The 288,358-nt window shown below is 46.2% G+C and overlaps 3 protein-coding genes across 14 annotated transcripts; 1 reads left to right on the plus strand and 2 right to left on the minus strand.

Annotated features, from left to right (window-relative positions):
- Nucleotides 1–9,610: 9,610 nt before the first annotated feature.
- Nucleotides 9,611–225,012, plus strand: LOC119170881 (lysine-specific histone demethylase 2). 3 transcript variants are annotated; one of them, XM_037422162.2, is made up of 18 exons: nucleotides 9,611–9,704; nucleotides 12,800–13,009; nucleotides 31,573–31,662; nucleotides 47,228–47,453; nucleotides 49,451–49,492; nucleotides 59,476–59,617; nucleotides 70,341–70,421; nucleotides 92,212–92,336; nucleotides 106,869–107,102; nucleotides 109,062–109,246; nucleotides 128,155–128,345; nucleotides 142,023–142,081; nucleotides 157,630–157,830; nucleotides 158,798–159,028; nucleotides 163,681–163,821; nucleotides 200,305–200,427; nucleotides 217,067–217,219; nucleotides 224,555–225,012. In XM_037422162.2, the coding sequence occupies exons 2-18, from the start codon at nucleotides 12,822–12,824 to the stop codon at nucleotides 224,675–224,677; spliced, it is 2,535 nt and encodes an 844-aa protein (XP_037278059.1). In that variant the 5' UTR covers nucleotides 9,611–9,704; nucleotides 12,800–12,821; the 3' UTR covers nucleotides 224,678–225,012. The 3 variants fall into 3 exon arrangements, with proteins under 3 accessions (XP_037278059.1, XP_075742599.1, XP_075742598.1); XM_075886483.1 differs by lacking the exon at nucleotides 9,611–9,704 and adding an exon at nucleotides 9,901–10,009; XM_075886484.1 differs by lacking the exon at nucleotides 70,341–70,421.
- LOC142796264 (uncharacterized) lies at nucleotides 123,265–125,438 on the minus strand. The gene has a single exon (XM_075886485.1). It carries the CDS (start codon nucleotides 125,374–125,376, stop codon nucleotides 123,397–123,399), a length of 1,980 nt encoding a protein of 659 aa, XP_075742600.1. The 5' UTR covers nucleotides 125,377–125,438; the 3' UTR covers nucleotides 123,265–123,396.
- Nucleotides 225,013–268,595: 43,583 nt separating the features above from the next.
- On the minus strand, nucleotides 268,596–287,705 carry LOC119170880 (uncharacterized). Of its 10 annotated transcripts, XR_012893675.1 has the most exons (6): nucleotides 286,720–287,702; nucleotides 285,328–285,513; nucleotides 274,514–274,595; nucleotides 271,945–272,000; nucleotides 270,423–270,476; nucleotides 268,596–268,846 (listed from the first exon to the last, which is right to left on the minus strand). XR_012893675.1 is itself a non-coding variant. In XM_075886488.1 (4 exons), the coding sequence occupies exons 1-3, from the start codon at nucleotides 286,759–286,761 to the stop codon at nucleotides 271,983–271,985; spliced, it is 246 nt and encodes an 81-aa protein (XP_075742603.1). In that variant the 5' UTR covers nucleotides 286,762–287,690; the 3' UTR covers nucleotides 268,596–268,846; nucleotides 271,945–271,982. The 10 variants fall into 10 exon arrangements, 3 of the variants coding, with proteins under 3 accessions (XP_075742603.1, XP_075742601.1, XP_075742602.1); XR_012893672.1 differs by having other exon boundaries at nucleotides 270,423–272,000; nucleotides 286,720–287,694; XR_012893671.1 differs by lacking the exon at nucleotides 274,514–274,595 and having other exon boundaries at nucleotides 286,720–287,690.
- Between the last annotated feature and the right edge of the window lie 653 nt (nucleotides 287,706–288,358).

Consider the following 288,358-nt stretch of genomic DNA (forward strand, 5'->3'; position numbering starts at 1 on the left):
TAAGGTATGTAGTTTTAATATCTTTTGTGTAGTTCACCGCCAACTTAGAAAAAAGAAACAGCCGAGCACGTAAGCGTGGCACTCCACCTCTTCGTCATTATTTATTTTCTGTGCTTCAAATTTCTTTTCCAGCAAAACCAATTGCAGATCTCTTCTTTCCATTTATCACGCAAGAATATATAAAAAATTGAAAGAAATTTATGAGGTCGATCAGCCATGCTATGTTCGATCTTGCATGGAATAACACTGTTGAAACTCACTTTCACACCGTGCCAGAGTGATTCTGTTCTCTCCCATTGCCGACTCTTTGCTTTTCGGTGGCACCTTTCACTTGCAGACATGGTTCGCATATACAAAAGGTATGAATGGCAATGCAACATTCCTAATTTGCATGCAACAATTGCCGTAAATTTTGGGTAACATGTGTGGCATAATATGACATGTAATGCGCAGGATAATCTTCGTGTCAATTGAAAAAGATAGTCACTAGTATTCCGCTCTGTCATGTGTCTGTTTGCTGTGTGAAACATTGCTTGCAAAGAGTTTATTTCATTTCTTCTAAAACATTATGGTTACCATATATATATATATATATATATATGTGACGTATGAAGCGATGGTTGGTAGAGGCAGAGAAGGAAGAAGTCGGAAGAGAATAAACATGGCGTATGAGCCAGGCCACGTCTCCCGCATGTAGCGCCACACGAGTCGACAGGATGAAGACCCAGTGCCCACTTTATCAACCGGCCACCATCTTCGAACGTCTCAGCAAGACGAAGTGACCGAACGTAGACCACAAAAGTACATCTCAACTCTACACCAAGACCAGCATCATGACAGCACCCTCAGACGACCTTGACATCCCCAAGTACACCGGATCAGCGGACGATGGACCCGTACAGGACTGGTTCAGCCTTTTCGAGCTCCACGCTGCCGCTGCATCCTGGTCGGAACGGGAGATGATCACAAACTTCAGTGACTACATCTCAGGTGAGACATTCAAATTTTACCTCACCCACATCTTCAAGAATGATGAGTCTTGGAAAAAATCAAAGAAGAAACGGTCCCCCGTTTCAAAGAATACAATGAAGACTTGTCCATACCTCCTCAGCTGAAGGCTTTTCAACTCAACCATCACAGTTACGCGAAGTCTTCCCGCAGTAAGCGTATTTCCCAAACAAGACTTCAGAGTAAATATTCCTCCATTGTACCATCATATGACTCTTCCGAAAAAACGTTACGCATTCGAACACCGACTGGTAACTTGCACGTCGCAACATACAAGGTAAAGCGTCCGTATACCGAAAGGAATCTAGGCCATTTTGCCAAAAGACTGAACCTAAACCCGGCTTTCCTAAGAGCAATGAAATCGGAATTTTCAACGGGTTCACTGCACCACAACACTTCAGATTTTACTGAACCACCCGAACTCCTTGATGCTTCATGTGACACACAAGGCCCATATGGTTCCGAACGTGCGACGGCTTTTACGTGGGACGAGCTGGTGAATCCTCACAATACCAGCCCACACCCTAACGTTCCGGACCAGAGTCTTTCTACAGACATTCTCAGCTTAATCACGCTGCAAATAGAAAAACATACGCCATCTGAACCACCTCAAGTCATGTCTGTTGTGCCTTCATCGTCAAGTGAGAACACACATGCGAGTCGAAGCACTGCAGAAGTTTCGAATCCGCCAATGCCAGAACATTGTCAACTGACAGAAGCATTTACAACCAATGATGACGCACAACCATTTTGGGAGCTTTCTCATCAGTCTGTCACGCTGCTTTCATCGCAAAACGAGCCCAGCAGTAGAGTATCGACTGCCGACTATCTAGTGATCACAACATCACGCAAAGAAAAGGAGACTCATGTTCCTGAAAGATACCCATCTGACCAACTTTCACAACAAAGCGAGCAATTTGAACAAATGCAACTCCAAGAACCCCAGGCACTACAACGCTTACTCGAACAAAAACAGCGAACAAGCGAAACTTCAGCACGAGTATAATTGTAGCTTACTCTGAGACAACACCAATTAAAGAAGCAAAGACATAGTCAATCCCTAAACCATCTTAACAGAAAGCAACGTCGACAAAGTTTTCTGCACCAGTTCTCAACGCCGTGTCTACGATTCAACAAACTGAGAGAAGACCACAGCTACGAAAGAGGCGTGCAGCTACCACGTGTACAATGAAGGAACAAAGGCATTATACCATCAGCTTCGGTTCTCGCACATGCAGGCTGCAAGCACTCGTCCTGTCTCAGCCACGACACAAAAAGCAGCGTCTACGACGGAGAACTTCGTGCCTACGACATCCGACTCTCAAATGCTACAAGTACTTCGACCCTTGTTCATTCATGACAAGAATCGCTGTGTCATCAGTAATTTCTACGTTCAAGGCGTGCTTCTGTCGGCCAGAACGCAACAGTCAACCTCGCCCACCAGAGTTGTCATAAAATTAATCGAACTGCTCAATCGGCCTTGAAGATTTGGTGAGATTGTGGAACTCCGTCTGGACGTGAAACTGTGCATTTGGGCATTGTTTTGTTCATTCACTTCTTTAATTTGTTATAGTTAGTAACCAGTGCCATCTTTCGGGGGGAAGGGGAAATCGTGTGACGTATGAAGCGATGGTTGGTAGAGGCAGAGAAGGAAGAAGTCGGAAGAGAATAAACATGGCGTATGAGCCAGGCCACGTCTCCCGCATGTAGCGCTATATATATATACCTATATATATATATATATATATATATATATATATATATATATATATATATATATATATATATATATATATATATATATATATATTGTGGTAAAGCCTTTGAACAGTGGGTCGTCCTCTGCAGCGCCTTCTAGTGGGTCGCCCTTTCCATAAGAAGAAGAGCAGCTCGCGCAGAGAGTCGATCCCCGCTTTGACTGTCGCTGTCGTGAATCATCGCTGAGTGTCGGCCAATAAACCACTTAACAATTTGGTGGAGAGTGCTGAGAGTGCTGTGCCCTTCAAACACCTTCGGTCCGCATTCGATGCCCTTGGAGCTTCGATCCCGTACCGTGCCTCCAACCATGCACCAAGACGCCGCCCAGCAAACGCTTCCTCCTACGCCGACGCCATGTCCCGGTGTCCCCCGCATCCGCGACCCTCCTGTCTTCACCGGCGCGGATGGCACCGACGTCGAGGACTGGCTGGCCATGTACGAACGCGTGAGTGTCCACAACCATTGGGACGAGGCAGGTAAACTGGGCAACCTGTTTTTCTATCTCGCGGGTGTGGCCGGCATGTGGTACAACAACCACGCATCTGATTTCCCGACATGGTCCCCTTTTAAAACCGCTGTCGTCGACGTGTTCGGCCGCCCGGCCGTTCGTAAGCTGCAAGCTGAACAGCGTTTACGTGAACGAGCCCAGCAGACCGGAGCGTCCTTCACAAGTTATATCGAGGACATCCTTGACTTGTGCAAAAAAGTCGACCTGAACATGTCAGAGGCTGACAAAATCACGCATGTTCTAAAAGGCATCGCCGACGATGCTTTCACCATGCTCCTGGCAAAGAACCCCCGCACTGTGGCAGAAGTCATCATGTTATGCCAAAGTTACGACGAGCTGCGGCGGCAGCGCTTGATGACCCGTCGACCGCCACCACGTGATGCTGATCTCTCGGCCTTGTCAGCAGTTCCTGACCACGCAACCTTGCTCGCCGAAATCAAGTCGTTCGTGCGTGAGGAAGTTGCCCGCCAGGTCTCTCTACTGGCTTTTGCTTCCCCACAACATGCTCAACAGCCATCAAGTACACTTCTACCTCAGCTCCGCCGAGCCATTCAGCAGGAAATCGCGGAGGTCGTCCCTGAATACCACCAGCCGCCTCCTGCATCTGTGCCACTCAGCTACGCCCAAGTTGTTGCCAGGCCGCCCCCACCGATTTCTGCGACTGTTCCCCTAAATTACACCGAACCCGTCGCGAGGCCCCAGGCCTTTGGAGAAACTGTCTTGCCTACATACGCCGGCGTCACCCACGTGCCCCGAGTGCCGCCTACCATGCACTCATATCAGCAGCCGGCTCGTCAATCGCGTTCTGCGACATGGATGCGACCCGCAAACCAATGGCGCACTGCTGACAATCGCCCCATCTGCTTTGCTTGTGGTTGCGTCGGTCATGTAGCACGCTATTGCAATCGTGTGCAGCAACCGCAGGTCGCCTCCAACTTTCCCAGCCAGTCAAGCCGCTCTTATGACCAACCGCCGCCTATGTCACCGTCGTCCCGCCCCGTTCCGTCTACCCGCCGTTCACCATCTCCACGACGTCGCTCACTGTCGCCAATGCGGCCACGTCCACACGAGGGCGACCAGGAAAACTAGTCGTCGCAGTCCACGAGGCAAGGGCCGCGACGCTGTCGAACTGCGGAAGCCCTCAGGAAAGCCCGTCGAACGTGATAGACGTGCTTGTCGATGGCGTTCGTGCATCTGCCCTTGTAGATACTGGAGCCGCCGTATCCGTGATGGACGAAAAACTTAGCCGATTACTGCGCAAAGTGACCACGCCGCTTTGTGGGCTCTCCCTCCGTACAGCCAGCGCCCAAAGTATTCACCCTACGGCGATGTGCACAGCCCGCCTTATGATTCAGGACGTGATGTATGCGGTCGAATTCATCATAATTTCTTCATGCTCTCACGACATCATCCTAGGATGGGATTTTCTCACCCGCCACGACGCCGTCATTCATTGCGCACCAGCAGAAATAGAACTCACGCCATTCTCTTCTTTGACGCCGGCCGACAGTCCATCCGCTGCAAGCAAGGTACTTGTCAGAGACGACACTCAAGTGCCTGCAAACTCGTCCGTTGCGGTGTCGCTCTACTGCGCAAGCCTTTCTGGCACCGCTGCACTCCTCTCGCCATCTCATCGTGTTTTCATAAGAAAAAGCTTGCTGGTTCCTTTCGCGACCGTGCAACTCACTCACGGCAGCACCACTATTTTCGTCGTGAACTCATCTCCGTACAGCGTTACGTTGGTGCGAGGGGAATGTCTCGGCAGCGTGGAACCCATCGAAGACGCGTAAGTTATGGATCAACCCGATGACATGCACTGCTCAAGTTCCTGTACGCTTGGTGCTGTTTCCACATCTGCTTCATCATCCGATGATATATTCGGTCCCTGCTTATCCGACGACCTTACGCAGGGCCAGCGTTCCCAGCTTTTGAGCCTGTTGGAAGAATTCCGCTCTTCTTTCGATGTCGCTCAACCTTCTCTCGGCCGCACATCCACCGTTACGCATCGCATCGACACAGGCGCACAGCCACCGCTGCGGCAACGTCCATATCGCGTATCTCCCACAGAACGCCGTGTAATCAATGAGCAAGTCGACGACATGCTTCGCCGCAATGTTATTCGCCCCTCTAGCAGCCCCTGGGCGTCTCCTGTCGTTCTCGTCACGAAGAAGGACGGTTCTGTGCGGTTCTGTGTGGACTACCGACGCCTCAACAAGATCACTCGTAAGGACGTGTATCCACTACCGCGGGTAGATGACGCGATTGACAGCCTGCAAGGAGCAGAATTCTTTTCATCCCTCGATTTGCGCTCAGGGTACTGGCAAGTACCTATGGCTGAGGACGCTCGACCGAAGACCGCTTTTGTCACCCCAGACGGCTTGTACGAGTTCAACGTTATGCCGTTTGGGCTGTGCAATGCGCCCGCCACCTTTGAGCGCATGATGGATACAGTTCTGCGTGACCTGAAATGGCACACGTGCCTGTGCTACCTCGATGACGTCGTTGTTTTCGCTCCTGACTTCTCGACGCATCTTCAACGCCTTCGGCATGTTTTAACGCGTCTGAGCAACGCCAGTCTGCAACTGAACCTAAAGAAGTGCCAATTTGCAGCTCGGCAGCTGACAATACTCGGCTACGTCGTGTCCAAGGACGGAATTCTCCCTGATCCAGCCAAGCTTCGAGCCGTGACCGAGTTCCCCAAGCCGACATCCGTCAAGGAACTGCGCAGTTTCGTAGGACTGTGTTCCTACTTTCGGCGCTTCATTCGAAACTTTGCGACTATCATATCGCCGCTGACGAAGCTTCTCGGAAGTAACGGGCCTCTCCATTCGTGGTCATCACAGTGCGACGACGCTTTCAGAACACTTCGTCGTTTGTTGACGTCGCCTCCCATACTCCGCCACTACGACCCTACGGCCCCTACAGAGGTACACACGGATGCCAGTGGTGTCGGCCTCGGCGCTGTCCTTGCGCAGCGCAAACCAGGGTTCCCGGAATATGTCGTGGCGTACGCGGGCCGTACGCTTACGAAAGCCGAGACTAATTACACAGTCACCGAGAAAGAATGTTTGGCAATCGTCTGGGCCCTTGCAAAGTTCCGACCTTATTTGTATGGTCGCCCATTTGATGTCGTCACCGACCACCTCGCACTATGCTGGTTGTCGTCATTGAAAGATCCCTCAGGCCGTCTCGCCCGGTGGGCACTTCGCCTGCAAGACTATGACATCCGCATGCTGTACCGCAATGGAAGGCAACATGCTGACGCCGACGCCCTGTCACGCTCTCCCTTGCCTGACGACAATGCCAACTACTCAGTGTCTCACCTTGCCATTTCTTCGATTAGCATTCATGCCATTGCTACTGAACAGCGCAAGGATCAATGGATTGCCTCACTGATAGACTTGCTGACTGATCCATCCACTCCATCCACTCGCGCGTTGCGTCGTCAAGCCCACCATTTCGCCGTTCGCGACGACCTCCTCCACCGACGCAATTACAACGGTGACGGCCGCCAGTGGCTACTAGTCATACCTCGCAGTCTGCGCTCTGACATATGCGAATTCTTTCATTCTGATCCGCAATGTGCGCACTCCGGGGTATCGAAGACTTACCACCGCATTCGCCAACGGTACTTTTGGCGCGGCATGTACCGCTACGTGCAGAAATTCGTTCGCTCCTGCATAGAATGTCAGCGCCGCAAAACTTCAACGCAACTGTCGCCGGTAGGTCTGCAACCTCTACCTTGCCCTGCCAGGCCGTTTGGGCGCGCTGGCATCGATTTGTATGGGCCACTTCCACTAACGTCAGCTGGTAACCGCTGGGCCATTGTTGCTGTGGACCACCTCACGCGATACGCCGAAACTGCCGCTCTCCCCGCGGCTACAGCGAGCGATGTGGCCTCCTTCCTGCTCCAACGATTCATGCTGCGACACGGTCCACCTCAGGAACTGCTCAGTGATCGAGGCCGCGTCTTCCTGTCTGAAGTCGTCGAAGCCATTCTCAAAGAGTGCAACGTTGTTCACCGCAAAACTGCTGCTTACCACCCGCAGACGAATGGCCTCACGGAACGCTTCAACCGTACGCTCGGCGACATGCTTTCCAAGTACGTCGCCGCCGATCACACAAATTGGGATGACATTCTACCCTTCGTCACCTACGCATATAACACCGCCCCTCAAAGCACTACTGGCTTTTCACCTTTCTTTTTATTATATGGAAGGCACCCGTCGCACACCATCGACACTATACTTCCGTACAAGCCAGATCCGTCCGAGTGGGCGCCTATTTCTGCTACAGCCAAGCTTGCTGAAGAGTGTCGAGAGCTTGCAAGGACATTTACAGCGCATGATCAAGAGCGGCAAAAAGCTATTCGCGCTGACGCCAGCACTACTGCGCCCACGTTCCTCCCTGGAGCGCTCGTCTGGCTCTCCATCCCTACTACTGCAACTGGCCTATCTTCAAAACTATTGCCCAAATACGAAGGCCCCTACCGCGTCGTCAAATGCACTTCCCCAGTCAACTACTTGATTGAACCCATCGAACCATCTTCGGACATGCGTCGTCGAGGACGCGACATTGTTAACGTGGAGCGCCTCAAGGCCTACCATGACCCGCTCATTGTAACCAGCTGTTAGGTCGCCAGGCGGCTCCCTTTTCGTACCCGGGGTAGTTGTGGTAAAGCCTTTCAACAGTGGGTCGTCCTCTGCAGCGCCTTCTAGTGGGTCGCCCTTTCCATAAGAAGAAGAGCAGCTCGCGCAGAGAGTCGATCCCCGCTTTGACTGTCGCTGTCGTGAATCATCGCTGAGTGTCGGCCAATAAACCACTTAACAATATATATATATATATATATATATATATATATATATATATATATATATATATATATATATATATATATATATATATATATATATATATATATATATATATTAAATTTTACCCATGCCCACTTATGTTTCTTCATTCTGTGCCTTTCTTGTGAGTTATGTCGCTAGTTGCAGAAACTAAATTACTCGGTGTGAGATTCTAAAGTCATGTGAATTTTAAGGGATGAACAGATGAAGGGAATCAATATATCAGTTCAATTTGTCATATATTTTTCAGCATTATGTTCCTTATTATAGCGCAGGCTGCCGCACTGCTGAACAATAAAACTTGTGCTCACTACAGCTGCCCACACCGCATTTCTGATTACGCTGCTTTAGGTGTATGACCATCATATTTCTATTTATCAGCATAAGTTACATTATCAACATTTAATAGCCCTTTCTAGGTTGTGGTTGGCCTGCATGTTTGCCTGTGTTGCACGATCGTCACTAGACAGCACCTCGGAGTGCCTTTAGCCGTGAGGGCATAGTAAACATATGTATCAATATATTGTAAACTCGCATACAAGCGAAGTTCGGTGGATGCACCGAGAATATTTTGTCACGCGCGCACGCGTGTGTGTGTGCGTGTGTGTGTTTAGATGTTAGAAGAGTGTGCGAAGTTTCAATAGAAATGTTCATCCTTAGTTTGAGTATGTCTAAGCACACGTACGTTTGAAGAGTCACAATGTAATATGCTTGAACTTGGCCTATCAGATCTTGGAACTGTGTCTGACTTTTACCTTGAAAACTAACCTCTGCTTAGTGAAAATTATCGTAGTGATCGACTGCGGCGAGATCTGTCCAGGCGGGTACAAGTATTACCACCACTGCAGCATCAATTCCGACTATTGATTGACATGTGTGGTCTAACGTCCCAAAACCACCCTATGATTATGAGATACGCCGTAGTGGAGGGCTCCGGAAATTTCGACCTCCTGGGGTTCTTTAATGTGCACCCAAATCTGAGCACACGGGCCTACAAGATTTTCGCCTCTATCGAAAATGCAGCCGCCGCAGCCGGGATTCGATCCCGCTACTTGCGGGTCAACAGCCGAGTACCACCGCAGCGGGGCATTAATCCCGTTGCAGACGAAAGTGTGAAAATGTGGAAGGGTAAGCTCCAACCATCTCCCTCTCCCCCCACCCGGGCCCACCACCTTGGCGCCGCCCCTCTGAACATGTAGCCGCGCCTGCCGAAGTATCAGCTGAGTGGCTGTTGTTTTCCACCAGTTCTTTCGCAGATCGTGTCTTCGGCTGTTCGGGTACAGTGTTCTTGCAATCAACAGCGCTGCCAACGTACGAATTAGGTAAAAAATACACGCCTCGCGATGCACAGAGTCCTCACACTATTGTTCCGACAATGTCTGTCATGTTATGACTTCAAATTTCGCGCTTTTCCGCACAACGCACTTTTTTTTTTTTTTGGTCGTTGTCAAGGGGTGCACGCCGTGCCGGCTTTTCCTAACGTCGCAAATAACCAACATGGCGGCACACTCTGCTTTGACTCCCGCGTTGGACGCCGCATCGGTGTTGCCGCTGCTTTCTTGATCAAGTTGTGCCTAGTACGTATTCCTCGCTAGCGCCCATGTTTCTAACAATACTGCTGTGGGAGTCGCGTTCATTAATGTAACTCTCGTGTCGGAGCAGCGCGCGCGATAAAAGAGGATGAACGCGTTGCCGCAGACTCCGGTTTTCTTTCTTTTTTATTTCGTGTCTTCGCGCGCTCATCGGCGCGGTTTATTTTACTTCTTTGTCTGGCCAAGATGTCCGAACACTTGACGCCGCGAAAGTGGTCGTAGCCGACGCAACGCACGGAGTGCCGCGAACGCGACAAACAAAAACGCGGCCACCGCCGCGCTTTTTATGGGTATTGGTCGCAAAGCTGGCCTGTCAAAAGGCGCTGCTTTTCTGTTTTTACATTGATTTGCTTGCATCTGTTTCTTTCTTTGTTTTTTAATTATTATAGTCACTAAACGTGGTGATGCTAACACGTATTTCGCCATTGCATCTCTGTGTGCGCATTTCGAGGGCCCGAACTTGTTGGTTCTTTGACCTTCTCGGGCGTTGACGAACTGGTGCCAAGACAATGCGCCCAACATCACGTACATTTGTGTCGCTCCCTGTGGAACAGGCCCGCGACTGAGAAGCCTGTGGCCTCAAATCCCTGGCTCCGTTCACTTGAGCGGCCTTTGCTTTGACCGTTGACCAGTGCTGCTGGCGTTTTAGACGGGCGCCCTTGTTTTTTAGATCTCTCTGAACGTGCAGCACCGGTCCGCGCCGTGTTGTAGAACTGTCACCAAACCAATACTCGGCGAACTCCCTTCTTTGCTCTGCAGCAGCTTTGAAAGTGCAGTCACTGAACTGTGTGGTCTCGCATCACACTACTGTGTACCAAAGGGTGCGCACGAAACTTTTTCTACAGTGTGTTCACATTTAGGAGAGCTACTGTATAATCATGCCCAATACAGACACCCCAAAAACATAAGAAACCGTCCTGCATACTGAAAAAACGTTAATGGAACTGCAGAAAGTGTGGTTCTGCCCAAGGAAAGCCCTCAACATAGCTGTTATGGAATACGGGCCACCAACTGTGGTCCAGAGGACTGTGAATTAGTGATCGCTTGACGGGTCAAATTCAGTGCTGCAAAACTATGTGTCATGTTCTATAAGTGTGTGTCTGCCTGCTATCTTCAAACACATGTGCTGATAAAACACCATGGGGCTGTGTAAAATTTATTTTTACCATTCGAAGAAAATGTTATAAAAGTGAGTGTAATAATTTTCGAACACTTCTCTGGTTTCAAACACTGTGTGATCTGATCTTATAGCCCCTGTGCTGCATACAGCAACGATAACTTCTTATAAGCAACCATTGAAAGGTTTCGAAAAATCTTGTAACTGCTTTCTTAGCACTCATGTGATCATTTACTGTATTTTTATTTTTGGTTTGAGGGCGATCCTTGGGTTGCTTAGGTAGCAGACAGGAGATGTCTCCTTATCTGATAAACTATGCACCATTGTGGCTGAAGGCGTGGTCTCCTTACAGAGGACGAAGTATTTTTATGTCCGTGTGCATTGATAAAGGCAACGTACGGCAAGGTCTGGGATGTATGTGGCTGTCTCCAAACCGCTTTGAGCTACGATGTTCAGGCAGTGTTGTGCTTGCTTTATTGCTCTTTCAACAGTAGTTTGACGAAATTATGAATTGTGAACATTGAAAGAGGGGTATTCTTGCTTTTGTGAGATTGCAAGACACAAAGAACTATCAGACAGCCAAGTGAACATTGAACTGTCTTGGTTTACTGTGATGCACATTCATAACATCACTTTTTTGTGGTTGTTCATATGACTGACTGTATGTCTTAATGGGAGAAGATTCATTGCTATTTTGTTGCTGCCTTTGAATATAACTGTTACATGTGGACAGTATGACAAGAGTTAGCTTCCATAGGTGTGAAGTGATGGCAGCTTGTTCATGTTCCCCTCATTGGACAGACTGCAGAATATTTACCCAAATATTTTATCGTTAGAATGCAAAGCACACGGAGAACGAATAATTCAGAAAATCTCCTAGGGAGATGACTGACTGACATATTTCTGGCAGTGTAGACAATCATTGTGCCCTGGCAATCAGCTGATACAAAGAAAACAGGAATTCAATATACAGAAGTCGGTAATGTGGACTACATAATGTCGGTAGTTAAACTTTGTGCCATGGTTTTAACAATGGGTGGAACGGAGTTTTACAGGAAAATTGAACTTGTAAAGGTAAAGGAATAAGGTTGAGTTGTCTGTTGGAATTTTTTCACACGTTAAATGCGCAGTGCTCACAGAATGAATTGCGACGTGAAAATGTCAAGCATAACAGTCATTCACTATGGCTTAGGTTATCCACATGGTGTCACTATAAATCTGGCTGCTAAACATAATCTCGCCTGTGATCCAGTGTGCGAGACAATAAGCTGATGCCAGACGAACTGTAGACGAGAGAAACGAAAGTATGCGTGTTACTGTGAGCTCACCTGCTTCATTCTATCAGTGCTGTGTGTGCACACATGCATGTCTACAAACACACACAAGATATACGACCCTCTCTTCTGAAACAAAATGCTGGCTGTACCCTTGTTGATGAAAAAAGAGAGGTCAGGGTTATTGGGGCTAACACTGATGAAAGCGAAGCTGCACTCACCTACGACTTCAAGGCAGTTTTGCCCACAGAACTGTGATGCATCTCCCCTCAACCTGTAAAGGACAGGAGTTCTAGCTGGTTTCCACTCATACAGTAATAATTTTCTTGGCTAATGTAAACACTGTGCACCGTAAGAGCTAAATGTCATTGCTACGAAAAGCAGTTTGGCGGAGCAGCAACGTCATAATCCCTTACGAAGTTTACTAAAACGCTCGAGTTTCTGACCTTTGACCAGCGACACAAACATTGGTTTGTATGGGGAAGTAGGCTCTCGGAAAGTTCGAGAAATGTTTGATGTCCTGAAGAGTGAGCTCTGTTGGATGGGGCACTTACGTAAATTCTTTTCAGAAGGGTTAGCGACGGCTGTCCGCCGACTGGACACAGGTTATAACTAGGTATCGTGTTGGGTTGTTTCTTAGTCACATTCTGCAGGCCATGGCAGGAGACTGTGCTTTTCTTTTCTCGTAGGAGGGCACACGGGACTGGCAGGATGCCCAAGCGGGCACGCACAAAGAACAACGGTGAGGCAGCGCCGCCTCCACGAGCCTCGCCGCGGGTGGCCAAGCGGCAAATGTTGAGCGAGCAGTCGTCCGACGAAAACCACACGATGGTGCGCAAGTGTGAGAAAGTGAGCTGCCAGGAAACTCGGCCCACCTGCTTTGCACGCACGTCCAAGAGGCAAGTGCTCTCCTCATTCATTAACACGAATTATAAAATGATTATAATTTTACAATGATTTTAAAAGGCAGGGCGTGCAAACACAAGCAGTCAAGATGCCACGAATGCCTAGTAAAGGCCAACTGCAATGAAATTTTACAAGGGCAAAATTGGCTCGGAATGCATAATATAGGTAAACAATGATAATGAAAGTGTAAAAGCTTGCAATCGCGTATTTCATTTATAATCGGTGCTCTAACTGTCAGCTAACAGATGACATGGAACTCTAGCGGTGTGCCTGGGCAAATCGGACACAAACAGAAATGGCGTCAATTACTGCTCACCACCGCTCGTGAGCAGACCTCCCTACAACCGCATCCATTCTTTTTCTGCATCACGCGCTTCTACAAGTGGATAGTTCGGAGGACTGAATGGTTTTGTTGTACGAAAGGTGGGGCTGTAGGCTGCTGGAACACATGTTATGGCCGGAGGCCAGCTTTCACGCTTTTTTGAAAAACATGAAGCTCCAAAAGATGCGGGTTGTCGGAGTGAGGTGAAAGGAATGACATGTATCAAAGAGCATGGTGTTTTACACAGCGCACTTCAAAGATTAATATAAGCACGTCTGATGTGTCTCTGCCCAAATACTGTCGAAACTGAAAAGACGTTAAATCCTGACGCAGTGCCTTCAAGATTTAGCCACTGCAAACACAACAGCAGCAAGTCCCAACCGTAGTTTGGAGAAGCGCTGGAGACGACATGTATTCGTATTAGGCAGCTTTAGTATGGCAAAAAATGCCTGCGTTAGCTCATTACGTTCACTAAATTACAGCGTAATGCTACTCCAAGGACAAAACCTGTGTAATGATTACGCATGAAGTGCTACACTCACTGCGCCATCTATGATAGTGTAATCAAAGCTCCAAAAGCTGATCGGCTCGCTTCTATTTGCGAGCAGTTAAAGCGGGGAAGCTCAACAGAAATGTTATTGTGCTGAGTTCGAAGCGATTTTTAAGCCTATAAATGTATTATAAGAAAACAAAATTGTGCTACGATAGGTTTAATGTAATCTTTAGGGTGCAGTCAGACAAGTGTTCAAGAGAAACGCAGGGATGCTTTTGCTAGACATGGGTGTGTGAAACAAATCATCGGTATTGAAAACAACGCCGTCTTACCATCCGTAGTCTATTAACAAAGCAAGAATATTTGAAGCATAAACGTGCGGTATCATTCATTGTGAACCAGTGACTTCACCAAGACAACAAGAAAAAAACGGTAGGCGGAAGCAGGTATCTGTTATTTAGATGCGTGCTTTAACGAGCTTTTCACAGTTATGTATCCTTCACTGTGCATGTTTACATAGTTTTTTTTTTTTTCGTTAATATTTAAAGAGGAAATGCAGAGGTGCAGCCACGAAGTGCATACTTCGGAACACAGAGCAGACGATTCGCCTGCAGTCGGTCTGTTGAGCGGCTGTCTAGCTAACTTCCAGTCAGCTGTAAGGGCGTCATTTTTTGTAGTTTCGGTATCGAAAATTGTGTTGTTGGTGAGCGTTTTTATTTGGTAACTATTTGCATTTCGAAAGTGAAATTTGGTAGGCAGCATTGTCTCCAGCTACACTGCCTATAAATCAGCTTTTTGGGGTGTGCACGATTTTGTTGTGGTTGGCCTTTAACAATTGAATAGGCGCACTGTGGCAGAAAAAAGAAAGTCACAAAAACTTCCGTGCTCATGCCTGTGCAATAAGTGAACCTCTCAATCTGACACAAGTGGGGATCTACGTTCAAGATAACTGGCATTTGATTTTGTCTTTACGGAAGTCAATTAACGGTTGAATAATGCATGTTCTACGCATGTAGAGCATGCACGACATTTAAAGCATGCACAAGTCTGTTATCGGTATGCCAACCAAGTGATATCGATATGCTGAGCTTCGGTCATCAGATGTATTTCTTCACTTCTCTGCCGACACAAAACTGCACATTCATGAAATTTCGGTGTGCACTTACACTCTCAGCAGTCTAAAGATTGATTAAAAGGTTAGCGATCTCTTGTGTTAAAAAAAGGTGTGTACCTTGGTCTTTCTTTTCAGCCCTCGTGCACCTGATCAGTTGTTTATGGCATCTTTTTTGTGCCCATGTTTGCACACCCTATAATTACGTACTCCAACTATTGTTCTTTGTCCACCTCAGTGGTGTAGTGGTTTAAGTGCTTGGCTGTCGAGGGGGTAGCATTCGGATGAAGGTGAAAGGCCAGAGGCTTTTGTTTCATGCAATGTCAGTGCACATTAAAAAACATCACATGGTCCGAATTTCTGGAGCCTTTACTACAACACCCCTCAGAATCATATCCTGGTTTTCGCACATAAAACCCCATATATTGTTTATTACAGTGGTGAGAAACCTACGCCAATTGCCCCAACGGTAAAAACTGCGCCATACAGCTCCGAAATCATTTTTTGTCAGATTGTGCCATTGCTGCGCCACAAGGTAGTTTTGGAACCGAAAGTAATGTTGACACCACATATAGTGAGCAAATATTACATGATCGTCATCATCTTGTACACTTGTGCTGCTGCAGAAGCACCGAATTGGCGGATTAATTATTAGAACTTCCGCGGTGGTGACTTATGTGGTAATTATTGGGGAAGAACGATGGCAATGTGGGGACTACCGAAAACCGCGCCAGTAGAACTTATCGCGGATAAAAAGCCTACGTGTGGGGCGTAGGGACGCTTTAAACCCACTGTACGCTTTTAATAGCGGGCAACTACCTGAGAGCACTGAGGCACCAACGCTGCTGCCTCAATCGTTGTGCGAGATTGTGTTCTGGGTTCACCGCTTTGCAGAAGCGAAAGCAGCTCACTCTTGCGGAGTTGAGCATTGTGGATTGCAGGCATTGATGGCGAGCGAGCAAGCGTAGCACACGCTTTCATGTGGCGACAGCTCAAACGCACTGCCGTCCGCTGCAAAAACTGCTGAAGCATCGCTTGCAGAAAGCTCGCATCGTCGCATAAACACAATGTGCTTCTCTCCACATCTGTGCACGGTGTGAAGCAGAGTGTGTACGCCCAGTAGGCGAAGTGCTGCATGCAAGTAGCCAGTGGATGATCGGCTCCCTGCGACCGTACGGCGTCTAAAAATCTGCCAGTTTTCAGTAAGTAGCAGACTGTGACACACGTTTATCACGGACAGCCGAGTATGTCTGTTTCATCACTATGTCAATAGCTGTGTGGACTGCGTATCTTGGACTCTGCAGTAGCTTCAAAATGGTCTTTGGTGTCGCTGCCGCGTGCCGTCAAACTGTCGTGCAAGAATGCCAATCATTTCTGAACATTGGGAAAAGGAAAAAAATGGCTTCATGGTTGGCACTCTAGGCGATATTTGCTGTGGCACTCTATTTTTCCTTCTTCAGCCGAGATGGCTCACCTAAAGAAATGTAAATTGGTACTTGGTTATAGGCGTGCACACGAGGGGGCGCACGGGGGGCGAAAGAGGGCGTAACGTCAGCTGTATACACATAGACATGGCAGGAAGGCAGTGCGACAAACCATAACCCTCTCCCCTTGAAAGGAAACCTTGCGCACACCTATGTACTTGGTGGTTAATGCATACTTCATTTAGTGCGCAGTTAGCTGCATTCCCGGCAGGTTGTTGGCATGCATGTACATATTAATGAGGTTTTACTGTAGTGAGCCTTGAATGTGTGTGTGCGCAGTGCTATGAGCTTTATGCTGCAGCGAGCTTGTTGGTGCAATATCTTTCGCCATCTTAGTCACCGCTTGTGTACACAATCTTACTTGTGTACATACTCGTACATATGTTTATTTTTGTGCTTATTTCATGAGCTTGCAGCTTTTGTATGAATGATTGCTCTTTGAAGGAAAGTTAAACTCAATTGAAGCTAAATTTTCTTCCTCTATGTGTGTAAAGCCCGTGTGGGCTCTAAACACAGACATAGCTGCTCTGAAAGCAGGTTTTGCCTGCTCCAATGGGTGCTCCAAAGTTCTGAAAGGCATTCCCACAACTGACTGCTATTATTACTATTATTATTAATATAATATTATTATTACTGCATTTTAGCGTCGCTTATTCACCATCTGTATGGAGTGCTTTGGTGGAATTTTTATTTTTGCACTTGCTCTATATTCACACCTGCTCCTCTTAATTTTCTGCAGACCAGTGGTGAAAGTGGGGCTTGTTCTATTTATGTAGCACACAGGGATCAGGCATTTTTGTGTGGACGGGATGCGCAAATTTTCATTTTGCCTAGCCATATACAATTTCCCTTGAAAGACAATCATGACAGCGAAATTGGGGAAAGGAAATAGTCCAATTTAAGTACTGTCTTGTCATGAAGTTAAAAGACATGATTAATCCCTCTGTCATGGAAATAACGTAACACAAAAGTGAGAAATATTCTTACAGAAGACGTAGTTCAGTGTTTGTGGCCCATTGAACAGAGCTTGCACAATGCCTATTATTGTTTAGCAGCTGTAGCACTGTTTGGCATGGATTCACCACCATCCCAGTGACTTGCTTCAACGATAAATGATTAAACAAACCCTTGTGGTAGCAGTAGTAGTGAGGGCGAATGCAGTACAACAGCCAGAGAAACATTGCTGATTCGATGCATAACTAATGCGAAGGTCGTCTATCCGCAACATTTGATTAAGTTACAGTAAAACCTCGTTAATTCGAAGCCACTGGGGCCACGAGAAATCTTCAAATTAAACAGGTTTTCAAATTAACAGAACATACAAAAACTGGGATGCAAGGAACTTCAAATCATTCCAGGTAATCGGGGCTGATTTGCTGTGGTAGCAAGCAATACCTGGTCTTAATTTAGCTTAAACACGGAGGAACGGAGGGCTTTACTGCTGCCACAGAAAAAAAAAAGAAAAGAACAAAACACTGTCGTGATCAACTGAAATGCGCGCCAGTGCAAAACAAGACGTACTTCGCTGCAGCATAGTAGTGACGCGGGCAGCATGTTGCCGTTCCTCGCTGCGTCAGCCCATCATGATGCGGCCCATTCTTTCTAGTAAAACAAATAGTTTAATAATGGCTACTGTGACGAAATTCGCGATATGTTTTGTTTGGAAACTGTGTTCGTTGAAGATATTGAATTAAGTTTTAGAAGTAGGCGTTGCAAACAAAAGCTTCACCAGTAGTGTAAAGTGCGCATATTGCTAGAGCAGTCGGCCATCGAAGGCTTGCATATGGCATGAATTTCGCCAAACGGTCCTTTATTAAATAATTTTACAATACCAGAAAGAATGAGTAAATCGTGACGTGCTGACGTAGCGAGAAGCATGCGATATGCTGGCCACGAATCACTGCTGTGTTGCACTGAAGCACGTCTTCTTTTTGCAGGCCCTCGTCTCGATTGACCACGAGAGCGTTTTTTTTTTTTTTTCCTTTTGATGCCCTGGAAGTAGCAGGACTGGGGTGCTTCATCTGCCACTCATTAGTATAGCTACGTTACATGGCCTTGTGGCTCTTAAGAGCCATCTTTTCCATAGATTTGGGGCAGAGTCGGGATCACGAATTGTCTTATGGTACCCAAACTTTTTAATTAAAGGGGCAGATTGGTGTTAGACATTATTTTGTTTATTTATTCAGAGATCTTGATCAAGCTGCACAGGATAATGCAGTTCTTTCTGCTGATGTCGAATATTTAGTTAGTTTTCCAGTAACTCATCTCGTTCCTAAGATAACCTAAGTTCACCCCCTATTGTTTAAGGCCGCCATAGAAAAAAGTGCTTAATTAAAAGTGATATTTAAGATATGCCAATATAGACTAATGACTATAGATTGAAGGTATGCAAGAGTTTTTTGTTTTTAGGCCTTTATTGGTTATTTTACAGCAAAATGAGCTATTTTCAAAAGCAGTTGTTGTATTATAATTTTAATGAGTAATTAATTAAAAAGGCTTGTGCTCCTAAATTCTGCTCCCACACTTGCATTCTACACACATACAGGTTTGCATTGCAAAAAGAAATATTGTTGTACCTGCCCTAGCTGCAGGGATATTGAGGCCTCAAAATTGAACAGTCGTAAATGTACTTCTTTGAGAAAAATGGGGAAAAAAAACTGAAAACGCTTAGCTTCTTCAAAAAACAACAATCATGGTGTGCATGTTTTGCAGTCTTATAAAGTTGCTCATATATTTGTAGCAGAGCTTCTAACACAGGTGCTGGCAAATTATAAATAAGCCTCGAAGTCTGTTCCCATTTTTTTAACAGGTTCTGCGTGGTAACAGCACCAAGAATCTGGACAGTTGAATGACATTACAAAGAAATTTTCACTTTCATGTGTGTGCAAATTTGCAAAGATATAGCAAAATCCTTGTAGAAACCAAATATGTCAATCTTAAAAAATGAACTTTTTTGTCACTTTTTGGTCCCAAAGACCAGTCTGCCCCTTTAACCGAACTGGTGCTGACCGTCGCTTCAAATTGTCCGCTCAGACTTGTATTGCGAAATACGGGGCCGCTCAAATATTTAGTACGAAGCGGGATTTTGAAATAACAGAGTTTGAATTAATGAGGTTTTACTGTAATTAACGCCACAGCCGGACTAGAGGGAAACACAACGCGCGTCGTGTGTCTCCTGTAGCCCACCTCAATTTTTCTCAAGGTCGGGAATGCTGTTAGGCTATGGTAGCGAGGCAAGCGGACGTCACAGACCTTTTTTAATATAGATAGATGCTATTATTGAGGCTGATGCTTTACAATGAGTGACCTAAGGCTGCCATCATGTGGTGTGTTATGGCATCACCGGAATTTCACTTCACTTATTGGAAATGTGGTCATGATGCATTACTTCGCAGTCATAATGGATTACTCCATTTAACCGCTTCCAGACACTGACAGCACCCACCGAACAAGAGCGCTGCAAGAGCGAAGTGTTATATATAAAGGAACGTTTTTAAAGCCTACCGAGTGTGTGACGGCGGGGCAATAGATAGCGTGTCCGGCATCTGTTGTGCGGAGCGGACCAAGAAGTTGTAGGTTCGACTCTTATGGACGGAACATTTTTTCTTTGACAGCTTATTGTGTCCATTTTTTCTACTTTCCGTTACAGAAATATGTCGATGAAGTCTTGGTGGACTATGGCATAAAACACTTTTGTGTTAAAAACATACAAGTCTGTAGATGTTGGCATTAAAAAGATTACCACGGACTCACATTGGAGGAACTGGTCCATGTGCCTATAGTGTAATCACTGGATGAAAAGGCACACAAACTTTGTGCCCCACCGCATGAGATAAAAACTGTCAGTAGCCCTTCATCTTTTTGCCATTGAAAGATAATAGTTTTTCATGATTCTTGACTAAAAAAGTGTGTAATTTGCACAAACGAGAGACAGCTAGGAACAACTGAAGTTGCACTTCTGTGACTAATGAGTATTCAAGAAGTCACTATTCCAGAGAAAAATCACTATGTCAGTTTTTTAAGGTGCAACAAACAAATACTGCCCATGACCAAAGCTTACCGCTGCACACCTGTGGATGTGGAAGGAATAGCTATTGTGCTCGTTAAACAAACTTTGCCATAAAACTGAATGTCAGTGGTGCACGCAAAAAATTTCATTTCATCTCTACATGACAAAAGTACTTGCTGAGAAAAAAAAAAGTTTGAAAATGGGCACATTTTTCACACATGTACACTATGCCACAAATGTTTTATGGCATTGACCATTTAGGTCCTGTTTGCAGGGCCATGTATTTACAAGAACCTTTGGGCGTTCGGAAAAACATTGCATTTGCTTTGCTCTATCATGAAACGTGCCCCAACTGCAAGTACATAAAAATGATGCATCCATGTGATGTCTACTTGCTTGTTTGGTGAAGTTTTAAGCCATAGTTCAGTCTTTCAAGAGGTAAGGGACACAAATAGTGCCAACGATATCATTCTGCACCTATGATGGTGGACAGGCAATTCGTGATTTGGTGGACAGGCCCAGCCCCAATGACCTAAACATGATACTCGATTGCCTATGTGATTAAGGGAGTGGCCCCACTCGTTTATTTGGCAGTGTTCTTCCAAGGCAGGGTCACTGGCAGTTCATGGCTTTAGTCGAGCACCTGTTGCTGCAGGCATTATGTAGACCCATATATGAGTGAAAAGGAAATGCCGCCGACTTCCGAAGTTGTGCGCAATGCAGTGTTATGCACACTTGGAAAATAACCTGTCTTCAAAATGTGGAACTTTGAAGGCACAAAATAAGCTCTACAGGATATCTGGAAGAATTGAATGAGGCAACAAGTGTTGATGGGCACTCATGATTTTTTTGCACTCAGTGTTACACTGATTTTTAAGAAATAAAACTAAAGTAGGTGGACAATATGCAATCTTGTCTGTCATTAATATTTGCCTTAGTCTCCTTGACTGTTAACTAAATTGATACTTGTCTTTAGCCCTTCAAGGAGTTATGTACACAATTGTGTACACCACTCGTTCTTGCTTTTTTTCTTAACTGATTTGCACAAAAAATTTGAAGTACAGTACAAAAGGAAGACACCTGGACAGTGCGGTGTGTTCAGATGTCTTCCTTTTGTACTTCAATTTTTTTCATGCAACTCAGTTAAGATAAATTACCAACTCGTCCAGCAGTCCGTGCTTCTAGTTTTTGCTATTTTCATCAAGTAGAGGCTAAGAAAGAGCGAGGTATATCGTACTTTGGGTGAATTGAACCCCTGCATAATGAATTTGACTTCATTTAACCTTATTTCACAGTGTGCTGGTACATATGATCACTTTTTGAAGGCACTAAGACGTTCGACGAGTCGTGCGACGTGACGCTTCCTGCAAGCAATGTGAAAAGCAGATTTTTCTTTGCGTGAAATGGACATAACCAAAATGAATTAGGACTCAATTCCTAGCATGAGATTTTACTCTATGTTAAAAGTAAGCATCTATGACTTCAGGGTAAAGAGATATTTAATTACAACTTAATTTGGATTACTTGAAATAACACTCATAAATTCAATAACCATCTTATTATTGGTGTTGCAATAGAATATTGAGTGCCTGGAAGTAAGGTTGTAGTGGTTTGATGCATTTACAGACACTTCTCCATACGTGGCATCTGAAAGGGTTCATGTCTGTTTATTAAAGAGGCCATGACACCTAGTTTGTGATGATAATCTGGTTGTGTGGTCCCCACCAACCGCAGCCGCCATTTCGCCATGATGCGTGTTACGTCATGATTGGCCCGGAGTGGGGCCATCATCTTCTACACAAGTCTGGGCTGCTGCAAAGCATTCATTTTAAGTTGTAAGCTGAAGAAATCTAAAATACCTTACTTTCACTTGCAGCTGACCACCGAACGATGTCATTTGCCAGAATGCAGAGAGTTGCGCAGCAAGCTACTTGTTGCATCATGGCTCAAGCTTGTTACACTATTACCGGGCTCTCAGGCAGCTAATATTTATAAAATGATTTGGTCATAAATACAGTGCTTGACCAAGTTTACTAAAATTTTGCCACCTTGTTTGTGAATGCTCTAGGATAGCTCTATAGCCAGCGACTTTCAGTGCTGGTTTTGTACGTAACTATTGTTTTAGAGTCTACTTTTCATATATCTGTTGGTATAAGTAATGCTGTGCTTTTATATTTTTCTGCAAAACAAATTGTTGGCTGACCGAGGAGTTTTAAACAAGTTTGGAGATTGCAAGCAAACACACGTGGCACATAGGAAGCAGCTGTATTCGTAAAGTGCGAAATGTCTGCATGCACAAAAACAGTAGAAACACCACCCTTGCTTAAGAGGGTGTGCAAATGACAGTTACACATGATTTCTCCTCAGAACGTTCACTGCTTAGAAGGTGACCATAACATGTCACTATAGTTCTTCATCCTATGTGGTACATTTAAAACCCGCTATAAGGAAATCAGTGGGGAAAGCAAAAAATGAGCGAGTAACTGTAAATGTCACATTTTCCTTGCAAGAACTAGCTTGATGTGCTTCAAATGCCGGCGTTGCCAGCGACCACGTTGATGGCCTTCAGTGACCCCTAAAACATTTTATTTTGATTTGAAGTGGCTTCGCCCCGGCCACAGTCTTGGCAATAGATATCTGGTACCGCCACCAGGCCAACTGGCGCTCGCTGTTGTTACTTTACCTCGTCAAACCTGCCTTGCAAGCGAGCCAATGCGTCACCTAACCCCACAGTGAAAGAAAAAAAACATGGGTGGGAAGGGAGCGGTAAAGGTGTAGTGGTTGGAAAATTTCATGGCTTTAATTCAAACCTGCGCAGAGAATGCTGCTTAAGCCACCTTCGCTGCAATACACCAGTGCCCTGCAGAAAAGCATGTAAATGTAGTTGGAGGTCTGCTCATAGGACCGTAGCCAGCCAGTCTCTGGTAGATGCGTGGAGAGCAGCCGGAGCTGTTAACAGGAACTTTCATTTTATTTACAATTTTTACATTTTTAAGGTAGCGTTATTACATGATGGGGGTAGCATCATGGCAGGTCTCGATGGAAGATTGTTGGGAGCTTCTGGGAACTTGTCAGAACCGTTTCAGCACTCGCATTTTATGCCCTGGTCCTCCCAGAATTTCTTGCAGGGAAAACTATTGAGGCCAGGACAGTCCGATGAATATGCTCTTTTCACCTCCTCCCCCAAAAGGGGAAGGTGAAACACCACCTCCTTCTCAACCCACGAAAGAGGGAAGAAGCATGCCCAGTTCGTCCCATGGCAAGGGAGAAAACACTGCACAATACCCAATGCTCACGACACAGCACAGCACGAAGACGTAGGGTTCTACGTGCAGATCAACGCTGTAGTCCGTTGCAGTGATGAATGTGCGGCTCCGGCCAGGCCAAGGTTTGTGGAAAACGGCAGCATGAAGGCACCACGAAGATAAGGGAAATGCACCCGAACACTGATCCCAGGCGCTTGGCTTATTGTCCGGTGCAGCTCAGAGATGACTACCATTTCTAAGTCGTTTTTACTGCAAACAGCCGTCAGTCAGCCGGGCATGTTCAAAGAATTTTACGAGAGAGACAACTGCGCTGCAAAATTTGAAGTACTGCTATCGTGTTGTTGCCGCTTTTGGCGTATCTCTGGGAGTGCTGACCCAGAAGGAATCAGGGTAGGCTCAGCCGCAACGTCTCACTCTCATGCGTCCAAGCGGCACCTAGCCAGGCAGGCCAACCATAAAGTGCCAACCACTGGCACGTGTATGCACGTGCCTACACGTCAAAAGCGTCTAGTCGCGCCTGTGGAGGAAAAGGGCGCACAACCACTGGCACGGGTCAACCGCGTTGACGCCCACGCGTCCAAGGTGAATGCACAATGTTGCTTGACCTTTTGGCTTAGAACTGTCCAAGTTCAGCACAAAACGGCACGTTCCTAACTGGAGTGGGTTTATATGTTTTAGAAGATATGAGAACACATTAAAAATTTGATAGTGCTTCACCCACCACAGTTTAGACTACTTTAGAAGTAATTGACATTCCAGTGCCCAAAGTAACTACTGCGGTATGCACCAGAAATCAGCGTCGGTGTGTGCGCCGCTCCCGCGAATGAACATGCGCGTCTAGCATACTATACGTTTATCATAGGCATGTGCAGAGTTCTCCTTAAGGAGGGGGGGGGGGGCGCAAAAGTTTGTCGCAGTGCCCCTCTCAATGTAGGGGCTGACTTAGCACCCCCTCCCTATTATATTAATTAATATATGGAGTTGACATTGAGCTCCCCCCCTCCTCTCTTCGGTGGATGAGGCGGCGGCTACCCTCCTGATCAGGTTTACAAACCACCGGGTTTCTATACCTGCACTACTAAATTTATTAACAATATCTTGAATATGCTGGTACCTTCAGTATACTTACACATCATATTTTATAGCATTCAACTTAATAATCACGCCTGAAACTTCATGATCTGACAGATTTAAGTTAGTCATAAGACTACAATTGAGGCCAGAGTAGCAGGCTTTCGGTTGATGTGTGTGTTCGAAATATCCTCTAACGCAACAAAGCACACCTGGTTCTTATTGATACAACAGAAATTGGTCATGAGATAGGAACCAAATACTGCGTAGAATGCCTTCGGGCATTTTCCATAGTCGAAATGTGCTCTAATGCAACTAACTGTGCCTGACACTTCATGATGTGACAGATATTGGTCATAATATTGCAACTGAACCTTGCATGGAAGACTTCTGGACGTTGTCTTTAGTCAAAGTATTCTCTAAAACGAGAAACGACACCCAACTGTTCATGAAGTCACAGATATTGGTCATAATATTGGAACTGAACCCGGTATGGAATGCCTCTGGACGTTGTCTTTACTCGAAGTATTCTCTAAAACGACAGGCGACACCCAACTGTTCATGAAGTCACAGATATCGGTCATAATATTAGAACTGAAACCTTAATGCAAGACTTCTGGACATTGTCTTTAGTCAAAGTATTCCCTAAAACGACAGACGACACCCAACTGTTCATGAAGTCACAGATATCGGTCATAATATTAGTACTGAAACCTTAGTGCAAGATTTCTGGACGTTGTCTTTAGTCAAAGTATTCTCTAAAACGACAGACAACACCCAACTGTTCGTGAAGTCACAGATAGCGGTCATAATATTGGAACTAAACCCTGTATCGAAGACTTCTGGACGTTGTCTTTAGTCAAAGTATTCTCTAAAACGACACCCAACTGTTCATGAAGTCACATATATCGGTCATAATATTAGAACTGAAACCTTAATGCAAGCCTTCTGGACGTTGTCTTTAGTCAAAGTATTCTCTAAAATGACAGACGACACCCAATTGTTCATGAAGTCACAGATATCGGTCATAATATTAGAACTGAAACCTTAATGGAAGACTTCTGGATGTTGTCTTTACTCAAAGTATTCCATAAAACGACAAACGACACCCAACTGTTTATAAAGTCACAGATATCAGTCATAATATTGGAACTGAACCCTGTATAAAAGGCTTTTGAACATTGTCTGCAGCCGAAATGTTCTCCAATGCAACACCCACACCCTACTCTTCATGATGTGACGGATTTAGGTCATGAGGGTGTAATTGTGCCCTGTGCGGAGGGCTTTTGAATAAGCGTATTAGAAATATCCTCTAATTCAAGCAACCGCATCTGGCTCTTAATGATACAACAGATACTGGTCATAAGAATTGAACCAAGCACTACGTAGAATGCCTCTGGGCATTTTTTGTAGTCAAAATATGCTCTAATGCAACTAACTATACTTGAAACTTTCATGATAAGACAGATATTGGCCATAGGACTGCAACTGAACCTTGTATGGAAGACTTCTGGACGTTGTCTATAGGTAAAGTATTTCTAAAACGACAAACCGCGCCTAACTCTTCATGAAGTCACAGATATCGGTCATAATACTGGAACTGAACCCTTCAGGAAGGCAGCCAAAATGTTCTCCAATCCAATAAAACACACCCGACACATCATGATGCAACAGTTATTAGTGATCAGATTGGCAACGAGCACAGCGTGGAACACTTTCGGATGGTATATTTATTTATTTTCAAATACGGCAGCCCAATGTGAGGCTACTACAAAAGTGGCGTACATATATACAAAATGAAAGGATTTAAATAGTAAATAAAAACTACAGATTTAAATAGGCCAATGTAAACAAATATCAATATCCTTGAGTGCACCCCGGTAAGAAATCAGAGAAATAGAACATTATTTTAATACAAGTGCCTCCAAAAAGCCAGACACACTGGTATTAGGAATCAAACCAAGTAGATCAATCCAGTTTTTTTTTTTATTGAAATAGAAAATAAACGAAGGAGTTTTTGTCACCGTTACTTGGCGACGGCTACCCCTTTCCACCTAATTGGTACAAATAAAGTTATGAAAAAAAACTAACATATATACAGTCCTACATGGGTTAGAGCAAAAGTTCTCCTATATGGGCAGAACAAACACGTAGACGACACGCTCACTTTTAACTTTTGGCCGCTCAGTATTCGTCACAAATCTTCGTTTCTTCGAAGAACTGTTGCAGCACCTTCATTGCTTTGCCGTTTGTTTTGAATGGCCATAGACCTAGTATTTTATTCAACCCGAATGGTCGCTCAGGATCTAACCTATGCAGTTCTTGCTCTAGTAGCCTTCGGTGTGTGTCGTGTTTCGGACAGTCGAGCAAGAGGTGACAGATATGCTGGTTGTCGTGGCCGCATGAACATGCTGATGATGTTGCACGATGAATACGAAGTAGGAAGTGCTTGGTGTAAGCAGTTCCGAGTCGTAGGCAAATGAGTGTGTTGATACGTCTGGGGAGGTCACTGTCTAATTGGCGTTCAAGATTAGGATCAACAGAATATAGGATCGATTCCTTTGTTTTTTCTGTGAACCAGGTAGACAGGCATAATTTACGTTTTGTTGTTCTTAAAATTCTATTTGCATCATATTGAGATACTGGAATGAGGCACGTTTGCGTAGAATTATGAGCGGTTTTCGCCAACTCATCCGTCATTTCATTCCCCTTAATTCTGCAGTGACTGGGGACCCACTGAAATGCCACTCGATGATTCCACTTCGTAGCTTCTGAGAGCTCTTATAGTATAGCGTATACTATACACACATCAATGTTTCTTGAAGTCGCACTTTCCACACATGCTAGCGCTGCCGCAGAGTCTGTAATTACCACCAATTTTCTTGGTGTCGACAGTTTAATAAAGCTTATGGCTAGCAAAATCGCTACGAGCTCCGACGTTGTTGAAGAAGAGAGGTGGCCCAACCGACATGCATATTCTTCGTGCAATTCCGGAATTATGAATGCTGATGTCGCTGTCTCTTTTGGTGACAGAGCCGTCAGTGTACACGTGAGTATATCCTTGGTACCTGTCAAACAGATGATGTGATGCCAACTGCTGAGCGGCAACAATTGGCACTTCATGTTTGCTTCGAAGTCCTTCTATTGACGTTTCAATAGTTGGTAGCTCAAGCAGCCATGGAGGGTAGTTTTGGTCCAGTGGCCAATGTGTCGACACAGGAAGCCGGGAAATGTACTGTTGGTACACATGGTGTATTTGCGCTCCAGCACGGTTCACGATGTTGGATATGAGCAGATGGGAAGGGTGTTGCGTGACTAGACGAGAGAGGTGCCGACATGTCTCCACATTTCTAATTACTTTAAAGTTGGGTTCTCTTGCCTCTGCCAGTGTCAAAGAACTTGATGTTGCCTGGGGAACCCCCAGACATATGCGTAAGCTTCGTGCTTGTAACAGCTGAAGTCGGTGTAGCGATGTCAGTGTTTGATAACCTTATTTAAACGTGTTAGAGAGCACTACAAATGACTTCTAAGCTGGATGGTGATTGCGGATCAGTGCTGTGTTGAAGGCTTCAACACTTTGCTGGTAGTTTAAATATCCTTTAATATCTACAAAATGCATCTGACACTTCTTGATGAGGCAGACATTGGTTTTGAGATTACAGCCAAGCACTGTGGCTTTCACAGGTCATCAATTGTCAAAATACCCTATAATGCAATAAAGCATGCCCAAAATTTTTGATGGGACAGGTGCCGATCATAGGATTGCACCAGAGCACCGTACAGAAATTCTGGCAAGTTTTCCAACAGAGCTAAGCTGTACATGCTTAAGTGCACGCATATATAATCCAAGTTAATGCATATATTAAAAAAACTGAACAGAAATGAAGCACTCCTTGGAAACACATACAAATATTCAATGTTCAAAACCATTCAATAATATCTTCAGCTCATTACAGTTTGGAGGAAAAGATAGATACATGCACAGTTCTGAAAGGTCTCGTAAGTCACATCAGGTACTTTTTGCATTTCTTCTATACAAAGTGCTGTACAGTACTAGTGCACCTTCATTCATTCTGTGCATACATGTGGTGATCTTCTCTTCCAACTATCGTGTCATCGTGTGCAGCTGATTTCAAATCAGGTGCTTCTCACAAGGTTTTCAGTTATCTGTCCAGTTGTAAACAAAACGCGCGTTATATTATAGTAAACTGTAAAAGGACGGAGAAGCGCCATTGTATGCGTATAGCTATGAGTATCACAATGAACTATAAGTTAAGAATGTGTGTGTTAGAATGCCTCCAAACAACGTATGCGCTACTGACCGTGGGAGAGAAGCAGAAGAAGCGAAAAGTGAAATAGCAGACAATACCAGCAGCACTTAATCATGCAACTTTCTTTTTCGATCACCACAGCAATGCACGCTCGAGTTTCTGTCTTGTATGTGAATGGAAATGAGACCGCTGACAGCTGAATGTTTCAGCGTTGGTGGTACCCGACACGAAGTCACCTCACACTTACCAACCAGCGCACGCTTGTTATTAGCTTGGCAACACACAAAAACGATTTACACCGAAGCCAACGAATGTTACAGCGTCGCACAATCCGCGAATACACTTCTATTAGTACGTACGTTTTCACATCATCGAAATGTGTTGGCTAGTGCAAGGTTCGCTTTCGGCGATGATGAATACCGATGTTGAAAACAAATACAGTGCAGATAAAAACTCCTCCGTATGAACTACGCGATGTTTTGGGCGTCGTGTATGGTGTCTATGTTGCGACGGAAACTACCGTAGAGTTTTTTCAGCCGATGTTCCTCGCATGTGCTGGTTCATACAAACTAGGCGGTAGAGGCCTGCTCTGGATGCAAATGACACCACTCCGAATTGCCTCCACGGTAGGCGAGGGCTCACGCTCAAACCTTCGAACCTTCGAAGTCTGTTTACACTCGTTTTTAGCACATAAAGTCACAGATCAAAACACAAGAAAACCGGCATGCTTTCACTCGGCCGACGATCGCACTCGGGACCGGCGCTAGCATAGCTGGCCGGCATTTGCTGGATTTGTCGGCGTCGCTAGAACTCGGCACGAAACCCCGTCACGCTGGTAGCACTCGCAGTCGTTCGTCGTGTCGTTGTCGTTCTAGATTACGAAGCGGTCATTCAGGAACGTTTGGAGCAGTTTCCGTGCTTGCATCCAGCACTCGGCTGTGCCTTCGAAGCAGTGGCCATTAGAAATAACGTTCCGAGGCATGGCGGCCTCTGGTTGGTTGGCGCCGCTGTACGCGTGGTGGCGTAGCGTACGCTGGCAAAAATATCAAGCCCGGCTTGATCCCTCGTGCCTCCTCGCGTATGCCTTTCAGACGCTGACGCCAAGAGGCGCATTTGACGCGTAGACGCGAGCATACGCGTGCCAGTGGTTGGCACTTAACACTATTGAGATTTGAAAGGTGGGGACAGTGCAAGTCACGGGGCACTGACTAATTTCATTCAGTTATTCATGCGTTTGTACAGCGCATAATTCTGAGTACCACTATAATTACTGACGTTTGAATAAGCTACTGGAAATCATTTGCAGTAGTGTATGACATTTCTCGTTCCGTAAAACAAAAACAAAAACTGATTGTGCGCCATTTATTTTTCTCGCCAACCCTACTCCTCGGTTCTTCACATCCTGGAATTTCAAGGTCGGGAGCTTGGCAGGTCCATATTCAAATTTGCAGAGTCTGTCAAATGATTTGACAAGCTCAGCAAATGCTAATATGGACTTTATCAATGGATGTCATTATTGTTTGCTCAGTGGGGTGACTCAAAAATTAGGGGACCCTAAAGCATTGCCTTTAGGCAACGCTTTACGGTCCGCTCATTTTTGAGTCAAAAGCTTTTGCGAATTGCAGCTGCAGAGGCTGCATTTGCGATGGCGAAAATGCAGTAGGCTCGTGTGCTCAGACTTGGGTACACATTAAAGAATCCCAAGTGGTTTAAATTTCTAGAGCTTTCCACTGCAGCGTCTCCCATAATCATATGGTGGTTTTGGGACGTTAAAACTTATGTATCAATCAATCAGTGGAGTTCGGAGTGCTAATTTAATGCGTGCAGTGTGATGGTGGCGTCTGATGAAGTGCATTGTGGCAATAGTTTCGCATAACTTAAGTTTATCACGAATGCATTTAAGCATTGTTTCAATGCAGTTAATATTGCTAGAGTAGATTATTTGCACACTTCCATTTAAAAAATTTTGTTAATTAGAGACTGCGGTAAAAATATGTTTCGTAGTCATGAGTTACGAAATGCATCGACTGCTGTGGGTGTTCACTGGTGTTCCGAAAATATATGTTTCGGTGAGAATTTCATTGGCTCGGGATTTTGTTATCACGGGTTTCGACTGTCCACTGTATGTCATCACTGAATGTGTGTCAATGCAGGCCATTCGATGCTGCTCAAAAGGACAGTGTCTGCCCTCCTGGCATCATGATAACGACACAGTTCACTTTCCTCCAGCTTGTCCAATGAACATTTTTTAATCACCCTTTTATTTAAATTCTCCTTAGAGAGCACTTACAACTTGCAATGCCTAGTCAAAATTTTTTATGGCATAGGTGGTGATGCTTGCTCGCAATAATTTGCTATTCTGGTGAAAGTGAAGAAGTAGTCATGGTAAAGAAGAGACGTGATCATGTATTTGTGCTTGCAAAATAGCTTAGGCATTGTTAAGGTTTTAATAACAATATACCAAGAAAGGAAATGAATCCTTGTCAACATGTGGCATTCCAGAACAGAGCGAACTCGCATCATGTGCAGGTGCTGTGGTGATGGCTACACTTCCCGATGGTACCACCTCTCGTCGGGCGAACATTTCTGCAACGAGTGCTTCGACTACTACTATCGCAAGTAAGGATGTGCCTTTAATGTACAAGTAGTTGGGGAGTTCACTGAATAGACGCTGTGTGGTGCTCTTCTAAAGGACCTCCATGCTGGTTCAGTGACTAAAATGCAGCATTGCTAAACTTGAGGATTTGTGTTCATTTCCTAGCAACGGTGGGAAGGAAAGGCTCACATTGCATTAAACAACTGCCATAGAGAAAAATTAAGTCAGAGTTCTCCATTACAGCGTGCCGTATTTACTCACATAATAGGCGCACCTTTTTTTCCAGCGACTGTTCGCTGGCTGGGCACCTCTCAAGGCGATGGCAGAAGTCGGTGAAGGTGAATGTCTGATGACAACGGCGCCCTCTTTCGGCACAAGAAGTGCATTCGCATTTCCTAACGATTCCCTTTGGGGAGGTGAACGGCTTTTTTTTTTAGTTTCTTTTTTCTCGCTCCAGTTAACATAAGGAGGCATTGCATTGTTACCGTGCAAATACGGTACAGAACTACTGATCACTGCCAAGTTGCATCAAATCCTGCCAACTAATTCTACATCTTGTACAATGCTAGGGTGTGCACCAGGGGGCTTGGGGGGTTTACCACCACCATCGAAATTTTTCGCGCGAATCACCCTTCCCCCTTCTCCATTTACCCAACTTTTTTTTTTTCGTCGTTTCGCGCTGACATGATTTAGAAACTAAGCGGTGCTACTAACAAAATCCCATTACTGGCTGCTTTTACATTCTACATCTTTTACAATGCTAGGGTGTGCACCAGGGGGTTTTGGGGGTTCAACCACCACCATCGAAATTTTTCGCGCGAATCACCCCTCCCCCTTCTCCATTTACCCAACTTTTTTTGTTTTTCGTCGTTTCGCGCTGACATGATTTAGAAACTAAGTGGTGCTACTAACAAAATGCCATTCCTGGCTGCTTTTACAGTGAATAATGTCGGCACACAGGAAAACGTGTTGCGGTGTTTGTCGAGGCTTTGGCACTCTGTGCGATTTCGCACTGGAATCCTGGCCGCCTGCGTTTTAAGTTGGCTCGGCGACAGGAATGATGCTGAAGCGGTGGTCATAGTGTACTCGCTGGAACAAATCTTTCCAGAGTCGATCACTACGATAATTTTCACTAGGCAAAGATTCGTTTTAATGGTGAAAGCCAGGCACAGTTGCAAGGTCTGATAGGCTACGTTCAAGCCTATTATAATGTGACTCTTCGTACGTGTGCTAAAATATACTCAAGCTAGAGAATAACATTTCTGTGAACTTTTAAACGCACAAGGGCCAAGGCAGCTACGACCTCAGCTGATGTCGGGAGCGGGGCACCTTTAGCGCTTGCGGGATCCACCTCGGCAGAGTCTTCATTTGGCTGCTCAGCAGTAGCTTCGGCGACTATCTCCACATCCGTGAGCTCCGCCGTTCGGAGTTAGGCCTGTCGCGCGCTGTTGCGCACCACAGCGCGCGACAGGCCTCTCCGAACGCACGCTGCGAGCACAACGACCGATGCCTGCCGATGCTACGGGGGAGGAGCTTGCAACAAGTGCGCAGTGTGCCGTTGACACCATAGAGACTGCAACGACTGCAAGCTGCAAGGTTGCGGCGTGAGTCCGGGTGTAAAGCGCGCACATGGCGCGCCCATGCCGGCTCGCCTGACTGCTTTCCCATTCCCGACGGCAGCGCGGGCCGCGTCCGAGACAGTCGTCTGCGTCCTTTCTCTCCTATACTTTCCTCCTCAATCTTTACCTCCCGCTCCCCCTTCCCCCGCACGAAGCCATGTCGGTGCCTTCGTATTGAAAGAAAATAACAGCTCCGCGCTTTTCACTTTCCTCATTCAAGAACCTCTACCGCAAGGCTGCGGCGCGCGTACGCCGCTACGGTAAAGTGGCGCTCTCGGCACCATCGATGTGTGCAGCATTCGTAAACACCTGCCGCTCTACCGCTACTTTCGAGAGCTGCGGGAAAGCTCGCCGCCTGTCAATGGAGCGCGGGCGGTTTGGAGTGGTTTAGTTCGATATATCCATTATATGTCAAACTTTGTTCGAAATAAAAAATCAATAATGCATGCGATTTCCCACGTGATGTAGGAACCGTTCGATATAGGCAATAATTCGATATATCCGTGTTCGATATATTGAGGTTTGACTGTAACATACTGATTGCATAATATAAGCTGATAAATAAAAGTATGAAGGTCACAAACCTGATTGATTGATTGATTGATTGATATGTGGGAGTCAACTTCCCCAAAACACCATATAATTATGAGAGACGCTGTAGTGAAGGGGTCCGGAAATTTCCACCACATGGGGTTCTTTAATCGCTGCCTACCGTCGATGATTCGTGGCGGAAAGAGCTAAACTCAACGCACTCATCAGACGAGTTTACAAACAGGCGCCAGGGCTTCGGCACAGTACCAGCACAGAACTCCTTTTTAAACTTGGCCTTTATAACACAGTCGAAGGAATAATTGAAGCGCAACAGATCTCTCAGTATGAACGGTTGAGCAATACGTAAACAGGTCGCCAAATTCTCGACAGTCTCGGCATTTCTTACCATGTACAGCATGGTATGAAATTCGACATACCACACGAAATCCGCACTAAACTCATGATACCACCATTGCCAAAGAACATGCACCCTGATCACAACAAAGGTAGAAGAATCAGTAGAGCCAAAATTATGCTCCGAACTTATGGGAGCAATAAGGAGGCGGTACCACCATTGCCAAAGAACATGCACCCTGATCACAACAAAGGTACAAGAATCAGTAGAGCCAAAATTATGCTCTGAACTTATGGGAGCATTAAGGAGGCGGTCTTCGTTGATGCAGCGCGCTATCGAAACTATCGCCGGTTTGTTTCTGCGGTTGTAGACCATACGCGCAAATGCATAACCAGTGCTTCAATCAATACAAATCAAGTGGATACAGCAGAGGAGGTCGCTATCGTGCTCGCCATAGCTCACACCGATGCCCAGTATATTATCAGTGATTTACAAACAGCAGTCCGAAATTTCGCAAACGATAGGATTTCTTCAGTGGCGCTGAAAGTCCTTACAACAAGAAAAACCCGCTCTGGCGACAAAATTGCATGCATCCTTTAGTTTCCTGCCCACCCACCCGTCGACCACACGGAGGTCAATCTTAACGAGGTGGCGCACGACGTGGCTCGAGGTCTCGTGTTCTGGGCAACGTCAGTGGTTGACACCACCCGTACGGACTCTCTTGTGCAGAAGCGGGAAGGGGGGGGGGGGGATAGGCTTACCAATTTCAACGACATTATCCAACAATATACACTTTTTTAACGACGGGAATACTCCCTGCCTCACCCCAAGCTCAACCGGGTCCAGTCCGTTCAATGGTGGCAGTTACAAACAGGCACCTACACTAATCCCGTAATTCTGGAACACATTTACCCCGACTTGTATATGACCAATTCGTGCAAGTATTGTAGTAATAGGGCCACATTAGTGCATATTCTCTGGTAGTGTCCAGCACAAATTGGCAAAACACAGGAAAATAAGCCCTTAAGTATACACTTCTTTTCCTTATTCACTAACGAGGGTCTCGTACTGGCAGACTTGGTGCCGTTAGGTTGTATACGAGGGACTATCGGTCAAGTGCCAGCTCCTAATAAGTTCACGTGCTACGTGTCGCCAAACAGGCTCATAAAGAGTGTGCCACACTCGCCGCCATGGTTACAGATGGCGCTGACTGACATACGTTTAAATCCACATAAAAATCCCATGAAGTGGCTGGGGGTATAGCCGCCGTGGTAGCTAAGTAGTAGAGCATTGAACGCGTTATTCGAAGGTCGCAGGTTCGGTTCATGCTCATGGCAAGTTATCTTTTCACCCACTTTTCTTTGTTCACACTTACATTAATTTGGGTCAAATAACTTTCCCTATACTTTCCTTGGCATTATTGTCTGTTAGATCTCATTAATATTGCATCAAACCACAGAATAAACAAGCCTTTAAGTATACATTTCTTTCCCTTATATATATATATATATATATATATATATATATCTAAAGAAGTGTATACTTAAGGGCTTATATATATACACACGCATGCACACGTGTGTGTGTGTATTGATTCGCCTCATCTTTTTATCCCTTTACATTGATTTGACTGTAGAATGGCACACCCTGTAATTTGTGCAATTAGTGACATAAAGCACAAGAAATACACAGAATGAAGAAACACGGGTGGACATGAGATCATGTAAAATAAGAACAATATACACAAGAAATGAAATAAACTCTGTGCATTCAACGTTTCACACAGCAAAAAGAAACATGATGTATTTTAATAGTGTTATCTTTTTTCATTTGACACGAAGATTGACACGCATGTAGAGTAGCAGTCTTGTGGTAGTCACACTCGTTGTGGCTTCTTAAATTTTCAAGCGCGTTCTTCTAACATGCAAGCGAAAAGAGAACCAAAGCACCAACCACTTGATGATTCCCCTTGTCTCATTCTTGTTTTTCAAAAGCGAACATGTCTTGCAGAGAGCTCCCTCCTGATATTTGGATTACATCAGCCAGGCAAACATTTCTAGCTAGAGAGGTTGGAACTGCAGTCACCCCCGCATTCACAAACGCTCCTTCACTCAAGGCCTCCCCTCGACTTGACCAAGTCAAGGCGAAGTGTGCTCCTCCACTCAAGGAGCCACTGCATTTCATGAACGCTTCTCCACACTTTCTTCGCCAAGGGAGGCCTCGGAAATGCTCCCTTCACTCGAGTGAACTGCATGGGCCGAGAAAAGCACCTGATAATGAGAGTATTTGTAATTGTGGTTAAGAAATGCCCATTTCTGTACAATAAATGAACGCTTTTCTTACGTCTTCTTTTTTTTATAAATTGACATTACGGCAAAATGCATGCGTTAAGAGTGGTATCGTAGTTTCCGTAAGCCTTGAGCCAGTAGGGCTGGCGAAAACCCCGAGTCAAGTCTGGCAACAGTCGCACCCAGGCAGCTGAACGAACAGCTGATGACGTTTTCGTCTGCTGTTGAACGTTTCTACGTGCTTAGTTTATTTCGTCTCGTGTGCGTCTATTAATTGCAGTCTATATTTACAGTAGTGTCTCCGTGTGTGCTTTTTGAGACCCAACTTTCGCCGGGGTGACTAACAAACTACATGAGTGATGACGGAAAGCACAACAGACGGTTTGTTGCTTCGTTTACTTTCGCTTTGCTGAGAGCCTTCTGATCACTAGTGTAGCCACCGAACGGATAAGGCGGTGGAGTAATTTTAACTATATACACTACATTGGCGTGCTTTTAGAATCCACGACCGCATTGTGTACAAGGATTACTTGTACGTAAATTTGTTCTAGCTGCGGTAGTACGAGCACAGTTCCCGATTTCAAAAAGCAATCTCATTATGTATCTGCTGTATATCTATTTCATATGTTTGCGTTTTTATACCACACTTCATGCATTCTTGTGTACATGCACGTTTCACAGAGCACAAACCTCTGCTTGATTCCCTAAAGCTGAGTTTGGTTGTTCATTGGTATTGTGAGCTGCATAGACACTGTACATCGAAGCTATGTTTCACGCCTTGTAGCAACAGGACACTCATTGGGCCCAATTGCATTGCGTTTTGTTATTTTCCTAAACTGTCTCGAATAGTGATCTGACTTAAGCAGGGGAAAATGATTAAAAAAAACATGACAACTTACCTTCTCGTTGATACAGATGATATATATATATATATATATATATATATATATATATATATATATATATATATATATATATCGCCCTATATTTTTGCTAGAAAAGCCAAGATTCACGGGAGAAGAAGCTGCTGAGGAGTACGGTGAATGCAGCGCATCGAACATTTGCTATCACGTTTCCTCTCCGCTTGTTTGTCAAGCTTTCGCGCCATGCTTGAACTGATGTGGCGTGCGAGCTTCATCTAAACACTTGAAAGCACTGGAGTCCGCAGTAAGCCTTGGAGCACTCGCACGACAAGTATAAGCACGCCCAAAGGCAAGTAATCCACTGGCTCATGCACGGAACACAACACATCATGGCACATGTGAGTGCTTCTCTTGACACCATGCCCAGCGCCACAGTAGCCGTTGCCGAACTGTTCGAAGACAGCTCCGTAGTAAAGGCGCACCGTCACTGTCGAAGGAACGCGGCGGTGGCAGCCTAATTGATCGAGAAACGCCGTCAAAGCAAGGCGGGCTCCGCCATAGACGCGATGTTGGCGCAGAAACTTCACTTGAGAAACGATTCAAGGTAGCTCGATCGCTGCCTTCACGATCTCGAGGAAATGCCCGAGATTTTCTCAAGTGAAGGGTGGTTTGTGAATGGGAAAACGCCACCCAAGGAGCGTGTCGAGTGAAGGGTTCGTTCGAGGAGCGTTTGTGAATACGGGGCTCAGTCTACCTGTTGTTTACTGTATTTTACTGTGATCACTTTACTTTTACACTCTTTACAAGCATGTGCATGGGGAGAAGGGGGAGCCATGAATTTGATGTACATGTACACAATATGCTCAAACTACGGCTGATAGTCGCGTCACGAGGAAAGCTAATGCCTGTCTTCCCCCTCTCCCTTTGGGTCGGTGAGTAGCCAGAAAAAAATTTCTGGCTACACCCCTGGTGTACACACAGAATGAAGTCTATTTCGCTTTTAGTTTCACCATTAAAACTTCACCTCATCTACTTACAGTTAGCTAATTTTTTGTAGAATGTATTCAAGATCTGTAAATTATGTTCTTCGAACTCTATTAATAACTCCCTTCTGGCATTTCTAGTATTGATGCCATATTCCCCCATTGCATGGTCACCTGCCTGTTTCTTGCCTACTTGGCATTAGAGTCCCCCATCAATATAGTACACTGTGTCTTTATTTTAATAATTTCTGACTCTATGTCTTTGTGGAGATGTTAAAAAAAATATTATAATTGGATGTAGGTGGCTAGGCCTGTTCAACCATCATTTTGTACCTTTTGTTAAACTTAATTATGATACTTGCCACCCTCTCACTTATGATATTGTATTCCTCTATGTTGCTAGTGGTATTCTTGTGTATTAGAAACCCCACCCCTGGTTCTTTTTATTTATTCAATACTGTAAACCTTTCTCAGGCTCGTACAAGGTGGGCGGGCTAATATACACAGTCGCGTACAAACCAGGCAATGTCGCACATAGCGAAACAAAACAGAATCACAAGATGCTGGTAAAAAGAAAACTTGAACGATGAAAGCAATTGCGAAAAATCATTTCTGTCAACTGATCCATGTTTCAGTTTCAGTTTCAGTTTATTATTCATTTCAAAAAAGTAGTACAGTAATATTAATATACAGACGGGGGTCCCAAAGTTAAAAACTGTAACGGGACCCCCGACGAGGGTCCCAAAGTTAAAAACTGTAACGGGACCCTCGATGCATTATAACAATCAATAAATCAGATCAAATTAACAAGCAACGAGTGAATTGAAATCAATTATACAATATAGAGCGATAAGTAATTATTATAGGCTAAGTGAGACATCAGGCAACAAAAAGCAAAGCAAATAAGGAAAGAAAAAAGAAAGAACGGAAAAAAAACCATCTCGTTCAGTGGCGGACATTGTCAATCGAAATGCAATGATCTAAATGGCATAACCAAAAACGCAAAGCCCCCAAAAAGCCCATATACAGGCAACTAATAATTTAACAGAAAACTTTTAAGCGACTTTTTGAATGATGACAATGTGGGTATCGTTTTAACAGAAAGAGGCATGTTATTCCAAAAAGTAATGGCCGCATAGGCAGTGGTCATTTTTCCATAATTTGTGCGCGACGCGGGTAGCAAAAAGTTAAGGTTCATTGCAAATCTGGTTACATTGTTGTTTTGTAAGAAAACTGAATCAATGAACTCAAATGGTAGCAGTGCATTGCGCAATTGAAACAGAAGAACGGCTATGCTATAAAAAAATAACTTACGAACAGGTAGGATTTTGTTGTCTTGGAGTAGATGGCCTGCACTGGAGTATCGTGAGCTATTAGTGATAATGCGGATCGCCTGATTTTGTATGTTCTGAATGGGTGATAGATGACAGTCATACGTGTTTCCCCAAGCAGCGATACCATACATGATATGGGAATGAATGAAGGCGAAATACAGAGACATAAGTACGTTTATATGAAAAACTTCACGAGCTTTTATTATAGCCCGAATTCCGAATGCAGTTTTCTTTCTGAGGTGATCAGTGTGGAGATTAAACTTTAAATGGCAGTCAAGATGTACACCAAGAAAAATTACAGTATCACAGGTGGGTATAGAATGAGGACCTAGGGTTAAGGGTTGATGAAAAGGCAATGGCCTTTGAGCGGACCTAAATATCATAAACTTGGTTTTGGCTGGGTTAATAATAAGTTGGTTCTCGTAGCACCATTTAGTAATATCTAGAAGTGTGTTATTCAAGTGTAAAGTAAGAGCGGTTAGAGAGTCCTCAGCTGCAGTTATAGTCGTGTCGTCTGCGTATAACACGCAGTGAGTTGATTTAATTGCATCGACAAGATCATTAATATAAATAATAACTAATAAAGGGCCCAAAATAGACCCCTGGGGCACGCCTTGATTGATTAGCTTAGATTCAGAAGAAGCGCCTGATACGTACACCGAGCATTCTCTATTGTGCAGATAATTTTTCAGGAAGGTTAATGGAGCTCCAGTTACCCCATAGGCCTCCAATTTGTTAAACAGGGTGGCATGATTAATGGTGTCAAAGGCCTTGGTGAAATCTAGGAAGACAGATCCAACAAATTTACCAGAGTCAATCGATTTTTTTAAGTAATCTATTAATGAAACTAGTGCTAAGCTTGTCGAACTGCCTGAACGAAAGCCAAATTGACACGTATGAAGTATATTAAATTTGCTTAGGTAATTACTTAAACGATCAACGAACAGTTTTTCAATAACTTTGCTGAGAGAAGAAAGAATTGATATGGGCCGATAATTAGAAACTGTTCTTTTGTCACCCTTTTTGAATACCGGAACTATTTTAGATTTCTTTAAAAGTTTAGGAAATACGCCTTGCTAAAACATTAGATTAATGATATCACTAAGTATCCCAGAAATATTACGCGCAACCAGTTTTAAGTGATACGCAGAAATATTGTCAAGACCTGCGCATTTATTTTTTAGATTCAAGAGAACTGAGCATACTTCGTCAGCGGTTACGGGCAAAAGAAAAAATGAAGAAGCGACCCGAGAAACGGAACATTTTGGTATGCCCGATTGTGTAGTAGGAATGCTAGAAAAAAAATCGCTGAAAGCATTTGCAATAGAAGTTGGCTGTTGCAAAGAAATATTATTATATATTATTTCAGATATAGGTGAGTTTCCAGATGATTCGTTTAAAAAGTTATTCAAAAGGTTCCATTGTTTTTTAGGGTCCCCCTGATGTTTGGTCAACTCATTGTCATAATAACGCTTTTTTGCTTCTCGGAGTAAAATTTTCAAATTGTTGCAATATTTCCTGTATCGGCGGGCAAGCGAAGTATTAAAAGGCTGTCTTTTTGTTTTTTTGTAAAGGTTATCTTTTTTACGAACACTTGTCAATAAGCCGTTTGTCATCCATGGATTGCGGGGAAATTTATACCGTTTTTTGCATTTAACAGTTGATGTACTAGATGTTACGGCCTTTAAAAATAAAGCGCAGAATTTCTGTAGCATAGCCTCTACGTCGGAGCAGGAATTATCAAGAATATCAGACTTAACAAGTGACCAGTCAGTTGTAGATATAGCATCCATAAACTTGTCATGATCCAGCACAGATGTGTAAAAACAGCTATCGACACTGGAGCGCCTAGCATTAAATGTTATGTAAACGGGGAAGTGATCTGTAATGTATGTGTCAACCACGCCAGCCTCGGGGGCGGGAGAAAAATTGCATAAGACATGATCTAAAAGAGATTCGGAACCCTGGTGGCCACATCTTGTTGGAGCAGTGATAAGTGATTCGTAGCCGAAGCCACTGAAGCAATTCGTGTAAGCCGAGTAGACACTGGATTCCATATCTAATAAGTTTATGTTGATGTCCCCTACCAGTACAACTTGCTTATTCTCAAAAGATAGCTTGTGAAGTAATCTGTCAAGATTTGACAAATTCTAGAACAGGAGATGAAGGAGAGCGATACACACTGCCAATGATTAATTTTTTTCCGTTGTTTAGGGGTGACTTGCCACATTCGATCCACACAGATTCGCACAGTGGTACGGTGAAAGACAGATCAAACCTGCTCGTGTATGAAACCCCACTGGAAACAAAAATTGCAGCCCCACCATGCGCGTCATAAGATCGGTGACAATACTCTGCCTGATACTGTGGAAAAGAATACATGTTACGGTCTGCGTCGCACAACCACGTTTCCGAAAGGCAGATAAACGAAAACTGGTGGTGCAGTAGAGAAAGAAAAGTGGTAATCGCGTCATAGTTCTTTCGGATGCTGCGAGCATTAAAATGAATTAGCGAATATTTCTGTAACGTAAGTATTGTGCAATTAGTGACATAAAGCACAAGAAATACACAGAATGAAGAAACACGGGTGGACATGAGATCATGTAAAATAAGAACAATATACACATATAGGACATGTTAGTATAGGACATGTCCTTGCTTCAGCTGCGTACAAGCTTCATGTGTCCTAACTTCGCTGAGCCCAATTACATCCCATTTCACCTCCATTCGCCAAATATTACCAGCAGCACATTTCCACGAAAGCAGTCGGTCGTCCTCTGCCCTCTTCTCTCTACACTGACAAGCAGACTTGTCTTCTTCAAGGCTGCCTTGAAAAAAGGGCATCACCCTTCCCCCTTTATGTTAGGATTCATAACTGACCCCGCCCCTTTCATGACAGATTCCTTTTTACCAGTTTCATTCTTCAAAAACCTTTTTCTGAATGTTCAGAAAACTGAAAATAAGTTCGCAACCCCAAGTACTTGAAAGTGGAAGGAGACTTTTACTTAGTATTTACGCCTCTAACATTTATTGAGTATGATATCGAGTTCTGCCAATAATTGAATGAATTACGTGCTCAGGCAATTTTCAAGCAGTATTTCAATCTTTGAAAAGTTTTTATAGTCATCTTTCTTTAAAGGAACACTAATGTCAAATAACAATTTAAGTCAGGGTGAAAGTTGAATGTATGACAACATCTAAAACAACAATATTATCATCAGCAGTGCCCTACTTAACTCGAAATTAAGTAAATGCACAAGAATACATGTGCCGCAAGTAGGACATCTGCGGAATGATACCGATGACGTCAGACTTACCGCCTACAATTAGTCTCTAGGTATTGAACTAGCTGCACTAAATAAAGAACCTTCTGTGCATTAAGAGATGTAATAAAATGCTGCTCAATCAATCATGTTTATTTGGGGAAACAAGTACTGCCGGACATTACTTTGAGGATGGGCGTGAGCGGTTCAAAAGTTCAATTTTCACCTGGTTGAATTGGACAGGTCGTGCCATCTAGTGGGGCCCAGTTGAATGAAGGCCACCTGTCATCTCGGTCAACGTTTATAGAACCTGCACAGTTGGAAACCTCAGCAGTGTTGCGCGGCGCCGCTGCAAGTAGTCGCTGAAAGTGGTGCTGTTGTCAAAGCAGGCTTCCGCCAGTCCAGCACTGTGTGTCAGATCGAGTGTGTGTTTGGCTGCTGTTGCGCTGTGTCCGCGTGGTTCAGTACGCACACTGAAGAGATTTTGCGTGCTGTTAGGTTCTATGTAGCACGGAGGTTTGTCTGCAATGCTGACTTGTGGGCTTGTTTGCACAAGCGGCTATAGCTAGCATTAACAAGTGCCAGAGACATTTCTGGGCTCCATGTTATCTGGCTCTCCATGCTGCATGGGATCGTGCTATTCTCCTTGTTTACAAAACGCTGTCGAATAAATTGTGAGTCTGTAACGTCCATTTTCACGCCGATAACACGTTGAAAACCTGCAGCCAGGTTCTCGATGGGAAAAATGTCGAAAGTGCTTGCGGTAGTGAAGTGGAGTTTTGTGCAGAAAAGTGTGCCTAATTTTTTCCTAACCCCGTGATTTCTTCGAAGCCGCAAAAAAAGATTTCAGTTCGAGGGAGGTTGGTCGAAAAAAAAATGTTTGAAGTGTGACCACGCGAGCCTGAAAACTGCGGATACAGCAAGTGGTGCCCTAACTTTGAGCAATATTGTTTTTTTGCCATCTGCGAGTTGGTACACCTCTGACAGCTCTGATATAAACCTTCGTTTTGAGGGCTTTCGTGCAATAAAGGCTGAAGAGTGCACACTAGTCCTTGAAAATTGTCTCATCGTCGCTGAAGATATGTAAGTGCGCATGGGCGTGTTGCAAAGACATTTTAATTTGATGCTATGTGCCCCAGCTGCGAAAGAGTATGCGCAGTGCTCTACTATATGAAGGAGGTAGCGGTTGCTGTGAAAGATTAATCCAGAGTTCGCATACTTTGTTTGCATGTGAACCTCCCGACCTCAATTATATCCTTTTTGCAACTTACGCAGATGAGTCAGCGGTCGCAACTGCACTTGATAGCTATCGAAGTGTGCACATGCATAACTTAGTCATATGCTTGCGAGGGTTGATTTCTGTGAACGCGCTGTGCCGCATAGTAAATATGCACAAAAACGTTAGCAATGTTACCTAGTCTTCTTCGCCTTTTTAGGTACTTAAAACACAAAGTACAATGATAATAATATCTATAGAGTTTTGCTATAGTGATGAGTGACTGAAATTTAAACCTTCTGGTGTTTTTAAAGTGTACTGACATTGTACAGTACTCTCGCATTTTGCCTATATCGAAATGCAACCACCGCAGATGGGATTGAACCCACGACCGAGTGGGCATGTTGCAGAGACATCTATATCTGACACAATTACCGCGCCTTCCCACTTAACAGAACTCACACGTGTTGAGTCACTGAATGTGTTTCCACAGGCTACGAAAGAAGCAGATGCTGTGAGCCCCGCCGCGGTGGTCTAGTGGCTAAGGTACTTGGCTGCTGACCCGCAGGTCGCGGGTTCGAATACCGGCTACAGCGGCTGCATTTTCGGTAGAGGCGGAAATGTTGTAGGCCCGTGTGCTCAGATTTCGGTGCACGTTGAGGAACCCCAGGTGGTCGAAATTTCCGGAGCCCTCCACTACGGCATCTCTCATAATCATATGGGGGTTTTGGGACGTCAAACCCCACATATCTATCAAGCAGATGCTATGAAGTATTAACTTAAACTATAAGCAGCATACTCTGTTTGAAACAAGGCTCATGAACCTAATTGGCTCCTTTCCACAACTTGCGCACATGAGGCAGCAAAAAAATTCGGTCCCGCCTGGGCGTGATCACTACTGAAGTGTGTCGCGACCCAAGCATAACATGGTCATGCGCTTGCGAGGGTTGATATCTGCGAATGTGCTGTGCCACAAAGTCGATCTGCCTGACAATGTGAAGCAATGTTTACTGGTAATTTTTTTCAACCTTTAACACAAACTATAATGGGTAATGTGAAAAATGTGAGCCATCCCACTGCACTATTCGTGCGGCTCCTACGAAATTCTGCCGTTTAGTATTTTCAAAGAATCAATTGGGACCTTCCGCGTCTCCCCCGTTAGCTGGAAAGAAAAATTATGCTACAGCTGGTAGCTTAGACAATGAACAGCAGTAATGCCAGTCGCGCTGAACTTGATGAGAGCTGCACCATCTTTTGATCACCGGGTGCCTGTTATAGTTAGTGCAAGATTAAACATTACATAACTTGCTTTCATACATTTCTGCTAATGTATTATATCTTCACGATCACCTAACGAGAAAAACTAGTCGTTCTTGTTGTGTTTTCGAGCAATTCAATATATTTGCAAGGATAGCAGCTGCACGCGTCACGTTTGCTCATGCTTCGTTGTCTGCTACGAGGAGCCTGATGCTGCAGTAGCGCCACCTGGACTGGAAGTGTTTTGTGCCACTTTCAATGTATTGCGGAGGCGGAGAGTTCGGCAACTGAACCGGTTCTATAAACGCTAATCCCAGGGGCCATGGCAAGAAATTGTTAAATGGTCGTTGTTGCTGTTGTGACTCCCGTTCCTTTCGCTCCACTGCTACTAGTATCGGCGGCCACGCAGTAATGCACGGCAACAGTGAGGTGAAAGGTTCCCCCTTAGGCAGGTAACTTGAAGTGTGCTAACACAATGCGTACCACTAATCGTGATTTTATTTCAAAATAAGCACTTCCATGGCACAAAAGTAGCACTACAAGGTTCCTGGACTGCTATTTCAGCAATCGAAATTGACTTAATATTTGCCTTTAGTGTCCCTTTAGTTGTGAGCGGGTTTTCTGGTTTTGATTTTTTTTTTTTTTGTGACCTTAGGACTCTAGTCAATTGCAGAATCCGTATGTGCCATGCTTGGCTTGTTACTGGTACTTCAACTCACATCTCGTGCTTTTCATTTAAGCCGGAATGTTATACTCTTTAGAGCTAATAGCTTAAATAATGGCTGCTCTCTAGATGTCGGACTTATCTGCTTTGCAACAGCATTTCTTGTATGCACACTAACAACTATATTCAACAAAAACTTAGACATATTCTGCTCCAAGTAATCTTAAGTTTCGCTTCGGCTGCTCTAAACCTCCTCCGATGCACGGTACCTACTTCTCTATATCTGATCCAAAACATACCTTTTCTTGTTCCAAAAATTGCTCTAAATCATAACTTGTTTGGATCACCACTGCCATCTTTATAACCCAAGAAGCCATAAATGCAAGAAGCGAGAACTACAACAACTTTTCTTTGCATAAGAGTTCTCTGAGCTTACTTGTTGACGCTGCAGTGTGCCCAAAAAAGGTATACCGATGGAGGCGGAAATGTTGTAGGCCCGTGTACTCGGATTTGGGTGCACGTTAAAGAACCCCAGGTGGTCAAAATTTCCGGAGCCCTCCACTACGGCGTCTCTCATAATCATATGGTGGTTTTGGGACGTTAAACCCCACATATCAATCTATCAATCAAAAAGGTATACAAAAAGGTATACAAAAAAGGTATACTAGCGATTAATGTATCACCATAACTCATTGCCGACAACTCTATCACAGTCATCTGCAGCTATCAGCTTGGCTGTGCATGTAGCGTAAACTACGGATTCATAAAGGTACAAGCATGCCAGGCTGCCGCTCACAAATCCGCAATAACCGATGTTTGTGAGAACACTTTTAAAGTGTGTTTCCCTTTGTAGAAATAAAGGTAGCCCCCTGGCGTTAAGCAGTGCAGACACCGAGAAGGGTTGACGGCCTGACTGTGAATGTGTAATATTTTGTATATTAGGTGTCTGTTCTGTGTCTGCCTTCATTACGGGAGGTACTGGGGTTAGTTTTCAAGCTCTTCTAGGTACTAATGAATTTTTCTAATGGGTGCAGGTGTATCATGTCCTAGCACTCTGTAGTGTACAGGTAAAGAAGGTAGCATTCATTTTTTTATTTCTGGTCATCCGTCCTCCTGTGCCCTCATAATAATGCACCCTGTATTTTTTTTTTTATGGGTTGCAGAAATTAGTGCCATTCCACATTGTTGTGCCTCGTTTGCTGTCGTTCTATTCAGTACCAAGCCCGGCTACACGGAGTACTGGAATTGGCGGGAGCACTGGTCGCGCAATGCCCGGTCGGAGGCCTCACTTCGCCTTTTCATGGCTGATCAGGTCCTGCCTTTCTGGGCGCAGTGCGTGCGCTGCCGCAAGTGGCGTTGCCTACCGAAGGGTGACGACCTCACTTCGCAGGTCGTCGACTCGTTCACCTGTAGTGATATCCCATCGTACGATGACAGCACGGTAGGTGCATTGGCATAATGCAGATTCTGGTGGTTTCTCTTTGGGCGCTGTAGTTTTGTGTAATTTATGCCATTGTTTACTAATATCTATGAGCATGATTGTAATTAATTTACTGTACTAGACCTCTGTGCCTGTTAATGTTGCTGTACTCGTGGAGGTTCGAACTCGAGCACTCGGGAAACCTTTGGCTGCCTGTTTTCGAACACCATGCTGTAGCTTGAAGTGCTCTGAAGTACTGTCACATCACACCTAAGAGTGCGACTGAGATCTAACCATGGGAATTCTTTAGCTCTTTCTCTAATGCAACATCAACCACGGCTGCATGCGATGGTTCACATGCATGCTTTGTTTTCAACAGAAACCTCAATTGTGTCTCCACCACCGTATGTCATGAGTGAGAGGGCATGAGGCACATGCCAGGCACTGGAATGTGGTCTCGGTGCGTGAGGCCCCGATGGCGTGCTTGCGCACCACATTCTTGTTCGCGATTGATCAAAGAAAGGCTCGTGGCAGGTGACCTGAGCCGTAATGAAAAACCTCAAAGGATGAGCGGCCACTGTGCTTCAAGCTTCAAACTGCGAAGGTCACGAAGGTCAGCGTCGCTACAGCGACGAAAGCAGTAGCTGCGCAGTTCTAAAGGATGTCGGCGTAAGAGGCCTGGAAAGTGGCTGTCAACCTCAAGGGTCCTGAGTGAGGCTGTCCAGACTTGCCACAACCTGTCACAGCAGTTCCTGGGGGGGACTACAGCTCTTCCACTTTTAGACAGAATGGATTCGGCCTACACCAGTCATTGGAACGCGTCATCAATAATGCCATGGACGAGTTGGGTAGGACCAAGAGGCCAAAGATGACGGATAAGACCGGAGACACCAACAGTGAATACAAGTGGACCATTGCCGCCGCCGACGGCGGCAACATGGTACCGCTTTGTCGCAGTTCTTAAGGTGGCATCTAAACAATAAGAATGTTGTACTTTTGTGAGAGTGCATGAGAGTAGCCACTGAGATGCCGTCTTGGCTAGAGAGACATTGAGGCTTTGGACGTGAACTTGACTCGGATTGGTATTAGTTGCAGTTTCCCAGTATAGCCAGTTATTGTTTATTTTAGGGCTGAAATTCGAGAGTTTATTCATATTTTACCATTTTGTGTAGTATTAAAGTGTGTTTGCCGTGTGGCCTGCGACTCACGTCTCTCTCCCAACTTCATTCGTTGCAAGTGCTGCTGAGATAAATGGTGACACCGGGCAAGATCTCATCTAGCCTCCGATTGCTTGAGCGTACAGCTGTGCATTCACTTCAATACACTTTCCCTGGGTTGGATCACTAGCAGGCTCTGCATTGTTGTAATCCATATGGTAGCATGAGGGCACCCAGTCAAACATACTGTTAGTCCCCTTGTATGTTTTTGCTAAGGAAGCATAGTTGCTCATTTCTCCGCTGTTTTGTTTCAAAGCTGTGCGGTAAGGACGCTGCATCCACATTCAAGAGCCAAACGGAGCATGCTGGGGCACGTATATCCGCCTTGAGGTATGGCAGTGCCAACAGTAGTCTACATCTGGCAACTTGCGAAACAGAATGGGCATGCTTCTTTGTGCCACGTGTTCACATTGTACACTTGTCAGTGGTGCAATGAAACGCTTGGCATTGTTTTGTTCCATTAGATAATGTCGAGTGGATAGCAGGGGATATGGAATGGTGATGTTCGTGCCATTCAGTATAGTCTTTCTATTCATTAGAAACATGCTTTCATGCACTGTGCGTTTCTTCATTGAGGCATTTCCTACATTATGGGAGATGCAGTATAGTCTCTCTATTCATTAGAAACATGCTTTCATACACTGTACGTTTCTTAATTGAGGCATTTCCTACATTATGGAAGATGTTAAAAAGTGGGTTGCTTTTAAATAAAAAATGATGCTCGGCTTTTTTGTTGTGGTTATTGTGGTCAAAGTTAATTTAGTGTCTACATGTCCTGTGTGTTTCCGTTTTTGCTCACAGGAAGACACAAAGACGGATGACTGTTCAGTGCCTGAAGATCCGGTGAGTTCTTCATCTGAGTATTTTCATGAAGCTTCAATTGCTGTTATTCTGCTTTCCGCTTAACTCCCTTTTCATCCGTCTTCCATTTCTTTCTTAATGCATTGCATCATTCATGTTGGAGTCTTATTATAACACGTGGTTCCTCCGGGTAAATGTAATGCATCGCTCAATGCAAACATTTTCATGAATTGACTTAGCAAGATACTGTAAAATCACAGTGGTATGAACCCAGTTGATATGAATTTGGCCCTATACGAATTTATAAAATTTCCTGTCCAAGATTTGTTGTATCCAATATTATGTGTTGATGTATGCATGCAAACACACACACTCTTATTGGCACTTGTTTACACTGTTTCTTGAAATGATGATGTGAGAACACAGCACACAGGTTTTTAGCAGTCGCCACTTGTTAAATAAAGTTGCGTATTTTCTGGCATTTCCGGTTCTGGCATTTCAGACTCACAATTATTTTGACTATGATATCTGGGCTTGTAGAAATTGTCAGTTTTAGTTTGAGACGAGTTCAAGGTGAAAATTGATTTAATTGAATACGTATTTTCAAATACAATAAAACCTTGTTAATTTGAACTAGGTTATTTCGAAATCCCGTTTAATTTGAATTATTTTCCCGGTCCCGTATTTTGCAATGTGAGTTTGAGTGGATAATTTGAAGCGGCGGTAAGCACAAGTCTGGTTAATTCGAAAACTTTGGGTGCAGTGTGCCCATTCCTGATTCCGATTTCGCCATGAATCTGCAGAAACGACGGACTTTAAGAGCCACTAGGCAATGTACTTTAGCAATGCTAATGCGTTGTAGCTGATGCACTCCTGCTTCGCTACTTGCAGCATGAAAAATAAAACTATATAAAAAATAACCGTCTTGTGATCAACTAAATTATGCTCCTGTGGAAAACAAGATGTGCTTCATTGCAATACACTAATGACGTGCGGGCAGCATGTTGCATGCTTCTCGCAACGTCAGCGCATCTCGATTTATCAATTCTTTCTGGCAAATTAAAGAAATTAATGAAGGGACAGTCTGGGAAAAACCGTGATGTATGTGAACCTCCGAGTGCTGGTTGCTCCAGCAATTGGCACACTTGCACAGCTAACAAAGTTCTCGCCTGCAACGCCTACTTGGAAAACTCTGGTCGAAAGCTTCAATAGTGATGTTTTCCAGCCAAAACACATCGCCAATTTCGTCACACTGTCCATTATTAAATTCTTTATTTTACGAGAAATGATCTGTAAATGTCGTCGAAAGACGATACTCTTGCGTGTGGAGAGAGTGAACAAAACATTTATTTGATGTTCTGCGCAAGAAAATCGGTGAATGGTATTCTGGAGGCGCTGCGTTAGAGTGCCTCGAGCGTGCAGCGGAGGCGAACGAGCGCATCAAGTCACCTCACACTTGAGACATGAGCGCCATCTGACAGTTTTCTTTGAAAACAAAGCGCGTGGTTCTGAGATGAGTGTGTGCGCTCGTCTCAGAGGTGATAAGGTGTAGAACGCAAGGCGATGAGTAGGGGCCACCACCGTCTTGTTTTAGCAAAGCGTTGGAAACACAGTCCTTTTCGTGTAAGCGTTGCATGGTCAGCGCAGCGTGATAAGCGCTACGGTCCTTAAAGGGCCACTCACCAGGCCCCATACTGGATTTTAGTTGGACAGCGGAAGTTGTTGGGTGTCTGATGAGGAACGTTCTGCCACAAAAATTTTTCGGATCGGTTCATGACGAGCGGAGAAAACAGGTTTTTTGAAGCGGCACGAAACGAGGGTGAGAGGAAGCGAGCTCAAAACCTTTGCCACTCCTCCGCGTAGTCTTCGCAAGCCAAATCTCTTCCCCACCCACTCCGGCATCCGACCAAGAGGTGATGTGCGCATGACATGCCTGAACAAGCCCAGCGCCCGTGCACGCGAGCATTGTTGCTTTGTTGATCAGCGTTATTTTGTGGTCTTCTGCCTGTTTCTGCGGGATTGTTTGGAAACACTGGCTTAGACGCGGTAGAGTAGCGTTCCACGGCAGTCGTCTGCTCAATGTGCTGACCGCGGGGACCCGAACGCATGCGAAACGCTGTCACATTAGCCTGGCATCTCGTAGCATTTCACGAGAAAAGATGTAAGAAAAACGCGCACAATTTTTTATTGCGTCTCATTATTTAAAGTTTTATTCATCTCTTAAAGCAACAAATACATAAACTACGCATGTTGTGTTGAATAATTTTTGCCATGTCACTTGGTATACTGTTGACAATGTCAGAGCAGAGTCGTCTATGTAGAGGACCAAGGTCACTGCATTGCCGTGTACGTAGGGCCATTCCTATGCCCACATCATGCCCTCATTCTCTACGCGTGCGCTGGCAGAGGGTGACCCATTTCCGCGGCGCATAGCGTTGCAAATTTTGGCAGACGGGATCATGAACGCCTCGTCTATGCATTGCGCTTGTCAGTTCAAAATTGTCAAAACTGGTGAGTGGCCCTTTAAAGTTACTTATGTATGCCTTTCCTAGTAAAAGGCACAGATGCAGAATATATACGTGTTGTTATAGTGTTCAAGACATGTGCAATAATTGCTTTTTGATCGACAATTGCACAAGTATGAACGCTGAACCTTGAGCAACATAGGTGGGCGCTGCAGATGGGGTCGGCCGTTTCAAGTACTCGATGCTGTTAAGAGTAGATAGTTTTGTACAGACAGACAGACCAAAATTTTTGCGTCGAAGGTCCCCAAGAAAGACTATCTTCTTTAAAAATAGGCGAATGGTCGTATCATGACATGCTGACACAGCGAAGAGCAGGCATCATGCTGCCCTCGTGTTACTACTGTGTTGCAGTGAAGATGTCTTGTTTTTCGCAAGCATGAATTTCAGTTGGTCATGTTTTTTTGTTTGTTTGTTTTTGCGGTGACAGCATCTAGGCACGGAATTTCCCCTTGTTTGCGGCAAAGACCAGGTATTGCTGGAAAACATGACCCTTAGAGCCACAAACTAGCCGGCACAGCAAATGACCATCCCTGATTAAGGGGGGAGGCTACCATCAGATACCAACTTTTTTGTTTATTGAGATATCTTAATGAAATTTTCAGGATAGACTTATAGCAAAAGCATTAGAAGAACTACAAAATTTCATCAAGTTATGTTCACTAGTTTTCAAGTTACAGCATAATATCAGGGTAGTGCACATGGTTCTCTTATTCCAGGCCTGGAGAACTTTCAAAAGGTGCTGGAACTGTGAAATTAACTATGATGATTCCCAGATTGATACCTCAGGGGGTAACAGAGCCCTTTTTTTGAATTTCCTTGCTGAAAAGTTTTCGCAGACCATCAAACTTTGTGTTCGTGATTAGGATATTACCAATCAAATTTTGATTAAATATAATAAATAACACACACAATATATTGAAAAAATGTGCTTGTCACCCCCTCAGAAATTTATTCATGTACATAATAAAAAAAGACTTATGGAAATCCAATGAGTGGTTCCAGAGATATGGCTGGAATAAGCAGCCTCACTAGCCAAAAAAGTCATTTTGAGAAAACGACGTTTGAAAGTTTTGAGCACATAGGCAGTTCTAAAATGAACCTGCAGCGTAACTGGAGGTGTCCTTTGGCACTCTCTTTCTTTGCCGCCTTTCCATCTTCTCTAGGGATCGCTTCTTAGCCTTTTTCAAGCGCAGAGAATCTTTCTCGGCTGCCCGTTGAATGGCCAGGTGGCCAGGTGTTAGCCCCACTGATGAAGCTAGCTCTTGGGTGGCCCTGTAGCAGCCAGCACTGTATCTTAGCACTGCATCATGCAGTGCTGTCTCCACAGCAATCAGTGACGCATGCTGCTCTTTGGGCATGAGGGACCACAGCACAGAGTGAAAGGACTCTGATGCATTCTGCGTCTTTGCTCCCAGGCAGCGTTGCAGAAGAGAAGCCTGTGAGAGCCTTTCATAAATGGGTAGAAGTGCATCTGCAACATAGCGTGGCAGCTTGTACGAATGCTTCGGAGGTGGAACACCGGTAATCTTGCTGGCATTGTGACGACACCAGAAGTCTGCACCCTCTGGGCACAAGTCGTGGTGCGGCTCCTCATCCGTCGACGTCACATGGTGGTACGATGCCATCACTGCCCGCCGCATTGCAGCCACATCATCGAAATTGTTCCGTAGGGCCCAGCCATAATAATCTGTCAACTTGTCGATGAAGGCCTTTGTCAGCCTGCCCTTCCCTCCCAAAGCCTTGTCACTTTTCTGCACAAGGTTGCGAAGTGCAGTCCCCATCCTCTTCTGAACGTGGTTCAGGCATTCCTCTTTTGAAGTGGGGACCAATCCATAAACATTTTCTTGTACAAGGGCAGAGAAGGTGGCACTATCTCCATCAGACACGAGCGTTGTGTAACGGAGGTTGTGCTTCGACAGTGAGCGTGAAAAGAGGATGATAGCTGCCTCAACCTCCATTCTCCCTGATTTAGAGTCGGTGTTTTTCTGGCACACATGATTCTCCAGCCAGCATGCATAGTCTGCGTCTCCAGGCTTTGGCCCTACTTGGCAACCAAAGCACTGATTAGACAGAACAACAGCATCCAAGATAAGGCCCGTATGGTATTCGATAATTGCCCCGACTCCAATATGGGATGTGTGCCCACGCTTGTGCCATGTTCTATCATAACAAACTGTTATATCCCTGGTGAAATATTGATCCATTTCTTTGTAAGTGGCTTGCGAAGCAGATTCTGCATAGAAATTTTCTATGCATTGTGTCTGCGGTTCCCTGAATTTCTTCAGGTACTTCTGAAAGGTCTTGTGATGGAGGCCACGATGGGACACGTTCATCGCTGCCCAAAAGTCGTGGAGAGCTGTTTGTCCCTTGCCTATTTGTTTTGTTGCCATAATGGCTCTTACATTCACATCAAAGGCCTTTGTGTCATCCTGACGAGATGAACTCCATGAGGTTGAAACTACTCCACAATGCAAGCATACTAGCTCAAGCTTTGCAGCAAGTCCAAGTTGGGTGCCTCCTCGTACCTTCATCCCAATCGCGGTGCACCGGTGGCACGGGGTCCGAGATAGCAGGTCGTCTAGGGCATCCATTTGCACAAGGAAAAATTTTTCGCCTTCACTTGTAGCGGTGGCAGCTTCATGATCGCGCTCCATTGCCTGAAATTTCCGCTCCGTCGCTGGCATAGCGCCAAGTTCTCTTTGCACAGCAGCGCGTTGTTGATCCGCCGCCTCTTTCTCCTCGCACGTCAGGAAACTTGTTCGCAAATGCACAGTTGACGACGCGATCGCACTCGAGGCCGATGAAAGAGAAGATGCGGAAGCCACTGTCGATGAGCACGAGACACCAGGCGCACTTGTAACGACAAATTCTTGCACCGGCGGAGCAGGAGTCCCGTTGCTAGGCGCGTCGATGCGACCACTCTCTTGCGTAGATGAAGCAGAAGCTGCCCCACAGGTACCGTCGGCGCGATCACCGTTGGCGCACGTGCGAGCGGAGAGCCTCGCCGCGCGGACAAGCTTCATAGCTCGCTTCCTTGCACCGAACGATTGTAGTATCTTCTTTTTCGTTGGGCGCATCGTGAGCGAACACAACAACGGTCTCGTATAGACGGTTGAAAATCGTTTCGAAGACAGTCAAACGTGGAGAGTATGCGAACGGCTGCAACGATACACGGAAGCGAGCGGAACACAAAGACGCCAGACGGAGGAGCAGCAGACGAGCGGCCGCATCGGCCGCATTATGCGCAAGAGCGCTGCGTCATCGCGCGCAGCAGCCAATGGCAGTCGCGGGCTCCCCCGCGTCCTTGGGGAGTGCGCGCTTCGCCCAATCCCGGCTGCGCGCCTCAGCCGCGGGAAACTTGAAATCTCTCGCGAGCCCTCCAATCATGAGCGGCTTGCTCCTCTCCTGCGCTGCCGCCGGCGACGCAGGTGGCGGGGAAAGAAAGAGCAAGAATTCACAAACAAAACAACACCAAAATGGCGGCGCTCCGTCGAGCGGTCGAGAAACTGCGATCACGCCAAGTTGGGGTGTTTTGAGCGCTCGCGCGCCGCTCGAGGGCCGCCGCGGCATGTTCTAAACTATATTTCAAATGGTTTCCCGACGAATTAGACGTTGATATTTACAGAAAAGGTAGTTTATGACACATACTGCCCGAATATGTGGTTTGCCAAAAATCGACTTTTTCGCGATTTTTCGGTTTTCAAAGGCCGCGTCCCCCCTTAATTTGAATAATTTCAAGTACCTTGCATTCCACATTTTGTATGTTCTGTATTTTGTTAATTCGAAAACACTCGTAATTCGAAGATTTCTCATGGTCCCAGTGACTTTGATTTAACGAGGTTTTACTGTACATACCTGTCAAGTCCCCGTATCTTTCGGGACTCCCGGATTCTGACCATTTCATACGTTTGCACGGTTGCCATAAAAATCTTCCGGGAATCTAAATTTCTGTGCTTCACCTGACCGCATTGACAAAATGCAGGCAGGGGTGGAGGTGCTGCGCCAATCGCGCCATGCTGCGTCAGTGTGGCCTGCTGGGACAAGCCATGCCTAAACCCCAATTTGAACAATGCCAAACTTGAGAGTTCTTTCATAGATCGAGCAACACACGTGGGCTACACAAAGGATGCAAACACGTCCATATAAAATTTTGCGTTCATATCAAACGTTGTATTTCAGATTACGCATGAATCTTGCGCCCTGTCAACGCGTTGCACGGTTCTTTTCAAGGTGGCGTTCGTGTGCATACCGAATTATGTGACTCTTATGTATGTTTTAACGTCATAGCTGTTAGGCTAGTTATAAAGACGGCACTAGTGTTGGAAAAAACTCTCCGCGCCGTTGCCGAGCAACCGCCAAGCACGAGCAGTGCTTAGCGGTTGCTCGGCGAGCTTTTCACGATATAAACTGAAAAAAAAAAAAAAATTTAAAATCGGTATTACTTGCTTAGCGATTACTGCGGTAGCAACAATTTGTAATGTTGTAATGGTGGTGCCGCATGCACTTCCTTCTTTTTATTTTTGTTACCTGACTATTAGGCTTGTAACGCTGCCTTGCGCAAACTGCACCCAAATGACTGGGGACTATCTAGATAATCTGAGAATCTTTCGATGAGATTGCGTGCTCAATGCGTATAATATAGTTATCTATCAAGAGCATGTATTGCTTGTAGAGTGACGTTTCGTTTTCCTGGTACAGGTTAGCCCAAAGCAGTGACTGATGCCTTTGTCGATTTCATGACCCCGTGAGAATACGAAGGAGAATCTGTTACTGGGCCAGTTGTCACATACTTGAAAAAACAGAGAAACCAGCTTAGGGACACGTACACAAGAGGAATTTTCAATAATTTAAAGTCAGACCGAATCCGAATGCTGTATATTTCGTTCTAATATTCAAATATTCGCACAAGCCTAGTATTCACCGTATAGCACCCTGCAGCTGCACTAGAAGCACCATTTGATGCGGTTAATATACAGTGGAATCTCGATGATACGAATATGATTGATGTAAATTTGATGAGAATACAAATTGTAAGGTTGGTTCAGATTGACTACATTATGTGAAATACGTCATGATTCAATGTTACCCGAACGAGTTCCCCAGGCATTGCAGATGATACGAATGCACGATTGACTGCTGCTCGCAAGTGGCCCGATGCAGCTTGACCGTGGAAAGAAGGCTCGTTGACACTTGTTCTCGAAAAGAGCGAATGCAGCAAAACTAGCCAGAATTTTCCTTGCTTCGCCGCCAAAAAAGTGGCTGAAGAACAATGCCGTGAGGCTGACACGAAAAAATCGGTCGGGGAATAATTTTGCCGTCACGTGATAGTGGATTGCCTTTCTGCTATGGCTTTGGCTACACCAGCTGCACTAAATATCAAACCACGTGATGTAAACCACCAGCTGTGTATTCAACATGGTGGCAAAGGTGTTGGCGGTGGCTCGCATCTGTGCAATCGTGAACTACCCGCGCAGCACAACAAAGCTCACGGCCTTGAAAAGGACTCGCTCATGGGGAGTCTGGTTTGAATCATGCTGTGAACACTTAAAGTAGAAGAAGGTGCAGCAGCTGTGAGTCGGCATGCCTTAACATGTCTCACTTTTGCACTGCCGGTTCAATCTGTGACCACTGCAGTATCCGCTCGTGTCATTTCTTCTGGCATATCCCCTGAAACAATGTTTGTAAAAATGTAAACTGTTTCTTTTCAGTACTTTGCATGCATGACTAGAACTCAGTGTGGGTTTTAATGCGTATGAATAAATTCTCAAGCAGTGGTGGTGGCTTGTATACGAGGGGCAGAACGAATGTGATCATTTTTGAAGGGCGCGGAGGTGTTTCGTGGTTGCTCTGGCGTTCTCGCTTGCATTCTCCAGGGTGAATTCCCCAGGTCTGAATTTTTTTCGTATAGACTTTGCAACGCGTTTTCCCGGCTGCTTATGGGGCAAACCGACTAAATTTCTAATAGGTGCTGCCGCTTTCGCTCCCTTTCATGCCAGGTGTGAACGCCCCTTATGTAAAGGCAGCAGCATGTGTGAGGAAACTGCAACATTTTATTGAAAGGCAATAAAGGAAGGAAAGTTCAAAAGAACATCATGGACTTTGTTTCAGCAAAGTAGTTGACTCTAATAAAGTTCATTGTTCATCTTGATGATCTGCTTTAACTTGTTTTTGGTTTATACGAATTCGGGATGATAGGAATATTTTGTGTGCTCCCTTCGAATACGTATCAACGAGATTCTGCTACAGTCGAATCTAGATAATTCGAACTTGAAGGGGCCTGAAAATGTGTTCGAATTAAAAGAACTTTGAATTAATGAAAGCTAAATAAACGGAGGGCCCTCCATGCAGTGGGACATGTGCATTGAGCTAACACTCGGGAGGGAAGTTTCAGAAGACTAACATTTATTCACAAATCACAGGACGTCCGTTATTAATTGAAGTAATCGGTGATGCACGTCTGGACACGTTTGTCTTGCAGCGAGTCAATCAATTTCGCATGCAGTTTGCAAAGCATTTCTACTTCGGCTTCAGCATTCTCCTGGCAAGAAAAGTTGTGCGCAGAAATGTCCAGCGCCGACACTTTCTAAAGACGACGACAACGCCTGCTATGCAGCATGCAGCACGTGACGAGAAAGGAGGAGCGTCTCCACGCGGAGAGAAGCAGATCGGCATTTGAGAAAAAACTGATACTGCACAGCAGCTTTTTTTTTTGCTCTCTTTGCACGCGTTGTTGAAAGGAGAAGGGTTACGTGGCAGGGACGGGAAAGGGGAAGCGCGGCCACAGGCGTGTGAGAGAGACCCCCCCTCGCTCAAGGCGCAGAGCCGTGCTCCCGCAAGGGGCAAGGGCTGCGGAAGATAGTGCCTTTTTCCTTTCCTTCAACTACACATTCATTCAACCCAGCGACAGCTTTTTTTTTTTTTCCTTTCTCTCTCTTCACGCGCGGCTCTGGAAGGAGAAGGGTCTTTACGTGGCAGGGACGGAAAAGGGAGAAGCGTGACACGGGTGCGTTGCAGATTGGCATTTGAGAGAGAGCCAACCACCGGAGCCTTTTCTTTCCTTTTAATTTCCTTCGCGCACAGCGTTGAGGTGTCGCAGGTGCTGCCGTGGGAGTAGGCGGGGTGCTGAGAGCATTTTCGGAGCGCGGTATGTTCGAATTAACTGTCGTAAGTGCTTGCGCGTTCGAATTATCGGGCATTTTCGCCCATTGGAATACACATAGCTTTGACGGGACCTCATTGTGAGTTTGAATTAACCGGAAGTTCGAATTAAGTGTGTTCGAATTAATGAGATTCGACTGTGTCTGTGTATTCGTTCCATTTGAATCAAAGCAAATGTGAATATACTGTAATAATAATTTGAGTATACACATATATTCCCCCAAGCCTACTGCTTTACTCTCCAAGCCCTAATTAGCTGCTGTAATCACACCTTGTGCAGGATAGCAGGGGACTGCTAAAAAAGTGCAGATGTCCTCATCTTCAGCCACTGGTTTTGTGCAGAATGCTGCGGCCGCCATGCAGCCTCAGTGGATCTGCACGCTGACGCAGCCTCCGTTTCTCATCGCATCCCCGGCGCAGAAGTTCCTGGGCGACTACTTTGCTGATGGGGTTGGGATCAGCCCTTCTTCTGAGGGCCCCAAGGGTGAGCCACATTTGATTCCTTATTGAAGCTGCTTCAAGGCAGCTTATTTCATGCCCTAAAGAAAGCATTGTAGGAGAACTTCCAGTCACTGCATGGCCATTCATGTGACACGATAAGAAATTTCACGTGTCTTTTTTACTACTGTGTCCCGCATTCTTAAAGGGACGCCAAAGTCAAATAACAATTTATGTCGGAAAGAAAGCTCAATGTACGACGATGTCTACAACAACATTATCAACAGCAGCGCCCTACTTATCGAGAAATTAAGGTAAATGCACAAGAATACAGTACAGCCGCAGTAGGCCATTCTCAAAATGATACTAATGACGTCGGATGTACCGCTTACAATTAATCACAAGTAATCGATCTAGCTGCACTAAATAAAGAACCTTCCGTGCATCAAGAGACGCAATAAAATGCTGCTTGTTCGTTTCTGTTTGATTAATAGAAAAAAGAATCGCCGGACGTTGCTCTGGAAAATGGCGCGAGTGGTTCGAAAATTCAATTTTCGCGCAGGTACAGTGGACATGTCGTGCAATCTAGTGGGGCCTAGTTGAGCCAAAACACGTCTGCAATCTCAGAGCTAATGGCAGGAAATTGATCAATGGCCGTTGTTGCTACTGTGGCTCCGTTGCTTTCGTTCTGCTGCTACTAGTGTCGGCAACCGCACAGTAATGCCGGACATTGTAGTGCGCGGCAACAGTGGCGTGAGCCGGTCCGCTTCTTGAGGCAGGTAATTTGAAGCGCGCTAACCCGATGTGGGCCACTAATACGTGATTTTGTTTCAAAATAAGCCCTTCCTTGGCACAAAAGTAACACTACAAGGTTTGTGGACCGCTATTTCAACAATCAACGTCGACTTTATAGTTGCCTTTAGTGTCCTTATTAAATTTTTTTCATTTCTTGTTCCGTTGCGTTAAATGAAAGTCCAAGTCCTCAAAAGCCTAGAAAATGTGGTGCTAAGTGGGAGTGCACCATGAAAAAGTGATTATACGTTCCCAGACATCACAACACGGTCCAGTGGAACCCCGATTATAAGACTTTTAGGGGACCAAGCAAAATCGTTGTATAAACCAAGCATCTTATAATTGAGAAACTAAGATTATAAGCAGTGAGTACACTCAGCCTTGCTCTTAAGACGGGTATTGAGCGCCTGAATAAGCCCACATCATGACATTGTGCCTCTGCAAGGTACGTAGATTAAAGTAATTCTTGCCAGTGACAGCTAATGGCAGCATTACATAATTGGAGGAAATCTTTATTTTTATCTTTTAAAAAATCAAATCCATTGCGCAATTTTTTACCGATAAACAAAGTCCAGAAGTTGCCTGTGCGTGAAGACAAAACCGAAACCTCTTCCGTCAACCTCTCCCGTCAGAAGAGTCAGACACTGTGGCATAGTTATCACGTAATGGTGACAGACTAAAAGTTTGCATAGAATGCCTTCGTGCACGACTCAGCTTGTGCACGTTGCAATTTGTTGCCTTGTAAAGGACAACTAGTGGTGTCCCGCTGGTATTATGAACATTGACATCATGTGAAAGTAATATTGCATATCATGTGAAAGTAATATTGCACGGTGAAAACAGCTGCATTTCACTCTTACGTGTGCGCAAGCCTGCGACTGCCAGTGCAACAAAGACTGGAAGTCAGCTGTATATCAACCAGGAAAAGTTTCCGTGGACAGAAAAACACGAAAATATCGTTTCGGCTGGCTGAAGCTACTCTTTGTGGATATAGCTTAAGGGGAAATGCTACTCGAAAACACTTTTTTTTTAATATTCATCCTAGAGCAATGAAACTTGAGCTCTTTATGGAACTTTTTATGCTGATTTCAAGTATATAATTAGTTTTCTTGCAAGTTGCTTACTTTTAGCTCTGCTAAATGACAAAGTGAAAACCTTAACCCTTTTGCCCCCCCTCTTTTCATCACTGAACTTCCGTAATTTTTATGTTTCATAGTTAATAATGTTTGAAATAAAGTGTAGAATGCAAATAACTAATTAGGAAGCACATACGAAATATGTCATAGGCGTGAAAAATATAGATGCAAAAAGTCCATATTTCAGCCACCCTTGTAAAGGTTTACATAGAATTTTTTTATTATACAATAAAATATTGAAGTTTTTACTAGATAATTGCATTCACCAAACTTTAGAAAACATTTGGGCAAAATTTCATGCAGATCCTCGCACTAGAAGTGCCCGAAAAAGGAGGGGCACATTGAAAAAAATGGCAGAATTGGTGTTTTAAGAAAAACGAGTTTTTGAGTTAAAATTGAGTTTTTATTTATTAAAGATATCATTAAATCTGATGAAATTTGCATGCCAAAAAGAACAATGCTTCTTGTAGTGGCCACTGCGACTAAAATACGTCAGCCCCATGAGTTTGTCCCTCTTGGCTTTTTGGAGCCTACTCCTCACAGACATTTTGCCCACAGACATGGCAATGAAATGCTTGCAAGACTTCTGCTCCATCTGACAGAGCCTTGTGCCAACTGCAAGCTAGAAAGAAGTTTGACAGGACTGCGAAATCCAAATTAAGTCCAGTTTCATGCGATCTTGCGGCCATGTTTGTGCCACATACCATCGTACAGAATGGCAATGTCGTCCCTGCTAAGTTCTATCACTGCAAGCTCTTTCAACCTCGCAAGATTGGTGCTGACGTCATTCATTGCCGTATCACGAACTTTCATGCTGACGGGTGTCAATGACTTTTGATGCATTCGTTTTGATTTTGATGCATTGACCGCAAGTTTGGCATTGATCGCAAGATGGTTTGATTTTGATGCATTGGTCGCAAGTGAAAGCTGCACAACGACTTTCACTTGCGAGCAATGCTTTTTTCCTTCATAACGGAGATAATTACACGAGAAAAGCATTGTTCAGCTGCGCTGCTCTACAAGACATGGACCCCACAAATAGGCTTCACAGCACATACAGGTGCGCAGCGGCCAATGGCAGTCCCCGATCTGTACCACGTGATAAGCCAGTCGTGGCACTCGAAAAACGCGCAGAACCGTGCTTCTTTTTATTATTTCTTGCGCCGCATAAGCGAGGGAAACTGTTGTTGCTTGAAGAGTGAGGCTCGACTCTTCGGCTAATGCGATCAACAATGGCGAGTGGCGGCGCATTATCGGTAGCTAGGTGCTCGAAAACTGCACACTTTGGATCTTTTAACAGGCACCTTGGGCTCTTTAGATGCAATTTTAAAGCATTTCCAGTTGAGTCTCGACCTGTATTTTTTTTTCATAACAGTAGAGGTACTAATCTTATCAAAACAGGCAAAACTTAAAAATCGGTAATTTTGAAAAAAGCTCGCGTTTTTCGACCCGCATCTCCCCTTAACTAGGTATCGACCCCGGATACGTACGTGTGTGATCGAGACGTATGTAGAAGTGTATGAACTTCCAATAGAATAAATTTTCCATTCTAAGAAGACATCTTGTCTCACTCTCTACTTTTCTAATCGTCAACCTCGTGAAATGCAGGTTCATATTTCGTGCTCTTAAATATTTGGCCGACATTTTATTAGAGTAAATGCAGTTTTTCTTGTGGACATAATCTGAAAGTTGTAAGATACAGGGTCAGCGTAAAACTGCGTCGTTTAATCAAGGTTTTTAGTGCATTATTTCTACGGAAGTTTTGTCCAGACATAACCCATTCGTCATAAAATGCGTGTCGTCACGAAACCGAGGGTCGTATAATCAAAGTTTCATTGCATGAGCTTCTCGTCACATAGAAGTGTGGCAGCTAGGGCTAGTTGGTATGGCATGACGATAGTTATAGCGCGAGAACAAAACGACGACACAGAGACAAGAAGGACACGAAAGACACGAGCGCTAACTTCCAACTGAGTTTATTGCGCAGAGCGCGAAAATATATAGAGGAGACAGTAACCATGCGACAAAAACCATATGGCACAAATAGCAGAACATGAGTAAAAGAAAAACAAAAAACAAAAGCACGAAAAAATGGCAAAGAAAAATCTATAAGGAAACGAAACAGAAAAGTAAAGATAATATAACTACTTGCACGCACCGAAATCTTCGAGGAACCTTAGTTCCTTCTCGGACAGAACCTTCTCGAACAGGTTGCTTGCTAATGCAAGGCACCTGTTCGCGTGCCATCTGCGCGGCCTCGACAATGACTCCAGAACGAAACCTTCAAGGAACCTTAGTTCCTTCTCGGACAGAGCCACGGAGGGCTTGCTAATGCAAGGCTCCTGTTCGCGTGCCATCTGCGTGGCCTCAACAATGACTCGGGTGCGCTCATCTTTGTGCTTGTACAGCGTCGCTGTGTCCTTGAAAAGGGGCGCACAATTGCACTCAGTGCAGTGCTGAGCAAGAAAACCATCTTTCCCGTTTCTAACATTGTTAGCGTGTTCTCTCAGCGATCGTTCAGACACCTTCCCGTCGTTCCAACATAACAAGCACCTCATGAAAGGGGGGTCCTATAGACAACTTCCCGGGAGCATGCCGCATAGAGCATGCCGCATACCTGTTTCTATGTTGAACTCTGCATTGCGTTGATGACTGCGTTTTCAGGGGGTTTGTAGATTTGGTGAGGCTGATTAATTTGAACGATGCCAAGAACAGGACACGAACTCCAACTCGTTTTACGATTTTCTTGAGCCTGTGAGATGTCTGGTGACCGAGAGAGCTCCGCACCCGACCTTCTTTCAATGGTGCGCTCTGTTGCTGGCCGCGCTTCACCAGAGGGTTCGAACAGGTGCATCTCGGAAAGTGTTGTGCTCCTACGAGGTAAGCCTACCAGCAACAGCCTTTTGGTGCGGAAGACGACCAAGTTTCTTAGAGACAACGAACTTTGTGTCGTGCCGTCAGATAAGGAGGGTGGTTTCGCTGTTTTTCCCAATTGCTTGTACCTAGAAAAGGCGGTCACACCTATCGGCTCTGTTTTCAAATGTTGTACCGACATTCGTCTAGATAGAGTAAAAATGCAGGCCAAAGAAATAGGTTGTAAACTAGAGTTTTGTAAACTGCACTGTCTCGGGACGCTACATTTGTGCGTGGCTGAGCGTAAGCAACGCTCAGCTCACAGCCACCTATTACACAGGGCGGCATGCTGCCTAATATCCAGGTTGTTAATCAATGATTAACATACAGGTGGTTCATTAATGAGAATCGACGCCCTCCCCCTTTTCCAACCATTCGCCATGGTGGGGCTGTGATCTTGCTTTGTACATTTCAAATTTTTTTTAAATGATTCCTTGGATGAAATAAGACACTTGCTGTTTTGTTTAGCTGGGAAATAGATAGGTAACATCTCAATGAAATTTATTGTCGAAGATTTCTATTGGAAATTTCTGCAGCGAGTGTGGAAACCTGAATGGCGATTTTTTCAACTTTACATTTTTTGCTAGCCTGACGAGATTTAGAGAATTTAGAGAATCAAATTACACTTCAGAATTGTGGAGCATCAACACAATTTGAAATTTTTGTATGATGATATATATCATCTGTGGGGGTGCTGACACCCCCTGTAAAGTTTTTTGTGCCGTGTGGTGCACATGTCTCGCCCCAACGCCGCATTTCAGGTGACAACTGGTGGGCGATAAATGCCGTTGTGTTCGCTTTGAGTACCACTGTTGGTAGAGTGGTAGCGCCGGCGGATACCGCTGGCGGAAGGCAGGCCTTGGTGGCGAGCGAGAGTTGAGAGAGTCTCTTCCGCGCGTGGCGGTTACCGTGAACGGTTGTCTGTAGCGTGGGTCCCCGGTGCTCAGCACCGCGGGCTTCGCGCCAGGGTCCCACGTGGTAAGTCAAGCGTTGGCGACCCCGCCTGGGGTGTGTTAGCCTGTTTGTCATCTTATTGTGTAACGATGTCCTAGTGTATTACATAACGAGTTATGTATCAATTCGGCGGACGATATCGTCGTTATAAATCAGTTAAATAAATGTATGTTGTTGCTTGGTTTGTACCAACCGTGTCAACTGTGTCCATTCCCTCCAAAAGCGTGGTGCTCGCTCGCCTCGTCGAGACCCCACACAGCATAAATATGAATGGCATAGCTCCACATGGCAGATCTTTGGCTACAACTTAATTTTAAACTGGACCAAAAAATATTGGGGGAAAATGACTTAATCACCCATATGAGATGACCTAATTGGGCTTCACTTATTTTTTCATAATATGAGAAATAATTGAGGTACAGTCGAAGTAATTGCATTTTTGAAAACAGAAGAATGAAACACATATAACACCTCACTTCATTAAAATATGTCTAATAATAAAGATTTCAGTTTTAAGACCAGTCTCTCTTTTTAAGGTTGTTTAAGGTTGTAAGGTTTAAGGTTGTAAGGTTAAGGTCTTTTTTTAAGGTTGATTTGGTGTTACATGAACGGTTTCCCCACCCATCGTGCATAATAGGATTGTGTGATGAACCGCGCACGCAAGCGGCACAACATGCTTGTCTGTGAAAAGAAGGCCCCTTCACCCTTGCCATCGAAGAGAGCGAATGCGGCAAAACTCACCAGAATTTTTCCCGTTTCGATGCCTAAGTGGCCAGAAAACCACGCTTCGAGGCCAAGGCGAAAAAATTGGCCTGGGACCAATTTCCCCACCACGCGATACAGTCGAGCTCAACTATATCGAACCCGTTTATATCAAATTATCCCGTATATTGAACAATTCCTAAACACGGTAAGTTTACATTGAGAATATATAGCAAAAGTTACTGTTTTATCGAACGAAAACAGCATTGACAACTGATATATCAAACTCCATGTGCCTCAAAAGTGCCCCAGCAAGTTGGCTTTCCCTCGCGGTGGCGGGAAAAACTGCCGGCGCCACCCTAAAAAAAGTTGGTTAGACCCGGTTGTGCGCGGGCGAACACCCCCCTTCTAGAAATGATCCTGGCCCACTCGCAGCGCTTACAGCCAATCAGAGGCCGTCGTGCTTTCTCCGAGCCGCGGAGGCGGTAAAAGTGAGCCCCATTTTTTCTTCGTTTATGCTTGTGTGCCTGCTACTGCCGATTCAGCGTGGTCTGTGGTGTTGCCTGTTGGTGCTCTGTGAACTGTATTGGCGCGCTGTCATCATGGCTTGCGCAAAGAGGCAAAATTTGCCGTTCGCCGCGAAACTCGAAATCATCAATCGGGTTGAGCGCGGTGAAAAAAAGTCCGAGGTCGCCGCCGCGTACAAAATTCCAAGGAGCACCTTGAGTACTATCCTGAAGAAAAGGCAGACATCAGGGCCAAGTTGGACAAAAGGCCAGGTGCCTGTGGCGCCAGACGTGTGCGCGCTGCTGTGTACGAAGATGTTGAAGCGGCCGTTTACAAGTGGTTTGTGGACGTTCGGTCGCGAAACATCCCGGTGTCCGGCCCTATGATCGAGCAGAAGGCCAAGGACCTTGCTTTTCTGCTTGGCAGGAATGATTTCCAAGGCGGTTCAGGCTGGCTTCAGCGGTTCAAAGAACGGCACGACATCGTTAGCAAAGCTGTTACAGGTGAAAGCAGAGCGGTGGACCTGGACAGCATAGAAAAATGGCTTGAGGAAAACTGGCGAGATATCACAGCAAGATATAGAGCCCAAAATATCTTCAATTCGGATGAAACCGCTCTATTTTGGCAAATGTTGCCAGACAAGACACTTGCGTGTCGTGGCGACAAGACAAGCGGTGGCAAGGCAAACAAAGCTCGTGTGTCCGTGCTGTTGGCAGCTAATTTAGACGGATCGAAAAAGCTTCGACCTCTGGTTATCGGGAAAAGCACGGCACCACGGTGTTTTCGAAATGCGCTGTCGCTTTCAGTTACCTACCGAGCAAACTCAAAAGCACGGATGGCCGGGGAGCTTTTCAGCAGATGGCTATCGTCGTGGAATGATGATTTGGTAGGCGAAAATCGCAAGGCGTGCCTGCTTGTGGACGATTCTTCATCGCACCACTGCAGTACGACCTTCAGCAACATCGAGCTGCATTTTTTGCTCCCGAACACTGCGTCTGTACTGCAACCACCGGATCAAGGCGTTAAACGCACAATGAAAGCCGGCTATCGGAAGCGCCTGGTGGAGAGGCTGCTGCAGAACCTTCGTGTCGGCAGGGAGCTTAAGATCGACTTGCTCGGAGCTATTTCTATGTTGAGTAGATCGTGGGCAGATGTCAAGAAGGAGACGATCCAAAACTGCTTTAGGATGCCGGCTTCCGCATGCCTGGTGATGACACCCCTAATTCTGACAGCACTTAAGAGACCGCAGGTGTTTCCGCCGAAGTTTGGAACGAGCTGGCAGAGTTCCCGGGTGCTATCGACGAATCGACATTCGACGAGTTCGTCAGTGCGGACGATGATGTCCGCATCATGGGCCAATTACAGGATGAGGATTACATTGCAGACGTCGTGCCGACCACGAGCCAAAGCCACAGCAATATGGAAATCGACGACGGCCCATTGCCTACATCCTCCGAAGTGATTAGTGCACTTGCGTTGGTCCGGCGCTATTGCTTGAATATGGAAGGTTGCGGCCTCAGCTGCTCCGACTCGTTGGACAACGTGGAGGTGTGCGTGCTGTCACAGGCAGCGAAGTCGTTGACACAGAAAAAAATCCGGGACTATTTTGTTCCACAGTAGGGCACGCAAGTAAGCCACCATATTAATAAAGTACTTTTCTTCTAGTTTGTTATGTGCCTTTGTGTCAAAACCTATACCGGGCCTATTTCGAATTATGCCATATATCGAACTAATAAACGTTTTTTGGCGAGTTCGATATACCCGGGTTCGACTGTAGCAGATCGCCTTTTGCTTCACGACTTTAGCTACACCTATTTAGATAGCTGCTCTAGATCTCAAATCATGTGGTGGAAACAACCTGCCTCAAATTCAACATGGCGGCAAAGGTGTCAACGCTATCATGAAACTATCCACACAGCACATGAAAGCTCAGGGCATTGACAAGGGCGCGCGTTTGAGAGCCTGGTTTGGATTAGGATTGCTCAGAACACCGGAAGGGAAAGAGGGTGCAGCAGCAATGAGTTGACATGCCCAAACGTGTCTCGCTTTTGCACTGCCAACTGAATCCGCCGCTGGCAGTGCATCTGCTCGGGTTGTTTTGCTAGCGTATCTCTAGAAACAACGTTTGTAAAGGTGTAAACTGTTTCTTTTCAGTGTTTTGCATGTACAGTAAAAGCTCGTTAATTCGGATTTTACGGGACCGGAAAAACTGTCCGAATTAACCAAATGCCGAATTAACGAATGAACAGGGAAAACAAGATTTAAAATCAAGCTGCAGAAGCATACCTTTATTTGTTGAAGTATTTTGTAGTTGTCGTCTGCGTTTTCGCGCAGATTCCAGCTGACATCACAATTTTTCTTAACTGTTCCAAATAGCCAACAGCACGCAAGCTGTCAGGAGTGTTCAGGCAAGCGTCCTCTAATATTAACAGCGCCTCCAAGACTTCCTGTGAGGTGCGATGAGGTCGCGGAGGCATGAAACTTATCGCTTTCAAAGGCTTGTCGAATCTGTTGTTCATTTTTCACGTACGTTCCCAACGTGCTCCGCTTCACGTTGTACTTGGTCATAACCTGCTGTCGCGATTTGCCGTTCTTCAGTGCTTCCAAAATTTCCTCTTTAGTCGCCAAGTTCTTCGCGTCATAGTTCTGCCGCTTTTTCGGCGTTGCCATCACTGTAGCGCACGATGGTGGTGGCATGCAAATACGGTCACAATGGAAGAAAAAGAGAACTCCGCAAGAAGAGATGGTTCCGACACGACAACACAAGGGAAAATGGCGTCGGAGGCGCTGAGTGGAGAAGAAAGAAGACGCCGACGTTCGGTGACGCTGCGATCGCCCACACTAGTTGATGATGATGGCGATGCCACTCAGGTTTCGGTTTCACTCCAGTGGTGCCAGCGCTGCTTTATCACACTTTTGTGTAGCAGCAGCCGTCAGCATTTGTCCGAATTAAGCGGTGCGGAGCCGAATTCCGACGAAATAACGAAGGTTTGGTCCCATGGATTAACATGCACTTTGGCCGGGACCAATAGAGGCATCCGAATTATCCGAATTTCTGAATTAACGGGTGTCAAATTAACGAGCTTTTACTGGATCACTAGAACTCTGTGTGAATTTTAATGCAGTAGAAATGGGCAAAATGGAATGAATTCTTAAGCGACGATGGTGGCGGCGGTTGTGGCATGTACGAGGGGCAGAACAAATGTGTACGTTTTTGACGGGCGTGGACATGATTTTTTAGCCAATCTGGCACTCTCACTTGAATTTTTTAGTGTGAATTCTCAAGGGTGAATTTTTTCATGTCATCTTCGCAGTGTAGTTTCCCGGCCGCTAAACTAACGAAGAATTGAACTTCCAACGAGTTTTGCTGTTTTTGTTGCTTAAGTGTAGACGTGCCTTTAGCGCCAGCGAAGTTAGTGAGAAAGCTGCGGCACTTCAATGAGACACAGTGAAGGCAGGAAAGTTCAAAAGAACATCATGGACATTTTTCAGCAAGATGTAGTTGACCCCCATAAAGTTCTTGTTCATCTTCATGAAAAGCTTCAAGTTGTTTTTGGTACGTACGAATTCGGGATGATACGAGTATTTTGCATGCTTCCTTCAAATTCGTATCATCGAGATTCTGCTGTAATTGCTTTCCACGGCTTCTGCTCATTGCGCATTCATATATTTGTAGACTATTTGCTTGCCCCTACTTCGGTCATCCGATTGCGCCATACATTGTATTTTGTAGTGTGTAGTAAGTCTGTTGTTATCTTCCCACAGCTCCCGAGAAAGGCACACGGCAGCAAAATGGCTCCAGTGATACGACCACCACTAGCACCTCTGAATGCTATCTTGAGCCAGGTGAGGCCTCTAGGCTTCATGACTTTCTTTGACAAAAGACTGCAAAATTGGGGGAGAAAAAATTAAGGCGGTTGCATTGCTCATAATACTTACAATGCCTTTTTTACTCAAAATATTAGTTTTGTTATCTTTTTGTTTTATTATTAATATGTAACCAATGTATCCAAAACATAGAAAATATATTTTTTTGTCAGTTTGTGCCAACTCTAAAAAATCGCACTCAATTTCTTATCTTGAGCAAGTCACTCAAATTGGGGGAAAGGTGGCAATGTGAATGGTCTGTATGGTCCTAAAAAATATTTTTTTTTTACTTTCTGCATTTGTTCAAATTAATCCTTGGTCTTTCTGTTGCTCATTCAGCATTATGATGAAGTTTGTGATACAAAGCATTTTATTAGTATATTGTCATCAAAAACTGTGACATGAGAAACTTTGGTTTAGAACATGCTGATGTGATGCAAATTTGAATGCAGCATATTGAATCTTTCGCTAAGTTCAGTACTGCCGACTAGGATAATCGTAAAAATGAGACATCCAAGTTTATAATAGCCACAGCACTGTATAATAGCCACAGCACTGTATTTCTTCAATGGAAAGTAAGACCACTGACAAGCGGGAAGCAAAAGCAAGTTAAAAAGGGTGAAACCCGCATCGCTATTGGTTGCAGTAGTCACAATAGGCGGCACATGGCATAGATTTTAGTTTCACGAACATTGGGGGAGCGGCCTAAGGCCCGTGTGTTCTATGATTAATCCCAATGGAGTCAAGTCTGGAAGGGTCCACCCTTATACAGGAGTGGAAGTGCTGCGCCATACTGTTTCAAAACGGATCATTGCACTGAATCTGCTCCCAAGCAATCTTTCGAGCCTCCATGTACTGCTGTCACTTGCGACGTGGTGCACTCATTCAAGCTCCTACCACCATTAACACTTCGCGCACTTTCCGTAACGTTGATCATGGTGCTAAAAAATGAAATCCACTTCAAGGGAGAAGCAGTGAATAAGATAGCAAGTAATTGGGACGTTATAGGAAGAATGGCTGGCAGCTAAGTCCTTTGGATTTGATTTAGTATACTCTGCAAAGCGTGGGTGTAACGGAATACGGCAGCTCTGGGGACTGAAGCAATTTTCGGGCTGTTATTCCTCAAAATGCAAAAAAAAAACGCACAGAAAGTTCATGAGCAGTGTCCAAATGCATGTTGAGATGGCGTTTGTGGGACTGAAGATCGGATTTCAGGCAAATGCCTATTTTTTTTTTCTTTGCGTTCCTATCGTTATGGTCCCTAAAATATACTGGCTAGTCTGTCGTCTCCGCTCTCTGTGCTGCCGCCGTTCGGTGATGCATGCGGTGGTGGCGCTGTACGCTATCGGATTTCCTTGAGCAGATGCCCCTTCCGCGACTCCCGCCTACTACAGTGTACTAGAATGGGTCTTCTAATACACTGTACGCCTACGGACGGGCTGGCGCAGCGGTTTGCGCTTTGGCGTCCGCGCGCCTTTCCAGGTCAAAGTTCTGCATTGTTGCTTATTTTACAAATGGTGACATTGCATACAAACTAGTGGTGGTGTTCACGCCTTGGGCGCCCACCTTTTCACTTCTTAGCCGGCTTCCAACCTGCACTAGCAGTAAATAAACTGGTACTTTGCTCCTGCCTTCTCACGCAAAACTGCTGTTGCCGTCGCTTGTTAGAGAAACACTTTAGGCTCTTTCAGGGTGGTTTAGCTCTCGCATCGTTTTATTATGCATGTCTACCTTCTTTTATTACTCAATAATGATGTGTGCGCTTGCGAAAACGTGAAAGGCGAAACGCAGGGCAAGTCCGTCATGTATGTTCGCTGTTCAAGAAAAAAAAAAACGTCAAGTACCTTGTTGGGCATGTACAACATGAATTAAGCGGTCCCTATACGCCAATAAAAACAAACGTAGCAAAGCAAAGTAATAATTGCAGTGCGAGACAAGTGAGGTGAGTGAGCGGTGGATCGATGACATTGAGTGGCACATCTTGTTAAATGTTCTTTAATTGTGCCACGATTGTGTCTTCCGTGAGCATGTGAAACAGTGGTAAAGAAAAGGAAAGCTTGTGCATGCAGTTGTACATTTAACTTTCCTGCGTTGTGTGCGACCGCATAGATTGAAACTATCATCCACTGTTTGTGCAAATAATGCCCACTTTGCACCTATTTTGTGTTCATTCCTGCAGCCTTCAATAGTTTTAAAGAACAAACGCATATGGGGAAGAAGGCAGAAAACACGAACGACAACCTGAATCACGAGAGCAGTAATATGCTCCTGATGGCGTGAGAGGCTGGTTCACATATGTTTCCGATAGCATTTTGTGCGAATGTTCTACTGTTAAAGTTTGAGGAACAACTTATTTCTCACATCATTACACTGTCTGGCCGTAAATAGCATCATTTGAACTAAATGTTATGAACTTTGTTTACAGTGCATAAAAAAAATAAAAATGACCTTATCTGAAGCATACGAACGTGTGTGATGAATTTTCCCCCTCGTTCTGAAAATATCATTGTGTTTTCTTTTCTCTGTGACATCACCAAGAACCAATCTGTATTATTCAGAGACTTAGCCCAGTAAACATGGTATGACGTTTTTATTCTCAGAAATTTTTACGTATGGGCGGGAAAACTGAGCTTACAAACAGTTCATACCTTTGTGAGAACAAGTTAACAGTACTTATACTACACTCAAACCTCGTTATAACGTAACAGGATATAACGAAATAATGGATATAACGAAGTAAATGAAATTCCCCTTGAAAGCTCCATTGAGAACCATGCATTTTAAACCTCGTTGTAATGAAGTATAATTGACTGGTAGCTAGATATAACGAGCTAAGTTAGTCTATCAAATAGTCTATAAAAAAAAACGACCGTAGTGTGTTAAGTATATTGTTTTCTGCGGAGCTTGACGATCGTTCGGCGCCGCTTTTTCAAAACTCCCGCGTCAACCTTATAGTCACGCCCGTCACGCGGCCGAGAGAGCTGTCCTCCTCTCATAGCCAGCAGAAAGGATTGAGGAAGCGCTCAGCGGGTCACATGACTGAGAAGCGGCGCCGCGGTGCAAAGCAACTTCCCTCTGTTGACGGCAACGACTGCGTCTCCGCTGCTACCATGGCTGCTACTCTCTGCACTGAGAAAGGAGGACTCTCCATGGTAGCTTTTTTTTCTCTCTCTCTCCGCATGTGACCTTGAAAGGAGAAGGGTCTCTACGTGCAGAGACGGAAAAGGGAGAAGCGTGGCACAGGCGCGTCGCAGATCGGCATTTAAGAGAGAGCAAACAATCCGCCAGTCTTTTCTTTCCCTTTCTTCTTTTCCTTTTTCACGCGCATTGTTGAGAGGTGCCGCCGCGGGATTGGGCATGGTGCTGAGAGCATTCCGGAGTGCGGTATGTTCGAATTAACCGTCGCAAGTGCTTGCGCGTTTTAATTACCGGGCGTTCTCGCTTAATGGAATACACATAGCTTTGACGGGACCTCAGCGTAAGTTCCACGAAAGTTTGAAATAATGAGATTCAACTGAGTTTATTCTCCGTGGCACGCGTGGTCGCGTCGCGGTACATCGGGCCGCGAGGCGGTTTCCTTCTTTGCATGCTTATAGGTGTGCACCCATCTGAGCATACATTGCCACGAACTGTTATAATGGATATAACGAAATAATGGATATAACGAAATAACTGTGGCTCCCCTTCAACTGCGTTATAACGAGATTTGAGTGTGTAATGGAAGCCTGTTTAATTACACAAAAAATTTAATATTATGCCCTCTAGTTTACTTCAAGCAACCGCGTCCTGCTTATTAAGTGGCTGCTTCCACCACTGTGGTCACGTGAGTGCCTCGAAGAGAAATAACGTTGGATGTAACCTTTGGCCTGTTAAACACGGTTCAGTCTTTGCCCACTCAAACAGAAATGGAAGGAGTAGTTCATCCAGGAGTACAATAATAGAATACAAGGCACGATGTGCCACCGATCCCCCCCTGCTCAGCGTATGCAATTGCGCCACAAACGCGCTCCGGTAGACTGCAGTGCGCCCTACGCATGCATAAGCGGCGCCGACATGGACTTGCATGGGGACGGCGCAGAGATGGCAGACTGGCCAGTATATTCTAGGGACCATACTATCGTGCCACTTTCATATAAGAGCATGAATTGAAGGTTAAGAAGGTGTTTTATAGTGTTTTCATAGTCCCTATAAATCACTATTTTAAGAATCTGTGCCTATATGAACGCTACATAATGGGAAATTTCAATTTTCAGTACAGTGAAAGCTCGTTAATTTGAACGTCAATAATTCGAGTTTATGTATAATTCGAACTGTAAGTTGTGGTCCGACCAAGCTCTATACAAGCCTATGAATAAAAGAGCCCGTTAATTTGAACGCGAGTCAGTTCCGCCGCAGATAATTCGAACTACGTGCCACCGCGTCGGCGGCTTGGCTAGTCACTCGATAGGGCGGGTGCCGAGTTACGAGTCGGCGTTGACAGGGAGCGGAGAGAAAAACGGAAAAATGGCACGGAGGCCGGAGCGCAGAAAATAGCCCCACTTACTCTTCACCCCCCTCCCCCCACAATCTCTCTCTCTCGGAGGCTGCCTGCTCTCCGTCCTACGTAACCTCCAAGATCTGTTTTTTTTTTTTTCTAAGCGCTAATCTCGGAACCTTTGAAAATCCTGCGTAGTTGTCACTGTTAGACGACAGGTGGCATGACCAGCTCGCAGCAAATGGTGCTGAGAAGTGCTGGATCTCTCATGCTACAATTGGCCGAAGATTTGTCCCTCGAGGTGGCCAACTTGCACAGTGACTGTGATAGTGTTTTCACATGGTGCGCGAGGAACAACAAGTTTATCATCGACTACGTCCTGATGTCACGCAAACTATCCGTGCATACGTCTCGGGTATACGTCGACGAGGCTGGCGACCACAGTCTTGGGAGCGACCATAATCGCATAAAAATATCGTTATCAACGTCCGCATTCCGACAATGCAGCTATACAGCGCCAGCCGCGAGCGCCCAAAAGTACCTACCGGCAACTGCGTACGAGGCTGTTGCGCAACAATTTGAAAAAAGCACACTCCATTTGTCTCTGGCCACGTACGACGAATATATCTCGGACCTCTGTCAGATCATGCAAAAGCGTGAATTCCTCCCAAAGAGGGGGAAAGGGCGACAACACAGTGCCTGGTGGGACAATGAAGTGAAGAGGGCTCTCGAAGCATGACGGGCCGCGAACAGAGCTCACCGGCGAGCTGTCAAATTTCTCGGTCCCACAGCAGCACAACAGAGCTGGGTCAATTACATCAACTGCAAAAGGGAGATGCAACAGATTGTTCAGAGAAAAGTCACGGCGAACAATCAGCAAATTCTGCAGTCGCTGATGGCTGCCGGAAAAAACTTCATGGGCAAATTCTGGTCATACATGGCATCGCTCGACCGCAAAGCGCCCGTGTGTGAACTTCGGGACAAGAACACGAAAGAAAAGATGGAAGATATTGCGCGACATCTTACCGCCCAAATTTGAGGGATATACGACAGCACTCAACCCCACGACTCGACCACTTCTCCCACAGCATGCGGGACTGCTAATCCCAAAGACAGCCTATGGAAAGTGACACGACTGGCCATCGATCGCACTATTTCCAAAATTAGCTCCAAGACAGCAAAAGGCTTAGATGGAATTGCGGCAGGAATCGTGAAGTGCCTTGGCGAATGAGCCCGGGAACACCTGGCGACGATCTACACAGGCATCGTTCAAGGGGACCCGATACCAGCTGACTGGCTCCAAAGTCGTGTGTCTGGTGCCGAAACGAGGAGTAGATGCTAGCTTCCTCAGCGACCACAGACACATCACAGTAACCAGCGTTATGTACAGGGTATTCGCCCAGGTGCTGAAACGCTGGATGAACGGATTGGCAGAGGCGAATGGGCTCCTCTCTGAGCTACAAAATGGCTTCGGGGAACGACGACGCCTGGACGACAACCTGTTTGTCCTCACACAGTTCATTGAGATCGCAAGAAAGGAGTCCCGTGGTCTGGTGGCCTGCTTTTTGGATATGGCGAAAGCGTACGATAGCGTTCCACACGATCTACTGCTCAGCCGCATGCAGAATATCGACATGCCGCCAACGTGGATCAACCTCCTACAGCGTCTTTACAGCAACAACATGGTGATTGCGACTTTTGGCCAGATCAGTACGGAGCCAGTGTCGGTTCGCCGAGGTCTGAAACAAGGGTGTCCGCTCTCCCCGCTACTGTACATGCTTTACACTGCGGGGCTAGAGCGGGACCTCATTGGTTCAGGCCTTGGCTTTGCGCTACGATTCCAATACGCTGTGTCGCCACAGGTCTGGACACTACCAGGACTGGTCTTTGCGGATGACCTCGTGCTCTTAGCGGAAAACACCGATCAGCTGCAGAACCTCATAGACATATCTGCCCACTACCTGGCGTCACTGAAACTGACGTTCAATGCGAAAAAAACGGCGGTGCTACGTTTTTCCGGGTCAGCGGACAAACGCGAGCTGGTGCTATCGAATGGCCAGCCGATCCCTCGCAGCACCAAGTACCGATACCTCGGGGTGACACTTTGTGATAGAGAGTGTTACGACGTCCACGATGCCAAGATGAGGCAGTTGTCACAACGAGCGATCGACACCCTACAGAAGTGCTGCCTGTGGTGTTTCAACCGGTATGTAATTGTACGCGAGCTATGGAAAGCGGTACATGTGCCTTGCCTCACTTTCGCAAACGCTGTCCTGTGCCTACCGACGAGCACCCGCAAATGGCTTGAGCGTGCGCAGAAAGAGGTGGGCCACATGGCCCTCGGCTGTCATGGAAGGGTGGCCACGGAGGCAGTCCAGGGAGACATCGGCTGGTCATCATTCGAAGCCAGGGAGGCGTGTAGCAAAATAGCGTTTGAGGCCTGCCTCCGGTGTCTGAGCGACTCACGGTGGGCCAGGCGCATTTTCCGGTACCTCTCCTTCAAGGGTATTCGGACCCAGTGGTCGAATAGAGTTCACCGGCTGCGTGGGAAATTCGGCTTCTTCGGCGAAACAGACAGTGGCTCACCCGAAGGCCTCAAACCACGTTCAGTGCGCACTCATGTCCGACAGGTGGAAAGCGCCCAATGGCGATCAGGAGTGCTGCGTAAGTCTACCCTGCGGATGTATGGCAAATACAAGGCTGAACTAGGCAGGGAAAAACTCCATGACAACAGCATAGGCAGTGCTCTGCTGTTTGAGGCACGTGCAGGAGCATTGCGTACGCTCACGTACCATCGTCGTTTCGATCAGCACCCACAGGTTCAAGCTGCTATCTGTCGCTGCTGCTCCGAAACGAACGAGACGGCTGAGCATCCTGATTCTGGATTGCGCCCGTCTTTCTCCACGTCCAGCAGAGGGCACCACTCTGCCTCAAGCGCTTGGATTTGCAGCAGAAGATCATGACGCCAACGACGCCACTGCCGTGGCGACAACAAAGGCTCGTCTACAAATGTGGTGGAAGGCTACGATGCAATAGGGACTGACAGGACAGACACGGCACTTATATAGTGCAGAAAGGCTTATGTGACAAGTGTGTGCCCTGATGTCTCTTCCGAGACTTTCTATTTCTCGCCTTCTTCTTTCTTCTTTTTTTCTTTTCTTACCGGCTAGGTCACACTATCTGTGACCACCCGATTCAAAGTGAACAGCCACCTATCATCATCATCATCAAATCGGGCGGGTCGTAGCTTCGCCCAGCCTTCTCTGCAGTCTCTGTCTCGGGCGTGCGTGTACGACGCACGCCCGAGACAGAGACTGCAGATATGACGCCATTAAGAGAGATATGACGCCATTAAAATGATTTAAAATCATTTTAATGGCGTCATATGTCGGAACAAAATATTTTGTGAAATAACTACCAAGTGACGCTCTGAAGTGTACTACACATGCTTGTGCGTGCTTGGGAGCAAGTGAGAGCGTTTACGACAGCAAATTGCTTTCGCCACTGTGGCTTCAGCACAGAAGCTCTGCAAGCTGACGAGCCACCAGTGCTCGAACACGGGGTCACCGCCCCCATGGCGGACATTTTGGAAAACGTCTGCTTTGCGGACTACGTCAATGTGGACTCAAGTGCAGTGGTGTGTGGTGCACTCACGGATGGCGACATAATATGTCAGGTGAGAAGTGCAGAACCTGTCGCTGCCAGTGACGATGATGAGGAGAAAGACGAAGCACTAGCTGGGCCCTCTGTTGCAAAGTCATGGCCAGATTGAATGACGCCCATTTTTTCTTAAGTTTTGAAGAAGGCAGAGAAAAAGCCTTCCGCCAAATTCGCTCGACAGCCAGCAAAAAGTGCTGGCTGTCGCCTTCAAGGAAAGAAGGCAAATCGCGCTCACAGATTTTTTCAAAAAATAAATTGTTATGCCCTATTCGCAGTTTAGTATTGTTGTTCTTCACTTTTGTTAGTTCCAACTTCCGTTAATTCGAACTGAGGTGGCTTCTCTTTGCGGTTTGAATTAATGAGCTTTTACTGTATAGTCTGAGACCTTTATTCGTGTTACTGGGCAGAATTGATCTTTTGAAGCTGCTTCGAAAGCTAGTTTTTTGGTTCAACTAACTTCTAGAAAGCAACTGCTGGCAGCACTGGAATAAGATGCGCCAGCCAGTTTACACCATTTGGCGCGAGTGGTTGAAGGAAGCGGAGGAGAGAAAAAGAGACCCTGAATAGGAGCATGTCCCAGCATATGCAGGCAGAGGGGAATGAATACGACGGGAAGAGGAGGAGGAAGAAACAAGTAAGCAGAACAACATTCATGCGGGTCCTAAAAAACCCTCGATTTTTAAGAGCTTGTTTTCAAGGCCTCGAAAGTGCTGGAATTTTCGCGAATCCTTCAAAATTCTTGAATTTTAATTTTTTTGAATGATCATTGTCACACAATGCAAAGCACATTATTTGTGATGCTGAAAATGTTGCACTGACTGGATTCCCAGAGAAGGCAAGCGGGTTAGGGGGAAACAGAAGGTTAGGTGGGCAGATGAGATTAAGAAGTTTGCGGGTATAAAATGGCAGCAGCAAGCACAGGACCGAGTTGACTGGCAGAACATGGAAGAGGCCTTTGTCCTGCAGTGGACGTAGTCAGGCTGATGATGATGATGATGATGATGATGATAGGTTGCACCCCTTAGAATTTTGAAAGCTTAGTTTTGCCTGGTGGCATGAATACTGGTCTCCAACTCTACTCGGAAGCAACATTTGAAATTAAAGGGGCCACGAAACACTTTTTCAAGTAGCCATGGAATGAGTTCACTGGAAGAGCTTATTGTCTTACGAATTTAATCGCCACAAAAAATTTAAAGGGGCCCTGCGACACGTTTTGGACAGCCTTATTTAGCACTGGAACGCGTGTAGCGATGATTACTGAGACAAATGCAACAAAAATGATGAAAATTGGTGCACAGAAAGTGAAGTTATGAGTCCTCAAAATTCAAAACTTGAGCAGACAACGACCAGAAACGTTCTCTTCCACATTTCACTTGCCTGCTGATGTCAAAGACCGCTTTCACTCACAGCGCGTGTCTTAAAAAAAATGTTTCAGAAATGTCACCTCATGGTGGCTTTGACACAATACCTCGCTATCGCTCTTTTTGACGGCAACATTAGCATAGTTACTACGAACCACGTGGGATGAGTAGCAGACGCTCCCATGGTCACACTGTGTAAGATACACATACACGCTTCGGGCGGGGTCGCTCCTTGGCTTGCACGCAGGACACATTCTACGGCAACGCCAGCGCCCACCACCTATCACATTTTGGCTTGCTAAAGACGCGGCATGCGTTTCCACTTTTAGTTTATGGCGTACCATAGCCTCATTCGCAGGGCAAGTGCTGTGTTTGTTGTTCTCAAAATACACCACTTAAAAACAGGAATGATTTCTTTCTGAGACAGTATAAAAAAGGTTTTTGCTGTTTTAGCAATCACTCTTGTGGTCTAGCTACCACCATATGAATACATGTATTGTATGCAATCTCTCGCGTCAAGCCACTCAAAAGCGAGTGATGTTTGTCGTCACATCACATGACATTACGTCACTTTCCATAACAAAAATAGCCAACATGGGTCGCTGTTTGTCTGCGGATTAAAATTATAACAGCGTCGATTTCGGCCTTGCCATGTGCGCAAGGATATTGGCGTGGCTTACAGCACCAAAAGAACCTATTAAAAATACATGCTCAAATAGTGTCGCAGAGCCCCTTTACGAATCTGTCCTGTGCAAGTGGAGTTACAAAGATTTGTCGCATGCTGCAATTACTTTCTCCCTTTTCTTGTCCCGACAAAAGCGCTGGCAGCTAAGCAGGGAGGAATGGTCGGGACAAAAAAACTACGTCGCCCGTGCCTCGTGACCTTGAGCACTTGTTTTTTTTCGAGTACTCGACTTTTTAAGTGTGATAGCACGCGCCTGCGTGAACAAGTCGCGGCCTCCTGCAGCGATCTCTATAACGACAGAGTGCGCCATGTTCAAATCAGGCAATAGCTGATAGATAAGCTTGCTAGGCAGATAGATAAGCTTGCTTTGCGTGATTTTTGAGCATCCTCTGTCATTTGTTGATAGAAGAGAAAGCAATTTTTAGCTCATGTTGATAATTTATTGTGAATTCCAGGCCGCATGCTGTGTTGTAATATTTGGCTCGCATGTTGTCGGGAGCCTCTACTACCGATCGGCAGCGTTTTCTGACCATGCTCAAAAAGTGTTGCCGGGCCCCTTTAAATAGCATTCATATAGGCATTTATGGGTACTTATAGAAATTTTGGCACCAACATCGAAAACAGGCATTTATGGTGTCACAAATAATGGGTATGAGCCATCAGCGGTAGGTGGAATCTCTTGGGAGGGAAAAAGGAAGAGGGCTTTTTGCTTCCTGGTCTGAGGGGGAAAAAAAAAATCTTACTGAATTAAGTAATCTATTCTTGGCCAATCCCCCTGAGTGGGTACAAGCCATGACTGTGGAATCATCATCATCATCTGAGGGCGAGCAAGACATCGATTTGTCGCTGTCTGTTATTACGTTCGCGGCACTGGTGGAGGTGCTGGGTAAATGCGCCTCAGCTGCAGATTTTTAGCCGACACACCGAGCTACTTGGAGACAGCTACAACTCCCACGGCAAGAAGCAGTCGCCGCCTGTGAGGACTATCTTCCGAATACGGGCCCCTCTCTCACGACGAGATGGCAACTTCAACTACCAACCAGGCAAGTCAAACCAACGACGCCTATTCTTTTCTCCCGCATGTTTTTCATGCGCCGCAAACACCACGCTCATTTCATGGAGACATTTATGAAGATGTTGATGACTGGCTTGACCACTTCGATCGAGTTGCCAACATCAACGAATGGGACGAAGCCCGCAAGCTGCGGAGAGTTTACTTTGCGTTAGAAGACTCTGCCAAAACGTGGTATGAGAATCACGAAGGTTCTTTTGCGACGTGCCAAGAGTTCAGCCGACAGTTTCGTGATGCGTATTGCAGCACTGAAAGGAAAGAGAGAGCGGAGCAGGCTATCTCGTCTCGGAACCAACGACCCAACGAGAGAGTTTCGATGTTTGTCGAGGACATGTTTCGACTCTTCAAGCGTGCTGACCCTGCAATGTCCAAGGAAAAGCAGGTGCGGCATTTAATGCGTGGTGTAAAAGAGCAGCTCTTTGCCGGACTCGTGCGCAATCCACCGACGACTGTTGCTGAGTTTATAAATGAGGCAACCACAATGGAGCGTACTCTCCAGTATCGGTCGTCACAGTATGAACGCCACGACGTGACCCCTTCTGCATGCTTTATCGGGGCTGACAGCGAGAGGCATGCCCTCGCATAGTTCATAAGAAGTGTCGTGCGGGACGAGCTGCGCCAACTCCAAGCAGCGGGACCCCAACCACCCGTAAGTGCTCTCGCAGACTTAATCCGAAATGAGATCCGACAGGTGGTCACCCCACTCGTGCCAACAAGGCCTGAGGCCACTGTGCTGACTTATGCGGCGGCTCTGCGATCTCCTGCACCACATGGCCCTGATGCCACCATGGGGACAATGGATCAGGCTAGCCATCGATTCCAGGGCACCTCTTCGACTCCGCCACCCGCCTCAAGGTTTCCGAGTGCACCAACTTATCGTCCGTCTGTATCGCGGCAGAACGCCACAAAGGCCAGCGTGTGGCGTACGTCAGATAACCGTCCACTTAGCTACCACTGTGGCGAAGCGGGTCACGTCTACCGTAATTGCCAGTACCGCCAACTTGGTCTCCGTGGCTTTCACCCTGATGCTCAGTGCCCGTGTTATGGTGAGCGTCCCCGCGACATCGAAGCGTACCTTACGGGCCAGCAAGCTCCTCGCCTTGGTCAACGCCCCCAATCACGATCACCATCACCTCGCCGCCCCACGTCACCTAGCATACCCTCGTCATCCTATGCTCCTTTCAGAGGCCGGTCACCGAGTCCCCACAGGGGAAACTAGAAACCGCTGCTCCTGGGGGTGAAGCCGCGTCCCAACGAACTGTCAAAGAGCCTCCCTCTACGCAAAGACCCGACGAAGACCGTTCTGACTTTCCAGTCGTTTCCGAAAGTCATAAGACTGTTTCCGCCGACATCACCGTACACGTCGATAATCACATCGTCACTGCCCTCCTCGACACCGGCACCGATTATTCGGTTATGAGCAGCGCCCTGGCATCCTAACTGAGGAAGGTAACTACCCCTTGGCAAGGACCGCCGTTGCGCACGGCAGGGGGCCACCTCGTCACACCGACGGGAATGTGCACAGCCCGTGTTCGAGTCCGTGCTTCGACGTTCACAGGGTCTTTCCTTGTATTACCTGTGTGCTCCCGTCCACTCATTCTGGGACTGGACTTTCTTCGCGAACAAGGCGCAATTATTGACCTACGAGACTTGCAGGTGTCGTTCGAGGACTCGTTTCATCCTAAACCTGAAAACGCCCACTCATCGAAGGCTGCCCTACGTGTATCCTCCGAATCTGTTACTCTACCTCCCCACAGCAGCCTTTTTATCAACGTTGAATGTGACCAAGACGTTCCCGATGCTGTAATTGCAGAAATAAATTTGTCCCCACTTTTTGCACAACAAATCTGCGTTGCCCGAGGTATTGTTCAGCCCAGTAGAAAGCAGGCTTGCCTATTAGTCAGGAATTGCAGCGAGGAGTATCGCCATCTTACCAAACACACTGCGATCGCATACCTTGAGGGTATTGCCGACGTCCCTGCTTCCTCAACATTATCTGCTCTTTCGTCGTGCGACGATTCCGCCATGACATTCCCAAGCGCCCTCGACGTAAACCAGGGCCTACCGTCCGCACAACGGGAACGTCTTTTGAAGCTACTCGGCTCATTTCGGGACTGCTTCGCTACGACTTCGAAAGTTAACCAAACACCGCTTGCCAAGCATCGTATCATCACCGAGCCTACCGAGAGACCCATTCGACAGCATGCCTACAGAGTCTCGCAAAAAGAACAAGACGTTATACGCCAACAGGTCCAGCAGATGCTCAAGGACGATGTCATGCAGCCATCGACCAGTCCCTGGGCGTCCCCTGTTGTGTTAGTGAAGAAAAAAAAGATGGTACCCTGCAATTTCGCGTCGACTACCGAAAGTTGAATAAGATCACGAAAAAAGACGTGTATCCTTTACCACGAATAGATGACTCGCTGGACCGCATTCGCCATGCTCGTTACTTTTCTTCCATGGATCTACACAGCGGCTATTGGCAAATATCTGTTGATGAGCGTAACCGCGAAAAGACCGCCTTCATTACTCCTGACGGACTCTACGAGTTCTAGGTCCTTCCCTTCGGCTTATGCTCGGCGCCAGCTACTTTTCAAAGAATGATGGACACGGTTCTTTCTGGGCTAAAATGGCAATCGTGTCTTGTCTATCTTGACGATGTGGTCGTCTTCTCGGACACGTTTGAGCAGCACGTCCAGCGCTTACAGGCAGTTCTTCAGGCGATTCAAACAGCTGGACTTTCTCTCAAACCTGAGAAATGCCACTTTGCATTCGAGGAACTGAAATTTCTCGGTCACGTTGTCAGCCACGCCGGTATACACCCAGACCCTGAGAAAACGAAAGCTGTTGCCGCATTTCCTGTCCCAACGAACAAGCGCGACCTCCGCCGATTTCTGGGACTCTGCGCATATTACAGACGCTTCGTCTAAGGCTTTTCTAAAATCACTGAACCGCTAAATGAACTTACGAAAGACGGCGTACCATTTGTTTGGGGTCATGATCAGCATCACGCCTTTGACACGCTACGAAACCATCTCCAAGCCCCACCTATACTCGATCACTTTGATGACAACGCTGCCACAGAGCTACACACGGATGCCAGCAACGTCGGACTTGGAGCTGTACTGGTTCAGTGGCAAAATGGCGTAGAGCGCGTGATTGCCTATGCAAGTCGAACACTATCATCTGCAGAGAAAAACTACTCTGCAATAGAAAAAGAATGCTTAGCCGTTGTTTGGGCTATAACAAAGTTTCACCCTTATTTATACGGTCGACCATTCAGGGTAGTTAGCGACCACCATTCTTTATGCTGGCTCGCCAACCTCAAAGACCCTTCCGGTCATCTAGCACGCGGGAGCATTCGGCTGCAAGAATTTGACGTTACAGTCATTCACAAGTCAGGACGCAAACACTCTGATGCTGACTGTCTCTCACGTGCGCCAATTGGAAGTAGGAACGCGGACGTTGAAAAGGATGACACATTCCTTTCCTCTGTATCAGCAACCGACTTGGCTCAACAACAATGCGACGACATGGAGCTAAGCCCGCTGATTGACTACCTCGAAGGCCGAAAACGCAGCCTTCCTTGAAACTTCGCACGTTCGCTGACCTCGTTCTGCATCAGGGATGGAGTCCTCTATAAGAAAAATTTCGACCATACCCAGGCTACTTACCTACTGGTTGCGCCGACCTCGCTTCGGGCGATATTTTGCATGCTTGTCACGATGAACCATCATCCGAACACCTTGGCTACACGCGCACATCGGAAAGAATTCGCCGCTCATACTACTGGCCCTGCCTCGCGAAGACAGTCAAGCAGTACGTCCGCACATGCCGCGACTGCCAACGCCGTAAGACTCCACCTGTCCGACCAGCAGGACTACTACAGCCTATCGCCACGTCGAAGACACCATTCCATCAAATTGGCATTGACTTGCTCAGCTCATTTCCCACCTCTTCGTCTGGAAACCGGTGGATTGTGGTCGCCACCGATCATTTAACGTGTTACAGCGAAACAAAGGCCCTGCCCAAAGCTACCGCAGCCGAAATCGCACAGTTTTTCGTCACCAGCATCGTACTTCGTCATGGAGCGCCAGCTGTGATAATTACTGATCGTGGTACAGCTTTCACGGCAAAGATGCTTCAAGAAGTGCTGAGACTAAGTGGTACAGAACATCGGAAAACCACGGGTTATCACCCCCAAACAAACGGACTCACTGAACGGTTGAACAAGACCATTGCAGATATGCTGTCAATGTATGTGGCCGTTGATCACAAGAACTGGGGATGATATACTCCCTTACGTGACTTTTGCTCACAATACAGCAGTCCAAGAGAGTACAGGTTTCACTCCATTTCGCTTAGTTCATGGTCAAGAGGTCACTACAGTGCTCGACGCAATGCCCCTTCCCAACAACTTGAGCATGTTCAACGCGGACGCTGCATTATTCGCTCAACGCGCCGAGGAGGCCCGTCAACTCGCCCGACGCCGTATTCAGGCTCGCCAAACTGCTGACGCACACCGCTACAACCTTACACACCGAGAGGTTACCTTCCAACCAGGCAATGAAGTTTGGGTGTGGACTCCCATCCGACAGCGTGGTCACTCTGAAAAGTTGTTTCGGCGCTACTTCGGCCCTTACAAAGTTCGGCGCCGACTCAGTGACGTTACGTATGAAGTTCTCCCTGGGGGCACCTCAAGACGTTCCCGTCGGTCTCCACAAAGTGATGTGGTGCACGTGTCAAGGCTCAAGCCATATTTCTCACGTCAACCATCGAACGTGGACTAACTTACCATGCAATGGCTCTTTTTTCGTCTTTTTCGTTTTTTTTATTGTCTTGTGTCCTAACTCCTTTCTTTATTGAGTACTTCTAGGACACCAGCCCATTTTTTTTCCTTACGGTGGAGTTGTTGAATTCCGTGGTAGCATCTTTTCTTTCTTATTTTTTTCTCAACGCTCATTACCAGCATTGAGCCGATGCTTTTCGAGGAGAGGGAGTAATGTCACAGGTAATGGGTATGAGCCATCAACAGTAGGTGGAATCTCTTGGAAGTGAAGAAAGAAGAGGGCTTTTTGCTTCCTGGTCTGAGGGCGAGCAAGACGTCGATTTTTCGCTGTCTGTTATTACGTTCGCGGCAATAGGCGCTATAAAAACAGTGTAAAAGTTCCTTTTGACATCTAATTTATGCTCATAAATCAAAGTGACACGATAGCAACGCAAGAAATGAAATATGCATTTGCCTATATACGGTCTCTAGTGATTACCTACGCAACTTTAAGAAACTATGATTAAAAGTTATCTAGAAAGAAACTGTATTATGAGCCATGTTTTTCATGTCCGCTCCAGTGATGTTACCCTTTTTGGGTTAATTCTAATTATTTCAAGCCTTTATCCTCCCCTGAACATGTATTGATTGAGTTCCTGACTGACGATTTGGTCCTTCCAAATTCGCACACATAGCGTTGAAAGCCCTTGAAGACCCTTGAATTTTTGTCATTTAAATGAGCATGAACCTTGGACATACAGAGGTTAAGCAGTTCTTAAACCGGCTGGCTAAGCTAGGCTGGGGAAAGGGGAGTAAAAGATGATGGAAAAGAGATGTTTAAAAAAAACATCACCACGTAGATGCATGCTTCCCTGCAAAAGTCATTGAAAGACGACAGTCTTCTGCCTGGAGCGAGAGAATGAAATGTTTATTTGACGTTCTGCATGAGAATATAGGTGAGTGTTACGTGAGATTTTTCACCATCTGGCAGTAATGTGAAGAAACGAACAGGAGGTACCTCTGTAGCCGCAGAAAGATGGAGAACAAGTGCGAAACTGTCAAGTGCCATAAGGGGAAAGTAGAGCATAGGAAAAAAAAAAACCAGATGCTCACTTTGTGAAGTCACTATGATAACAAGGTGTCACAAAAGCCCCATCGGTGTTGGCTGTGTCATTGAATTATACTCTGGCCCTGTCTTGAAACATTGGATGAGCTATTGTGGCTGGGTCATCAAAAGCTTACCAAACGATGGGCCTGCCATGTAGATGGCCACCATAGCTAATTTTAACTGTAAAACTTGGACTGGTGATTTGCCACTTCACAAGCACTGTGCCTTGGGGTGAGCTCCTAGTGCATGTTCAATTTTTGAGCATCCTCAGACATAGGTCGGCAATACTTGTGGAGCTCACTCAGACTCACTCATGAAACTTGTGTTTCGACCTTCAAACTCACACTGACCAAAACATTACTCACCCGGACTCATTCAGACCCATGGCTCGATCTGAGTGTGAGTCAGTTGACTCATGAGTCCAAGTTCAGGTAAAGCTGATAGTGATGCTAAAGACCACTAGATAGAAAGGATCTTAAGTTGGCATAAGTTCAACTCACTCAAGAAATACATGCTGCACTTTGGGCTCACTGGGACTCAGACTCACCAGAATTTTCCAAGCAATGAACTCACTCGGACTCAGAATCATGAAAATATTACTCTCCCGGACTCAGACTCATGGCGCAATCTGAGTGTGAGGGAGTCGACTCATGTTCGCTGGCCTATGGTAAATGGGCACCTGCACAACACAAGCTGTAGCATCCTGCACATGTCCAGGCAGGAATGGTCTTCAAGGAACTCCTGAAAAGATGTCAGCAAGGCAAAACTTGGAATGCCACAGAATCGCTCAACAGTGAGATTTGGTTACTCTAGTTTCAAGCGGGTTTTAGATGTAACACTATGTAACTGTTCCCGTGGAATAAAACTGAGCCCTCGTTTGTTAGCCCTCATTTTTCGTGCAGCTGCCGTCAGTCATCCCACAGCCATTATATAAGTAATGAAGACAAAAGGTTCTCATTTGTGCAATTTAGTTTTGAAACATTCGTGAGTGCTATGCATCTGTCAGTTTTCATCAGCACATCGTACAAATTTTTAGAATTGTATTTTTGCAAAAGTTCCCACCAAGACATTGTGCGCAGAATGCTTCAAATTGTTTGTGCTTTTATATGCTCATTTGAACGTTAAAAAAAAAAGTAGCTTTACGGTACACAAGGGGCTTTGTGAACATGCATACCGTATAATTTCGAGCAAGCACCCCTTTCAACGAAGTCGAAATCGCCGGCAAAGTGCGTGTGTGCGATTGTGTGAGGAGAGCTGTCCGGATTGGCACCAAAATTCAAGATGAAGGTGAAATTTTTGTGCCAGAAAAAAAAACACAGGGTGCATGGACTAAATTTTTATACATTGAGCTTTTATTGTCTGATTCATGTTGGCCATGTTATATATGATGTAGCCGTTGCACGGTCGCACCGAGTTCGCGAAAGACCGAAAGGCACTTGCTGCCTCTGAAAGTTCCTCAGTGGTTTTGTGGCTCTGGTTCGTAGCGTGGCCCATTAGCACCGAACAGCTTTTTCCAGCGATTTATGTAATGGCTGGAGGCTACTAAGTTTCCCAACTGCATGCTGTTGGCAATTCTGATGGCCTCTTCGGGAAGAGTCCGGTTGCTGACGACACATCTTGCACTTCTTTCGCGCTCAAAGTACTCGAAGAGCGCATCGTCCACGTGTTCGCTGAACACTGGTGCATTGTAATTAGGCTTCCGTCCAAGTCTTGCCTTCCCATAGTTTAGCTGCAGCAAATTATCAAAATTTGTCTCCCATTCCCCTATCTGCTTTCGGTCGGGCTTGAAATATCTAGACGTGTGGTGCACATTCTTTCCGCTTTCTTGATGCCATCAAATAACTTTGATTTTCTGTGCCACTTTTTTGGACTGCATAGGCATAGCTGACCTCTCACCACAAACATGAAGAAACAAATGGCGCAGGGCATGCGCGCAACAATTGGGCTGCAGTGAACTGCAGAAATATACACCAGCAGGATTGGTTGGGATTAGATTCATAAGCACTGTTGCCAAGGCGCGTTGTTGCAGAGCATGGGGGGGGGGGGGGGTCTTGTTTGGAATATCATTGTATACCTAAATGTTGAATCTAAAAAAATAATTTGGAGAGAACTATAAGTTACTGTGAAGTGTTGTAATTAAAGGTTATAACAGGTTGCTCAAAAACAATTTCGCTTATCATATGAGAATAAGAATTTACATGTGTTAGCAAAATTTTATAATTATTTTATTCCCCTTAAGGGAAGACGCGGGTCGAAAAATGCGGGTTTTCTTCAAAATTACCGATATTTTATTTTTGCCTGTTCTGATAAGATTGGTACCTCTACTGTTATGAAAAAAAAAATACAGGTCGAGACTTAACTGTAAATGCTTTAAAATTGCATCTAAAGAGCACACGGTGCCTGTTAAAAGGTCCAAAGTGTGCAGTCTTCGAGCACCTTGTCACCGATGATGCGTTGCCGCTCGCCATTGTGGATTGCATGAGCCGAAGAGTCGAGCCTCACTCTTCAAATAACAACTATTTCCCTCGCTGATGCAGCGCAAGAAATAGTAAAAAGAAGCACGCTGCTGCGCGTTTTTCGAGCGCCGTGACTGGCTTAGCACGTACGGATTGAGGGCCGCTGTTGGCCGCTTCACGCTTTTATATGCTGTGAAGCCTATTTGTGGGGTCCATGTCTTGTCGAGCAGTGCAGCTGAACAATGTTTTTCTCGCGTATTTATCTCCATTAGGAATGAAAAAAGCCATTGCTCGCACGTGAAAGCTGTTGTGCTGCCAGCTATGTTTCTGTGGATAAGGAACCCCACTCCCAGTTCTCTTCTGTCAGCTAAGCCCCGATAGCAAAGGACGTGCCCATTCTGCAGTACCATAGGCCTCATCTGTGCTCCTGACCTCACTGAGCCCTATTATATCCCATTTAACACCCTCTAGCTCTTCAAATAGTACAGCTAGACTTGCCTCACTAGATAAGGTTCTAGCGTTAAACGTTGCCAGGTTCAGGTTCTAATGGGGGCCTGTCCAGATTCTTAGCACCCTCTGCTGCTTTGCAGATCTAACCGCCGCCGTTGTCAGTTGCTTCGCAGCTACTGGGGACTGAGGGCCGTGAGTTAATTGACATATGTGTGTGGAAGGTAGTGGCCAGATACTGCACCAGGGTGGCCAATCCTTCTCTGGTGAAGGAGTGCGTTACCGGCGGTGGTTACCGGTGAGGCTGCACCCCAGGTCTCTTAATGCAGTTCCATTGCCACGTGGAGTTTTTTTTTTTTTTTTATCCAGTTGGGAACTGCGCGACACTAGGATTCGTACCACGGACCTCTTGCATGCGAGGCGGATGCTCTAACCACTACGCCATTGCCGCTCTGTACGGCACGCTCTGTAGGAATAGGCTATGAGCAGCTGGTCTGATTTGCGACAGTTGTTGGCGTGCAAAAGCCAATGCTTCAAAAGTCATTCACACCTGTCAGGCGGGAAGTTCATGATGCGGCTATGGACGACGTCAGCGCCAATCTCGCGAGGTCGAAGGAGCTCGCAGTGAAGGAACTTTGCGGGGACGACATTGCCATTATGTACGACGGTATGTGGCACAAACATGGCTGCAAAATGGCATGACGCTGGACTTAGTTTAGATTTCACAGTCCTCTCAAACTTCTTCCTGGCTTGCAGCTGGCACAAGGCTCTGTTGGATGGAGCGGAAGTTTGGCAAGCGTTTCATGGCCCTGTCTGTGAGGAGTCTGCTCGAAAAAGCCGAGAGGGACAAATTAATGGTGCTGGCGTATTTTAGTGGCAGTGGCCACTACAAGAAGGATTGTTCTTTTTGGTGTGCAAATCTCATCAGATTTAATGATATCTTTCATAAATAAAACTCAATTTTAACTTTACAACCTGTTTTTCTCAAAACACAAATTTTGCCTTTTTTTTTTCAGTGTGCCCCTCCTTTTCTGGGCACTTCTAGTGCTCAGATCTGCATGAAATTATGCCCTAGTTTTTCCCAAAGTATGACAAATACAGTTATCCAGTTTGAATTTCAGTACTTTATTGTACAATAAAACATTTTATGTAAACCTTCACTAGGGTAGGTGGACTATGGACTTTTTACGTCTTTATTTTTCACACCTATTACATATTTTGTATGTGCTTCCTAATTAGTTATTTGCATACTACACTTTATTTCAAACAATGTGAACTATGAACGGTAAAAAGTTATGGAAGTTTAGGAATGAAAAGAGAGGCGGCAAAAGAATTAAGGTTTTCACTTTGTCATGTTGCAGAGCTAAAAATATGTAACTTGCAAGAAAACTAATTATATATTTGAAATCAGCATAAAAAGGTCCATAAACAGTTCAAGTTTCATTGCTCTAGGGTGAATATAAAAAAAAGTGCCATCGAGTAGCATCTCCCCTTAATGATGTGAATTTCAATGCCACATCTCCTCTTAAATAAGGTACAGCAGGCTTTCATTCAACGAAACCTGGAGGGAACAGAAAAATACGTTTCGTTTATTTACGCAGTATCGTCTCCCATTCCTTCTCTCGGTGTTATGTCAGCGACATATTTCTAAACCTTTTGGTTCATTGGTTTCAAGGTATATAAGAATGCGTGTCTGGCCTCTGACATTGGCCCCTGAGTGTGTCACATGCATTTGCAGGGCAGCTGTCACAGCTTCTGCAACCCTTCTATCGTCCTGGAGAGCAAGGCAAGGCATTGTGCTTCCACCCGGACATTATGGAGACCTACGAGATGGATGCCTTCCCCGAGTATGCGCGAGAACAGGCAAGCAACTTTGTCTCGCTCTAAACCACAAGGTATGAGGCCTTCGTGGTTAGGCAACTGGGAGAAAATGAAAATACTATGATAAGATGTCTCGTCAATGTTTACTGAATATTTGAATGAATGTTACGGTATTTGAATTTCTCTGCGTCATGATTTTGAAGTTTTCGAAATTTCGTAGTATGGAAAACGAACGAATAGACATAATGCCACCTACTTCTAGTAAGTGGGTTTTCTGCCAAAGTGACCATTTCCAAAAAAAGACCATTTTTCTTGTGTTTTTTTTTTATTTGTGCTCCGACAATTGCCTCATCATTGGTGAACTTATCGCGTCTAACATTTGATTATTGGTGCCCTTTTTCATTGTTTAAACTACTTTGTTTTGGTCTTTTTCGCAATAACCTTACAGCATCGGAACGATGCTCTTTTTTTTGTTGTTGTTGAAGAGGAATATTGCCACCTACTTCTAGTAGTGGGTCGTCTGCCAAGGTGAAGGCTCAGACCACAGAGAAGAAAGAAGTGCATGTGGGCCCGCTCTGGCAAACAATTCTTTCTTCCCCTTCCTCATTCTTGTTAATTTGTTTTATATATTCTGGTTTATCGCATTCTTCTGCAATTTTTCACGTTTTTTCAAAGGAACAATATTAATGTTCCTATCTAATTTCTCTTTATTATTTTTTTTAGCAAGCATTGCAAAAAATGATCTATTATGAGGTACAGTGTGGCCAATCCCCCATGTGGGTATGAGCCAAGATCTCCTAGGAGACAAGACAAGACAAGCCCAACCGACGCGCTTGGTTAGAGTCCTGTTGCTCAAACGTCAATAAACCTTGTCGACACCCCCCGGAGTGACATGACTATATGTTGCTGGCATCTAACCCCTCGCTCTACACTCCCGCTCAACCCCTTAAAAAGGGTGTTTCACTGTGCTGCTATGCCATGAAACCACGTACCCAGGGTAAATGCGAATAGCACAAGCCACTCTTCATGATCAAGTGTGCCTGGGCCCAGATGCTTGTGAATTGGAAATTTTGTGGTGTGATCATGTTCAAAATCAAATGGTCCGTACAGACCTGGAACAAGGCTAGCATTGTGGAAAACTGGGGTAAAATAACATAATTATCAAATGACAAACAAGTAATCACAATAACTGGTTTAAAAAACATGCAGCTAACAGCCATGTTCTGAAAGAGAAAGTGCCCACCAAGCGTGCAACGGCTCCTCCCACTAGCCCTGTGGCATCGATAGCACAAAACAACCTGACAGAAGAGATACACCTCAACCGCCTTAATGAGCAGGAAGTAGGTAAAGCGCATGAAAAAGGAGGGTGTGTTGCACACCGAGCTCGCAAATCTCCCAAACGGTATTCTACTCGTGCTGGAGAAGCCCGACATGCCTGCTTCAAACGTTGACGTCATTAACAGTATGGTGAACAGAGCAATGAGAACTCTTAGGAAGCAGCATTTAGTGGAAAACTACACCAATTGCTAAACAACTGTCACATTACTACTGTGTGGTTTTATATATATATATATATATATATATATATATATATATATATATATATATTGTTAAGGCGTTTATTAGCCGGCAACGAGCGAGAATACACAATGGCGACAGTCACAGCCAAGCAAGGGCTCTAAGCGCGAGCGGCGTCCTTGTTGGGTAGCCCCACTAGAAGGTACTCAAGAGTTCGACCCATTTCATAGTTCGGAGGCTTCGCTACAATTACCCCGGGGTCGAAGAGGGAGCCGCCTGGCGACCTAACAGCTTGTTATTATGAGCGGGTCATAATAAGGCTTCAGGCGCTCAACGTTGACGATGTCTCGCCCACGGCGGCGCATGTCCGAAGATTGTTCAACGGGTTCGATCAGATAGTTGACGGGTGAGGTGCGCTCGATGATACGGTAGGGGCCTTCGTATTTGGGACGTAGTTTGGAAGAGAGGCCAGCGGCAGAGGTCGGGATCCAGAGCCATACAAGCGCACCAGGAAGGAACGTGGGCTCAGAAGTGGTGGAGCCATCCCGGATACTCTTCTGCCGCTCTTGTTCTTGTGTCGTAAAAGTCTTGGCAAGCTCGCGACACTCTTCAGCAAGCCTGGCTGTCTCGGAAATAGGTGTACACTCAGATGGATCCGGCGTGTACGGGAGTATCGTGTCCATGGTGTGCGACGGGTGCCTTCCGTACAGCAAGTAGAAAGGTGAAAAACCAGTCGTGCTCTGAGGGGCGGTGTTGTAGGCGTAGGTGACGAAGGGCAGTATATTATCCCAATTAGTGTGGTTGGCAGCGACGTACATAGAAAGCATGTCGCCGAGGGTGCGGTTAAAGCGTTCGGTGAGGCCATTCGTCTGTGGGTGGTAAGCAGTAGTTTTGCGGTGGACAGAATGGCACTCCGTCAGAATGGCTTCGACGACTTCCGACAAGAAGACACGGCCTCGATCGCTGAGAAGCTCTTGGGGTGGTCCGTGGCGCAGTATAAATCGATGCAGCAGGAAGGACGCAACATCGCGCGCAGCAGCCGCAGGGAGAGCGGCGGTTTCGGCGTATCGCGTTAAATGGTCAACGGCAACGATGGCCCAGCGGTTACCAGCCGACGTCAGAGGAAGTGGTCCATACAAATCGATACCTACGCGCCCAAAGGGACGGTCAGGGCAAGGTAACGGTTGTAGACTGGCGTGCGACATGTGGGCTGACGGTTTACGGCGTTGGCAAGTGAGGCAAGAGCGAACGAACTGCTGCACATAGCGGTACATCCCGCGCCAGAAATAGCGTTGTCGAATGCGATGGTAGGTTTTGAATACCCCAGAGTGCGCGCATTGCGGATCAGAATGGAAGGATTCACATATCTCTGACCGCAGACTGCGGGGTATCACGAGTAACCACTGCCGGCCGTCGGCGTCGTAATTGCGTCGGTGTAGGAGGCCGTCACGAATGGCGAAATGGTGAGCTTGACGACGCAATGCACGCGTGGATGGCGTTGCAGATGGATCAGAGAGCATGTCGATGAGCAGGCCGATCCAATTATCCTTGCGCTGTTCGGTAGCGATGATGTCAACATCAATGGCAGAAACAGCAGCCGAGGATACTGAGCAGAGCACATCACCTTCAGGCAGAGGGGAGCGCGAGAGGGCGTCGGCGTCAGCATGCTGGCATCCGTTGCGGTACAGCACGCGGATATCGTAGTCTTGTAAGCGAAGAGCCCAACGGGCGAGACGGCCTGAGGGATCCTTCAATGATGAAAGCCAGCATAGTGCATGATGGTCGGTGACGACATCGAATGGGCGACCATACAAATAAGGTCGAAACTTTGTAAGAGCCCAGACGATCGCCAGGCACTCTTTCTCCATGACGGTGTAGTTTTTCTCGGCTCTCGTGAGCGTACGGCTTGCATATGCTACGACATATTCAGGGAATCCGGGTTTTCGCTGCGCCAGGACAGCGCCGAGGCCTACTCCACTGGCGTCCGTGTGCACCTCCGTTGGGGCTGTAGGGTCGTAGTGGCGTAGAATGGGAGGCGACGTCAACAAATGGCGGAGCTTCGCGAACGAGTCGTCGCACTCGGATGACCACGAATTGAAGGGCCCGTTGCTTCCAAGGAGCTTCGTCAGCGGTGATATGATCGTGGCGAAATTTCGTATGAAGCGTCGGAAGTATGAGCACAGGCCCACGAAACTACGCAGTTCTTTGACAGACGCAGGCTTGGGGAATTCGGCCACGGCCTGAAGCTTGGCAGGATCAGGAAGAATGCCGTCTTTGGACACGACGTACCCCAGTATGGTGAGTTGCCGCGCTGCAAAGCGGCACTTTTTCAGATTTAGTTGTAAGCCGGCATTGCTCACACGTGCGAAAACTTCTTTCAGACGTTGGAGATGCGTGGAGAAATCCGGAGCAAAGACAATGACATCGTCGAGGTAACACAAGCACGTGTACCATTTCAAGTTGCGCAAAACGGTGTCCATCATGCGCTCAAAGGTCGCAGGTGCATTACATAGACCAAACGGCATGACGTTAAACTCGTACAAGCCGTCTGGCGTGACGAAGGCGGTCTTTGGTCGAGCGTCGTCAGCCATGGGTACTTGCCAGTACCCCGAGCGCAGATCGAGAGAAGAAAAAAAATCGGCTCCATGAAGGCTGTCAATCGCGTCATCGATGCGTGGCAGTGGATAAACATCCTTGCGAGTGATCTTATTGAGCCGTCTGTAGTCCACACAGAACCGCACAGAACCGTCTTTCTTCGCAACAAGAACAACAGGAGACGCCCATGGACTGTCGGAGGGCCGAATAACGTCGCGTCGGAGCATATCGTCAACCTGATCATTAATTACTCGACGTTCAGCAGGCGACACGCGATATGGACGTTGCCGTAAAGGTGGATGGGCACCAGTGTCGATGCGATGCATAACAACGGACGTGCGACCGAGAGAACTTCGCCCGACATCGAAAGAAGAACGATATTCTCGCAACAGGTTCAGAAGCTGGGTACGCTGTACGGCCGTAAGGTTGTCAGCGATGGAGGGGCCAAATACATCAGCAGACGACGAATCAGAAGTGGAAACAGCATTGATGGTACACGACCTGGGAGCGCGCGTGTCATCGGGTACGTCCAGGACTTGTGCGTCGTCGACTGGTTCCACTCTGCCGAGACATTCCCCTCGAAGCAAGGTAACAGCGTACGGGAACGGGTTGGTTACAAAAATAGCAGTGTTGCCCTGGTTGACCTGCACGGTCGCGAAAGGTACTAGCAACCCTTTCCTGCTGCAAGCGCGGTCAGATGGCGAAACAAGTCCAATGGTGTCGGAGAGACCAGCGCAGTAGACAGACACAGCCGTCGTCGAGTTTGGAGGCACTGTTGTATCGTCTTTCGTTAGAATCTTGCTCAGTGTCGGGGGACTGTCTTCTGGCGTCAAATGCGAGAAGAGTGAGAGCTCAATTTCGGCGGCGGCACAATGGATGACGGCGTCATAGCGGGAGAGAAAGTCCCATCCCAGGATGACGTCATGAGAGCATGCCTGAATGACGATGAACTGGGCGACATACAGAACGTCCTGGATGACAACGCGAGCTGTGCACCCTGCTGTAGGATGAATCCGGTGCAAACTTGCAGTACGGAGGGATAACCCAGAAAGTGGCGTCGTCACTTTTCGAAGTAAGCGGCAGAGTTTTTCGTCCATAACTGATACGGCAGCTCCAGTGTCAATAAGAGCCGATGCACAAACACCGTCCACAAGCACGTCAATGACATTCGAGGGGCTGCTCTGAGGGCTTTCACATTGCGATAGCGTCGCAGTCCTTGCCTCAGGGACTGCGACGACTAGTTTTCCCGCTCTTGAGCTGCCGCACTTGGCCGCATGGGAGACAGGGAACGGCGTCGTGGAGACGGTGATCTTCGAGATGGACCTGGGCGAGGTCGAGGTGGCATAGACGGCGGTTCTTCGCGATAAGGACGGCTGAGTTGGCCAGCAACAGGTGAAGAAATTGGAGCCGGCTGTACGCGATGGCAATAACGGGCCACGTGACCGGCGTAACCGCAGGCAAAGCAGATGGGCCGGTTGTCGGGTGTGCGCCATCTGTTCACCGGGGTAGGTCTCACCCATGTCGCAAGGGCTGATGGGCGGAACGGTGGCTGCATGGTGGACTGAAGCTGAGGCTGAGGGGTTACGTCAACATACGTAGCGGGCATACCCGCTGCAACGGACGGAGGTCGTGCAGCAGCTTCAGCGTAGGTCAGAGGGGTGGGTGCTTGAACGACTTGGGGTGGCCTGGCGACCACTTGCGCGTAACTCAGGGACGCAGGAGGCGGAGGCTGTTGGGGGTGGTAAGCAGGCATTACCTCCGCTATTTCCTGTTCAATCGCTCGGCGGATGGGAGGGAGAAGGGTAGTAGCCGATTGTTGAACAGCAGGTTGGTGGGAAAAGGGCAGGAGGGAGAACTGACGCGCGATTTCCTCACGGATAAAGGACTTCAGTTCTGCCATCAACGCCACTTGGTCACAACTGGCCTCCAAGCCAGCAAGCGTTGCAGCTCGTGGTGGGGAGCGTCGGGTCATCGAACGCTGCCGGCGGAGCTCCTCGTAGCTCTGGCACAGTGTGATGACCTCAGCCACCATGCCGGGGTTTTTGGCGAGCAGCATCGTGAAGGCATCATCGTCGATGCCTTTCATGATGTTTCGGATCTTGTCAGACTCGGACATGGTGTGATTGGATTTGTTACATAGGTCGAGGACATCTTCAATATAGCTGGTGAATGACTCACCAGCCTCCTGAGCACGTTCACGCAAGCGCTGCTCGGCTTGCAGCTTGCGAACAGCAGGGCGGCCGAAGACGTTGACGATTGCGGTCTTGAAATCGGACCAGGTGGCAAAATCGGACGCGTGGTTGTTGTACCACAAACTGGCGACGCCGGCAAGGTAAAACACCAAGTTGGTCAGCTTGCCGTCCTCGTCCCATTTGTTGGGGACGCTCACGCGGTCGTAAATGGCGAGCCAGTCCTCCACGTCAGTGCCATCAGCGCCAGTGAAGATGGGTGGATCGCGGATTCTGGGGACACCGGGACAAGGGGGTGGCATTGGAGGAGGCGTTTGCTGAGAAGCGTCTTGGTACATAGTAGATGGCAGGGTACGTGATCGTAGCTCCAAAGGCATAGACAGGGATCGCAGCACTCTCCACCAAATTGTTAAGGCGTTTATTAGCCGGCAACGAGCGAGAATACACAATGGCGACAGTCACAGCCAAGCAAGGGCTCTCAGCGCGAGCGGCGTCCTTGTTGGGTAGCCCCACTAGAAGGTACTCAAGAGTTCGACCCATTTCATAGTTCGGAGGCTTCGCTACAATATATATATATATAAGTTTAACAGCATGGTATGCGTGCTTATATGAGCAAAGTATTGCAAATTTTGAGGTGTAACTTATTTTACTGCTTATAACTTGTTCCCTAGTGCTATTCAGATCCTGTTACCATTGTACAAGTTGGTTCCACTTTCCTCATAATCAGTAAACTGATATTTGCTCAGGGCTTGTATTTTTTTAATGCTTAAGAATATTGCGCAAGTGAGATGGGTCATGATAAACATACTCATATTTTTTTTATGCCAGGCTTGTGCGAATAGGGAATATTAAGTTTGAAATGAATTTGAAGCAAATAATAATCTGGTTCAAATAATTTCAAGTGGAATTTGTATAGTATATGTGGCATATTAAAAAAAATGAGCATACTTGTCATGACCCAACTTGACCTGCACAGTTTTTTTTATTCATTTATACAAGTTTTGTGCATACGCCAACAGTTAAGTTTTCCTTCTCGTTTGTTGATCTCCTTGATATGGATTGAAGTCCCGTCAAGGAGATGATCGGCGTCGATGAAGCAGGAGGCAGGTTGGAGGTAATGAAAACTTGAAGGTATATTACAGCGAAATATTTACAGTCATATGTACATCTTGCCGAAGCACACTCATGATAACACAGACATCAACAGAGTCTTACTCTTCTACTTAATTTTTCTTAAGTTAGAGCCTAGAACACTGTTACTACATACAACGTACTTAGTCTCACTGTTCGACCACCAAGTGGTTACGGCCCAGACAAAAGTTGCATCGTACGGAGTCGTACTGATCTATCAGTTAAGTGATAGCAGCCTCGACTGAAGAGAAACGGATTCCCTCCAGTCTTAAGCATCTTGCGGTAACAAAGAAAAAGGGGAGGTGGCCACTGCTGGTCCGCCTCAACATTCTCTCATCCAATCTGTTTCCACTCAGATTAAGTCACTCCCTACTGGGCTGACCTTACTCTCGACAGCAGCGCTTCTACAGTTTAAACAGGCGTTTTGGTACTCTTTCCCATCATGTCTCTCTCTCTCCACCTCCCACGTGCTCAGGAATTCTCTCGCTCGGGAGATATCGGCATTGTAGACCCGGTACATTCATGCCTTTTCCCACACCCAGCGAGCCGAGACGAATCTCAAAGCCGGAAGTTAAATGATCGCGCGCGGAACATTATTGCCCCCGCAAGTAGCAATCGGCCTTCTTGTGTTCGGGTCGTGCATCGCTGCGACTTTGAGCCGATCGCCAGGGCAGAGCGTGTCGCCTACTCCCACTGAGCTCGCGCCCGGCAGCGGAGGCAGGACGGGGTCGCTTAATCCCATTGTGCGTTTGCCCCCGGCAGCGGCGACTTGTCTCTAAACCACAAACATTCCAAGCCGGTTGGCAGAGCGGGTTCGTTTCACATTGTGTGTTTGTCCCCCCCCCCCCTCCCCCGGCAGCGGAGGAGACGGATGTAGTTTGCATTCCAGAGGATAAGTGGTGTACAGTTACACGGGCATACCGAGAGAGAGTCGAGAAAGAAGCTTTGTATAACGTAGCTTCCCGCGCTGTCGTCCCATGCTCAAAGAAAGCAATTTGCGACCTTGCCGAGGGAGATCCGAGAAAAAAGCTTTAAATAACGTAGCTTCTGGTGCTGTCCCATCCGCACGATCAACTTATGAGCGGCAAAACACAACACCAACTTTAAATAGTAGCAGGATATGAGTTTCAGTAGAATGCAAGTGATAAGATGTAAAATATGTTACGTTTTGAACTTTACAATACTTGGACCATGTAAGCCAGTAAAACAAGCTTTTATAAAAAAACTTATGAAAATGATGAATCACTGTGAGAAAATGTGTTCATTTAACCTTAGAGTAATGCCTTTGAACTTTCCTCCTGGATAATATTTTGTACAGCATTCCTTCACTGCAGTGTAACAACCTTAACAAGGGATTGCATGCAGACTAATTCACATCTATTCGTTCATGTCGAACGCTTGGACATGTTTGATAATTTAAATTCAAATTGAAGCACATTCAAATATTTTCTCAAGCCTAGATATTACTATTTCCTTTATTTGATTCGTAATGATGCTCAAAAATCACTATTCACCTTGGGTTTGCTTTGATCATCAAATTTACCATTCGCCCATCTCTGACACTTTGCCAACAAACTTGTCTGAGCGGATGGGAGCAAGCTTTGGGCTAGCACTGCAGCAAGCCACCAGGAGTACGGTATTTATTCGTATAATATCGCACTGAAGTAATGATCGTACCTCTGAATTTTGTCATTGAAATTTCTTTCTTTTTTTCCATGTAATGATCACATGTCGAATTTGCAGCAATAATATTTTCTGTGCCAAGTCTAGCTGATGATCATTGTGTTTACCATCTGTCGAGTGTTACGTAAATACAGTGAAATCTCGGTATAACAAACTTCAGGGGGCCGTTGTAATTTGCTCGTTATCTTGAAATGCCGTTATAGTGAAAGCCTAAAAATTAACCATAAATGCTTATTTTCCACCGACCAAAACGACTTACCTTTACAACGGTGGGTCCTTGAACTTGTTTTTCACGAGAAAAAAGAAATGCACAAGTGAACAGCAAAAAATAGCGTGTTTAATTTAAAGAAATCTGTGGCTTTTTTTTTTTTTTTTTTTTTCTTGACGCGTGCAGCACGAACTTTGCAGCGCAAAGGCCTTCAACTCATTCATATTCCTGTGGTGCGATTCAGTACTTTGGTCACAACAGCCTGCTTTTTACCTTCCAGTTGCAAAATACTATCCACTTTTGGCGTAGCGAAAAATGCTTCCACTTCTTTGTCGCAAGCAGAGATGAACTCATTTGTAGTAGCACCGCAGCACGAACGCCAGCTTGCTTTGCAGACGCAATAAGTAATCACCCAAAAGAGATGAACATGACTAATAAACAAGGCCTGCTAGAGCACATGTAGAAGACTAGAAGTGACAAAGAAAGAAAAACCCGAAGCGTCGTAGCTGTCAACACCTTTTCCGAAAAAAGAAAAGTGCTAAAAAAGAAAATTCCTCGCGGTTAGTTTTCTGCTTCCAGGTCTCAGCTTTTCCATGCTCATGCTTCCTGCTCCGCAACTCTCGCTCTGCCTCGCTGACCTTGCCCTCCCGTGTTGCCCTCGCCTCTGCGCTTGTAAACCTGCAGCGTCGGTGTTTCAACAAAAAGAAAAGAAAGTAGCCCTTTTGTTGTTGTTTTTTTTCCTCCGCACTGTCGCGCGCCTTCCGAGAAGCAAAGCATCCGTTCGCTTTGTCGTCTGCTTGCGCACCGCTCCGGTGGTCGTGAGGGATTTCAGAACATGAGTTCATAGTATAGAGGCGTTTCTAATATAACTCTAAATATAACTAAACTAACACTCGTTATTCTAAAAATCTTGGTATTCTGAAGTACACAGTAGGGAAATAATTTTACATCGAAACTATTGGCAGTCGGCACGAGATTTTTTTAAAGTTCGTTAATCTGAAAAGTTTGTTAATGTCAGGAGGTTTGTTCTACCGAGATTTCACTGGAACTCTTGAAAACTGCATGCACCAAACGGATTCCTAATTTATGCCTACCTTTGGCAGAAACATGCCATATAGCATTGCAGTAAGGATAAATGACGCAGTTGTAACCACATGTCTGCGGCGGATAGCTATGCTATTGCAACAAAGTTGCCAATTAAAATGAAATCGTTCAATTTCGATGGAGGCGCAAATACTGTAGGCCTGTGTGCTTAGATTTGGGTGCACGTTAACTCCAGGTGGTCTAAATTTCCAGAGCCCTCCACTACGGCATCTTTCGTATTCATTTGGTGGTTTTGGACGTTCAACCCCACATATCAAAGTGAAATCATTCGATATCTAGACTGAAGAAACGGTATTTATGCCCGTGACATACTCATGACCTCCATGACTCACGAGGAAAAAAATAATGCGATACGATCACGTTGCTCGAGCAGCCGCTATGTTTGTTTTGATATACTGCACTGTTACAGGGACAGCCGCCTGTTCGTTGACAAGTTGTCATCCTGCAGCAACAAGCTACCAACTCGTACCCAAATAATTATTTAATAAAAGGTCACAATCATTGCGGCATTTTTTCTTTTTTCGCCATTGTGAAAGGTGGTGGTGGGCTTTGAGGTTGTCTGTGTGAGTGCCACTTCACCATGAAGCGATACACAAGTTTTACTGCGCGTTTAAGCTGAAGGTGGTTTGTTGCGCACTGGCGGCGGTCATTTTGGTGTTGACAAAATTTTAATTACACTCTGGAGGAATTGGTGTGAGAAGCTCATGGCTACCAAGAGCTCGCGGCAGGCTTTCCACGAGACCACAACTGGGAAGTTCCCCAACGTCGAGAGGGCAGTCCTTGAACACATGAGGGACATGTGCAAAGACAGTTGTGTGGTTTGGTTAGACATGATACGGACGCAGGCATGCAAAATAGGCACGCTAAAGCCCCAAAGAACTTCCGCACTAGTTGCGGCTGAACGACCCGCTTCATGCGGCAGAATGGACTGTCGTTGAGGCGGCAGGCGTCGTACCAGTGACTCCCATCCGCATACGAAGACAAAGTTATTGACTTTCACTAATTCATCATGACGGCAGGCAAGAAGAATGGCTTCTTGTTGTCGCACATAGGCAATGCAGACTAAACTCTGTTGATATTCGGCATGCCTCAAAGCATCATTGTCATCGAGAAAGCGGCGTGAAGTGTCCTCGTAAAAACTTGAGAAGCAGCAATGCACTGTGACGCTCGGCAAATGGCCGGAAGCTGCTGCCGTACATTAATCTTAGGCGGAAAACTATTCTGCAGGAAAGCTTTTCCCGTGGGATGCATATCCGTACTCAAGCAAAAGGGTGGATGACTACTGAGCTCATGGCAGACTGGATAAAGACGTGGGGACGATTAGTGGAATGCTTCGCTTCCTTCACTTTGTGTGCTGGATAGCTTTTGAGGCTATCTCATCGACAATGTCTGTGATAAACTTAAGAAGCAGTGCCCAGAGATTGCTGTAATCTCTGTGGCCTAGCGTCACTGCTGCAACCTCTGGACGTGTCACCGAACAAATTGTTCAACGACGCTTGGAGGCTCTATGCAGAGTGGTTGGTGTCAGGTGACCATGATTTCATTCCAAGTGTGAAAATCAAGAGACTGTCTGTTGAAGTACGCTGCTCTTGGATTGTCAAAGTGTGGAGTGGAATCTTTGACAAGGTGATTTCCAACAGTTTCAAGAAGGCGGGCATATAGAATGTGCTCGGCAGTAAAGAAGGTGACTTTGGAACTAGGAAGATGACACTGTTGATTCCAACAGGGAATCATGTGGCATTGACACTGAGGTTCAGACTCTGAAAGAGAGTTAAAGTGTCAGTGAATGAAAAAAATAAAAGGGCAATGTGCAATGCATGTAGTTCCTCTGTAATGTGTGTGTTTATTACAAAGGTAAGCTTTACTTCACTTTTTTATTTTTGGTTATATTGATGACAACTATCGTGAGAATTCCGATTCGTGTTCTCATTTTATTTTCCGGAAATATTGTTCCCGTGTACTGTTCACTTCCTGAAATTTGTGTTTTTTTATTTTAATGTGCTTTCATTATGCGAGTAAATACATTAAGTGCCACTGATGCACGTCAAGATGAAACCTACAATACTCCTGCAAAAGCTTTGATGAAGCAGATTCATCTCTCTGTAGGAGAAGACAGCTGAGGCCTGTGGTAAAGTGCATGTGTTTCTCCTGGCTCGCATGTGCTTATGCTCTCCTCGTCTCACAGATGCAAAACAATTTTCAGGCTTGCACACTATGCTAAAAGCAGAGAATTTGTTGTAAAAGCAATGAGTTGTACAGTGTATTGGAACGGAACAAAAACCAAAAACGAAAAAAAAAAGAAAAAAAAATGACTGGAACGAAAACAATACCAGAACGCTATCTACAGTTGAACAAGGTTATATCCAACTCATATGTATCGAATTTTCAGGTATAATCAAGTCGCAAGTTATCCCCATGAAATTCCTTAGTATATAAATTAGCACGTTTATATTCAACGGTATTTTCACCCATCTTCAGGTATATCAAATGCCACGCAAATTAAAGGTCAGCATCCAGAAGTGCAAGACTTCTGACTTTGCGACAAAGCTGAAGGCTATTCAGCATGTCGAGGCAGGTGAGAAATGTTCTACCCTTGTGGACGACTTCGGGATACCACAAAGCACTTTGAGTACCTTGTTGAAGAAGAAAGCTGATATCCAGGCAAAGGTGGCGGAGCAACGAACATTGGTAGCCTGTCATGTGCGTGCTTCTGCCCACGGGAATGTAGAAAAGACACTCTATGCCTGGCTTTTTCAAAATGCGCGCAAAGAACATTCTTATGAATGGCTTGAAGCTGATCGCCACGGCCAAATGGTTTGCCACTGCACTCATTCAAACAACTTTGGCGACAACAGTCGGTCGCTTCAGGGATTTAAGCATTGCTACAGCATCATTGGCAAAAAACGAAAGCGAAGCTGTCAGCAGCCAGGACATCAAGCAGTGGATGAGAAAGGAGTGGCCGGGAATCTCGGTGAAGCTTTCTCTTGCGAGATCTTCAATACCTGGTGGGACGTAAAGACGAACACAGTGGTCAACTGCTTCCGCAAGGCAGGCTTCGAGACGGCAGAACTTGCGGAAACCGATGAAGATGACAATGACGAGCGCATAGACGATGCATATCACGAGATGTCCTGCTTCCCGGCAGCAGTTCCACACGAAGTGTCTGTAGTTAACTTCGTGGAAGCGGACTGCAATGTCTAGGTTGACAGCTCATGTTACGAGGAGGATCGTCCGGACGAGGGGCTGGCTACACCCGCGTACTGCGCCGCTGAAGTTGCGGCAGCATTCAGCATCATTGATCGTTGTACCTATTGGCCACATGGAGGGAACCGGGCTGTCGCACCTGGACAGCCTTGATAAAATCAAGACTAGTGTCTAAACATTTCAAAAACGAAGAAGCAGGCCAAGATTAGCGATTTTTTTCACGCAAATAAATCATTCTGTTGCAGCGTGTGTGCGGAATTAGTTGTAATTTTTGAATGCACCTATTTTAGATGATGATCCATAACAGGTATGCTCTCGGGGCTTCCATTTTTATATATGGAATTATTCCTATACCAAACTAATTTGCGATACTCTTCAAGTTCGATATATTCGTGTTCAACTGTATTACGTATTTCGTTCCAGAGTGAAATTGGAATTTTTTATCGTTTTTCGCTCCACGCGGAAACTTGGCAATCTGGAACAACCGAGATCATTCAAAGGGAGCAATAATGCACATCTAAGAGTGCAGTGCTGGCACGTATCTCAGGCATTAATTTAAAAGTAAAGATGTGTTCTAATTATCGAAAAATAAAAAACAAAACAACTAAAGATCATTGTATTGACTCATTCGGACTTTGTGTGCCTCTGATGGTAGCGTCCATAAAGCACTCTCGGCACAGAAGTTTGCTTTATATAAACAGTGGTCTCGCATATCAGAAGACAGTAAATGAATGAGACCACTTGCTCCATTTATTTTCACATTTTGCTGCTGCACTATGCCTCATGTTGCCTCATGTGCAATACTTGGCTATTTGCCACATGCTTGGCACGAGCTTCATAAAATTGCCGCTGTACTCAGGAACTCTAAAAACCATTTTTACAGATGATGTGTACGCATGTTCAGAAGATTCCTCATCAGCAATGCACTGCTTGTCACCGCAGGTGATGTACCTAGGTGTGCGCAACGTAGTACTGGCGCTATGGGCCCTGCGGCCCCAGGAGTGGCTGGACATGACTCGGGTGTCACGGCACCTTCTGTGCCGGGGCCTAGCTCGCATCCGGTGCCTGTTGGAGGCACACAGGATCCTCCGGTTCTTCACCGCGCGAGGTCTCGTCAATCACGGCACACTGCCCTCGCCACGTAGCTCTCCGCCGCTGCCGCTGTCATCTCAGCAGGTGAGACGCACTGCAGTCACTTTGGCCCCACCTGTCTCCTGGTGCATTCAGTAGGATTGTGCGAATGCTTCGAATATTACTGCATGATTATTAAAAGTTAATATTACTATATTGGAATTCACTTCGGTCTGAATTGAAGCTGCAAAATAATAATGACACCGACCAAGGCAAAGTACTCAAAAACTAAAAGGATGTCTCAGCTACGTCTTTTTTAGTTTTTTGTTCACAAACGTTGTAGACTGCGCCGTTTGCGATCATTGTGAGCAAGGCTCCCGTCTAGAGAGCCGAAACGTCTCTTTAGTTTTTGTGTATTTTGCCTTGGTTGGCATCTTTGTTATTTTGCACCATGTCTGTACCCAACCAAACGGGATTCCCTCATACTTTTAACGATTCGAATTCCAATTGTTGAAATTTCGAAGTGTTCCAAATGAACGAATAGGGGTATATCAGTCTGCATTTAATCCTCTGTAAAGGTGGTTTCACTGCAGTGAAGGGGTGCTAAATGGTGAAAAGTGAAAACATCTAGTTATTGAAAATCCACACTGCCGCGAATCCCCACTTCAAGGTTAAATGAACATATCACTCTCACATCGATTCATCAATTTTGATGTTTAAAAGCTTGTTATACTGGCTTACATGCTCTAGGTATAGTAAACATTGACACATAACATGTTTTACAGGTTTATCACTTGTATTCTACCAAAGGTCAAATCCTGCTCTAGTCAAAGTTGTTTCCACTTCCGTTGAAGTAAAAAAAAAGTCATTTGCATGGGCCTTCTTTCAATGCTTAGGAAATATTGTGAAGGTTAGTTGGGTCATGACAATTATGCAAATTTTTCTTTATAATATGTGATATAGCTATTTGAATTCAATTCGAAATGTTATTTGACCAAAGTCACTATTTGCTTCAAACCAAAATTTACTACTCACACGAGCCTAGCATTTAGTTTTGGCCCATCTAGTTTTGCACCCATAAGCATTCTCAACACTGCTTTACTTTTCCCAACTGCTTTCCTGGAATAGTTGTCTTGCGGCGCAAGCCACAATCTCGAAAAAGGATAGGCCTATGCTACCAGCCGAGCACACCCGAACATGCTCTGCGTTTCTGTACCGTGACTGCAACGGAAGGCGAGCAAAGTGCACGGCCGGTTCACTCAGAAATTGAGACAGCGGCAATTCCCCTTTCTACGGCAAGACACCACCAGTATGATTTGGCCCTCTGGCAATGTGACATTATCTGGTCGCTTCAAGGAGCAGAGTTGCACCTCTTAAATGTTTCTTCCTCCGTGGTCCCAATGCAGTCCTCTGATTTGAATACCGTGAGCAAGGCCCACTGTGCAGTGACCCAAGTTAAGATATTGTAACGGGAAGTATTTAATAAGTCAACGTGGTTGGGTTAACACTGCACACAGCGCACAACAGCTCAGACACAGCCCCACAACAACAGCGTCGTCTTCATCCATTCTGTATCATTTTGGCGCCTATGCCTGAGGTACCTTTTTGTACCCGTGACATTACCTCGGGCGGCAAAGCATTGTCCTGGTGCGTGCTGTTGTTATATGGACGTGTCAGTGTGGTAGGGCTTGAGGCGAGAAACGTGCGCAATGTCATTTCTGGATGTAACAGTCGACATTGTAGTCGGGAAAGTTTCATAGGCAACAGGCGTCATCTGGCACATGACTTTCCGTCCACCTCTTCAAACACTCAAGATGCCATCTCCCATGCTCTCATTGCGCGTACAGTAGCCCGCACCTGGTTCTCATCGCCCCAGAGTGCACAAAAGTTGCTCAATGACAGCCAACATAGGGATGTTCATTTTCCTCCGGATGTGGACGTGTAATACAAACAGAATAGAATATCCTTACGTTCTGGCGATGCTTCCTTGTTGACTGTATGAGCGAGACGATGTGGTTCTTTGCAAGCTGTGTGTGGTAATGGTTGGTGCCTTTCCCTGTGCAGAAGCGTGTGCTGGTTGTGGGTGCGGGCCCTGCTGGCCTGTCAGCAGCACGGCATCTGCACCGGCTGGGCATGCAGGTGACAGTGCTTGAGGCCTCCGACCGTATCGGGGGCCGAGTGCGGGACGACACATCCTTTGGTGTGTGCGTTGGCATGGGTGCCCACATCGTCACGGGCGTCACCAACAGGTGCAATGATTTCTCCAATTCTTCTTTGACAGGTGCAAAGTTGTGGGGAGAAATAGAAATCGGCTTACACGCGAGATTATAGAAGTAGGGGGGCATCGAAAAGATGGGTGAAAAGTATATCAGCATGCCATCTATCACGCTGACAAAAAAAAAGTTTGATTTCCTTGGTGTCATAAAGTTGCCTAGTGACGTTCTTGCTACTTCAGTGACTGAACTCAATTTGTTCACGGGCAACCAGGGTTGCGTTAAAGCCTGCACACAAAATTGCTTGGCTCTAACCAAGCAATTCGCATTCATGTACCATAATTACTCACGTAATGAACCCACTTTTTTTCTCGAAAAATCGAAGCAAAGTTAGGGGGTGTGTTTATTATGTGGGGTAAATTTTATGATAACTTTTTCAGAAGGAGTAAAAAATGCAATAATCAAAAAAAAAAGTTAGCTCGCTTAGTCTTTTACAATTGTCATCAACACAAACAGTGACTATTTGAAAAGTAAGAAATCGCCATGCTTTTGTGCAAAAAATAAAAAGAAGACCTTAATTTTAGGTCTGGTGGTACCATGCCGCCATTTTCTTAAGGGGTGGGTGCCCTCCCAAGCAACTACAACTTCGTTTTGCCGAGCGCCAGGCCATAAGTGCACTTGTACCTATTTAACCAGCAGGTACCTGGTGGCAGCAATTCTCTGCCTCCCACAGCAACGGCGGATGCTCAATTACCATATCTACTCACGTAAATCTAAAAAAATCACAGGAAAGTTTGGGGTGCAGTTATTATGCAGGGCAGATTTTATGAAAGCTGTTTCAGGATGAGCGAAAAATACGGTAATGCAAAAAAAAGTTAGGTCAATTAGCCTTTCCCCAATGACATACGCATACACTGTTTGGAAACAGCTTCTTCGTTGCACTTTACTACTCATCTTCAGTGGTTGATGGCACTATCTTCTGCAAGCTGTTCCCGGGTCGCTCGCACCCGCCATAAAAGCGTTTTCCGGCTATCTTTTCTTGCAATCGTTTAACTGCAATATCTGCTGTGATCTTGAGGGGCGCCCAAAAGCGTGCACTACGACGCAATTTGCCAACTTCACGACGACTGTTACGATGTTGTTAACATTGTAGAAAGTAACCGACATTATAGCAAGCAACCCCCGAAGCATGAAAACAGACTGTCGATAAGATTACAACATACGGCCGCCGCCTTGCTTCTGCATGAGAAGCTTCTCTACGCATGAATAACAAAGGAAGAGACATGAGGGGTGCTACCATGTTGCGGAAATCGTCATGAACTTTTCTGGACGACAAGCGATTTTTTTTCCTCGAAAAATCTGCGACGCGATAGCAATGAATGACCCTTCGCGACAGCAAATCCTGTCGTCGTCGCTCGAAAATGACGTGCATGTTTTCGTATTCGCTGGAAGCGACGTACCGCCGGTTGGTGAAGACAGTTTCGTGACCTTTGCTCGTTGTGTGCTTAACAGCTGCGATGTCTCTACAATCGCACTGTTCGTGAACCCTGCTGTGGCGCACAGATAAGACGAGGGACGTGCCGCGCACAGATAGAAAGAAAATCAATGCGGCACACGGCAGCGGGCGAAAGGAAGGTGGGAGGGAGCTAGCCGAGATGGCCGAGGTGGGGGTCGGCCAAATGATGAAAAACGGAAGAGATTCAACGGGTGAGGAGGCACCAGGTGTCAGTTAGTGGGACTGCAGCGGATAAATGTGGGAGGTGTGTTTGTTACGCGGGGGAAAAAATAAATTCAAATTTTAATGACTGAAATTGGGAGTGCACTTATTATATGAGTGCATTCATTACGCGAGTAAGTACGGTATTTGGTAAAGCCATCTTTATTTTTATTGCGTGCAATACAAGCAGAATTGCATTGTGATATAAGTTGGCAGCTGTACAGAGCAGCTTCCTAAAGATTTTTGTGCATTGGAAGCAATTTTGCATTGTGATATTTGGTAAACATGTCTTTATTTTTATTGTATACAATACAAGCAGATTACTATTGTTTTATGTTTTTTTTGTGTGTGAAAAAATGTAAAACCTTTGAAAGCACTGGTTCAAGATTTTCGGCGCGAAAAAAAAAAGTTGACCTATCGAAGAGGGTCTTGAAAATTATTTATTCTAAGGTTACCCCGCATTGCCCAAAGGCGTTACAGCAGGGGGGTTACAGAAACGACATAAACAATTCTTCATTCTTACAGCACACTTGCATGACAGACAATCCATTCCACTCTTTAACAGTTCTAACAAAAAATAATTCGCAAACAGGGCGTTACAGAAACGACATAAACAATTCTTCGTTCTTACAGCACACTTGCATGGCAGACAATCCATTCCACTGTTTAACAGTTCTAACAAAAAATAATTCGCGAACAGGGGGTTACAGAAACGACATAAACAATTCTTCGTTCTTACAGCACACTTGCATGGCGGGCAATGCATTTCACTCTTTAACAGTTCTAACATAAATTGAATTCGTGAACAGGTTCGTCCTGGTGCGTAATTCTCTTATTTTAAAAACATGGTCAGTTCTAAATGAACGGTAATGAGGTTCCTTAAAAAGTACTTTTCTTTATTAATTCCTGTTTTATCATTGTATATAGGAAAAAAGAACTTCAGTCGCAGCTTTTGCCAACGCGAGGAAAGCAGTTCCCACCCAAGTTCATTTTTCATCTGAGTGCATCTCTCACCTTTCTTGTACCGTCCCATGACGAATCTGGCCGCCTGGTTTTGAATTTTTTCAATTTTATCAATCAATGTGGCTTGCCAAGGATCCCACACGGCACAAGCGTAGTCCAGTATATGTCATATACATGTTAAATAAGGCTGTCTTTTTTATTTATTTATTTTATTTTATTTATTTTCAGATTTACTGCCAGCCTTTGGAAAAGGCCTTTAGCAGGAGCGGGCAGAACAAATAAAAGAATGCGAGAACATACACAAATACGTCCACAAAGCAACCGCAACAATGAGCGGGAACAAAATAAAAATAAAATATACAATTACGCAATCAACAAAGTGACAGCAGGTACTATCAACAACTTGTTTGGTACCAAGCCAGACCTACACTGATAGAAACAATTAATAATGTACAAGACATGACTGGAAAGAGCAGGAGAAAACTGGATTGTACAAGAGGACACTGTAATTAGTAACACCACCGAGGTGCACCGCTAAAACAAAGCAGAGTTACAATGTGACACTCTCAACAACAACAACAACAAAAAAAAAAAAAACATCAGAACGACATTATTGTTTCACAATCACATATCAGTTGCAGATGTCGCGATACGAGGAAAGTGGAGTGACGACAAAGATACCGAAAAAATTACAGATAATCTGACAATGCTTTAGCAAAAGAATTTAGTGTATTACAATCAATTACATTGGATGGAAGTCGATTCCATTCACGCGTTGTTCTCGGAAAAAAAGAGTTTTTGAATGTGTCTGTTTTACAGCTAAAATCCTTTATCTTTTTCGTGTGGTGTGATCGCGTCGAGCGCTTACCTAGCCGGTCGATAAAATTACTCTTGTCTATTGCCAGCTTATCATGGTAAAGGGAGTACAAAAACTTGAGCCGTTCACGCTGACGTCTCTTTTGCAATGTATCCAGCTCTGATTCTGCCAAGATTGAAGTTACAGATACTTGCCAGCGATAGCAATTATGAACAAACCTGATGCCCTTCCTTTGAACGAGTTCTAGCTTATCAATGTTGTTTTTTGTGTAAGGATCCCATATAACTGATGCATATTCGAGGGAGGGCCTAATTAAAGTTTTGTAAGCCAGTAACTTTATTTCTTTGGTTGATTTTCGCAATGACCTTCGAAGGTATCCAAGTTTACGCATGGCTTTATTTGTAATATACGAAATGTGTTCATTCCATCTAAGGTCCGAGGTAATAATTACGCCTAAATATTTGTACCTTTCTACAACGAAAAGAGTGTGATTATCTATGGAATATGAAAAGCTTAGGGGATGCTGTTTACGCGTTATTGACATGGCTACCGTTTTAGTCTTGTTAACACTCATTTGCCACGTTGAACACCAAGTTTGTATTTTCGCTAAAGAAGAATTCAAAAGAACTTGGTCGCAGCGGCTTTGAACTTCATGATAGAGGATGCAGTCATCTGCGAATAGTCTAATTTTAACTGGTATATCCTGTACTATGTCATTAATGAACACAAGAAAGAAAAGTGGCCCAAGCACCGAACCTTGAGGTATACCGGATATAACTGTCTCTGCTGGAGAGCACGTACCATCAATTGTTACACATTGTCGTCTTAAATTTAAGTAATATTTTATCCATGACAGAAGTGTATCGTTCTTCAGTATGGGTTGAAGTTTTAAGAGCAGCTTTTGGTGCGACACGCGATCGTACGCTTTCTCAAAATCTAGAAAAATAATATCAGTTTGACCTTGCCTGTCAAGGGTTTTGGCGAGTTCATGTACTGTTTCTAATAGTTGTGTTACGGTAGATAGACCTTTTCGGAAGCCATGTTGCCTGGGGTCAATAAGTTTGTTTTCATCTAGAAATGCTGATAAGTGCTTAAACATAATATGTTCCAATATTTTTGCGCATGTACACAAGAGGGTGATAGGTCTATATGAAGTAACCAAATGTGGAGTGTTTGATTTAGGTATAGGCGTAATTTTACCGTATTTCCAGTCCTCTGGGATCTTAGATTGGGATAAGGATTTGTTAAATATAAGATGCAGATAATGTGAGCTCCATTCAGCGTACCTCACCAAGAAGTGGTTATCAATACAGTCTATTCCGGGTGTTTTCTTACGATCAATTTGAAGCAAAAAAGAAAGGACACCTTCCTGGGATATCGAAATGTTGCTTATTGGGGGAACGTTCTCGAACTGATTGACTGAAGGTGTAGTAGTGTCATCTTTCGTGAATACTGAACAGAAGAAGTCGTTAAAAGACGTTGCAATGGTGAGTCGGTCAGTGACGGTTTCCCCGTTAACTACAATGTTAGAAATTGACTTCTTATTTGAGGAAAAGTAGCGCTAAAATTTTTCAGGAGACGAGAGAAGGAAATTTTTCATAGTTACTTTGTGGTAAAATTATTTAGCCTTTTTAATGCTTTCTCTAAGGCGTTTGCGCATTGACACAAGTTTTTCACTGTTAGCTGGTGATGGAGACTTGCGATGCTGTTTTCTTAATTTTTTAGTCTTTCGTCCCATGCGCACTATTTCCCTTGTAATCCATGGATTAACCCTATGGCTGAAAATTTCTCTGAAGGGCACAAATCGTTCAATGCACGACAAAACAAGTGATTTAAAAAAGTGCCACAAGTCTTCGACAGAGCAATCATTTGACTCGGAAAGAGAACAGAATGTTGGAAACGACATGTCTAGAGCGTCAATAATGTCCACATCTTGAGCACGTGAAAAAACTGGAACCGACCGTCGGTATTTCTCTGTTTTAGTGATACGATTTCCAGGGATCAACAAGAAAACCATTTTATGATCTGAAATTCCTTCCATTACTTGTACATCAACGTTTCGACTTGCAATACTCTGGCTAACAATAAAGAGATCCAAGAGTGAGCTCTTGTGTTTCTGAATGCGCGTGGGTTGTTTGACTAATTGCGTTAAATTATGAAAGAGCATAAGGTCCACAATGGGTTCCGCTGCACAGACGAGTGGCTGCGGAAAATCACCGGACCAGTCGATGGGCGGAACATTAAAGTCTCCAGCTAACAACACATTGCTTGTGTCACATCTGCTAGAACACAGGAACTCATTCAGTTTTTCGAAGAATGTGTGATCACTATTTGGGGGGCGATAGAATGCGCCTACAGACAAATTTAGGTCGTGTAAATAGAGTTTGATAATAACACATTCAACGCCCGGTATGTCTGTTTGCCTTATCACTTGCAATGATTGTTTTACCATAATAGCAACGCCACCACCACGCGTGTCTCTATCTTTTCGATAAATCTTGTAGCCGGGTGGTGTAACTTCTTCATCGCTTATATCATAATTTAACCACGTTTCGGTGATTACCAAGATATGAGGGCGATGTGTCATTACAATACTCTTCAAGTGTTCAAGTTTATTCATGACGCTACGAGCATTTTGGTTCAGGCATACGAGGGGTTTGCCATCTTCAATTTTATTTCATTTTTTGCGTACTTGGCTACCCCCGCCCTTCTTTAGGGGAATTCTTTTTTCTTGGCTACCCTGGCCCTTCTTTACGGGAATTCTTTTGTTTTCAGTGTTATTCCATTCGAACAGCTCGTCATCAATTTTAGTTTTGTCATATTTCATTGTAACCTTTCCGCCTGCCTTTCTAATTTCAGAAGTACTTTCCCACAGTTTTTTTCGTTTTTCTCTTGTGACTAGGGAAAAATCTTCGGAAATTGATATATCAGTACCTTTAAGCTTAAAGCAGTTAGCCAGCACTTCCTCTTTTTCACGGTAATCAAACAATTTTAATATGACCGGTCGGTTTTTGTTTGTTTGCTTGCGCCCAAGTCTGTGCATTCGTTCTATTGATCTCAGCTGTACGCCAAGCACACCCTTAAACACACCTTTAACAACAGCATTAGCAAGGGCATCCGCGGTTTCCTTTTCATCCTCAGGTATACCGAACACAATAATATTATTGCGCCTACTGCGGTCTTCTAAGTTAATTACTTTGTGTTCCAAATATTGGACAGTTTTTTCCAGGCTTGACAATTTCACATTTACTTCTTTAATGTCCGAGGCCACAGCTTCTACCTGCTTTAATTTTTCTTCTATCGCCTCAAGCCTTGTTTGAATGTTCTTCTGGCCGGTGAGGAGCTCATCAAGAAGTTCCTCAACCGTAGGGCCTGGGTTCGACTCGATGTTCCCACATAGCAACAGTAAGGACACTACAAAATTCCGAATGACCAAACAAGCCAAAAGGACACTTTGTGGGCACGTCAGCTGAATCAAACAACGATTACTGGTTTTGACAGAATAATACTTGTTACTGACCTGTACAAAAAAGAGAAACGGATTTGGCATGTTGCTCACATGCCAGCCGACGTGCCCACTGAAGCGGTAGGATGGGGACGGCCTTCTTATATGCTGCTCCGTTGATGTCGATCGCCCAGGAGGCGGTGTCCACCAGCGGTTGCCGGCGAAAGTCGGTCCATGTGCGCATGCGTCTTCAGTCTTCGCTGCCGCGATGACTAAACGTAGCGCATCTTGCTGCGCGCCGGTCTCCGATGATATGCCGAGCAGCAGGAACTGTACAAAAAAGAGAAACGGATTTGGCATGTTGCTCACAGGCCAGCCGACGTGCCCACTGAAGCGGTAGGATGGGGACGGCCTTCTTATATGCTGCTCCGTTGATGTCGATCGCCCAGGAGGCGGTGTCCACCAGCGGTTGTCGGCGAAAGTCGGTCCATGTGCGCATGCGTCTTCAGTCTTCGCTGCCGCGATGACTAAACGTAGTGCATCTTGCTGTGCGCCGGCCTCCGATGATATGCCGAGCAGCAGGAACTGTACAAAAAAGAGAAACGGATTTGGCATGTTGCTCACAGGCCAGCCGACGTGCCCACTGAAGCGGTAGGATGGGGACGGCCTTCTTATATGCTGCTCCGTTTATGTCGATCGCCCAGGAGGCGGTGTCCACCAGCGGTTGTCGGCGAAAGTCGGTCTATGTGCGCATGCGTCTTCAGTCTTCGCTGCCGCGATGACTAAACGTAGTGCATCTTGCTGTGCGCCGGCCTCCGATGATATGCCGAGCAGCAGGAACTGTACAAAAAAGAGAAACGGATTTGGCATGTTGCTCACGTTGCTTAAGTTCAGTTCCGAAGTTTCTAAATTACGTTGGTTAAAGTTTATTGCCTTTCCAGCTTTACAAATCACATCATCTACATGCGCATTCCACGAGCAGTAGGATGACAAGACTACTCCTAGGTATTTATAACTATCTACTCTTTTTAGACGTTCATTGTTTAAGTATACTCTGTTTCTATAAGTTTCCGCTTCTTTGTAAAAGAGACATGGACACACTTTTTATTATTTAGGTTCATCTTTCACGTAGAGCACCAATCTTGAACACGTTCCAAATCAGTTTGCAGTTGGGTAAGGTCTCTGTCATTCTTTACTTGTCTATACACAACACAATCGTCTGCAAACAATCTAATATGTGATGAAATACCTGCTGAAATATCATTTATGTAAACTAAAGATAAAAGTGGCCCTAAAACTGAACCCTGTGGAACTTCCAACCTCACATCAACGTAATCAGAGCTTTTGCCATTTAAGATGACGCATTGCCGGCGCTGGCAATATTAATTTTCAATCGAATTTAGGACAGCAGAATCTATATTTAGTAATTTAAGTTTGTTGCAAAGGAGTGAATGTGTTACCGCGTCGAATGCCTTGCGGAAATATAGGAAGATGCAGTTAGTTTGCCCCCGTGAATCAATGGTGGATACCAGATCATGATAAATTCCAGCTAGTTGTGTGGTGCACGACAACCCCTTTCGGAACCCATGTTGAACATTAGTTAACATAACTAACAATAAATTTTTGGCTGTTTTTTAAGGAAGCGAATGAGGGAATTGATCTTATTGTAGATGGAAAAGAAGTAATCTCAGAAAAGTCAGATATAGCTGAAAGACTCAATCAATTTTTTCAATCGGTTTTCTGTAAGGATCAGGGTGACAACGAGGAAATTGAATCAGGTACTACAGTGACACTTCAGGAAGATGATATAAATATTAATCGAGAAGGTATATTCAATCAACTACTTCTTTTAAATACTAAAACGTCATGTGGACCTGACGATATATCGAATCAATTTTTGCGACGATTTGCAGAGTGGCTGTCGTACTACCTAGTGATTATTTTCGAGAAATCTTTAAAGTACCACTCGTTACCTCAAGATTGGCGTAGAGCAATTGTTGTCCCAATTTTTAAAGGTGGTGATAGAACGACGTTGAACAATTATAGGCCTGTCTCACTCATGTCGGTATGTTGTAAAATGTTTGAACATATAGTGGCAAAAAATATTCGGAAATTTTTAGAACAAAATGAATTATTATGCCCCTTTCAGCATGATTTCGCGGTGGCCTTTCAACAGTCACACAACTGGTTGAAACTATACATGACTTATGTATAGCTGTAGATGCCTATATGCAAATGGATGTTATATGTATGAATTTTTCAAAGGCGTTCGACAGAGTTTCACACCGTAAGCTGCTATTCAAGCTTCGCAATGTCGGTATTAGTGACAATGTTCTCAGTTGGATCACAGCTTATCTAAGCAATCGAGAACAAGCAGTTAGAGTGGGAGATGCTATGTCGGGAAATTGGGAGGTGTATTCGGGAGTGCCTCAAGGATCTGTATTGGGGCCCCTACTCTTTCTTTTATACATAGATGATATATGATCAGTTGTCCAACCACCAGTACAAATTAAGCTATTTGCAGATGACTGCATAATCTATTGTCCGGTATCATGCAGCGAAGATCAAGTGAATATCAATCAGTGCTTACAAACCCTAAACTTATGGTGTTCTAAATGGGGTATAGAAATTAACATTAAAAAATCCACTTACACACACATTACAAAAAAGAAGGAAGTACTTTCAGTTGCATATAACATTGGTGATAATATGCTGGTGAAAATCTGTAATTTTAAATACTTGGGTGTAACTATAACAGATAAGTTGAGCTGGCATCCTCATGTCGATAAATATGTCAAGCAGCATGTCAAAAATTGTGCTTCCTACGAAGGAAGTTGGGCCGAGCCACAAAAGATGTCAAGCTGCTTGCCTACAAAACGTATGTGCGTCCGAGATCAGAATACGCTAGCGCTGTGTGGAGCCCACACCAAAAGGTCTTAAAAAATAAATTAGAACGCATTCAGAGAATGTCAGCTCGCTTTATCTGCTCCAAATATCGAAGAAAGGATTCTGTTACTGAAATGTTAAAGAATGTAAATTAGAATCGCTAGAATTAAGAAGGCGGAAATAAAGGTTGAAACTTCTTTTTCACATCCTGTATGCCGGGGTGAAAATAAACAGGGATGATTATTTGAAGCATTCTTACAAAAGGTTTCCAAGAACAACATGCACTACATTCATACAACCAATACATGCTCGAACAGATATCTTCCGATTTTCCTTCTTTCCCGATGCTATTAATATGTGGAATGAATTACCGAACGATATGGTGCAAATAAGAACATTGAGTGATCTTGAGGTTGCTCTTGATAGGCATTTTGTTGAGAATGTATAGTTTACAGTGTTCATGTATGTGTTTCCTTAGAAATGGTTCCATTGGTCATAGAGATCATGTAAATATATTGAGTGAAAAAGCATGTCACTGTGTTTCTCATATAATTATGCTATATGTTACAGAGTTCACCTTACGATTTTTCAAATATTTGAATTTGTGCAACTCAATTCTTCACCCTCCCTGTAACGACCCTCAAGTGAGGGTTAACAGTATGACAAATAAATAAATAAATAAATAATATATTGTTTTCAGTGAGGTGTTTCATTATTCCAGAGTAGAGAATTTGTTCCATTACCTTGCACACTATTAATGTTAGAGAGATTGGTCTGTAATTCCCAGCATCCTTTTTCGATCCCCCCTTGTGTATTGGAACAACATGGGCAGTTTTCCAATCAACTGGTAGGAGGCCTGATTTCAAAGATTGTTTATAAATTATGTGCAAGTAAAGAGAGATTGGTTCGGCACACCGTCTCAGAATAGGTGGAGAAATCGCATCTGGGCCAGTTGCTTTCGTTTCATCTGTTTGCTTTAATAGCTTTTCAATGCCACTTATGCTGAACTCAATTGGGTTCATTTGAGGTATTCATTGGAGGTTCATTGGAAGTCCTGTATTGGCATAAAGATAAATTTAAAATAGTTGTTCGAACAATTCGCCTTCTCTCCATCATCTGATAGTTTTGTTATTATAAACAATTTCATTCATACCAACATTCTCAGAACCGCAACTCTTGATCTATTGCCAGAAAGGTTTAGGATTTGCTCTCAGCGTGTCGTTCAATTTTTTAAAATAAAAAGACGCCTCTGGCATTGTTTATACCTTTTTTGTATTCTTGCATAATCTGAAATAACTTTTGATAGTGGCTAGTCCGTTTAGTTCATTTGAATTTAGCGAATAACCGCTTTCTCTTATTGATTAGCTGCAACAGACATGACGTCATCCACGGCTTTCTTCATTTTTTCATTTTGGATGAATTCGCGCTTGGCACATGTGCCTCAACGAGTTCAAGTAACATATTTTTGAACAGACGCCACAATTCATGCACATCCTTATCATCTGCCAGGCATTCGAAGACCGGTAGATAACTATACAGTTTTTCATTTATGCTAGAATAATCGCCTCGGTCAAAAAAGAATACTCTTCTATTCCCGCTGTGCTTCACGCGATGAATTTTCGTTTTTATAGATGCGACTACAGCGTGGTGGTCAATTAATCTCGGAATAACAGTTGTTGAGTTTACAAGGTTTGGCGAGTTGCAAAACAACAAGTCTAAGATACTATTTTCACGGTTTGGCTCGGTTACATATTGTAACAGACCTTGGGTATCATTAATGTTCTTCGTGTTCATGTTAACCTGACTACACTTTTAGAATACAGAGGTATTATCACTCCAGTGAAGGTCTGGTAAATTAAAGTCGCCACCTACCAACATAACCTGAGCTGAAACCTCAGAGATAACTTCACCGAAAGCATGTAGTGGCGCCACGTCAGAGTTCGGTGGCCGATACACCACACCGGCAGTAAGTGAAAAATAATGAGATAAACACGCTTTACACCACACAGCTTCCACCGCATCATAGCTCATAGCAAGGACAGATGAGCGTAAATCAGATCGAACAAGAAAAAAGAACGCCGGCACGACGGCTCAGCCTATTTGAACTGGTATAGCGCATTATGGAAAAGAAGAAACGGCCGAGCAGACCGACACAAGAGGACAGAGCGCTAACTTCCAACTGCGCTCTGTCCTCTTGTGTCGGTCTGCTCGGCCGTTTCTTCTTCCCCATAATGCGCTATACCAGTTCAAGTACAAGGAACCAACTCGCCCAATCTTCAACACTCGTGGGCTCAGCCTATCTTTTCGATAGACAATAAAGTTCTCTGGAAAAATTTCACTGTCGCTGATAGAAGGATTTAGCCAAGATTGCGTGCCGAATACTATATCTGCCTTTACAGACTCTATTAGGCCGTTCATCCGCTTTGTTACTCACGCTACGGCAATTCACAACTAGAGAGAGCAACCAGGTCGACATGAGGGGTTACCTTAATTTGGGCACCACGTCAAGGTTTTGTAACAGGAACAACTCCTTCCTTTTCTTTGTTCCACCTACCATATTTACTTGATTCTACCGCGCCCTTGATTGTAACGCGCACCCGATTCCCACGACGAAAAAAAAAATTAAGACATCGATTGCAACGCACACCCATTTTTTTCACCGGCCCGCACGATCACACCACTCGAAAAAACTACTCCTTTCGGGAGCGTCTTCCATTTAAATATGAGGTACGGGGGGAAGCTTGTGCCCATCTGACATGTAACAGAACATTGCCGTCACTGTAGTTTTACCGTGGACCGACGTCAGCACGCGAACTTGCTTCGCCCCCTTCTTCTCGACGGTTGTGGTGCCAGGCATATTGAAGTAAAGAGGCGCCTGATCGGCATCCCCGATTTGCCCAAGCAGGTAGCCGTTGTTGTGCCGCAAATTAGGACGAACCTGTGAAAACTGTGAAGCTTTTCATCGTACTCCTCCGCAGAACTTTTCGCATATGCCCGTTCACTTTCCGAGAGAAAAGCCTTTCCTCTTGATAAAGTTAGTTAGCCAGCACCTGCTCGCTTTAAACTGGCTCCGCATTAGACCTTTTTCTTAGGCTAACTGCATAGCCCGCACTTGGAGCAGTTCTGTCGTCACGGGCCGCTGTGCCGCTTGCTGCTCAAGCACATACTCGCCGAGCAGCTCTTCAATTTGCGGAAACCGACCCTGCTGTGGTCCACTGAAGCCTTTGCATGAAGCTTTGCTGTCGACAATCTTCTGCTTTTGTTTTCGCCAGTCCCGCACGCACATTTCAAAAACTCCAAACGACCGCGATGCGACCCGATTTCCGTCCGTTTCTGCACACGCGATGACTTCCCTTTTAAAACCGGCATCGTGGTGCACTTGAGTTTTTGGAGTCGGCTCTTCCATGCCGTTGATGCTAATGCACTACAAGATGACGAACTTCTCAGCACACGTACGAAGTGTCGCACATGGGAAACACATAGGCAGAAATGGCCGACGCGCGTAGGGGGCGACCATTCTGAAAATGCCGAGGGCAATAAAATGACCGTATTCATTTTTTTTTTTTTTCCCGTACGCGATTCTAACGCGCATGCGATTTATGAACTCGCTTAACTGGAAAAAAGGTGCGCGTTAGATTCGAGTAATTACGGTATATACCCTGCCGTTTATAATAAGCTTATCATCACTTAACTTCACTTTGTTATTTGTATCTTCCTTTTTAGCTTTCTTATATTCCCACAGGCACTTGCGCATTCCACGTGTCTCAGGCGAATAATCCTGAGCAACGCTGAATTGATCCCTTTAAGGGGGGAGGCTACCATCGGATACCAACTTTTTTGTTTATTGAGATATCTTAATGAAATTTTCAGGATAGACTTATAGCAAAAGCATTAGAAGAACTACAAAATTTCATCAAGTTATGTTCACTGGTTTTCAAGTTACAGCAGAATATCAGGGTAGTGCACATGGTTCTCTTATTCCAGGCCTGGAGAACTTTCAAAAGGTGCTGGAACTGTGAAATTAACTATGATGATTCCCAGATTGATACCCCAGGGGGTAACAGAGCCCTTTTTTTTTTAATTTCCTTGCTGAAAAGTTTTAGCAGACCATCAAACTTTGTGTTCGTGATTAGGATATTACCAATCAAATTTTGATTAAATATAATAAATAACACACACAATATATTGAAAAAATGTGCTTGTCACCCCCTCAGAAATTTATTCATGTACATAATAAATAAAGACTTATGGAAATCCAATGAGTGGTTCCAGAGATATGGCTGGAATAAGCAGCCTCACTAGCCAAAAAAGTCATTTTGAGAAAACGACGTTTGAAAGTTTTGAGCACATAGGCAGTTCTAAAATGAACCTGCAGCGTAACTGGAGGTGTCCTTTGGCACTCTCTTTCTTTGCCGCCTTTCCATCTTCTCTAGGGATCGCTTCTTAGCCTTTTTCAAGCGCAGAGAATCTTTCTCGGCTGCCCGTTGAATGGCCAGGTGGCCAGGTGTTAGCCCCACTGATGAAGCTAGCTCTTGGGTGGCCCTGTAGCAGCCAGCACTGTATCTTAGCACTGCATGATGCAGTGCTGTCTCCACAGCAATCAGTGACGCATGCTGCTCTTTGGGCATGAGGGACCACAGCACAGAGTGAAAGGACTCTGATGCATTCTGCGTCTTTGCTCCCAGGCAGCGTTGCAGAAGAGAAGCCTGTGAGAGCCTCTCATAAATGGGTAGAAGTGCATCTGCAACATAGCGTGGCAGCTTGTACGAATGCTTCGGAGGTGGAACACCGGTAATCTTGCTGGCATTGTGACGACACCAGAAGTCTGCACCCTCTGGGCACAAGTCGTGGTGCGGCTCCTCATCCGTCGACGTCACATGGTGGTACGATGCCATCACTGCCCGCCGCATTGCAGCCACATCATCGGAACTGTTCTGTAGGGCCCAGCCATAATAATCTGTCAACTTGTCGATGAGGGCCTTTGTCAGCCTGCCCTTCCCTCCCAAAGCCTTGTCACTTTTCTGCACAAGGTTGCGAAGTGCAGTCCCCATCCTCTTCTGAACGTGGTTCAGGCATTCCTCTTTTGAAATGGGGACCAGTCCATAAACATTTTCTTGTACAAGGGCAGAGAAGGTGGCACTATCTCCATCAGACACGAGCGTTGTGTAACGGAGGTTGTGCTTCGACAGTGAGCGTGAAAAGAGGATGATAGCTGCCTCAACCTCCATTCTCCCTGATTTAGAGTCAGTGTTTTTCTGGCACACATGATTCTCCAGCCAGCATGCATAGTCTGCGTCTCCAGGCTTTGGCCCTACTTGGCAACCAAGGCACTGATTAGACAGAACAACAGCGTCCAAGATAAGGCCCGTATGGTATTCGATAATTGCCCCGACTCCAATATGGGATGTGTGCCCACGCTTGTGCCATGTTCCATCATAACAAACTGTTATATCCCTGGTGAAATATTGATCCATTTCTTTGTAAGTGGCTTTTACAGCAGAAGCAGATTCTGCATAGAAATTTTCTATGCATTGTGTCTGCGGTTCCCTGAATTTCTTCAGGTGCTTCTGAAAGGTCTTGTGATGGAGGCCACGATGGGACACGTTCATCGCTGCCCAAAAGTCGTTGAGAGCTGTTTGTCCCTTGCCTATTTGTTTTGTTGCCATAATGGCTCTTACATTCACATCAAAGGCCTTTGTGTCATCCTGACGAGATGAACTCCATGAGGTTGAAACTACTCCACAATGCAAGCATACTAGCTCAAGCTTTGCAGCAAGTCCAAGTTGGGTGCCTCCTCGTACCTTCATCCCAATCGCGGTGCACCGGTGGCACGGGGTCCGAGATAGCAGGTCGTCTAGGGCATCCATTTGCACAAGGAAAAATTTTTCGCCTTCACTTGTAGCGGTGGCAGCTTCATGATCGCGCTCCATTGCCTGAAATTTCCGCTCCGTCGCTGGCATAGCGCCAAGTTCTCTTTGCACAGCAGCGCGTTGTTGATCCGCCGCCTCTTTCTCCTCGCACGTCAGGAAACTTGTTCGCAAATGCACAGTTGACGACGCGATCGCACTCGAGGCCGATGAAAGAGAAGATGCGGAAGCCACTGTCGATGAGCACGAGACATCAGGCACACTTGTAACGACAAATTCTTGCACCGGCGGAGCAGGAGTCCCGTTGCTAGGCGCGTCGATGCGACCACTCTCTTGCGTAGATGAAGCAGAAGCTGCCCCACAGGTACCGTCGGCGCACGTGTGAGCGGAGAGCCTCGCCGCGCGGACAAGCTTCATAGCTCGCTTCCTTGCACCGAACGATTGTAGCGTCTTCTTTTTCGTTGGGCGCATCGTGAGCGAACACAACAACGGTCTCGTATAGACGGTTGAAAATCGTTTCGAAGACAGTTGAAACGTGGAGAGTATGCGAACGGCTGCAACGATACACGGAAGCGAGCGGAACACAAAGACGCCAGACGGAGGAGCAGCAGACGAGCGGCCGCATCGGCCGCATTATGCGCAAGAGCGCTGCGTCATCGCGCGCAGCAGCCAATGGCAGTCGCGGGCTTCCCCGCATCCTTGGGGAGTGCGCGCTTCGCCCAATCCCAGCTGCGCGCCTCAGCCGCGGGAAACTTGAAATCTCTCGCGAGCCCTCCAATCATGAGCGGCTTGCTCCTCTCTTGCGCTGCCGCCGGCGACGCAGGTGGCGGGGAAAGAAAGAGCAAGAATTCACAAACAAAACAACACCAAAATGGCGGCGCTCCGTCGAGCGGTCGAGAAACTGCGATCACGCCAAGTTGGGGTATTTTGAGCGCTCGCGCGCCGCTCGAGGGCCGCCGCGGCATGTTCTAAACTTTATTTCAAATGGTTTTGCGACAAATTAGACGTTGATATTTACAGAAAAGGTAGTTTATGACACATACTGCCCGAATATGTGGTTTGCCAAAAATCGACTTTTTCGCGATTTTTCGGTTTTCAAAGGCCGCGTCCCCCCTTAAATCTTTTAGCATTTAGTAGAAAGTCTTGTTTTTTTTTTGTAACAGGAGAAATTTACAATAATTGGTTGCTTAGCCTTTCCAGTGAAACGTCCAATCCGGTACGCTCTTTGAACCGACTTCAACTGTATTCCTAAGTTATCTTCACAAACCCACTGGATTAATTTTTCTGACTGGTCCGAATTTTCAAACCGGTGAGTGTCGTCCACCCTATAGAAGACTGAATTTTGTCTCCGGCTTCTGTCCTCTATTTCGACCGACTTCCCCTGTAACTCATTAACTTGTTTCAGAAGCCCCTTGATATATCTGCCTGCCTCGATACCAATTCACTGACGTCCTCTACATGCTCCTGCGTGATAGCCAGGTTTTTACTTATTTCTGTTATCATGGTTTTGTGCTTTGCGAATGCAGTTTCAATTGCGTCTAACTTATTCATTATCGCCACCTGACCATTTTGCAGACTTCTCAGGCAATCTATTTGAGCAGCATCATCATGACTTGACAAGTTTACCTGGACAATACTATCAGGACCGGGGTTTAGTTCCACCTCTCCAGCAAGGAGCAACAGCAAGAGCAAATACAGCACTCTATTAGAAAGCAGGCGAAAGCGCCTTTTGGACACCTTCGCCTGGGCATGTTTATTATTCACGGGAGCAGCAAACGCCATCATGGGAGGAGCCGGCAATACAATAATGTTTGTTTGACTGTGAATGGAATAGTAGAGACTAACCTTCACAAACAAGAGCGATGTAAGCTGCATGTCGGCAAGCGTGCCGGCTCCAAATCCCATGAATGCGTAGTGCTGCTCGCTTATGTAGCCTTGCCCTTTGTCACGTGGTTCATTCCGCTCGTAGTTGGTCGGTCGCGCGTCGCTGTCATCGTCGCCATCCTCGGAAAATCCGCCGTGTGCGATCACCGGCAGTGTAAATGCACCACCGCATGCTGATGTGGCCCACGCGAATGCCGATGTGGGCGACGACTCAGGCATGCGCAGAAACGGCGTCTCTTCGCCTACAGCATTATTCAGGATCATTGACCAAAGGGCAGCAAAAATCTGCACAAACAAGAGCGATGTCAGCTGCATGTCGGCAAGCGTGCGGCTCCAAATCCTCTTTAGGGCCATGAAAATCTTCCTTTAGGGCCATGAAATTCCTTGAATATACTTCAATTTTCCCCTCTGAAACCTGTAGGAAGCCTTAAATATGTCAAACTATTTTGCAACCCCGTTCGAGTTTGAAATATCTGGGATCGACTGTATTAGCTGTCATAAGTCACCACACCTGATTTTTTAATTCGACATGGGCACACTCACCATATGTATACGAGTACGAATAATCGTCGGCAAGTAGAAACTTTTACTGGCAATAATTGCAGCTGCGACTCGGAGAAGCAATTATTGTGGGCGTACGCCAGCTTTCTTTTGCCCCGTATTATTTTTTAAAAGTTTCTAGCGTCAGAAATATTTATGGTTACGCCACAAGATTCTTATCGCCGAGGTATGAAAAGGATTGGTTTCTCTGCACTGCCCCACAGGGAGTGTCTCTGTAGTCCTTGCTGTGGAAAAGGTCTCCTACGAATTTAAAAATTGAAGCAATGGGACAAGCAAGGCCGTGAAATAAAACCCATAAAACTTTGGACCCATTTCTGTGCTGTTTAGTTTGCTTATGTTGCCGTACACCGTCCATTCGACAAGGTGCTGTCGTCGTCCGGGTATGGTGGTTCTGAGAAAATGTACTGCTCTGTGCCTTCGTGGTTGCACTCAGAAACGAACAGAAATTATTCTTTACTCTCTCAGTCTTACAATTTTTTTCTCTCACCTCCCAAGAACAGATGTTGCCAGTACGTGCTTGCACAAAAAGGCACTGGAGGATGCCATCTTTAGTTTGGTTTCTCAGAATGAAGTTGTTTATCTACGGAAATGTATGCTTTAAGCAGGCTTTTAAATTTTTCATGTAAACGTTTGTCAATGCAAAAATAAAAACGTTGCAGAATGGGTCAGGGCAGCTTAATTGCTGCTCTGCAAAACTTGTAGTTGAGTGCACACGAGCCCAGTTGTTCTCTGCTAGGGAAAGAGTTGAGTTCTTTCCAACCAACGTTAAACAGCTAAACTCGCGGCTGTGTTTATCCTTTCCAGCCCCCTGACAACACTATGCCTGCAGTCTGGCCATGGCATGCGGCTTATTCGTGACCACTGTGACCTGTACACAACGGCGGGACGCATGGTGCCAACAGAGTGCGACCGCCGTGTTGAGTTCCATTTCAATGCCATGCTGGATGCCGTGGCAGAGTGGCGTCTTGGCCAGACCAAGGACATCTGCCTCTACGGTAGGCCAAGTCCAACCATGGCTCCCTTCAAAAGGCCATACAGTGGAACCCCGCCAAATATGTGGCTTTGAAGGGTCAAGCGAGGCTGCCACATACTCCAGGCTTCATAAAATCGATAAACTAATAATGTAGCCACTGACACAGTCTTCCCAAACAGACCAGTTTAAGAATGCCTGTAATAGACTGTTACACAAACGTACACTGTATAAAAAAGGCTAGACTGCTGTAGATGGGATGATTGTAAGTTACAGTCAATTCAAACAAATCATAAATTCTTGAATGGCCTGGTATGTTTATGATGTATTTTAAAGCTGCCTAATTCAAACTGCTTCACATCACGAATTCGGTTAATTGAAACTGTTTGCTTGTACATGCCTGGAAGTGATGTATCTGCTGTCTTTGTTGCTTCTAGCCGAACATTCACGTTTTTATGTAGCTAACAGTCCCAAATAAAGTTGGCTGCTTGCTTACAGAAGAGCCAAAGGGGTCAAACCACACGCATAATTAATTGTATGCTGGTTGTGGAGGGGTACAGAGCAGGCTGGTCTTGATCTGTCAAGTGCCGAACTCATCTCACTTGCATCACAGTACATTGGTGTCACGCATGAAAGCATCCTAAGAATGGGAAAAGGCTACAAGTTATTGCAGGACCCAACACATTTCATCCCTTGTTTACATTCGTGTGCACGATTTGTCTACAGTTAAATCTCACTACAAGGGAATAAACAAGACATGTGAAAAAGTTTGTTGTCCTGAAATTTTATTGCGGCAAAATTTTATATGTAGATTACAAAATTTGGAAAGGTTTAATGATTATGACTTGTCCTTTGATCCTGGCAAATGCATACATTACCTTTCGCAGGACAATGTTACTAACTCAAATGTACTTGCTTGCCACTCACCAAGTGAACGTGTTTTCTTGCATATAACACAAACAGAAAATTCAAAACTAAACTCGGGTCATGGGTTATATGCAAATTTTGGTGCACAAGTTGGCTTCACAGCATGCCTTTACCGGCTTTGCGTCAATACATGGTTATGTTTTATTTCTCTCAAGGTTTGTTTGGGCGGGGGGAGGGGGGGGGGGGCAGTTATATGCTGGGACGAGTTATACACAAACAAATGCGATATTCAGGCTAGCTCGAAGCATGCTAGGCCCATAGTGTCACAAAAGAGTGTGCCATAGCTCACTAAAGGCCAGTTAAAAATTACTGGAAAAACTGGAATATATATGTGTAGCGAGACGGCGTAAGACAATGTCGAAGGCGGTCGACGAGGCCGTGCTAATCTCGCCACTTTATTCCTAGGCTGAAGCCGAGCGGTGGCAGTACCAGCGTCCGACACGCCAGGCGCGCGAACCCTTTCTTTTTTGTCGCCCAGCTCTAGCGAGGCATGAGCTACGCGAGAGGCGCAGGGCACTAGCTATGAAAATTAGGATGATGACGCTTCAGATTACGGATGCACAAAAGGTCGCATAGACGGACGCTTCCACCCACTCATCATACGCTGCGATTCTTTATATTCCACCGCTGCCACCAGTTGATGTGAGCTTGATGACAAAACAAATGATTTATTTACATAATTACAAGACTACTCATCATACCCTGCGATTCTTTATATTCCACCGCTGCCACCAGTTGATGTGAGCTTGATGACAAAACAAATGATTTATTTACATAATTACAACACTAAGAAAAGTAGGCGAGCAGACGCGCCTTTACATGGCATATGAGAGGTCCAGCAAAGGCCCCCTTAGTGCATATGCGTCGCGCTTTTTAGGGGCAAAGCTCTGTGAGGCGTGGGTCGGTCGTCACCTCTATGTATCCATATATGTAGTATCCACCTCACAGCATATCCATGGAATGAATGGTGACGAGTGGGGCAAAGCTTCAAAGGGTTTTCGTCAAACCGTGAATCATCTTCTGGCCGCGTCTGTTCGTTGTCATACTTGTCTGTTTGACTATGCGCAGACAGACAGACGCATGGACAGATAGACGCATAAACGAATGCAGGAATGGACGCATGGACAGACACACAGGCAAACAGATGGACGTACAGACGGACGAACTGATGGATGCATGGACAGACAGAAGCAAGAACGAACAGACAGACTGAAGCGCGGTCGAACTGACGGACGTGGTGCCCAACTCATTATCATTGACACTATGGATATGGATATTAATGGATGGATGCGAAACTTTATTTAAAGTCCTGAGGCGCAGGACTCAAGGCGCAGCGGGCCACTTCCACGTCGGAACAGTCCGGCCAAGCCTACCTGCCGGATCGTGGGCCCTCTGGACTACCCACAGTCGATCCCCGACATCGGGGCTCTTGATAAGATAACCGCTTTTGTTGCTGTGATTTTTTTTTTTTTTTTTTTTTCAAGAAACAGGTTGTGCTTTGCATAGGTCCAAGATGGCGAGTGTACGACGTATTTTTACGCAGCGCCCTCCATGACGCAGTGCGAGCACCATTTTGGACACCATGCGCTTTTTGTGTCACTGTGCTTGCGTGGCGCTATCAGTTAAGAGGTTTCTCCTGCATTCAACATATGGCACTTTGCCATACAAGGCACGACTTTCACATTTTTATTGACGTCCTTGCTCGCACTGCTCGCAACTGTTTAGCATGGTTGAAAACTATGTTTAGCTTTCATTGCATTGTTATTTCGTGATATACTAATGGCTTGATATAATGCTATTTAAATCGTTAACGGCACTGACTATCATACCAAAATAAAATGAACAGATACATAAACACTTTCATGACCGCAATAAATTTGGCCATTCTTTGGTAGTCCAGAAGACGTTATTTTTTATGGCACCCAAAGTTACTGATGTTAATGTTTATGCTGTCAAACTGTACAGCTCGGAGTTATCTTTTAAACACGGTCAGTTTGAAACCACGAATTTATTTAACAATAGTATAAAAAAGATTATCAAACGAAAAACATTGTAAACATGAACAAAGAAATTTCATAGAACCATCAACACTGCTCTGAACAGGCTAAGCATAAAAAGAAACGGAAATATACATTTTAAACGCAAGGAGCACACACAACTATGCTGTAAGTATAAGCGCTCTAAATACAAAAGTTTTGGTGTACATAAAAGAACATTGCACATAGTGTCTTTCATGCCACCGTGCGAAGCAGTTTCGCGATGCAGTAAAACACAGGTTTGCTACGCATGTTTCACAGAGAACACTTGCTTTCTGTCCAACTTTTCTTTGGTCACAGCATAATTTACAGTTCCTGATATTTTCTTTTTTTTTTTTTTACTGTGTTCGTTAGCTCTGAAGAGCATTTCATGTAGGAGCATCGAAATGGAGTGTGGGACATCCAAGAACAGTCTCTCTCGCTGTACGTCGGCTTCCAAAAAATATTCGTCCAAGCATAATTATTTGTGGTTTTGCGTAGCTCGCCAATAACTTGAACCGTAAAAAACAAAAAGTCGACAGTGCTTACGAAGCACCGCGCGGCACTACGTAACGCGGCTCCAAGGTTCACTCCTGGCTGACTCCGCGCACGAAACTGCACTCCCTGCGCTGCCGCCGACAAGTACCGTATTTTTTAGCGTATAACCCGCCGCTGCATATAATCCGCACCCCCACTTTCAGCTCACCGAGAAAGAAACAAAAATCCACGCGTATTGCCCGCACATTTGATATACAGGAAAGGCTGTACAAAAGCTACTGCTCAAGCTACATAGCACATATGTAGACAGAAAAAGCTTTATTTAGCAAGCAGAATACGCTGTCGGCAAGGCCAGTCACAATTCACTCACTGTCGCTGCTCTCGCTAGAGCTATCACTTGAGCCGCAGTCCTCACTATTATGCACAAGGTCATCTTCGGTTCCATCCATGTTGTTTGTGATGCAGCATTTTTTGAAACTTTTTCGCACCATCTCACCTGGAATGGCCTTCCATGCCTCGACAATCCACTTGCAGAATAGGGCAATATCAGGCCTTCGGACTCGTCCTGTCGGCGTCAAGTTGTAGCAGCCTTCGGCCATCCACTTGGCGTAATAGCGCTTGTCATGCGCTTTGAAGGGCTTGTTAAGCGACACAATTAGAGGCTGCAACATTGACGTCATTCCACCGGGTATAATAACTAAGTCGGTGCCATTGCGTGAAAGGTGGTCCTTCACTTCCTCAGTTGTGTGGCCGCGGCAAGAGTCAAGAACCAGCATGGACCTCTTTGCGAGCATCGCACCGGGCCTCTTCTCCCATACCGTCTTGATCCAGTCTACGAACAAGTCACTGTTCATCCACGCGTTCTCGTGTGCGCGCACCACCATACCGGCAGGCAAATGAACCTTTGGTAGAGTTTTCCTTTTCAAGATGATGTACGGTCACAGTTGCGTGCCGTCGGTGAGGGCACAAAGCAAGCCTGTGATGCGCAGTTTCGTGTTCCCGTCGGTCAGCACGCTCACCGAACTGCTGCTCGTCTTCTCAATCGTTGTGTCCAATGGCATTTCAAAATAAACAGGAGTTTCATCAGCATTGCCAATTTGCAAGAAAATGTAATTGTGCTGCTTTCGCAAGCCAATTACATATCCCTGGTGCTTGAGCAGCTTCTCCTCATAAGAAGCCCGCAAGCGTTGACATATTGTAGTCCACCGTCTGATTGAGAGCCCTTGCCGCTTCATAAAGCGGTGCAGCCATCCGCGGCTCGCACGGAACTCGTGAGGTAGGCCTAGCTCCCTCGAAAGTCGCCGCTCTTCCACTTGGGCCACCTCGGTCTACACGGCGTGACCCCTGCTTCTCACATCTTCGATGAACTTTACTAGCTCCGCCTCCAGCTCAGGGTAGGCACCGGTCTTGGGACCACGAAATGACCTATGATCACGGTGCGCGGCTTGTAGGCTCTCATTCTTCTTTCTCCACAGTCGCACGCAGGACTCGTCCACATCGTGCCGTCTTCCCGCTTCGCGATTTACAAATTCTTCGGCGACGGCGATGATCTTAAGCTTTTGCTGTGCCGTGAAGGCCTGCCGCCGTACGCTACTCATGGTGACAGAACAGATCGACTTAGGCTTGGCGAACAGGTCGAGATGTGGAGAACTAGCGGTATCAGCGAGGTAAAGAGCGCTTACACTCGGCGACAACTTGACAGCACTACGCCTTCTAGTACACTGTAACAGCACCCTGGAAACAACAGAACAGAAATGCATGTCTGCTACCGCGTCAAAAAGTACTACATTAATTTACTGATAATATCTCTATAGGCACTATAACATGTCATTTGCCTTGCTGAAATAAATACTGCTTTATTTATTATGGAACTTACTTTATTTATTATGGAACTTTCTTAGACAGCACCACCTTTTCGGCAAGCCCTTTCCAAAAGTAAACATGGCGTCCGTGACGTAGGGACATGTGGAGGGTCACAGAGTGGCCGCGATCGTCCAAAAAGTATACTTGTGGTGTGACAGTGAGACTTTACACTGAACAATCGAATTGTCTCTTCCCAAATGTTTTTCTAAACGCTCCCGATGCAAGCAAGCGAAACCAAAATCGGCCGCAAGCTGCCGTGCTACTTGCGGAGCAAAACGAATTTGCAGAAACCGCCTTCGTAGCCTTCGCTACACTGTTAAGGGGCTTCACAGCACAACACGCATTGCTGTGAAGCAGCACTATAGGAAAAACCCCACGTATTATGCCACTGAAATTTTTGGGTTTTTGGTGCGGGTTTTACGCGCGAAAATACGGTATGCTCGCCCTAAAAAAGTGGACGCCCTGCAGATAAAAGCTCTAACTTTCAGAACACATCAGGCCAACTCACACCAACGCGTGCCGTCAGTAGCGCGGCACAAAGCTAAACTCACTGGTGGACGACCGCTGATGTTCTGGGGCGGTTTGGCGAAGTCTCGGCGTCCGTACTGAAATCAAAAGTTCGATGTCATCTTCCGAACCAGAGCTGTTGTCGTCATTTGAATATTCCAGCCCAGATGCGCGAGAATCTCCTGGATTTGCCGTTTTCGTGAAGCGGTCCCACGAGACATCGACGCCATGATTGAAACTATGCAAGCTCACTTGCGCCCATGGAAAGGCGCTTTAAAATCACCACACGATAAAAAAAGAGAAACACAGAAGCGAAACTCATAAAATAATTTTTCTTTTACGTGTTAGCGCAAGGGGTCCAAAAGCGTTCGAAACAGGTCAAATACAAAAGTTGTAAACATCAAAAACATACTATCGATGGGGATAGGTGCAGTCCAGAAAGTGTTAAATAAGTTTTTTTTTTTTTTTACTTCAAGGGCCAAGTAGGGGTGGGTTCATTATGCGAGTGGGTTCATTACGTGAGTAAAAACGGTGTTCTAGTTTTTTTGGTAAGCTGCCGAAGATCCGTTCTACCGCAGACCTAATCCAAACAACAGGAAAGCTGGAATGCTTTGTGCTGTTTTGCAATAAACTTTATTACATTTAATCTTGCTATGTGTTAGCTGCATACTTCAAAAGCTTACTCACTACCGGAAAATCTCAATACAATGAATCTCAAGGGACCACTAAAAATCATTCCTTATTTTTAAAAGTCGTTGAAGTGAAAATAAAAATTTGCACAAAAATCGTAAACCAGTGCTGTGTATACATTTGCAACCACGTTATTCTCTAATAAGTGTGAAACAACTAACAAAATATTATGGAACTACTGCACGTTTATTTGAAAAAGAGCATGATCTCTCCTGATGTGACTAGCTTGACTGCGTAACACTTTTGTGACCACGCCTATCTCCATCAATGGTATTCAAGTTTATTCAAGTTGTTGATATTTACAACTTCAATATTTGGCCCGTACCGAGCGCTTGTGGATACCTTGCACCTTCTTACGCATAAAAAAATTATTTTATCAGTTTTGCTTCTGTATCTCTGGTTTTTCACCGTGCGGAGATTTCAAAGCGCCTTTCTATACGAGTGGGTGAGCGTGCGTAGTTTCTATGATGGCGTCGACGTTTCGTGTGACCGCTTCATGGAAACAGTAAATTTCGGAGAATTCTCATGCATCTGGGCTGATGTTATCTTCAAATGATGACACCAGCACAGGCTCGTAGCACGACACCGACACTTCCGATTTCAGCACAGATGACGAGAGTTCAGCAAACAACCCCAGAACATCAGCAGTAATCCGCCTTCGAGTTTAGCTTTGTGTTTGGACTGTGTTATGGGCAGCGTGCGTCGGTGTAAGTTGATCCAATCTGTTCTGAAGGATAGGGCTCTTTCTTATCAGCAGGGTGTCCACATTCTTAGGGCGGAACCACTTGTTGGCGACAGCACAGGGAATGTAGTTTTGTGTGCGGAGGGAGGCGGGAGTGAACCTTGGAACGGCGCTCTATAGTGCTGTGCAATGCTTCGTGAGAGCTGTCGACTTTTTATTTTCATTTTTTTAACTGCTCTAGTTATTGGAGAGAACAAAAAACTAATGCATTTTTTTTTGTAAAACATGCACAGCATACCTGTTTTACCGCATCGCGAAACTGCTTCGAACGGTAGCATGAAGGGCACGGCTACATGTAATGTTATTCTATGTACACAAAAACTTTTACATTTATAGCGCTTATATTTGCAGGATAATTGTGTTTGTTCCTTGTGCTTAAAATATATATTTTGACTAATCACCCTGTTCAGAGCAGTGTTAATGGTTTTATAGAAATTTCTTTGTTCAAGCTATAATTCTTTTGTCGTTTGATCATTTTTTTTCATACTGTTATTAATTTGTGTTTTTAAACTAACTTTGTTAGAAAAATAACTCCTTGATGTACAGTTTGATAGATACCATATGCATTAACACCAGAAACTTTGGGTGCCATAAAAAATAATGTTTGCTGAACTACCCAAGAACAGCCAAATTTCTTTTGGTCACGGAAGTGTTAAGACAAATTTTTAAGTGTGCACATCTTTCTTACGCTTGATATTCACTGATGGGCTTGTTGGTGAGCCATAGTTTTAGAAGAAGGAGCGCACAGATCGACATTCACATATAAGTTGCAAACACCAACACGACACACTGAGATGCATCAGCACTAAATACACATTCTTCACGTTGGTTCATGCACGCTGTTTCAACGAGGTCTTCGCTTTTGTCGCCATTTTCTTATCTCATCAAATGGTATGAATCTTATTGGTCGTCAGCAAGGCTGACGTGCATGCTTTGTCATGGCTCTGTGTGAGTGTTCAAGCTTTAGTGAAGCATGCACGGGTAACTGTTAGTGACTTCTCATAGGTCACTCACGGTGCATTTCTCACTGTTGTAGCATTCCCCTCGTGTTGCTTCAAGGGCCCACCTTCAACGTTCAACCACCAACAAAAAGGCTAGAAAACAGCCTTGTAACAAAGGTGCAGGTAAAGCTGCCCGATGAAAACAATGGCGAAGAGGCAAAGCCTGACGCAAAAAACAAGTACCAGGCAATGATGATGGCATTTGGATTCGGTGGGCATTCTGATGGTGATGATAGTGGCAGATATAGAGCTGAGCATTATATTCACAGCCGTGAGTAACTTTTTTAAATGGCTATTCGTTATTTTGGAGTGTTGTGGAAATAATTTGCGGGTGAAATTCGATACGTTATTTTGAAATGTTCAGTATTCTGACATTCGTAGTAGTGAAATACTTTTACAATAAACCGAAGGACATATAGAGGGAGATATTCAAAAAAGTCATTAACCTGAAAAAAAAACTTTTAATCGGAGATTTGCTGTAATGACATTTGACTGTATGGACGATTGCAAGAATAGCGATCGCTGTTTCCTGCGTGGCAGTTACAACAAATGGTAGTTCTGTTTCAAATGTATGACTACTGGCTGTGCATATGCCTTCAGAACTGTGTCATTGCTATCTGTGATCGCATCTACTGTGTGTTCGTTTGTTTGTTTTTTGTTTTTCTGCAGCATTGCTTTAAGTTAGTGTGCGCACTTTCATGGTCACCCTTGATCATGTCCACACAACCACATTTGTGCTCGCAGTGGTTGTAGCTTGGACTAGATGTGTGCCAGCCGTGCCTGTGCCTTGAAAACACCGTGGATGTCATTCACAATCACAAGGCTAATGACAATGAGCCATATTTAGTTCAATTTTAGCGCTATGCCAAAAACGTGGTGGGAGTTCCTGAATGACCATACTGCGGCAGCCTGCGCACATATCAAACTCGCTTGCAGCATCGTGGCGGATGGACCATGCATAGTTGATCTGTTGCAAAGCATCTCAATGGCAAAGAGTTTACGGGGATGAGCATCTGGTGGCAGAAAGTGTGTTTTCAATGAAGACACAGGACTTGTGATCCAGCCGCATGGGTCTTGCAACAAGAAATTCTTGAGCTAGGAGAGGAATTTCGCAGCAATCTCAGAAATTCTAAGCTTCTTTTCCTTATATGGTAGTGCTCATAAAAGCTTTGTTAAGCAGAAGCTCCCAGGAAAAATATTCGTTGTGACGAGACCTTTTTTGTATTGTCTTCTGCAGGCAACTGGTGGGGAATCTAAAATTCGGGGACCCTTAAGCTTCGCATTTAAGAGTTGAACGAGATAGCAATATTCTGTTCCTTGTGTGTAGTTCAAACATTTAGTGTATGAAATATTTCTGAACTTGCTGTGTGCCTTTTGTAGTGGCTTTAAACTACAAAGCCATGATAATTCCATGTTTTGATGCCCGATGGCAACGTACGCTTGTCTCACTCATTATTACGGCAGCTTTTTATGTTGTATTGTGAAACGCGTACACAGGATAGCGACGTTTGTAAAGCAAGGAAAGTACTTTCACTGCATTTCCAAGCAGAGGAAGTTATTTTCACTGTGTTCACCAGCAGAGGCGTGGCTGTATGGTAGAACACCCGCTTGCCATGCAAACGACCTGGTTTCGATTCCCACTCAGACCCGCGATTTTTCATTATTTTATTTGCATCTGTCTTTATTTTTTGGTCACGCAAAGACGGCCGATTTTTCTGCTCACATCCAACGACGCCAGTGCCGAAATTTCTGCTAAACGAGCTGTTTAATACTATCACATGGAATTAATCATTATAAAGAAAATTTTGTTTTAGCCATGTTTGTTATAGCGAGGTTTGACTGGAATAATGGCTGCTTATGTTTCACAACTCTACTGACAATCATAGCTGTCTATGGCGCTGCTGTGGCACTGGGAAACTATAAACATTGTAACAACAGGAGGTACATTGTCCCCAGAGTCGTATTCATGAAAACAGTTAATTCAAACAAAATTCTGAGGTCCCCTAAAGATTGAATGATTGAGAATATGTAGTGAAATTCCTCCACTACGAAATTGACAACACGTGTGAAGGATTCATTATAGCCAAATTTCGTTTATAGACTACAAAATGTAGCAATGTCTGTTGATTATGACTTGTCCTTTGGTCCCAGCAAGCACATACACTGAACTCTCGCTAACTTAGATGAAACTGGCCGCACACTGAATGAATTAGAATGTATTTTCTCACATATAACATAATCAAAATACACTGAAAATTCGGAGCATAACTCTGGGTGCAATATATGGGAGAAATTCAGCGCTCAAGTTTCGTTTCATGGCGAGGCCATGGGTTAATGTGCGAGTACTTTCTTTTGTTTTTGTTGCAGTTTGCTTTCGGGGGTGCCGGTTATATGTAGGGACGAGTTGTACACGAGAAAATATGATATTTAAATGGCCCTTGAAGTGTGCCAAAGCTTCGCCAGAAGCCAAGTGAAAACTACAACGAAAATTACCGAAGCTCTGCTCTATCACACTCATAAGCGAACGACAGGAAAGACGAAACGACCTGCCGCTTTACAGCTTCATTGCCTTTAATCTACAGCTGTGTCAGCTGCACACCTTTCAAGGGCATTCGTTATCGGTGACCGCAATTTCCTGCGCAGCTGTTTTTCGACCTTAGCATGCTACAGCGGCTGTGCGTGTGTCTTCAGAACTGCATTGTTGCTATCGACGGATAAGCCTTTGCAACTGCAGCGATGCGGCTACAGTGTACTCCGGCCACTCGCTCTCGGCCGCGTGCCTCTCAACATGGCACGTGCCATGTTGTCCTCAGAGCTGCACTTGTTTTGTGTCCGGAAAAGCATCGTCATTATCGAGCTTGCTACAAATGTCGTGTTCGCTGCATTGCCCGTCAGTTTTAAAACTTTTACGGCTTTATGATGTGAATTTTCGCCTTTGCTGCCAATGCGCACTCCTACATAAGCTTGGCAAGTTTATGTCGCCGTTGATCTCCTGACCATGAATGCAAACTTCGTATCACGTATGCTGTCATTGGTTCAGTGCTTGAGTGCGATCTTTTCGACGTCCTATCTTCACGTCTTGGACTAACTTTCTGCGACAACATATGAACGGCAGGCTAGGCTTAATCAGTGATGGCAGCATTTTTGAAGTGGTTGTGTGCTATGTAAGTTAGGGTTTAGTAGGAACTCGGTTACGGTTTAGTAGAAACTCTTTGCAGTGGCTATTGTCGATGAAAATGAGAGTGCACATGTAGCACTCGAATGGCAGTCCGCAATTCGGCTGCGCTGTCTTGAAATCGGGTGCGCCCATGAAATAGAACAATTGGTGTCTTTCTGTGTGTGAAATTTCAGACATAATTCGACCTTGTGCACCATCAATACTGTCTGAGAAGTAGAGTAGAACTCTTATTATACAGCCTTCAGGGAACCACACGAAACCGTCGTATAATCGAAAAACTAAGATTAGAGGCAGTGAGGTGCAGACAGCCTGAATAAGCCCACAGCACGACTTCAAGCCTTTGCGAGGAAACTATATTAAATTACTCTTGCAGTGGCAGCATCACATAGTTGATGGAGGTGTGAGCGAATCTTGATGCTCTACCTTGAAAAAGAATCGAACCCAATGTGCATCTTTGTACTGATAAAGTCCGAAAATTGCCTGTGCGGGAAAACGAAACCTAAACTGCATTGCCAACAGCCTCCCGTCACAGTCAGACATTGTCTCATGGCTATCATGTGGTGGTGATGTACCACAAGTTTGCTAGAGTGTACTATAACAGGGGAGTGCCCAGAACGCCGTAGCACCAATGCACAGAAAGTGAAGCCCTAGCAGGGTCAATCCGCTCTCGGCGCTGCGGTCGGTAGTCTACTAAGCGTCACCAAAGTAGCTGAAAGGTAGGATGCCCGCTTAATACTCAAAATACCCAGGTTCGAATTGCAGCTGTAAATGGCGAATTTTTTTAGTGTAGCATGTACAGCTGTATTGGTTAGCTTTTTGTATTTTTTTAAAATCTCGCTTCAGTTGCTACCTTTTGCTATGAAAAGTTGCGCGAAATATGAAGTATAGAAGAAGGAATTCGATAGCGGGTGTATTGGGGAGCCTACATGACTGGCTGCCAGTGGTTTAAGCTATCAAGAGTACTTTGTCGTGATGATAGCGTGCGGTCGTAACACAAGGAAGGCATGGGAAATAGCTGATTGCTGTTCTGTGACAGAAAGACACCCCAAATATGCCCCCCTCCCCACCATTTTTTTCCCCCTTTTGTAACGGAGCCGCAATTCCCGGTGGCAAAGGCCCTATTTCGCCGCATTGCAAAAGCCTTCGGCGCACTGGCTGCTGTCGGCACTAAACTAGCCGTTGGCCAAAACAGCGAGATAGCAGCAATGCAGTTATGGAGGATCTTTTGCAGAAGATGCGGCAGCGCAAGTATGATGCGCATTTGGCAGTTCCCGAAGGCGGCCCAGCAGCACATAATACTCGTCATCTGCTGCATCGCAAGCTGAGCGTTCCTAGCTAGTTGCGTGCAGTGTGTCGCCTACTAAGCTCACGACATCGGCACCGTTCCTCGCTGCAACGTGCGCGTGCATTTGCCCTTGCACAGCGCTCTTTGTGCTCGATCAGCACAAGGCTGTACGAAGATGCGATGAATATTTATTCGGGCCAATGTGGTGCGGGCGAGTTGCATTGATTTCAGAGAGCGATGCACATCTTATTGAAGCGGTCCTGTATACAAGGGTGGGATGGGGAACGGCTTGTTCGGTACAGTTGCAGTATACTAATACAAGCAATAACTGCTAATCCGCGAAGCCACACGTACTGCGGAGCTGGAAGTTCATGATTTATATTTTTCGAGGTGTTCATTGTTGGTAGATTTGTCGCGATGACGTGCTAGCACATTCATTGCATTTATCGAGAGCCATCATCAAGCTCCCATGTATTTCAATGCAGACATCACACCACCTCCGCTGAAGTCGCTGTAATCACTGCATGTGCTATTCTTGATGAAGTTACTGTAAAGGTGCAAAATCAGGAGTTTTATATTGAATCAATTATTCCAGATTTTCAAATATTTGCATACTCCTAACAAAAATCATCTGCTGCAAAGACAGCACTTGCACATCTTTATGTTGTCACCTGGGCAAAGTTGTTCATTGAAGATGCAGCTTGTTGCACTTGTGACAAAACAGAAATGACTGGTAACATTTTATTCTTTCATGGTAACAGACCCAGTGAAGTCATGTTCTGGTTATGAGACTGCAGGCTAAGTGGCGCATAGTTGACCAGCAACAATTAGTGTTTTGGACATTGTGGAGCATCAGTTTACTTACATTCTCTCTCTCGGTCACCCGCATTCTTCATGTGTGTATTGTGTGAAGGAACTGCATGGAAACAAAGCAGCTCTCTGTTGTGGTTATTTTACATTTAATAAACAATGACATACGAACTTTGTGCTTTGCAGACAAACTCAAGGAAATGCACCAGACCTTCCTGAAAGAAACACGGATGGAGTTCAGTGATGTAAGTTTGACCAGCTCGCTTCTTGTTGTGTATTGCCATTTTTCTGTCTCTGCCATAGCCAGGTATTCTGATATGGGGGGGGGGGGGGGGGGGAAGGGGGGCATGGTTTCGGCAGGGAATCTGTTTTTGGGCTGCACGTCAGTTGTGAATTTTGTATACAATCGAGCCCACATATAACGGCCCCACTTAAAACGAGCTTTCGCTTAAAATGATTAATATCCCCATGACCGTGAAAACATACATTGTTTCAATGACACAAAATCACACTTACAACTAACGTCTTCGAGCGCCGCCAATCGGTTACAGCGAACGAAGTCGGCGCTCTGCCGACTTCCCGGGAAACCACTTTCGACCACCGATCAGGCATCAGCGAGGTGCCCATAGATTCTTATTGTTAAATGCCGACCCTGCCTTCATGCCCCTCTAGTTGCCACTCTCCCCGACCGCTTTTTGTTATGCACCCCTCCATACTTTGTCCCCCTACTACTCTGAGCACCCCGCATCGTCAGACAAGGCCTGTGTTTTCACACTGCCACCGATCTTTCGAAGACCGGTCTCCCCTCAGTTTTTGTTTGCTGGTACTGCTGTTGGCGTCGCCGGCCTGGAGTGACCAGACCATTTGCCGACCTCGTCAGCCACCGACTGTACCCGGTCGTCCGCATCTTGTCTTATTGAATTGTTCTAGTGCACGCGCGTACGCTACCCCACCGACTTTGATAATTTGCGATTCTTTTCGTGTTTAGGACCAGCTCTCGCTCACTTTGCACTCGGCTCTTATGCCCTCTACATGCATGCGGAAGTGTAAAAAGGGCTGTTAATTTGCGCAGAACGAATAGCTAAATATCGAAGTCGGTGAGGCCACACAAACCCGCTGGCGCAACAAAACGATTCTTTGACCACGGCCGCCAATTCTTTGAACACCGCCGTGCGCGCTGATCCAGGCGGCCGAGCTTAGACCTCTGCGCACACATTCTAGGTGCGAGTTGTGTGTTTTGCGGACCTTTCAAGCAAGCTGCCTGACCTGCCTCCTTCCCGTGTATTTCAGTTTTCAAGATCGCCTCCCACCGTATTCTCCCCTCTCTTCACTCTATCGCAACTCCTTGCCCTTCTCTAACAAATCGGCTCTCCTCTCTTGACACAACTACTTCGCCCGTCTCCACCGCTCCGCGACGCCAGCCATGCTGACTCGAATTCAAAAGTTTTGTTTTTTCACCAGAAACTGGCCCAGAGCTGAACCACGCGTTCTGGCATACGTGTTGCGTGTGTGCGTTTTGCTTCCTCTCGGTGTGTGTGTGGTCAGGATGGCGGACGGGAGGCTTTGCACGCTTTTTCCTGTCGCTCAAGAAATCGTGAAAAGTGTGACCACTTGGCTTGGGTGTAATTCGCGCGTTAAGAGCCGCGTTGCGGAGCGCTTCCTCATAGCTGTTGACCACCTGTCAGCCAACTTGCGGCTTCGGGCGTCCCGGTATTCATCTGTGGAGATAGTGAATATTTCGTGGGCGGCGGTGACGGCTACATGCGCGTGAAACTGTTTTCGCGAGGCCAACTTTCGGGCCCGATGCCGAGCCTGAAGCTTCCGACCAGGACCACTCCAGCGGCGATTTATGGCAGCGCGTCGTCGACTCCGACCTCGCAGAGCTGGTGGGACATCAGTTGCAATGGTTTAATTATAGCCAATGATGATGCCGACACTGCGGAACCGTGCACAGATTAGGGCATTGTGAATTAAGTACGCGGCAAGAGCGATTTGGAGGAATCGGATTGTGAGAACGATGAAACTTTTGAGCCAGCGCTTCATGCGGCTTATGCCACAGGCCTCGGCGAAGAGCAGGCTTCCGTTTGAAATAAACTCGAAAAGAAACCGCCCTTATCGCTTCTGCTCTTCAAAACGCGGGCATCACAGACTTTTTTGGGCAAAACATCTTGTGTTTTCACTCGCAACTTTTTTAAAAGCTGTGTTTCATTTACTACGAACTTTGGGATACAGCAAACGGATGTCCCGTCAGGCTCAAGTTCGTTATAAGCGGGCTCAACTGTGTGTATCACGACACTTGTCCCTTGTAGAGGTCGTACATTAGTACTCATTCGTACAAGCTCCAATGGAACCAGGAATATTTTTCTGTGAAACAGTGTCCAAACTAGAGAAGTTTTTGTGCGTAGGAGCTGATGACCTGGGCAATATTGTTGGGCAAGTGCTGTCCACACTTTCATGGGGCACACAGTCAAGGTGAGGATACAGTCGGAATACAGACAGCGGAGCCCTAAATGTTCAAGCACAGCTTTCCTGTGACTCAAAATGCGCAAACAGAACACATAACGGCAAAAAAAAAAAAAAAAGCGAATTAAGAATATGTTTATAACATTTGTTTTATCAGTAGAAGACCACGCATCGCCGTTAAGATTGTAAGTGGGTGTCAAAATAGGCTTACCGTATTTACTCTATTCTACCGCGCCCTCGATTGTAACGCGCCTTCGATTTCCACGATGAAAAAAAAAAAAAAAAGTAAGACATCGATTGCAACGCGCACCCATTTTGCTCGTTGGCCCGCACGATCACACTACTCGGGAAAACGACTCCTTTTGGAAGCGTCTTCTGTTTAAAAATAAGGTACGGGGGAAGCTTGTGCCCATCTGACGTGCAACAGAGCATTGCCGTCACTAGTTTTACCGTGGCCCGATGTCAGCACGCGAACTTGCTTCACCTCATTCTTCTCGCCGGTTGTGGTACCAGGTATGTCGAAGTAAAGAGGCGTCTGATCGGCATTCCCGATTTGCCCAAGCAGGTAGCCATTGTTGTGCCACAAGTTAAGGACGAACCTCTGAAAACTGTGAAGCTTTTCATCGTACTCCTCCGGAAACTTTTCGCATATGCCCGTTCGTCTTCGTAGGGAAAAGCCTTTCCTCTTCATCAAGTTAGTTAGCCAGCACATGCTCGCTTTAAACTGGCTCCGCATTAGCGCTTTTTCTATGGCTAACTGCATAGCCCGCACTTGGAGCAGTTCTGTCGTCACGGGCCACTGTGCCGCTCGCTCCTCAAGCACATACTCACCGAGCAGCTCTTCAATTTGCGGAAACCGGCCCTGCTGTGGTCCACTGAAGCCTTTGCGTGAAGCTTTGCTGTCGACAAACTTCTGCTTTTGTTTCCGCCAGTCCCGCATGCACGTTTCGGGAACTCCGAACAACCGCGATGTGGCCCGATTTCCATCCGTTTCTGTACACGCGATGACTTGTCTTTTAAAAGCGGCATCGTGGTGTACTCGTCGAGTTTTTGGAGTCGGACCTTCCATGCCATCGATGCTAATGCATTACAAGATGACGAACTCCTCAGGCCACGTACGAAGTGCCGCACATGGGAAACACATAGGCCAAAATGGCCAACGCGCCATGCCGACGCACGTAGGGGGCGGCCATTTTGTAAATGCCGATGACAATAGAATTACGTATTCGTTTTTTTTTTCGTGCTTGATTCTAACGCGCATGCGATTTATGAACTCGCTTAACTGGAAAAAAGGTGTGCGTTAGATTTGAGTAATTATGGTAGTTCTTTCACTGAAAATAAAACAATGCAACGCATTTTTGCAGCGCAACAATTGGCAGTCCCTACTGGGTATTCTTTTTCATTTTGATGAAAATCAATTGTGGTTATTTTTTTAAACGGCCTTAAAGTGTCCTCACTACTTTTGCAATTATGTCAACTTTCACAATTTAAAACAAAATAAATATGCAATGTAGTCAGTGCTTGTTTCTTTGATGAACGAAAAACATTTTGTAGATTTGTGACAAATATTTTCAGTTTCATTGCTTTAGTGGTAGCAGGAAAAAAGAAAAAAAAAAGCCCTCGAATTTGGGGTCAGTGAAAGACAGTCGCTCAAAATTCAGTCTGGCAATTTTTCAAAAAGTATACTCTGCGTGGCACAAATTAATGTTTGAAAGGAACAATATTACTAATGGCATAGTTCTACGAAAAAAAAGAAATATTGATGTTCACAATGCATTACTTTATGAGTAATAGGCCTCCAAAGCCCCCGCAGGGGCGCCTGCGCAAGTAGGCGTTTGGTGTGTAGCGACACCACGGACCTGAGCTAACGGGGGAGTTTCTACTCCCTCCCACGCCTAGCCGTGCGTGGCTTTGCCGTGTCCGGGGAAAAGGGGATCCTGGGGGTTGAGCCGACGCTGGGTGATTGGACCTTTAAGGCCCCCCGACAGAGGCAACACACCTCTTTGGCCCCGGCTTCACGTAGACGGCACCCCTGGGCTGACCCACCCAGGGGAAATCGGCAGTCGCCTTTTTCTATCCCTCTCTCCCTGCATCTTCGTCTTTATCTCTTACTATTTATCTGTCCTGTCTTCTACTCTCTTCCGTTTACTTCCAAACTTCCTGGCGGCTAGGGTTAACCCTGTGCAAATAGCCTACCTTGGTCTAGGCGCATTGGGTTATAGTGGCGTTGTACGGCTGGCGTCTGCAGTTTTCAGCATCTGTAAACTTGTAGTGCCCCTCGTTGGTCTCCGTGGTGGGTGGCCGCCAACGCTGCTGAACAAAAATAAGAAAGGCATGCATGGAGCATTCCCCTTACTGTCTGATCGTACCGGCTTAAAGCGGGTACGCACCGATGATATAAACTTTTTTAACCAGCCCAAAGAAACATATCTCACTATCATGTTATCCACTGTGAAAAAACTGAAAAGCAAGCCAGAACCGTCTCTCCTTTCCTGGTTTCTAGATGTCTTACTGAAACTCTTGGCACAGGATACAAGGTAACCAAAATGGCTAGTGGAGACCTTCTCCTCGAAATCCGTGACAAAGAACAATTTGAAAAGCTAGACCGTCTTTCAGATTTCGGTGGCATACCAATAACCATAACACCACATAGATCAATGAACACAACTCGCGGAGTGGTATCTGACATGGACTTACTTGACTGAGACTGAACTTTTGGAGGGGTGGAAGAGCCAAAATGTCACTAATGGACAGAGAATCATCATTAGAAGAGATAATAAGGAAACACCGACGAAACACTTAATACTCACATTTGCATCCAGTAAACTACCGGAATCTATTCAAACAGGCTACACAAAGACATCTATCAGGCCGTACATACCAAACCCTCGTCGTTGCTTCCAATGCCAGAGGTATGGCCATGGCTCTAAAACCTGTCGTGGTCGCCAGACTTGTGCACAATGTGGAGTTTTAGGCCACGTGTCTGAGAACTGCAAACAACCGCCACACTGTGTAAACTGCGAAGGAAACCATGCCGCATATTCACGCTCCTGCACATACTGGAAAAAAGAAATAATTACGTTGAAGGTGAAGGAGAACATTACATTTAAGGAAGCACGGCGAAGAGTCGCTCCATTCTATGGACCTACATACGCTGATGCGGCGCGTCAGGGGGCACCGCCGCACCAGCCCTCGCCACTCCTTTGGCCTGCGCATACCGAGCCGGTGGTTGTGGCACCTGCCCCCAAGGCGGCTGTAGCCCAAGCTACACCGCCTACTCCCAAACAGAGACCGGAGACTCCAGAGTCCTCCAGTCTCAAGGCTTCACCTCACTAGGCGAGGCCCGAAATTCGAATTAACAGCCCGCACGTGCGGGCATCCAGTGCCTCCGAGGAGGCAATGGATACGTCGGCACCCTTGATGCCGAAAGAGCGGCGTGGCTCCCTGGAGCGCGTCAAGAGAACAAAAAAGCAGATAACAGGGCCTGGTGATGGCCCTGTTAAGTGAACTCAAACTCCCTGTCTAAACAGCCACTCGCTTTTCGTACACACAGCACTATTTCACATTCACCATGAACACTCAAATTATACAATGGAACGTCAGGGGCCTTCTCAGAAACCTTGACGACATCCAAGAACTCTTACATGAACACTCGCCAAAAGTGCTGTGTGTACAAGAAACACCTTAATTTAAAACACACAAATTTTCTTTGTAAATACGTTATTTTCCGAAAAGACCGTGTTGATGCTATGACATCATCCGGAGGTGTTGCCATCATAGTGAATCAAGGAATAGCATGCACACACTTACAACTCCAAACATCCCTTGAAGCAGTGGCTGTTCGAGCGGTTCTTTTTGATAAACTGATCACAATCTGCACTATTTACATTCCTCCTAGCTATAAGCTGCAAAAACGCGATTTACACTCTCTAATTGATGAACTTCCGGAGCCTTATGTTCTCCTTGGAGACTTTAATGCGCATAGCAGGCTATGGGGTGACTCTCGGTATGACGCGCGAGGTCGACTGATCGAACAGTTCCTTATCTCGTCGAGCGCGTGTCTCCTAAATCGAAAAGAACCAACCTATTATAACCTCGCTAATAACACCTACTCCTCCATAGACCTGAGCATAGTATCTCCATCTCTTGTGCCTCTACTCCAGTGGAAAGTCGTCAGTAATCTGTACGGAAGTGACCACTTCCCCGTAGTTTTGAGCACAACGACAGTAACTGAGTGTCCACCACGTGTTCCCAAGTGGCTCATAAACAGAGCCGACTGGGAACAGTTTTATACTATCGCTTATCTAGGTTGAAATGACATCTGTACTTTGAACATTGATGTTGCTGTGAACTTCTTCACAGCGTTTTTGATTGATGCTGCAACAAAATGCATCCCACAAACAAATGGACACCCTGGAAAACGATGTGTGCCATGGTGGAACTCTGAATGCCGAAACGCGCGCAAACAGCAAAACAGAGCTTGGAGGCTGCTTCGGAACTCACCGACAGCCGAAAATCTTGAAACCTTCAAGAAAATAAAGTCTCAAGGCAGGAGAACGCGTCGGCAGGCCAGAAGAGAAAGCTGGCAGAAGTTTTTATCAGGGGTTAATTCATACACACAGGAGGCTAAAGTCTGGAACATGGTCGGTAGGATAGCAGGAAAACAAGTACACACACTTCCACTCGTAAACACTCAGGGTGATACCTTGGAAGATCAGGCAAACTTCCTCGGTGCACACTTCGAACAGGTATCCAGCTCGTCCCACTATACTGACACTTTTCAAAAATACAGAACAAGAATAGAAAAGCAGAAACTCGAACACAAATTCACTAGATACGAGGCATATAACCAAGCTTTCAGTCTAGCTGAGCTCCGAACATCTCTAAACTCCTGCAGTACTTCTGCCCCAGGTTCTGACCGTGTGATGTATGAAATGTTAAAAAACCTACCAAACGAAACCCGAAAAACCTTACTTTGTTTGTACAATGCTATTTGGTCTTCTGGCACTATTCCTACCTCCTGGAAAGAGGCTATTGTTATTCCCATTTTGAAAGAGGGCAAGGACCCTTTTTTACCCTCGAGTTATAGGCCTATAGCACTTACAAGCTGCTTGTGCAAAGTCTTCGAAAAAATGATAAACTGCCGACTTGTACATTTTCTTGAAACAAATAATTTGCTCGACCCATTTCAGTGCGGGTTTCTAGAAAGTAGATCCACCACAGACCACCTTGTTCGTATCGAGGCACAAATCAGAGACGCCTTCGTCCATAAACAATATTTTCTCTCTGTGTTCCTCGATATCGAAAAGGCTTATTATACAACATGGTGTTTCGGAATTCTAAGAGACCTGTCCCACCTTGGTGTGCGCGGAAGAATGCTTCATATAATCGAAAGTTACCTGTCAAACCGGACATTCCGTGTTCGTCTGGGCAGTGTGCTCTCCCAAACATTTGTCCAGGAAACAGGCGTGCCACAAGGTGGTGTGCTTAGTTGCACACTTTTTATTATTAAAATGAATTCTTTGCACTTGTCCATTCCCCGCAATATGTTCTATTGTACATATGTCGACGACGTTCAGCTTGGCTTCAAGTCATGCAACTTGGCCATGTGTGAGCGGCAGGTTCAGCTGGGTTTAAATAAGGTCTCCAAATGGGCAGATGAAAACGGATTTCGACTTAACCCACAAAAAAGCACGTGTGTCTTGTTCTCTCGAAAGAGAGGCATGCACTCGGAACCTGACATTCGACTGAACGGGCAACGTCTGTCCGTCAAAGCCGAGCATAAATTCTTAGGCTTAATCTTGGACAACAAGTTGACCTTCGTACCCCACATAAAGTATTTAAAAACAAAATGTTTAAAAGCCATGAATGTTATAAAAGTGTTGTCACGTACTACGTGGGGTAGTGACAGGAAATGCCTCATGAACCTGTATAGAAGCCTTATTCGCACCCGCTTAGATTATGGGGCCATTGTTTATCAGTCTGCGACTCAAAGTGCTTTGAAGATGCTGGATCCCGTGCACCATTCGGGCATCCGCCTTTCTACGGGTGCTTTTCGCACCAGCCCCGTAGAAAGCCTTTACGTTGAGCCAAATGAGTGGTCGCTTCATCTGCAAAGAACCTACATGTCCTTTCTATACTTCCTTAAGGTGAAAGCAGACAAGAGGCACCCCTCATACTCTACTATTAATGACTTGTCGAGCTCCATTCTTTTTCAAAACAGGCCTTCAATGAGGCAGCCCTTCTCAGTTCGCCTGAAGGGTCTAGCTGAGGACACTGGAGTGTCACTCGAACACAGTTTAATGGCTCCTGTAGCATACCCGCCACCGTGGCAGTGGCAGACTATAGATTGTGATGTGTCTTTCCTAGAAGTTACTAAACATGCGCCTATTGCCCATATTCGAACATACTTCTTGGAACTTCAACACAAATACACACGTCCTGAGTTTTTTACAGATGCCTCTAAGTCTAACTCCTCTGTGTCCTACGCTGCTGTTGGCCCTTCCTTTTCGGATGCTGGCCCTCTACATCTAGGCACAAGTATCTTCACAGCGGAAGCTTAGGCGATACTTGTGGCAGCTAAACACATCAAACAATCACAAATACAAAAAGCAGTAATTTATACAGACTCCCTCAGTGTGGTAACGGCTCTGCACAGTCTTAAAAAACAAAAAAACCCTGTCCTCGTTTCACTTTACTCCATTTTATGCACACTCTACACACTCAACCGACATGTTGTTGTGTGCTGGGTGCCAGGGCACCGTGAGATTCAAGGCAACATGATGGCGGATCAGCTTGCTGCATCCGCCCATGAAAGCACCGCCATTACACCCACATCAATCCCGGCCCTTGATCTTAAGCCGTCTCTCAAACGAAAACTCAGGGACTACTGGCAGAGCAAGTGGGATACACACACACAAAACTAACTACACGTTATCAAGCCACACCTTGGCCATTGGCCACCAGTATCAAAATCACGTCACACAGAGGTAACATTAACGAGACTCAGGATAGGACACACATACACGACACACACATATCTTTTGTCTGGCTGCAATCCACCATTGTGTGACAGATGTGGTGAAGCACTAACAGTTCTTCACATTTTATTTCAGTGCAAACAATTGGACACTCTAAGAAAACAACACTTTCCTTCACCGTACCGACAACATATACCTTTACACCCTGCAATGTTCGTCGGTAGGGAACCGCTTTTTAGTCACAAATCATTGTTAGCGTTTTTAAAAGAAATTCATAGCTTTCATGTCATATACCCGGGCATACCGTAGCACGACCTCTCCAGAGAGGTTTTCGCTGCGGTGGCTACACAATAAAGCACTTGCCTCACGGCCCTTGGACGCAAGGGTATGAACAAGTGAGGCACTTGTGCTAATGCCATACATGTCCACCATCGTTTTTATTATCATGAACTTTTGCCATCTATTCGCACCACACACACCTTTCACGGCATGGTCATGATTTTATTAATTGTATGTTTTTACCCGCTTTACTGCGAGGAATTTTATGGCCCTTATACAGCCGCTAATCACAATCATTGTCCACATTCCTGTCTCATGAACTGGCGCTCTTTGGCCATCAAATGGCCCTTGCGCCAAAAAAAACACCATATATCATCAAAGCCCCCAAAGCTAAAGTCAGAAGTGCCTTTTTCTACCTGTAGTAAAACACGAATTCTTTGCCAGAAATCTGTGCCAAGTTTCACATAACGATGGTTGATTCCTGTTTAGCGAGACATTTTCTCAGTTCATATAAAAATTTTGGGCAAAAAAAAAAGTTTTCAGGGCACCTCTTGGTTTGTCCTTATCTGAACACGCCCCAGATTACAGTTGCTGCTCTGGAGCCACAACGCCCCCTATCCCCACCCCATGCGTTCGTTCATGCTCCTCCAAGACAGGCAGCACGTTCCTCTGCTTAAGTAGGAATCGATGGCAGGCCTGGCATGCGGGGTGATATCGCATGCGTCCTCTATTCAGCGACGATAAGTTAACTATTCTTATCCCTGCTTCAGTCGCATTCGTCGCTCCGCTTTCGCATTTTTACCCGTGTGTAAAACGTAGGGTTCACGACGGAGGGAGGGGGGGTGATATATCAATTCGGACATTACACAAAACATGACAAGGACGGTAAAAACCAGTCGCGAATACCCATATAAATGCTAACGCAGTAAAAACAATATACTAGCTTTCACCTTTGAGTTGTCTTAGGCATATGCATATGGTACCCTGTGAGGCCTTTTTTTTTTTTTTTCTTCTCCTTCTTTTTTGCACTGCTTTCTAGAGGACATTAGGGGTTTTTTGGTGTACAGACATAAAGCCCTAGTCATATAAAACTTCGCTGGGAAAGGGAAACAATGTTTGTTAAATAATGTAGTCTGAGTGCCAAGTAGCCTCAATAGATGGACATGTCGTATGAGGTTGGCTTTTTGGGACTAAGTGACGCCATGTTACGCACAGCAATGTGATGTACAGTGTAGAAGAAGAACACCTATTTCTCCTTAGAGTCGTTTTAGAGGTATACATTTGAGACAGTGTGAGTGTCTGGTGCTGTCTCACCGTTTGTCTACCATGTATGGTTATAATCACATAGGTGTACTTAGAATGTCTTTTCATAACGTACAATTTCGTTGAACTAGTGTTCTGTTAATTTGCTACGAAAATAATAACTGAAAAAGTTGGATGCTGTGCATATGAGGGAGGCAGCCCCCCCCCCCCCCCCCCCCCCCCCCTCGTGTCACCTATGATGGGGTTGGGGTCCGCAAACCCTGCCCCATACATTTAAATAATAGGGTGGGGGGGGCACTGCATTGAACCCTCGCTTCCCTTCCCCTCCCCACTATTGTCAACTGCCGATTTTTCGGACACCTGAATTTTCGAACATGCCCGATAATTCGGACATCTTCGCGGCATCGCCACGAGCCCTATAGAATCAATGTATAAGGAGCTCTAAAATTTCGGACGCTCGAACCCCCCGTAGTCCAATTTTCCGGACTTTTTGACGCGACGGAAAATCGGAAACAACCACTCACCTCCAGTGGAGACCACCACAACTGCGTCTTACGCCATTACGATCGCATAAATGAGCGCGCCGGTCTACTGTGGCGGCATCTGTTGCTTGGACTCGTTGCTTGAACTCGTTGCTTGGACTCGTTGATCGTTAACGGAGAAACACGCACGGCCTCCGAGATTCCTAACACTGGCCGTATTTATCGTGCAAGGGTATTTCGCTGACAATCGAAACTATCCACCCGGAAATTTTTTGGTGCCAATAAAGTTTCTTTCGCTTTAGCGCTTGTGCTCGTGCGTCCCACTCTGGCTTCCCGCGCAGCACTTTCGCGAAGCTTTTCACCACTTCGAACTAGAACTAACCGTCACACACCGATTTGGTCTGGCCACACTGGCTATCTTGAATGTTTACCAGCCCCACCTCTGGAGTACCCGAGGCACCGCCGCCTGCCGTCACGCCGTTTTGTTTACGCAGCCCAGATGGTGTTTGGCTAGCCTAGTGCGTAGTTGTGCGATCGTGTGAAGTGTGCTCCGCTGTGCTGGTGCTTCCATGCCTACGGAAATAACTTTTGAGCGGTTCGTCGACGCTGACAACAAGCTTGACTTCAACGCAGAGCTAACCGACGACAAAATAGTCAGTGAGGTTATGGCGGATTCAGACGACTCCGATGTCGAAAAAGAGGTACCAACGCGTGCGCCACCTACGACCGCCGAATTGATGCGAGCATCGATGACGCTGTCATCGGTGTACAATCGAGGCGAATGTGATCACATGCAAGCGGAACACCATTCAAACAAGGATCAACAAGTTTTTCAAGCCACTGCAGCTCTAATACCGGCTGCCCTGACAGCACCCGCTGTCGGCTCCATGCATTTTTTTTTTAACGGCTCTTTTCAGAGCCACCCCACTGATGCTTTGGCAGAGTTCCGGAAGTCTGGTACTTCGACCTTGACCCTCTTTATCAGAGAAATATCAATGAAATGGTGCGTTTTTTGCTTGCATTGAGAAATATTAGCAAAATGGTGCATTTTTTTGCTTGCATAGAAAATTATCAGTAAAATAATGTGTGTTTTTTTTTTTTTTTGCTTGCATTCATTTTTTTGGCTTGCCTGAATTTTCGGACGGTTTTTCGCTCCCTAGAGGGTCCGAAAAATCGGCAGTTAACTGTACGTGAAGGGGAACCCTGCGCACGCCTATGCTCAACACCATGATGCCGTTATCTTTTGTCATCAAGTGAAATAGGGGGTTCTCTTAAGATTATTGGCTCCCCAAGATTTGCAATGAATTTAAGTATTTCGACCTCATCACAAGAGCCCCAAAATAATTATTCATGTCCTTGAATGTAAATACAACTTGCTTCTCCAGTGTACTCTGGGATGTCAATTTAATGGCTCCGGAGCCCCGCCGCGGTGGTCTAGTGTTTAAGGTACTCGGCTGCTGATCCACAAGTCGTGGTATCAAATCTCTGCTGTGGTGGCTGCATTTTCAATGGAGGGGAAAATGCTGTAGGCCCGTGTGATCGGATTTGGGTGTACGTTAAAGAACCCCAGGTGGTTATGAGAGACGCCCTTCACTAGGGTGTCTCTCATAATCGTATGGTGGTTTTGGGACGTTAAACCCCACGTATCAATCAATCAAGCTGTTCTAGAGTGCTCCCAGATTGGCAATTTTGCTGTTTCATAGCACTTCAAAATGAAATTAAAATTTTTGTGCTTCAAAAGTTGCTCCATATCAGAAGACTTTGGTAGCATCACTGCATGTGCCTCTAATCTAGTCTCCAGTCATAAATGTTGACACTGCTTGCCGACAGTAAATGTGGACAGTGTTTCCCACCACAGCCTTGGTACTGTATTTACTTGCGTAATGAATGCACTTTCATATTTAATGCACCCCCAATTTCAGTCATCAAAATTTAGATTTTTTTTTGTCCCTGCGTAATAAAAGCACCCCCAACATTCATTCGCTGCAGTCCCGCTAACCAACACCTCATACTTTCTTACCCATTGCATACCAAGGCTCCCGGATTGGCTGGGAGACTCCCGGATTTCGATCGTTTCTTCCGTTTGTACGGTTGTCATAAAAATCGTCCCGGAAATAAAAATTTCTGTGCGTGATCTGCCCGCATTGACAAGAAAATAGCTCAATCTGCTCCAGTCTTTTGAAACCTACCCATTATATTATAAATGAGTTTAAGAGGCGTTCATCTAAACGTACAGTATAATCTCGGTGAATGCGAAACCGCGGCAGATACGAAGTCTTGAAATTCTCCAGCCAATTTTCACTATATTCATTGGGCCTAACTTCAAATGTTCCGAACACATTTCCTAATCGTGGCGGGTGATACGAACTTTAGTACGGAAACTGTCGAACGAAGGCCGAGAGCAGCGTACCCGAAGCTTCGGAAGTACGTGTGGGACTGGCGGGCTACAGTGCGTGTGATTGCTGTTGCCACAGCAGCTGAGGACGAAACCGCAGTCGCTCTTGACACAATCATGTATGGTGACGACGTAACTGAGAGAACCCCGAAAGTTTGCGCTCAATCAGTCAAAGCAACACTGCTTTCCGCAAACTCTGAGGACAAACCTGCGGCAGATGCTATCGGAGGTAGCATAAAACGACTTAGTTTGAAAGGCCCATGTGATTCTAAAATGAACTACCGTTTGCGGCAACCGCAACGCACAAAACCGTGGTCGCGGCAACGCGATAGCGATCTACGAGCTCCGAGAGCACGCAGCGGTAGGTTAAAGGCAGTAAATACGTTACAAATTTTTTTTTAAGGTGCAGTTTTGTCGCAAGGGCAAAACAATAAATGCCACAGCAACAACTTAGAATGTATAGCTCAGAACGGCAAGCAGATATAAAGGTGCAGCGGGCTGCTCACACACAAATGACTCACGAAAACGATACTTGCAGGACGAAAGCGAACTAACATCGTTTACTGCTCGACTCGTAACGTGCTATTTAAACAAAAGTGATGCATGATACATAATCACAGCTACAGATGAGTACAAACTAGCAAGTGTCTCAGTTGTTTTACTTTGCTGTGTATGAAAAGCAGGCTCTTTTTGCAAAAGGGGCCTGTGCAGAGACCAAAGTGACCTTTGTGGGCCCGGCAACTAACGCAATAATTTCAATGAAAGCCGAAGGCACACCACGATTCTTCCCACCAAAGGATAAGTGCGCGTGCACAAGCATCTAAGCCTCCCCTCCCCCTCAATTTATGGAGCTAAGAGATAAGCGTGCGTCGGTGCATCGCGACGAGCTTGGCGCCAAGCATGGGCAGCTTTCTTTCTTTCGAGAGTGTTCATATATATAGATATGTATACATATACGGTGAAGAAGGGCAGCGATGGTGATGGCACAAAAACAGCCTATAGACTGTCCTATCTCAATTAAAAGGGGCCAGACGCGTTTTGGCAGTCCTGTAAAAAAAAAAAAAAAAATCAAGTTGTAAGCAAAGCTTTGACCTGCGCTTTTGCGGCAACCAGCTGCACCGTCCCATCCATCCAAGTGTCTCAGGAAGACACACATGTCTTATTTTGACCTAAATGAATTCTGCTAGTTCTGTTGATCCTTTTAGACTCACACCTTAGTGAAAAACCCTACCCTCGTGTGTTCGGGCACTCCTCGCCATTATAAGACTGCAACGCTGATGTTGATGCTTGAGATTGAGACCCCCCTCTCACCTCCTCTTGTTTCTTGTGCTGTTTTTTTTTTTGTTCGTACTTGTTTTTTTTTGTTTCCTTTTTTTGGGCCTAGAAAAGATCGTGGCGATTTCCACAACATGGTAGCACACCCAAGTCTCTCTTAGCTTGTTCTTCGTGCGTGCAGGAACTTGTCATGTTCTCAGGAACCTCTCACAGAGAAGCTGTTTCCAAACAGTGTATGCGTATGTCATTTGGGAAAGGCTAATTGACCTAACTTTTTTTTTGCATTACCGCATTTTTCGCTCATCCTGAAACAGCGTTCATAAAATCTGCCCCGCATAATAAACGCACCCCAAACTTTGGTGCGATTTTTTTTAGATTTATGCGAGTAGATACGGTAATTGAGCATCCGCCACTGCTTTGGGAGGTAGAAAATTGCTGCCGCCAGGTACCTACTGGTTAAATAGGTACAAGCGCACTTATGGCCTAGTGTTCGGCAAAACAAAGTTGTAGTTGCTTTGGAGGGCACCCATCCCTTAGGAAAATGGCAGCATGGTACCGCCAGACCTAAAATTAAGGTCATCCTCTTTTTTTTTTTTTTTTTTTTCACAAAAGCATGGCGATTTCTTATTTTTCAAATGGACACTGTTTGCGTGCAGGAAGAGAGCAATGTGCTACAGTTCCACATCGGCAACCTGGAGTACGCGTGTGGTGCCCACCTGCGCGAGGTGTCGGCCCTGCAGTGGGACCAGAATGAGCGGTTCCCCCAGTTCAGCGGGCAACACGCCCTCGTCCCAGACGGCTTCGGCTGTCTCATGCAGGCACTGGCTGAGGGCCTCCACATCCGCTACGGGCACAAGGTCTACTCCCTCTGCCTGAAAGGAAACTGAATTTTAAGCATAGAAAGCTTCCATATAAATCGCAATGATCAATTTCAACGGCATATTTGCCCAATTCTTGGTGTCCATAAAGCTGTCATGCACAATGGGCAAAAGAAAAAATGGCTGGCTCTCCTAAATCGAGAGTACATAGATGTTAACATAAAATGTCCATGGGCAAAAGAGCTTGGTTGGAGGTGATACTAGCCACAATTTTGCACGTCTTTGCAAGGGCACATCCAAACAAGCTACACCACACTACTCTCTGCAGTTGTCCACAAGAACAAAGTTGTTTGCTGTCACTTTTGCAAGATAAACCATGGGGTTCGTCTAGTGTATAGGGCCACGATGTGACAGCAGATTAGTGCACCAGTTGCGCTGCGCTGCCATCTCTCGATTGTGGCAACTCTTACCACAAAACCGGCTTATTTGTTCGTTGCTAGTGCCTAGAAAATGCCCACGCTGGGTGCTCCCACCTAAGCGAGCAAGTGCATGGTGCTACTAAATCTGCCTTTATAACTTTGCAACAGTTTCAAGGGCTTTGTGAGCAAAGGCTATGCCTAAATAGTGCTCTCGAATTGATGCAAAGAGATGGTATCAAAAACGGACGTTTCAGAGTGCATAGAAAAAAACGTTTACGCTCATGTTGGCAGGTTCAATAATGTCACTGAAGCAGTGTGCAAGATTGTGAACATCTTTTAAGCGTTACTCTTGCAGCTGTTGAGCTGCACCCTCATGGCAGAGATCATAGGCTTCATCAAAGAAATGTGCGCTCATTTTCAAAAAGTATTTTGGGGTGGTTTTTTTCCCCCACACTGCATGCTCTTCAACACAGCCAGGCTGGCTGATGCCTAATCTTTCCTTCTTTCATGCATGAAATACTTGAAGGCTTAAGGTATCGTCACGACTCGAAAAACACCCTCACTAGTTTCATTTTCGGTAACTGCAGGTGACAGCTATAGAGTACGGATCCGAGGAAGGGGGCGTGCGAGTCTTCACGGAGCAGTCTGGTGCCCAAAATGGCAAGGTTGAGGAAGAAGAGGGGAAGTTCTCGGCCGACTTCGCCCTGGTCACAGTGCCGTTGGCCATCCTCCAGCGACAGGAAATCAGCTTCTCACCGCCTCTGCCAAAGGCCAAGACAGATGCACTGAAAGAGCTGGGGGCAGGTGTCATTGAAAAGGTGAGGCACTGCTCTTGCCACAGCACAGTGGCCTTTTGTTGTCCAAAAAAGGTCAGATGCAGTTGAGCCTATCAATTATGAAATCGAGCATCACATGGCATTTGTTTGTTGCATACCGGAGTTCACAGTAAACAAACCATAGATGAAAAAATAGAGTTCTCACTAGCTGTGTGAATAGCGATACTTTGGATGCGAAGCAAATTCAAAAATTGAAATGTGAATGCAAATCGAATCAAACCACTTTTAAATATTTCTTGAATGTTTTTGGTCTATTTATTTAATACTTCGAAGCATAATTGCGGGAGGAAATATGGAGGGGATTTCTAAGCATATATTATGAGATCACAACATTAAAGTGTTTTTTTTTTTTTTTTTCGCTAGGTTGAGGAAGCACTGTCGGGGTGGTCTTTCATAGGTGCCTTATCTAGACTGAAGCAGTGCAGAGTCTGAATGGTATTTATGTACCTATTTGGTGCATAAATTTGGTGCACAGCACTTTGCGATAGGTGGAGAGACGCTGGAAGCTGTAAAGGAATATGTCTACTTATGACAGGTAGTAACCACGAAGCCGAACGATGAGAGTGAAATAACTAGAAGAATAAGGATGTGGTGGATCACGTTCGGCAAGCATTCTCAAATGATGAATAGTTATCTGCCATTATCCCTCAAGAGGGAGGTACAGTCGAGCCCACTTATAACAAGCCTGACGTGTCATTCGTTCGCTGTATCCCGAAGTTCGTAGTAAATGAAACGCAGCTTTTGAAAAAGTTGAGAGTGAAAACACAAAATTTTTTGCCCAGAAAAAGTCCGTGACACACATGTTTCACAGAGCAGAAGCGATTAGGGTGGTCTCGAGTTCATTTCAAACGGCAGTGTGCTCTTCGCCGAGGCCTGTGGCATAACCTGCATGAGGCACTAGCTCTAAAGTTTCGTCGTTGTCGCAATTCGATTCCTTCAAATCGCTGTTGCTGCGTACTTCATTCGCATTGCCCTAATCCGTGCATAGTTCCGTCGTGTCGGCATCGTCATCGGCCGTAATGAAACTATCGCAACAGATGTCCCATTCACTCTCCCATGTCGGAGTCCACGACGTACTTCCACAAATCGCTGCCGCAGCGGTCCTGTCCGAAAGCTTCACGCGAAAACAGTTTCGCGCGCATGTAGCCGTTACCGCCGCCCACCAAATATTCATGATCTCCACAGCTGAATACCTGGATGCCCAAAGCAGCAAGTTGGCTACCAGGTGGTCAACAGCAAGCGCTCCGCAACGTGGCACCTAACGTATGGATTATGCCCAAGCCAAGCAATCCCATTTTCGATGTATTGTTAAGCCGCAGGAAGAAGTGTGCAGGGCCTCTCATTCGCCATCCTGACCACACACATGCACACCAAGAGCGAGCAAGACGTGCACACGCTACGCTACGCACATGCCAGAATGCGTGAAGCGGCTGTGGGCCAGTTTCTAGTCAAAAAATGAAACTTCTGGATTCGAGCCAGCCTGGCTGGCGTCGCGGAGCGGTGGAGACGGGCGAAGGAGTCGTGATCAAGAGAGGAGAGCAGATTTGCGATAGAAGGGCAAGCAGTTGCGATAGGGTGAAGAGAGGGGAGGATATGGCGGGAAGGCGACCTTGAAAACCAAAACACGTGGAAAGGAGGCCGGTCGGGTAGCTTGCTTGAAAGGTCCGCGAAACGCGCAACTCGCGCATATAAAAACTTGAAAGAGTGCCTGCGCGCGCAGAAGTCAAAGCACAGCCGCCTGGATCGGTGCGCGTGGCGGTGTTCAGTGCATAGGCAGCCGTGGTCAAAGAATCGTTTTGTTGTGCCAGCGGGTTTGCGTGGCCTCACTGATTTCAATATTTCGTGATTCGTTACGCGCAAATTAACAGCCGTTTTTATGCTTCTGCAAGTGTACGGTGGGCATGCTGAGCAGAGTGCAAAGTGAGCAAGAATAGGTCAGGAACACAAAACGCATCGTGAATCATCACAGTCAACGGGGTAGCGTGCGCGCGTGCACTAGAACACTACATTAAGACAAGATGCAGATGACCGGATACAGTCGGTGGCTGACGAGGTTGGCAAATGGTCTGGTCACTCCAGGCCGGCGACGCCAACAGTAGTACTAGCAAACAAAAACTGAGGAAAGACCAGTCTTCGAAAGATCGGTGGCAGTGTGAAAACGCAGGCCTTGTCTGGCGATGCGGGGTGCTCAGAGTAGTAGGGGGACAAAGGATGGAGGGGTGCATAACAAAAAGCGGTCGGGGAGAGTGGCAACTAGAGGGGCATGAAGGCAGGGTCGGCATTTAACAATAAGAATCTATGGGCACCTCGCCGATGCCTGATCAGTGGTCGAAAGTGGTTTCCCGGGAAGTCGGCAGAGCGCCGACTCCGTTCGCTGTAACCGATTGGCGGCGCTCGAAGACGTTACTTGTAAGTGTGATTTTGTGCCATTGAAACAATGTGTATTTTCAATGTCACGCAGATATTGTTCGTTTTAAGCCGTTTTAGGTGGGGCCGTTATATGTGGGCTCGACTGTATATAACAGCTGCATCTTGGGAGTACTGCTGTTTGACTCTGCCTTTCAAAGAGGGCCTCCATGATACAGTTCAGTGTCAGAAACGTGAGAAGTCACTGGCCGAGCATATCATGAGGCGAAGTCGTTGTCAAACGGAAGCCGTCACAGAAGGTTCGCACAGTGAATATGGATCACTTGTCAGGCTGTCATTCTTCATGATCTTGCAAATATCGGGCCGTCATCGTGAAGAGCAAGTCAAGACGGAGCCGAAGTGGAAGTGGGGGCTCCTGTCTTGCGAGCCTCCAGACGATGCTTGCACTCGTAAGGCTGCACTGTCAAGACGTACGTCATTGACCTCGATGGACTGTTTTGACTTGCGAATATCGCATCGTAGTCATGAAGGGCCAGTCGGGATGAAGCCATAGTACACTTGAGGGCTCCCGTCTCTCTAGCCTCCAGACGATGCCTGCTCTCACGTCAGTCGTTGGGTGCTCCTAGTGGTCTTGGTTCCAGCCGGAGTCGTGCTCCCTGGTCTCGGCGGTGGTTAGGCCTCATTCACAAGCTTGACGTAATGGTGGCTTCACAAAATCCTCCAGGCTGGAGATGCGATTGAGAAGTGAAATCCACTCTGTCTCACCTCTGAAGGCCCTTCCTCCCGGGTTTCGGCACCAAACGATGTGGAGAAAAGGACGAGCCGCCGTCCCCTTGTCAAAGCCCACCGTCCACTTCTTTACTGGACCACTGATCTCATCATGATCCTAATTGATGATAGTCGCTCGTCATTTTCACACAATTTGCAATAACAGGCATCTCAAAGGGAACTATCGTGTTTTCAGCATTGCCAGCAAGATGATGCAATGAGCAAGCATCGTCACATCGTCACAACATGGCGGCGCCCGCTCTCATCTCGCATGCGTACTTCGCCCCTCGGAGAGGGAGCAGGCTGGACGCTAACGCGTGCGCTTATCTCGCGGTGGGGATAATCGTACGTCTTGGATAGGCTTGGGCTTTCATCGAAACGATTCTGTTGTAGTTACCGGACGCACAAAGGTCACTGCAATCGTTGCACAGTATCCTCTTGCGAAAAGGGCACGCTTTTCAGACACAGTGAAGTAACAAATGAGAAGCTAGTTCGCGTGCATCCGTACCTGTTAGTAGGTTTCGTGCGTCATTTGTGTGTGAGAAACGCAGTGCACGTTTCGATCTGCTTGCTATTCTGCGCGTGACCTTCCAATTTATTGCTATCGCATTCATTGCTTCGCCTTTGCAACAAAGCTGTGACTTTTTTCTTCTAACAACAGCACCTGGAACGTCCCCGGCACGTTTTTTCCAGCACTGTGGCGTATGGTGCAATCTTTCACCGGCTTTGCAGTTTTCAAGCTGAAAAAGCCGGAGAGCTTTATTCTCTTCTGCATTCAGTGAAAAACCATGCTAAGGAAAAAATAAACCCTACAGTAATCCCAATTTTTATGCAAAGCCACGATTACATCAACTTTGCATTTATCTGTTCACAGGCCTGCGCGCGTCATTCGCCCTGCCGCGGTGGTCTAGTGGCTAAGGTAATCGGCTGCTGACCCGCAGGTCGCAGGTTCGAATCCCGGCTCCATTTCTGATGGAGACGGAAATGTTGTAGGCCCATGTGCTCAGATTTTGGTGCACGTTAAAGAACCCCCAGGTGGTCGAAATTTCCGGAGCCCTCCACTACAGCGTCTCTCATAATCATATGGTGGTTTTGGGACGTTATACCCCATATATCAATCAATCAATGCGCGCGCCATCCGTTGTCATTTCCGCTCGCAATAGTTCTTGAGAGCGCCACTACGTGTTGACGCAGTCAGCACCGTTGTTTTGAAGCCTTGGAGGGCCCCTTAAATAGCCTCAGGCAGCTTATAAGCCAAGGGTCTCGGCACAGAGCACGCTGCTGCTAAAATAAACTCGAGACCACCCTTATCGCTTCTGGTCTTAGAAACTTGGGCATCACTGACTTTTTTTTTTGCGAAAAGAAATTTTGTGTTCTCACTTGCTACTTGAAAAAGTAGCTAGTGAGAACACAAAGTTTCTTTGCTGTGTTTAATTTACTATGCAAAAGCTGTGTAAGTTAAACATTTCAGTAGTCCGGATGTATCTCCCTCTACACAGGTGGCCCTCAAGTTCACTCGGCCGTTCTGGTCTGCCGAGGTGAGGTCTGCAGACTTCTTTGGCCACGTGCCATCGTCACCCGAGCAGCGCGGTCTCTTCAGCGTCTTCTTCGACCTCAGCCCAAGGATACAGCCCAAGAAGGTCAGATGCCCTTGTATTTAGGGTTTATTGTGACCCACGATAGCATTTGAATATGCTTCAGTGTGGTGGTTAGATATGCACGTGGACATGAGGAAATGCACCGCTGACTGAATCCGCTAGCTTTTTGTTCTCATAGGGAAATTGCAGTTTGTTATAGTCGCTCATAAAGGCAACTGTTATTCAGTTCTATTCAGGCTCCAAAAGGCCTATAACATCGTTTTTTGCTATTGTAGAAGGACCTTATTGAGCGGTCTGGCCTCGCAAATCTACTGCTGGTGGTAATTTTCTCAGCATCTATCAAATATGAGCAAAGTTATTGCATGAGATAAAACATTTTCTTTTGTTGCCTAAAGCGAGTGGCAAGGTATAGCCTGCAAGTTACACCGGTGCCTTCGAGTCGCTACTTTCGCTCCAGAGGTTTGTTGCTTGTGACATTACCCCATGAGTGGCCTAAGTCGTAGAGTTTCCTAAGTTTTCGTAGAGTACATACCTAATTCTAGACAATGTTTCCGGTGCCAACGGTATGGCCACGAATGTTTGAGGTGCCGAGGACAGCCAACATGTGCAAAATGCGGTGAGCATGAACACTCCTCTGATGACTGTAGCAACACACCCCACTGTGTGAACTGCGAAGTTGAACACTCTTCTTACTTCCGATCATGCCCTGCATCGAAAAAGGAAAAAGACATTATAACTTTCAAATTAAAAAAAAAAAATGTATTGTTCAAGGAAGCACGAAAGTGGTTCTCAATAGTACAGCACACTACATATGCCAATGTGACACGCGATGGGGCAGTGTCACAACAGCCAGTAGCTTCCGGTCAGACCTCACGCAGGGATGCAGCGGCTAAGCCACCAGCCTCCCAGACGGATGCAGCACCTGCTGCTGCTTTCCCCGCCGGGGCGCCTGTGAAAACAGGCGTTTGGTGTGTAGCGACACCCCGGACCCGAGCTAACGGGGGAGTTTCGACTCCCTCCCACGCCTAGCCGTGCGTGGCTTTGCCGTGTCCGGGGAAAAGGGGATCCTGGGGGTTGAGCGAATGCTGGGTGATTGGACCTTTAAGGCCCCCCAGTGGCGGCAACACACCCCTTTGGCCTCGGCTTCACGTAGACGGAACCCCTGGACTGACCCACCCAGGGGAAACCGGCAGTCGCCTTTTCCTATCTCTCCCTCTCTTCATCTTCATCTTTTCCTCTTACTTTCAATTTTTCCTGTTCCCTCCTATCTTCAATTTACTTCTGTTTTTCCTGGCGGCAAGGGTTAACCTTGTGTGGCTATCCAAGCTAGGGTAAACCATATTAGGTTATAGTAACTGCGTACTGCTGGTGTTGCGCAGACATGCCCACATGCTCTGCCACGTCCTCTTGTTGGACTCCGTGGTGGGTGGTAGGCGCCGTTACCGAAAAATCCACATTTTCCCATGGGATCCTCGACCCCCTATCTAACTGGTCGTGCCTCGAAAAGGGTACGCACCGACGCAACTTCACTACTTTGGCCCAAAAACAGAAACTTTCCCAAAATACCATGTCCTCCACTGCGAACAATCATCTACAAAAGCTAGAGCAATCTCACCCTTCCTTGTAGCCAAGTGCTTGAGAGACCATTGGAACCGGTTATAAGGCCTCGAAGATGGCAAGTGGAGATCTGCTTCTCGAATAAAAGACAAGGAACAGTACAATAAACTCTCGCACCTCGTAGCCTTTGGTAACATCCCTGTCTCTGTGAGCGCACACCGTACCATGAATACAGTGAAGGGCGTGGTATCAGACGAAGGTTTGATGACACTCAGAGAAGAAGAGCTCCCTGATGGATGGAAGGACCAAGGTGTAATAGATGTCCAGCGCATCAAAATCAGACGTAACAACAACAAAATAGCAACAAAGCACTTGATACTCACCTTAAACTCAACCACTTTACCTGAGACTCTCGAAACTGGCTGTACAAAACTTCATGTCCGACCCTTCATTCCAAACCCGAGGAGTTGTTTCAAATGCCAGCGATTTGGTCATGCATCACAGAGCTGCCGAGGACAGCTGAAGTGTGCTAAGTGTGGCACAACTGGCCACAGTGCTAATGAATGTAGTTATGACGAGCTCCTCTGTGCTAACTGCGAAGGTAGTTACCCCGCATACTCCAGAGTGTGCCCAGCCTGGAAAAGAGAAAAAGAAACAATGACTATAAAAAAAAGTTAAGGAAAATATCACATTCAGGGAAGCAAGACAACGGATCTCGTTATCATTGGCACTAAAAACGCCTTTTGCCGAAGTGGTGCAACAAGGGGCGGCACCACAAAGGCCCTTGGCAGCTGTCCGGACCGCTCCTAGTGTGCCGAGGCCAATGCCACAAGCCCCTACGGCGGGAGCAGCCAGGGCTGCCCTGCCCACATTCAGCCTGTCAACACCAGTGACCTCTACAAGCTCTGGCAGCAGCCAGGGCAATCACGAGGCCAAGGGGGCTTCATCGACCCCCAGCTCGGTGGGGACAAAGACTTCGTCGATCGAGGCGAAGTCTAAGCGACGCACAGATGGCTCTGTAGAGCGGGCGTCCAGAGCCTTGCAAGAGGCTATGGACACCAGTTCAAGCCAAACGACGCAGAAAGCGCCGAAGGAGCGGCGAGATTCTCTCAACCGCCCCAAAAAGGACAAAACGCCGATTACAGGGCCTGACAAAGGCCTTGTAAAATGAGCTAATCTCCGTCTTCTCTGCACACAGCACTTTTTTCCTTTTTTTTTTCCCTCTATGGACAAAATCATACAGTGGAACGTTAGGGGAATACCTAGAAATTTAGATGACGTCCAAGAACTTCTGAGTAAGTTTAACGCGAAAGTGCTATGTGTGCAAGAAACGCACTTAACTCCTAAGCACAAGGACTTCCTACGGCAATATATTATTTTTCGGAAAGACCGGGAAGATGCTGTTGTACCATCTGGCGGTGTGGCCATTATAGCCGATCGAAGTATAGCATGCCAGCACTTGAAGCTCCAAACGGCCCTTGAGGCAGTGGCCATTCGAGCTGTACTTTTTATTAAACTCATTACCATATGTTCTGTGTACATACCACCACATCAACAGCTACACAGACGTGATCTAGAATCATTAATAGATGAACTCCCAGAGCCGTTTCTGGTTCTAGGTGATTTTAATGCACACAATGTCCTGTGGGGCGATGCTCACTGTGATGCGCGAGGACGTCTCATTGAGCAGCTCCTTTTCTCTTCTAGTTTATGTCTTTTAAATATAATACCCGTGACACACGGGCAACAGTAAAGTACTTTGAAGTAAACCCCTTTTGTCGCCTAAGGGGACCATTTGCAGAAAGGAGTGGCGCTGATGACACGGCACCAGACTACTGCTTCAGGCGGTGCCTCAGAAGAACGCTGCAGAAAAAGTGGCGCTGTTTGTGGAAGCAGCAAGATTGGAAATATTAAAAAGAATCTGCGCACGTACATCACATTCAGCGACGCCAGAGCATAAAACCGTTTTTTTTTTTTTATTGTCTGGTGGCCTATATTGCGCATACCTGTAATTTTCTTTCGCTTTTTTGCGTCTTTAGCAGCAACTTAAGTTCGTCTGGCAACTATGAACAGTCGGTGTGTTGCTGTTTTTGTTTTTTGTCATGCTTTTTACATGGCTGCGTCCAGCTGGGTCAGTGATGGCGTGCCGCGTTTCATCGTGGTCCTGCGATGTCTCAGCGCAGAGACAGAGATAAAGCAACAGTTGAGGTGGGCCTGACTCTTGTCGCCCTCGGCTCCATCGAAGATGAGCTAAACGCTGCGAATGCAATTTTGCTGTGAATTTGCGCCCGTGTACGGGGAATACCGGCGTCGGTGAGGCTCTCGGGAATCACCTGGTACACTCCACCGCTGTGCTTTCGCCCTTGCAAGGCGTCCAAATGGTCCTCCCATAGCTTTATCAGCGCCAAGGTCTCCTTTTCAGTCCACTGGACGCGGGGTTTTTTCTTCACCGACTGAGCCGACTCCACTGTTACAAGATACTACGTGACCGACACAGCAACTGCCGCTGCCAACCCTAACATGATCGCGCTAGTGACGTAATGCAGGCGTTTGAGAGTATGGACAGACTATAGGCCTTCACTTTTCAACAAATCGCACTGCTGCTGAAAATGAAAACATTTTCTCAGCGCAAAAAAATACTGACAGGGCACCACAGTGTTGCGACACGTTTTCTTCTATTGATAAATTATGCACACTGTATGCGAGAGTACTCCCTTCCTGCCAGAAAAGTAGATGCAGGATCTGCTTTTGCGAAAAGGATCTTTGCCGGAAAGGAGTTACTCCTTTGTCGTGTGTCACTGCGCCCGAACGCCTTTCCGAAAGATGTCCCCTTGTCTAAAGGACTTCAGGGTGCCCGTGTGTCAGGGGCATAAAGGAGCCTACGTATTTTAGCCTTGCAAACAACACGTACTCCTCCATAGATCTTAGCATTTCATCACCGTTCCTTTTACCTGTTTTTAAGTGGAATGTTCTTAAAAACCCTTATGGGAGTGACCACTTCTCAATCATCTTGAGTGCACCGAACAAAGATCAACTACCCCCGCAAAATCCTCGGTGGAAGATTGACTCAGCTGATTGGGAAGGGTATAGAACTCTTACACACATTACATGGACTGAGCTGTCTGCCCTGACCATAGATGATGCTGTCACGTATTTTACAGCTTTTGTACTTGATGCTGCATCTAAATGCATTGCCAAAACAAGTGGCATGCCTTCTAAACGGCGAGTCCCATTGTGGAACGACGCATGCAGGAAAGCACGGACCACCCAGAACAAAGCATGGGCGTTGCTTCGCGATTCCCCTATAGCAGAAAACCTGGAAAATTTCAAGCGGGTCGACAAGCTAAACGCGTCGACAAGCGAGAACGCGTCGACAAGCTAAACGAGAGAGCTGGACAAAGTTTATATCGAGTACCAACTGATACACAGATGAGGGAAAAGTGTGTAATAAGGTAAAGAAAATTAAGGGCCAACAAACGTATTCCCTTCCACTAGTAAATAGCCTCGGGGAAAGCTTGGAGGATCAAGCCAACTTTCTTGGCACATATTTCGAACACACATCGAGCTCCTCACACTACTCCGAATCCTTCCAGAATTACAAGGCACGAATAGAAAAACTAAAGTTAGAAAGAAAATCCGCAAGAAATGAGGCATATAATGCACCATTCTGCTTAGCAGAACTGCGAACACCACTCAGCTGCTGTAATACATCTACTGACAACGTAATGTATGCGATGCTAAAGGAACTACCCTCCGAAACTAAAAAAACCCTCCTCTCTCTTTATAATCGCATATGGTTTTCAGGTGTGATCCCCTCCTCCTGGAAGGAGGCTGTTATAATTCCAATTTTGAAGCAGGGAAAGGATCCCTCTACTGTATAAGTTACAGACCTATAGTGTTAACAAGCTGTTTCTGCAAACTATTTGAAAAAATGATCAATTGCCGCTTACTTCACTACTTAGAAACAAACAAATTGCGCGACCCATACCAGTGCTGGTTTAGAGAGGGCCGATCTACCACCGACCATCTTATACGTATCGAGGCACACATACGTGAGGCTTTTGTTCATAATCAGTTTTTCTTATCTGTGTTCCTCGACATGGAGAAGGCTTACGATACTGCGTGGAGGTTTGGAATATTAAGAGACCTCTCACACATAGGTATACACGGTAATATGTTCAGTGTCATTGAAAGCTATCTGTCTGATCGTACATGCCGCGTTAGAGTGAGCAATGTTCTGTCCCGAACATTTGTACAGGAAACCGAAGTGCCACAGGGTGGGGTGCTCAGCTGTACGCTCTTTATTATAAAAATGAATTCTCTCCGTCTGTACATCCCACGTAACATCTTTTATTCAACATATGTCGACGATGTGCAGATAGGTTTTCAATCGTGTTCTCTTGGGATCTGTAAGCGACAGGTTCAGCTCACCCTTAACAAGGTATCCAAATGGGCTGATGAAAACGGGGTCAAACTGAACCCACAGAAAAGCACCTGTGTCCTTTTTTCACGAAAAAGAGGCTTGCACCCTGATCCTGAACTGGTCATTAAAGGTGAGCGTCTACCCGTAAACACAGAACATAAGTTCCTAGGTATAATTTTAGATGCGAAGTTAATCTTTGTACCGCACATAAAACATCTTAAAAATAAATGCTTGAAAACAATGAATATCCTAAAGGTGCTGTCACGAACAACGTGGGGCAGCGACAGAAAGTGCCTCATGAATCTGTATAGAAGCCTTATACGCTCACGCCTTGAGTATGGGGCAATAGTCTATCACTCCGCCACAACAAGCGCTCTGAAAATCTTGGACCCTGTTCATCATCAAAACATCCGCCTGTCCACAGGCGCCTTTAGAACAAGCCCAGTTGAAAGCCTTTATGTAGAGTCGGAAAAGTGGTCACTCCATCTGCAGAGAACATATTCTTCCTTCATATATTTCCTTAAAGTAAATGCGAGCAGTGAGCAACCCGCATATTCCACCATCAATGACCTGTCCAGCTCTCAACTTTTTTGCAATCAGCCTGCAATGGCACGCCCTTTCTCGCTGCGTGTTAGAGACCTAGCTGAAGAAACTGATGTCCCACTGCTTGAATACCACCTCAGCCCCCCCGCTCTGCCGCTCCCGCCATGGCAGTGGCAGGTTATAGACTGTGACACATCTTTCGTAGCTGTCACAAAGCATGCCTCCCCCATACACATTCGGATGTATTTCTTAGAGCTGCAACATAAATATGACTGTCCAGAATATTATACTGGTGCATCCAAGTCCCATACTGGCGTGTCCTATGCGGCGGTCGGCCCATCCTTCTCGGATGCCGGCATTCTGTCCACCAGCACAAGCATTTTTACAGCCGAGGCTTACGCGTTATTCGTAGCCGTTAAACGCATCAAAGAATTGAATACGCCAACGGTAGTTATATACACAGACTCCCTGAGTGTCGTAAAAGCGTTGAAAAATCTAAAAAACCACAGAAACCCTATAATTATATTATTCTATTCAATACTCTGCGCGGCCTATGCTTCCAAGCAACATATCGTCGTGTGCTGGGTGCCAGGACACCGTGAGATCGAAGGAAGTGTGTTGGCAGACCAGCTCGCCACGTCAATTAACGGAAGCACTGCCAACTCTTCAGTTGCTGTCCTTATAATGAACCTAAAACCAAACATACGGAAAAAGCTCAGGGCTTACTGGCAGAAGTTATGGGATCTACAAACTCATAACAAGTTACACTTGATTAAACCATACCTCTGTAACTGGCCACCCATGTTGAAAACGCGCCATACAGAGGTCAGTCTCTGTCGGCTTAGAAAAGGGCATACACACAGCACGCACACACCTTTTTTCCGGTGGTGACCCACCCAGCTGTCGCAGATGTGGCTGTCCACTTACCGTACTCCACATACCGTATAAACCAGAATATAAGTCGAGATTTTTTCAATACAATAATAAGCTAAAGTCGCCCCTCGTCTTATATAGTGGTGTCTAGCCGAAAGTGCAACGCTGTCTGGCAACATATGGCTTGCATGTGCTTGTGAAGCTAAACGCGGCCATATCTGCATCCAAATCCAATCGCAGTCTGTTTTCTGTGTTTGTGATTTGCTTCTGAACTGTTCCGAGTTTTCGCTCCGCTTGACATCGCGCTGCATTTTTAGTGGCCTTTTTTTTTTTTTTTCGTTCACTGAATATGTCTAGCGGTGCGAGGAGGCAGTACTCAGCTGCGTTTAAACTAGATGATATTGTTAAGTTCGCAGAAGCGAACGGGAATATCGCTGCTCAGCGCCGCTTTGGTGTATCAGAAAAAAGCGTGCGCTATTGGAGGGCGCAGAAAGGGAAGCTGCAAATGCGCAATCCTCGAAAAATGTCGTTTCGTGGACGAAGTGCCGTTCATCCGCAGCTGGAGGATAAGCTAGCGGACTTTGTGCGGGAAGTTCGTGCGCGCTCGCTGCCAGTGACCGTGGATACCATTCGCAAGAAAGCCGTGGAACTCGCTCGGGAAGCTGGGCTCACTAGAGAAGAGTTTCGTGCACCGAACTCTTGGGTGCGTCGATTTATGCGTCGCAAAAGATTTTCTCTCCGGCGACGCACATCCATCTGTCAAAAGTTGCCGGAGGAGTTCGAGGACAAGCTCATAAACTTTCAGCGCTTCGTAAACCGGCTTCGGGAGCAGAACGACTACATGCCTTCATCGACCACGATCACGCAGGCGGCGCCAAGGATGTGAAGCTGCTGTCCACTGGCAACGAGCACTCGCGCTTCACCGTCATGCTGGCATGCACGGCAGATGGTAGAAAGCTTCTGCCCTTCGTCATTTTCAAACGCAAGACAATGCCGAAGGAAGTGTTCCCGCCCGGTGTTGTGGTTCGCGTCAACAAAAAGAGATACATGGACGAGGCCATGATGCTCGAATGGATACGAGTGGCGTGGAACCGTCGGCCAGGTGCACTGCTGCGTCTTCGCAGCATGCTGGTGTTGGATGCGTTTCGCGGCCACTTGACCGACGCAGTGAAATGCGCTCTCGGCGACGGGAAAACGGACCTCGCAGTGATACCAGGTGGTATGACGTCCACTCTCCAGCCGCTCGACGTTGTACTAAACAAGCCGTTCAAGGACCGAGTGCGGCATGAATAGCAAAAATGGATGTCCGGCGTCAACCCCAAGACACCGACGGGCCGCTTACAGAGGCCTCCGCTTGCGACTGTTTGTGGCTGGGTGCTTTCCGTCTGGCGCTCCTTGCCGGATTCCATGGTGGAAAATTCTATCAAGAAATGTTGCATCAGCAACTCGCTGGATGGCACTGAAGACGACGCACTGTGGGAGGCGGCCAGCGACAAACTCTCGTCTTCAGAAGACAGTGGTGCTTCGTCGGACGAATAGGAGCAGTTGCGATGGTGGTAGAGGGGAGCTTCGACGATCGGGATGCGGTGCGCCAATTTGCGAATAAATGTGGTTTGGCAGTTTTGGGTTGTTTTCCTTTTTTTCTTTTTCGGTAGCCTGAACTTGGGGGGTCGACCTATATTCCCACTCGACCTATAGTCCGGTTTATACGGTACTCCTTGAATGCTCTGAGCTGGAGGCTTACAGGAAAAAACATTTTCCACTAGCGTACAAGGAACACATACCCCTTCACCCAGCTATGTTTATTCGTCGCGAACCTCTTTTTAAATATAACGCATTGAATGCATTCTTAAAGGAAGTAAATACTTTCCATGTTATCTACTCAAGTGATTGGTAGCACGGCCTCTGAAAGGAGGCTGCTGCTGCGGATGCTACATCCAAAAAGAGCACCTGTCTCCCGCCCCTTGGGACCAAGGGCGCTGGCGAAAAATCGGTGCTAATACAACGCTCCTATTTTATGATGTCATGATAACTTAAGATTCATTCTCACCAGGCATGCTTCACTTCACTTTCATGATTTTAATAAATATATGTCTTACGCACCTTTAGAGCGCAGAATCTTAGGCCCTTTTACAGCCATTTACCATAACCATTGCTCTCATCCGATATCATTTCCTGGCGCTCTTTGGCCATCACTGACCCTTGCGCCATTAAACAACATATATCATCATCATCATCACGTGCTGCTGCTTTGTCCTCAACTCAAAACCAACAGCCTAGCGGCTCAGTGGCCTCCACGGCCTCTTTTCGTGAGTCGAAGCTGAACAACAGTCTTTCATACCTGCCAACTCTCCCGAATTTTCCGGGAGACTCTCGAATTTGGACCTAATCTCCCGATTGTACGAATGTCATCTCGAATCTCCCAAAAAGTGTCCACCACAGCAGAAGCTGTTTTTTTTTTTTTGCTCACTTTTTAAGATCATGCGCGTACGTCAGCCTTTTCTGCTGCGGCAGTGGCGGTGCTGCGGAAGAGCACTCGCCACCACACTTCTATTTCATTGTAACCATATTGTAGAGTACCGCTGAGTACATTCTCGGCACTGCGCATCTTGACGAAGGCTGGCCGCGAGAAGTGCTCGCCGCCGTACCGAAAGAAGGCGAGGGAAAAGGTAGTCTCAAAGGAAAAAGATTGCGGCACTGTATGTTCACGAGCGCTCCGATAATGAGACGGCGAGACTGTCGAGCACATTCCATTTTTCAAAGGAGGGGTGGCCGGTAGACCGGCGGTAGGCAGACCCCATTTTGTGCCGCATTCTTGTCGCTCCGGCCACCGTTCAGTTCACTTGCTTCCGTTGTGCCTAGCCAGAACTTCTTCGTCTTGGCCCCCGCATTTTGTACGCTACGCCTATGCCGTCTGCCGTGGTTGTTGGGTTTGCGTGTTTCCAGAGTTCAGTTAGAAGGTCGATGGCGGCGTCAAAATCAAAGAAGTACTTGCAAGTGTTTCTGGACTCATACACTGCTGAGTTTCCGTGCTTTGTGACTTCGCCGAAAGGTGACAAGTACGGATTCTGTACCATGTGCGCCTGTGATGTGAGCGTGTCGCACGGCGGGAAGGCCGATATTGTCATGTAATACAAGAGGGGGAACACAGACGATTTATTGAGGGCGAACTTGTGCCCAGAAAAGTAGCTATGTCACAAAGAAAAAAGAGTCTGCTAAAAGCGTTCCGCCTACGTGTACCTTTCTGAACAACTACTCCGTCAGTCTTCCCGGCTCGTGCTCGTACTACAGAGGCATCCACTGCTATGCCGAAGATGCGTGAGCAGGCACGAGGCACAGTAGACGCCCACATAGCGTCTCACCGGTTGCGAGGCACTGCAGACGCCCACATAGCGTCTCGTTAGTTGCGAGGCACTGTAGACGCTCACATAGCTTCTCGTTAGTTGCGAGGCACTGTAGACGCTCACATAGCGTCCCGTTGGTCCTCTTTGTAAAATAATTAGTAGGAGCAATCTCTGTGGCATTACTCCCCCTCCGAAATGCGCATCGTCTCGATGCATGAATTCGGAATGTTAATAGTCGAGGGGGTAGATGTTTCATTCTCTTTCGTGGTACGGCTTCATGCGGACAACGTGGATGACCTCCGCATGTTTTTGCCGTTTCGAGCGCTCTTGTCCGTCAGGGATTACTTCATAAGTTAGGTCACTTAGCCGGCGAAGGACCTTGTATGGACCAAAGTACCGTCAAAGGAGCTTTTCTGACAGGCCGCGGCGTCGTATTGGTGTCCAGATCCATACTTGATCACCTGGCTGGTACTTGACTCCCCTGCGGCGCAGGTTGTAGTAGTCCGCATCCTTGAACTGTTGTTGACGTATTCGGTGCCTTGCCAACTGGCGTGCTTCTTCAGCTTTCTGCAGAAATTCGTCAATGTCAGATGGCTCGTAGTGGTCATTGTCGACTGGGAGCATGGCGTCGAGAGTTGAATTGACTATGCGACCATAGACAAGCTGAAATGGGGTGACGCGGGTGGTCTCTTGTAGGGCCGTATTATAGGCGAACGTTGCGTAAGGCAGGATTTCATCCCACGTTTTATGCTCCAAGTCCACGTACATCGACAGCATGTCAGCGATCGTGCGATTTAGGCGTTCCATTAACCCATTCATTTAGGGATGGTACGCAGTGCTTTTCTTATGGCTGGTGTTTGTCATTATCATCAAACATTGCATCAACTCTGACGTGAAGGCTTCTCCTTGGTCGGTGATTACTACCTTTGGGGCGCCTTGTCGAAGAACTATGCTGTGCACGAAAAACTTGGCTACTTCAGCTGCCGTTCCTCGCTTAAGGCAGCCGGTTTCAGCATACCTGTTAAGTAGTCGGTGGCGACTAGGATCCACCTCTTGCCCGATGATGACATTGGGAAGGGTTTAAGAAGACCCATTCCAACTTGTTCAAATGGTGTAGCAGGCGGTTCTATGGGCTGCAGCAGGCCGGCCGTCTTCAGTGGTGGTCTTTTGCGCCTTTGACATTCGCGACATGTCTTCACACATTGCTGCACGGACGCCAGCAGCTTGGGCCAGTAATACTTCTGATGAATTCTGGCAAATGTCCAGCTGACGCCCAAGTGACCAGACGATGGTTCATCATGACAAGCTTCTAGGATTTCGGGTCTCATTGCTAATGGAACGACGAGTAAGAACTTCTCTTTGTTATGCCCGAAGTTCCTTTGTTTAACACATTTTCACGGAGACAAAATGAAGATAATGTTCTCTTAAATACACGTGGGACCTGGCCGGCACGCCCTTCGAGGTGTTCGATCAATAAGAGCAGTTCTGCGTCAGCTCGTTGATGCTCCGCAATATCTGAGGCTTCCATCACACAGAGAAGTGTCGAGTCGTCTTCTTCTGAAGGAGTAGAGTCAAGTGACGAGCGTGATAAGGAATCGGCATCATTGTCTTTTCGCCCAGACCGGTATACAACAGTAATGTCGTATTCTTGCAGTCGGAGGCTCCATCTGGCAAGACGTCCCGACGGGTCTTTTAAGGTCGCCAGCCAGCAAAGTGAGTGGTGGTCGCTGACGGCACGGAACGGCCTTCCGTAGAGGTATGGTCTGAACTTGCTGATAGCCCATTCCACTGCCAAACACTCTTTTTCTGTCGCGGAATAGTTTTTTTCAGCTTTTGAGAGGGTTCGGCTGACGTAAGCTATCACTTTTTCTTCTCCATTTTGCCATTGTACGAGTACTGCGCCGAGACCAATATTGCTTGTGTCTGTATGGAGTTCCGTGTCAGTGGTCTCGTCGAAGTGGGCAAGGATCGGCGGGCTTTGCAATTATTGCTTTAATTCGTTGAAAGCTGTTTCTTGTTCTGCACCCCAAGCGAATGATTCTTCGTCTTTTGTGAGTTTGTTTAGAGGTTCGGCGATTTTCGAGAAAATTTCTACAAATCGTCTGTAATAAGCGCATAAGGCCAAAAATCGACGCACCTCTTTCTTGTCTCTGGGCTTTCAGAATCCTGCGACCGCTGCAGTCTTGTCAGGATCAGGGCCAACACCTTCTGCACTGATTACATGTCCCAGAAAACGAAGCTTGTCGGAGCCGACCTGGCACTTTTCTGGTTTGATTGTCAAGCCGGCCGACTGGATAGCCTGAAGCACTGACCGCAGTCTCTCTACGTGTTGGTCAAACGTCGCAGAAAATACCACAACATCGTCCAAGTAGACTAGGCATGACTGCCACTTCAGACCCGTGAGGACACTGTCCATCATGCGCTGGAAGGTCGCTGGCGCACAACAGAGGCCGAAAGGTAGTGCTTTAAACTCGTACAAGCCGTCCGGGGTTACGAAAGCGGTCTTTTCACGGTCTCTTTCATCCACTTCGATTTGCCAATATCCGCTTTTTAAGTCGAGCGAAGAGAAATATCTGGCGTGCCGTAGCTGATCCAATGTGTCATCAATACACGGTAAGGGGTATACATCCCGCTTGGTTACGCTGTTTAAATTCCGGTAGTCTACACAGAATCTCAACGTGTTGTCTTTTTTTCTCACGAGAACTACCGGCGATGCCCACGGGCTGCTAGATGGCTGAAGACATCATCCTGCAACATCTCCTGCACCTGGCTCTTTATAACCTCTCGTTCTTTCGGCGAAACTCTGTAAGGGTGTTGATACACTGGCCTGGTTGTTTCCTTCTTTATAATCCTGTGCTTCACGATCTGCGTGCGACGTACTTTTGATGAGGTGGAAAAACATTCTGAAAATTCATCTATCTGGTCTTCCAGGATTTTCCTCTCGGCTGGCAATAGACTTCGGCTGATTGAAACTGATGTTCCAAGGTCATGCGTAGTTTCCGAAGTAGGCGGCTCTGACGCAACGGCACATAAGTCGGTAACTTCAGTAAAGCTGTGTAGAAAAGCGATGACAGTGTCTTTTGCGACATGCTGAATTTCATTTCCGAAATTAGTGAGCAGTACGTTGCCAAGCCACCACGTAAGCGAATAATGCCTCGAGCTATGCAAATACCTTTCTTTAGCAGCAGCTCGACATTGCCATCCGCTATTCCTTCAGAGTTGACGAATGCGTCATTCCTTACGCCAACCAGGACGCTGCATCGCGGTGGCACGGTTACGTCGCCATCGATTACACGCAACGCGGAATTTCTCGTCTCCTCGTCTATGGCCAGCTTTGTCGAAAAAGAATTACTAGAATTCTGCACGTTTATTATGGCGCAGTTATCTAGCAGGAAATCCATTCCGATTATTACGTCTCTCGAGCATTCTGGCAGAACTAGGAAATCAGCGACATAAGTGGCACCCTGAATGCCGATCCTGGCGGTGCATCTTTCCAGAGGTGTTATCAGATGGCCCCCAGCAGTGCGTATTTTTGGTCCACTCCAAGGCGTCAAAACTTTCTTCAAATCTTTTGCGATTGCATAGCTTACGACTAAATAATCGGCACCAGTATCAACCAATACGTTAAATTCCCGCCCGTCCATAGTAACACGCAAGTCTGAAGAAATTGTTTTTTTTACTTAAATTCGTCGTCATTTTCTGCTCGTCGCTGCTTCGCTGGGGCCTTGACGGAGGATCTTTGCTCTGTCGGACATCAGCGGCCTTGCCTCCCCAGGTCGCTGGCTTCAGTTTTCCTGACGCAGGCTCGTTGACCGATGGTTTCGGGAATTTGGTGGTGAACTTGAACGTCGCGGACTTGGCGATCGATAACGATTTGGTGCTGGTGACCTTGGCTGGTGCTGGAAGCTAGCGGCTGGGATCCGTGCCTGGAAAGGTACTCCTCTATTTCTATAGGCTTTTCACCATTACGCGGGCATGGAGCATACACAGAAAACCCACGCAGACCGACCCTTCGGTATGGACAGTGTCGGTAAAGATGTCCAGCTTCTCCGCAGTGAAAACAGAGCGGTGTCCTGTCAGGTGTGCGCCACACATCGCTTTTCCGTGGTCTCTGCTCTCCAAGAAAAGGTGGGCTGGTCGAAGCTGACTGGCGGGCACCGGGAGTCGCGAACGAGGCATTGTGGGCGGCAGGTTGGCGTAAAGCGTCTGCGTACGTTGATACATAACGTTCCTGCAGGGGCTGTAAGTCGAAGAGGTTGCACTTCTGGTTTCGGCTGAAGAATGGCGTGCCGAACTTCATCACGGATGACGGATGTGAGGGATGAAACTGTCGGCATGACTTGCGGTTGGAGAATGTTACGAAGCTCCTCTTTGATTATGGAACGCACCAGCTCCCTCAGTGTCTCGTTGCCGCTGTCTCGCTTTGCCAAAAGGACGCCCGTGGGCTCACTACCAGCATCCCAATTGTAGTGACGGGCACGCTGCTGCAGTGCTCTTTCTATGGTCGTGGCTTCTGCGCGGAATTCAGCAACGGTACGAGGAGGACTGCGAACCAGACCTGCAAATAAGTCCTGTTTGACTCCATGCATCAAATGGCGCACTTTCTTTTGTTCGGTCATGTTCGGATCGGCTCATTTGAAGAGGCGGGACATGTTCTCGATATACATGCTGACACTCTCGTTCGTGCGTTGGTTTCTTGATTGAAGGGCATTTTCTGCCCTTTCCCGGCGATCTGTGCTGGCATACGCAGCAAGCAACTGCTGCCGAAAGTCTTCCCATGTCGCTATTGCCCCTTCGTGGTTCTCAAACCATATTCTCGCTCCATCCTCCAACGCGAAGTACACGCGGCCCAATTTCCTCGCCTCATCCCAGGCATTGGTTCTTGCGACCCACTCGAAATGCTCCAGCCGGTCTTCCACATCTTCGTGCGCGTCACCGTGGAAGGGTTCAGGTAAGCATGGGGGAGACACGATGAGTTCAGATGTTGAAGCTGGATTGGCCATTTCTTCGAGATTGGCGGTTACCGCTGCCTGTGTTGCTGGAGTAGTGAGGAGTGATCCGAATTCAGGTGACTCACCTCGGAGGCGGCGACTTGAACGCTGGTGTACTAGAGTAAGTTCGCCAGGCTCCAATCGCTGGGGGTCAGGGTTTCTTTCTCTTGCGCCAAGGGGACTTCCAATCATACACCGCACCTCCACCAGAATGTCACGTAATACAAGAGAGCGAACACACACAATGATTTATTGAGGGCGAACTTGGGCCCAGAAAAGTAGCTATGTCACAAAGAAGAAAGAGTCTGCTTAGAAGCGTTCCGCCTACGTGTCCCTTTCTGAACAACTACTCCGTCAGTCTTCCCGGCTCGTGCTCGTACTACAGAGGCATCTATTGCTCTGCCGAAGATGCTTGAGCAGCTGCGAGGCACAGTAGACGCCCACATAGCGTCTCGTCGGTTGCGAGGCAATGCAGACGCCCACATAGCGTCTCGTTGGTTGTGAGGCACTGTAGACGCTCACATAGCGTCTCGTTAGTTGCGAGCCACTGTAGACGCTCACATAGCGTCTCGTTAGTTGCGAGCCACTGTAGACGCTCACATAGCGTCCCGTTGGTCCTCTTTGTAAAATAATTAGTAAGAGCGTTCTCTGTGGCAATATAAAGGTGCATATCGCTTCACAGAAGCATCAGAACTACGTTCGTGCTGCGGAAGGGCAAGGCAACATCGGTAGCTTTTTCGAAAAGAGCTGCGAAGATAGTGCGATCCGCGCAGAATGCCTATTCACGGGATTCCTTGTGGAAGACAACTTGCCGCTAAGAGTTAGTGATCACGCAGGGCCGTTGTTTCGGAAAATGTTCCCCAAGTGCGAGGACGCGAAGCGGTACGGATGCGGACGTACGAAAACCACTGCCATCGTCGGAGAAATGGCTGCACATACCAGAAACACAATTGCGGAGGCTCTGAAACACCGTGCTTTCGCAATCGCAGTGGACGGAAGCAACAACAGCGGGTCGCAAATGTACCCAATCGTGGCAACGTACTACGTCGAGGAACCGCGAAACGTGGAAAGCCGACTGCTTTGTTTGCAGGAACTCCATGGAGAGGCCACCGGACAAAAGATTGGAAACATCGTTCTGGACGTGCTCAAATCGCGTGGTATACCGATTGAGAACTGCATCGCATTTTCTGCCGACAATGCCAATGTGATGATCGGCAAAAAAAAAAACGGCGTGGCAGCTGTGCTAAAAGAAGCCCAAGATAATTTGATAGTCGTTGGCTGCCCGTGCCACCTTATAAATCTTGCGGCCAAGAAAGGAGCCGCATGCTTACCTGCAAAATTCGACGAGGTGCTCGTGGACATCTTCTACTATCTTGAGAAGAGCGCCAAGCGGAAAGATAGGCTTGTTGAATTTCAAGGGATGTACAACACGGAGGTGCGGAAGATTTTGAAACACGTGCCAATGCCGTGGCTACCGCTTGGAAGGTGTCTCACCAGATTGCTGGAGCAGTAGCAGCCCTTGGTCAGCTTCTTTTTGAATGAGACGAAGCCGAAAAGCCAGCAGCGCCCAAGCTTTCTGGGGTCGTACCAGATCCCTAAGACAGCTGCAGCTTCGGCAGATGTGCGCGACGAAGTCCAGCGAGATCACCAAAAACGGAAGGAGCCAAGAGGCAAAGGTTGATGCAACCCCGGCAAAAAAGTGAAGCTTTCATCTGAAAGTACCGGACATGCCAGTTTGACCCGTGAGGAACGGCTTTTGTACTACTTCCTGACCTCTGATGTAAACTTCGCTTATGGACTTTTCTTGAAGAGTGTCATCCCTGTGTTTGACAAAGTCAACGCCCAACTTCAGTCACAGGCACCTCAAATTCATCTGCTCCAGTCCCTCTTGATGCAGTTCCTAAGGGACCTTTTGGCTAGGTTTGTCAATCCCTCTGCTTTCAAGGCCTGCTCTTCTCCACTGGAGGTTCCCTATCAAGATCTAAAGAACCAAAAAGCCAACGAAGATCTTGTCCTCGCGAGCCGCACATTGTCTGTTGTGGAAGGACTGCGTGCCAGTGAGAAGCAGAAGTTTTTTTCTACTGTTCGGAAGTACTTTACTGTCACATGTGACTATATACGGCACAAATTTCCACTGAAGAACGAAACCTTGAATAAAGCGCAAGTCGCTAATTTGAAGTTTTTGAACGACGCATCTTTCACAAGCCTTCGCTTCTTCGTTGAGTCTTTCCTGGAAATTCTGCCCCAGGGGAAGAATGAGTCAAGAGTAGAAGCCTTCGATACTCTTGAAGTGGAATTTGCATAACTGCGGGCGCACCGTATTTCTGAGGACATTCTAAGTGAAGAGAGGATTGATGTTCAGTGGTCAGAAGTGGGAAGAATCACTAGCGTTGATGGAGAAGTGAAATTTGGTAGAGTGTCAAAGGTGATGCTGCAGCTGCTTGCCATTCCACACAGCAATGCTGAATGTGAGAGGATATTTAGCATGGTTAAGAAGACGAGAACTGAATTTCGGTCTTCGCTTTCAAACAAGACTCTAGGTGACCTCCTCATGGTGAAGAGTCACCAAACTGGACGTTGTTTTGAGCAGGTGTATTCTGACAACTTTTTGAGGTTTGCGAATTCCCCAACTGCCAGGTGCCTTCGCAAATAAAGAAGTTTGGTTCAAGCAGCAGCTCAAAATAAACATCCCTACCCCTCCTTGATGTCAGTCTCCAGTCTCAGTAACTTCCGCTATGCACCCCCCTCCCCTCGCTGCGGTCTCCCGAATTTTGATGCTGCGAGGTTGGCAGGTATGGTCTTTGCACACTGTGCCTTCATCCAGCCTCTCCAGCGAGGCTATGGATACATAACCAGTCACCTCGACTCCGGTGGTGTCGAAGGAGCGGCACCGCTCCCTTGAACATGCTGCTAGATACAAACAACGTATAACAGCTCCTCAAAAAGAGGGTCTGCCATAAAACAAATCCTTACATATAGAGTACTTTCCCCTTCTAGGTAATAATGGCTACAGAGATCCTGCAGTGGAATGTTACAGGCCTTTTACATAACCTAGATAACATGCGAGAACTAATTAGCACCTTTAATCCTAAAGTACTCTGTATACAGGAAACACATCTACAGCCACAAAACACAAGATTCTTGAATCAATATGTCAATTTTCGTAAGGACCATACCGACCGCCTTGCCTTGTCAGGTGGGGTACCTATCGTTGCAGTAAGGTCCATTGAAAGCAAGCAGTTACAACTTCAAACTTCTTTGGAGGCAGTGGCCATTTGTGCCATCTTGCTTAATGGAACCATAACTATCTGCTCTCTATACATCCCCCCGGATCAAGTGCTTAGCAGGGCTGATTTTGAAAACCTAGTTAACCAGCTCCCAGAGCCATTTATTTTAACTGGCGACTTCAATGCACATCACTCCTGGGGAGACTCGATGTGATGCACGGGGCCGTTTGATAGAGCAGTATCTCTTGAACTCTGGCACATGCCTTCTCAACAAAAAACAACCAACATATTAAAGCATCACTCACAACACTTATTCTGTGATAGACCTAACAAACTGCTCAGCCACTCTTTTACCCTGCCTAGATTGGGAGGTGGTTCAAAGCCCCTACGGCAGTGACCACTTCCCTATCTGCCTCAAGGCCACAGAGGAGCATTGTATACCACATAACCCTCGGTGGAAATCAGCATGCACAGATCAGGAAAAGTTCTCTAGTATAACTTGTATACCTAGGAATGCTTTTAATGAATTTGACATTAACGATGCTTTTGCACGTTTTACTGCTTTTATAGTTAATGCTGCACTAGAGTGTATTCCCATGACAAACGGGGCCAAAAGAAAAAAGCATCTTTTATGGTGGAATGACCAGGGCATAAATGCACGGAAAAAGCAAAATAAGGCATGGCGTTAGCTACACCAGCATTCGACTGCAGAAAATCTTGAAAACTTTAAACAAGTAAAATTCGAGGGCAGGCGCACTAGTCGTAGTGCTAAAAGAGATAGCTGGGTAAACTGTTTGTCGAGTATCAACTCATACACACAAGAAGTAAAAGTGTGGAATAGGTTGAGAAAACTATCAGATAAGCAGTTCAACGATCTACCTTTTGTTGACAACCAAGGCAACAGCCTTGAAGACCAGGCAAATGCACTTGGTGAACATTTTGAGCGGGTGTCTAGCTTTTCAAACTACTCAACAAGTTTCCGTAACTACAAGGAAATAGCAGAAAAGAAACCACTGAATCATAAGCCTAATAGAAATGAACAGTACAATTGTCCCTTAGGCATGGCTGAGTTTATGGCTTCCTTGAACGCTTGTCACAGCTCTTCTCCGGGAGCCGATAAAATCATGTACACAATGTTAAAGCATCTACATCCCAATGCGCAAATGGTGCTTTTGAGTCTCTACAATAAGATCCGGACCGCGGGGTGTATTCCTTTAGCATGGAAAGAGGCTATTGTAATCGCCGTCCTGAAACAGGGCAAAGAACCATCTTGTGCAGCAAGTTACCGGCCTAAAGTCCTGACAAGCTGTCTTTGTAAGCTATTTGAAAAGATGATAAACCGCCAGCTCTTGTACTTTCTCGAAACTAATAGACTACTTGATATATATCAGTGTGGTTTCAGACAGGGCCGCTCCAAAACCAACCATCTCGTGCGTATTGAGGCCTACATTCGGGATGCTTTCATCCACATGCAATTTTTTCTCTGTGTGTTTCTTGATATGGAGAAGGCTATGACATTACTTGGCGATTTGGAATCTCGCGAGACCCCTCAGAATTCGGTATTCAAGACAACATGTTAAGCGTAATGGAAAGCTACCTATGTGATCGCACCTTCTGCGTCAGAATAGGCAATGCTCTGTCTAAACCATTTATCCAAGAGACTGGTTTACCGCAGGGCGGAGTACTAAGCTGTACCCTTTTCATAGTAAAAATGACCTCTCTGCGGTCATTCATTCCAACAAACACATTTTATTCTGTCTACTTTGATGATGTTTTGATAGGCTTCAGATCCTGTAATTTTGCAGTATCTGAGCGGCATATACAGGTAGGTCTCAGTAAGCTGTCAACCTGGGCCAATGAGAATGGGTTCAAATTAAAACCTCAGAAAAGCTCCTGCATTCTTTTCTCAAAAAAGAGAAGCCTAATTCGTCCCCCTGATGTTCATATACAAGGGCACTAAATTTTCTTAAACAAAGAACAAAAATTTTTTGGTGTGATCTTAGACTCAAAGCTGACTCTTATATCCCACATGAAATACCTGAAAAACAAATGTCTTAAAATTATGAATATTCTTAAAATACTGTCACACACAGCATGGGGCAGTGATACAGAATGCCTTATAAAACTTTACAAAGCCTCATACGCACACGCTTAGACTATGGCTCTGTGACTTACCGTTCTGTAATTGCTTTCAAAATGCTCGATCCAGTTCATAATCTTGGTATCCGGCTGGCTACTGGAGCAGTCGGAACAAGTCCAGTAGAGAGCCGTTATGTGGAATGTGACGAATGGTCCCTCCACTTACAAAGGACATATTTAAGCTTTGTGTACTTTCTTAAAATATATCCGATCCACAGCATCCCACTTACACCACTCTAAATGATGTGAGGTCAGGCGTGCTGTATGCACACCGACCTGCAGTGGGACAGCCGTTCTCATTACGGGTGAAAAACCTAAGTGAAGAAATGAATGTCCCCCTTCAGCATGTTTTACTGCCCCCTGCGAGGCTTTTGCCACCATGGCAGTGGCAGGTATTAGTGTGTGACATGTCTTTTATGAAGATAACTAAGCACACCCCAGAAGTACACATACAAATGCACTATCAAGAACTAAAGTCCAAGTACTCGTGCCCTCAATTTTTCACAGATGCATCAAAATCCAATGTGGGCGTGTCCTATGCTGCAGTGGGTTCTGCACTTGTCTGTATTTGTGAATTTAAATGTTCCTGGCATGTGTCTTGCTCGGCGCACACCGAGACAGCTGCAAGACGTTTCCAAAACTCATCACGCCTGGGGCTGCAACCAAAGACAATTCCCAGCCAACAATAGAATTCATAAGTCCAAGAAACTTTCTGCTTAGTGACCATGTGGCAAGTGCAGTGAATTTTTCTGTGCTTTGGATAACGCTCAAGGGCATGTTTTACTCTTGGGCTGATAGAGTAACTTTCTTGTATCCAATAATGTTTAGGCTCCAAAACGGTCAAGCAGTTTTTATTTTAAAATTGGCCCCGTATCTGCATGTTTAACTGCAAATGACGTCGAAAGATAATAGTCTTGTGTGTGGAGAGAGTGTACAAAACGTTTATTTAATGTTCTGTGCAAAAAAAAACGATGAATAATATTCTGGAGGTGCTGCGTTAGAGTGCCTCGATGTGTACAGTGGAGGCGAACGAGCGCATCGAGGCACATCACACGTGAGACATGAGCGCTATCGGGCATTTATCTTGGAAAACTAAGCACGTGAGACATGAGCGCCCGTCTCAGAGGTGATAAGGTGTAGAACGCAAGGCGGTGGGTAGATGCCACCACCGTGTCGTCTCAGCAAATCGTTGGAAACGCTTGCCTTTTCGTGCAAGTGTTGCATTGTCAGTGCAGCGTGATAAGCGTTGCAGTCCTTAGAATGTCTTATGTATGCCTTTTCTAGTATAAAGAGATACATACAGAAGATTGACGTGTAGTTATTGTGCCTCAGATTTGTGCAATAATTGCTTCTTAATTGACAATTGCACAAGTATGAACGCTGAAACTTGAGCAATATTGATGGGCACTGCGAAAGGGGTTGGCCGTTCGGGGTATCGTTTCTGCAGACCAACAGACAAGTCCACAGACAGGCCAAAATTTTTGCGCCGAAGGTCCCCAAGAAAGACTATCATCCTTAAAAATTCTAAATGTTATGCATAGATTCTGGTGGTTTAAGACTATTTCAAGAAGTGTCGGTTAACAAACTTAACAACCAAAATGTATTTTTAGTATTTCTAATGATAAAATACCTCTTCCGTGACAAAGGTGTCACCACAGATGTTTCTGAGGTATTTGTTTCAAATAAGCACAAGGTAATCTCTGTTAATTGTCACCTTTAATCATTTTTTATCAAGAGGCTATGGCTCCATATTTCACTATTGGCTTTGTCTACTGAATACGGTCAGGTTATTCATCGATGATATTTAAAATTCTGTGTTGGTTTATATTTTTATTATGCTTGAATAGTTTGTAGAACGTCGTGCTTTTATTGGTTGTCTGTCATGAACGCAGTGCCTTTTTTAAAATTGCTTTTTAAAACACCTGCTCCAGCAGCCCGTATTGCTGCTATGAAACACATTTTTGCCCGCTCGAAAACCTGCTCCAAAATAGCCTAAGCCAGTAATATCTCTGTCATAATCATATGTGGCTTTTGGGACTATAAACTTCAGATATTAATTAAATATTCAATTCTAATATTACCTGGTCGCCTGCAGGTGCCTTTTCAAACAGGAATTTCACATGCTGCTTATTTCTTGCTCCACGGTAACGGATAATTACATTTCCAAGCTAATGGCATTTTGGTTCAAAGCGAATTCGAATAGTTGTTAGGTGTCCGAAGAACAAAACTGAGCAGTTCAAAGTTGGTTTATGCAAAAAATTTTTATTTTTGAGGTTTCAACATACAAAGAAATCACAAATAATCCTGTAATAACATATCTTAACCAGTAAAAAATTTGTATGTATATAGACTAGTTGTAGAAGGTGCTCCCTTCTACACAGATAACAAACCTACAACACACACACATACATGAAACATCACAGAAAACCATTTGGTAATATATTTCAAGTAAAAAAAATAATGGCATTTAGACTAGCAGCTCCACATGCAGTGAAAAAGATGCCACCTTCTACTAGTTAAAATGCTACATCACACAGAAAAAAAAAAGACCGTTTGATAACATGTTTCAAGAAAAAAGTATCACAGCTCTACATGCATGTAAAACTTGTTGCCTTCTACAGTTAACAAAATGAAAGTCAAAAGTTATCATGTGGAAAAACTAGTTGCTCCACATGCTGGGTAAGAAGGTGCTCCCGTCTGCAGGTCACAATGGCGCCCGCTGTTGAAAATAACCTTTCGCTTGTTGTCTGGGTTGCTGGCACTGAGAGGTATCTGCGGGCTACCCTTACAAGGGACGGGTGAAGGTGGCTGCCTTTGCTCTTCCACCAATCGAGTGGGTCCTCACAGCGAGGGAGGAGGGGAGCTCTCAGGTAGTTCCGAACATCATCTTTGATGGAAGGACCAGTTCTCTTAGAACCATCTGATGCAATACCAGCAAAGCACGTACCCCCACACAGAAGCATCTTGGGAGCTATCTCAACCTGTATCACTCTCAGTTGATGCTTCGCAGCCTAAAACTTGCAGTGTTCCCTCTGCTGCTTTTGTAAGAATAGCGCAGGCCCACTTCTTCTCTGCCCTTTCCGTATAGCAGGCATCCTTAAACCTTGGGTCTAGCAACATCGCTAGGGCTGTATCCTCAGATGTCTTGACACCAGGAAACCTTGCCTTGATGCTGCGTGCCATGCAAGTACAATGCCAGTGCACTCCAGCAATGGAATTACTTGAGACAACGTGGGATATTTGTCCCCAGATAGCTCTGTTGTGGCTTGAGCAAGCGGATCGAGTACGTTCACAGCGGCAGTCATCAGCTTCCATTCAGCTGCAGTGAGGTTATCAACCGCATCGCACTTTGAAAGCTCCACGGTGATTGGTTTGCGAAGCTTGAGCAGCCTAGTCATCATCTGATGCTCGCTATTCCAACGCGTCGGAACATCTTGCACCACTTCCAGGGCATTCAGCTGCATTTCCCTTTGTACTTCCACAAGGCGCGCCCGAGCCTTTGAGCTTTGCTTATACCGGCCAACGATAGCCCTGTCCTTCGTGCCCAGTTGGGAAAATCCAGGTACATCCCGCTTGATATCACTCAGGCACATCCCGCTTGACATCACTCAGGCACAACTGTAGCGTGTGCCCGAAATATTTTATGCCTATCCAAGGCGACTGTGTAATTGCTGCAGTGAAATTTTTTCCATTATCTGTAACTACATACACCGGTACAGTACCTGGATCGGGAAGAGCCCACTCCTTCATCACACTTTTTAGAAACAGCACAAAGTTTTTGGCTGTGTGAGCATCTGCCATTTCTGTACATGCCAGTGCGTGCACATGAAGTTGAAATGAGCTGTCCATGATGTGGCATGTTACCGACAAGTAGCTTTCATTAGCACGCGATGTCCAACTGTCCGTTGTTATTGAAATGGCCTCGACTCCACCGTCAATCACCGCCTGAAGGCTGTGCATCAAGTTTTGCTTCTTCGAAGCATAGAGCTCCAGGATTATTGCTCGGGAAAACGTTGTCCGCGACGGCATGACGTACTCGGGCATAGCAGCATTCATAACGGCCACAAAGCCCGGCTCCTCAACAACATTGTAGGAATGCATCCCGCGCACTATGAATCCGGCAATGGCCTATGTCATTTGCTGTGCTTCTGGCGCCGTATGTTTCAGCTTCGGCTTGAACCGGTCAGCAACTGAGGGCTGCTGCTCGTCAGGCTTAGCAGTAGACTTCACGCTTTTCCGTGCACGTTTCTTTTCGTATGTCACGAAGACATCCGGGTGCCTCTTTAAATGCGTTGCCAGAGTAGTCGTAGTCCCCGTTGGTGTTTTCAGAATGGAGTGGCACTTCAGACAATGAGCTTCTTGGCCAGGCGGGACCTTTACAAAAAAGTTCCATATCGGGTTGGCACCTGTGGACGCATTGGCCATGTCACTTGACCGAAGTAACTGATGCACACTGAAGCTCAGGCGTGGAGTGCAATCAACAGCTGCTCACTGCACGCGTGCCACACGGTAACCAAACAATGAAACGGGAGCCTTGACGAACGTGCGCGTGTTAGATGGATACGACAATGCTCTGAATGTGGCTTAGCTTGTCTTGGCTCCAGATGTAGCCGAGATGTAGGCCTGATGTCACTGGCACTGCGGCTTGCCAAACGAAACCGAAACTCCTGATAAAACTTGCACGCAGTTTTGAAATTCGTTCACCCCGAATACTTCAAAATATCAGAAATTTTAAATTTGGGTCGAAGCGAATTCGAATACTCTAATATTCGTTCGAATATTCGAAGGGCTCGAATATTCGCACAAGCCTAGTAAAATATTTTTTTAACATTCTGAAATTTAGATGGTTGGAAGCACCATCCATTGCGTGTTTTGATTCTCGAACACGCTAAGCTGTATGCCAAACTCGTTTTGCACAATGCGGCCCTTGAAAAAGGTTGTTTTGTTTATACAGTCGATCCGAGTACAGTCAAACTCCGCTCCAACGAACTCTGATACGGCGAAATTTTCGCTTCAACAAACCTTTTTTGATTCCCCGTCCTCATCCCATGGGCTTTTATGTATTAAATCTTCCTCCACAATGAACCACTTTTCTTATTGTTCTCCTAGTTCAACGAAATTTTTCTTGGACACCATTTACTTCAACAGCCTCAAATCGAACCACGCTAACTAATAAATTGAAGCGACAACACCTTTTATTGTTAAAAATGGCACGAAAAAAAATACACACGACAGCGGTTGCCTATGCATTATTTTTTTTTTCTCTGTCATGCTGTCTCCAACGGGAAATTGTTATTATCTGGCCAGCATTCAGTCTATATTAAGCATTTTCTTGGTTATCTGACAGCTAAAGTTATTGTAATTGCACCAAAGTTGACCAAAGTTCACATAATTTGCCCAATGCTGCAAAACCATGACACCATAAGGGACGCCATTGTTTGTGGTTCATGACGATGCTCCGCAGCATTTCGTGATGCATAGAGTTATGCCATGAAAACCTGCGAGCTTGGCCAGCCGAACAGAGTCCACACGTTGGATATTGGCTGCCGGCTCATCTTTTCTTTCACGTGCTCTGTGGCATTAGCCGTGTGAGTCCTAGTTTGTCCCCGCCTCGTCTGGTTTGCTCAGTAGTCCAACCCCTTGTTAGCTCCAACCTGCATATATTTTTTCCTCAGTCTATGGCAGAGAGAGCTTGTGATGTCACCACAGAGTAAGAAACAGAAGTTTCTTTCGCTGGTGCAGAAGGTGAAAATAATTGCCGCAGCAGCAGCAGGACGACAAAAGGGATGCATTGCTGAGTAATACGGTATCTCGCCGAGTCCGCTGTCGACGATACTGAAGTGAAGCAACCATCTTAAATGCGCTAGTATCGGGCACACCTGCCCAACGAAAGAAGACAAGCTAGACAGCCCATTAAGAACTTGACAAAGCAGTGTATGCCTGCTTTTGGGAAACGAGGGCAAAGAAGATACCGATCAGCGGTAGCCTAATTCAGGAGGAAGCCCTGAACTGCGCCTGCGTTTTAGGCATCAACGAAAACTTCAAGGCAATGCCATTGCTCGTGCAAAAGTGCCAGCATTCAAAAATAAGGGATTTCTTTAAGTTTTGGAAATAAACTGGTATCTAGTGTCATGCATATCTTTTTCTCTCTATTTATCGCTTTTGTCGCGATCACAAAATTCATGCTACAGCGAAATTTCTTGCTATCTCCGTGAATTTTGTTTGAGCAGAGTTTGACTGTATATCGAACTTGGATATATCAAATTATTGGCTATATTGAACAGTTGAGAAATCTCCTTGAATTTCCCATGCAAAAGTATGGGACCGCTGCACCCATTTATCGAGCTCCCTCACTGCGGGGCATCAGCTATATTGAACGCTGTGCTTCGCTGAAGCCCAGAAAGTGCATTTTTTCTAGCAAATATTGATCAATTTTCGGCCGCAATCTAACAAGTTGTGATCTCTTTTCGTGCGCAGGTAATGAAAAGGTGGTGTTATTTTATTGCGCTGATCTGGTTCTGTTATGTCCGGTGTTGTCGTCGGCCCATAGACGTACGCGTTGGTCGCGGTAGTCCAAAAAGCTCAGACAGCCTCGAACGGTTAAAAACAAGTTTATTCCTATTCGGATGGAGGCGGCGGCCGAACTGCCGGGGGAAACGAACGGTGGCTCGTTTGCGCCGAGCGGGGGAAGGGGAGGAGTCAACATCTGGAAGCAGTTTCAGCATCCGATCATTTGCGGGTTCGGAGGCTCGCTCGTGACACAGGGGTGCTTGGAACACAACATCTCCTCCCTCCTTAGATTGTCGCTTGGAAGCGATCTGGGGGCCGCCGTGGGCGCGTGGACGCTCTGGACGCACTAGGAAGAGAAGCCTCCGCTCGCTGGGTGTCGTTTCTCTTGTGTTCAGGGCCGGCGGGCGGCGGCGCCGATTTATCTGGTGCGAGATGCCAGGCTAAGTGGAACGAAGCTTCCGTCGAGGTGGCTGCTTGAATGGGAGGTTCCCTTGGCAAATTACCTGAACGGCGTAGCTCATTAAGGTGGCGGCGTGTGGCCTTTCCACCAATGTCGACGAGCCATGACCGCAAACCTATGCGTTTGAGTGCCGTCGCTTCAACCCAGCCGGGCTTTCTGTGGAACTGGCGGGCATATACGCGCTGTCCACTTTCAATTCTCCTGCTATGCGGGAGCTTTTCTTCCTTCGACGGTGCTTTCGCTGAGGGCTCCGGGACAATTGCTGTCAGCTGGGTTCTCATTTCTCGTCCGAACATCAATTTCGCTGGCGTTTGATCAGTAGTGCTTTGAACAGTGTTGTGCTGTCTGAAGAGAAAGCGCGCGATGCGGCGTTGCATTGTCCCAGTCTGGTCTTTAGTAAGGGCGCGCTTTAGCTCAGCCACGTAGCGCTCGGCTTGTCCGTTCGTAGCCAGGTGGTAAGGAGCTGATGTAACAGATGAGAAGCCGTTGTCGCTGTAAAACTTGAGAATCTCCGTGGACACAAACAGAGTGCCGTTGTCCGAGACCACCTTGCGCGGTAGGCCAAACGTTGCAAACAACGACTGCAGAGTGTCGATAACTTCTGCCAATGTCGTTGTAGCCATTTGTTTTACCTCCAGCCACCTGGTGTATGCGTCTACAACCACCAGGAACGAACACCCTTCGATAGGTCCAGCAAAATCAATGTGCAGGGTGTGCCAAGGCGTGTCTGGTCTTTCCCATTCAGGAATAGGGGCTTTTGGCGGGCTTCTGTGGTTGCATTGGCAAGGCTGGCAATCGTGAACTGTTAATTCTATATCATGGTCGATACCAGGCCACCACATATAACTTCTGGCGCACTTTTTCATGGCAACAATGCCTCGATGACCTGCGTGAACAAGCGACATGGCCTGTTCGCGAAGTGCCGCTGGAATTACAACTCTTGATCCCAAGGTGACGCAACCGCGATGAATGCTTAACTCCGCAGCTCGCTTGCGGTAAGCGTTGAAGTGTTCACCCTTTAGCTTCTGCACGTTGCCTTCTTGTATATCTGCGTAGACTTCCTTCAAGACAGTGCACTCCTGCGTTGATGCTGCTATTGTGTCAGCTGTTAGCGGAGGGTTCGGCAGCGCCTCGAACATGAGTATATCACCCGGCGGGGGTGGTTCATCTATTGTGGTGTCTAGCGGCAGGCGGCTTAGTGCGGCGGCGTTCTGGTGTTTCTTCCCCGTGCGATGTACGAGTTCGTAATCGTACGCCAACATCTTGATGCACCATCGTGTCATTCGCGGCGACAATGTCTGTGGCATTGGCTTTTGGGGACCCATAATACCCAATAAGGGCCGGTGATCTGTTATGAAAGTCACTTTCCTGCCGGTAATATACTGCCGAAAGTGATCTGCTGCATAGACAATGGCAAGTCCCTCTTTATCTAGCTGGGAATAATTCCTCTCTGCCTGCGATAGGGTGCGCAAAGCAAAAGCGATCGGGGCTTCCCGTCCCTGGTCGTCAACTTGGGAGAGGACTGCTCCCACTCCGTGTGGTGATGCGTCACAGGCTAGCAGTAGGAATCTCCTTTCGTCGTAGTGTCGCAGAACAGTAGACTTGCGAAGTAGTTGCTTAAGGGCAACAAATGACTCTTGGTGGCGTGACGACCAAGTCATGGGACTTCTTTCTGCAGGAGCTGATATAGATCGTTGGCCACTGTAGCTCGATGTTCTAAGAACCGGTCGTAGAACGTCCATAGCCCCAAAAACGACTGCAGTTCTTGCTTGTTAGTAGGCGCTCGTGCTTCGGTGATTGCACGCACTTTGTCTTCAGTGGGATGGATACCCTGCGCGTCAATTTGATGTCCAAGAAACTTCACTTCAGGCACCGCGAAAACACATTTTTCTTTACTGATGCGCAAATTAGCATTTGCTAGCCTTTCCAAAATGAGCTCCAAGCGTTCTGTGTGCTCTTCATTGGAGGCGCCACCGACAATAACATCGTCCAAGTAGACCAAACACCTGGGATCCCGCTAAGTGTAGACTCCATAAATTTCTGGAAGATTGCTGGCGCTGCAGATATTCCGAATGGTAGCCTTTTAACTTTGTAAAGACCCTTAATAGTGTTTATCGTGAGCAGTTCAGACGTTGATTCGCTCACCTTCAGCTGCTGGTAGGCTTGTATCAAGTCCAAGGTGCTGAAGATTTTTCCACCACGAAGCGTGCTAAAAACCTCTTCCGTTGTCGGCAGTGGGTAGGAAGATGCTTTTGTCGCCGGGTTGACAGTGCTCCGGTAGTCTCCGCAGAAGCGTAGGGTACCGTTCTTCTTTCGGACGACAACGAGTGGTGTAGCCCATTCCGAATGTTGAGTCGGTTCGATGATCCCTTGTTCCTGCAGTCGGTCTAGCTCATTCTCGACTGACGTTCGTAGGGCGAAAGGCACCGACCTAGCTTTCAAAAATTTCGGCGTCGCATCCTCCCGCAGCTCCAGTGTGACTGGAGGTCCGTTGTTCCCTGGTATTTCTTCGGAGAAAACTGCTTTGTACTTATCTTGAAGCTGCTCCACTGACGGATAACTGGGTGTGTGGTGAACTCCGCCAATGACCACTCCAAGGGGGGTGAACCAATTTCGTCCTAAAAGGCTTCATCCAGAACCGTGGACGACTAGTAAGGGGAGCTGATGGGTCTGCCCGTTGTAGTACACGTCTACGTTGGCACAGCCCAGCAGTGGAAGGGAATGTCCGGACCACATTCTCAGCTGCGTGTCGTCTTGCAGGAGAGCTGGCGCCTTCTCACGCCAAGTAGCGCGAAAAGTGTCCTCGCTGATGAGCGTACATGCTGCTCCGGAATCCACCTCAAACCTGATAGGGCGCTGGTGTACCATAATTTCAGTTGTAATCTTCGGTCTCGTTCCGAGGTTCACAACGGCGTTTAAGTCATATAATGCCGATGACGTTAGTGCTGTTCGGCTTGTATCTTGCGTCTGGCCCTCCTGTGCGTCGACATTGTTGTTCCGTTGCACTGAAGTCTTCGGTCCGAGCTGTTTGCGCTTCGAGATGCATGCCCTTTCAATGTGTCTCAGTTTTTGGCAAAATTGCAGGTCGCTGTCTTGTATCGACATACCTGGGGGTCATGCATGTCGTCGCATCGCCAACAGCGCTGTGTCTTTCTGCTTGATTTCGCCTTAGACGTGGAATGACCTGACTGCTGACTGGTGTGATGCACCGGCTCGACGTTCCGTCGAATATCCCTCTGCTGGTGACCGGCGCTCTCCGCTCGTTGACCGATGTCGTAGGCTTTGGAGAAGGTGAGACCCATCTCCGCGAACAGGCGTTGTTGTAGGCCTGCGTCACGCAGTCCGCTCACAAAACGGTCACGCAACATAACGTCCAAGGGGAGCATAGTGGTGTTAGCAGGTGTGGCAGTCGATCCTCCCTCCTGCGCAGTAGCTGCAGCTGTCGCGGACAACGTCCCGAAATTGCAGTCAGCAGCGAGCTTTTTGAGAGCCGCTACGTATTCGGCCACTTTTTCGCCTTCCAGTTAGTCTCGCCGTTGGAAGCGGGCTCGATAGTAGACCTCCGATGGCCTTAGGTCATAGTGCTCTTGTAGCGCTGTTACGATGTCGTCGTAGTCAACGGCTGCTGGAGTGCGTGGCTGAATCAGGGCACAGACTGTGTTGTATGTCTGCTCCCCACACAGCGTTAGCAGGTTGGCCCTCTTCATTGCTGCATCAGTGATGTTGTTAGCCTCAAAGTAAAATTGCAGGCGTCCAAACCACGATGACCATGATGAGCCGTTGAAGTCGGGTAGCCGATTTGGGAGCCCGTGCGTAGCCATAGCTTGTAGCTTGTCAATATCGTTGCGTAGCGTTGGTCCAAATCCACTTCCTCGTCGCCACTGTTATGTCCGGTGTTGTCGTCGGCCCATAGGCGTACGCATTGGTCGCGGTAGTCCAAAAAGCTCAGACAGCCTCGAACGGTTAAAAACAAGTTTGTTCCTATTCGGATGGAGGCGGCGGCCGAACTGCCGGGGGAAACGAACGGTGGCTCGTTTGCGCCGAGCGGGGGAAAGGGAGGAGTCAATATCTGGAAGCAGTTTCAGCATCCGGTCCTTCGCGGGTTCAGAGGCTCGCTCATGACACAGGGGTGCTTGGAACACAACAGGTTCATTTGGTGGCACTTGCAAGTGCGCCAATATCCCTGATAAGCGATCTGCAGGTCTTAACGTGGCGGCATAGTGTTTCTCAAAAAGACCAATTACCAAGGACGGAATGCAAAGTGACTCGGCGATTTCATTGCAATGTTCGCATTCCCTTCCTTGTTTGTTAGCGCACAATAGCACACGAGCCTGAAAAAGCATGGCTTTCGATATGAACGACCTCGTCTCGGAGGCTGTGTTTTTTTTTTTTTTTTAGCTTTTTGCATCAAAGCAGTGGCTGCTAGCGCCAGAGGCGTAAGTGACATAGATATCGCCAACATGTCAACTGTGAAAACTCCATAGAGTTATATAGAGTTAATATACTAACTCTATGAGAGACTTGATGTTGTCCTATGCGCTTTCTCGCCGCGTTCCTGATCAAACCTCATTCTGTAGTTGAGGGGAACCTTGACCCACACTTAGCGACAAAAATCATGAGTGGTGCTTGAAGCGACGTCAAGTAAAGCAAGACCATCATAAAGTTTCCTTGCCAGCCAGGTGATGACTACGGGTGCGTCATGATCGCTGGCGTACGGTCCTCAGTGAATTCTTGGACTTCTCAGCGTTGGAAGCATCATCTCGGACAGTGAGCTACTTTATAGGTACAGATGACAACGTGGATGTTTCAGACTGCATTGATGCTGAGATCATGGCTGCCGTTGGCGGTGCCGCGGAAGTGTACCCGGGTGACTATTAATATGCCAAAGCCATCGCTGCCGCCGCTAACCTAACTTTTGCCACGCGACAAAGCTTGCATCGGCATTCTACGACAATCAACGCTGTTGAGCCCGAAGGAGTTCTTTGAAAAGCTTCAGTGATATGGAGGATGACTGAAACTTCACGGCGTGCAAGGGTAAAAACAAGTAATATTGAAAGATGAGCCTGTTGGTATGAGTGCATCGTGACTTATTTTTAGCGCACACTGACACCCAGAAAAAAAAAAAAAAGAAGGGTACAACACCAACGTTACCATCAACTGAAGGTTTTTATTCAGAAAAGGATCATTTATATATCAATGTAGTTACCCTCTGCCCACGCGCATCGTCGAAAGACAAGCTTATAGTAGGCTTGTGCAAATAGTGAATTTTAGGTTCGAAGCGATTAGTGATTTTGATCGAATAATTTCAAATCGACTTCGAATGGTACGTATGACATATAAAAAATAGAGAATATTTATCATGACCTAACTAACCTGCCCAATATTTCTTTTGAATTAAAATAAAGGCTCTATGCAAGCGCCTTTTTTTTTTCGTTCAAAGGAAGTCAAAACAATATTTAGTAATAGTTTTGGCAGGATGCGAGTGATAACCTGTAAGACACTTATCATTTTAAAATTTATTATACTTTGAGCATATAAACAGTCATAACAAGCTTAATAAAATCAAGAATTGATTTGAGGGTAACATTTCCCTTTAAAAGGGCTCTGCAACACTTCTTCAAGTAGCCATAGAGCCAGTAAACATGCTTGTTACCTCACAAATTTACCGCCGCAAAGTTTCTAAAATCAGTCCAGCACAAGCGGAGTTCTAAAAAATTTCTAACACGCTGCAATTGCATTCTCTCTTCTCATCCCGACGAAATAGCTGGAAGCTAAGCAGGGAGGAAAGGCACGGCGAACTAAAAATACGTCCCATGCACCTCGTGTCGTACTGGTGGGCAAGTGGCAGCCTTCCGCGGCAGCCACGGCAACGACAAGCGCGCCATGCTCGAATCAGCCAATGGCTGTGACCAGAGCCGTGTATTCCTTTTTTGGCTGTGACAAGTGATTTTTGAACTTGTAGTGTCATTTGCCGATGGAAGAAAGCAATTTTTTGCTTTGAAAATATATTAAAAACTTTCTTTTTTAAGGCGGTGGCAGCGCCACTCTTTGGTTACTGCGCAAGTCTCTGCCCTTTACTTCACCAACCTGACACTAGGTGGAGGGAGCCAGACAACTGTAGTGCACACCACATTGATGGGCTCCATTTCTCCAAGATTAAACTGCATTTTTTACCAGCAAACTGTACATCGCTTATCCAGCCCCTTAATAGAGAAAGTATCAACAGTGTTAAATGTTCGTTCCGTCGGCGACTGATCCAACAACTGCTCCTGAACATCCGTGTGCAGCAAAATGCGAATGTCCACATTGTTCAAACAATTGAGATGCTTGAAGCGTCCCGGCAAGAAACCAGTGCCGAAATTGTGGCAAACTGCTTCTGCAAGGTCTGCATAACAAAAGAGGTTCAGGCTGATGAAATTCATCCCGGACAGGAGGTGCCTTCATGCCTGTCCGATCTCATCGAAGCTTGGATCTCGCTTCTCACGAATTGGGGGGCCCCGGATGACGTGCAGATATGTGATTTTTTATATGTGGACAACTGTACTGTAACAACTGAGGAGATGAAAGATGAGGCTCTGGCAGAAACTGTCCGAGACCGCAGTTACGACAACGAACCTTGGGAGGACGACTCTGCATGTGCAATGCCCTCTGCGAAGGAGGTGCTGACGCCATCAACATATTGTGCTGCACCGCGCGCTCTGTGGACGATGACGGAGCGGCGTTGTGTTCATTGATGTCGTACAAGCAGTCACTGCTGCCATTCATCATGGACAAGCAATAAACCAAACTCTCGCAGTTTTTTGTGAAATAAGTGTTTTGGGTGAGTTCTGCTGTCTGTTACCCTTTTCCTTACTCAAAGGGACCCACAATCGATATTTATGGTACCCGTTTTCTTGAGTGCAACGAAAAGCTTACTGGTCAGACCTTGTAACCACATAATGGTAACGCAGAAAACACCGTAGAGCATTCATAATCAGAATTTTTCGATTTGGGGTGATTATGCAGTCTTATAAAGACATGCTGCAAACAGTGGATGTGATCGCAATAGCGATTATAAGCCAGTGTAACGCCAGCAGTAATGAAAAGTGAAGACCTAAGTACAAACACGTAATGTTATGTTTGTCAAGCCTGCAGTCTCGCCACCACTGCTTTTTAGCGTGCTAAATTATTTTACAAGAGCTACAGCATTTTCCAGAGGCTTCTTATGCAAGTACTTTTGGTCGTGCACTGGTCGTTTTTTTTACTTTAGCCAAGTCGAGCTAAGCCAAGTCTTCGAAAATGAAACGCACGACGTCCGGCCATATTTGGACAGCTTTGATATGCTATTGCTGGACAATTTTAGCAATTTAGAGGAATAATTTTTGGCTCGCATGCGAGCGTAAAATTTGGCCCGCTATCAAGTAGCACCAGACCACCACATTTGGACAGATGACAGCAGTAGTGACGAATCTGACGAGCCGCCACCATTGCCACTACCAGCAGCATGCATGAAGCAATTCTCCACAGAGCAGTAGGTGGACGGCATTTCACGCGCCGCAGGCATCGCATTTAAAAGCTTGCATGCTTCCTGAACGCGCCCAACGTGACGAGAATCGAGCTACTTTGGAAACGACGCGTGCATGCGCAACTGCGCCTGTTTTCCTGCAGAGGCCACGAAAGCAGTGCCACTTTTCATGATGTACTTCTTTTACCTTGTAAGCCACATAGAAACAAACGAAAATGAACAATAACATACATATTCGAAATTTAAGCTCCTTTCTGGTGCGCTTTAAATAATCACAGCAAAGTTATTAGGACTTCATAATTGTGTTTCACGACTCTGGTGCTAGAGGCGCGACACGCCGGTTTTGGTTACTTTTCAACGCAATTTAAAACTATATAAATTCTACTCATATAGCGAAAAGTACGCTGTCACCTGTCACCATAATTCATGCACTTTTCCACCGGGATTTAATCACCCGTTCAGGCCAGTTGGGGGCCCCTTTAAGTGTTTTTTTTTTTTTTCAGATATTCGTATCGAACTTTTATATAACGAAATCCTCTTTATAATGAAATTTTTTAGGAATTTCTCAATTTTGCTCTAAGTTTAACTGTATCTGCAACTCCCGCGATTTACGTTATAAGCGGTCTCTGATGTATTTGGCTCTCGGATTCAGGAGGGCATTGACTGCATATTCATAACAATTTCTGAATATGTTCAAAATGCATTGCAGGGCCTCTTTAACATATATCTAGGCAATATTGAAAGGAAATTTAGTTTCATTGGTGTCTGTCATCTATGGTATGTACCACATTTGGGCTGGTTCGTACGTGCTCAAGGAAGTCTGTCATCTGTCAAAGCCCAAATAGTTCGAGTGAAGTTAGGCTATGCCTGAATTCCTAGATTGTCTGCGGCAAGAGTAAGAGAAATGATTAAATGCTGATTAAATGCCTTTCAATTGTCCTCTCCCATGTGCAGAACCCGACGTATGTCCTGATGACCTATGTGAGTGGCGACGCTATCGACCTGATTGCAGACAAGACGGACAAGGAGGTGGTGGCCATGTGCATGCACGTGCTGCGCGACATCTTCCGTGACCAGGCAAGCTCCACGACATTTACAAAGAGGTTATCGAATCAAGTCTCACGTTGGATAGGCAAAGATGCAGAAGTGTAGCGAGAGCATAGGCTGAGAATGAATTTTACATTAAAAGCCCACATACAAAGTTGAAGCATCAAAACTGTATCAACACAGCAAGCATGTGTGTGGTAGGTATTAAAACCAAACCAAATCAAACAACATCCATATAGTTAATGAATAGTAGTGCAAGTTTCTTTAAAAGATTGCTACAATTTTGCAACATCCTAATTAGAAAAAAAGGTGGAAAACTAAATCGTGCGAGTATTCAAGCACTTTGAATATTCAAATAAATATTAAGGTAGAGTAGACTCTCAGTAAACGGAAATCTATTATACAGAACTACTACTTAAACGGAACTATTGCCTCTGAAATTCTTGGTTTAGGGCTTGCATTCTGCACCCATGTTGACCTTTCAGTGAACAGAACTTTTGTTAAATGGAACATATATTTCCGGTCTCCCTCAGGCTTCATTTACTGAGAGTCTACTGTATTCGAATCGGCTTCAATTCTATGAATTATGAGAAATTTCGAAGTAATTGAAACAGACAAATAGGTAAAAAATGATCCACTTGTAACTCCCCTGTAAAGCTGGTTTCACTGCAGGGGAAGTGTGCTACGTCATAAAAAATTTGTTCCTGGGCAAATTCGTACTGCCACGAAGCCTCATTTTAGGATTAAAAGAACATTTAACCCTCAGATTGATTCTTCTTTTGCTAAGTTTAAAAACCTTGTTTTTCCAGCTTATGTGCTCTAAGTATAAGTTAAACCTGGATATAGCAAAATCGATAAATTCTTGGGAAAATTCGCTATAAAGAAGATTTCGTTATATGCAGGTTTGGTGCAAAAATTCAGAAAATAAATGCACAAATTAAACTCAAGAGAGACTGAATGCAGAGCTTATCTAGAACTGATATCTAGTGGTAAAAAGCTTTGTTACTATTGCAATAGCAATGATATGCACACTCTCGGCGGGTTTCTGCTGTCAAAGCCATGTTCGATAACAAGTCAAAATTGATAACATGCCCCCGCACATCGTAACTTTAACGAGCGTGTATATGTGCGCAAGCGCTGCAGAAACATGGATCAAATCTGTCGACCCATTTCAATCGCCATTTCTATCGACCCATTTCTATCGCGCACAGGATGAGATCGCCTGCAGTTAGAACTGCCGTCGAGTGCTCTAACAGAAAGGAAACCACCTGTCTTGAACGAGCATGAAGAAACGCAGGGGGAGTATCGCTCAAGTAGCAACAATGAACTTTGATATTAAGGTTAGTCGCTATGTCGGCAAGTATCAGTGCACTTTCAACGCGATGGAACTGTGGGAAAAAAGCACTTCTCCCTGGAGCAGCCGTATTTGCTCACACCAGCGTTTTGCAGGAGTTCCGCGATGTCGGATCTAAGAGAGTTGGCTGCAAGCCTTACTCCATGCAACATTACAATTTTTTGCTCTCACATTCATTGCATTGCGTTCAGCGTGCCGTCATGTTGTTGCGAAAACTAATCAGCTAATTATTAAACTGACGAGCCTGCAAAATCGTGGCGCAAGGCGAGAGTGGGTGAAGAGTCAACACCAAAGATCTGTCGTCACCATGGTCTCACAGAGTTTCCATCAGCGCCTCATCTGGCATTCCCTCGGTGGTGACGACATGGTTTCCGCAATTTAAAGGGGCCAAAAACACTTTTTTGAATAACCATGAAATGAATTCACTGGAAAAGCTTATTGCCTCACAAATGCAATGCCGCGAAACTTTTAAAAATCCATCCAGTACAAGCGGAGTTACAAAGATTTGCCACACCCTGCAATCGCATTATCTCTCCTCTCGTCCCGACGAAAGCACTGGATGCTGAGTAGAGAGGAATGGGAGGGGCAAACAAAAAACGTCACGCGCGTCTCGTGACCTTGAGCACTTTTTTTCTTCTTTTTTCTCTTCGCATACGTGGCTTTCTCAGTGCGTTTGCGCGTGCACACGTGGAAAAGCGACGGCCTTCCGCTGCGATCTCTCTTACGAATGAGTGTGCCATGTTCAAATCAGCCAATGGCTGATAAATGGGCATTCCGCGAGTTATTTATGAGCGTCTTCCGTCATTTGTCGTGGGAAGAGAAAGCAATTTTTAGCTGACTTTGATAATTTATTGTGAATTTCAGGCCGCGTGCTGTGCTACAGCATTTGGTGATATATATATATATATATATATATATATATATATATATATATATATATATATATATATATGAGATCGAACAGACAATAATGCCAAGGAAGGTATAGGGGAAGTTATTAGGCCAATTGTAATGTAAATGAGAAGACAGAAAAGTGGGTGAAAATATAACTTGCCGTGGGCAGGATTCGAACCTGCGACCTTCGAATAACGCGTTCGATGCTCTACCACTGAGCTCCCACGACAGCTATCCCCCCAGCCACTTTATTGGGTATCTATGTCTGTCAATTTAAACGTGGGAGTGTCAGTAAGCGCCACTAGTAGCCATGGCGGCGAGTGTGGTACACTCTTTATGAGCCTGTTTGGCCTCACGTAGCACGTGAACTTATTTACTAACTGGCAGCTGACCAATTGTCCCCCGTATACAACCTAGAGGCACCAAGTCTGCCAGTAGGAGACCCTCGCTAATGAATAAGGGAAACAAGTGTATACTTAAGGGCTCGTTTTTCGTGTTCTACACAATATTAATGAGATCTAACAGACAGTAGTGCCAAGGAACGTATAGGGGAAGTTATTAGGCCAATTGTAATGTAAATGAGAAGAAAGAAAAGTGGGTGAAAAGATAACTTGCCGTGGGCAGGATCCGAACCTGCGACCTTTGAATAACGCATTCGATGCTCTACCACTAAGCTACCACGACAGCTATCCCCTTAGCAACTTTATTGGGTATCTATGTCAATTTAAACATGGGATATTGGGTATCCCACGTTTAAATCCGTGAACAGTATCATTGAAGGGCGATATACTGAGCATGAAAGCTTACAGTGGCCATCGCATGCATTGTTAGTACCGTATGCACCTTTATTTGCATCGCAGAAACTCCGATTTCAGGTTTTGAATCGTTACAAGATCACAGTCTTGCCTATGGACGAAATATTCCTGTACCTTCTAGACAGCGGTTATGTTGGGCGCACTGTGCAAAATAAACGGGTGGTTTGTCACATATTATTTGCGTTCGCCTGCACTTAGAAGGGGACACAAAAGCGCTCATGCAGATTGAGTTCCTGTAATGAACAGCCTGGAGCCAACCACCACGGTGCTACTCACAGCTAGAATGTTGCTTCGGTTCATTAAATTTGTGGATTGCTTGATCGGCACATTATAAACAAAAAAAAATTGCAGGAACGCGCACGAGAGTCGACCACGATGGCAGTGCGTCGTCTACTATGTGAGTAAGTCATGGGGGCACCTGGAAATATCTCCGGTCCTTAAGCACCCATTTTCGGGCCCACACGCTTCCATAGGGGTGGCGCCGGTGAGCAAATCATAAGTTTAGGTCGTGGGCCCGATGCTCGCTCCGAAAGATCGTCGTCGGCTGCTTGTGCGTCGGGAGGACATGGCTCTAAAAAATCGCTACTTCGTGACGTGTTCTTGGCTCGACGATCACTTAGGATATAATTACACTTTAGTTAGGAGCTGTAAGCGGATGCACGATCAGATCATTACGAGCGGGCGCGCGGTCTACGAGCGCAGCGCGTCAGCGCGTTATTGGAATCGTCTTCAGGCATAACTCCGCTGACGGCCAGACTGCGGGAAAGAACGACACACTAGTGCACTCGTGGCGACGGGCTTCTTTGCAAGCAATGAAGCACATCACTCGCTAGCTCCTCAGAACCGCGGACGGGCATTTTGCGCATCGGCAGTGGACCTCCCAATCAAGCTTGTCAAACCACCACCCCCCCACCTCCACTGCCAAGGATTGCTTGGAACAGTGGCTAGCAGTTTCGTGCGTCGTCACTCGAAAATGCAATGCCAAGCGCAGTATGCCGCGGTTTTTATTTTATTTTTATTTATTTTTTGTCATCCTAGCTGCACATTTCGCGCATCTTCACTGAACGCCGCGGCCAAGTGCATCACGCGCCGGCTGCACTGTCCATGCGGCGGCGCACTCCACGGTCATATGGAGTGCTGTCAATAAGCTTTTTTTTTTATGTGATTTAGACGTGCTTGGAGTTGTGCTTGGTAACGCCACAAGCGTCTATGAATGTTCTTAGACAATGAAAGCCTCAAGATTAGCGTTTCCGCGACCGGCCATATGATGATGCGTTTCGTGGCTAAAGTGGCAAAAAAGCAAGTATGAAGCAGGGGCACGAATTTTCATATGCCCGTCTAGCGTCATTAAGTGAACTGCTAAAAAATTGCTGTGCCACCAGTCTCCCGCCCATAACTTTGTTATTTGTTATTTAGAAAGAAGGCATAGGTTGTCATAGTGTGAGCCATTTTTTCGATGCAATAAATCTGTCTATATATAAAAAATTTTCAATCGTCATTTGTAATCAAGTACTTAATCATGTTAATAAAAGACACACTGGGCAGAGACCACTTGCCTGAGAAGTCAAATATCACAAGACGAACCTGAGATCACAATTTTTAGGTGTTTTAGAGACGTAAGCAGAAGTCTCAAAATTTTATGGAAGCACTGGGAGGCCATTCTTAGTGTCTGTGCCGATTTTCATCAATATACAACCAGAAAACAAGAAAGTTTGTAAAAAAAAATTCTGTCGAAAACTTCGACAGGCCAGGCTTTTTCTTATTAGTATGTTTTGAACATTGTGCACTGCTCGTGGAAAGTGTAGCACGGGAATGACTGGACGGGTTTTGATGCAGTTTTTTTTTCTGAATCCCAAAATATTTCTTGAGGGTCTGACAATCTTTGAATTCTTGTTTATGGTCCAGTTTTTTTTTTTTTCTAGAAGAAGACTTGTACATGACACTGTTTCTCACAATGTAGGCAGCCATGATGATTGCGAAAAGTTAATTCGAGCGCGAAAACTTGATACGATCACTCACACACGCACACACCCATGCATCAGACACACACAGCGCCCACTTTCAACTGATTTATTCATAGCTCGAAGGCTTGAATATATACAGGACACATTGTGCGCACACACACACCATAGAAGGCCAACAGCATACATTATCAAACGTACAGTTAATCAATGTCATAGCCTCAGAGTGATAAACTGAAGTTCGCTTGGTAACAACGAAATTGAAGGGGCGCTTACACAGTTATCTTTATTTTTTTTTTTTCAATGAAAAAGGCCTCTAACACTTCACGTGCAGTTTCACTTGCGCTTCTGCCTGGAATCTTCGTCTCAGAAAATCGTGTGTCACAACCACACGAGATGACATGCGCAACCAGGTGCGCATACTTGTCATCTCTTTTTGTTAATTTTTGGGCGTGTTCCCTTAATCGGTCATTAATACACCGTTCAGTTTGGCCAATGTTCACTTTTCCGCAGGATAAGGGTAAGGAGTACACAACCCCCATGGAACACTTAACAAAGGCCTTCTCATGTTTCTTCTGGCAGCCGCGCTTCTTCCTATCGCACACACGTTGGCACAGTCTTCCGATTTTTTCTGGTGCGGAAAACACCATCGGTACGCCGTGCCTGGCCGCGACTTTCTTGAGGTTGTGCGAGACCTTATGGATATATGGCACAACTTGTGGTCTAATCCTTAAGGGCTAGGTAGCAGTCATCGCTTCCCGTGTTTCACGTTTAAACTTCTGCAGAAGTGATTCAGCAACGGCCGTAAAGACCGATCGAGGGAACCCAGCAGCCTCTAGTCGGCTCACCTGATTGAGAAAACTAAGTTTCATGCTGTGCGGGCACGACTTCTTTAGCGCTGATTCCAAGCAAAGAGATGCAACGCCCCTCTTCACAATCTTTGAGTTGGCGGAATCGTACGGCAACAGCTGCTTCTCAACACGAGGATGATAAGACCAGCAAAGATGCTCATTGTTCCACGTGAGGCTTAAGTCTAAAAACTGCAGACAAGCTTCTTGAGGCAATTCAACAGTAAAGGAAAGCCCTCGTCCTAGTCTTATAAGAACGTTTAAAATAAAATCAGGGGATGTAAGGTCACTCTGTTTATCTAAAAGAATTAAAAAATCGTCAACGTACCTAAAAACCTTTAAAACCTCCCACCCTTTAAAATCATTGTCCAAGTCCCTATCTACATCCGCTAAAAAAATATCGCAAAGGACCGGTGCGACACAGGAACCAATGCAGATTCCTTACCGCTGAAGAAAGGGCTTTTTGTCAAACATAATAAAAGTTGCATTGAGATAAAATTCTAAAAGCGATAAAAAATTGTCTACATTAACGCCCGCATCATTGTTAAATTGACTCACCATTCTCTTTTATGCAGGATTTTACAGAGGCTAGAAGCTTGTCATGCGGCACGGAATAATACAGATCTACATCCACTGAAAAGGCGTTGCCTGTAGTAACGCGAAACCGCAAAAAGTCGCACACATCACTTGGGCCCTTAGTACGGAAAGGGTCATTCACCAAGAGATTCTTTAGTTTGCTCTGAAGAAATCTGCTAACGTTAATCTGCCAAGACCCTCCTTCACTAACAATAGTGCGAAGAGGTACATCTGGTTTGTGTGTCTTGGCCGAGAAAGAAACGTTGAGGTTGCTCCTTTTGCTGTTCTTTATGTCCTTAGCAAAGATTGTAAGCCCCGCATTCTTACAAAAATCTGCAAACTTAGACCTAATGAGAGTCGCTTTAGCGGCTATCAAGAAGAACGGAAGTTCTTCTTGATAGCCGCTAAAGCCTTTTCTTTGTATGCATCCTCAGGCATGACCACAAAGCAACCTTCTTTGTCGGCTAGCATTAACGTTAATTTGTGGTTTTTGAAGAACGACACGATGTTATTCAAGCCTTTAACTTTAGGTCTATCTTGATTCTGCGGTGCACGTTTCGAAGCTCCTTTAGAAGCCGTGATGATCTCTATAAAAAGAAAGTGACAAAAAACTTCTGAGATTGTCATGCCCAATAGCCTTCTTTTGAGTAAAGATCAACACCATTTGCAGCTTCCTGTCATGTTTTGTTACAGCGCTAGGCTTTCCACGAGCAGACCACATAAGTCAAATCACGTAGCATGATGCAACTTGAGAACTACTCAAGGTATCATGATGTAACTGCATATTTTCCTATTGAAGACACTTACGAGTATGCATGCCAAATTTGATTGCTCTAGGTCAACAAACAAAACAGCTTTTTTTTTTTTTCAACGCCACCTCTCCCCCTAAGCAGGGTAGTCGGGTCATGACAGTCAGTCAGTCAGCCAAGAACTTTATTAAAAGTCCTGAGGAGTTTAAGCCAGCTGGGTGTCCCGAGGGACATCCCAGCAGCTGCTACTGTAAGTGACGCCCAAGTCGGCGTGGAAACGTGGTGGCGTTCCGCCAGTTCTTGTGCCCTCTGGACTGCCTTTCGTTGGTTTCGGAGATTATGGCTCCTTAGTGCCTCCTTCCAGTCGGGCTCACTGGTGAGAGGTCGTCGAGGTAACGCGGGACATTGCCTGAGCATGTGTTCGAGTGAACATTACACTTCTGAGCAGTCTGGGCATTGTGAATCTATGTCCGCGTTGTAACAGCTGAATCGGCCCCGTGATGGATATGATCTCGTTTGTAGCATGCAAAGGCTACCTCTTGTGCACGTTTGAGCTTTGCATGTGGTAAAGCGTGTTGGCTTGTGTCGTTTCGGTAGTAGCAGGTAATTTTTTCTGGAGTTGTGCAGATAGCAAAACTTTCAGTCTGAAGTGAATTCAAATGCTGAAGTGTAAATGAAATAGAGTATCGAATATTTCTCCAGTACTTTCTGATACTTTGAAGCAATATCAGAGAAAAAATGTTGTTAAGAACTCTAAGGATATTTTTATGAGATAGCAATATGAAAGTGTTTCTTTTCGCTAAGTTGATAAAGTGCTGGAGGAATGGTGTTTCATGGTTCTCTTATCAAGAATGAGGCAATGCAGAGGCCGAATTGTATTTATGTGCATGAGGTAATACAACCAAAGTGCTACTGACAACACATGCATGGCAAAGATGCTTCAGTCAAAGCTCATTAGTACATAGTTGTGGCGAATCCGTGCCCGAGTCTCGTAGGCTAATGTATTCGCGGACCACTTAAGCCGTAGTGTCCAGCCTGTGCCTACCGCTTAGTGCGTACTAACTGCGTATAGCGATAACATTTTGCGCGACATAATTTTACTGCTCCGCTGAAACACCACTGTGTGCCGTGAATGGTTTTCCCTCATGTTGGCAAGTGCGGAGATCAGCCAATAAGTTATTTCGACTTCTGCGCGATTGTGGCAAGGTCATTGCGAGTAACCATCAGGGAAAAAACGGAAGGTAAAGTTTCGACCATCCACAAACACGCTAGTATGACTTATCGCCAGCGAAAAGCCTTATCACAGTAAACATTCCCGGTTATCTGCTCAGGCACGCGTGTGGCGTACCGTCACTTTAGGCCTGCTGCATGCTTTTAGTAGGCGACTACCTGAACGCTCTCGGCCGTCAATCACTGCCACTTCGTTTTGCGGCATCGTGCTCAAGCGCGCACCGCTTTACAGAAATTCGAGCAGCTCAGAGTCGCGGGTTTCAGCATTGCGGATCACGAGCACTGAGAAACCTCGCTTTATTATGCCAACACGAACACCGTACAGCGAGCATAGCGCTGTTATTACCATGCAGCACGCTTCTATTTAGTGGCAGCCCAAATGCGCCTGTATCCGCTGCCAGGACTGTTAGAGCATCGTGAAGACCACAATGGTTGTGGAAAGCTCTTCTTCACCTCGTTAACCCAGCAGGCTACCACTGAATCTGTGCATGGCCTGAAGCGGAGAAGGTGTACTCTACAGCAAGCAGATCGGCAGTCAGGGCATGCGCAGAGTAAGCGAAGCGCTGCACGCAACTAGCCAGGCAGTAAAAGGTTTGGTTCACTGCGACTGTACTGCGTTTAAAAAAAAAACTGCGTCAGTTTTCACTTAGAAGCAGACCGCGGAACAACTGCGTTATGGACAGTCGATTGTGTCTGTTCTGTCGCTGTACCATGCTGCGTATCTCGGATCCCGCGGCAGTTTCGAAATGCTCATTGGAATTGCCACCGAGAGTCAGAAACTTTTCTGTACTTTGGCTAAAGGAAAGAAATGGCTTTGCGGTGAGGATTTCAGGCAATATTTCCAGTGGCACTTAGTTTCTTCCTTTGTTGGCGGTGATGGCACATGCCAGGAGGTGCAAATTTGTAGCTGGTGGTTAATGCGTGGTATGTTTTGTGAGTGGTTAGGCTGTCGTCCTCGGCAGGTACGTATTAACGGGGTTTCTCTGTACTTCTTCAGTCTATCCTCCTCTTTCAACTTATCTGGAAGCCCAGCTGATGTGGCGTACAAGAGTGTGCTCTCTTCGAGTTTGTACATAGTTCCAAATCAGATTCATAGACATCATTTTGGATGCTTCGTAGAGTTTTCTAAAATTAACTTGAGGGAACTCTGGCGCTGCGATTGTGAAACGCCCATAGGAATGATGGGTAGTACACGGATTTGCCTCATCTTCGTACTTGCGGGCAGCGAATTGCACTTTTGGCTTCGTTTATTGCTGTTTTTCGGTTTTGTTTTGAAGGAAAGAACGGACCCTTTTGAACTTCATGACATGATTTGAAATGGTACGCCTAAAAGACTAATGTAGTAAGGCGCAACCATTGAACATTTGCTGATTTTTGTTTCGATAGAAAACAGCTCCGATTTACACAAACACATGGAGCCAGAAGTACTAAAATTAGACAAATTCGTGTCCTATCAATCATCCCCATGCTCGTAGAAGCGCTTCGCGTTACAGCTCCCATAGAAACTAGCGCCAGAGTTTCCTCTAGTGTACACTTAGGAAACTCTATGGGATGCTTAATATCTTCGGCGAATGATTTTCGTACTTCCTGCCTAAATATCAGCTCTGAAACAGCATTGGTCCCCCACCTCTTTCATATCTATCGTCTCTATGTTGGAACTAGCGTTTATTGATTCAATACATCTGCAACTGTAGCAGAGCCTGAAAGGTAGTTTTGCCGCAATAAAAAAATTTGATGCAGTGAAGCATATTCAAAATATGGAGGAATGTCACGGGTCCCGTTAATTAGGGAGGCGATCGCCGGGCTAATTCCAAGGGCCGAAGTATCGGCCCCCCGAACCGCACCACGAAAGCGTGGACAATTTAGAAGTGGTCCTATTTGGCGCGCGAGCGGACGCCGGCTGTGGCCCAAAGAACAAGTCAGAGCCGAGAGTTGATAAACAAAACAAAATTATATTCTCAATTATGGCAGATCAAAACGATACGCAAGTATGCACACTCGACAATAGTTGAATACAATATGTCACCAATCAAACAACGTACTACACAGTACAATCAGCCACACTCGAAATAACGGACACAGACAACAATACGCACTACAATGCAGTCGCTTGCATCGAACAACCAAGACACTTAAAGACTAAAGAGTTAGAAAACTTATTCAGTCCGAAGTTCTTGGAACAAAAGTCTGAATGATACTCTTCCGAGAATCACTCACTCAAAGTACAGCGTTGTTGTCGTTCCGCTGCCCCCGAAGTTTCTCTTCCAGGCAACCTCGAGTCTTCAATTGGCCGCTCTCCAAGCTTCAAACTTCTTCGCCGGAAACACGTCGGCTTCCCACACGCAGCTGTTGCCACGCGTCTTCGCTCGCTGGCGGTAGACACACGCTCTTGCCTGTAGCTCGAGTCTTCACCCCTCAGGTGGAAATCCTCTTCTTCTCCTCCTTTGTCACGGAAGACAAAAGGCTTCGCCGACAAGGCGGAACACCCTACGCACTCTGGCGCATACTTTCTTCTTCTCCTGCTTTGTCACTAAAGACAAAACCTTCACCGACAGACGCGGCGGGATACCTTACGCACTCTGGCGCTAACTTCCTTCTTCTCCTGATCTCTCATCTCTGCTGCTCGGTTAAATACCTTCCGCGCGAGATTCCAGAAAATTCTCATCAATTCGTCGGCGCGATGCGCAGCGAAGGCTGGGGAAAGGGCGAGACGGTACGAGGGCCGTCCGCAAAAGATGACGCAACCCTGCATCACCACGCCCCTTTCCATCGAGAACTCTCTAGGGCTTGCTCGGCCGCCGATGTGAGAAGATTCGTCGGTGAACCTACGCTTCCGAGGGGAGAGGGACGCGCGCCTGGGGAGTCTTTGGATGCTTGTTTTCTTTTTTTACCGTTGACCTCGAGGCGTTTCTCCGGCGCTTCGTCGCGAGAATTTGGCGGCGCGCCCTTTTTGAGTGCTCGTTCTGTGACAAAGGAACTCTGTCAAACTTTGTTGACTGTGTCTTCGGGAAGTTGAAATTCCAGTGCGAATCGAATAGAAAGTACTATTGGAAAAATATTCGATATTTCGAATGTTCGCTCACCCCTACTTTTTTCTCTATGTTATATGGTATATACTACTTGAACCTAACTCAAAATTACTCTCACGAGATCACTATTTTCTTCTAATTCGCTTTGAACCTAAAATTTGCTTTTCCCACTCGCCCGAAAAAAAACGTTGTGATAGTGATACAGCCACTGCTGGTGAAATGTTTGTGTGATATCAATTTGTAATATTTCTTTAATTAAATGGATTTCTTACAAAATGTAAGAGACTGGCTTTACCGTATAAATTTTCATGCTGCTGTTGGTCATATAAACATTTGAGCAACAGCGGTGGCAGTGGCCGAGCCAGCGAAGTGATTTGGGTGGCACGATTTCAGTGATTTTCCTTGTGAGCTGACTGAACCAGTCTCTGCACACGTGAAGAGATGAAGCGCTAGAGAGGCAGCTAGCTTTTGAAGGCCTGCCCGGCCTGCCCCGAGGAAAGAATTTTTTGCAGTGATGTGATAGCTGTGACATTTATGCCAAAGTGCACGAAAAGACCAATCCTGCTACATTTCTACCATTCTGTGCCACAGCTGTGCCAAATGTAGTGTGTTCACATATCGAAAACGAAAGTACCATCTCTCGAGGTCGAAACACCTTGGCCTGCGTCTGTCCTCACATGCACACACCACACCACCTTGGCTGTGAGTGCGCATAGATTAAGGAAAGCGTGCAATCCTGTGCAGTGCTGGTCGGGCTACTTTTTTATTTTATACCATGAACTAGCTATTTAATGTAGGCCTCCGAAAAAAAGCATATACACCATATAAGTAAAACACTGTTCTCCAGAGACTGCACATGGGCAAAAGCTGTCGATCGGCAGCCGTGCTATTTGTCGTGCGGCAGAAATGTAAATTCTCATCCCCTTAAATGTGCACATGTTGAAAATTTCACGTTCGCAGGCCTACTGTGCCAACAAAATAAATGTAGAAAAAGAAACACTGCTGTAAAAGTCGCCAATTAACTCTGTACAGCTTCTCGTTTATGCTGCATATTACACCACGTAATGACAGCAGAGTTTCCGCTTGCTTTAGGCGCGATATACGAAGCATTGGCGACCGTGGACCACAACTTGAATGTTGCACATGCGCCAGCATGCCCTCGTTTTTGTTAATTATGCAAGTCGCTGTTGTCATAATCGAAAAGTTGTTTATATATATTTATTTCTTTCAAAATGTAACCACTGCTAAGCATTTCAATGACTCGTCACCAAACCACACATCCACAGCTGCTACCGATGTAGTGCTTACGCGGTTACTGCTCCTCAGGTCTAATCTACGGACTTTCAACTCAATTGGCATGCCACCCTGGGAAGGTTGCCTTAGCAAACATGAGATCAGGTGCCCACGAGATCACACTCACGAGCTCAGCCGAGGGCAGCATGCGTGGGACCAAGTTTGGGTACAGGGTCAGAAGAACAACCGGGACAACTAAACCTGCCAAGCTTGCACGTTCGCCTGCTGGTGGAAAAAAAGAACCCGCATCGCGAAGCCTTTTTTGTTGCGGAACACCGCTTTCACTGATGGTCGAACTGAGTACTATCTCCTGACGCAGACGTGAGGTGCGGAATGCGCGGCAAGCAGCCAAAGCAAAGGCTTTTCAACACCCAGACAATGCATCCTAACGCTGCGCGCCCGCTACACATTCTGTTTGAGCGAGGTTAGGTGAAACGTCGGGTGTCCGCTAGACAGACTTTTGCGTCGTTGCTTATTACAGCTATGGTGGCTAGAGAGGTCCATGTCACAGCTCGGCTGGCTGCTCACCACCTGGGTTTACCCTCACTCAGCCATGCATGTGCCGAGGAGCAGTCGCTGCGCTGCTCCGCGCCGAGTTTTACTGCTGTGGTGCGAGCAGAGTACCAATGAAGATAGGCCCACATCAGATTTGCATGTTAGTTCTGGCATTGAAGTTTGGACATTCTCGCATAGTCTGCGACAGGCTGTGGTTCGACTCTTGTCTATGCCAAGCATCAACCAAAAGGCCACGTTAAGCACCTAAGGTCAAGCAGCTTTGCAGTTACTCTAGCTTCACATGACTAACCCTTTTAATTTCTTTTTTTTTCCACGCTCTGCTCTTTGTATGTTCTGTATGTTCACTGTCTTTCCCTTGCCGGCGTACCTCTGTTGAGAGACAGTCATTACCACACTGATCTGAGCTGCATCACAATCATTCTTTCATCTCAGGCACTGCGCAATATGCAGGATGCGTAAGCATGGAATTTTATGGGATTACAAATGGCAGTAAGGAAAGTCTGCTCTATAGTCATCCCTCCACTATCCTCGGTTGTGGAGTTGTTTGAGCTGTACGTGCATGGAATGTTATGGAATGCTTCTCAGTTACGCTTTATTCAGCTGTGGTGTCACAAATCCAGTTTTTCCATTCAGCAATAACTCTTATTCCCCTCTTCAATTTATGCTCTTGGTTGCTGTGAGAGGCTCTTTTTTTTTTTTTCGTACACTGAAATGCACTTTTGACAGCTCAAAAAACCTTTCTCTCTTCTCTAAAATATGCTTTTCGCTGCTCCAAAAAGTGTTTTTTGCTGCTGCAGAAACCTACTCCAAAATGGCCCCAGCCAATCACATTGGTATGTTTTTATTTGAAAGGAGAAAGGTTTTCACAAATCCAAACTGTAAGAACAGGTTTCTTTGTACAAATTTTTCACTCTTGCAGGACCTCATTTTATAGGGAGGGGAGGAGGAGGAAGAAGTTGTAAAGCTTCGCACTTGCTTTGAGACAATGCAGTCACCAACACTAGTCCTACAGGAACATCGTGTACGTGGAGCAATAAGCCATCTTTGCTCGCTCAAATTCTGGTACTTGCCACAGGTTACTTGTAAGATAAGGAGGCTGACACGTGCATGAAGTATTTAACGTGCACTCCGCAAGGAGTCATTTGTTTTAGGAAGCTTTACCACAACACATCTTTTTGATGCGGGGAAAGATGCTAATAGTGGAGACAATTGTGCTGTGAAGCATGCTATCTGCGGCGTTTGTCATCAGAAAGAGGGCTGCCCCATGGCTTTGGTGACCTGAAAGCCCTTCTAGCCCCAGATGCATGTTCCACCAAAATGGATGCATGGAGAATAAGTCAGCTCTTCACGACCCTGCATGGGCATTTTGCACTTCAGCAGTGAACCCCTCGGCCAACACTCAACCAAGCCCACCACACAGCAACTGCTCAAAGCAGCAGTAACAATGGCTTGCCTTTCCGTGTGTCAGCACCCTGAATCACGGGACCAAGCACGCTGCACACTGGTTTTGTGTATGCATAGCTTGACATAACGGATCATTAATAACCCGCAGGCCGGCGGCCTTCATTTCTAAATCGCTTCGTAGAAATCTGCAGCATGCTGTTCGCACCCTGAAACTATGCCTAGTGATGTTTTGAGTCTGAAGTTATTTAATTTCAGAGGTTCGTGATAGAAAAGTTCGCTGTAAAGGAGTCGTGACCACTTTGCTGGTCTTATATTTTGGTATATTAAAACAGAGTGTTCGTTGTAGCAGAATTCATAATTAAGAAAGCTCAATTATTGGAATGAATATGGAGGTTGGCATGATGGTATGTAGCATCCCAATCTCGGTTGTAAGCAGATTCGTTGCAACGTGGTTATACCGTACCGTGGTGTCGTGTGCAAAAGCGTATAAAGGATTGGAAGGAGCTATCAGCCCTCACGGATCATGACAAATCTGCATCATTAATTATACAGACCGTATACCGTATTTACTCGCGTAATGGACACACTCGCATAATAAACGCACCCCAAACTTCAGTCATCAAAATTTTTTTCCCCCGCGCAATAAACACACCTCCTACATTGATTCACTGCAGTCCCGCTAACCGATACCTGGCGCCTTCTCACCCATTGGATCTCTTTCATTTATTATTATTTTGCCCAACCCACCTCAACTTGCTCCCTCCCCTCTTCCACCGTTGCCGTGTACCGTATTGTCCTTCTTTCTATCTGTGCGCAGCATGTCCCCCGTCTTATTTGTGAGCCACAGTGGGGTTCACAAACCATGCGAGTGTAGAGGCGTCGCAGCTGATAAGCACACAGTAAGCGAAGGTCACAAAACGGCCCGCGCCAACCGACGACAGGATTTGCTGTCGCGAAGGGTCATTCGACGCTATCGTGTCACAGGTTTCTGGAAAACTCGAAAAAATCGCTTGTCGTTCAGAAATGATCATGATGATTTCTACAACACGGTACCACCCCCAATTCTCGCTTCACTTGTTATCTGCGCGTAGAGGAACTTCTCATGTTGAAGCGAGGCGGCTGCCGTGTTTTGTCGTTAGTCTTGTTAACAACGATTTATTTTGATGCTTTGGGGGTAGCTTGCTGCAATGTTAGTTACTTGCTATAATGTTGATGTCGTCGTCACGGTCATCGTGTGAGGTTGCCGTGAAGTTGGCAAAGTGTGTCATAGCGCACGCTTTTGGGCGCCCCTCGAGATCGCAGCAGACCTCTGTTGCGGTTAAACAATTGCGAGCAAAGATAGCCGCAAAACGCTTTTATGGCGTGCGCGAGCGGCCTGAGGACAGCTTGCAGAAGATAGTGCCATCAACCACCGAAGATGAGTAATGTGCAACAAAGAAGCTATTTCTAAACAGTGTACGTGTATGTCAATTGTGAAAAGCTAAGCGACCTAACCTTGTTTTACTCCTCCCAAAAAAGTTTTCATAAAATTTACTCGCATAATAAATGCACCCTCCAACATTGCTCTGATTTTTCGAAAAAAAAAGTGCATTCATTGTGCGAGTAAATACGGTATTTATTAGTACTAGAGTGACTGTTGACATCAAACATTGCCGGCAGTCATTTAGAGCTGTTCCTGACGTTGCTGCAGCCCTGAAAAGCAATAGACGAAAATTTACCCCAGCATTCCTTCATAGCATAAAAATTTTTCGCGCTTTATTAGTGATACGAATTTCTTATTACATGAATATTTTTGGTAACCCAGTGAGATTTGTATCACTGAGGTTTCACTGTGTTTATACTCCATACTAGCTAGGATCCCCTTCTTGTTTGATGTATTCTTGTACAGCTGTAGTAGCATTGCAATAGAACTATCAAAAGCCACGCTGAATAGTGGGACCGTTGTTCTATACCATGCCTGACAGAGCGTGTCATGACCCCTTGCTTTATTTTGTGTGCAGCAAGTACCTGACCCAAAGGACTACTCTGTGACCCACTGGCGGGATAGCCCTTACTCACGCATGGTCTACAGCTACATGCGCTGCGGGGGCTCAGGCGATGCTTACAACACCTTGGCTGAGCCGCTGGCTGACCGACTATTCTTCGCTGGCGAGGTTGGTGTTCTCCGTCTATGCATTTGCACACTCCACAGAGCCTTTATCATTTAAGGGTGGGCCTCGCTCTTTAAACTAACAGTGGAACCCTAATTATATGACTTTTATGGGACCCGCAAAACCGTCGTACAGTCGATCTCATCAATTTGAACACGCTTAATTCAAACTTCCGGTTAATTCAAACTCACGATGAGGTCTTGTCAAAACTATGTGTATTCCAATGGGCGAAAACGCCCGGTAATTCAAACGACCAAGCACTTCCGGAGATTAATTCGAACGTACCGCACTCCGCAAATAGACCTCTACCGGTGTGCGTCACAGCATGACGTCATCGGTGCACATGCAAGGCCGTGGTTTGCAAAACATTCACGCCGGTGGCTGAGTGGGGTGCAGTCGCTCGGTGCTTGGGGCAATTTTTTTGTTTGTTTTTGAAAGCTTAATCTTCCGCTCACAGTGGCAACACTAGCTGCGGTATGTGTCAGAAAAAATCTAGGTGTGTGATAAAGTGCGTGATGAAATATGTCACTTTGATTTTCACGAGGATATGTTAACCTCAGCCTAACCCACGGCAAAAAGTGTTGCTTTTTTTTTCTTGTTATTCATCTCCGATCAGACTTGTGGGCAATTAGTGAGAATCATATTCGTGACGTCGCGCACAGCAGCTCACAACCATGCTGCTGCAAATGCTGTACCTAGTTTAAATCTGCATTGCACATGCCATGATGGAAATTGAAAAACTTTACATACATGCCATGCAAATACTTCTCTAAGTGCCAGTAACCGTGTTCACTCAGAACTTTCGCGTTCGAAAACTATCAGATTTTTTTTATCGCTGCCATCTACGCAGGCGAAGCCCACTGCATGCTAGTCGCATCTCTCAGTACTCAAAACAAAGTTTGTCCATCCATCCAACTACGACGAGCAAATTTCCACACTATGAGTAGTGACCCATCCGCGGCCCCTTTTTTTCAAAAGCTGTGGCTTTAAAACATAGCAACGCAGAAATTTTTGTCGAAGGAATGCAGACACGCAGCTCTGCTATGCAGAAAGATGACGCCGGAGGAACATTGTTGCCAACCAGCAGCTGCTCCGAGAGAGGGTATGGGGGCCAGGGTGCCCGCAGTGACGTCACATTGTTTACAAACAAGGAGAGGTCTATTCTCTCAGCACCCCGCCTGATCCCGAGGAGGCACCTGCGACACCTCAATGCTGTGCGCGAAGGAAATGAAAACGAAAGAAAAGGCTGCGGTGGAATGTTTGCTCTCTCTCAAATGCCGATCTGTGATGCGCCCGTGTCACCCTTCTCCCTTTTTCGTCCCAGTAACGTTGGTCCCTGCCACGTAAAGACCCTTCTCCTTCCAACGCTGCGCGTGAAGAGAGAGAGAAGGAAAAAAAAGAAAGCTGTCACTGGGTTGAATGAATGGGTGCTTGAAGGAAAGAAAAGAGGCGCTATCTTCTGCAGCCCTTGCGGAAGCACAGCTCTGTGCTTTGAGGGGGAGGGGGGTCTCTCACGCGCCGGTGCCGCGCTTCCCCCTTTCTCGTCCCTGCCACGTAACCCTTCTCCTTTCAACGTCGCGCACGAAGAGAGCAAAAAAAAAAAAAAGCTGTCGTGGTGTCTTGGTTTTCTCTCAAATGGCGATCTGCTTCTCTCCGCATGGAGACGCTCCTCCTTTCTCGTCACATGCTGCGGCTGCGTAGTGGAGAGCAGGAGGATCCACTACGCATTGTTGTTGGGTTAAGCCCCACTACTGGTTAAAGGTACTGTTGCTTCCATCGCATTACTCGAGTCAAGTCAACTGAAAACCAAGAAAAGACGCTTTTGGCGGAATTTCGAACGCGTGCTCCACCGCTTATATACACACCACTAGCATTCGAGGGAGAGGAGTACGGGAGAAAGGTCCGCAAGGACACCCTTGACTGAATTCTGAACACGCCATCCAGTGCCTACATATACGGGGTGGCCAGTGAAGTGTTGTGCTGCGCGAAGAGTTGGTTTTTTACTAGTAGACGCTGTCTGCGTCGGCCTTGCGAGGCAAGAGAGGAGAGAGGAACGACAGTTTTGCGAGGTGTCTTCCTGGTTTGGCACAAGATGCAAGCATGCGCAGGGGGGTGTGGACGGCGCCGCCAATGCCGGATCCGCGACATCGTGCGACTAAGAAATGCTCCGCATTTAAAGAAGTGGCCTATCTTCGTTTGCACAAAATTCCACTTGCCCACGATGATGTCTGCTTCAATTCCAGCTAATGTCACATTGTCGCTGTACACCGTTAGCAGAGCCAGTGCTCGCGTCAACTCCGTGCTCGTTAGGTGAGTAGATGCTGCCTCTTCGATATTAGTGTCGGAGTGGTCAGAACCTCCCGTAACTTGGCAAATGATTTCGTCATCAGTCAATTCCGCACGCAGCTCGAGGTCTTTGTCAGCGTCGGTGATGCCCTCAAGGATTATCCTGGCTAGAATCGAAACACTGGCAGCATGAAGGTCATTGTGCAAACGTTCGCAGGAAGTTCATCACTCATGCTCTCCACTCCAGGCGCTACGGTTGTCTCGGCGTCCAGTGTGAAGGTCAAGCAAAAACAGTTCCGGGGGGTCTGTTGCATAACTGCCATCCACGAGTTTGCAAGCTTACTCACGCAGACCATAGGTCAGTAGGGTAGCTTTACTGTCAGAGCACGCAGCACCATGCAGCTAATGCTACGGCTGCCAACGGTTTGGTGTGCGCTGGATTGCAGCATTTTCGATTTCAAGGGTACGGCAGCTCGCGGGTACGGCAGATCAACGCTCGCGAACACAAGGCCACCTACTGCTCAATAGTTGTGACCCCAAAATAGGGCTTCTACGCGACACATTTGCGCCACGCTGCACAAACAACTTCACAGGGGGTTTCAGCACTCCTACAGTTACCTATAACTGTTTCTGCTGGTAATTTATTTCATAGTAATATTGCATGTTGAAAAAGAGAATGCTGATGTATTTTAAAATTAATAAATGACTGCTTAACTGTTTTGTTGTGATTTGTACAACCAGATCGCATGGCGGGCTCAGTTGCCTCGCCGCGGTGGTCTAGTGGCTAAGGTACTCAGCTGCATTTTCGATGGAGGCGAAAATGCTGTAGTCCCGTGTGCTCAGATTTTGGTGCACGTTAAAAAACCCCAGGTGGTCGAAATTTGCGGAGCCCTCCAACACAGCATCTGTCATAATCATATGGTGGTTTTGGGATGTTAAAGCTCACGTATCAATGGTGGGTTCAGTTAAGTATTTTTTACATGGTATATTGTAGTGACTGTGGTACAGCTGATACAAAACTTCATATGAGATACATTTCTGCGGTGAGCCAGTTTTTCGCTTTTGCCCTGTCGTGAAGAACGCACACGTTTGAAAAATGCGAGTATCAACCTCATAGGCAAATTTTCTTTTTTCTATTTTCCTTATTGAATATTTTTGATGCGGGCTCTAGATCAGATCCACATATTCTGATTTCGGTCTGACGAGAGCTTTGTAAGCAGTCAATTTTACCGTTGATGACATAGGACGCAATTTTTATTTTTAAAATTTGTGCTTTTTTTAACACATTACTGGAAGCATTTTTCTATTAAGATGAATTATCGCTTAAGACGAACAACACAGGAGTTTTTGTTTGGTTTACCATAGACGCAGTGCAAAGAAAAATCTGTTCAATACAAACACGTAACAGGCTTCTTTTGTTCAGATGAACTCTTGCAGCGGCCAACAATCACAGGGATTCTGGGCAATGAACATTATGGGGGCATTGAGGCAAACTAGAGAAAGCAAATTGAAAAAAAAAAAAATGCAACTTCCTGGCACAAAGACTCAAAGCAAATCAAAAGCTAATTGCTGCGTGGAGGGAGAAAGGGAGATAATTGGGAAAGAAAAGTCAGCGCATAAAGCTGGTATCTCCCTGACCCCTAGCCTGACAGTGGAGAAACGGCCGGCTTAATCAGCAAAGAAAGCAACAAAAAGCATTCATTCTTTCGCATTCTCCTCATGTTTTTCAGTTCCCCAGCGGGAGTACAGTGGAGAACAGAACACAAGAGCTTGGCTAGAGGGGAAAATGCAAGGGAAGGGGGGGGGGGGGAGAGGAAAGCAAAATGAAAGTGTAAACGGGAACAAATATTGTCTGTGCATTATAATCACACGAAACAGAAAACACATGCAGCACTAGCACTTCCATCAGAGGGTTCAGATGCGTAGTTATCGCCGTCACACAATGGTGCCTGAGCGCATGCTGTGGTCAGTTAGCGTTGGTTTGCATAGGACATGTTCTGGTCGTATCTGTTTCCAGTGAATTGCAGTATATTGTGATGCACCATTTTTATTATGAAAGTGCACGACAAAGAAAGGTCATTTTGCACACTAAATACAGCTGTGTCGTGTCTTTTTTTGTGTGCCGAAGGCCTGTGATTGTGAATAGCGTAAACGAAGATTTTCAGCTGCATGTCGTTCAAGAAAAGTTACTGGGGGCTGAAAATAAGAAAAATATCCGAACCTTCAAGAAAAGTTTGCAGACTTTCATGAATAACTTGGCACATATTGGGTTTGTCAAGGTAGCAGTATGCAATGTAGGCATATACAAAAGGTAGCAAAGCCAGTAAAATAGCCTTAGGAACGTGAACAGCCAGAAGAATAAATTTTCGATTCTTTGAATGAAAATTTAGCTTGTCTCTCCTTTTTTATCTTTTTCTAATTGTCAAAATAGGGTCCTGCTACAGTTTTATTGTTAACATGTGATAGCAATTCATCCATGAGCATATTTATTATGAACTCGCAAAATCGTGTACTCATTAGATTAGTCTAAATACTCAACTCTAAAGCATATTTTGTATCAAGCTGAGCCAAATAAATGCTTTTTTTTTTTTCCTTTTCTCTCCATTGTAAGTATACTTCATTAAGTGTACTAGAAGCAACCTTTTGGGCATACTTGGCATGTTAGCATTTGGTTTTAGGGGGCATTTCTGTTAAGACGAACAAATTCTGTATTTACTCGCATAGTGAACGCACTCGCATAATTAACGCGCCCGTGACTTCAGTCATCAAACTTTGGATTTTTACATCCACATACTGTGACCCTACATACGGCACCTGCGACCCTCCTTAGGATCTTTCCCCGAGCCGGATACTCAATTTTCCCATGTGCATTTGGGCATTTTGGGGCCATTGTGTTATTTTCAAGGGCAAAACTACTTGCTAAGTTGTGTCGACGGCTTCACACGATGGCCGGAGGCCGTCCCCATCCCAGATATCGCTGCCGATACAGTTTCCCAGGTTTTTATCTGCCACTGGATAGCGTGATTCGGAGTTCCATCGACCGTGAGAATGGATCGCGGAACGCGATTCAAGTCTGCCTTATTCGGGAACATCACGCAGTTCCTAGGAATCCGGCGCATCCGAACTACGGCCTACCATCTCATCAGCAACGATATGGTGGAAAGGTTCCATTGCCAACTGAAGACTAGCCTGACTGCAACTTCAAGTGTCACTTGAGTCGAGGCTCTACCTCTGGTTTTATTGGGAATTAGGTTGGCTCTGAAAGTGTACATTGGCTGCTGCTCGGCTGAATTAGTATACGAAACAACACTTCACTTTCCGGGGGAGTTTGTCACCGACAGTAAAAACGCAAACGCGCCGGCCAACAGCGACCTGTGACGGCAGGAAATTTTAAACAAGCTGCACCCTGTCCCTCTACGTCCACTAGCACCATGGCCTGTTCACGTCTACAGTGCTCTCTCCTCTTTTTCTCACCTGTTTGTGAAGCAGGACACTGTAGAGCGTCCACTCCAGCCCCCTTATGATGGGCCGTTCAAGTTGGCGAAACGAGAAGAAAAACACATCACGATCGACAGAGGTAGTCGTCATGACGTCGCTTGACCACGTATAACGAGCGCACGTGGACAGCAACAGTGAAGTGCGTGCACCATCTCGAGTTCCACAGTGAGAAAGGCTTCCAGCAGACCAGACTGAGCCAGCCCAACCACTCGTCGAAAAATTCACGCGGAGTGGACGACACACAAAATGTCCGGTGCGAATGAACGCATGAACCACAACGTGGTGTTGATCCATTTTACTAGGGGGAGTATTGTAGCAACATGAAACAGCGCTTCTGTGCACCAGTGCCAACAGCGCAAGCATAGAGAACCACGTGGCTTTTCTTTGCGCTCTTCAAGAGAAATAAATGTTCAGCTGTCGTTTGGGACACATGTGGCTTATCTCGCTTGCACTAGCTGCTCGCCCATGCTCGACCTAGCAGTGCGTTCTAACAAGCTCAAATGTCAGATACATCCACAAGGTGCACTTCACAAAACAACCACAGCTGTCTGAATGTATCACCAATGAATGATGTTCGCCTTCTGACGCTTTCTTAAGATAAAATCCTTAGATGCCGAACCGTACTCAAAAATTGGCCGTTGGCAACTTTGCGGTCCCGTGTCGACAGCGTCAATGCTATCTGCTGCTTTCACTGACAGTCATTGTGAGTGCTCTCTCCACATAGTGTATACCCTATGTGATGGCCCAATGTTACACTCGTATACATAATTTTAGAATAAGTTAGACAGCTGGCGTGAATGCTCTCAGCGCACTTCTTGGCAAGCAAGTGCTCTCACCGTGAAAAGGCGTCTGCTATGCAGGAGCAAGGCAGGTGACAGCACATTCGAATAAAAAGTGCGAAAGAGAGGAAACCGACGAGAAACGAAAGCCGTGGAGGAGAGTGTCGCTACTTGGCGATGTTTAAGGGGTTTTAGTGTAACCCATGAGATTACCGAAGCATGCCACTTGCAGACAGTGCATGATAGGTACACCAGCTGTTCATTAGTCTGTTGACAAAATAAGAAACACAGCATCTCGACAAGTGGCAAACATGTTGTAAGCACATTTATTGAATAACCGTCATCATCCAAACTCTTCCTTCTTGTTAGGGTTTTGAGCTGAGGCAGACACTGCAAAATAAACAATTATGTGAACCACATCTGGTCAGGTCTTCCTGCATCTTTAAGAGGGGTGGAGGTGCTGGTTACACTACAATGTTGATTGTACATGTGCAAGTGGGAAGTGCCATGCAATAAAGGGGGGGGGGGGGGCAATTTGCTGATGAATGCGTGACTTTGGATTTCTTCCACTATGATGTCTGCATATGGTGCATTGTTTCAACGAAGAAATTCATCTGAACAACAGTGCTTGTGTTATTCTTCTCCTACTTTCTTTCTCTTGAGAATTTGTGTCGATTAGTTTTACATACCAAGTCGCCTTATAGTTTTCTCTTATGTAGAATTGGTATTCTGCAGTGTCTTGCTGCTGAACCAATCCTGTCTCTCCTTTAACCAGGGTACAAGTCGAATGTTCCCACAGACCGTGAGTGGAGCTTACATGAGCGGACTGCGGGAAGCCTGGAACATCTTGCGCCGCTTGCCACTGGGCCTCGAGCCTGACTTGTTGCTCGACATTTGAGGCAGCCACCCGAATTCAGCTGCCAAGTCAACTGACCGATGAGGGTCGGCCACTACTCTGGATGTGTGAGCCTGTTTTGTGTTTCTGTAAGGGGTGTGCGAATATTGAAATTTTGAATACGAATCGAATACGAATACTTAGCTTCGAATATGCATTGAATATTGAATAATGAAGAGGTGCAATTACTGTCCACCATTAATCTTTTACTCAATCATATATTTAGGTTGGAAACAGTAGAATTGTTATTATAGTTATGTGCGCATACGTTTGTATGGTGATCCATTAGTGAAAACTGGCGTAGCTATACATGAAACGTGTTACCATCATACGTCAAGCTGAGCGTGCCCTTAGCTAGTTGCGTGCAGTGCATCGCCTCCTAAGCTCACTCTATCAGCACCGCGCTCTGTAACGTATATGCATGCATTTTCCCTTGCATATAGTAGTTTTTTTTTCTTTAATTCTTTCTTTCTCGGCACCGGAACGGGCAAAGATGCGAAGACTGTTTTGTCAAGCCAATGCGGCAGCGGCAAGTTGCCTTCGTTTCCACAAGCGATACGCACTTGCTGTCCCGTGCACAAGGGCGCGGCAGTGAACGGCGTGGTCAGTACGCTTACATGAGTCGTAACAGTGCCAAATTATTAAGCTACTCATGATTTAAATGGATTGAGATGTTTATCGTTAGTAGGTTTGTCACGATGATGTGCCGCCGCATTCGCTGGTAGCCGTCATGATGCTGTCGTGAATTTCCAGGCAGGCATCACCATACTCGCACCGAAGTCGTAGTAATCATTGCGTGATCTACAGAGGCTCTTGGAATGTGCAAAATCGTAAGTTCTTCACAATGATGTATGCAAACGAATAATCGTGAACATCTTCGTATATTTGAAATTTTTGAATATGTGGTTATCGAATCTAATACGAGTATTACAAATGCAATACAGTCGAACACGGTTGTATCGAACTCAAAGGGGATCGCGAATTAGCTCGATATATGAAAAATTCAATATAAAAAATTCAGGCCCCGAGAGCTTACCTGTAACGAATCATCACCTACAGCAGGCGCATTCAAGAATGACAACTAATTCTGCCCATACGCCGCAACAGAATGATTTATTTGCATGAAAAAAATTGCTTATCCTGGCCTGATTCGTATTTGAAATGTTGAAGACGCTAGTCTCGATCTTATCAAGGCTGTCCAGGTGCGACAGCCCAGTTCCCTTCATGTGGCTGATACAACGGCGAATGACGCCGAACACTGTCACCACATCAGCGATGGAGTATGCGCATGTAGCCAGCGCCTCGTCCCGACGATCCTCTTCGTCACATGAGCTCTCAGCGTGGGCATCCTGAGTCCTTGCGATTCCAGCTACTATGTCCTTGTCAGCGAGGCTCGAAACAACCTGGACATTGCAGTCCGCTTTCACGAAGTCGTCTGCAGACACTTCGTGGGGAACTGCTGCCAAGAAACGGGACAACAACTCTCGAAATGCATCGTCTATGCGCTCGTCGTCATCTTCACCGGTTTCGGCAAGTTCTGCCGTCTCGAAGCCTGCCTTGCGGAGCAGTTGACCACTGTGTCCATCTCCACGTCTCGCCAGGGGTTGACGATCTCTGCGGGAGAAAACTTACCGGAGATTTCCGGCCACTCCTTCGCCATCCACAGCTGGATGTCATGGTGCTGACAGCCTCGCTTTCACCAGAAATGGTTTTGGCAACGATGTTGTAGCGCTGCTTAAATCGGTGAAGCTACCCGGTGTTGTCGGCGAACTTGTTTCACCGAGTGCAGCAACAAACCATTTAGCCAAGGGTCTTGCACTTCTTAATGCTGGCCATAGCTACACGAAAAGTCGACAATTCAAGGAGTCCGCAGCGCCTTTGCATAACACGCACTCAATAGAGAAATGCTGCATGTGCGGTGGTACGTAGGTAACGCACAAGCGGAAGCAACACAGCACTCGCAATGTGATGGCCAGCTACAAGGACAACAGTGAAAGGCGCGAGCTGTGGTTGGCTAATCGAAACTTGCAAAACAGCAACAAAAAAGTAAAAGAAAAGGCAAAAGGAGGAGGATGTTGGCTCCTTCGTTCCTGCCGACGGGTAGGCGGAGAAAGAATGAAAGAGAGTAAGAGAAATGGAAAAAAAAAAAAAGGCTGTTCCACAAGTTAGAAATTGTGCAGTCCGAGGCCTCTTGCCCTCACCTTTTTTTTTTTTTTTTTTTTCCGAGCATTTCGGGTTTTGGTGGAGGCGTGGTGCCGCGCAGAAATAGCCGGGCGCTGCGAGTGCCAAAGTGCACCTTCCAAGTGTTCAATATATTCGAAGGCGGGCAAAAATACCGTTCAATATCGGAGGAATTTCAAGGGGATAACTTACGAGTTTGATACACGCGAAAATTCGATATATGTGGGTTTGATATATCCGTGTTCGACTGTATTCGGCGAATATTCAAAACTTTCGAATATTCGCACACTCCTAGTATCTGTGCTTGAGAACAATGTACGGATTGCAAAGGCTTCAAAGTTAACTTTTAAGAAGCAGCAGTGTGTTGGTCTCTTTTGTTAACTGTGTTATTTTAATTGAGCTATGATTACAAGACTTCACCGAGTAGGCTGTCACGATATATGTTTGTTGTCAAAGGTTTCTTTCTGTGTGTAGAGTTAAGAAGAAGGGGATTTCGAATATGAGACAGAAAGCAAGGCAGGACTCATTTCTTTCCTGTGTGTGCAAGGTGTTTCAACCTTTGGTTGTTAGCATTTGCTTGCCCAAACATGCACTTCCGGTTTTGCTCTTGCTTCTATTTTCAGCATTGTCACAAAAACGATATGACTGTAACACGTGTTGCAGATGACAAACGCAGACTAGGTGGCATCCTACTGAAGGTGCTGTGACGATTATTTGAAGAGAAGACTGTGCAATTCAGCAGAACACAGCATCTGCACTGACTGGCGATTGTGCAGATGTAGTGGCTCGCAGGGAAGTCATCGCTGTGGCTCATATACAGCTCAGAGAACATAACCAAAGGTTTTTCAAGGCTTGGCACACGCGGGCAGTTTCGGTTCCAAGCAGTCTTCCATTTGAACCGTTGTACCGACCAGTTGCAAGGGTGCTTTGCTTTTGTTCGTGGCTTTTAGTTCACTTTTTGTAGGTTAATTTAATTGCAAGTATGGTGTTAAGCAATTCCTACGTATCACGCAGCTTAGAAAGCAACAATTTTGTAGTGATCTTGATAATTCTGCATATTGGAGGAGGATGCTGCCTCATCTGATTGCTATGAAAATTCTTGGACACTGTACTTACCAGCCAATTACGTGGCCAACGTAAAGGCTCTTTTAATGGTATTGACACCGCTGCTTTTATTTGCGACAGCAATAAAAAGATTAATGTTTGTGTCAGTACTCTTAAGTTTTGTTCTAGGTGAACCTGAGACCTGGCATAGCATTTTTCAGCTAAGTTTTATGGAGCCAGTTGGGGCAAAAATACAAAAAAAAAAGTTTGTCGAGATCTATGGCATCGCAGTTTTGCAACTGCTCATATTTAAATGTGAAATTTAATAACAAGGCTGGTTGCATTTTCTCATAATGAGCTTCTCATAATGGCTGGGCTAAGGGCAATAGGGATATGATAAAACAGCTTATCAGTCTCAAGTTATTTAGCGCCTAACCTTAGTGTTCTTTTAAGAACACCTCCCCTAACGGCAAATTTGGGTCTTGCGCAGAAAGTAGTTAAATGCTGTCAAGGAAAAACTCTGCTAGAAGAATTTTTCTAGAATGTTCATCGGGGGACAAGCTTGAATAAATTGAACAGTCTTGTTATTATGCCCATGGCAGGTGAATGTCGCTGCAACAGTAGATGCTGTTTCTTTTTGCTTCAGCTAGAGTCTGCAAGTTGCACACCTCTGCGTTCTCCCATTTCACAGGCGAAGGTGTGCACAATGTCTGCCTGATAAGCATCACCTTTTTCTCTTTTTATCTCTCTCTCTTGTTTTACATGATGCTCTTTCCAACGGCGGCATTGTGCGCTCCACATAGGATGAGGACGGCATTCACAAGCTTTGCTTGGTAATGATGCCGAGAAACGACCACCGCATGGGCATGTAACTTTCTTTCTCTGAGCACATCTCTCTCTGAAGAAAAAGAGTGCATCGTCTATAGTCCTGAATTTCAACTATTGTCATACTGTCCATCCTTGTCTTAGTTTGTGGACCCCATCTCCATTTACTAATGTACGTGCCGCGCTTATCATTTACAGTACCCAAACCTGATGAGAAGCTCCTTCGTAAACTTCCCTAGTAAGCATGAAGTTGCCTACTGAGTTTTCTATTCATCTTGCTGGGAGGAATTGAAGCATGCGATGAGCAAGGCACGCTTGTGAAGCAACTGCCTATTTTCCACCACACTCTTTGTCTTTTGCTTTGTTGTGGTCTGTTTACCATCCAATAATAAACCATTCATTGTTGAAGACGTTGATGCTGGTGTGCCAAAGCAGCAGCAGTAATGACCTGATGGACATTGGATATTGCAAGAGTCTCGTTGAAAGGGCAGCTTGAAGGAGAATTCATTCTCGCTGTTTTCCTTTTGTACACTCTACGAAAAGAAGTGCCCTATGACCTGTTTCCCATTCCTCGATTACTCATTTCATTCATTATTTACATGGCTTTAATTGCTATTGTCCATGTAATCTGTCTTTTTTTTTTTTTTTTCATGTTGCACGCAACAAGTGCATGGCTCTCTACATTCCCATTTTGAATCATTTCTTATGCCATACTTGATGCATTCAACTGTGCACTCTTTGAACTGTGCATTCACAAAGCGTGGAGAATGCAAGACTCGATGACTGTGATAGATAAGCACTGTTCACTCATCCACCCTGCCAAAAACGACGGAGTTCTGCACGGCAAAGTATGCTTAATGTGAATGAGGCCCCTGTGCTATTCATGCGCCATTGTCAGTGCACATGACAAAGCTCTTGTACTTTGTTGGCTCCTCTATTTACACAAGTGCAGCTTGGTTCCCATGGTTTTGTATTCATTACAGTCAGTGCCCTGTTAAGACAATATTTCAGGAACTGTCCTTGAACACTGCTACAAAGAAGAGTTGCCCATGAAACACTAGTTCCAGTTCAAAGTGTTGTTTAGTAGGTATTTGAAAGCTCCAATAAAAGTGCATGTTTGCGTAAAGCAGTTCAATGGAAATAACTTCCCCTTGATTATTGGGTTGGCATAACTTTGCTTCGTGTTGGGCTTAAATTAAGTCGACAGAGGCATATCTGTAAATGCAAGCACGTAAACCTGTTGTCACATGTTTACTTGGCGAGGCACTGAGCTATAGAGTGTGAACGAGCTGTTTAACTGTCACAAAAGACCTTGTGTGATGCTCAATGGCTTTTGACCATGCTTACGCGATGCAACAGATTGTTGGAATTCAGAAGGAAGGGGCAGAGAAAACCATTGTCGCGTATGTCTGCTTTCATGGTACAACATTTACACTCATAATCATCTGCACATTTTAGATTTTTGTTATGGCACCCGTTTACAGCTTTGTGCTTTTGTTAGGAGATTGCATGCAGTCCTCAATTTTTTGTTCTTACCTTTGCAGTGTGTGTGTAAGCCCTCATTCACAAATGACAGCCATCTTCCTCTCTTCCTCTGCTATGTGCTGAGTCATGTGTCAATGTGCTATTTTTATCTGTCTGCTTTGGCCTCACCTTCGCTTCCTTTGTGAAAGAATGTTGAAGCAAATGCCACTACCCAATTGTGTGTGGCCCATCAACCATGTAAATAAAGGTGCCGGTGGGTATGCTTCTTGCGTATTTACACCATCCCCATGAAATGTAGAGCTGTGAATAATGTTTTTGTAAGCAAGTACACAATACATTGTGTAGAGAAGCAAAAATGATCTATGCTACCTCTCATTGGTAGTGTGGCTGTGTTTCCTGCATCTGTTTATAGCACGTGAAGCATGTTCACTGAGAAGAATCCGGAAAGCAACATAAAAAAAAGAGTCAAAATGATGACATACCATGAAGCCACATAGCATGTTGAAAAAGTAGGCACATCATCTGTAGCACACCCAAAGTACCACGCAGACTTTACCCACACAAATATTGTCCATTGATAGCAAACTATCAAAGCAGTGTCAATCATGCACTTGTGTAGTGTGGTAAACAACTACACTCACCATCATTATAACAAAGTTGCATCTTACACAAAAATAAGTTCGTTATATCCGGAAATTCGTTATAGAGGTATATTCCTAACATTAAGGCTGTTTTTATTTATTCAGTATGAGCGACAATGCATTATATCTGTCTCTATTATATCGAGGTCTGGGTGTAGGACTCAGTTCAAAGCCTAAAATGATAAAAATCCTTCGGGTTGTTGCTGGAGCTAATGTTTACACAAGTGGTCTTGTTAGTGGCAGCACCTTGAAGAAGACAATAAAATCTCGTGTAAACAGCTTTAGCAACACCCCGCAATACAGTGACTTCTCAAGGTACCCAGAGTGCAATTCTGGCTGCCATTAGCTGATAGCAGACTTATTGAGTCACTTGGAATGTTCACTTCAACGTACCAGCACTGTGTAAAAGCATTATGTAGAAACTGGGTAGCTTTTTGCAGGGATTCAACACGTACAACATCTCATGATCGACTATTGAGTCTTTTTGTGTACTATTCTATTATGTTCTACCATTGGTTATGAATCTACATGACGTCAGAAGCTGCAGTTGACCTTCCAAGTCAGCTGGAAATGTAAGGAATACACTTATAAAAAAATGTGTTTTTTTATCGATTGGTTCATTTGACCATGAAAGTCTTTGTAAATTTTTTGCTCTTGTTACTACTTGTGCTGAGCTGTGCCGCTTAGATGTATTCACAATATCTGTGGTCGTTGACAAGAACCAGCAGTTTAGTGAAAAACCATCGTCAATTCATGTCTTGATAATGTCCCTTAATCATCTTGCGCATCGCAAGTTTTTCTGTGTTTTTTTTTTTTTCCCTTTTGTTCCCCACATGATTTATTTTTGCATCAAATCGCTGTCCCTCCTTACGAGGCACAAAATGTATTGCCTTGTAAGGAGGGACATATATGGCCAAAGCAGGAACTGGGCACAGTGACTATGCTCACAGCACTTGCACATTGCCTCTGAAATTTTACATATTGAGCTGAATGAATTCACTGACCGTGCAGTGTTAAACAAAAAGGATCAAAGTTGGTAGTGACCCTAATGGAAACCACCACCCTAGCATTCTTGGGTCAATGTTCAATATTTGTGTGATGCTTCCTCACCTAAAGTGACACCAGACAGCACTGTCGATGTCCTGGAGGAATGTACTTTGTTGGCACCAATGTCTTTGCTTCTCAGACACTATTTAAGGGTTTACTTGGTGTCAGTGTAAGCACAATTTTTTTTCTAGATGTGCTGTGCTGTTGTCATTTTTCGATCCTGGAAGCATGGCTGGCAGCATGAGCAGCCCTAGCCCTAACTTGTACTAGCAAAATTTGGGCTGGTGACATCTGCTACTTGTTCTTTTTTTTTTTTATTGAGCCTGTTAAAGGGACCCCGACACAGTTTTGATAATTTTTTGCAAACACGTTGTGCTGTAGGCTAAGTCCTAAGGGTCATTTACAGACCAATTTGAGCTCTGTGTGTAAACTGTGTCATTTATTACAACACTTTAAATGGCAATTTTGGCGATTTTTTCAGGTCAATGGATCTCAATAAAATTTACTGGATGCGTTCATCTGCACGTGTGCGCCATTCATACCAAATGGCAGGCTTGAGATTTTCGAAGATTCTTTTAAAAATAGTCTTATAGCTTGCCTCGAAATGCTCACCTCGCTTGCCAGAATTAATGGCGACATTGTGTGTGTGACGTTGAGTTTTGCCGGGTGGAAGTGACGGAACTGATGTGCCACTGCAGCGTCTGCTTGTCTGCTATGGATTGTGTGGGTTTGGCCGGCGCTTTCTCGGTTGAGCGTGCAATCTGCTTTTCTATGTTAGTGGGCGTGTGATAATAAGTGGCAAGTGGTGTTGCGTTGTGAGCCACACACGATTCGCCATATATTCATCATAACAGCGTAAGCGTTTTAGCAGATCGCCGCGAATGGCGTGCATAGGTAGTGCCATATGGCGGGCATTATGTGCTATCAGGCAGGTTCGGGCAAATGATTACGTCACGCATAAAAGCACACTCAGTGGGGTTTCGGTATTGCGGTTTTTCGGTAATGAAAGGTCATTTTCGAATTTGTTCAGTTTCAGCTATCGGGCGCGTGACAAGAGTGTCCCAGGAACATAAAAGTACCATTATTCAGTCATGGTAAAAAAATCGCCAGAGTTGGCCTTTGAAGCTGCGAATCGCTGCAGATCGATGCGTCTTGGCCAAATGCGTTTTTAACCACCCGTTCACAGAACAACCTGCTCTGGTAACGCGACGTCTCAGAGGCTCCTGGTCTGATTTCCTGTGGAATGTGAGGAAGATCTACTAGTATTGTGGCAGCACCTGTCAGAGCAGATATCAAGATATCAACCACTCTGCTATCTTTTTCTCTGTTGCCAGACGGTGTGGGTGCTGCCAGGTGCACTGTGTGGTGGTGTTCGGGATTGTGCGCAATTAACCTGTCGGCATACTATCTAGACTGAGCGAAGCTCAAATTGTCGAGTGCACATGTCTCGCGGGTTCAGAAGGCAAAGCAGAGGTGAGAAGGAGGGTATAATTGTCCAGAGCGGCCTTGGTACACGACATGTCGGTAAATTTGTGGTGCAAATGGTTTGATGATGCTATCCCTTAACTCTGACAAAACTTCAAAAAACCGTCGCAAGGGTCCCTTTAACTCTACCAACTGCCATGAAGTAGAATGTGAACGCCCACAAATGTGTTAATGTGTCGCAGCCCAAGTTTTGTGTTTCCTTTCCACATCATGATAAACAGTCACACTTTCGTTGCAATGTAAATAAATCTTCACAGAGCCAACAAATGCTGCTTCTCTTTCTTTACTTTATTTGTTAAAATGCACACAAAAAGTGTTTAAAGTGCTTGCAGGGAAGTGGGGCAAAAGGTTTCTAAACTTTTTAATTTCTAAAGGGATCCCTAAACAACCTTAAATAGTTTATAGCTTTTCCACCAAGTGCGCATTTCAGAACGCAGTCACGATCAACATTGCCAAACGTGGAAGCGCTATGAGCTGCGGGTGCACCACAAAATAAAAACAATTTTGTCTGCACTGGGTCTTTCACTGTATCCCCAGCATTGCCCGTGACGTCATCAATCGCATTTACGAAAAAATGCCAGGTCTGCAGAGCACAGTCGCAGGGAAAGCTTGAAAAGCGGCCTTTCAGAACCTTTTACAAACACTCTTTGGGTAACTGCTACAAGTACACTGCTGAATACCCACCATGCCATAAATATTCATAATTTTTGTCCAGTTTGCCAGCATTCGACCATCATCAGTACCCGGCCTCCTTTATCTTGAGCGTCTACACTTTCCTGCAGGCTGTGATGACTTGCGATGGCGTCACTGATGAGGACAGGACATCGAGTCTGTTTTCTCGCTTGTCGCAGAGTTTGGGGATGCTTGGCCTTATGAAAGCGTCGGTGCATCCTCGCACATCTTTAGCAGTCATCTCCGTATCTAGTGCTTCTTTATCAGCACTGCTTCCAAGGCTTCCTTTGCGAGTCTCTGCCCTCCCAGATGCAGGGACTGCCTGCTTTTCGCCGCTGTTTTTGGCGCAATCTCGTTTCGATGCTCGTTCGGATGTCTTTGCTACAGCACAGTAATCAGCCTCGTCTTTGTCGGCAGCACAGGGTTCAGCAACTACAGCACGTGGAAGGTCACCAGTTGCTTCAAGGATTTCTGTAGCATCCATAATGTGTTCTTGGAAAGCGTCATTAGGTGGTCGTATGCGATGGTGTAGTTTGTTGGCATACGTCGCTACATATTCATGAGCCGTGTGTCCAAACCGTCGACAATCCTCACAATGCGGTGTCCAGCAGTTACAACAAATGTGTCCTACTCTGTTGCAGCACAGGCTTAACAGTGGTCTGCAAGGAATGAGCAGGAGGCTCTGTAGACCGCAAACTGAGAGTAGATGCAGGATGTCGGACACGCCGAATCCGTCCGCGAGTGTCAATACAACATCTTGATTAAGGGTACGCATCTGTTCCATCTCTAACACACTCCAAGTTTCCACTGTAAATCTTTCCAAATGACTGCAGTGCTTCATGCACTGCTTGGCACTCCTTTCGAAACTGGCCTTAGACAGGCTTCACATCGGGAAAGAAATCGCATTAAAATGAGTAATAAAGCGTTTTAGAACATCAAAGGAACAGTCAGGCATCACACAATGTAAATTTCATGACGACTAGGTCGTCCAATGCTCCAACCCACTGAAAATCTTGTACTGTTTTCTTTTATTGTGTAGAGTCACCTATTAACTGTGGGGCATACCCACTTCAGAAGCAGCAACGGCGTAGTTGTTGGAGCATCCGCCTCGCATGCAAAATGTCCGTGGTTCAAATCCCGGTGCCGCGCAGTTCCCAACCGGATAAAAAAAAATCCGCGTGGTGATGGAACTGCATTACGAGGCCTGGAGTGCGGCCTCACCGGTAACCACCGCCGGGAACGCACTCCCTCAACAAAGAAGGATTGGCCACCCTGGTGCAGTATCTGGCCGCTACCTCCCACATGCATACGTCAAATAACTCACGGCCCTCAGTCCCCAGCAGCTGCGAAGCAACTGACCATGGCGGTCAGATCTGCAATGCAGCAGAGGGTGCTAAGAATCTCTGGATCCGGACAGGCTGCCATTGGAACCTGAACTTGGCAACGTTTAACTCGTCTTTGGCAACGTTTTTCACGTCTTCATAGAAGCTTCAGTTGAAAGCTTCTACGAAGACGTGAAATCGGCAATGAGTAAGGTATACAATACACACAGTATACAAGTAAGGTATACAATAGTAAGGTATACAATATACACAGTATACAATACTGATGAGAGACTTTAGTGCAAAGGTAGGGAAGAAGCAGGCTGGAGACCAGGCAGTAGGAGATTATGGCATCAGTACTAGAAACGCCAGAGGAGAGCTACTAGTAGAATTCGCAGAACGCAATAATTTACAGATTTTGAATACCTTCTACCGAAAATGAGGAAACCGCAAGTGGACATGGAGGAACCCTAATGGCGAAAATAAGAAGGAAATAGACCTTATAATGAGTGCACACCCAGGCATCATGCAGGATGTGGAAGTGGTTGGCAAGGTATGATGCAGTGACCATAGAATGGTACGGTCTCGAATTCGCCTAGACTTGAGAAAGGAACGGCAGAAACTGATACGCAAGAAGCCAATCAATGAGCTAGCACTGAGAGGGAAAGTACAGGAATTCAAAGTCTCGCTTCAAAACAGGTACTCTGCTCTTAGTGAGGAAACCAACCTTAGCATAGATACAATGAATGATAATCTGACGAGTATTATTACGGAGTGTGCAGTGGAAGTTGGAGGAAGGGTAGTTAGACAGGACACTGGCAAGCTTTCCCAGGAAACGAAGAATCTCATTAAGAAGCATCAAATCTTGAAAGTCTCAAGTACAACAGACAAAATAGAACTGGCAGAGCTTTCGAAGTTGATTAATAGGTGTAAGGTATCCGACGTAAGGAGGTACAACATGGAGAGAATGGAACACGCTCTGAAAAACGGAGAAAGCGTCAAAGCAGTAGAGAGGAAACTTGGGATAGGCAAAAATCGGATTTATGCACTTGGGGACAAAGAAGGCAAAATAACTACCAATATGGATAGGATAGTTAAAATAGCCGAGGAGTTTTACAGAGATCTGTACAGTAGCCGGGACAACCACGACTTTAATACTATAATAACTAGCAGTAACCCAGATGACACCCCACCAGTAATGATAGAAATCAGAAAAGCTTTGGAGAGCATGCAAAGAGGAAAAGCTGCTGGTGAGAATCAGGTAACATCAGATCTGCTGAAAGATGGAGGACAGATTGTGTTAGAAAGCTAGCCACCCTGTTTACGAGGTGTCTCCTGACGGGAAGAGTACCAGAGTTTTGGAAGAACGCTAACATCATCTTAATACATAAGAAAGGAGAAGACAAGGACTTGAAGAATTACAGGCCGATTAGCTTGCTCTCTGTAGTATACAAGCTATTTACAAAAGTAATTGCTAACAGAGTAAACAAAACATCAGAATTCAATCAACCAAAGGAATAAGCAGGATTTCGAACAGGCTACTCACAATCGACCACATTCATACTATCAATCAGGTAATAGAGAAATGCTCAGAATATAACCAACCACTATACATAACCTTCATAGATTACGAGAAGGCGTTTGATTCAGTAGAAATATCAGCCGTCATGCAGACACTGCGGAATCAGGGCGTCGTTGAAGTATATACAGTCGAACCTCGGTATATCGAACGGCGTGGCGATCGCGAAATAGTTCGATATATCCAGAATTCGATCTAACAAAATCACGAAGAAAATGCGTCAACAGCTTGCTGAAAACGACCAACGAACCATTCAAGCGTGGTGCAGTAAATACTCACTTTAGGATTGAAACATGGTATTTATTGTGGTGGCCTAAAATATTGAAAAAGAGTAGCCTGCTTTTTGTTGGCCATGGCGTGTTTGACGACTGCGTCCTCAATATAGTCCAGGCGATACATAAGTGATAGGCCGGTGCCTTCAATCGCGCCGCAGTGGTGGCGCACAAGGGCCAAGGCAGCTGCGAAATTTTGGAACCATCTAAACTCCCTAAGAAATGAGACGAGCCTAGAGCAGAGTTTTATAACTACAGCCCAAGGTGCTAGGCTAGAAGGGGACGAAGCTATTGAATATATAAGAACAAGGGTGACAGAAAAATTTCAACAAAGAAGTACTTTATGCACCACAATAGACAAGGACGAATCAAGTGGTGCAATGGCTCCATTTTCACAACAAGAGTGGGAAAGGGCTGAGAAAAGGGTTCCTGGTAGTACATCAACAGGCCCAGATGGCATTCCAATTAGGCTGATAAAGACATTAGGTCCGAAGTCTAAGCAGGCTTTGAGAGAGGCAGTGAGCAAAATAATAATCGATGGTGAAGTTCCCAATGGATGGAAACTTAGCAGGATGAGCATGATCTATAAAGGAAAGGGGGAAAAAGCTGACATAAACAACTACCGTCCTATAACAGTGACATCAGTGGTCTACAGGCTGGCGATGCAAATTATAAAGGAAAGACTGCAGGCGTGGATAGAGGATGAGGGGGTGCTGGGGGAACTGCAGAATGGGTTTCGGAAACACAGGAGGTTGGAAGACAATCTGTTCTCACTGACTCAGTGCATCGAAATAGCAGAAAAGGAACACAGGCCCCTGTGGCTAGCATTTTTGGATATCAAGGGAGCGTACGATAGCGTGGTTCAAGAGGAATTGTGGGGAATACTGGACACACTAGGCGTGGAACATGTAGTCACTAATCTTTTAAAGGGTATCTATAAAGGTAACAAGGTAGTTATAAAGTGGGAAAAACAGGTATCCAAGCCTGCAGAGGTAAAACGGGGGCTTAGGCAGGGGTGCCCCCTGTCACCCTTATTATTCATGATGTACCTACAAGGATTAGAGGCAAAATTAGAGGGAAGTGGACTTCAACCTCTCTTTAGTCAAACAAGGAAAACTTATTGATCAGGCACTACCAGCATTAATGTACGCAGATGATATAGTGCTAATGGCCAACAACAAGGAAGATTTGCAGAGATTGATGGACATCTGCGGTAATGAGGGAGATAGGTTAGATTTTAGATTCAGTAAGGAAAAATCAGCAGTCATGATTTTCAATGACAACGAAGGTAGTGAGCTTAGAATACAGGAGGTCACGCTAGAGATAACAGATAAATACAAATATCTGGGCGTATGGATAAGCAATGGGACCGAGTATCTGAGGGAACACGAAATATACGTGACGACTAAAGGTAACAGGAATGCCGCAGTCATGAAAAATAGGGCACTGTGGAATTACAATAGGTATGATGTTGTGAGAGGAATATGGAAAGGGGTCATGGTTCCTGGGCTGACGTTCGGCAATGCGGTCTTGTGCATGAGATCAGAAGTTCAAGCAAGATTAGAAATTAAGCAACGTGGAATAGGTAGGCTTGCTTTAGGAGCTCACGGGAATACACCAAATCAGGGAGTACAAGGTGATATGGGATGGACATCATTTGAGGGCAGGGAAGCTAGCAGCAAGATAGAATTTGAGAAACGATTGAGAGAAATGGGGGAAGAGCGTTGGGCTAGGAAGGTTTTCAGCTACTTGTACATGAAGAATGTCAATACAAAATGGAGGAAGCGAACCAGGAAGTTGACTGGTAAATACTTAGAAAACAGCAGGTGGCCAAACCAAAAAGAACTATCGGTTAAGAAGAAAGTGAAGGAAACGGAGACTGACATGTGGAGAATGGGCATGATTAAGAAGTCCGCACTAGAGATCTATCGAACTTTTAAGCAGGAAATTGCCAAGGAAAGGATCTATGATAATACTCGGGGTAGTTCTCTACTGTTTGAGGCCAGGACGGGAGTACTGCGAACCAAGACATATCCGGCCAAATACGAAGGGGTAGACACAGTATGCAGTGCGTGTGGAGAGGAAGAAGAAACTGCCGAACACTTGATAATGTTCTGTAAAGGGCTTCACCCTATAGTTCAGGATGATGGCGCAGAGTTTTTCAAAGCACTGGGATTTAGGGACAGCGAGGGCAAAATAGACTTTAAGCGGGTAGACTTAACTAGAAGGAGGTTATCTGATTGGTGGCTAAAGTCAAGGCACGAGTGAAAATTAAACCCTTCACTGCGAAGTACGAATCCTCAACTTCATTATTTAAAGGAAAAAAAAGATAAATGTAATGGTTAGTTCACCAAGTATTACGGCTAGGTGGCGTTAGCCGCCGCCCGATCTAAAGGGTACAGCCACATCCATCCATCCATCCAGCTACGACCTCAGCTGATGTCGGGAGCGGGGCACCATCAGCGCTTGCGGGTCCACCTCGGCAGAGTCTTCATTTGGCTGCTCAGCAGTAGCTTCGGCGACAATCTCCACATCCGTGAGCTCCGCCGTTCGGAGTTAGGCTGCGAGCACAACGACCAATGCCTGCCGATGCTACGGGGGAGGAGCTTGCAACAAGTGCGCAGTGTGCCGTTGACACCATAGAGACTGCAACGACTGCAAGCTGCAAGGCTGCGGCGTGAGTCCGGGTGTAAAGCGCGCACATGGCGCGCCCATGCCGGCTCGCCTGACTGCTTTCTCTTTCCCGGCGGCGGCGCGGGCCGCGTCCGAGACAGTCGTCTGCGTCCTTTCCCTCCTATACTTTCCTCCTCTATCTTTACTTCTTACTCTCCCTTCCCCCCGCGCGAAGCCGTGTCGGTGCTTTGGCAGAAAAAAACATGCTGAGCCCATTTTTGTCACTTTTGCTAATGTGCTGCGCTAACTGTTTTAACTCTAGTTTACGACACATTTCCTTGGCCTGCGTTTTTACTCTATCTAGACGAATGTCGGTACAACATTTGAAAACAGATTGGATAGCTGTGACCGCCTTTTCCAGGTACAAGCAATTAGGAAGAACGGCGAAACCACCCTCCTTATCTGACGGCACGACACAAAGTTCAATGTCTCTAAGAAACTTGGTCGTCTTCCGCACCGGAAGGCTGTTGCTGGTAGGCTTACCCCGTAGGAGCACGTCGACGCCTTCTGAGATGCACCTGTCTGAATCCTCAGGTGAAGCACGCCCAGCCACAGAGCGCACCATTGAAAGAAGCTCGGGTGCGGACCTCTCTCGGTCGACGGCGAACTTCGGACCTAGAGCGAGGGTGTTGTGGACGTAGTCTAGGAGGACGACGTCACTGCATGAGTGAACGACACCTGATTGCCGAGGCTTAGTTGGGCGCTGCGCACGAAGGCTAGCGAGCTCACGTGACCACAGGCGGTTTGCAGTGTACTCGATTCGGTCGCAGTACTCTCGCCATTTTCTTTTCTTCACTCCCGGTGTTAGATCTGCGGAATCAGGGCGTCGATGAAGTATATATAAACATCCTGGAAGAAATCTACAGGGGATCAACTGCTAGCATAGTGCTTCATAAAGAAAGCAACAGAATACCAATCAAGAAGGGTGTAAGGCAGGGGGACGCAATCTCCCCAATGCTATTTACCGCGTGCTTACAGGAGGTTTTCAGAAGCTTAGAATGGGAACAGTTAGGGATAAGAGTTAATGGAGAATACCTTAGTAACCTGCGCTTCGCCGATGACATTGCATTGCTGAGTAACTCAGGGGACGAATTGCAACTCATGATTACGGAGTTACACAGGGAGAGCAGAAAGGTGGGTCTTAAAATTAATCTGCAGAAAACGAAAGTAATGTACAACAACCTCGGAAAGGAGCAGCGCTTCGAGATAGGTAATAGTGCGCTTGAAGTTGTAAAAGTCTATGTCTACTTAGTGCAGGTAATAACCGCAGAGCCTAACCACGAGATTGAAGTAACTAGAAGAATAAGAATGGGGTGGAGCACATTCGGCAAGCACTCTCAAATTATGACAGGTAGATTGCCATTATCCCTTAAGAGGAAGGTATACAACAGCTGTATCTTGCCGGTACTTAGCTACGGAGCCGAAACCTGGAGACTTACAAAGAGGGTTCAGCTTAAATTAAGGACGAGGCAGCGAGCAATGGAAAGAAAAATGGTAGGTGTAAACTTAAGAGACAAGAAGAGAGCAGAGTGGATTAGGGAACAAACGGGGGTTAAGGATATCATAGCTGAAATCAAGAAGAAGAAATGGACATGGGCTGTGCATGTAGCGCGTAGACAGGATAACCGCTGGTCATTAAGGGTAACTAACTAGATTCCCAGAGAAGGGAAGCGGGTTAGGGGGAGACAGAAGGTTAGGTGGGCAGATGAGATTAAGAAGTTTGCGGGTATAAATTGGCAGCAGCAAGCACAGGACCGGGTTAACTGGCGGAACATGGGAGAGGCCTTTGTCCTGCAGTGGACGTAGTCGGGCTGATGATGACGATGATACCCACTTCTCGCTAATTTCTTCATCGTCGTCAGACACTGCATAAAAAATTGCCCAAAAGGTCCAACAAATGTGTAGCGGATACCACGCTTCTTCAAAGAATGGCAAAGTATACCATAATTCTGGTTTATTAAACAAACTTTATGACTATTTATGGCACAGTGGGTACCCAGCAGTTTGCTTGTAGCATCCCAAAAATTGTTTAGAAAAGGCTATAAAAGGCAGCTCTTCTAGCTTTCGCTGTGACTGAACTACCCTAACTGTACTGCACCTTCTGTGCGAGCGTGGCGTTTTCTTCTTTTTTTAGCAGCAAAATTTCATTTTGAAGATAAAATAAAAATTTGGAGCAGTGTAAAATTAAAAGAAGGCTTACATTTAGAATAAAAAATATGTATAAACCATTCAACACCACCTAATCGTGCAGTGTGAACATGAGCACTGCTGTTTCAATAAAAGTAGTATTTTGAACCACCCCACTGAGCAAACAATGATAAAGTACATATTAGCATTTGCTGCACATGTCAAATCATTTGGCAGACTCCGCGAATTTAAATATCGATCTGCCGAGCTTGCGACCTTGAAATTTGGGAGATTCGTAAAACCAAGAACTAGGAGTGGCGAAAAGAAAAAATAGCACACAAATTAGTTTTTTCGGGAAGCAGTGATGTTATACACTACTTCAAATGATTACCAGTAGCTTATATACATATTAGTGTTCATTCTGGTACTCAGAATTGTGCAGCATATAAAAGCATGAGAAACTGAACAAAATGTGCAGTGTCCTACAAGCGCTAAAAGTCCCTTCTAAAATCTCAGTGCGCTTTTCCACAGAGCAACGGTGTACTGCGACGAAGGTGGTTCAAGCAGCATTAAAACAAAGTCAAGAAATTTTGTAACCGCTGCGCCCCAGAGGTGTTCCGTACTAGACATGAAAATTCCCTATTTCAAAGATTTTTTCCTGCAAACGACAAAATTCCCAGCATACTTTCCTGCACAACAGTACTAATTTCCGCCCCCTTCCACGCTCACGCATACTATAATTACACATGTCTCACATACTGGTGACTTTCGAAATCATGATTAGCCCCTCCACTGCCGCACAACAAAAGCATGACTTCATTATTCATATACTGTTAGTACACTGCACATTGTGGACACTAAGTCTAAAACTAATTGTGAACTAGAAAAGCAGATAAAGGTGCACTGTGACCGCTAATTATCGCTCGTCATAGAAGAATTTAACCATTCCTAAATTTCCTGCAGTATCGCGAAGATTCCCTTTTTCCCTTTGGCACGAAATGACAGGAGAAAATTTCCTGAAAAGGGAAAAATTCTTTGCACGGAACATCACTGCGGCACTTCTTCTTCCCAACTTTTTTTTCTTTATATGAGGATGCATTTCTTAGTCGGGCTATGTCAGGCGTCCGCGCGCCGGCAGGTGTTATCTCTTTGCTCTCACTCCCTGTCCCATAGCAACAGCTGCGGGCGCGCACACTTTTCCTCGCCCCTAACTTCCGGAGCATGTGGTGCGAGAGGGTAGCTGCACTGCTTCGCCACTCCTTCTCTCGCCGTTTGCTCGTTCCCTCCGTGCCCCTCACTTTCCTGTCCGCTGGAGCCTCACTCTATACAGTTCGCTGGCTGGGTATCTCACTAGAACATCCAAAAATGCGTGCTCGAAATGCCGCTGTTAAACGCCAACACCGAGCTGAGAGCGCTGTTTATTTTGTTCACATTATAGTACTTTTTAACCATGCACGCAAGGTGCTAGAGCTGGAAACGCATACCACGAGAATCTCGCGACAGAAAAAACGCCACGTGCAGTGAACGGCGCTATGGGAGACCAGCGCTGGATAGGTGGCACGCCGAAAAAGAGAACCTGGTGGAGTGTTGCGACGCAACTCAGACGCTCGTGCCCAAACGTCCGGCCGCAGTGTACCGTGGTGAGGGTATGCGCGTGCACCGCTTCTGTGCTTCATTTTGGAATGAACAGCTCAAAAAGCCATCGCATCAGTTATATTGCACTGTGGTTTAGAAAAATAACTTTGTCCGAAGGCTACTCTCACATTAAAAGCACTAAAAAACGCAGAGAAGCCCTCCAAAGCGAACTGCGCCTATGAATATGACATCGCTGTGCCTTGATGGCGACTCCCTCGTCCCGATTTCCTGGTGGCGTGCTGGGTTATGTGTTAAGCTCTTGCAGGCTGACATGCCCCCATTGATGAGTCCGTGCTGCCCACTTCTGTGGTGAAACGAGAAAAAAATCGCAGCATATTCACGGAGTGCATGATGATAAGTGGGGCGAAACATTCGTTCGTGCGTCCATCCATCCGTCTGTGCGTCCGTCTGTGTATCTGTCTGTCCGTCCGTCCATCTAGTGCCGCACTCCAAGTACCGCCATCTCGCATCTTTTCATCATATTGTAACGAACAAATACAGCGCCGGAAGCTAAAACAGCTATTTATTAATGGCGAACCTGTGCCCGTCAACTAAATACAGAAAGGTTGTAAGCTCGCTAGTAAAAACCTCGTCAACTTCTTCTCTTGCGTCTCGTTTCGTGCTGCTCCTTCGAAAAACCGCCAGCCTTCTTTTTCCACCGCGTGGTGTGGTGATACGTGCAGCCAGCGTTGCATGGCGCGTTTAGCTTGGCGCGTTTGGCCGTCACCCCCGGAAGCTTTGATTTTCCGGGGGTGACGGTTTGGCTTGTCAGTTGGTGTGGCAGAATTCATAAGAGCAGGAAGCGGTGCAAGACTTCGGTAGGTGCCTAACAACATGCGGCATTAGTCCCCCTCCCGAAACGCGTCGTCCCGATGCGTACGCTGACGTCGAACAGTTTTGTAAAGGAGTATTTATCTGATGTTTGAGCACATTTCTCAGTTGTCTCGTTCAGTGCCTTTCGTAGTACGGTTTCATTCGTACTACATGTATGACTTCTGGGCGATTCCTGCGTCGGGTTGAGCACACTTGCCCTTCAGGAATTACTTTGTAGTTTAGCGTGCCTAACCGGCGAAGTACATTGTAAGGGCCGAAATAGCGCCGTATCAGTTTTTCCGATAGGCCAGGTGCGCGTATAGGCGTCCACACCAACACTTTGTCTCCGGAGTTGTACTGTACGTCTCTCCGCTTCAGATTATAGCGACTTGCGTCGGAGCCTTATTGCAAAATGATACGATGTCTTGCCGATTGCCGTGCCTCTTCTGCCCTTTCTATGTAGTCGCTGATGTGTGGGTCACTCTCATTCGAATCGTTGACAGTTAACATCGCGTCTAAGGTCGTTGTGAACGTCCGACCATAAACAAGTTGAAATGGCGTGAAGTGTGTCGTTTCTTGTACTGCGGTATCCTACGCAAATGTAGCATAAGGCAAAATACTGTCCCATGTCTGGTGCTCAACGTCCACATACATCGAGATAATGCTGGCGAGAGTTCTATTGAGCCTTTCGGTTAATCCGTTTGTTTGCGGTTGGTATGCTGTAGTCCTTCTATGGTCGGTGTGGGTGAGCTTCATAACAGACTGCATCAATCAGGCAGTAAATGCTGTTCCTTTATTTGTAATGATAACCTGCTGTGCGCCATGTCGTAGTACAATCTGAGTGACGAAAAACTGGGCTACTTCGTTCGCCGTTCCTTTCGCGAGAGGTGATGTTTCAGCATATCGAGTCATGTCTGTTGCTACAACAATCCAGCGCTTTCCCAATGAAGAGAGAGGAAATGGACCAAGCAAATCCATTCCCACTTGCTGAAATGGCCCTTTTGGTGGCTCTATTAGTTGCAACAGACCCGCTGGTTTCGATGGTGGTATTTTGCGTCTTTGGCAATCCCGGCATGACTTAACATAATGGTGCACCGAATCCCTTAATTTCGGCCAATAATACTTTCGGCGAATTCTGGCCAAAGAGCGACTACTACCCATATGGCCAGCCGATGGGCCGCCATGACACGCTTCTAAGATTTCGGCTCACAGTGATGATGGTGCAAGAAGCAGAAACGTCTCACTGCTGTTTCCGAAGTTGCCCTTGTATAGGACGTCGTTCCGGAGGACATAGGATGTCAAACTATGGACGAAAACTTGTGGTACCTTAATTTGGTGACCCTCCAAGTATTGGATAAGCGGGCGTAGTTCCGGGTCCATTCGCTGAAGACGAGCCATCTCCGACACATTCAGAACTCTGAGAAATGGGATGCCTTGTTCTTGGTCAGATGATGGAGACTCAACAGGTGCGCGAGACAGGCAATCCGCGTCATTGTGCTTGAGATTGGACTTGTAGACCACAGTGATGTCATGTTCCTGCAGACGCTAGCTCCATCTAGCAAGTCTTCCTGAAGGGTACTTGATATTTGCCTGCCAACACAATGAATGATGATCACTCAATTCAATTCAATTTTATTTTATCCCAAGGATGAGGGCAGGCTCGGGAGAAAAGTGACGTTTTGTCACTTGAGGAGAACCCGAGCCTCCCTAATACATGGCAAGCAACGTGGACATGGGTAAAGAAACATAAGCCATGAACATATAGGCAACGAACATAGGCCATGAGATGTTTGGCGCAGTACAAGCCGGAAGATGCACGTACAGTAATGCTATGTACAGAGACTAATATGTGTAAGTAGTTTCTTTCGACACAAATTCCGAAGTACAATGCAAAATATAACGGAATACAAAATACTATATATATGACAACAATGCTATGCATAGAAATTGCGTGTATACACATACACATAAATATACACACATATATGCAGATGCATATACAGGCACATATATATACATATACATACACATATATACACATACATATATACACACATATATATATATACGTATACATATATATACCCATATATACACACACATATACATATATAGACAGTTCCATGATTGTTTCAGATCAGTTCCAGATCACTGATTGCTCGAAACGGTCTGCCGTAGAGGTATGGGCGAAACTTGCTAATGGCCCATATAACTCTTTCTTTGTCGCTGAGTAATTGGACTTAGCATTCGATAGAGTGCAGCTCGCGTAAGCAATGACCTTTTCTTCTCCATTCTGCCACTGAACGAGGATGGCACCGAGACCAACGTTGCTAGCGTCGGTATGTATGTCTGTATCGGCCTCTCCGTCAAAATGGGCAAGTATTGGAGGAGACTGCAAATGGCGCTGCAACTCTGAGAAAGCCGCCTCTTGTTCTTCCCGCCAAGAGAATGGTACACTTTCTTTCGTTAGCCGTGTCAAAGGCTCAGCAACCTTAGCAAAGTTTTCAACAAAGCGTCTGTAGTAGGCACATAGTCCCAGGAATCGTCTGATGGCCTTTTTGTCTTGCGGTTTCGGAAAATTTTCAACTGCTGCAATCTTTTCCAGGTCTGGGCGGACGCCTTTCGCACTAACTATGTGCCCGAGGAACCGAAGCTGACGAAATCCAAAGTGACACTTTTCCGGTTTAATAGTCAGTGCTGCCACGCGAATGGCATCCAGTACCATTCTCAGTCGGTGGATGTGCTGCTCGAAGGTAGAAGAAAAAACCACTACATCGTCGAGGTAGACGAGACACGATTGCCACTTGAGTCCGGAGAGCACAGTGTCCATCATTCTCTGGAAGGTAGCGGGAGCAGAGCACAAACCGAAAGGGAGCACTTTGAACTCGTATAGTCCGTCTGGGGTCACAAACGCCGTCTTCTCGCGACCTCATTCGTCCACCTCAATCTTCAAATATCCACTTTTTAAGTCCAATAATGAAAAGAAGTGAGCATTGCGTAACTTACCCAAGGCATCATCGATCCGTGGAAGTGGGTAAACATCACGCTTTGTGACTTGGTTCAGCTTTCTGTAGTCAACGCAAAATCGCAGAGTGTTGTCCTTCTTTTTGACTAGCACTACCGGTGATGCCCATGGACTGTTGGATGGCTGGATTACATCATCGTTGAGCATTTCCTGCACTTGGTTCTTGATGGCTTCCCTTTCTTTTGGCGCTACTCGATATGGGCGCTGATGCACAGGTCTCACGTGTTCTTCGACCACGATACGGTGCTTTGCGACGGGAGTACGTTCGACTTTTGACGAGGTGGAGAAGCACTCGGCGAACTCTCTGATGAGGTCAGCAATCTGTTGCTTCTGAGATGACGAGAGCTCTCTGTCAATGTCTACTGATTGGAGTACGTTATCTACTGTCTCTGAAGCTTTATCAAGAGTGCAAACATCTGAGACTTGTACGTACTCATGCAGTGATGCTACGGATGTTCCCTTCGCAACATGCTGCAGCTCATTTCGAAAGTTAGTTAATAGGACATACGCACATCCATCAAGAAGGCTCGCCAGGCCTCTTGCCACGCATAGTCCTTTTTCTACTAGCAGTCCGATGTTTCCGTCCGCTAATCCATCACAATCACGGAGAACTTCACTTCTCACAAGACTGGTCACACTGGAACGTGGCGGCACGGTTACATCTTCGTCCACAATGCGGAGAGGTAGAACGATTGGTTTCTCTGCATGACAGAAGGCGACGGCATTCTCCGTAGAAAACGAAACCTGGGACTCTTGCAAGTCGATGACTGTATTGTTTGTTTGCAAGAAGTCCATGCCTATAAACAGTTCACGGGAGCATTCAGGAAGCACTATAAAGCTGCCGACATACACGAATCCTCTTATTCCTATCCTTGCGGTGCATAACCCCACGGGACTAACTAAGTGCCCTCCAGCGGTACGTATCTGAGGTCCGATCCATTCAGTCATCACCTTCTTAAGCTTCTTTGCGAGAGCATTACTGACAACGGAATAGTCTGCATCAGTGTCTATTAGCGCAATGGCCTCGACGTCGTCGATCGTGACTAATATCTCGGAGTTAACGCCGCTACTACTGCACTTGTCTGTCGTTGCGTAACTGCCACCGTCCTGTCGGGCTAACAATGGAGGGTCTTCAGTTGTCAGTATATCAGCGGCCTCACCTCCAGAGGTCGCTGGCTCTAGTTTTCCCGCCGCGGGCTAGGTGAACGTGCATGGTCTTCGGAGATTTGATGACGGACGAGTACTCGGCGACCGATAGCGCGTCGGTGCTGTCGAACACGACTCCCGTTGTTGCGTGTCTTGAGGTGAATAGCATGAAGACAAGTATTCTTCGATTTCGTAGGGCAGTTCACCGTTCCATGGGCATGGTGCATTGACTGGAAAACCACGCAGTCCCGTTCGATGATACTGGCACGCCCGGTAAAGGTGACCTGCTTCTCCGCAGTGGTAGCAAAGGGGCCGCCGGTCTACAGTGCGCCATACATCGCTCTTACGTGGTCTTGCTTCCAGCATTGGTAGCGGCGTACTCAGAGAAAACATCGGAGGCATCACAGCAGTCGCAGCCGTCCGATTCATGCGTCCGAAGTCCTGTCGTACAACTTGCGCGTACGACAACTGAGGCGGAGGCTCCGGTTGTGCGCGCTGCAGTACCTGAGGTTGTGGTTGAAGAACCGCTTGCCGCACTTTTTCGCGCACAACATCGGCAAGTGAGGACGTCGCTGGATGAGCTTGAGTCATTTGTATTTTCTGAAGTTCTTCCCTTACGACAGCCCTCACCATTTCACGCAAGAGGTCAATGTTACTCGTGAGGGTGGTTGACGCCGCGCTAACAGATGAGACGCTTACACCCCTGTTGTATTGGCGCGCGCGCTGCTGCAGGGTCTTCTCTATCATTGTCGCCTCTGATCTGAACTCAGCAAGAGAGCGGGGTGGATTACGCACCAGGCCTGCAAAAAGCTCTTCTTTCACTCCACGCATCAGGTGACGCAACTTCTTTTCCTTAGCCAAGTTCTGGTCGGCCCAGCGGAACAGTCGGGACATGTCTTCAATGTACATGGCGACGTTCTCGTTGTTCTGTTGGTTTCGCGTCTGAAGAGCGGCCTCTGCCTTTTCTTTGCGGTCCATGTTTGGGTACGTAGCAAGAAACTCTCTTCGAAAGTCATCCCACGACAAGAAGGACGCTTCGTGGTTTTCGAACCACGTACGCGCAGAATCTTGCAGTGCCACGTAGACGTAGCGAAGTTTCCTGTCTTCGTTCCAACCATTCACTCTGGCAACGCGTTCGAAACCGTTGAGCCAGTCCTCGGTATCCTCGAAAATATCAATGTGAAATACTTCTGGTATGTGGGGCGGGTCTATGACGATATGAGATGGAAATGAAGCCGCTTGGGTGGCCATTGCAGGAGCTCCGGAACTTACGTCCTCCACTGGTCTCGAAGAATCGAAGAGGGCACCAAACTCTGGCTGCTCACCTCGTAGGTGACGACTCGTGCGTTGGTCTACGGGAGTCAGCTGCGCTCCAACCTTTGGGGTTCTGGGCTATGTTCCCTATCCTGAGATGGGCTTGAATCATACCCCGCACCTCCACCAATTTGTAACGAACAAAGACAGCGCCGGAAGCTAAAACAGCTATTTATTAATAGCGAACTTGTGCCCGTCAACTAAATACAGAAAGGTTGTAAGCTCGCTAGTAAAAACCTCGTCAACTTCTTCTCTTGCGTCTCGTTTCGTGCTGCTCCTTCGAAAAACCGCCAGCCTTCTTTTTCCAGTGCGCGGTGAGGTGATACGTGCAGCCAGCGTTGCATGGCGCGTTTAGCTTGGCGCGTTTGGCTTGTCAGTTGGTGTGGCAGAATTCATAAAAGCAGGACGCGGCGCAAGACTTCAGTAGGTGCCTAACAACATGCGGCAATATATTCAGCATATAGAAGTACCGCCATCCAGCGGACATTCCAAGGACTAAACGAGAGGTGCCACTCGCGCACTTTCTTAAGGCCTAGGCTTCGTGTCTACTTCCCACCTTTTATTGCCTCTAGTTCATGGTTATATACTAGTTCATTATATTCATGGCACTTTGGTCCAACCCTCGCTATACCTTGCTAAAACAAAGGAGGTTACGTCCAGCGAGTTTAACGTGGCAACCCTTTCTGGTACGTGCTCAAAGTGCGTCCTTCTGACACTAGTTTTTTTTAGTAAACATCAAAGCAAGGTAAATTTCATTGGAAATTAAGTCAGCAGTGCTCGTCTCTGTAAGCTAATTCATCCGAAAAAAATTGGCTGATTCCACGTACAGTGGAAACCGATGATATGCGAAGCACGAATGAGAAATGTTGATATGTCACTTTAGAATCAGCACAACGTTATGAGGTGGAGGTAAATGATGCCGTAAATCACTTCCGTGTCATGATTATCATGTTTGATGTGTCGTCATATGCGGATCCGCCGGGGGAAGGGCAAAAGTAGTGCGAGCCCCCCCCCCCCCCCCCCCTTTTAAAGACGACAGTCTTTCTTGGGGACCTTCGACAAAAAAATTTTGGTCTGTCGGTCTGTACATTTGTCTGTTTGTCCGCTCTAACGATACCTCAAAAAGCACCAAACGGCCAACCCCATTCACAGTGCCCACCAATATTGCTCAAGGTTTAGCGTTCATGGTTGTGCAATCGTCAATTAAAAAGCAATTATTGCTCATATCTGAAGCGCCACAACAACGCTTCGATGTTTTCTATGTCTGCCTTTATACTAGACGAGGCACACACAAGTAACTCTAAGGAATGTAGCGTTTAATCGCGCTGTGCTGACAGTGCAATGCGATGCTCCAAAAGGTGTTTACAACGCTTTGCTACGACGCCATGGTGGTGGCATTTGCCCGTCGCTTTGCGTTCTACACCTTATCACCTCCGAGACTGGCGCGCATCTTTCTCCGCGGGCTGCGCGCCTTCGTTTTCGAAGATAACTGCCAGATGGCACTTGTCTAACATGCCTAGATGCGCTCGTTCGCCTCTGCCGCGCGCTCGAGGCACTCAACGCAGCGCCTGCCGAATACCATTCACCTTTTTCTTGCGCAGAACATCAAATAAACGTTTTGTTTACTCTCTCCAGGCGCAAGACTATTGTCTTTCGACGACATTTACAGTGTAACATATAGATTCGGGCCAATTTTTTTACAGTGGTCACTATCGGCTGCACGCTCTGGAAACCAACATGTAAGGCAAAGTTTTGCTTCACCACAATAATCACTCAATAATATTGTTACGAGGAAATTAAAAAGTTACCAGGGAATGTTTTAATAATATAGTAAAGAGTTTCCGAAATTTCTGCTGTGACGATTGTCTTTGAAGGCTCAATACTATAGCTACAACTGATGTTAACCAAACATTACCTGCATCTGTATAGCAGGAGTACATATAAAATGTTCATCTCCTTGTTATGAACTTAGATAGCTAGCTTAGTAGCCGTAATCACCTAGCACCAACATGATGTCTGCACAGTACTTTTACCAAAGCAGATTCAATACCTTGCGTGGTTCTGTGGTAGAATACATGACTGCCACACGAAATGCTGGATTTCAATTTCTTCTGTGATTCTGATTTTCATTCTTTGCTCTCATTGTATCGACGCTGCCAATGCGAGATTTTTTAGAGGTTATCGCGTTTCAATTACCGACATCTGTTGTCGCTGCTCCTAGGTAGATACAACCTTTAAGGCGCATACCAGCATATCGCAGCCCGTGCTATATGGATATGGGGCACATGACTTAAAGAAAGAGTTTCATGTACACATGATTTTCAGGCTATGTCGGCAATATACACATGTTCCCATACTTTCGTGCCCTCACCCCCCGCAATGCCGACTTTGGTCTCTACTAAGTGATGAGGCAAATACGAGAGTACCAAGACGTAGCTATCCAGATATGTAGATAAGTGAATACAAACGCTCGAAACATCTTTGGTTCTCTAGAGATTGCCCTACATTTAAAATTCCATTTCTTTTTGAGCTGCTTTCAGTCATTAAAAATTCAATGATGCAAATAAATATATACTGTTGGGAATGCCGCCATCAACACGATTGCATTCATGTGGAAAGTTGCGAGGCAATGCATAAAAACTGCCTCATGTGATACTGTTATATGCATGACACAAGGCTCACATGTATACATGTGTTGTGTCAGTGCATGCTGCTTAAATATGACTACATGTCCCTTTTTTTACTACGCTATTGAACAAGTGCTGTTTGTATGAAAATCACAACAAAATGCAATTGCGTCAATAAAGTTCTCTCTCTCTGATGATATATATATATATATATATATATATATATATATATATATATATATATATATATATATATATATATATATATATATATATATATATATATATTCCTACGATACTGAAGCGATGCATGGTAGAAGAAGAGAACGAGGTTGGCACGAGCAGTGATCTGCCAGATCCCTCCCTGGACTCGCATTCATCATCTTTTGTAAATAAAGGCATCTTACCGTAACAAGATTGGTGGAGGTGCTGGGTTCAGCGGAGTGATCCCAGGCGAACGATCACGGAAGCGCTACCTCAAGAACCACGCCGAAGCCGCCTACTGGCTGGTCTACCACCACTCTCTATGGATCCGATTGCTGACGGTGACACCACGCACTCTTCGTCTGGCGCTACGTGGCCCCGACACATGATACCACGAAGCTTCTCTGGGAGGGTCGGAGAAAATGTCGACGAATGGCTGAAACACTTCAACCGTGTGAGTAAATACAATTGTTGGGATGCGGCCTCCCGGTTGTCCAATGTCGGATTGTTTCTTCAAAGGGTTGGTGTGGTTTGAAAGCCACGAAGAAACAATAACGACCTGGGAAGTGTTTGAGAAAGAAATAGAGAGCTGCTTCGGGGACCCATTGATGAAGAAGAAGCGCGCTGAGAAAACTTTGATGCAGCGTGCTGAAGTTCCCGGTGAAACATGCACAACTTATAATGAAGAGATTCTGAAATTGTGCAAGTCTGTAGACCCGCGCATGAATGTAGATGACAAGGTTGGGCATCTCAAAGGGGTTGCTGAGGATGTCTACAATTTCCTCATCGACAAAGGCACCTTGGCGCGTCTGTAGCGGACATAATCCAACACTGCCGCATGTTTGGGACACTGAAGGCTAGGGGCATCACTCCCAAATTTGGTAGACTTGCCAACGTCACCACCGTTGCAAGTGTTGACGTCCCTGCAACATCATCCTGTGATCTTGCCTCAATGATCACGCAAATCATATGCGAAGAACTTGGACGACGTGATGCTGTCAACCCGCCGGGGCACATGCTAGCGGCGCCTTCCCGTCATACGACGCAATGTGTGCTGCCGTCGATGCCACGCTATATGATGTTCCCCAATAAAAAGCACCAGGGCCTCCAACCGACAACCTACGTCATCATTTGCAAATCCCCATGCACCCGAATGACAAAGAGAAAACGGTCTTCATAACCTCAGATGGACTATTTGAATTCAATGTAATGCCTTTTGGCCTATGCAACGTTCCAGCCACGTTTGAGCGCATCATGGACTCTATATTACGTGGACTAAAGTGGGAAGTTTATCTTTACTACCCGGATGACATTATAATTTTTGTTCGTACATTCGATGAGTACAACTATCATCTAGACATTGTTCTCACCTGCCCTGAGAGAGCTAAGCTCACCCCGAACTCTAAGAAGTGTCACTTCGGCAGCCGTGAGACTCGTTCTCGGTCACCTGGTGGACAAGCATGGCGTTTGACCCAACCCCCAGAAAGTCACTGTAGTCAGCAGCCTCAAACAACCACAGCCTGTTTGAGAGTGGCGATTTTGGGCCTACGCTCGTACTTCCGTCGCTTCTTGCCCAAGTTCGCCCACCTCGCTTACCCTTTGACGTCCCTACTCAACAAGAACGCACCTTTTCGGTGGTCAGCGGAATGCGAGTCGTCTTTTTCGCAACTAAAGTTTGTTCTTACGTCAGGGCCCGTGCTTCGCCACTTTGTCCCATCTACTGCCACAGAAGTTCATACCGACGCCAGTAGTGTAGGTATCGGCGCCGTCTTGGCCCAACGCCATAGAGTTGCTGAACACGTTGTTGCCTATGCCAGTCGCTGTTTAAGTAAACCGGAGCGAAACTATACTGTCACAAAGCAGGAATGTCTCGCGGTCATATTCGCCGTGCACAAGTTTCGCTCTTATATCTATGGACGCCGATTCTTGATTATCACGGACCACCATTCTTCATGTTGGCTCACTGGACTACGGGACCCATCTATACTGTCACAAAGCAGGAATGTCTCGCAGTCATATTCGCCGTGCACAAGTTTCCCCTTATATCTGTGGACGCCGATTCTTGATTATCACAGACCACCATTCTTCATGTTGGCTCACTGGACTACGGGACCCATCTGGTCGTCTTGCTCGTTGGGCGTTACAATTGCAAAAACACTACATTGAAGTCTGTTACAAGAGCAGTCATCGTCATGCCGACGCCGATCGCCTTTCACAGCTTCCCCTTCCGGCAACCGAGTGTGACGCTGACAACTTTGATGAATATTTCGCAGTAGTGGATACTCTGTTTCATGACCTAACAACTTTTCGAGCAGAGCAACGCAGTGACAACAGTCTCACTTTCTTTATTTTCGGAACGAATGATCAACGTGGTTTCGTCGTAAAGGAAGGCGTTCTTTACAAAAAGAATTGTTGTGGCGTAGGCCCTCGCCTACTTCTAGTTGTGCCTTCAAGTTTGCGACAACACGTACTTCGAGCAATGGACGATGACCCAACATCTGGCCATATGGGTTTTTCTAGGACATTTTATCACACTCAAGAACGCTTCTTCTGACAGAAGATGCGTAAAAATGTGACTGCATACGTTGCGAGCTGTGAGCAATGTCAACGCTACAAGCGTCCTACAACTCCGCCAGCCGGACTACTTCATTCCATAGAACCCCCAGGCTCACCATTTGACATCGTCGGTGTTGACCTGCTCGGCCCTTTCCCGGATCATTGTGGGCGTTGACCACCTCACACGCTATGCTGAAATTGCAGCGATTCCTGCGGCAATGGCCACTCAAGTTTCACAGTTCATGCTGATGCACGTTATATCATCATCAGTGATCGCGGGTGGCAATTTGTTGCCGATGTAGTTTAATATCTCCTTCGTCTTGCTTCGTGCCATTTTCGTCAAACTACCCCGTATCACCCGCAGGCTAATGGTTTGACGGAACGAACTAATAGGACTCTCGTCAACATGATTTTCATGTATGTTGATTCCGGACACAAAAAATGGGACGCCATCTTGCCATTTATAACTTTGGCCTACAACACAGCACAGCACGAAACGACGAGATACAGTCCCTTTTATCTGCTCTACGTACGCCAACCCCGCACAGATTTGGACACTATTCTTCCTTTCTCCGAGACTGATCAACCTACTCTCGCCGAAATAACCATTTTCCACGCAGAAGAGGTCTGGCGCATGGCCTAGCTGTCTTCGAACTTTCCCAAAAACGCTCTAAGAGCCGTTGCGACAGAAGTCACCGGCACGTGTTGCTTGGGATTTGGTGTGGCTTTGGACGCTGCTTCGCAAGCGCGGCCTCTGCCAAAAGTTTCTGGCCAACTGCACTGGTCCGTATGTTGTCCCGGAGAGTCTCAGCGATGTAACGTATATGATATCTCGGCTGTTGTCAACTGGCCGCCGCTCAAGCAAGACCAACGTCGCTCATGTTGCCCCGTTTAAAACGCTTTCATCATCGCAACGAAGCCTAATTAGCCCGGTGGGCATCGTCTGCAAAGGAAAAATTGCTACGATAATGAGGGGACACGTGGTCCCGACGTATTGTATGCAAGAAAGAGACGACAAAACTTTCACAGAAGCGTCCCCATGGCGCTTCCACCAGAAAATGTCACAAAGACGCGGGAACGCAGGCACAAAACAGGGCGTTTACTTTCGTAACCAAAGGCCAAAAGCACGAACACCAAAGCACGCGCCCACAGAACTACTCCGTTATCCTCCCCAGAGGCTGACCACTATAGTTGCCAGCCTACCTTGCGTCGATTCCCCTCTTTCAAGAGCGACCGTCCCGGTAGATTGACTAAGATGCTAGAAATGGCCATGGAAAAGGATGGTCGCGTCAACGAAAAAAAAATAATCCCACGCTGTTGTGGATAATAAGAAAAATTTCGAAGTGTTCATAACTCGCAGGCGTAGTACGGTTTCATCCGTACTACATGGACTACTTCTGGACGTGGACGTCTTCGGTTTAAACTGGTATCGGAGCTTTGGGGAACTACCTCGTAATTCACGTCACTGAGGTAGCGCACAACTTCGTAAGGGCCAAATTAATGTCGCAATAGCTTCTCCAACAGCCCACGATGCCGATTTGGTGTCCACACCCAAACATAGTCACCTGGTTGATAGTGGGCATTCCTTTGGCCTTGGTTGTAACGGCGAGCGTCGGTAACTTTCTGCGTGCGAATGCGGTTCCGTGCAAGCTAGCGGGCTTCCTGGTCTTTCTCAACGAAGTCGTCAATGCTGTCATTTCCGCGGGTGTCCTGGTCTATGGGGAGCATAGCGTCCAACGGTGTTGTGACGCGACGGCCATAAACAAGCTTAAATGGTGTTAGGCCTGTGGTCTCTTGCTCAGCGGTATTATAAGCAAACGTGACGTACGGCATAATTTCATCCCAGGTTTGGTGCTCTACATCAACATACATAGATGGCATGTCAGCCAGTGTTTTGTTTAACCGCTACGTCAAGCCGTTCGTTTGGGGATGATAAGCAGTTGTTTTCCGGTGGTTGGTGTACGTCACTTGGCGACCTATTCCAATAACTCTGCCTTAACTCTTTCGTTACCGTGGGAAAATGTGCCACTTTTTGTAGGTTTTTGTAATTATTTTTTGTAGTAGACATTATCATTGTTACAGTGCCATGCTATATATCAATAGAAAGCTAAATAAACGTACTTTCTAATGATATTACTTTTAAAAAGAAATATTTGGGGGTAACAAGTAATAATATTCTTGAAAAACAAGATTTATTGAAAATTGCATAGAACATTTCTAATTCGGTGCTTATAACACAAAATCAGAAAAAAAGAAAAATAATCTGAAATATACAAAATGCTTTCAAATCAATGGTCTATAAAAGAAGAAAGTTTGAGCTGCCTAGGTCATAAATCATATGAGTTACAAATTTTTTTTTCTGCCTAGTGGAAACTGCCTTGTTCCATCTAGTGCCACAATTATATTTTTTTCCTCTACAAATTTTTCAAACAGAACAATGCAATGAATGTTACTAAATAAATAGATAAATGAGCTGTTGAACCATGGGCATTTTAAAAAATTGTGCTGAATAGGAACTCGGGAAAAAAATCTCAAACACGAAACATAACTCTGACGACGACGACGACGACGATCCGGGCAGGTTTTGCGAATCTCCATCGTCAGAACTAAAATCCGACGATCCGATATTATCCTCAGAGTCCTGCTGCTAGAAACAGCAGAATAATCAATTGCAGATGCGACAGAATTGCCAGAAAGACGTCGTTCACGCGAGGGTCCGGCGGCCAGATCGTCAGCCATCTTCGTAAACAAAACAAGCGAACTGCGCACTTTGAACCGGCGATAAAAATCGCCGCCGCGCGGAAAAAAAACAAACTACACAGGAAATGGAAGATTAGTGCTCAGAAAATGCGCTGGATGGCGCAGCTAGTCCATAGGAGCGCCGGTATTTTTAAATTTTCGCGCGGCGCTTATGGGTCACCGGTGACCCAAGTTCTATAGGCGCGGTAACGAAAGAGTTAAATGCTGCTCCGCGATTGGTTATGAGAACAGCAAGTGCACCATGATGCAAAACAATGTCGTGAATGAAGAATCTGGCGGCTTCGACTGCAGTTCCTCAGGCAAAGCTTTGGTTTCTGCATAGCGAGTCAGATAGTGGGTTGCGACGATTATCCACTTATTTTCTGAGAATGACGTAGGAAATGAACCAAGAAGATCCATTCCCACTTGCTGAAACGGTACTCGAGGTGGATCTAAAGGCTGGAGGAAGTCGGCGGGCTGTGTGGGTGTAACTTTATGCCTCTGACAGTCACGGCAGGAGCGGACATAGCGCTGAACGGACGAACACAGCTGTGGCCAGTAGTACTTCTGTCAGATGCGCGCTAATGTCCTAGCAAAGCCAAAGTGACCGGCAGAAGGATCGTCGTGGCACGCCTGCTAAACTGCCTCACGCAGTGCCGTTGGCACGGCGATGAGAAAAGTTTCTTGGCTGCTCTCAAGTTGTAGAGAACATTGTTCTGCAGGCAATACGATGTTACTCCACGTGAGAGCCGGCGTGGGACGATAACGTCTTCTCTTTAAAGATGCTGGATGACAGGAAGTAGCCCAATGTCCTCACGTTGAAGCTCAGCCATCCGCACCACATCGACGATGCGAAGAAATGGTAAATCTTGTTCAGTGTCAGATGACGTCGAATAGGACCACGAGACAGACAGTCAGCATCTGTATGCTTATGTCCTTGAAGGCGGGGGCTCCAGCGGGCGAGGCGGCCTGATGGATCCCGTAGATTGGCAAGCCAACAGAGTGAATGGTGGTCACTGACCGCTTGAACGGGCCGGCCGTACAGGTAGGGTCAAAACTTGCTAATGGCACAAACGACTGCTGGGGACTCTTTTTCGGTGGTAGAGTATTTAGCCTCTGCTTTTGTGAGACTGCGGCTCGCGTAAGCGATCACACGCTCTGCGCCGTCCTGCCATTCAATTAGAATGGTTCCGATTCCTACGTTGCTGGCGTCCATGTGAATCTCAGTCTCGGCAGTGTCGTCAAAATGTGCCAGCGTTGGAGCTTTCTGCAGTCGATTGCGTAGCTCTACGAAGGCTTGCTGTTGTTCTTCCGTCCGTACGAAGGGCACATCTGGCCGTGTCAGTCTTATAAGAGGTTCTGCAATTTTCGAAAAATTTTCGACAAAATGGCGGTAGTAGGCACAGAGTCCGAAAAATTGATTCTCCACTCGCGGAAGAGTTATTACGCCACTGTGTGTTTCTATCTGTTTAACTTCTTCATCTATTCACGTCACGTGATGCCAAATTTAGTATATGTGGAGCTAGCGAAACGGCCGCGAGCTCGCTATGAACGTGGTATGTTGTCCTGTTCTTACACGACACGCGTGTCAGGATTATCATGTTTCCACCAGTCATATATTTCATCATTCATTGACGCCACATAACATCAAATTTGGTATATGTGGACGTAAGAAAACGGCCGCGAGCGCGTCATGAACGGCCCAATATACTCCAATGAAGCATCGATGCGCATGCACGCTGGGCACAGTGACGCTACGTTAGCAAAACTCGAGCACTCTAAAGTCTGACGCCAGGCGCGACCAGCGTCCGTCGGTGCGGCCCGACGGCAACTGGCGCGAAATGCGACATTTTGCATTTCGTGCCGATGCGTAACCCAAACAACACTGCGTTTCCTCTTTTCATCACGGAGGGACGCCGGACACGCTGAAACGCGCATGCGTCCAAGCAACGCAGCGCAGTGCGTGCCTGCGAGTACATGGCAGGACCGGCGGCTGGCGTGGCAACTCCGGCGTGACGCAACGAAATGAATGCCGGCGAGCACGTGCACCGTGTCACGTCGAAATGTATTGGCGCCTTGACTGTGGCATGCAGTCATGTTCTCACATGATACACATCTGACGATTATCATGCTTGCACCAGTCACATACCTTCGTCATTCATTGGCGTCACGTAATACCCAATTTGGCATATGTGAAGCTATCGAAACGGTCGCGAGCGCTGCAGTGTGGAATGTAGTCATGTTGTTACATGACACGCATGTCGTGATTATCATGTTTGTATGTGTCATTCACCCATTGTGATGTGTGGTGCGCGTTCAAAGTGCGCGCCTTCGAAAAGTGCGCGTCACGGAAAAAAAAAAACAAAAGGAGAAATACCAGAGTGCACGTGCGGTGCTGCTTAAACAAGAATGACGACGTTAAAGAGCGTCAAGCACGAGGATGCGTGGCAGGACGTGAAGTAAACAAAAGGTAAAACATCCAATGGGCAGCGAACACGGAGATTTCAAGGCCCAATGGCTTGACACCACGAAACAGCAGTATCTCCAATGAGAACGAGACAAGTGGGCCAGAGCTGAAGCAGGAGCCTGAGCAGACCAGAGCAAGGGGAATTCGAGGCAGGCAGTGCAAGCGGAAGGTCGTCACCGGACCGGGCGCTGAAGATGGGCCGTTGGGTTCCGGACCCGAGCCTACAGGACTTCCACCGGCCGGGGCCTCCTGCTGTCGGGTTCCCGCTCCAAAGGACCGTGGCCATCCGGTCCTGAACTCCTTTCCAGGGCCTGCGGACTTTGGTTCCGGCAGGCGAGCTACAGCCGTCGGGCTCCGGGCCCGAGCTGTGCGCCCAGCTGCTTGACTAGGTCGACCCTAGTTCCCGGACGCGTCGCCACCAGCCTGCGTTCTCCCGTCTCCGACGTGTCCACGCTCCTCAAGCCGAAACCATCACGATTTGGTAGGGCTTTTCGACGTGTCGCCAGCAGCCAGCGTTCCCTCGTCCTCGTCCAGCCCACGCATTGACGCAGGAGTCACGGCGTTCCGGTTTCTCATCACCGCCGAAAACCAACTTGTGGGTGAGACTGCACCGATACTCTTGCGCTACTCCCATCACTCAGCCCCTTTCGAACGTTAGGTTTAGTTACTGACTTTGAACGTTCTTGTTGGGTGTTTACAGATGTGTTTCGTCATGTCCAGTCAACTGTTTATTAAGTGTTTTGTTTTGTGAGGAATCTTTGCCTTTTTACTTTTCAATTAAACTTTTTGTGTGTTTCTTGGAAACCGAACGGCTTTGTCCTTATTAACAAAACTCTCTGAGGCTCAGCCCGGGAGAAAAACAAATCAGCAACAAGAACCCGCATCACAAATTGGCGTCCGCGACAGGACAAAGTCGTTTGTTTTTCCAGTAGATTTTTTGACGCGGTTAACACGATGACGAACACGTGGGAGTTAATTGAGTTGGCGGATAAAATGGGACTGACGGGAGCGGAGTTTAGAGTATGGTACGAGGAGCGGATGGAGAGGGAGCGTGAGCAACGGGCTGCAGAACGAAAGGCGGCGAAGGAAAAGCTTGAATTGGTGCTTAGAGCTAAGAAGGAGGAGCTAGAGCGCGTAACGCGTGAAAATAAAGTGTTGCTAGAGCGTCAGACACGCATACTGAAGCAGCAGCTCCAATTAGAGAGGGTGGACTTCGAGCGGCGACTCGAGCTTGCGATGGCGAAAAGGGGGCAGCTGGCGATGCAGAAGGTCGAGCAAGCGGTGAATGTTTGCTCCGATAGCAGCGTTTGCTGGAGGGAAGTCGATTCCTGCAAGGTTGGCCTCGAGCCTCGCGACAGCCTTACTTCGGAGCGAGAAGCTCAGATAGAGGAAGGCAGAGAGGTGGACAGCCAAGAAGGCAGGAGTCATGAGGAGTTTGTTGAAGCGACGGAAAGCTCCTCTGGCTGGGAACATATTACTTCCGTTAGCTGCTTGGGGACCTCTGAGAGGCCAAGCACCTATGAAGAAGAGCGCCTGGATATGGGCGACCTAGAAGCTGTGGAAAATGTTGTGGAGCAAAGCTTCGATAGCAGGGAACGAAGAAGCTCCATTCAGAATGAGGTGTGTATCAGAACGTCTCAGAGGCCGAGCACATTTCGGGAAGGGGTAGGGCTACCTCTCAATAGCTCCATGGAAGGAGCGCTAGAACGTCATTGGGAAGATGGCAGCGAATGCCATGAAGGCTCTGATATAGTGGCCACTGATTGTTTTGTACCGACAGAGGTAGCAGCAGGCACCACGTCAATGGTCCTAGACCATACGTATATCTCACTCAGAGAGAGAGGGGATTCTAGTTCACAGGATAGCGTAACTGCTATTTGTCCGAGAAAACACGATGGGAGTGCTGAAGCACTCTTCAAAATAAACAGTATCGAATCGGAGGTGGGCTCGATAGTAGGTATGGAGAATGCCAGACAGGGTCTTGAACCTGAGAACGTGATTGGTTTTGAACCTATAATTAAGTCCACTCAAGATGAGCTGTATAATGACCGAGCACAACGGCATCCCTTCTCAAGAATCCAGGAACCTCACACGCTTGTCGGAGCGTTTGGGCTTGCTGAGGGCACCCCGAGCTTGTGTTCATTAGATGGTGAACTAAAAGAAAGCATTTGTGTGAGAGATTGTGGCATTTGGACATTCGTGTCTCAGTGCGTTTCGTGTCGACGCCGACGGCTCGAGACCGCGCCCTGTTCCTCTGTGACCGGTAAGCGTTCATGTGGCCGGCGGGGGCGCAGACACGCGTTTCAGCGAAAGTGCATAAAAGCATGTTTGCCACAGTTACTTTCGAAACGTGCGAGAAGGGCAGTGCGTCTGGTTTGGGACGCGATAACCTGAGTGTAGGGTTAGAAAACCGGTAGCTCTTTCTGGACTTCGACTTTTAGATGCGGACACAAGTAGCTTTGTCCATAGTCGATTTTGTAGTAAAAAGGTTTATTCCGGGTTTCAGAACTTTTAAATGCAATTGGGTGAATCTAAAGTTTAAGTATGGACATTTGGACGATGTAGCGAACTGTAGCCCGGTGATGTGTTGAACTGCGTGGTGCAAATATGTGGTTTAATTGTGACGTAGTGCAGAACGCGCACTCATCGGCAGTTTTTTTTTCTAAAAAAAAAAAAAAAACTTGAATAAAAGGGGGGCGTATGTGATGTGTGGTGCGCGTTCAAAGTGCGCGCCTTCGAAAAGTGCGCGTCACGGAAAAAAAAAAACAAAAGGAGAAATACCAGAGTGCACGTGCGGTGCTGCTTAAACAAGAATGACGACGTTAAAGAGCGTCAAGCACGAGGATGCGTGGCAGGACGTGAAGTAAACAAAAGGTAAAACATCCAATGGGCAGCGAACACGGAGATTTCAAGGCCCAATGGCTTGACACCACGAAACAGCAGTATCTCCAATGAGAACGAGACAAGTGGGCCAGAGCTGAAGCAGGAGCCTGAGCAGACCAGAGCAAGGGGAATTCGAGGCAGGCAGTGCAAGCGGAAGGTCGTCACCGGACCGGGCGCTGAAGATGGGCCGTTGGGTTCCGGACCCGAGCCTACAGGACTTCCACCGGCCGGGGCCTCCTGCTGTCGGGTTCCCGCTCCAAAGGACCGTGGCCATCCGGTCCTGAACTCCTTTCCAGGGCCTGCGGACTTTGGTTCCGGCAGGCGAGCTACAGCCGTCGGGCTCCGGGCCCGAGCTGTGCGCCCAGCTGCTTGACTAGGTCGACCCTAGTTCCCGGACGCGTCGCCACCAGCCTGCGTTCTCCCGTCTCCGACGTGTCCACGCTCCTCAAGCCGAAACCATCACGATTTGGTAGGGCTTTTCGACGTGTCGCCAGCAGCCAGCGTTCCCTCGTCCTCGTCCAGCCCACGCATTGACGCAGGAGTCACGGCGTTCCGGTTTCTCATCACCGCCGAAAACCAACTTGTGGGTGAGACTGCACCGATACTCTTGCGCTACTCCCATCACTCAGCCCCTTTCGAACGTTAGGTTTAGTTACTGACTTTGAACGTTCTTGTTGGGTGTTTACAGATGTGTTTCGTCATGTCCAGTCAACTGTTTATTAAGTGTTTTGTTTTGTGAGGAATCTTTGCCTTTTTACTTTTCAATTAAACTTTTTGTGTGTTTCTTGGAAACCGAACGGCTTTGTCCTTATTAACAAAACTCTCTGAGGCTCAGCCCGGGAGAAAAACAAATCAGCAACAAGAACCCGCATCACACCCATGTCGTCCGTCCGCGTCACGTAATACCGAGTTTGGTACATGTGAAGCTAGCGAAACGGCCGCGAGCGCATCATGAGTGTAGCAGTGGTCATGTTGTTACATCACACGCATTTCATGTTTATTATGTTTGCACCAGCATCATACCTTCGTTATCCATTCACGTCCCGTGATACCAAATTTGGTATAAGTGAAGCTAGCGAAACGGCCGCCAGCGCATCATGAGTGTTGCATGCAGTCATGTTGTGACATGACACATATCTCATGATTATCATGTTTGCACCAGTATCATACCTTCGTCATCCATTCACGTACTGTAATACCAAATTTGGTATATGTGACGCTGACGAAACGGTTGCGAGCGCATCATGAGCGTGGCATGTAGTCATGTTATTACATGACATGCATGTCATGATTTTCATGTGAGGGTCTGTCGCTTGTGTTCGCCATGCAATCATGTCATACCATACCAGTTTTGCAACATGCCATGTAAACGAAACCACCGCAAGAGCTGCGGAACCATGAAATGTAAATCATGACATTCATGACATACATGTCATGATTTTCATGTTATGCCTAGTCAAATATGTTCATACAGTCATGATATGCCATACCAAGTTTGATATCGATACCATTATCTAAACGGCCAGGAGAGCTAAAAGTCGTAGGCGGCTAGGCAGGCAGGCAGGCAGGCAGGCAGATACGCTCAAAGTCGCCGAAGTTTGCTACGAAATGCTTAAATTTTAAAAAAGCGTTCTCTGCCACTCCCAATGCTATCAACGTGGTTGATGGAAACACCGGCGTTTGCAGCACGTCGAGCTTATTCGCGCGAGTAAAACGCGGCATACGCTTCCAGCTTTCAAGTCTGTGCTCGAGGAATGACCGGCCGAGCGCAGGCCTCCGATGGCGCCTTTGACTACGCGACCTTTTTCAGCGCAAGATATCGTCTTTTGACCTTCCACGATATAACAAATCACTACCGCCTACAGCGCACTATACACCCCCTCTTACACCATGGAACTTCACTCTACCATGAAATACTATGTTGCCAGTTACAGACCCGTACGTTTCCTACCCCATCTTTTCGCCATCTTGTACACCCTGCGATACACCCCTCCCCTTTGTGCATTTTCTGTCAACAAAGAGCTAACCTAGACCATACCATGTGGGGGTGTACTCGAAACATACCACCCAATTCTCTACACATTAATAATAAAGAGCAGTGGGAGGCTGCTATGTGCAGCCTCCCACCGGAAATGCGTTCGCATTTCGGGTTTCTTGCTTTGGTTGTTTTTTTCTTTTTGTCGTTTTTTGTGCCCATGACATTGGTCCAGTGCACATGTAAGACGAAATTATACGCCTCTAAAGGCTGTACTTGCTAGTGTACCCACCACCCAATTCTCTACAGATTAATAGTAAGGAGCAGTGGGAGGCTGCTATGTGCAGCTCGGCGCCCGAGGTCCAGGACCAGATCTTGCATTGGGCCAAGAGGGTAGCGGAGACCTACGCTGGGCAGGCTCCTCTGACACTCCACCACTGCACCTTTCCCTCTTGGGATAAATAAAGTTTTAAGGGCGAAGCTCCTTATAGCGGCACCCGTTCGTCCCGCGTCCCGTCGTAGTATGTAACCAGTCTTACGCTTTGACCTGCAAACATTTTGACCTCCAAGGTGGTGCCGGTGAGAGATTCCTTCTGTGCGTAGTTGAACAACAAAAAATTGTGCTCAATGTGCATGCCAATAGCTGATAATGGGGTATGAGAGACAGGAAGGAGCATTCGGCTTTTAGTTAACGTGCACGCTGCGATCCCCATAAACAGCCATTGCATGTACATTGAGCACTATCTGAAGGGAAAGGGTTGCTACGTTATACCCGCTGGGTGTAACCACCTTAGTTTTAGAAAGGTTTAGCGAGCGTTGAGCCGCACTGCCATGAATACAATGAACTAGTATATACCATGAATGAACTCGAGGTAGTTAAAGGTGGGAAGTAGGTACGAAGTGCAAGCCGTAAGAAAGTAAAAGCCGAATTCTCCTGTCTCTCATTTCCCATGCAGCCATTGGCATGTACATTGAGCTCTATCTGCCAGGAAAAGGTTGCTACGTTATACTCGCTGGGCGTAACCTCCTTGGTTTTAGAAAGCTTTAGCGAGTGTTGGGCCGCAGTGCCATGAATACAGTGAACTAGTATATACCATGAACTCGAGGTGGTTAAAGGTGGGAAGTAGACCCGAAGCGCAAGCTGTTAGAAAGTGTGCGTGTGCCACCGCTCGTTTAGTCCTTGGAATGTCCACTGGATGGCGGTGTTTCTATATGGGGAATACATGATGAAAAGATTCGAGATGGTGGTACTTGGAGTGTTGAATATATAGACGAACGGACACACAGACAGATGCATGAATGGACGCATGAACGGGTGCAGGGGCGGATGCGTGGACGAACGCAGGAACGGACGCACGCACGGACGGGCGGATGGACGCATGGACGGTCGCACAGACGGAAGGAAGCAAGAACGAATGGACGGACGAATGCTTCGCCCCACTCTCCATCATTCACTCCGTGGATATGCTGCTAATTTTTTTTTTCTTTTTCTCCTCCTCCTCCAGCTTTCAAGCCATAGCTGCGTTTTCAGGCTAAGAAAATTTACATTTTCCGCGAAGAATTAGTGGCTACATGTCACGCTATGTCGGGCGTTCATCGGGATCTGTCCACCGCCCTCTCTCATAGGAACAGCACCGAGCACGCGAGCCCCCCCCCCCCCCCCCCCCCTCCTATGTCACGCTTCGACGTCGGCAGCTATCAGCAATAGCTGCGGGCGCGTGCTCTTATCCATGCCCCTAGCAACCGGAGCCCCCACCTCCTTGACTTGAACGTGGCTTGCTACCGCCTCAATGCAATGCGTTCGAAACGCGTTTGACGCATTTGTGCTACCAGCGTTTATGTAGATAAAACGCTGAGATTATAGCCGCCAGGTACAATGATAACACAAACAGGTGCTGACGAATGTGTAAATAAATGGTTACGGTACAAATCCTCGTCTCGTAATTATTTATGCCATTAAAATTACTACGCCGTGCACTCCCGGCGCAAGAAATGCATTCGCATTTCTTCGTGATTCCCTTCGAGAAGGGGGCTTTGTGTGTGTGTGTGTGTGTGTGTGTGTGTGTGTGTGTGTGTGTGTGTGTGTGTGTGTGTGTGTGTGTGTGTGTGTGTGTGTGTGTTTTGCCTTGAAGTTTTGTCGTTTCGCTACAGTCAGTGAACCGATGGGCGTGCAGCGTTGTTACTTTATCTAGTCGATTGCGTCTGACGAGCGTAGGACGGGTGCCTAGAATATTTTAATTATAACCTAGGCACTATTGTTATAGTCTGCGCGCTTTGACTGATGGCGCAAATGGCGTGGCCGAGGTGGCCTGCATTTCTCGCCAAAATTACACCTGAAAAAATTTTAAAGCTGGCTGAACATTTTAGTGCAGCGTGGCACAATTTCAGCAAATTTCGTGGTTTTGGTGCAGCTTGGTGCAACGAATGGGAATTGTATCAGATTGGCGCTGCTATTGCATTCGTGTATATGTGAAGCTAGCTAAACGGCCGCGAGCGCACTATTAGCCTAGCATGTAGTCATGTTTTAGAAGACAAGCGGCACAGATTATACAATTACCTGAGCAACAAGTTATCCTTGGCAAAGCGTCGGTCCGTCGTCACTCGCCAATTACTGAGAGGTTGGCCCAACTTTGGCAACTAACGAAGGACCGGTCTTGAGTATTGACATAGGTCCCGCGCCGGCCAACGCTTCTGGGCTGTCGGTGCTTTGTGATGGCCTCGCGTAGATGACAATAGGCGAGTCGAGAGGTTGACTTAATGAGACCAGCCACAGTGTCGGCGTCCCACACTGTTCGAGCCCGTTCAACAAAAGGCTTGTCTCGCGAAGCTTTCGTTAAGACCCGACTGCTTCCTGGAACATCTACAGGACAGCGTGTTGCAGACTGAGCGCCAATGGGTTTGAAAGCCTCCCTAGTAGACCGGTTTACACACAATGGCGACTGCTCAGACTAATTGCCGGGCCAAACGTAACACGGCTGACCATTGTCCCACCTTACATAAGCGTCAATCTACAGACGGCTACAGGTAGGTTGCAAACGTTTCTTCCTCTGCTTGTTTTTTTTCTTTTTGTCGTTTTTTGTGCCCATGGCATTGGTCCAGTGCACAAGTAAGACAAAATTATACGCCTCTAAAGTCTGTACTTGCTAGCGTGTGAGTAACGCGCAATAAAAGAAAGATTTGAACGTAAGCTTTCTCATTTTATATGTTTATTCCACAGTTGTATAAATGCACTATATTTTTATGCAACATTGCTCGCATAGAACTATTTGCAGAAGGCCTTGTGTAAACCAACTGTACAGTCGATGGAGTAGTATTCCTGCTAGATCAGTTCTCTCTTTCGGTCAGTTCTCGTGCTCTTGGCGGTGAATACGCATTCGGTGTGCGACATTTTACCACCAAGATGTGAGGCTTGTATTGTTCTGTTGCTGGGAAAAGCTGAAAAGAACAAACTGGATGAATAATACTTACAGGAAGGCAGACTATTTACTTGACAAGTTGCACAGTCACATGTGTTTGTAAACTCTATTTGTTCGTATATACACAAAATAAGAAAAACTGTGCACTTACAATAATTATGTCATTGCGCCGAGATTCTGAGAAGTGCTTAAAGCCAGAGCACAGTTTCCTCGTGATAAGTTCCACTTCATTTCCTTTCAATTATTTACCTTAAAGACCCCAGATGGGTTTTAGGGGTAATTATATAAACAAAGATTACAAAGTTCGTCCACAAATAAATCTTGTCGTTTCTTCAATGAAGGCAAGTGAGGTGGTGATGGAAGCGATGTGGTGGGGAAAGTCATTCTAGCCTTTGGCTGTGCGGTGGAAAAATGATGACGAGCAAGTGACAGTACGTGCACATGGATGAGCAACGTTGAGTTAATGGCCTCCACGCATTGAAATACGCATAGGAGGTAGAATGTAAGGAGCTTGGCGAAGTGAACTGTTATAAAAATTGTGATATAATGATAAGCTCGCTATGCGACGGCAATGTGCTATTTACTAGTGCATCCAAACCATAATCTGTTTTTAATGACGAAACACTGATGTCATACGAAACTGATGAATGAATATACCTTACGGCGCGATTTTGGACGTATTCTACGGTGTCGCTGAGATATATAGATCTGATGAGGAGTTCGAATGGGTGATATATATTTGAGTTCAGGCCTAACCAATGTTTTAAATGCGAGTAGTTTTACGTGTTGAGGAGCATTGCGAAGGTTATGTTGGAGAAATCCTAAAGTTTTGTTTGAAGATGATGTGATGTCAGTCACATGAGAGGACCAGTTGAGATCATGCGGGATAGTAACACCTAAATACTTGAACGAGACAACATTGTCGACGGGGCTGTCGTTGATTGTGAGAGGAAGGGTACGATGATTATGACGGCGGGAAATAGACATGGATTTACATTTATGAGGATTTAAGGCCATGAACCACTCGTCACACCACTTCCCTACTTAGGTCAGTCTGCAATGAGATGTGGTCGGTATCGTTAATGATAGATCGATATGACGCAATCATCAGCAAAAATTCAAATGTTAGAGAATGCGCGCAACGGTAGACCGTTTGTGCATATTAAAAATAAGAGGGCACCTAGAACTGAACCCTGGTGGACGCCCGATGTTACTTGTAAAAATGTAGAAGCAGTATTGTTAATAATGACAGATTGTCATCGATTTTGAAGAAAGTTTGTTATCCATGTTAGGACATTAGGATACAAGTTTAGGTGAGAAAGTTTAAATATTAATTTCTTATGCGCTACATTATATTCCTTTGCAAAATCAAGAGAAATGACGTCGGTTACGATGTTACGATCGATGTTTGAGTGGACATCATGAAGAAATGAAGCTAGTATCGTGTCACGTGATAGATTCTTACGGAAACCATGCTGTCACAGATGGGAAAGTCGAGAAAATTCATAACGTGGAAAAATATGACGTCTTCTATGATTTTGCAAGGAATGCTAGTAATGTATATGGAGCGATAGTTTATGGTTATTCACGGTTACCTTATTTGAAGAGTGGAACGACCTTGTTCTTTTTCCAATGGCCTGGAAGGGAGCCTGATGGTGATGGTTGTGGGGAAAACAGGGTTATGTACATGGCAGATACGCACTTGATGTTTTTAATAGCTTGGAGGTGATTTCATCTACATCAGCGGATGAGGATAAGAGGGGACCTAAAACTGAACCCTGGGGTACGCCTGATGTTACTGGTAGAAATGTCGAAGCAGTATTGTTAATAATGACAGATTATGATTGCATAGCTTATGACTGTCAATGAGTGTAGATATTCCGGCTGGTGAAAAATAATACCAGGCATTAGAGGCATCACGTGAACAGAATATGGAGGCAGAGGCATGATTGGCTAAGTTGTAAAAACAGAAGCAAAATCAGAATTAAACAGGTTCGCACACTCTAAGTAAGATGAAACTTCATATTCCCTTAAAATTTTCATACCAGATGCTGATTTAGGGTTGATTACCTGCCAGAATTTTTTAGGGTTATTACTGAGCATTGCGGGGTAGGTCTGAATAAAAAAGGAATGTTTCTGTCGTATAGCGACCAAGTAGGTGTATTCAGCTTCGTAATAATTATGCCAAGAGTTGGGGCTTGACCGAAGTTTAGTGGAGTGAAATAGTAGTTTCGTTTTCTGCTCAAGTTTTTTTTTTTTAGTATGCTTGTGTACCATGTGTGATTGTGATTAGGCGGGAGTGTGATGATTGGTATATACTGCGCAACGTTAGACTGTTTGTTTATGAAGAGCCACCAGTTTTCATTCACGGAGCAATTTTCGAAGCCCGATTCCAATGATTCGTAGAATGCTTCTAATTCACTATTAATTGCGGTATAGTTATCTTTGTCGTACAGGCGGATTGTTTGCCGGTCTGTACAATGTTTCACGGGCGAGAAAGGGAAAGCTGCGTGAATTACTTCGTGGTCGCTAATTTCGCCTAAATAGATAATGGAGGAGATACTACCTGGATGGGTGGTTATTATCAGCTCAATTAATTATGTTTGCGATATCACCAGCTACACGCGTGGGCTCTTTTAGTATCTGTGAGAGGTTTGAATTAAGGCAGCAACATCTAGGAAATGTTTGATTCCTGCATTACCGATGCCTGAGCTAGAATAATCAGTTCGTGTGTGTGGGTAGTTGAAGTCCCCAAAGAGCAAGATGCATGCGCTCGTGAATCATTTTGTTATAAGAAGTCCGCATTACTGTTGGGGGGACGTTAGCAGACACCGACAAGTAGTAGTCGTGGATGAGCGCGACACATAAGCCATACAATTTCTAAGTTCGTTGTCACGTGAACAGTGGAGCATTTCTAGCTGTTTTTTTTTACGGCGATGACAACACCACCATTTCAAGCACTCTGTCTGTCCTTGCGAAAACCGTCAAAGTTTGGTAGTTCAGGCGTAAGTTATTCACTGTCAGCGATTTCATCAGCAAGCCCAGGTGCCAAGATGATAGTAAGCCAAGCTGGAAAACAAACAGTACAACAAAAAAATTAAGGACGACACATCTTACCTTTAAAGAGGGCCAGGCAGATATTTTTCAGTCGGCGTTTACAACCCACTCGCGACCTAATATAACGTGAAAAAAATGGCGTAGTACTTTAGCAACCGAGCATTGTTACGAGGCGCGACGTGAGTTGAGGCAAGGTTTACGTACAGCATCGAAATAGAAGCGTTACATATTCAGTCCTGGGACCGACAGCTTAGTGACTCGAAGAGCTGAGGTGCCTTTTCTCTGACGCATACGTCGGCTGACTGCTTGTCGACGCGCCGCTTGGCTTTTTTATAGGCCCCGGGTAATCCATTACGTGTACAACGTCTAATCGAAACCACCACTGGTAGCGTCAGCTTCCTCAAATCGGGACCCGCCGCTGGGTGACGTGTTGATCTTCAAATCAAAGGAAACGGAGACTGACATGTGGAGAATTGGCATGATTAAGAAGTCCGCACTAGAGATCTATCAAACTTTTAAGCAGGAAATTGCCAAGGAAAGGATCTATGATAATACTCGGGGTAGTTCTCTACTGTTTGAGGCCAGGAAGGGAGTATTGCGAACCAAGACATATCGGGCCAAATACAAAGGAGTAGACACAGTATGCAGTGCGTGTGGAGAGGAAGAAGAAACTGCCGAACACTTGATGATGTTCTGTAAAGGGCTTCACCCTATAGTTCAGGATGATGGCGCAGAGTTTTTGAAAGCACTGGGGTTTAGGGACAGGGAGAGCAAAATAGACCTTAAGCGGGTAGACCTAACTAGAAGCAGGTTATCTGATTGGTGGCTAAAGTCAAGGCACGAGTGAAAATTAAACCCTTCACTGCAAATTACCCGTCCAGCTTTACTATTTAAAGAGAAAAAAGATAAATCTAGTGGTTAGTTAACTAAGTATTACGGCTAGGTGGCGTTAGCCGCCGCCCGATCTGAAGGGTAGAGCCACATCCATCCATCCATCCATCCGGAGCCGCTGCGCTGTGTTGCACCAAGGACGAGTGATGTTGCCACGCACTGCGTAAGACTCGCCCGACTGGATGGCGCTGCTTGCATCATCGGGCTGCTATCGGGCCCGTGAATTGGAGCTCGCCGTGCGTTGCGTCAGACCAACAGGCGCCGCCGCTGGATGACGTCGTTGAGTTGATGGCGTCAGGCAGGCTCGCTCGCTAGCCTTGACACAAATTGCCTTTGCAGAGGCAATAACGTTCGGTGTGGACTCCCAGGCGTAACAGCCCCCCCGCCGCCAGACAATGCGACAGAAAGACGAGCTGCTTCCACATGGCTCGGTTGTCGGGCGCGCTCAATCGCCAGGTCCCTCCAGGTTTGCCTCCAGGGCTATGTGGAGGATGTAGCTCCAGGCTCAGGTCTGTGAACACATCCCATTCTTGAGGACGGATCCAAGCTCCACTGGCTTGTCGCCAAAACTTGTCGACTAGCTTCGCTTGTTTCTTCCGACAATTTTTGGGTCTCAGCACTAGTCGATGGTTCTGCAACTTGTCAAGAACGGTTCGACAACAGACAACACACGACACAAGCGAGTGCTTTCGGTTACCCGAAAGAACACCAGACAAAGTATAGTACAATATATACCTAGCTACGTGTCTATCGAAATTTGGTTCCCTCTACATCACGAGACACATATGAGACACAAGACTCTTAATATGAGAACTCAAATTTTTACACGTACAGCAACGTAAAAAAATAGAATACAACATAAAGTTGGCTTCTTGAGATCACTCTGCACAAGAGCGCTCAGCTAAGGAAGTGATGACAAAATTTTGCCCCGAATCGCCAGCGAAAGACTGAAAGATGGATAAGGTACTAACTAAAACGCACGGCTCAGTGCGTCTGCATTAGCGTTTAGCTTTCCTTTCTTGTAGCGAACGTCTAAGTTGTGCTGTTGGAGTATCATGCTCCATAGTAACCAGCCACTTTTAGGCGACATGTTATTTAACCAGGTAAGAGAGCAGTGGTCCGTTTCGACCACAAACCTCGAATCGAAGATATAACAGGCTATCTTTTGAACGGCCCACACGAGGCAAGCGCATTTCTTTTTCATATGTACTGTATGCTTCTTCCCTGCAGCTCAGTTTTCGACTTATAAACAAAACTGGCCTTTCGTGACCAGCACTGTCTTCCTGGCACAATATAGCTCCCATGCCGCTATTACTCGCGTCGCATTGAATGACAAATCCCTTAGATAAATCGGGTGCCATGAAAACGGGCTTTTCGCTCAGGGCCTGTTTCAGCTTGCAGAACGGATTGTCTTATGCTGAGTCCCATACCACTTTAACCGGCTCGGACTTTCGAAGTGCGTAGGTTAGAGGGCTGGTAATGCTAGAGTAGTTTCTCACGTAATGCTGATAGTATCCAGCTAGGCCCAAGAATGCCCTTATTTCAGATTTTGTGGTTGGTCGTGGATAGTTCACGACGGCGGCTACCTTAATTTCTGAAGGTCTACGCCGGCCACGCCCCACAACGTGTCCCAGGTAAGACACCTCGCCGCACCCTAGGTGACATTTAGCAGGTTTCATGGTAAGACCAGCTTATTTCAACCTGCAGCATGACTCGTAAACGCTCGACATGCTCTTACCAGCTGTTTGAGAAGATGGCGACATCGTCATGATACGGCAGAGCGAACCCAGAAAGGCTATTAAGAACGTGGTCTATCAAGCCTGAAAAACAAAAGGGCCCAGTTTTCAATCCAATGCTCAGCTTAAGTGGACAATAAATTCCATATGGAGGAACGAACGTGGCATAGCGGCTTCCGCGCTCTGCAAGGGGAACTTGCCAATGCCCTCGCAGGAGGCTTTACGTCTTTAGGAGGCTTTAGCTTTTGTATCGAGTACGTTTGGTCTCGAGTTATGGCGTTAAGACGCTGATAATCGACGCATGACATCGGATCTTTTTCCGACACTTGAACCAATATTAGTGGGAATGCATAGTCACTCTCGCCCGGTACTATGACTCCTAACTCCAGCATTTCATCGATCTCCTCTTTCATGATCTGCTTTTGCACAGGGGAACATCGATACGGCTTGCTACGGATTGGCTCCTCACAAGTTAGCTCGATATTGTGTTCAATCACCGTCGTGTTTCCGGGACGGTCCGAAAACACGTCTTCAAACTCGAAAACAATCCTCCTCAACTCCTTTTTTCTGAATTTGACTTGACCTGTAGGCTCCAGGTTCAACTGCTCCAAGATTACATCGGATCCCCTTTCGATTACACTACTAGAAATCAAAAGTTCCGCTCCTTCTTCCTCTGAAGCCTTCAAAAGCCGATTTACGACCGCTTGACGTTGAACGTATGGTTTCATAAAGTTACTGTTGTAAATTTTGTTCGGCCGCCTTCCTAATTTCACTTCATAATTGGTATCAGAAAGCTTCGATATTACTTTCGCAGGCCCTTTTCAATGAACTTCAAGATTGTTCCTTTTGGACGGCTGCAAAAGCATTACCTGACTACCCACTTCAGTGGTGCGTTTCTTCGCCGATTAATTGTAGTACTCCTTCAACAACACTTGTGCAGCCTGCATGTGGCTTTCCACAAGATCTTTTGTTTTTTTAAGCCTCTGAAGGAGGTCGAGAACATACGCAACTACATTAGGGTCCTCATCTAATCCCTCCCAGGACTTGCGTATAGCATTAGCAATGGTGTTGTCCAACTCCTGCCATACACAAGCTCTGCAAGGCTAAAACTAGTGCTCTCATGAGGAGCTGATCTCAAAGCGAACATAGCGGGAGGGATACATGCTTCCCAGTCGCATTTGTGCTCGTAGCAACGAGCTCTCAGTATCAGTTTCAGAACGCAATGCGTACGCTCTACCGGATTAGATTGCGGGTTATGGATCGAGCTGTGCACTACTTTTATTCCACATTTATCCAAAAAGGTAGAGGTAAGGGAGCTGGTGAAGACACCACTGTTGTCCCATTGAATTTCAGAAGGGAATTCAACGCGTGCGAAAACAGAGAGCAGAGCATCCACGACATAAGGGGAATTGAGCTCCTTAAGTGGTATCGCTTCGGGAAATTTTGTGCTTCACAGAGGGTCGTGAGGATGTACCGACAACCTTGCCTTGGCTCTGGCAGTGGCCCGACGATATCAATTACTAGGCGCCGAAAAGGTTCTCTGATAATTGGCACAAGCTTCATGGGTGCCTTCCACTTGACCGTGAATTTCCCCGCTCTCTGACAAGTGTCGCATGTTCGTACAAAGTCTTCGATGTCCTTCCAGCATTTTGGCCAATAAAACTCAAGGAAAACTCTAGGCTTGGTCTTTTTTATGCTGAGATGCCCTGCCCACGCGTTTTCATGCGCCAGTTCCAATAGTTGGCGACGATACTTTTGTGGCACTATGAGCTGCTCATACTTGCGACCTTGCGCATTTGTGTAGTTCCGATACAGGAGCACTGCTTTCTCAAAAAAAAAAAAAGAAACACTCTTTTTCTTTTTTCCCAAGTTTATGCTTTTAATTAGCGCTTTAATCAAAAAGTCCTCACGCTGCTCTCGAATGAGCGTTTCTCGATCAACCCTCGACAGCTCACTCTGACTCAATGGCGCCATGTCGTCTCCTCCGCCTACGGAGACCACGCCAGTCGCTTAAGTGACGGGCCGCTCGAGTGACTGCTCAAATGACTCACGCGGAGAATTTCCTGTCTGAGGTTCCGTCAACTCGCCGCCAAAGTCGCACAGATCAGCAGCTTTCGCACTTGATGCTTCACCACATTGAACTAGGCCAAGTTCCTGCGAAAGCTTCCGCACTTGCTGCCGCGTGAGGGCCATGTACGCTAAGTTAGATAAGAACGATTTCCCCTACTCTTTGAGAAGCTGCTCAGATTTATTGGAAAAAGATAAGGAAAACGATCGTGAAGCGCGGCAGACACAGCCGCTTCGGTGCGAATCTTACCGAACGGGCCCTCAATGACAACCGTAGCGATTGGTTGGCAAGCACTCTGCTCCTCAGCGACTTGTCTGATCCACGCGCATTCTCCTGTAAAGTCTTCCGGAGACACAAACGAAGGGTGGACAACATCGATGGTTGCCACTGAGTCTCGAAGTGCTCGACACGTTTTCCCATTCACACTAATTTCCTGGAGATGCGGCATGTTCTTTTCCGATTATCGGATTGTTGCGAAAGTAAACTAACTTTGTTTACAGTTTACCGCATTGTGCCCTTCCTTTTTGCCGCTGTGGTAGATTAGCGGCTTCTGTGATTAAAACGCCCGAGTGGTATCAGTGCGTTGTTTAGAAACTTCACTCGATTTCTCCGCTTCCGTTTGCCCTTCCCCTACAGTGTCCTTCGTGAGAGACGGGTCTTTCCTGAAACTACGGTGCAAAGTGGGTTTCCGTTTATCAGGTTCCTTTGAAAAGCCCTCTTTTCTTTCATTCTTTTCAACGCACACTGTTCTGCTATGCAACTTTCGGCGTGTGTAATACTCCTCAGCCTACTCTGCTGCCTTGTTAAGCTGCACTTCAACAAGTTTGTCCTGCAGCCAAAGCTTGACGTCATCTTCGGTGCAGCGGTACAATTGCTCCAATGCAATGCATTCTACCACTTTATCGCGATCGTCATAAACACATTCGCCCTTGAGCCATTCAATTAAATAGGCTTTAAGACGAAAGGCGAAGTCAGCGTGAGACTCATTCCCCTTTTTTGCGTACCAGGACCTTTGCCGGAAAGCCTCGGGTGACAACTTGTAACGTCTCAAGAGCACTTCCTTAACCTCGACATAGCTCTCAAGCGCTTCCCTCGACAAGCACGTTATAACGTTGGACACTTCGCCGAAAAGAAGAGCTAACAGGTTCTGCGCCCAAAGAGACCGCTCCAAGGCATTTCGCTCACAGACGTGTTCGAACTTGACGAGATACTTCGGCATGTCCTCGCCGACTACGAACGGTGGCAGTTGGTCCCGAATTCTATGACCGCTGACTTGAACTGTCCCAGAAGCAACGCTAGGCGCTTGCGAACACTGTGGGATTGCCAATTCTATTCATTTCAACTAGGCGCTCCTGTCTCTCGGCCTCCTCACGGCGTTATCGCCTTTCAGCTTCTTCGCGTTTGCGATGCCTTTGAGCTTCTTCGCGAACTTCTACGTCTCGCTTTTCGAGGGGGCCAGGCAAGGCTGGTGTGCCTCGCATGGGCTCCGTATTCTACGATGTTTTTGTTGAGCCAAGACTGCTTTTTTGGTGCCAACAGTGGTCTTTCTTGAACTTCAGCAAGTTGCCGACGCTGCTGGTGAGTGCCTCAAACCTCTTTGTTCTTGAGGAGCTTTGCAAACTTCAACTCTTGCTGAGCGGGGAAACGCCGCCTCGTCAGCCCTAACGCCACCGACACCGGCATCGGGCTCGCGCTTCGACGCGCGTGCGCAAGTTCATTCGGCAACGCAATGGCATACAACGTGAGTGGCGCGGATTTACCTGCCACAGAATTCAACCCAGAAGAATGGAGTGTGATCCTGAATGCCCGACAACGCTCACCTCGACAACAGTCAAAAGAAACCGAAGGAACGCAGTCAAATAAAGCGGCGTCAGCTGCCGAAACGCCAGCACGCAAAACGGAATCACCGCCCAGCGTTTCCTGAAAGCTCGACAACACAGCTGTGGCGCGTCCTCACTTAAAACGACTGCCACGGTTGCCAGTCAATGACTTCAAGATTGTCCTTCGTCCGAGTGCGGGCGTAGATCTGGCCCAATACAACGATGGAGAGTTACGAGCGGCTGTAGTCGCTAACAGCGGACTGCACTCTGTGGTTGCCGACGAAAATCTTGTGTGCACCAATCTGGCCAAGAATATTTTCACCATGTACGCTTCTTGCGCCGACCGAGTTGCCAACTATGCAAAAATACGATAACTCACGCTAGGTGGTAAAAAAGTGGGATTTCACGCGTACATAGCTCCCCCGGACGGGGCATGGGCAGGGATCATCTACCGCGCTTGGAATGGTGAATCACCTCAGGACTTGCTTCAAGAATTACGTCGGGCAAATTCCCTTCTACCGATAGTCCAAGCAAGAGACGTGGGGCGTACCTCACGCTCAGTACTCATTCACTTCATGGCTGAGGAGCTTCCTCCGTCAGTCAAAATGTTTGGCACCCTCTACGCCATTTTCAACTTTCGACCGAAGGTGGAAGCGTGCCTAAACTGCAGACATCGGCTACCCACGAGATGTATGTCCTTTGCCAAATCGCCTCACTTGCTCAAGCTGCGAACAGAAACACCCGGAAGACTATCCCTGCACCCCGCAGTGCGTCATCTGTGGGGACTCTCACAAGACGGGTGACAGGGCATGCAAGCAACGCTTTCAGTGTGGCTTCAGCCGTCTCTCTCGGCCACAACAAAGGCCGCAACAAGAGCACCAGCAGGAGCAGCCCGAGTTCCAGCTCGAGACGGAGTTTTTTTTTCAAGCATTGACGATAGAAATCGTAGCAGCAGAAGCAAGAGTCCTGGACGAAACCGTAGAAGCAGAAGCAGGAGTCCTGGACGAAACCGTGGCAGCAAAGGCAAAGGCCCTGGACGAAGTGCATCACAAAGCCGCGACTTCAGCACCAAACCCGAAAAGGTGAGCTGGGCAAAGCAAGCCTCCTGCTCCTGCTGTATGCTCTCTGACGCTAATGAAAATTCTAAAACTCAGGAGACTATCGAACGTCTAATGCGAGAAAATCAAGAGTTAAAGCAACGGTTGGCACTGGTACTGGAACGTTTAAGTACACTTACAGCTGCCCCACCCGCGTCTTTTCCACCCCTATCCATCTCCCCCTCTGTCATAGAGCCTGATATGGCAGCCGAGTCAGGGACCGATATTATAGATTCCTCTCCACAGCCACCAAAAAAGAAAAAGACAGAGCAACCCGAGTCATCGGAGGATGATTTTAAAAGCACCAGTCAAAAAATTCGGAAAGAACACCGGGAACTCAAACGAAAGGTTAATTTAGGCTTTACGCAAATTGCTGAAAGCTTCAATAAGATAGACAGTATTCTAGACATGTTAGTTGCTCGGCTCGAATCTCTCCCACAATCTCAACCCTCTCCAGCGCCTTCGCAGCCATAACCCCCTCCTGCACCCTTGCCTCATCTTCACCCTCTTCACTCTGCATATGGCAATGGAATCGCCATGGATTAGGAAACAAGAGAGACAACCTCTCACTTTATATACAGCGGTCTACACTGGCCCCTGATGTCATCTCCGTACAGGAGCCTTTAAAAGCTTGCAAACTCCTCGGCTATCAGGCTGTACATTCGCATCCTAGCTCCCCTTGGGCTACCACATATATACAGAGGAATATCTCGTTTATAGCGCATGATCTTTCCGATCTTTACAGTGACTGCCTTCTTCTTGAACTTCTCCCACGTCGTACAGGACAAGGCACATATTTTATTTTGAATATTTATTCTCATCCTAGAGATGGCCTCACTGCTCTTTTTGAAGCAATTGATAGGGCCATCCAAATAGCAAACTCTGCTCCCGTAGTTGTAACTGGTGATTTTAATGTCACGCACGTAGATTGGGGTTACAGGAGAAACACTCGGAAGGGCACCAGCCTTCTTCAATACATTCAGCGAAACAGGTGCACTCTAGTCACTGACTCCATGCTACCAACACGAATTGGCAACAGTGTGAGCAGAGATACCACCCCTGACCTTACTTTCACTAAAAATGTGCGACAAGCTAAGTGGACACACAGTGGAGTCAACCTCGGCAGTGATCATTACATCCTAACAATTACACTGTCCCATGCCAATTTTCGTCCACAGTTTCATTTAAAACCTATTGTTGACAGGGACGAATTTCGCGAAATCCGAGACCAAAACCCGAAAAAAAAGAAATTCAAGACTACAAAGACTGGGCGTCTCAGCTTAAACAGGACGTAGCTCTTAGCGAAAAAGTTGCCCCAGCAGCACATATCCGTGATCCAGTAGACAGCAGGCTACTTCACCTATGGGAGGCCTATCAGAGCTTGGAGAAACGATGCCTCAAGCAAAAATATAATCGTAAACTAAAACGCAAAATGTCACAAACACTACAGCTTGTAACTGAACACGCGGCCGAACTTTCATCGAAGCAATGGAACCAGATATGTAACCGACTCGACGGTACTGTACATATGAAGAACTCTTGGTCCCTACTTCGCCATATGTTAGATCTATGCTCCTCGCGATGTGAAAGTAATAAGCGAATTACGAAACTCTTGTTTGAAGTAGAAAAACAAGGGCAAGACGTTGAAACTGCTCTTAAAACTACGTATTTCCCTGGCCCAAGGCGAGAATCGTTACCTACCTACAATGGAGCTCCCAATGCAGACTTGGATGCACCAATTGCAGAGGCGGAAGTTTGGGCTGCCCTAAGCAAACTTCGCACCACATCTGCTCCAGGACTAGGTGGAATTACTAACAAAACACTCCGAAATTTAGACTCCAAGTCAGTGGCAGCTCTTACCGATTACATGAATCAACAATGGGAGCAGGGCACGCTGCCCCAGGAATGGAACTCAGCTAAGGTGACTTTCATACTCAAACATAATAAGCCGTTAGACCTTAATAATTTGAGACCGATCTCTCTTACCTCATGTACAGGAAAACTGATGGAACATGTAATTCTCAATCGTCTTAATCACTACATGAAACAAGAAAAACTGTTTCCCTCCACCATGTACGGCTTCCGAGCGGGACTCTCCTCTCAGGATATCATGCTGCAGCTTAAAGAGGACGTGCTAAATCCTACTTTTCCACACATCACCAGAGCCATCCTTGCATTGGACCTGACTAAGGCTTTTGATAATGTTTCTCACTCCTCGATTTTACAATCTCTTAGTGAACTAAATGTAGGCTCTCACACGCACAGGTATGTCTCTGCCTTTCCCAGCAATAGGTCCATATGCTTACAGGTGGCCACTTTCAAAACCGATCCCTTCACGCTAGGTAGCAAGGGAACGCCCCAGGGATTGGTTTTGTCCCCGTTCCTTTTTAACGTTACTCTCATACCGCTAGCGCGGGAACTTGCCAAACTTTCTTCCGTCAATCACTCCTTGTACGCGGATGACATCACCATCTGGGTCAATACTGGCAACCATGGCGAAATCGAATAGAAGCTTCAGTTGGCCGCTGACATTGTTTATTTATTTATTTAAAATTCCTTAAAGGCCCTTTACAGGGCATTGAGTAAGGGGGGTAATTGGTGAAGTTTTACAGATCACACAAAATCAATTCACGCGTTACAAAGCGTAACAGCACAATGAAAATATGATGCGGTTTGCAATATAAGTTGAAGTTAACAGGCGATAACAAGAAAAAAGAAAAGGCAATTTTATAGTGCACACACGACAGTGGGAACCGAATACAGTCATTATGGCATATGAAGGCGACATCAACCAAAGATAGCCAGCTGGCTTTACCTCAACGACGTGCCGTAATTTGTTTATAAGTTGCAGAACATACAACAAAAAAAAGCACCAAAAACGCAGAACCTATGCCCATACACAAAAAACATTTCCAGTGTGAAACAAACATAATCGGGCTAAAAAAAATGTGCAGAACAGTGACAAGTCTATTGTGAGAAGAGAGTAAGCAGCAACTGACGGAAAGAATTATTGTCTGATACAGATGCGATGTTATCTGGAAGACCATTCCACAAACGTATGGCGCGAGGAAGAGCAGATGAGTTGAATGAATCAGTTGCCCCGTATAATCGCTTGAAACTGAAGTGATTATGCAACCTACGTGAAGTAATGGAAGGAACATCGAGGTGGAGTGGGTGGGGTCTGTTGGTGTACACGTATTTGTGAAAGAGGCAAAGAAGGGAAATGTCGCGACGAGTGCTCAGGGGTTGAAGAAAAAGATTGTTTTTAATTTGCGTTATGCTGCTGTGATAGTCATGATTGCGTGAAATGAAACGGGCCGCCCTATTCTGAATAGCTTCAAGCATGTTAATTAAGTAGTTGTGATAAGGGGACCAGATAGAAGCGGCAAATTCAAGCTGGGGACGGACAAAGGTTTGATAGGCTAGTTGACAGACGTGAGCGGGACAGCTATGTAAATTACGGCGTAGATATCCTAAGGACCTGGAGGCTTTCGCGCTAATGGTGGTGATGTGGTGAGACCAGGAGAGATTGGGTGTGAAATGGACACCAAGATACTTATAGGATGAAGCCTGTGATAGTGCAGAATTATTGATAGTGTAGTGGAAAGTGCAAACGTTTTGTTTGCGCGTAAAGGAGATTATTTTACATTTTTCCGTGTTCAGGGACATTAACCATTTGTTACACCAGTCATTAATGCGGTGAAAGTCGCTTTGTAGAGTTAAGTGGTCATCGGGGGATGATATAGGACGGTAAATTATGCAATCGTCTGCGAAAATACGCATGCAGGAAGATATTTTATTTGGCAGATCATTTATATAGATTAAAAACAGTAGGGGGCCGAGGACGCACCCTTGTGGAACGCCAGAAGTTACGTGGGAAAGAGGGGAAGGGGAATTGTTAATTATAGTAAACTGCTGACGAAGTGAAAGAAAGTTGCGAAGCCAAGATAGGGTAAGAGAGTCTAATCGGAGGGCAGATAATTTAGAAATCAGACGGCAATGGGCTACGCGATCGAAGGCTTTAGAAAAATCGAGGAAGATACTATCAGTCTGAAGGTTACTGTTCATATTGGAATGCAGCTCGGTTGTTAGTTCTAGCAGCTGTGTTTCGCAGGAAAAACCCTTTCTGATCCGTGTTGGTTCAGAAAGAAGAAATTATTTGATTCTAAGTGTCGGAAAACATGGGAAGCGATTATGTGTTCAAGAAGTTTGCAGCATATACATGTAAGAGAAATTGGACAGTAACTTTCGGGTAAATGCTTATTACCGGTTTTAAACACAGGCACTATTTTACCAATTTTCCAGTCCGAAGGGAGTTGACCTGTCGCTAAAGATTGCCTGAAAAGGTTATACAAAATGTTAACAGAAATGGAGGCGGTGTTTTTGACAATTTTAGAATTAATGTCGTCGATGCCGGCTCAAGTGGAAAGCTTGAGGTTATTAACTAGAAGAGCAATACCCTCGGCAGTTATTTCTATAGGTTCCATGTATGCAATGTCAAGTTCGGGAACGTATGGTACGTCGGAATGGTCTTCCAGGGTGAAAACGGATGAAAAAAATGCGTTAAATGCTGATGTGCAATGACTATCTGAAAGAGGGACATGGTCGTCATCTAGCAAAGATATTTGTTGGCCATGTTGTTGAGGAGAAACAAGTGACCAGAACTTCTTGGAATTTGATTTCAAGAGGGAAGGTAGATCGACAGAATAATATTTAAGTTTAGCAGATTGTACTGCCGCGCAGTAGCTTTTCATAAAATTCTTGTATGTCTGCCACGCGGAGGGCGTGTCATGGCGTTTAGCTGGGCGGTATAAGCGTTTCTTTTTATTTCTGAGTTGCCTGAGAGATTTCGTAAACCATGGGTTTGTTTTATAGTTTTTCACTTTTACGAGGGGGGCATACTGATTAGTTAGTGTACATAGTTTATCTCGGTACAGCACCCAGTTATCATTTACTGAACGACGGTCGAAAAGGGGTAGGAATGTGTCGTTGTAAAAAATTTCGAGTTCGGCGTTAAATTGGCTGCAGTTGGCCTTACTATAGTCGCGAATATTTTTGTGGTCGGTGCCGGAGAAAGGTAGTGGAATGTTAAGAGTTACTTGGAGGAGGCTGTGGTCGCTAAAACCATCTATGTTAAGAACGGTACTTACTGTTTCAGGAACTGTCGTAAGAATTAGGTCGTAATAATTGTTGTTAAACACGCCAACAATATTGGGCTCACCTGCTCGGCGGCTAAATCGTAACTCCTAGTAATTTACTTTAAAAAGCAAGATACATGTCACATTCAAGTCATGCTTGATGACACCCCTATTCGCAGGGTCAATAAAATCAATATTTTAGGCCTTAATATTTCCGACACTGGTTCGAACGCTGACACCATAAAGTTAATCCGCACCTCAGTTCAAAATACAGCTTCCCTCATTAAGCGCATATCCAATCGTCATCGTGGCATGAGGGAAGCAGACACACGCCGCCTCATACAGGCCTTTTGCCTATGCAGAATTACCTATTCTATCCCCCACCTCTATCTCTCACTTACGGAGATCGAGCAACTTAACAGACTCATTCGTAATGCCTATAAAACTGCGCTCCATCTCCCTAAATCAACAGCCACGGATAAACTACTTCAACTTGGGGTGCACAACACTCTGGGAGAGCTTGTAGAGGCGCATCTTTTCAGCCAATATCAAAGACTATCACTCACAGAAACAGGACAGGTACTCCTGCGCCGACTTGGAATCAACGTTCCCGGTCACACCACAGCCACGCACGCAGTTCCCGTCACTGTTAGCAGCAACCTATTAATCCCGCCACTCCCCAAAAATACTCACCCAGAACATAATCGGGCTCGACGGGAAGCTCGAGCCAAGTCCCTTCAGAAGCGATTCCCTCCTGATTCTCCCGCAGTCTATGTAGACGCGGCTGAATATGTAGATCATCGAGCTTTCGCGGTAGCCGTCGTAGATGGATTTCAAAAACTGGTCGCTAGTGCGTCCCTTCCAAATTCGACAGAATCCCTGGAAGCAGAGGAGGCGGCAATTGCTTCAGCCATTGTTCACTCCTCCACTGAGTATATTTTTTCCGATTCAGAAACTGCAATTCAGAATTTCGCCACTTTCTGAATTCATTCCCCGGCTGCTAAAATTCTTGAATCATCTCTTCCGCCTGATCGCCTCATCACCCTCCTCTGGGTCCCTGCGCACTGTGGACACCCAGGCAACACGGCCGTTCACACCCAAGCCCGAGCACTCGCCAACCGGGCTCACAGCGACCTGCCTTCGCTTCGAGGTGCCAGGGATCGACTCCTCAGCTATCACGATATCACGCTATTTTACCGAAATTCCCGCTTAACGTATCCCCCGCCACATAAATCTCTCTCCAGAAGTGACCAGGCTTTGTGGCGCAGACTTCAAACGGCCACAGTGACGACTCCTTTTCTTCTCTCCCTTTTTACACATGGCGAAACCTCGCCTCATTGCAACTTATGTCCTAGCACCAGAGCCGACTTCCAGCACATATTTCTGAATTGTCCAAACAAACCCAAGCCTCCGTGGCAAGGGTCAGAACACCAGGAGCGATGGGAGGCTGCTCTGCGCAGCTCGCAACCGGGTTTACAGCTCCGGACAGTGAGCTGGGCCAGAAGGGTCGCCGAAGCACAGCAGTGTCCGGCCACCTAGAGCGGCCCGAGGGCTCGTCGTCATCCTGATTCCACTTTCCCTACCACACCCCCCTCAAATGATTCTTTCGTGAATCAATAAAGTTGATTACCTACCTACCTACCTCTCGCCTTTCAGCCCCCTCGCAGCGTGCTTTGATATCCGCCCAGGCTTCACCGACTTCCTCAGCCGTCACCCCTTCATCCTTCATCGATCGAAAGCAAGGATCGCTTGCTTTCGTTTCGCACGGCCCAAAGTAAGGTCAAGTTCGTCACAAATTTTGGTGAGTTGCTTCACTTTAAGGGACATCGTTCACACTGTCCCCTTGCTGTTTGTCCCTGCTAATCTACTTGACACACCCGCTCTAATTCGACTAGCAAGACGCGCAAGCAATTCTTAACACTGCCGTGTTTACACCCTCTGCATTAACTTTGGGTTCAAAGCGCTCCGATTTGGCTTAAAACGAACAAAGCTCACTCACTAATGCTTCACACAGCCCTTCGCTAAACTACTATAACCTGCGCTATAGTATTCTGGTGAACTGAATCGAAAACATGAGGCACTCACCGCATCGATGTCGCTGACGCCGGCTGATCCCGCAGCTGACATCCACTGTTACCAGGCGCGACGGCAACACGGACCCGAAGGCGCCACTGCAACGCAACTCGCCGCTGGCACCACTCGCACCATCGCCGACACTGTTGCATATATAGTGCGCTGAGGTCACGGGCCGCCAAGGTCACCAGACGTCTGGTAGCGTACGTTCCTCAGCTCGCGACTGCTTCTGCACAGAGCTGATAGACGAGCGGACAAGACGACAGTGAGTTAAGGCAAGGTTTATGTACAGCATCTAAATAGAGGTGTTACATATTCGGCTCTGGGGCCGACAGCCTTGGGACTCAAAGAGCTGAGATGTCTTCTCTCTGACGTATACGTCGGCTGCCTGCTTGTCGACGCGCCGCTTGACCCCGGGTTATCCATTACGTGTACAACGTCCTATCGGAACCACTGCTGGGGGCGTCAGCTTTCTCAAATCGGGACTCGCCGCTGGGTGGCGTGATGATTCTCAAATTCGGAGCCGCTGTGCCGGGTTGCACCCAAGCACGAGTGATGTTGCCACGCATTGCGTAAGACTCGCCAGACTGGATGATGCCGCTTGCATCGTCGGACTGCTATCGGGCCCGTGGGTTGAGGGAGCTCGCCGTGCGGTGCGTTGCGTAAGCCAGACCGGCGGCGCTGCTTGACGACGTCGTTGAGTTGATTGCGTCAGGTGGGTTGGCTCGCTGGTTTTGACACAGATTGCCTTTGCAGAGGCCATGACGTTCAGTGTGGACTCCCAGGCGTAACAGCATGCATCTTACCAGACTTCCTTTCAGCACGGCGAGACCCTTGGCCATAAAACGGGGGACACGTCCAGTGGGCCATAAAGTGGGCCATAAAACGGGGGACACGTCCACCAGTGTCAGTGGTTGTTTTTGTGCGTGCCCACATACGTGTGGTGCAAGGAGGAGAGCCCACAAAACTCCCAAGGAAATCAGTGACTAAAACCCTTGATCATGGGAAAGTACCACCATCCACTGTACTCGCCGCCGCGCGCTCGACCTCCACTCTCCCTCCTCGCCCCCCTTCGCGTCCTCATGGTTTCTGAAACTTTTTCTGCGCGATGATTGGTCTCCTTCGCGGTTGCCCTAGGAGACGCATGGATCTTGCGCTTTTCTTGTGTTGTTCTTTTTTTCTCGTGCCATTTTTCGCCGACGCTCTGCGTAACAAACGTAGCGCGCCCTTTGCTTTCTGTGCTTTGTGCGGGCGCTAAGCCGCGCTCTTGCGCCTATGGCTGCAACAACCACAGTGAAAATGGTTACGCGCTTGATATGATACCATAGAGTAGACGCGATGGCTTGGCAAGCAGCAGTGGCTGCACAAAAGATCGGCCGAAAAAACTTCGCTCCGACAAAAACAGTGTACTTTGCGAGGTAAGGTGCTTTTCTAATTGGTCGTATCAAAGCATCACCAAATGCTGCATTTGAAATATTGTTTCGGCCTGCTCATCAACACACGTGTTTTCTAGGGGTGAAGCTCCTTACGCCGAGAGTCGTATGTCCCGTGTCGTCGTAGTCATCGTAGTAGCCAGTTGCATTGCATTAGATGTCAATAAAAACAGTTTCACAGCATATCCACGGAGTGAATGATGATGAGTGGGACGAAG

This window comes from Rhipicephalus microplus, chromosome 2 (genome assembly GCF_043290135.1).
Source record: "Rhipicephalus microplus isolate Deutch F79 chromosome 2, USDA_Rmic, whole genome shotgun sequence".
NCBI classification, from domain to species: domain Eukaryota; kingdom Metazoa; phylum Arthropoda; class Arachnida; order Ixodida; family Ixodidae; genus Rhipicephalus; species Rhipicephalus microplus.

Bases quoted from the DNA above. Each gene is read 5' to 3' on its own strand.
- LOC119170881 (XM_037422162.2), top strand. From the start codon at position 12,822: ATGCCCAAGCGGGCACGCACAAAGAACAACGGTGAGGCAGCGCCGCCT. The intron at 107,103-109,061 runs GTGAGACGCACT...TTCCCTGTGCAG, and splicing joins TGCCGCTGTCATCTCAGCAG to AAGCGTGTGCTGGTTGTGGG. The intron at 200,428-217,066 runs GCAAGCTCCACG...TTTTGTGTGCAG, and splicing joins GCGACATCTTCCGTGACCAG to CAAGTACCTGACCCAAAGGA.
- LOC119170880 (XM_075886486.1), bottom strand. From the start codon at position 286,761: ATGTCAGCTGCGGGATCAGCCGGCGTCAGCGACATCGATGCG. The intron at 285,514-286,719 runs GTGAGTGCCTCA...CTCTGCTTCCAG, and splicing joins GCGTCAGCGACATCGATGCG to GGATTCTGTCGAATTTGGAA. The intron at 268,847-270,422 runs GTAACCGTGAAT...TGTTCTTTTCAG, and splicing joins CGTTCCACTCTTCAAATAAG to CTTTTCCCAGCAACAGAACA.
- LOC142796264 (XM_075886485.1), bottom strand. From the start codon at position 125,376: ATGCGCCCAACGAAAAAGAAGACGCTACAATCGTTCGGTGCAAGGAAG.